Source organism: Lissotriton helveticus, assembly GCF_964261635.1.
Source record: "Lissotriton helveticus chromosome 1_1 unlocalized genomic scaffold, aLisHel1.1 SUPER_1_unloc_16, whole genome shotgun sequence".
Taxonomy (NCBI): Eukaryota; Metazoa; Chordata; class Amphibia; order Caudata; family Salamandridae; genus Lissotriton; species Lissotriton helveticus.
Genome location: NW_027611655.1, coordinates 3,865,226 through 4,153,583, shown reverse-complemented (window position 1 = coordinate 4,153,583; position 288,358 = coordinate 3,865,226). Strand labels below are relative to the sequence as shown.

General features: G+C 47.0%; 2 protein-coding genes across 4 annotated transcripts; one reads left to right on the top strand and one right to left on the bottom strand.

Moving 5' to 3' along the window:
* Nucleotides 1-87,028: 87,028 nt before the first annotated feature.
* LOC144805599 (uncharacterized) lies at nucleotides 87,029-209,749 on the bottom strand. Of its 2 annotated transcripts, none has more exons than XM_078672122.1 (2): nucleotides 209,664-209,749; nucleotides 87,029-91,918 (listed from the first exon to the last, which is right to left on the bottom strand). In XM_078672122.1, exon 2 carries the CDS (start codon nucleotides 91,195-91,197, stop codon nucleotides 89,371-89,373), a length of 1,827 nt encoding a protein of 608 aa, XP_078528248.1. In that variant the 5' UTR covers nucleotides 91,198-91,918; nucleotides 209,664-209,749; the 3' UTR covers nucleotides 87,029-89,370. The 2 variants fall into 2 exon arrangements, with proteins under 2 accessions (XP_078528248.1, XP_078528249.1); XM_078672123.1 differs by lacking the exon at nucleotides 209,664-209,749 and adding an exon at nucleotides 105,953-106,078.
* Nucleotides 209,750-258,893: 49,144 nt separating this feature from the next.
* On the top strand, nucleotides 258,894-287,989 carry LOC144805625 (uncharacterized). 2 transcript variants are annotated; one of them, XM_078672150.1, is made up of 3 exons: nucleotides 258,894-259,226; nucleotides 280,593-280,675; nucleotides 283,877-287,989. In XM_078672150.1, exon 3 carries the CDS (start codon nucleotides 285,063-285,065, stop codon nucleotides 286,056-286,058), a length of 996 nt encoding a protein of 331 aa, XP_078528276.1. In that variant the 5' UTR covers nucleotides 258,894-259,226; nucleotides 280,593-280,675; nucleotides 283,877-285,062; the 3' UTR covers nucleotides 286,059-287,989. The 2 variants fall into 2 exon arrangements, with proteins under 2 accessions (XP_078528276.1, XP_078528275.1); XM_078672149.1 differs by having other exon boundaries at nucleotides 258,894-259,243.
* The last annotated feature ends 369 nt before the right edge of the window (nucleotides 287,990-288,358 follow it).

The following is a 288,358-nucleotide window of genomic DNA, read 5'->3' as shown; positions in this document are numbered from 1 at the left end:
TACTTTGAATTTGACTCAGAATTCTTCTTTCAAATCAAAGGGGTAGCCATGGGCTGCCCCTTCGCACCGGAGCTGGCAGTTCTATTTATGGGACTTTATGAGAGACATTTCATCTATAATAACAATCCGTTTGCGGAATATATTACAAGGTATATGCGTTATATCGATGACGTCTTCTTCTTATGGTCAGAATCAGAGGAGAAACTAAATGAATTCGTTACTTGGTTGAACTCGCGTACTGAAGACATAAAATTCAGCTACACTGCAAGTAATCAAACGATTAATTTCTTAGACGTCCAAATTTTTGCAACGGAGGGCTTACTAGGAACAACTCTATTCCGAAAACCAACTGACAGGAACAAAGCCCTACACTTCACAAGCCACCACCCGAGAAGTCTTTAGCAAAATCTACAATTCGGACAGTTTTTAAGAATAAGGAGGAATTGCTCAAATAGAGAAGAATATTTTTTCCATGCTAATGCATTGCAAGATCGGTTGCTCCTGAGAGGATACCCCAAAAAATTACTCAAGCATTCACTCAAAAGAGCCTGGTGGGTTCCAAGAGAGACATTGCTGAAAAGGAAAACACGTGAGGAACAAAAACGGATAGTTTGTGTCACCACTTTCAATCCCAATACACACAATCTACGCAAGATTGTCATGCAAAACTGGCACCTAATCAAAGACCTACATGGTGACCTGCAAGAACCACCTCTTTTTGCCTATAAAAAAGAAAAAAGTGTGGCAAATCATATTGTGAGAGCAGCTCTCCCCCGGGAACCTAAACCAACTTTAAGAGGAATGTTGGGATTACCTCCAATAGTGGGACACCATAAATGTGGCAACTGCACCCGTTGTACCTCAACAGAGGAAGGGTCAGTCTTCTCCTTTGAAAGGATTTTCTGGAAACACTTGACCTTCACGAACTGCCAAACGAAAAACATAGTTTATGGGATCTGGTGCCCTTGTCCAAAACTTTATATTGGAAAAACTACTCGGGAGGCGAGACAACGAATAACTGAACACAAATCAAGAATAAGATGTCAGGTCCCCAGTGCACCACTAGTGCAACACTGGATGACCCATGGACATAGGGAAGAGGACCTGAAATGGACAATCATCTCTAAAATCGAAGGAGATGCACGAGGTGGTAGTTTAGAACTAAAACTGTCACAGCGCGAGGCATTTCTGATAATGAAATTCAATACTGCTACTACAGGGCTAAACGAGATTTCAGAAATTTTCAGAAGCTACCACTAAGCAATCACAGGGAGAATAAGGCTCTATGGGGGCGCACTTGATGCACAGGGTCATGCAACCTCCCTTAAATGCAGCATATCGCTCACTGGCAGAGGAGCGATTCCTATTGGCCAGCATAGTCCTTGTTGTAAAGCAATAACAAGGACCAGAATACACTGGGACATGCCACCATTCTTATATGTAGTACATTGCGAATTAGCAAGGTCTTCATCCTATCGGCCAGGGATAAAAAAGCTCTCCAGACATCCCCACGTTGCGAAGCAACTACAAGGACCAGAATGCACCAGCTCGTGTTACACGCGGAACCACGGCAGAACTCCGCCACAATTCAATCACTAGGTGCCCTTGGTACCACGCACGTTTTATCTGCACCAGCAACTTGGCCCCGTTTATTAATCCGACACTAACGAGATGCTTTTCCCTTCACTGAGTCGGGATACATCAATTGGTGTACTTCTCCTTTAATCAGATTGAGGTCACATGACCAGGAAGTAAGTTGAGCCTCAGAAGCCTTGCCGGATCTAGAGAACCTGCCGTCTGTCAGAAGCATTGCCGAGTCACACCGCACCCTACAGAGAACAGCTTCAAGTGAGTGTCTGACAATAACGCTACCCACCTAGACCAGCGCTCCAGCTTGGGTTAAGGTTTAGATTCACTCGTTTTTCCGCTTATTGCCCACATGCAGGTTAAAGCGCATTCAGTGCAGCGGGTCACTGCAGAGCCCCCCTCGTGATACAGCCGGTCCCTGGGTTGATGGGTCTCAGCGCCCACACCGGTAAGTTCACCCAGCCCATCTAGCGGAGCTGCTACTCCACGCTTCCACATAATTCATGCCCAGATTATTGAGTCTGAATTCTTACACCTCCCCCTTTCTTCCAGATACCACCAATAAATCGATCAACAGATGAGGTGAGTGAGTTCATGCTCGCCAATTGATTAACTTATGAGTTGGTTGGTAGTGTGCCTGCAGGATGAGGTCTTTGATGGAGGTCTATCGTTTATGTTTAAGAGTCTATTTGTCACAGTGTTTTGCACAAGTCGTGTGAGATGGCTCTCTGAGAATAGTTCTCAAGGTACGTGGTTTTCAGTCGATTGGTGGCTGCTTGTTTTAGTAGTTGTTTGACACTGTTGAAACATTAGAAGAGTTTTTTCTAACTAGCCAATATTCTCTATGTTGTAGAAATCGCATTGATCCTGAGGAGAACCCCAAAAGATAGGGAGTTCGAAACGCGTCGATCACTCAAGGCCAATGGTCAACTGAAATAGTAGAGGGTTAATAATTGGATTAACACTGAATTTAAATACTCTAATGATTTGAATTTTTGTAAATTTGGTTTTGACTTCTTGCTTTTTCAAAGGAAATGTTTCAAATGTAAATAATTTGTTGTTGACATTGACCTATATCATACGTGTCTAATTGTACTCATTTTTTTGTCGTGTCTAATTTTGTATGTTTTGTAAGTCTGTTTTGCGTGACTGAAGGACGAAAGTGTTGTGAGGCTGTGTTCTATAATTATAATTTTTTGTATGTGACCTTGTAAATATTGTATAAAGTTGTATATTTCTGTATATTTAAATGTGTTCAGGCACAGAAATGTCTTTTGAAAAAAAATGAAAAAGCTTTCTAAGAATTAAAGAAAAGGTCTCTAATAAATAAGAATTTAAAATAAGTAAAGAGTGCTATGTTTAACTCTTAGTTTCTCTAGATAAAAGAAGAAAAATAGTTTTTCCAGTACTGGCAGTTGTTTTGTTTGATAGTTCAGTCTGGTTCAGCCTTACTGTTGAGGAGCCAAGACCCTGTTTTGTTCCTACTGGTACCACCCCATCAGCATGGGACAGCACATGGTGGCCGTCTGTCGTCGGAAGCCCACCTACCCCAGTAGACCACGTCAAGAACCTTGGCATTGTACTCGACTCATCACTCACCATGAACCGACAGGTCAACGCCATCACCTCCAGCTGCTTCAACACCCTCCGCAAAACCTTCAAGTGGATCCCCCCTGAGTCAAGGAAGACAGTCACCCGCACACTCATCACCAGCAGACTGGACTATGGAAACGCACTCTACGCCAGCATCAACAAGTCCCTACACTGCAAACTCCAGACAATACAGAACACCGCCGCCAGACTCGTCCTCGGCATCCCCCAGTATGAACACACCACCCAGCACCTACAAAGTCTCCACTGGCTGCCCGAGGAGAAATCAGTCACCTTCAATTCCTCACTCACGACTACAAATGCCTACACAACAACGGACCCAAATACTTTGAAGACAGAATCAACTTCCACTTACCCAATAGAAACCTCCGCTCTTCCAACCTCGCACTGGCCGATACCCCGCGCATCCACAGAGTCAGAGCGGGCGGAAGATCCTTCTCTCACATTGCAGCCAAGACCTGGAATGAGCTACGGGCAGATATCAGACGCGCCCCTCCCTGAACACGTTTAGGAAGACCCTCAAGACCTGGCTCTTTGGCTAAACAGATCTGCGCACCCCCCACACTCCCCTCAGCGCCTTGAGACCCTCACGGGTGAGTAGCGCGCCTACAATTCAACCCAGGCCGTGAGCTCAACTTTGCATATAAGTATTCTAGACCTGTATCCACTGCCGCTGCCGCCTCCATTTGTCCTGGTTGTGTGTGTGGCCTGTGGTGTGTTCATTCCACCACGGGTGCCGTCCTTGAGTCTATTTTAAAGCGCTCTGTCACTTTTGGGTAAAGTTCACGCTATAAAGCTGCATTAAAGAAATAAACACATCTTCTGACCGGTTCTCCCTATCTCCTCCCGCTGGGGCAGCTCTGCTCGTCCTCGTGTCTCTCGGGGGTGGGGGCGCCGGCGTCCCTCAGGGCCGGGGGGTCCAGAGCGCCTCGGCTCACTCGAGGTCGCTCCACCGGGACTGTAGACAGTGACACCGGGCCCGCCCTGGAGGGCCCCGCACCGGGGGCAGGGCCGAGCTGTGGGCTCCGCTGGATCAGGAGAGGGGCTCCGGCGCCGGGGCAGGCCTCGCCTTTCCACCGGGGGCAGGGCCAGGACGGCGCCGAAAAACAACAACCCGCAGAGAGGCCTGATGGGAGCTTCACTTACCGAGTGGCAAAAACCGGTCACTGGGCATGCGCAGAAAAAAAAGGTAATGAGCATGCTCAGTAGAGAGCTATTGGCCTGATGGGCATGCGCAGAAAAAACTTTTATAAGTGCGCAGAGCTTCGATGGTAAATACGCATGCGTAAAAGAGATGTGTTACCTGTTCTGCGAGGTCAGGAGGAGATTCAATCAAGGCTACTTCCGCCCTGCGCGGCGAAGAGACACTTACTCCTCAGCACTTGGACATCCCGCCCTGCGCGGCAGAGAGACACTTACTCCTCAGCACTTGGACATCCCGCCCTGCGTGGCGGAGAGACACTTACTCCCCAGCACTAGGACAGCCCCGCCCTGCGCAGAGGAGAGACACTACTCCCCAGAGGGAGCCACAGGGAGTCAGTGAAGCAAGACAGAGAGAGAGAGCGGGGAGAAGGGGCAACAGAGCAGAGAGGGGGCAGATCGAGGGGATGAGGTCACTGACTGGGGTTAGAGAAGGAGGAGGGGCCAGTCGGGAATCAGGACATCGGGAGAGGCGGATGGGGAGTGGACAAAAGAGGGGGCACCAGAGGAAACAAGGAGGGTGGAGAACGAAAGCGAAACTGGGGAGGGGAAGGATTGTGGATTTTTTTTATGCGTTTTTCTATAGCGCGGACTTTACCCGAAGGCGTCAGAGCGCTTCACAATAGGAACAGAAAATTACAGGTGAACAACTTAAAAAAGCAGACGATAAGTTACATGAGGTAAAAGTGATAATTGTGAGCAAACAAAATACATGAGGTAGCAAACAATGCATTACAGGAGGAAAAAGTGGCATGTGTGTTACTTTGATTTCCTGTTATATGTGATGCACTGCTCACTCTCGGTCCCCACTCCCCTCTCCCGTGATTTCTTGATGCCTGCTACTCATTTGTCTCCCCCTATCATACGTAACAGTCCTTATATTGCTTGGTTTTGCCTCGACTCTTTTTCGTGTTTTTCTTTGTGTTGTTTATACATTGTAAAAAATGGAAACCTTTATTTATCCTCTCTTGCCATGGGCTCCGGATAACATCGTGCTTCTACGCTGCCGGACCCTCGGACTGTCGGCTGATGAGCTGTGTATAGAGTTGTTATTGTTATTGCATGTAACTGACCGGCCTCTGTGGTTGTAGGTCTGTAACTGTACTCTTTTTTACGAAATAAAGGTATTAAAAAAAAAAAAAAAGAAGGGGGGGGGGAGAGATGACCCCCCCCAACTATCGGCTAATTTCCCAATTAGACAACATCTGGAAAATCTTTGGGAAACCCTTACAGTCACGACTCGAGACCTGGACAGAGGAGGACAATATTGCCTCTACTTCTCAGGCTGGATCCTGAAAAGGCTAAAGTAGAATCGACCAGGCTCTGAGGTTGCACATGATCTGTATGAAGTTTGTGTCCCTGGAAACTCCCCGCTCTACTTGGTCTTAAGAGACCTAAAAACAGCATTCGATTCTGTCGCCGCTCCGTCCTTCTGAGTCTTCTGGAGGAAGGAGGTTCCCAAGCAACTATTTGAGTATCCGAAAGGATCTGCAGCGGCAATCATTCCAGAGTAAGATTTGGTGTAAAAGAAGAATGCACAGAGAAGTTTGAAATAAACATTGGCGTTAGGCAGGGTTGCGTTCTTGCCCCAGCTTTATTCAACATTCACATCAGTGGAACTGAATTCTCTCGGGAATCTTCATCTTGATGTTCCGATATTGGAGAAGGAAAATATTCCAATCCCGCTGGTTGCAGATGATGCAGTAATATTAGCGCGTACTGAAAAATCAATGCATCAACTTTTGGAAGGCTTCGAGCTATTCTGTAAGGTACGGAAGTTAATAATCAATAAAGAGAAAAATATATGATAATTATTCATTAATCAAAGGTATTGTTGACATTCAGGATTAATGGTAAACCAACTAAGCGACTTAAAACATGACTACCTCGGCATACGAATGGATGACCATTTATATTGGAAAGCTCATGTGGCGAAGGCGGAAACAAACTTGACGCCACTATTCTACATTTTGCTAACTCAAGCAGCAAGAGACCAATAAAACTAGCATTGATGCATTCAAGACAAATGCACGTATGGCCTGCGCTTATGGTGCTGAACTGTGGGATTTTACGAAAGTTCAGGCTCTTCTTAAACTGGGAAACATCTTCTTGTTACGTGTACTAAACCTGGGTCTGGGAACCCCACTGACAGTATTAAGAGCTGAGCTGGGGTTCACTGGAGGATCTCACCCAATAAGATATTGGATGCGAGTGTGGTCAAATCTATTGTTTGCATCATATAGTATGGTTCCGCAGATACTGCGACGATGCAGGATTACAATAATTTACTCTGGTTCAAGCACGCTGAGAACATTCTAACATACACTAGTTGAGTAGAGAAATAGAATCATCTGGAACTGATGAATAAGGCAACACTAGAACTGGTTAAAAAGAAATATCGTGCATTCATGTGGAGCACGCAAGATGCAAGGAAAGGCATCCTTCCGACTAATTACCAGAAAGTAAAATGTGAACCGCGCCTGGTGCAGTTCATGGACTTGCTGTTCCCTGCTGAGAAAATGGCTTTACATCTCATGTTCAGATTAGGATCTCTTCAGGTGCCGACCTTAAGTAAATCATGGGTAAAGCCCCTGGAGGCGGATCTGACACGTGTCCCCATACATAAGGGGGCCTGAGTCATATATGCATTTTATGCTGCTGTGTGATATGTCGCATAAAACCCGTAGGTACTACCTACGTCCACTTTTTCTAACACGTAATCTAAGATGCTGCAGTGCAGCACTTTTCTTATGTTATAGAACTGATCGTATGGAGATTTGCCAGGCAGTTGCTTCGTATATGCAGACCTGCCATAGACAGCAGCGAAGGAAGTGGGTTCAAACCATAAACCAACTGTAGTGATGGTTTTGAAATTTTCCGTTCATCTCGGGGCGCTGTGCTCGTCCTTTGATAAATTTGCCCTCATAAACTGGGGCGTAGCTCGACTCCAACATGAAAGGCACAGGAGAAACTTATGGACTGGACAGAGCATCGAGAGGTATTGTTGCACATTTCTACTTGTACCTGCACTTTATAAAATGCTCGCTTAGGTGTTGGCCGTCTATTGGCCCATATCTGAGGGTTTAATTTCTACCCGGCTGTCAGCAAAACAAACTATTTGGACAATCCTTGTTTTTTTAACACACTAGGTAACGTCTGCGCAGCAGGCTTGTGCTCTTCTTTTATTTCTGATGTTTATAAGACAGCTGTCAGGCTTGCTCGGGGTTTACTTGCTCTGAGTAGGCAACAAGCAGACGGAGACGCCGGTATCTGTACCTATGTACGTGCTTGTTAGCTGGTACGCTTTGTAAGATCTAATGACCGCTCTATCTAATTGATTGGTTTTAAAAGTGATGTACGTCATCTATTTGCACTAGCATTTTACGTCAGATCATGGATTATGTGCAAAGTGTAGTATTTGTATGAACTGTGCTTAAGTCGTTTTAAATCGACAAGAATTGTGATTGTTTTATTATCTGCTGTAAATAATGCTGACAATAAACCTTTGCTATCAAGTACCACACCTGCAGGAATGCTCAGTGGGTTGTGCGAAGCTAGATTTAACATGGTCGTTTGTGGAAGTGTGTCCCTCCAGAAATCAGAGTAGATCATACGGTGGGGGTCAAGAAAGGTTTATTTAAGTATCACAGATGCAGAGACCCTTTCCATCATCAAGCTAAGACCAACGGACAAATGTCTCTATTCCAGCTCACGGCCTAGCAACCGTCCCCACATTCCAGAATATCATGACACAGGACGTCACACCTTCTCCCCCCTTACATATAGGGAGGAGTCACTTTAGTCTGGTGCTCAATTACATATGTAGATGTGTCTGGTGGAACCTGATAACTGAAAGGCACGCATTTGTTTACATACAATTTCAAATATGTCTGATTTATTATTCCTATTACCGCGCTTTCAACCTTGAGAAGGCCCATCCTAGACCAGTGTGTGGACAAAACACATGCCGACAAATCGAGGGCAAAGGTATTGGAACATGGTCTAGGGACACTGACAACAACTCCTACATCAAACCTCACGTTTAACTCATGAAGCGCAAAGAGGGATATAAAGCGATATACTGAGAAAAAGTAACCTTGAGAATTGCTGCAAAGTAAAGTAAATTTTAAAAAACTAATAAAAGTACTACATATCCACAGCTGTGAGACCTGGAAGCCGATTATTTCTCAATATAGCCCTAGTTTATGATTACCTTACAGTGCTCACATTATCATCCGTGCTAGAAAAGATGGGAGCCTGGGATGTCTGGTCACAGAAGCTCATTTACATACAAAGGGGGTGACAACCTGTTCACAACGCACAGCACAGCTTGTACACAGAAAAGGGTAAAGTCTTGTGTCTCTTTTTTCATTTTCTTTAATACATCCTGCACCTCGCTCTCTTCTTCTCTTTCTCTCATTTCAATTCATCATAAATTAGTCAAATTCACAATTGCTTTATCAGCACGGCACAAGTCGGGGGAAGCCACAGTTTGAAGGGGTCCCCCCACTATTATCTAGAAACTTGACTCAGTTCCATCTAGCTCCTTAGCCTGCGACTGATAATTGTTACTTTGTGCCCCAGCACTGCAGACACAGGCCTCTGAGTGTTTGTGTGAGTGGCGCAAGAGAGGAACAGAGAACTTGACAAAATTAGCCCTTCTTTTGATTAATACACTGTAAATGTGAAACACATTGGGGCTTAGGGGCTGGATAAAGAATAACGTCAGGAAACAAACGCAAATTAAAAGCACATTTTATTTATACTCTGAAAACTGTTTAAAAATATAATTTCCAAGTTTCACATTTCAGTTTAAAAATATTTACACTTTCAGTCATTTCCGAGTTTAGGTACAAACTAATAGTGGGAAAAATACATGATGTATAAAAACTGAAACCAAAATATTATTTTTACATTATTTTATGTTTCTTGTTTTGTGTTTTTAAAACAGGCCGTCAACCTTTCACGTGAAAATTAGTATAAGGGCCTGACATCACTTCTTGTGATGTCACTACATTTGACATTACTGTGATTTGCATATGATAATGGGCTCCTTCACTATTTTCCTTACTTGTGCGCTGTTTATTGGCATGACATGGGTCTATAGGTATTAAAAATAAACATATAAATTCACAGGTATTCAGCCCGTTTCTCTGGTGATGTCACACATTGACACGTATTTGGCTGCTTCTTCTATTTTTAGGTGCGTACAAATAACGTGCAGTTCCCTTCCTTCCATTTCTCTCTTTTTCTCCCCCTTTCTTTGTCTCTCTTGCTTTCTGGATCTCTCCCTCTCTATCTCCCACACATTCCTGTTAGCCTTAGTTTCATGAATGTCACTGCCACTTCAGGCATTCATACGACAAATCCTTCAGAACATTTGAGGACAAAGGACAATCAAGTGTGGAAGACGAGTTGCTGGGACTGCAACTGATTGTCCTGGCACATATATACTTTTGATGTGGGATTTCGCTATTTCACCACATTCTTCAAACAGAGTCGACTCCTTACAATGGCTCAATTCTTGTAAAAAGTAGAGTTTGGCAAGTCACAAAATGAATAGGGTGAGCCATGTCGGAGAGGAGCCACGGGTCACACTTAGTTATAAGGCCCGAGGCACGAGCTGACCCATCAACCGATAACTGAGTGTAAAAGATGCAGCAAACATTACTTAAAAACAAGGTATATGCTCTTTTATATCTCAAAACAGGTTATTTCGTGAACACCTGTGCTTCGCTTTAGTTCATTACATATACTGCAGTGGCATTTGTTAATAGTAATACATACATTTTACCAATGAAGTTTCTCATCTCCAGATCCCTGACAACATGTCCACTCTGGGTGTGTTTGGTTTATAGGTTTTATCACTAATCCGACAAGTTAGCTGAAAATATCGTTGTTAGTCCCGGTATTGTTCAGTGTTGCTTTCACAGATGGTGTGGTCAGGTGCAATTGAATGTTTTTCTTTGTATGTCTTCTTCACCAAATAAAAATCAACAATTTTTCTTTTCTTTTAGTCCACATTGTGCGTGCCTCCCACTGTGTATCCTGGTACATCATGCTGCTTTGCTATGTGTACGGAATTGAACAATCACTGAAAACAAACACATTTATAATTCTGGAAATACTGTTATCTGTTTTCCTTCTTTACTGCTAGTCCAGTCTTCTATCACCTGGCATTTCAATGTCCCACATAATTTGAATTGAATCTTTTTCCGTAATTCATTCCTCTCACAATAACTGCACTGTTCTGCTCTTGTCTATGTCCTCAGATGGGTCAGTATTATTTTTGATGTTCTTAAGTTCCTTCCGGAGTCTCTGTGTTTGCTGATGTGTTTGGAGGTTTGATAAGTGACTAAAGCTCTTCCCTCATTCACTGCCGCTGAATAGTTTTTCTCCTGTGTGTGTTCGCTGATGACTTTGTAGCACTGATAATTGACTAAAGCTCTTTAGACTTTCATTGCACTTGATTGTTTTTTCTCCTGTGTGAGTTCGCTGATGATACCTTAATGCTGAAAAGCTGCGAAAACTACTGTCACATTCACTACAATGATAGGGTTTTTCCCCTGTGTGTGATCGCTGATGTCTTTGGAGGCTTGATAAGTGACTAAAGCTCTTCCCACATTCACTGCAGTTGAATGTTTTTTCCCTTGTGTGTGTTCGCTGATGTCTTAGTAGCCCTGATAATTGACTAAAGCTCTTGACACATTCACTGCACTTGAATGGTTTTTCTCCTGTGTGAGTTCGCTGATGATACCTTAATGCTGAAAAGCTGCGAAAACTACTGTTACATTCACTACAATGATAGGGTTTTTCCCCTGTGTGTGTTCGCTGATGTGTTTGGAGGTTTGATAAGCGACTAAAGCTCTTCCCACATTCACTGCATTTGAATGGTTTTTCCTCTGTGTGTGTTCGCTGATGACTTTGGAGGTTTGATAACTGACTAAAGCTCTTTACACATTCACTGCACTTGAACGGTTTTCCCCTGTGTGTGTTCGCTGATGACTTTGTAGCACTGATAATCGACTAAAGCTCTTCCCACATTCATTGCACTTGAATGGTTTTTCCACTGTGTGTGTTCGCTGATGTGTTTGGAGGTTTGATGAGTCACTAAAGCTCTTCCCACATTCACTGCAGTTGAATGGTTTTTCCCCTGTGTGTGTTCGCTGATGACTTTTTAGGTCTGATAACCGACTAAAGCACTTTGCACATTCACTGCACTTGAATGGTTTTTCCCCTGTGTGTGTTCGCTGATGGGTTTGTAGATTTTCTAATTGATTACAGCTCTTCCCACATTCATTGCACTGGTATGGTTTTTCCTCCGAGTGTGTTCGCTGATGTCTTTGTAGGTGATCTAATCGACTAAAGCTCCTCCCACATTCACTGCATTTAAATGGCTTTTCTCCTGTGTGTGTTTGATTATGTCTTTGAAGGTATGATAATCGACTAAAGCACTTTACACATTCACTGCACTTGAATGGTTTTTGTCATCTGTACGTGTGCTGATGAAGCTTGAGAAGTGATGACAAACTAAAGCTCTTTCTAAATGTATATGATTCTAATTTCTTGGTTAGTCTCTGTGGGTCGGGTATATATTTGTCTACATCCCTTGACTGTATTTCCTGATGGGCCGACATGGCTGTTAAAGCACTTGTGTTTTTCTCACACACTTTATATGTGTGCAGTATTTTGCAAGTTTGAATTCTGCTTTAACAATAAAATGCGATAGCCACCAAATATTTGCCTCACTCCTAATACGTAGAATGTGTCTTTGTAGGCAATTGTGCCTTTAGATTGGATTATGGCTATGCACGCTTGCAGGTAAAGATGTATCTTCCTTCTGGCCGGTGCAAATTTGGACAGTCTGTTGTATTGTATATAGAAGAGCTCCTTTTTCCATTACCCGACAGTTTCTGGCTCCGCTCAGTTGTGCTTTTCGCTTGTTACTGTGGTTTAGTCAGAAAGAGTTTACAATTCTCCTAGAGCACGGAATGATGGCTTGTCATCATATTAGAAAATAGAGCACTGCGATAATCACATCATACCGATCCGATGATCAAAGTTAGTATTTGACACTTGTTTATACAGGAGGTGGTTGGTTATTGTTGTTGCCTTAATTTTGTAGAGGTCATTTCTTCGTCTCGTGGCATGGAGGTGCACAGCTCAGCCTCTTGCAATCACTGAAATGCCCTTGATACTTCATCCGGGATCTGTCTGTTTATGTGCAGGTTCATCTGTCGCCGACTGCGCTGATGTTTTCCTGAATACTGTAGCTCAATATTTTTGCTATTATTGAAGATTTACAGAATTCGCTTAATTATTGATGGTCAATTCATACATTCAAGGCTTGTTTTCTGTTGGATATAAAGATATTTAAAATTACTAAATTGAAACAAAATGGAATGAGAATTCACAATATTTAACTGTAAAAGACATTTCAGGGGAGATTTACCAAATCTCCACGCAATGCAGCGCAGGCCTCCCCCTGGGAGGCTGCGCTGCGTGACTGGGAGGGAGCAGGAGAGCACCATATTTTCAAAGATATGGCTCTCTCCTTCCCTTTCCCTTGCGCTGGCACTGATTACAGCAGCCCTGCGCCATGCACACACCTTAGCACCAGAGCGCTAGGGTGTTTGTGTGTGTGAGTCCAGCATAGGGTTTGTACAGAAAGGACACCCTTCCTGTACAAAATACTATGCCTAGACATGAGGGAAACCTTTTCCCACTTTGTATGCATGTTGCACAGTGCACCACGCATGCAAAGTCAGAAAAGGAAGGAGAAATTAAAGCATTTCTCCTTCCAAGTGCCTAGTTTAAAAGGGTGCAGTTTTTTCATGCTAAACTCAATCTACTGTATTTGGTAAATTGGGTTTAGCGTGAGAAACAATAGGTGGTTGCACGGGAACGCCCATGCCCCACCAGTGGCAGGCCCCATGGTGCAAAGTAACGCGAAGCAGTGCAATGCGATGCTTCACATTACTTTAACGTTATTTGCTGGAAAGAAAATCGCCCCCTTCTTCTTTACTGCCTTTGAAACTTAGTAGGGAATATTTCATCATACACAAATATTTAACAAAAAGTTCTGGTGATCAGGTGACATCTTATTAATGTCTGAAAACGAGGTGATTTAACAGTGTTCACAGAGTAACTTAGCAAAGTAAGGGTGCTCGAAGGTCCCAAGTGCTTAAGGTTTTGCTTAAGATAGATGCATACGGTCAAGATTTCATTCAATCAACAATAGAGTTTAGAAAAAGAGATGGATCAGGAGGGGCTGCAAAATTTCCAGTAACTCTTTACGAAGTATACAACGAAAGTAACTCCATTCACACACTTCTCATTTCTTTCCTATTCACTTAAGATCATCTCAAATACCAACTCCTGTCTTTACCTTGCTGTTCATAGGTCACATTTGACACTATCAACAGCTCCTTGGTTCAAGCATTTGTGGTTTCGTCTAACCTGGAAGAGTGGAACATTATTGTGGTTTCTCGGGGTTTCCTATTGCCATAACATCTGTCCATCTCCCTGAAACTAGTGCAGCTTACAGCACCCGGTTCTGGCCCTGAAAGACAAACTTTAAAAAGCTAGTCATTAGTTTTTTCTAAAGTTCTGTAAGTTGCAGCTCCTTCGGGGGGTTTTGTGTAAAACAGAGCGAAGGGTTTACTGTAAGGCCCATACTTTACATTGTAAGCGCAGATAAGGCAAACAAACATTGATTCATATAATTTAATATTCAACGTTATCAGTCATTTAGTACTTATAGAGAATCCATCACAACCACTAATTTACCTGACATATCCCCGCATGAGATGTGTGCATATTACTCTTTTTTCCCCCTTTTCCACCATTACATGGCATCTGGCATGATATTGTCCGTTTGGGGTTCAGGATGCCACTTTGTGACTGGATCGGCATTTGGCAGAGCGGGAGGAGTTGTCAGTTATCCACAGGTGATTCGACATTTCTACCTTTCCATATTTCTCATATTCAAGTTTACTAATTTCTTGTCCTGCGACCCCCTACTGCCCTCTGACTGCGCACTCACTCTGTGGGGCTCATAACCCACCGAGACCAGGAAGACCATCACCCAGGCACTCGTCACCAGCCGACTGGACTACGGGAACACCCTCTACGCCGGAATCACAGCCAAACTGCAGAAAAGACTCCAAAGCATCCAGAACGCCTCCGCATGACTCGTCCTGGACATCCCTCGACACAGCCACATCTCCGGCCACCTGAGAGACCTGCACTGGCTCCCCATCAGCAAGAGGATCACGTTCAGGCTCCTCACCCACGCACACAAGGCTCTCCACGACCTGGGCCCCAAGTACCTCAACGACCACCTGACCTTCTACACGCCCACCCGCCAGCTACGATTGACCATCCTCGCCCTCGCCGCCGTACCACGCATCCACAGAGCCACCGCCGGAGGAAGATCCTTCTCCTACCTGGCAGCCAAGACTTGGAACTCCCTCCCCATCCACCTCCGGCTGACCCAGGACCATCTTTCCTTCAGGAAGCAACTCAAGACCTGGCTGTTCGTGCAGTAAAGTACCCTCCCCCAGCACCCTGAGACCCTTCCGGGTGAGTAGCGCGCTATACAAATGTCATGATTGATTGATTGATTGATAAGAAGTCAGATAACGGCCTGATAGTCACAAGGCCATGGATCTCACTTCTTCTACAACACTTATTGCCGACTTAGGGCCTAGTTTAGAGTTTTTCCAACAGATTATTGCCTCAAAACTAGGAGTTGGTGAAGAATTCCACTCTGCCGGCGTAGCTCGTGATGCAGAACAGAGTTTTTTTCTCGGAACGCAAACAATGCAATATCACAGGCCAGGCATTAGGAGAATCCGACGCAAACAATGTAATAACACCGGCCAGGCACTAGGTGAATCTGATGCAAACAATGCAATAGCACAGGCCAGGCACTAGGGGAGCAAGCTATCTTATCACCAGCAAGGGACACCACAAGCTCTGTGCAACACCCTGGTGGCACAGGAGTCCCAGGGCCCACGTCGGAAACGCCGCTAGTGCCATCAGCCCATCCAGGCGCTCAACCTCAGTGTGAGGACTGCCTGCCCTAGCATCCCTTGATGTCACCGCGCTCATACCGCTGCCTCTCCCCGCGCAGCAAGGGACGCGCGCAGGCGAAGTCTGGGCCAAGGGCTGTCCCGTCCTTGCCCTCATTGCCAGGAAGAGGCAGGGCAGGGCTACACCCCTTTCCACTGGCATTAGGCATCTTGACTTCTCAGATTTGCTGGACATTCAAGAACTGTCGTGGACTAGTCATGGTACTGTTAACGCGGTTATCTCCCAGCATTGCCCAAACTACTCTCTTTGATTCTAAATAATTACGCTCTCTCTCCTGAGGGGTTTGTGGGGCCGGTATAAGGGTGGCCTGAGGGTTCTCATTGTCCACGGGGCCAAGAGGCCTGTTCATTGCTGATTGTGTAGACAGGTTGCTTTAGACTTAACTTGCACTATAGAAGTAGCATGGGGAAAAGGAAAACTATGGAGGGCAGTGGGTGTGGGGCGGGGACGGATAGTAAAGGGAAAAAGGCTAGGAAGATACAGAAACATGCAGGGAGTAATTGTGTACTGGATAGGATAGACACCCGCATTAGCGAGCGCGAGGACATATTAGTGACAGATACAACCACCCATGTAGCAAATACTAAATCCCCACAACGCTCTACCCAACCAGCTAGTTTAAACAACACTACTACGACCCGCCAATTAGCTATTCCAGCTATGTTTCATAACCCACTAAAACAAGCGTTGTCATAGCCAATGGGTCTCGCCTTTGGGACCTTATATGTTTAGCCAGAACTTTTGGCTATGTGGTAGAGCGTTATGGCTGCTGTGAATTTTGTTGAAAAGTTAACATAAAAAGTGTTAAGCATTTTTGTTAAGTTTATACAAACGAAGACAACATTATATACAACTGAAAAACCTGATGAAAAAGATTTTAACATAAAAAATGTCTTCTACATTTTTTGTACTTGCACGGCTGGCAACTTTTTCCTACCTGTTCTCATGCTTGTTTGTTATAATTCTTGTGTTATGGGAAAGCAGGACATAAATAACGGGGGAGTGCAGGTTGGAAAACAGTAATTTAATTAGAACACAAGCAGCGGACGGACACTAGGGGAGAATCAACAGATGCCAGATTCCAAGGGCAGACTGACGTGATGATTAGGTGATGCACTGATACAAAATGGTGGTGGTGAATGATGACTAGTGCTCAGGTGGTGACAATATATGGTGTGGATTGGAGGTACGTTGTGGATTGTGGAGTTGAAACATGTTGTTTGGTGTGTAATTAAGCAGTGTGTTTTGGAAATGTGGAGTTGAAATGTGTGGCCTGGAACTGTGGTGTTCAATCAATCAATCAATCAATCAATCAATCAATCAATCAAGCATTTATATCGCGCACTACTCACCCGGAGGGTCTCAAGGCGCTGGGGGGAGGGGGTCCGCTACTGCTCGAACAGCCAGGTCTTGAGCTGCTTCCTGAAGGCGAGGTGGTCCTGGGTCAGGCGGAGGTGGGTCGGAAGGGAGTTCCAAGTCTTGGCGGCCAGGTAGGAGAAGGACCTTCCTCCTGTGGTGGCTCTTCGGATGCGGGGGGCTGCGGCGAGGGCGTGGCTGGTCGATCGAAGCTGGCATTTGGGAGCGTAGAAGTTGAGGCGGCTGTTGAGGTATCCTGGGCCTTGGTTGTGTAGGGCTTTGTGTGCGTGGGTGAGGAGCCGGAAGGTGATTCTCTTGTTGACCGGGAGCCAGTGTAGGTCTCTCAGGTGTCCGGAGATGTGGCTGCGGCGGGGGAGGTCCAGGATGAGTCGTGCTGAGGTGTTCTGGATCTGCTGGAGTCTCTTCTGGAGTTTGGCGGTGGTTCCGGCGTAGAGGGAGTTGCCGTAGTCCAGACGGCTGGTGACGAGGGCCTGGGTGACCGTCTTCCTGGTCTCGGTGGGGATCCATCGGAAGATCTTACGTAGCATGCGCAGGATGTTGAAGCATGACGAGGAGACGGCGTTGACTTGTCTGGTCATGGAGAGGGAGGAGTCCAGGATGAAGCCCAGGTTGCGAGCATGGTCTGTGGGTTTGGGTGCGCTGCCCAGGGCGGGGGGCCACCAGGAGTCGTCCCAGGCGGAGGGTGATGATCCCAGGATGAGGACTTCCGTCTTGTCCCAGTTCAGTTTCAGGCGGCTGTTCGACATCCATTTGGCTACGTCTGTCATCCCTTCGTGCAGGTTGGCTCTGGCGGTGGCGGGGTCGTTGGTGAGGGAGAGGATCAGCTGGGTGTCGTCGGCGTAGGAGATGATGTTGAGGTTGTGCTGGCGTGCGATGGCTGCGAGGGGGCTCATGTAGACGTTGAAGAGTGTTGGGCTGAGCGAGGAGCCTTGAGGAACGCCGCAGATGACTTCGGTGGCCTCCGATCTGAACGGGGGGAGGCGGACTCTCTGTGTCCTTCCGGCGAGGAAGGAGATGATCCACTCCAGTGCCTTCTCCTGGATTCCGACGTTGCTGAGGCGCTGCACTAGGGTACGGTGGCAGACAGTGTCGAAGGCCGCGGAGAGGTCCAGGAGGATGAGGGCCGCTGTTTCTCCGTTGTCGATCAGGGCTCGGATGTCATCGGTGGCTGCGATCAGGGCGGTCTCGGTGCTGTGGTTGGCCTGGAACCAAGACTGCGAGAGGTCGAGGGAGCCGTTCGTCTCGAGGAAGGCAGCCAGTTGCTTGTTGACGGTCTTCCGATGACTTTTGCCGGAAACGGGAGCAGCGAGATGGGGCGGTAGTTCTTGAGGTCGGTGGGGTCGGCTGATGGTTTCTGAAGTAGAGCGCGGAGTTCGGCGTGCTTCCAGCACTCCGGGAAAGTGGCGGTGTCGAAGGAGGTGTTGATGATGTCCCGCAGGTGGGGTGCGATGAAAGCGTCGGCCTTGTTGAAGACTTGGTGAGGGCAGGGGTCGGTCGGAGATCCGGAGTGGATGGAGTTCATCGTGCGGATGGTGTCTTTGGTGCTGATCGGGGTCCAGGCGCGGAGGGTGGTGGTGGGGAGCGGTGGTTTGGTCGTGGCGTGCGTCGGTTGAGTGCTGAAGCTGTTGTGTATGTCCGCGATCTTGTTGTGGAAGTAGGAGGCGAGGGAGTTGCAGAGGTCTTGCGAAGGGGTGATGTAGTTGTTTCCGGCGTTGGGGTTGGAGAGCTCTTTCACGATGTTGAAGAGTTCCTTGCTGTTGTGTGCGTTGTTGTCCAGTCGTTCCTTGAATGCGGTTTTCTTGGTGGCATGGATCAGTTGGTGGTGTTTTCGGGTGGCGAGCTTGAGGGCAGTCATGTTGTCCGGTGTTGGGTCTCTGTGCCAGGTTTTCTCGAGTGCTCTGCAGTTCTTCTTGGAGCTCTTGAGTTCGTCGTTAAACCATGGGGCTTTCTTGCTGCCGGGTCTGCTCGGCGGGGTCTTCAGAGGGGCGAGGTCGTCTGCGCAGTCGCTGATCCATTTCGTGAGGTTGGTGGCCGCTTGGCTGGGGTTCGCTGTGCTGGTGGGAGGGTTCTTGCTCAGGGAAGTAGCGAGCTGGTCTGCAGTGATCTTGTTCCAGCTTCTGCGGAGGACCTGTTGCTGGTGATGGTGGAACGTGGTCCTTCTGAAGCTGAAGTAGACGCAGCTGTGGTCCGTCCAGTGGAGTCCCGTGGCGTGGCTGAAGGCGATGTCCTTGCTGGAAGAGAAGACCGGGTCGAGTGTGTGTCCGGCGTAGTGGGTGGGGGTGGTCACCAGTTGCTTGAGTCCGAGGTTGGCGAGGTTGTCCAGCAGAGTGGTGGTGTTGCGGTCGTTGTTGTTCTCCAGGTGGAAGTTGAGGATGTAGTCGGCGGAGGGGAGGGCGTGTGGGCTGATGAAGTCGGCGATGTCTTCGCTGAATTGTGTGCGTGGTCCCGGAGGTCTGTAGATGAGGGTGCCTCTGAGGGTGGTCTTGGGGTTGGCGTGGATCTGGAAGTGCAGGTGTTCGGCAGGTGCGAGGGTGTCGTCGGTGTTGGTTGTGATGCGGATGGTGTTCCTGTGGATGATGGCGATGCCTCCTCCTGTCTGGTTGATGCGGTCCCTCCGGATGATCTTGTAGCCGTCCGGGATGGCGATGGCGATGTCGGGCGCTGAGGAGGCGTTCATCCAGGTTTCCGTGAGGAAGGCGACGTCTGGGGCTGTGGTGTCGAGCAGGTTCCAGAGCTCGACGGCGTGTCTGTGGACGGAGCGGGTGTTGAGCAGGATGCATTTCAGGTGGGTGCAGCTGGAGTTCGGCTTGGTGGGTGCTGGTGTGGCGAGGATCCGGTTGCAGGTGAACTTGCAGGAGTGGCAGCTGAAGGGTCCGTGGGTGCGTCTCGGTGTGGCTCGGTAGCAGCCCGGGGTTCGGCCGGTGTTGAGTGCGTTGAGTTCGGTGGCGTCGTAGGTCCGTCGGATCGGCTTCCATCGGTGGGGGCCAGGGGTCCTGGCACTGGGCGCGGTCCAGGCGCGGACGGGCTTGCCTTTGGCGCGCCTTTGGTGTGCTTAGGGCACGCTCGCTGCGCGTGCACGCTACGCGTACGCGTGGACTCCGCCATAAATGGCGTAGTGGGGGGGGTGGAGCGAGGGAGGGGCAGCTGGGAGGCGGGAGCGGGGAGGTGAATGAGGGTCAGGCAAAGGAGGGGGGCGTGCCGCAGGGGGGCAGCGGCGGGGAGGGAGGGAAGAGAACGGCGGGAGGAGGAGGGGAGTTGGGAAAAAGAGGCAGGAAAAGCGGCAGAGCGGCTGACCCTAGCAGGCGGCGGCCAGGAGGCAGGGGCAGGGGTTAGACTGGCAGCAGGGTGACCTGGCCCCCGGGGACCGTGCTATGGCAGGGTCGGGGGTCAGGCAGCCGGCAGCAGGGGGACCTGGCACGCGGAAGCGTGCGAGGCAGGGGCTGGAGGCAGGCAGCAGGGGGACCAGGCAGGCAGGCAGCGGGAGGACCTGGCAGGCAGGCGGCAGGTAGCGGGAGGACCTGGCAAACGGGGACCGTGCGGCAGGTGGAGCGACCAGGAGTGAAATTATGCTTAGTAAAATTGTGTCATGGTGTGTCATGGTGTGGAGTGCATTTATGTTGATTGGTGGTATATGGTATAGAGTGCATTTATGTGGAGTGTATTTATGATGCATTGAGTACAGTGCAATTATATGGCGTGTAGTTATCTGGCACTGAGTGGTATTATATGGAGTGTATTTATGTTGCATTGAGTAGAGTGTTATTATGTCGTGTAATTATGTGGCACTGAGTGGTATTATATGGAGTGTATTTATGTTGCATTGAGTAGAGTGTTATTATGTGGTGTGTAATTATGTGGCACTGAGTGGTAATATGTGGAGTGTATTTATGTTGCATTGAGTAGAGTGCAATTATGTGGCTTGTAATTATGTGGTACTGAGTGGTATGTGGAGTGTATTTATGTTGCATTGAGTAGTGTAATTATGGGCGTGTAATTATGTAGCACTGAGTGGTATTATGGGGAGTGTATGTTGTATTCAGTGGAGTGTAATTTTGTGGCATTCATTGGAGTGTATATTGCATTGAGTTCAGTGTAATTATGTAGCATATAATTATGTTTCAGAAAAGGGGGTGGTGATGAACAGAGTGTCTGAATTAAGCAGACCACTCTTACCCAGTCCAAAGATCAGGGCTTGATCCATCACCGTTATTTAGCTCACTGCCCCATCCCAGCTCAGAACCTGGCTATATGCAAATTAGTCTGTCCCTGGCCCAGTGCATCATGGGAACAGGGCAGACCAAACTACCAAGCCAATTCTTCACCAGAAAGGAGACAGGCTACCGGGGACCGGTTTCTGGCATTTCAGCCTTGCTCATTGCACCATCAGGATTCAAGCAAGCCGGGCCGACGACGCCTGAAATGGCAGAAACCGGTCCCCGGAAGCTTGTTTCCTTCCCAGTACAAGAACTGGCTTGGTAGTTTGGTTTGCCCTGTTCCCATCATGCACTGGGACAGGAACAGACTAATTTGCATATAGCCAAGTTCTGAGCTGGGATGGTGCAGTGAGCTAAAAAACGGCGATGGATCAAGCCCTGATCTTTGGACTGGGTAAGAGTGGTCTGCTTAATTCAGGCACTCTGTTCATCACCACCCCCTTTTCTGAAGCATATAATTATGTGGCACTGAGTGGTATTGTTTGGAGGGCATGTTGCATTCAGTAGTGTAATTATGTGGTGTGTAATTATGTGGCACTGAGTGGTATTATTGCATATGTTGCACTGAGTGCAATTTAATGTGTAGCATATAAGTATGTGGCACTGTGTGGTATTATGTGGAGTGTATTAATGTTGAATTGAGTAGAGTATAAATATGAGGTGTGTTATTATGGCACTGAGTGGTATTATGTGGAGTGTATTTATGTTGCATAGAGTAGAGTGTAATTATGTGGCGTGTAATTATGTGGCACTGAGTGGTATTATGGGGAGTGTATGTTTTATTCAGTAGAGTAATTATGTGGCACCGAGTGGTATTATTTGGAGTGTATGTTGCATTGAGTGCAGTGTAATTATGTATCAAATAATTATGTGGCACTGTGTGGTATTATGTGGAGTGTATTTATGTTGCATTGAGAGGAGTGTAAGTATGTTGTGCGTAATTAAGTGGCACTGAGTGGTATTATTTGGAGTGTATGTTGCATTGAGTGAAGTGTTATTATGTAGCATATAATTAAGTGGCACTGAGTGGTATTGTGTGGAGTGTATGTTTCATTCAGTAGAGTGTGATTATGTGGTGTGTAATTATGTGGCACTAAGTGGTATTTGGAGTGTATGTTGCATTTAGTGCAATGTAATTATGTAGCATATAATTATGTGGCACTGAGTGGTATTGTGTGGAGTGTATGTTTTATTCAGTAGAGTGTAAATATGTGGCATGTAATTATGTGGCATGTAATCATGTGGCACTAAGTGCTATTATTTGGAGTGTATGTTGCATTTAGTGCAGTGTAATTATGTAGCATATAATTATGTGGTAACTATCGTGATACCCCAAAGCGGACTCCATCTATGCATGCACCCAGGATCTGGGGACAACACCCTTAATTCTGCTCGAGTTTAGCATAGTGCAGAACACAAGTCACCTTAAAAAATAACACTACATCACAATGCAATAACAATAGACTTCTGTTCTGTTCCCTGAACCCAGACACCGCTCCGATCACTCATGGACTTTCCTTTACCTTTGCCCGTGTATAGTGCTCAGCTGCCTTTAGGGTAGGTTTGCGCTCTACAGATACCACATATGTACATAAATATTGAACCAAAGCCAATCAGGGAGGTTCAGTGCTAAATATGTCAGACAATGAGTGCATTTCACTTGTGCGAGCATTGTGCGCAGCCTCTCGTCGGGTGGATGGGGTGACCAATTCTCTGTGGTGTTGGGTTCATTTCATTTACTGAACTGACTGTGTTCTTACAGAATACTAACTCTGGTGTGTGACTCCTTCTGCGGCGCAGTGACTGAATCGAATCATTTGACTCGATTTACAGTGAATTCAAACCAAATGCGTCTAATTAGTAAACGTGAGAACTAGAGAGAGAGGGGGGCTTAGTTCGAATAAAGGACAAGAGATGGGAAGAGATAATAGAACATTATAAGGAACACAGAAGAGCAGGTTTAAGGAACAGGGTGGAAGAAATGGTGAAACCGGGGTAAGAAAGATCGCCCCTTGAGCATCAGTTTCAGGAGCAAACTCAGAACTTTTGGAAGCTGCAGCGTCCCGCGAGTGGTGCGCGCTCTCGTGTGAAATCTGACACAAAACAGATGGCACATGGCGCACCGCAGCTCGTAACCGCAAGCCGTAGGCCTTTTCACACGCTTCCAGAGCGATTCCAAGAGGTCGTTTTCCTAGAGCAGCGCATGCGCACATGGTTTCAAAGGTCAAAGCACATCCACTGGGTCATGGTTGACAGGGTACCAGTGGATAGTTTAAAAACCAACAGCGTCAGTTCCAAAACCGGGAGTCATCCAGTAAGATAACTCCTACATTTATTCCCCTTTGCACATCACTGTTTGATACTTTAATTTAAGTAGGGAACAACATGAGATATCCCTGAACATAATGGTGCATATTACTCTGATGATCAAACAAGCTGTGAAGGCGTGCTTGAAGCAACTTTTTCTGTCACACTCTACTGACTTTGAAAATAGTGAATAAGAAACACCGTAAATCAAACTCTTGGACGAAAACAAAGGGTGTGACTGGCACCAGAATTTTAGCTAAAAAGAGAAAGGAATGAAGCACATTGGCTGCCACCAGGGCCTGATCTCATTCCATGCTCTAGGCTTATGGGCAACATCAGAGGAAGAAGGTCCGAAATACTTGATGGCCTAATGATGCCCGGACATTCACTTCCAAGTTTGTCAATCCAGCAAGCAGGACAGGAGGAAAGGGCAAGCAAAAATCACCCTCCACCAGCCAAAGTGATAATCCCCATGTAGGTAAGGGCAAATTAGTATAAGCATGATTGGCCACCAGAGGATGAAAGCCGACTCACTGTCCTGCCCCATTTCCATTCACAGAAGGCTGTGGATAGCCTCTTCCACATCAGCACTTCAGACACTGTCCTGTTGTGTTTGTTTTCTTACGAAACTCTGGCTCAGGTTGCCCTTTTAGTGAATTACATTTCAAAAGGTTCAGCTATTTATTTAGCACGCTATAAAAAACCACTAATAAAGTAAAAATCGGTATCAACCAAATACTCCCTTACAATGTATCCCTACACTTCAAATATACAATTTTAATGGATTTAAAGTACAGAAAAGTGAAAGTTGTAGATGTTTGAAGTGTGGCACTTTCCTTTTTAGGTCTCACTTACCAGACATTGCTGTTGCGAGTCTATTGCGAGTGGTGCGCGTGGGCTGGTGTGAAAACTGACACAAAACGGATGGCACACTGCACGTCGCCGCTCGTGCCCGCAATCCGTAGGCCTTTTCTCACGCACAAGCGTGTGAAAAGTCCACAGCAATTCCAAAAGGTAAGTTTTCCTAGAGCAGCGCATGGGCTGCTCTAGGCTTAGGGGCCCCAGACATAGGCGGTGAGGGAAACCTAGATGCTGGAAGTGATTGCCAATCCTCAAATAAGTCATCTAGGAGTGACCTACAGAAGACAGGGTCGGAAATCCCGTACACTAATAGGTTTCTACCACTGGTGGAGTTGCTGGAGGAGGACACCGAAACGGGGCCTAGGTGTCACCCCCTCATCGAACACAGCATTCCAAGACATGTGTGGTAAATAAATAAATAATACCCTATTTTTGGAATAACAGATAGCTCAATAAATAAGAGTCAAGATTCGAGGTAGTAGGAGTTTCTGCAGGTTTATTACAGCATAAGGACAGGATCAGGACAACCTGCATAGGAACAGGATGACAGGGGAAAAGAGGCCCGGCAGCTGCCGGGGCTTGGTCTGGGATGAGCTCGCTAACATTCAATAACAAGACATTCATTTATATACATAACGCAAACACATAGCATTACATTGCAGTAGGCGTAGCAGTGGGTGGAGCAGAAGGCATGACGTGTAGCAGTCGCGAGAGATAACAGTAAAAAGAGGTGTAACTGGGAGTTTACTTAAACATGTGATGCAAAACGTAACAGAATATGTCATGAATGGGCGGAAACATTGGAGGGGGCTACCTAAGGAGCCGGGACCTCTAACCTAATGGTGCGCGAAAACTGGCAATGACGTGTTACTAGGAGAAGCTGGGGGCTACGAACTCTGTGCTAGGAGCAGAGACTAGAGTCTGGAGGGTCGGAGCGACATGTACCTAAACCCTATCTGGTATCTAATGTTTAGGGAACATGTTGATATAAACTAGAAGTCATGAGGGGAGAGGCTAACTTGATTCTAAGACTGGACCATGCATTATTCTACATGAAATGCGTGATGAAGAATACTAAATGACCATTAAATACAGTATTTCTCTAACAGGGAGACGAGAAGGCTAGACAACGACGGAAACTATTGATGCAGTTCAGTAGCTTAGGAATGCAAAGGAGGAGGACTGAACTGATAGCTGGAACTATAACATACTTTTGGCAGACTCAGAGGCAGGGCCGGGCTGCACCGGGCAGTGCGAGGCAGGAAGTAAGTGAAAGGTCGAGGATACAGGTGGGGGCTGTATCGCTCCTCAGCGAGGCTTTCAGGAGACAGGAGCTGAATCTGTGGTCCGGGCCCTTTTGAGGCCTAGAAACGGGGACTTTATAATGGAATAACGTGCACACTGAGAAACGTGGCAACATTATTTTACATAGGCCTGATATTCGTAGTATTCACGAGGACTGGAAACTAACATATTAGAGGTGGACACAACTGTAATTGCGTCATTAATCAGAAATGGGGAATAACATATGCATATTGGTCATGCATACATAACATATGATGGATGGGGCGTAGGGACACAGAACATGGCAAAATTTACTTTTCCACATTCCCTCCTTGTCACTACGTTTCCATCAGGAAACATCAATATTCATGATACCGTCTATCATTTCATACAGTACCATTTGCTCGTCTCGAATTGTCTTGGAACGGGATTTAGAACGGGGCTTGGGACTAGGAATACAAGAGGTAGCACACATGCTGCAAATCGCAGGGCCACATTGTATACAGAGGCAGCAGCTAAATATGATCGCTACTGCAATACCTAGAAAGGACAGGACTTTCCATCCCCATGCGGAAATTACATTCCAGAACCAACCGGACCATGTCCAGGTGCCTGGATCTTGGTGTAACAGATGGGCAATTTTATGGAGTCTGGTTATAGCTGAATAAACAGACGGCGCGTTATTTGGAATGAAAATGCAACAACTGGATCCGAGAATTCTACAGGCCCCGCCCCTATCGGCCAGTATGACGTCAAGGACGAGACGATTCTGTAAAACGACAATTCTCATAAAGGATTGTTCTTCAGTTAAGTTACCTAGAGCAGAGGCAGTCTCATCTACTACAGCTTCAAGGGTTCTTGTTAACCTACGAATTAACTTACTATTTACAACTGTACCTAAATAAGGGAAAACACCTTTATCTATATCAATGAATTGCTCTGCGGCGGTTTCAGTATAATCGACAATCGGGAGATTTCTCTTGTGTCTAGTGTGTACTAAGAAAGAATTCCTATGATAATCAGGTGGGGCTAGAAAAACAGGTGGCAGTAGGAAAGCAATGTAACAGGTTCCCTCCCAATCGAGGGGCAGACGGACATATGCAGTTTGACCACAAACAAAATAAGAATGACGTGAAGCTTTAAAAATAGATTTCCTACTGTCACTATACTGGATAACAGTAGTACATTCACTATGACCTATATGTACAGAACCATAACTACGGACACATAATTCGCCTTTGACTGGTAGTACTGAAATAGCGGGTGAGTCTGGAGTAGTATCAGACTGAACATTCAGAACCATGAAATTCGACGAATAATTTCCTAAATTATATACTTCATTTTCTAGATCTAAACCTGTTCTATGGGAGAAACCTTGCTTGTCTGGGAAACATGTACTGTTAAGAAAAGACATATCTGTTGAGGATGACGTTAGCGTGGACCATGCTCCACACGAACCATTGTGTGAAAATGGATAAGGAAACAGTGGCAGAACTCCCTTCGATGTCTGGAAAGGGGGGAGTCGACCACACACCCAACAATTAGTGGCATTGCTGGTCTGGTGTGAATAATGTAACATACGGATGAATGTGTTATTACGCATGGCGAGGCGGTATGAATATTCGTGAGGAGGCAGATCACTAAACGTGTGCTCTACTGTAGCATGAGCAGACATATTTACATGAGGAACTGGAAAACACAGATAGAAAGCATAACTGGTGCAGGAAATCATTAGGCTGAGAAATAATATGAAACTCAGAAAAACGATGCATTGTAGTGAACTGCGACTGACTCTCTCACTATGGGGGTCTATTTTATACATGTCAGAAACAGTCTAACCGTTTCACCTAGGGGAGGACTTATACAATCAAACTGGCTGACTTATTAGACCTGAGCTTTAACTTATACTCCTGTTGCGGAGTTTTCTCTACCAAGGGAGGGGTTGTAATAAAGTCTGGTGCGGGACAGTCCTTTAAAACAATGTTCTGGCAATCCTTCGAATCCGGGGAAATGTTCTTGGCAATGTTTTTAAAGTCTGGCTTTGGTCCTTTGAAAAGTTTTACATGAGAGAGGTGGACCCACCCCTTCCTGCCTTCTAACTTGACGGCAGTTCGGGTGGTCAAGAGGACTTGACGTGGCTCTTTCCAACGTGGTTCCAGCGGACTTGATCTGTCAAAGTTGCGGATCATCACCAACGACCCTGGAACGATCTCGTGCGGTGCCACCTCTGTATTGTCTGGAAATGCGGCGGCAACCTGTGAACGACATGAGTTGAGGGCAGACATCAAGGAAGCTAGGTAATCTGTCAGCATATTACATGAAACATCGGTAATACTTCGGGGTCTAGGAGTACCCCACATGTTAGGGGGGCGGCCGAATACGACCTCATACGGGGACAGACCTGATCTGGAATGTGCGACCATACGCATGTAAAATAGAGCGACTGGCAAAGCTACTAACCAGTCCACACCCTTGTCTTTACAGATTTTTGCTATACGGATTTTCAGAGTCTGATTATGTCTTTCGACTAGTCCAGCTGCTTCTGGATGGCGTACACAATGGAACTTCCACTGGTACCCTAACAACAGGGAAACGTGTTTCATGAGTTCGGATGAGAATGGCTGGCCGTTGTCAGAATATACGACTCTAGGGAGTCCGTATCTAGGGAAGAATTCACGAACCAGCTGCTTGGCAGTGGTCGCGGCTGTGTAATCTGGGACTGGATATGCTTCTGTCCACCTGGACAAAGCGCATACAACTACAAGGACATACTTGAAACCTCGACATCGCTCCATCTGAATATAATCCATCTGGAGGACCTCAAAAGGGTGGTCAGGGGGCTGGAAACCACCTTGTTCCACCGGGACACTTTTACCTGGATTAAACTGGCAACATATCATACAGGTACGGACTTTCTGCTTGGCTGCAGCTCGTAAATGCTTGTTGAACCAAATGTTCTGGATACTGTCTAACATAGCTTTTTCTCCTAAATGTGCTGGACTATGTGCGGTATTGATAATGACTTGAACCATAGAATCGGGGAGAAACCATGTGGCTCTACCCTTCGTTAACCATCCTTGATCTGTCTGGACCCCTCCTTGTACAGACCATTTCTTGATTTCATCGGGAGTAGCATGTAACTGAATATCTATGACATCTTGTGTAGGGTCCTTAACTGTCATGCATGTAATCAGATCTGGAGTATGTGTCATGTTTACTGGAATGTCTGGTGTCTGTGCTGTAAGCTTGGCTGTGCGGTCTGCTAGATCATTACCTTGGGAAATAATGTCAGTAACTTTCGTATGTGCTTTGCACTTCATGATAGCAATAGATGTCGGTAAATGTATGGCGTCTAACAGAGCTTGAATAAGGAGACCATGCTGAATCTTGGTTCCATGAGAAGTCATAAAACCTCTCTCCTGCCAGAGCACTCCGAAGTCGTGTACAACTCCGAATGCGTAACGTGAATCTGTGTAAACATTAACCTTCAGGTTCTTGGCGTGTATACAGGCTTGTGTCAGAGCAACTAGCTCTGCTGCTTGAGCGGACAGGGTATCAATACGGTGTGTTTCAATAACTTCAGTGTCAGTAGTCACTGCATATGCGGCGACTAGTTCTCCTGTACTAGTTCTCATACATGAACCATCCACATAAAGTGTCAGGTCAGGATCTGGTAACGGAATGTCTGTCAGGTCTTGTCTTGGCTTTGTCGTAACGTTAACTACTTCCACACAGTCATGTGTGTCTGGATTTGAATTAACTGATGGTAACAGTGTAGCAGGATTCAGGACATTGCAGCGTCTAATTTCTATGTGTGGCTGGAACAGTGTCAATTCATAACCTGTTAAACGTGCAATTGTCAAGTGCTGAGTTTGTGTTCGGTTTAAAAGAACTTCTACTGAATGTGGAACTTGTACCGTCAGGGAATGTCCTAAAACTATGGAATCACTTTGTCTGATAGCTAGTGCTGTGGCTGCAACTGACTTGAGGCACGCAGGCAACGCCTGGGCGACTGGATCTAATGTGCTTGAAAAATAAGCACAGGGCTTGTATTGACCTGCTTGATCTTGTGTAAGAACAGATAATGCTGTACCTTCGCGTTCTGTAACGAAAAGTGTAAAAGGCTTACTGTAGTTCGGTGTAGCTAGAACTGGAGCTTGGCATAGGGCTTTCTTTAACTCGTTGAAACTAAGTGTATGTTCAGATGTCCAAGGGAGGACAGTCGATACGGCTGCCTCCTGTGTCGTTAACTGTATCAGTGGCTTGGCTAGAAATGCATACTGGGGAATCCATTGTCTACAATAAGAAGTAAGGCCGATAAAAGCACGTACCTCCTTCTGGGTTCTGGGCTGGAGAAGATTCGCTATTAACTGGATACGGTCGGGTGTCAACTGCCTACCCCTCTTGGACAGCAAGTGTCCTAAGTATACCACTTGCTGGACACAGAATTGAAGCTTTGAAGGTGACACCTTGTGCCCCATCTCGGCTAGAAAATACAGAACTGTAAGTGATGCTCGCTCGCAAGCACGTTCAGAACGGGCTGTGATCAGTAGATCATCGACATACTGGAGCAGGGCAGTGTCAGTTGGCATGTGAATATTGTCTAGTTGTCTCTTGAGTGCTTGACTGTAAATACTAGGGCTTTCTGTGAAACCTTGAGGAGCGCGTGTAAACATATAGCTCCTTCCATTTAAACAAAATCCGAAAAGAAACTGGCTGTCTGGATGAATTGGAACACTAAAAAATGCATTCTTGAGGTCAATAACAGTGAAAAACATGGCTTCGGAATCAATGGCAGTTAACAGGGAAGAAATGTCTGGAACAACTGGATACTGAGGAATAATACATTTATTAAGCTCTCGTAAATCAATCACTAATCGATATACTGGGGGTGCATTTGGATCAGTACGTTTCATGACTGGAATGATCGGAGAATTGCATACATTGGAGTCAGTTTCTACAACTACTCCTTGAGCCATGAGCTCGTCAATAATTTTGGATAAGGCTGCTACAGCCTCAGGTGGCAATCTGTACTGTCGGATTCGGGGCAACACTACACCTGGTTTGAGAGTCACACGATAGGGTGTGATTTGCATGTAACCTACATCAGTTGGACCTTGCGCCCATAAATGCTGCGGAACATTAGACAATCTGGAATCAAAATCTCGTAATACATAGTGACCCTTAAAGTCACGTAGGAACAGACGTATTCCCTCTGGGGAACAGCAAATAACTGCACCTAACTCTTTCAGTGTCTTAATACCTAACAGATTTTCTGGACATGCCTTAGTAAGTAACAGATCAGTAGTACGGGACAATGGACCTACTTCTAGAGTAACTGGCTGAGATATTTCATTAACTATGGGTTTTCCTGAAAATCCAAGGGAAACATTTCTTGAGCCTGAGAGCGGAGCCCCTGGAACTTCGGCGTGACTAATTGTGGTCCTACTTGCCCCTGTATCGATCAGAAACTTTCTGTCTTTCCCTAATACTTGACTGTGTACATAGGGACCTTCTTGGTCTACAGGTATCTCGATGAGAGGCAAGCCTACCTCCCTCTCTAGGCTGTTTCATGAATATGACTGGTACTCTGGATACTCAGACTGTGCATACTGGTACATCTGCGATGTAACGTGCTGTGTTGCAGCAATAGGCTGCGGTACTGTAACTGTCTGTGGTGCATTCTGTGACTGAGGAATCTGTGAAACTTGTTCTTGTCTAGGCGGACGTGGTCTTTCTTTAGTCTTACCAGTAGCTATGTTATGTTTCAGAACTGCACACTCGTTTATAAAATGACCTGGCTGTTTACAATAATTGCAGTTCCCTTTAACGGGAGCCGCAGGATGACTGGCTTGAATCGGACCCCTCTTCTGACTGTCTTGAGGAATAGATTGTGCAACTAGCACTTTCATTTTCGTGTCTTTCATACGTTTTCTTTCGTGTTCTTGCTCTTCTCTAATTCTATTCTGGTGATACTGGAGCATCTGGAGCATCTGGGACGGAGTATTTGCTTGCCAGGTGCTTTCGACTTTCAAAACTCGGTTTTTAATTTGTGGACTTGAATTCTCGACTAATTTGGTAACGAAAAGATGAGGGTATGACTCACTACTTGTCTTGAGACCACTATTAATACTGAAACATTTCTCAAATCTAGAATAAAAATCACTAATGTCTTCATCTTGTTTCTGTTTACAGGCTGAGATGGCATCCCAGTCTTCTTTTCTAGTTGTCAATAATCTGGGTAAAACTTGAATCAATAATTCTGGTAATTCTTTACATTTATCTCCAAGACCGGTACCTGGTACTCGTGCCTTGTCTTCAGCTTCTAGAGCTGTCCAATCGATCTTTTTCTCTCCCACCTCCCATTCTTTTTCCTTTAATTTTTCATACACCCCTGCGGGTAGCAGAACCTTTAACATTTTAATGATATCTGGGTAGGTGTATTCTCCCATACGGAGCATGTCTTTTAATTCTCTATGGAACCCTGCTGGATCTTTGTCATGACAGGGAATTAGCTTTTTCATTTCGAGGAGTTCCATCTTTGAAATCGGAGTGTATACAAACACTCGTTGCATTTCGCCACCCGTCCCTTGGACTGGGTGGACTTCTCGTAACGGATTCTGTCTGTCTATGTAGAATGGTTTACTTTCTGGGGGTGAGACGTGAACAAAATGCGGATTCAGGAACGTTCTATACTTGTGACGCTGTTCTAGAATAACACTAATTAAATCGGTACCTAGACCTCTCCATCTGTACTGGAGTAACTCGTTCAGGATATCGTGTAACGGGCCTGGATCAGAGTGTTGACCCTCATACTGAGTAATGAGGTGCTGGATCATATACATACCCACCAGTCGTTGCTCGGCTGGGGGCAGTTTCAGAAACATTTGTGCCACTATTTCGTCTGGAAAAGTGGTAGAATCAGTAATCCATCGGACTGCTGATCGGGCTAATTCTTGTTCATGCATGGTGCTTAACTCGCTATAACCGACTCGTGATTTCAGAATGTGATCGGTAGCTTGAAATACTTGTTCTAGAGAACAAGGCTCTCGTTCTGGTGCTGGATGATGAAAAATAGACTTGGGTTCTAGACGTAAATGGCGATCTGGAAATCTGGATTTCCCTACATACGCTATTCTGGCGGGATTCTCGTCTTCCTCTTCAGGATCAGAGATACTTTCTTTCTCACTTACTTGTGCTGCTTTACGCTGTTCGTGTAACCTTACTATTTCTTTACGAATTTTCTTGTACATACTTTCCATGGCACTAATGGTCTTGTGCTTACCCTCGGCTATATTATCACTCCACCTTGTCAGGATTCTCATTTCGGCGGGATCTTTAGACGGGTAATCTTGTTCTCTTATTAGACAATTGATCAGGAACTTTAATATCATGAGCTGAATCTCGGCTTTCCTTTGAGACATGATCTCGCCAATACTTTCTGGATCATCCCCTGTACGGATGAAACGATATATTCTGTCTAGATCTTCTTTCATATTTGGTAAGGTGACTAGATACTCGGTCACCCTTCTTACGCGTACGGAATATAAAACCATATTATACTCGCCTGGGACTGTGTCATAGACACATTCGGCAAGGGCTTGTCTGATTTCTGTAACAGACTTATTACTTTTAGGAGTACGCTGTGATGCTTGAGCATGTAATTCGAGTGCTGATAAACGTTTGTGTGGCGGCGGGGTTTGAGGAGGACCTCCTCCTGCGGCCCCTAGACTAGAATCGTCGACTGACATTCTTCGTGCTTGCAGGGTCGGTAATTGTAACGTGGGCTGAACTTGTATGGCAGGCTGACCCGGGGGTACCGTAACAGGTACTCCGGTGTCTGGAGGAACGGGGAGTGCCTGATTTACAGGGACTAGCGGAGCGCGAACAGGATTTGCATATTCTGGGACTGTGTCGTCCAAATAGGACGAAATAAAAATATCAGCAGCGGTCGGTTTGTGACGTAGCTTGGTCGGAACTAATGGTGGCGGGAAATTACTGGGTGCCTCTGGGGTCGCTTTTGGCGAGCCTTCGGCAAGGAGAGGATACATACCCTTAATAAGGGCATGCCTCTGTCTGTCTGACTGTTCGGCTTTAACTTGTTCACCTATCTCGATTAATTCTCTTTCTTGGGTTCGTTCTTGGGATTCTCTACTTAACTCTGACTTTCTGACTTCCTTTTCCGTTCTTCTATGCGCTTCCTTACGCCATAACTCGATGGCATCTTTCTGTGACTGTCTGGCTTTCTTTTTCCATAATGCTTCTTCTACTCGCATGATACATTCGGCATCCCATGTACCCGATACGGGCCATCTATACTTTTCTTCTAACTGTTTGGTATACTCTACCCATAAATCTAGATACAATATGGCGCTTATGCCATGTTTCTGATACATAAAGTGACCTGGACTGTCCCTAGGCGGAACAGGAACTGCTGCTTCCAGCAGACCCTTTCTAGTTTTTAACTGACGTAACTTGGAAAAGAGCGGCATTCTAAACTTGAATCGGAACACAATACAATACACGAAAAACAATAACAATTGGGGAAACAATTCAGGCATACCACGACATTGGAAATACATTAAACAACATTATAAATAACAGTTCGAACAGAATACTACCTGAAAATACTGAAAACAGAACAGAATTCTCGAGAACGGAACAGACTAGAGTTACTGGATGCACTGCTATAACAGTACGGAACATACCGGTCCCATAAAGGAACACATCAAGACCCGTATCCACCTAGGTGAACACTTCGTTTGTGAGCTTGGGTACCACCAACCCACGGACCAGAGTCAATTTAGACTGACCCTGTCTAGACACTACCCCAGCAATGGTACTCACCGGGCAGCACGGAACGGAAGGCCTCGGACGGGACTGGACTACGACGACGAACTTCGGACTTCGGACTTCAGTTACGGGTGGACCTCCGGATACCTCGGACCTTGGACTCTCGGCTTGGGCTCTGGTCGGGACTCGCCGCGTTCCTCCACCGTCTCGTTCGGATGCTGGACCGCCTCCTCCGTCTCCTCCGTGGGCCTGAGGGATACTTGAAGCAGAAATATCTGCCAGGTGCACGGTATGGTTCCGTCACGACTGCAGAGGGTCAGGGGGTCGGCGTGGCTTCACCGACGCGTGGGGAAAGGGCAAGTCCCTATTCGGGCGCCATTATGTGGTAAATAAATAAATAATACCCTATTTTTGGAATAACAGATAGCTCAATAAATAAGAGTCAAGATTCGAGGTAGTAGGAGTTTCTGCAGGTTTATTACAGCATAAGGACAGGATCAGGACAACCTGCATAGGAACAGGATGACAGGGGAAAAGAGGCCCGGCAGCTGCCGGGGCTTGGTCTGGGATGAGCTCGCTAACATTCAATAACAAGACATTCATTTATATACATAACGCAAACACATAGCATTACATTGCAGTAGGCGTAGCAGTGGGTGGAGCAGAAGGCATGACGTGTAGCAGTCGCGAGAGATAACAGTAAAAAGAGGTGTAACTGGGAGTTTACTTAAACATGTGATGCAAAACGTAACAGAATATGTCATGAATGGGCGGAAACATTGGAGGGGGCTACCTAAGGAGCCGGGACCTCTAACCTAATGGTGCGCGAAAACTGGCAATGACGTGTTACTAGGAGAAGCTGGGGGCTACGAATTCTGTGCTAGGAGCAGAGACTAGAGTCTGGAGGGTCGGAGCGACATGTACCTAAACCCTATCTGGTATCTAATGTTTAGGGAACATGTTGATATAAACTAGAAGTCATGAGGGGAGAGGCTAACTTGATTCTAAGACTGGACCATGCATTATTCTACATGAAATGCGTGATGAAGAATACTAAATGACCATTAAATACAGTATTTCTCTAACAGGGAGACGAGAAGGCTAGACAACGACGGAAACTATTGATGCAGTTCAGTAGCTTAGGAATGCAAAGGAGGAGGACTGAACTGATAGCTGGAACTATAACATACTTTTGGCAGACTCAGAGGCAGGGCCGGGCTGCACCGGGCAGTGCGAGGCAGGAAGTAAGTGAAAGGTCGAGGATACAGGTGGGGGCTGTATCGCTCCTCAGCGAGGCTTTCAGGAGACAGGAGCTGAATCTGTGGTCCGGGCCCTTTTGAGGCCTAGAAACGGGGACTTTATAATGGAATAACGTGCACACTGAGAAACGTGGCAACATTATTTTACATAGGCCTGATATTCGTAGTATTCACGAGGACTGGAAACTAACATATTAGAGGTGGACACAACTGTAATTGCGTCATTAATCAGAAATGGGGAATAACATATGCATATTGGTCATGCATACATAACATATGATGGATGGGGCGTAGGGACACAGAACATGGCAAAATTTACTTTTCCACACATGTATCCTAGAACCAGATTGTAGATCTACCAATGTTCCCCAAGAAATACTTAGCCTCATTAATACTCTCAGACTAGAGGTCGAGGATATGAGAACCATGCTTGAGGGTCTTACTTCCCTGGTAAATCAGCTATTGAATAAGGAGCCTTCCTGTCCCTCTCGCCCTGTACCCAGTGACTCTACATCTCATCAGGTGGTTTATCCAGAGTGGGAGATACCCACTGTAGATAAGGCTCCCAAGTTGGCATTTTTTTGCAAGCTAGCCCCCCGCAGCCATACCACGTATAGTGGTTCCAGCACCCTCCAGGACCGAATAATTAGCTTTGTAATTCACGAAGACATCTCAAGGGCTTCCAGACTTACCTCCCGAACCCAATCACTAGATTGTATTGAGCTTACACTGAGTGAGTTTGATGTTGCGGAAAATCTTCTTTCCCTGGAATATCGTACTTGTCCCCAGAAGGTTCCTCGATCCAATTCAGACGGTTCTTACCAAGCAGTGCGTGCCACCAAACACTGGAAAATACACTGCCTGGGTTAAGAGGCTTTTCCTCTCTTGAGGCTAATGATTGACTGCTTTGTAATACACAGAACAAACTAGATGGTCTTTTTGCTTCCCATATGATTATGGAATCCCCTCTCTTACCCTTAGCTGGTACTCAACTTCCTTGTCTTCATCCAGGAAGGGAGGCTACTGCCTCTCGGGAAGCACCCTCCTTAACTTAGAAGTATCGGGTCCAAATGATGTACTTATTGATGTTACAAGCGGACAGCGGCTACATTCACCTGCTACCCATGGGACATCCATGTTATCCTGGAATGTAGCAGGAATAAAGACGAAGACCGTCTCCCCTGATAGGTTCGCTTTTATTGATCAGTTTGATGTATGTTGTTTTTAAGAAATCTGGGCAATAGACCCCCTATACTGCTTAGGTTACTTAAATGTCCATACCCCTGCAACATGTGGGGGTAAGGGTCGACCCTCAGGGGGATTGGTAATCTGGGTGCGCCAAGTTGGCGGTTTTAATATTGGGGCCTTGAAACACAGAGTAATGATATTGTTGCGATCAGGTTGAAGTGGGGCCAACAAGGGGTTGTGGACATTTCTAACATTTATGCCAGGGGCTCAAAGGGGAAGAAGTCGGACGTTATATTTATTTTATTTTATATTCTTATAAAGCGCCAGACTAGACTCCCGAAGGGGTATCTCTGCGCTATTGCTGTACCACGAGATTGTGCTAGTTACGAGAGCATGATTATTAGGGAGTGCCGAAACTGAAGGGTAATTTATTTATCGGGATATAGGTAAGTCTTTAAATTCTTCCGGAAACACAGATGATATAGCGGTTTTGGAAGACTTATTAGATCTACACTCCTGTGGATCAAACATTCTGATCGCGGGGGATTTTAATGTGACTTTTGAGCCCCTCACTCTTGAACATTGTTGTAGGAAGGTGTCATCTGACTGCATGGTTGCCCCCACTTTTTTCCTGGTGTTTTGCTGGTTTTCGACTTAGTTTGGCTGGGATCCTGCTATTCAGGACCCCAGCCTATCTGCTTTCTCCATAAAATGGATTCCATGTACAATAGGTACACTCCAGTTTGGTTACTGGGGTACCCTTGTGAGTCCCTAGTATATGGTACAATAGGTACTAAGGGCATAGGTACCCCAGAGGCCTACCAGGGGCAGCAGCATGCATTATGCCACCCCTGGGAAGCCTTCCAAAATGACATGCACCCCTTACTGAGATATAGGTTACCTATATCTACCTTAAATCACTACACATAGAGACCTATCAGTCACCCCTATGGCAGGCCTTATCAATCTTGAAAGCAGGGTGCTTGGTTTCATGTGAGAGGGTGCCCATGCATGAGCAGAGCCCCTCTGCAGCTTTCAGAACCATTCTCTGGGGCTGTTCTGTGATGCAGCCTGACCATATACTCTGCATTATATCCTCGTGGTAAATGCTAACTTTGGGATGGCTGCACGGAAACATGTTGTGTTTGGTGTCAAACACTTTGGAATCCTACCCCCCGCCAGTCTGGCGGCGGGGGTAGAATTCCACCCTTCTCGAGGGAGAGACATTTACACACCGGTCTACCTGGTAATCAGTTTAAAGAGCTCTGGCATCACAAAATGGATGCTGCAGACACAAGTCTGGCCTCCTGATGCTGACCAAAACTCCGGCAGGGGAGGCCTGGACAATTGGTTTCCTGTCACAGGGAGGCGTAACCACCTCCCAGACAGGCCTTGGTGGATTAGGGCTGGGTGGTTACACTCCAGGAGTGCTTTGAAGTCTGCACTGGGGGCACATTTGGTGTCCCTGTGCATAGTCCAGCTCAAACCAGTTGCAGGGGCTGCCAGCCCCTGCTCTGGCACGAAACTGGACAAAGGAAATGGGTGTAGCCATCCCTCTTTCCAAACCCTCCCATAGGTGGGTCCCCAGAGTTAGTCCAACCCCTTTCTTAGTTATAAGTAAGGAATCCCTGGCATCAGGACTTTAGAAATCCCTGGAGGAAACTCTGCAACTGAATCATGGAACTTTGACGCTCTACTCAAGACTAGAGGACTAAAGAAATCTCCCTTGGGGTCAAGGAGTAACTCCCCTGCTTGGCAGGCACCAACAAAGCATTTGCCAGTCTGCATTTCCAAAGCTCCCGACGGACTCTGAAGTATCTGCAGCCCAGGAAGAGGATTTACAGACTTCTCAGAGGCTGACCCGAGTCCCCAGCAAAGCTGAGACCCACAGCCCTCGTGAGTGACGTGGAACTGGAACTCCTGGACACCCTGAACATTTGCAAGTGCATTGACTTCTCGACACCTCTTGCTTTAGATGTGCCCTGACTCCCCACCAAGTGGTGAGTCCCTCGGACCTTGCTGGCCCACACGGAAGCATCTTTCTCTTTTCTGCATGGGTTGCTGTTGCCAAGGCTTGTTGGGTCCAATCCGGGCACAGATACTGCAGCACTCTACATACTTGGTGGGTCAGCTCGAATCTAGCTCCTGGTTGTCGTCGACGCCTCCTGGTCCTCGTGGCTGAAGAGTCAATCTTCACCTCCTTCACCTGAAATCACCCGACATCGGTGGGCATCTGCCTATCGTGCCCCTGGTCACTGGAAGTGACCCAGACTCTGTCCCCTCTTCTTTCAGGTTCTTCTCATCTTCAATCCAGGCTTGGATCACTGCGGACACTTTCCACTTCGACAGCAGTAGCACTTTGCAGCAGATCGCCGCTGGAAACAGCGACAATTCCCAACACCAAAAGACACCTATGCACCCGGCTTCCCTGGGTGAGGTAACTCGAGTACTACATTGCTCCTGAGGGTGTTGGCTCTAGAACCCCTTAAGTCTAAAGGGGTTTGCTCAAAGTCCTCCTCTAAGTGTCCATTTTCTTTAAATTTCCAACCGCGACATTCCCAATTGAAGTTTAACGGAGATCCGCGGCTGTGTTCAGACACTAAAAGCGTGTCCCTTCTGGGTCCCCTGCGTCACTACCTTGGGTGGTTCCTGGTAGCCCCAGCACTTCTACAGGCTCTAGTCCTTGTGTCTATCAAAGTTGTGGTTCTTATACGACTTTATTGATATATGGTTTGGTCCGCCCCTAGGGCTCAACATATATTGTGTTAATTTACTGTGTGCTATTAAGTTTTCTGTATGTACTTTTGCCTCTAGCCTCATAAAGAGACTAGAGAGATGTGTTTAGAATAAATACTTATATTTTATATATATTCCTTTTGTGGTTCTCCTTTCATTTGGTCATTCACGAGATTATAGACTGGTAAAACAAGTTGCTTCACATTCCTCCAATACATAGCCTGAAGGCTGCTCCATAGTTACCACAAGGATAGCTTTCAATAAAGGCTGCATGTAACCTACCATCAATAAGGGTTGTTTGGACTGGTGCAAGGTGCCCACTAAAATAGTGGACAGCATATGCCAGGCCAACTTCTCACACATTAATTCAAGTCTTGCTAAATCAGGCACGACAAAGTGCACAGCATTGGCGCCCTTCTTCTTTGTATTTGCAGCAGCGTGCCATGAGCCCTTCCACTTTAATAACGCCTGTCGCTTATTTGAAATGCAGCCCACACAGCACTCGTGGGACGCCGCTTGTTTGTATTTGCAGCGCAATGCAGGATTTCACTTTGGGAGAGGCTGCCGCCCCACACAGCATGCGTGTCCTGCAAGTGCTGTGTGGGTCGGGGGCTGTTCTTGCAGTGGGAGCGTGCAGGGCCCGCTGCAAATGCAAACAAGCAGGCACCATTGCCCAATTAATGGATAACTTATCCCATGGCTTCATCAGGACCTTAAGTATTACTACTGCTCTCCGTCAGTACCTCTGGCGGTTCCAAAAGCCGTCTGGGGCTTTTGGAACCGCCAGAGGTACCGATGGAGAGAGCGGGGCCTCCTATGTCCTGATCAGTGGCCAGGTGAGGAGAGGTCTTATCCTCTCAAAAGAGGGGAAATCGTCATTTACAGAGAAACTGTTATCCTTATTTGCAGGTAAAGAGGTTGTATCAGTTCCAACTCTTTACACACATTATATATTGTGTATTTATAACACTCACTTGCAGTAGCAATACTTAATGTCCTGACGAAGGCATAGGACAAGTTATCCATTAATTACTGAAACATGTTGACCCTTCACATCTAGACAGTTACTTGTTTAAGACTGTCGTTTTGCACTGTTTTTATGTCTTGATCTCTGAGAAGCACGAATAAATAATTTTGCTTCCCATTGGTAATTTTAACTCACATCACATACACACTACTGCACTGCATTCACGATTCCCACATAATCGAGTACTCGCATCTAGAGGTCCAAATACAGCGTGTTTTATCGAAATAGGTCAAAACATCTACGAGCTCCCCTTTCCTGAAGCAAGGGTTGCAGCCCGTAGTGCCACTCGTGTGGCATTAGGAGGAGACCCAGATGATGAAGCATGTCACCACTAGTGAGTTATGGGAATCCGTCCTTTTAATAGAATTGTCCTTCACTGATTTGTAGAAACCAGATTAGTCCTGTTGCTAGTTTCTTACATTTATCTTGCTTATCAGACCCATGGATATTTGTGTTTAGAAAACAACCCTAGGCCAGACAATGGACGAGGCATGGTCTCTGAAAGGGGGGCGAACAATAGAGCACAGGGTCTGCATATGATTTTAAACCAGCCGAGACTGATTATTAATAACAACAACAAAAACACCCACCCTGCAAACAGCCTCCTCTAACAGGCACCTTCCATTCATTTGATAATTAAAACAACACATAATGCACATGTGTTTAGGTGTTTCCCTTTCTTTATTTCATAATAATACTGAATGGGATTTCTTTTCAATTGGAATTGGGAGTGCAGTTGTGGAAAATGACTAAAATCGGTATAGATAAGCGGCGTTCATTTCTGTTCACCATGGTCACTGTTGAGTGTAAAGTAAAAATCATGAAACATTGGCCACACCATCTTGCCCCTTTTTAGGCACCTTCGTGCGCGTAAGTGGCAGCCATTTTGAAAACCATGGTTTCCCTGCCCAGCGCCGCTAGCTAGCGTGTCTCTCCCTCTGACCTCGCAAGCATCCCCCGCGCGCTGATAGCCCCCGCTCTCTCATACCTGAACCATAAAACTCCCCTCCAGCGCTACTCTGCTTCGGATATGCATTCCGCTCCCGGACAACACCTCCCCATCCTTTGATGAACCCCCTTCCTCTGTGCCCAATCTTCCTGCCCGTTCCCAGGGCGCCACCTGGCCCTGCGGATACCATTTATTGGCCCCCTTACAGTAAGCAGCTGCCCCGATTCAAAGGATCTCTGACTGATCAAAGCCCCCTCCACCCCATGAGATCCGATCAGACACACATTCCGGGAATCGACGGAATGGCCTGGTGTGGGATAGTCATCACCTACTGTGACCGGGGTGGGGACTTCTACTGTGAATGTGTGGGAACAGGCCCAAAGTGAGGATTCCGAGGATGTCTTTCCGTACATCAAAGTATTGACAAGAATGTGTTTCATGTAATAAAGCAATAGACCTGTGTATAAGAGGCCAGGCCTCAAGGATGCATCTAGAGCACCTCGAGAAGATACCCTGTTGTCTGATTTGACGTGTTCTGCTCCGTCGGAATAAACTCCTGTTTCCTGCCTTCCAGTCTCCAGCGCCTGCCTCTTTATTTGGTAACCGTGAGTTGGGTTAGAGGCGGCTAACGCCGGGCAAACCTTGAAAAGGGGTAATCGACCTGATCTGCCTAACCCTTTTTCTACACAGTATATTTGTCTCTTGGCTTGGGGAGTCAAGTTAAATAAATAATGTAATTCATTCAACGGCTTGTGTTTTGCTTCAGATGAGTAATCAACAGATTTTGCGTTTCGATACCCCAAAACAAAGTATATTTATCACATAAAAGTTATACCCTCTTATATTAGGGCACAAAATACAAGTTCCCGAAAAAAGGCAGGATTTCGTTTTGTTTGGAAGCTACGTTATGAAATCAACAGGTCTGTTTTATTTAGCTGTCAGATGCGTTCTCCCAGTACTTCATTATCCGTGGACATGACCATACTGTATAGAAGAACATAGCCCATGCCAAAGCATGTTTTTGCCACATGTTTGTCTTTCCCGGGTCAGTCATGTGTATCATTTTGAATGTGCCATTAATGCAGTGAAATCATAATATGTTTGAGGGCAGTGTCCTACTTGTATCTGTGAATTACAACTAAAGTCCCTTCCTCATTTCCCCTCACCATCAAAATAATTTTTGGCATGTCATCTTGTAGTGTTCTTTAGTATCTTGTGACCGATCCGCTCGACATAGGCAGATCCAGCATGTCTGTGAGGGTGCTTGTGAACCAGGTGTCCCTCAATGCTTGTGGTGTTTCCTGCCTGTAACTGGAAGTATTTAACTGTTCAATTGTGGGATTTGCAGTCCAAACTCTGTAGTTTTTCCCTCTTATTCTCCGCGACTATCAGTTTTTCCCTCCACATGTCTCCTTTGCTCTGTGCTAAGACCAGCATGTTAAGCAGTGCACCCCCAGTGACCATTTTGTGATAACAAGTAAGTGAAACCAGCCCTCCTTCCCCCATGAGACAGCAGTAATCTGCCGTAAGATGTTTAAACTGTGTTTAATAGGGACTGTGCACTTCGTTTTTTGGCCAGGAGAGGGAGTAAAGTTTTATACAAATAGTGTTGTTAGAGGACAAGTTTGTTAGGGCCTTACCTGCAGAAGTACAAAGAGTGGATTAAGCCTGTCTGTCTCCTAGGAGATTTCTGAATAGAGGAGCAGCTTCTAACTCCCTGGCCAGCAAACCTTGTGGAGTGGTGTGGCTCACTGGTTAGAGGCGGCTGACCTATAAGCAGAGAATGGTCCGGGACCAGGGTTCAATTCCCGACGCGGCAGGGTTGTGGACCAGGGTCAAAACGGACACGATAATTCTCGCCTCGGTGCCTACTCTAATCAGGGAACACACTCGGCAACTCTGGGCATTAAGCTTGCCTCATCTCTACAACGGCCCCCCACAGACGCCGGGGATGCCTGGTTTCACCTTGGAGATACCCAGAAAGGGACCATCTCACAGGGAAAACCAGGACGGGTTCCCCAGCGGTCTTCAGCGCTGGGATACTCCTTGGAGTCACAGTGCGCTTTACAAGTATACCCACATTTACATTTACCTTGTCTGAGGTATCTGGGACCTAATATAGTCTGATAATGTTTGGTACATGTGTACACTGATTGGTGGTTGTCTCTGATGTTTCTATTGGATTAGGGTTAGTGTCTTCATTGGTTGGGTATTTGAGGGTTCTGATTGGTTTCTGGGTCTGTGATTCAATCAATGTAGGCTAGGGTTAGGATTTCTATTGGAAGTAGGGACTAGGGCTTCCTGTGTTATTGGTTGTTGGGACTAGGGCGGGACTAGGGTTAGGGTTAGGCCTTTAATTGGAAGTAGCGATTAGAGCTTCTGGTGTGATTGGTTCCTGGACTAGGTGTGGGACTAAGAGTAGGGTTAGGCTTTCTATTGAAAATAGGAACTAGGGCTTCCTGTGCCATTTGTTGCTTGGACTAGGGTTGAGACTACTGGTAGGGCTAGGGCCTCTATTGGACGTAGAGATCAGGGTTTTCTAAACTGATTGGGTGCTTGGACTAGGGTCATGATTGGCTGTAAGGTCCTGGTCTCCAATTGGTTCTAGAGTTTAGGGTTAGTGTTGTGATTGGATAGTGTTTGGGCTAGGGTTCCCAATGGCTGAAGGGGTCACCTGACTACTAGGGTCATAAACAACCAAGGCTTAGGGCATCGCCGCTTGGGAGTCGGAGCTAAGGGTGGAGAGGACATGGGTGAGGGCCTGTTTAAACCTGTTAGAGATTGTCCGGGACCAGTGCCAGGAATGCTGGCCATTCATTAATACCCACCCTACGTATTTTTAATGGTTGAAGCTTTTATTCGATATGCAAGATATCTTGAAACCCTACGTATTTGTCACTCTGTATATATACATTTATTTTCACTATAGATATGTGCCTATCTTTGTGTATTGCTTTGTATAAACATGTACAATACCTATGTTATAAAACAACAAAAAAGACAAAAATCATCTTTGGTCTACATGTACTTGCTTCCATTGTGCATCTATGTACCTCCATGTACTTGGATCTGTGTGTCAGTTATTTTTCTCCTTAAAAAGCATATCCAATGCACTACCCTATTTCTCAACCTGTACCTCTATCAATATCTTTAATCTGCATATACTTACCTCCATTATGCATCTATATACTGTCAATTTACTTATGGATCTATATATTTATCACTTTCTTCTAATTTAGCATTTCCAATGCACTACCCTATTTCTCAGCCTATACTTCTCTCAATATATCTTCTAGCCCAATATTCTGACTCATCTCAAACTTCTTTCTACTACTCTTTCCAATTCACTACCCTATGTCTCACCCTATACATATGTCAATATATCCTCTACACCCACTCCCTTTTATCCCACACCCCATACCACTACTATGTTTCACAAAATAATCCTCTCTCCTACTCTATCCCACCTTGCATCAACAGACACCTCTTTTACTATACCGATCCCCCAAAAGAAACCTTTCTAAACTCTCCCCTCTGACTCTTCCCCTCCAAAAACACTTTTTACTCTTCCAAAAGCCTCCTCCTACTGCTATGACCTAAAAAAAGAAATCCTTCACTCTTCTATCTCTCCACAATCCTTTTCAATCAAAATAACAGACTAACATGTTCACTTCTCTAATTAAATATTCCACCATATTAATTCACCACTAATCCTTTATGGGTTCCAGAGTAGCGTGCTACTCGCCAACAAAGCATTTCAACACCTCATCAGGGTTAAAAGCGCTATATAAATGCAAACCTTTTTTCCTTTTTTACCTCTCCCCAACCCTTCTCAATCCAAATAACTGACTAACATATCCACCACTCAAATTACTTCATATTTCACCATACTAATTTTCAACACTAATCCTTTATGGGTTCCTGAGTAGCCTGCTACTCGCCAGAAAAGCGCTTTAACATCCCATCAGGGGTAACAGGCACTATATGAATGCAACCCTTTCTTTCCCTTCTATCCCTCCGCTATCCTTCACACTCCAAATAACTGACTAATATCCACCACTCAAATTACTTTCATGTTTCACCATACTAATTCACCACTAATCCTTTATGGGTTTCTGGAATACCATGCTACCCGCCAAAAAAAGCGCTTCAACACCCCCATCAGGGGTTAGAAGCGCTATATAAATACAAACCTCATTTCCTCTTCTATCCTTCTGCTTTCTTTCCGAATCCAAATAACTGACTAACATATGCACCACTTAAAAGTTACTTGTATGTTTTACTATACTAATTCAACACTAATCCTCAATAGGTCCCGGAGTAGCTTGCTGCTCGCCGAAAAAGCGCTTTGACGCCTCATCAGGGGTAGTAAGCGCCAAACAAATGCAATTACAATACAATACAATATTGTGATTTTATTGCAGATGCTGATGAGCAATGGGGGATCTTAAAGTTAGAACTGCCACCAATTAAAAAATGGTCTGATGTGGCAATCCAAATCAATGCCACTTATCTAGAGAAGGGACCACAGGCGGCGAATGTCAGATCCACATCCGATAGGCATGGAGCAAATACTTTCAACAATGGCAATTGAGCCAGTCGCATAGACTACTTATTAATCAATCTGCGACTGTGGCATCCCTTAAGGGATGTGGTAGTAAGAGAGCGGCCAGAGAGTGACCACAACCCCCTGTGTGCAACTCTTGATTTGTTACCACAACGGGAACACACGCGATCAGAGAGTCATTTTCTCACCAGGGATGCGGTTCCATCAAACGACATAAAACGCCTAAAATGGGCTAATATACTCAAGCACCGCGAACCTTTAGCTTCAATATCCCTAGACGTTGAAGGGCCATTTCAGAGTTGGAAGTATGCATGCTAAACTCAGCGGCTCTTGACCTGGTGATCGGTACCCATGTTAGCATTTTTGCGAAGCTACGCACTTATTTCATTAGATGCCATAAGGCCAAGGGAGTCTATCCTAGGAAAGGCCCACAGTGGCTCAATATGGAATGTAAAGAATTGCGTAGACAACTAGGAGCTGCAATTAAAGAGTGAAATCCCAGTGCTGTACGGCAACTAAGGTATAATTACCGAAGAGCACAAGTTAAGGCAAAAAAATCCTGGGATGAGAATAGATGGCAGGAACTCAAATTAGCATGCGTAAACAAAAATCCCAAACAGTTTTGGAACATAGCTAAGTGGGACAGGGGTGTTCTGCCACCCCAGCCGCAAAACCACGTTTCACAGGAGCATTGGGTCACTCACTTTAAGCCTCAATATGCACGTAGCTCAGTAGAAGGGACGGAAGAGAAGCCCCCGTGCCGGTACTAAACAGGCACAGTTTTTGAAGATGCTGAAGTTATTCTGGCCCTGGGGGCAGTAACAGGAGGTAAAGCACCGGGCCCAGATGGCATTCTGCTGGACATATTTCTGTATGAAAAATCTAAATGGTGCCACTACATCATGATGGTGGCTAACGCAATTGCGCAGGGTGCCCCAGTTACTGATTCGTGGAAAGGGGCGGAGATTATCCCCGTTTTTAAAAAGGGGGATAAATCCCTGCCAGGCAACTACGGGCTTATCAGCCTGATAGACTCACTCCAAAAGATAATTCTGCATGTAGTTTTGAACAAACTGAAGGATTGGGTGGGAGAGACAGATAGCTTATCTCCTCTACAGGCTAGCTTTAGGGCGTGTGCTAGTACCATTGATCAGGTATTTCATTTTATTATGCTCTACTGGAAGACTGTGGTCTTGAACAAGGGTAGCCTTTATGCTGCCTTTGTGGATCTTAAATCGGCTGCATGCTGAGGTGCAACGGAGGGCAAGAAAAAGAAGGTTGGGCTTGGATGTGTCCCAGAGTAATTACCAGTGGCAGAGATGAATTCAAACGTTCCACCCATCATTTTCCGTATTCATAAATATGCCCGGTGTGCCCAGATGTGGGTCCCGTGCTCGCTGCAATGCTGGAATGAAGCCGCGCCCTACAGTCAGGACCCAGATGTGGGTTCAGTGCTCGCTGCACCGCTGGAATCAAGCCGCACCATACAGTCAAGGCCCAGATAGGCTGAAACCGGTCTTGGGTTGGTTGAGTTCCGGTTCAAAAAAGATCTGCATTGGCTCTTCAGGCTGGACTGCTTCTATTGGAAGGAGTCTAAAGCTGATTTGCATATAGTGCTTCTTGTTTGAGGTGGCATTGTGGGCCAACAACCAATTGATCTCCCTCTTCTGCTTGGCCTGGGGAGGACCTGGACGTAAGCCGGAGTCTAGTGAGGATGAGGATGTGATAAGTGCCTGGTATGGACCAGGACATGAGCCGGGGCTTGTGAGGCTCAGGATGTGAGCCAGGGCATTGTGAGGACCAGGACATGAGCTGGGGCTTGTGAGGACCAGAACCTGAGCTGGGCCTTGTGAGGACCAGGACGTGAGCCAGGGCCTTGTGAGGACCAGGATGTGAGCTGGGGCCTTGTGAGGACCATGATGTGAGCCAGGGCCTTGTGAGGACCAGGATGTGAGTCAGGGTCTAGTGAGGACCAGGACATGAATCTGGGCCTTGTGAGGACCAGGACGTGAGCGGGGGGCTTGCGAAGACCAGGATGTGAGCTGGGGCCTTGTGAAGACCAGGACATGAGCCAGGGCGTTGTGAGGACCAGGACGTGAGTCAGGGCCTTGTGAGGACCAAGACGTGAGCCAGGGCCTTGTGAGGACCAGGACGTGAGCCGGGACCTGGTGGGGACCAGGACGTGAGCCAGGGCCTTGTGGGGCCAGGACATGAGTCAGGGCCTTGTGGGGCCAGGACGTGAGCCAGGGCCTTGTGATGACCAGGACGTGAGCCTGGGTCTAGTGAGGACCAGGACGTGAATCTGGGCCTTGCGAGGACCAGGACGTGAGCCGGAGCCTGATGGACCAGGACGTGAGCTGGGGCCTTGTGAGGACCAGGACATGAGCTGGAACCTGGTGTACCAGGACCTGAGCCAGGGTCTTGTGAGGACCAGGACGTGAGCCAGGGCCTTGTGAGGACCAGGATGCGAGCCAGGGTCTGGTGGACCAGGACGTGAACCGGGCCTGGTGGACCAGGTCGTGAGCCGGGCCTGGTGGACCAGGACATGACCTGGGGCCTGGTGGACCAGGTCGTGAGCCGGGCCTGGCGGACCATGACATGACCTGGGGCCTGGTGGACCAGGGCCTTGTGAGGACCATGATGTGGACCGTGGCCTGGTGAGGACCTGTTATGTCCTATCTCTCTGCTACCCTATACCGCTAAAATTGCAGAGATATGTGCAATTGATGGCATTTGCGGAGAAGAATAATCTCCTGCACCCCTCGCAATCGGGGTTCCGAAGAGGCTTCTCTACTGAGACGGCCCTATTAAGAGCCACCGAAACTCTACGTCAAGGAGCTGACGCAGGCCTAACCATGGCACTGGTCATGCTAGACCTAAGCGCAGCGTTCGACACTGTAGCACATATCACCTTGCTACAGTGTCTGAACAGAGGAGGTGTGACTGATAGAGCACTCGGCCGGCTTAAATCGTTTCTGACAGGCAGAAGCTTTCAGGTTCAGCGGGGCTCATTTCAGTCTGAAGAGTGGGTATTGGAACAGGGGGTGCCACAGGGCTCTGCTTTAAGTCCTACCCTTTTTAACTTATATATGGCCCCCCTGGCTGAGTTAGTTCAATCGTTCGGCGTAGAGATTGTATCCTACGCCGACGATACACAGCTCCTACTCACCCTCACCCAAACGCCGGCGGCTGAAGCTAACAATTTCAGAGCCTGTATGCAGGCACTGGCCATCTGGATGGATACGCACTGCCTTAAATTGAACGGATCCAAGACAGAAGTCTTGGTGGTTGGTGGTGATCAACGGTTTTGGACATGTGACTGGTGGCCAAGCTGTTTAGGCGATATGCCTACACCATGTACTGAAGCGAAAAACTTAGGGATATGGATGGATCCCGCACTCTCTTATGAGACACACATCAACCAGTTAGTAGGCAAGTGCTTCGGAGTCCTAAAGACCCTCAACAAAACCCTAGATCTTCTCCCTTTGGAGGCTAGGCGTACTATGACCCAGGCACTGATTACGTCACGCCTCGACTATGGGAATGTCCTTTTCCTGGGAGCTTCGAGTAAAAGCATAGGACGACCCCAGACATTGCAAAATGCTGCAGCCCGCCTAGTGCTTAGACTCCCACGAAGAGCCAACTCTAAAACCACCCTGGAGGCCCTCCACTGGCTCCCAGTGAAAAAAAAGAATAAACTACAAAGCCCTCCTGATATGTCATCGGATCCTACGGCACAAAGCTCCTGGTTACCTGACGGGTCTGGTTACCAGGTATGAACCTCGCAGATCGCTGAGATCGGGCGGCATGGGCACGCTTGTGACACACCGCTACAGGAGAGAAAAAATGGGAGGTCGGTCCTTCAGAGTGGCGGTAGCCAGAGCATGGAACAAACTTCCCATTAACATCCGCCTGGAGCCTTCGGAAATTATTTTCCGACGGCAACTTAAAACTCACCTGTTCACCTTATAGCTCACTTAATGCCTTATGCCTCGCACGGCTCTCTCCCCCAAAATGAGTTTCTCCTCTCTCTTAGCGCGGGGACACGCCAAGATGGCGTACTTATTCCATGCGCTCTATAAATGTCTTTATTATTATTATTATTATTATTCCTTATAGGTACCCATATATAGGTCCGGGTAATATCATATACTTTCACCTTTTAGGATTGAACCTTTACCTAGTTCAAGTCCTGGGTGCAGCAGGAGGGGTTTTCCCTGAACAATAGCCTCCTATAACTTCTCCTCTCCTTCTCTGCACCCCTGGACAGGCTTCACCTCCTCTGCACCCCTGGACAGGCCTCACCTCCTCTGCACCCCTGGACAGGCCTCACCTCCTCTGTACCCCTGGACAGACCTCACCTCCTCAGCAACCCTGGACAAGCCTCACCTCCTCGGCATCCCTCAACAGGCCTCAGCTCCTCTCCTTCCCCTGGACAAGCCTCACCTCCTCTGCACCCCTGGACAGGCCTCTCATCCTCTGCTCCCCTGGACAGGCCTCCCCTCCTCTGCACTCCTGGACAGGCCTCTCCTCCTCTGACCCATGGACAGGCCTCACCTCCTCTGCACCCCTGGACAGGCCTCTCCTCCTCTGCACCCATGGACAGGCCTCATCTCCTCTGGACCCCTGGACAGACCTCACCTCCTCTGCTCCCATGGACAGGCCTCACCTCCTCTGCACCCCCTGGACAGGCCTCACCTCCTCTGCTCCCATGGACAGGCCTCACCCCCTCTGCTCCCATGGACAGGCCTCACCTCCGCTGCACCCCTGGACAGGTCTCTCCTCCTCTGCATCCCTGGACAGGCCTCGCCTCCTCTGCACCCCTGGACAGGCCTCACCTCCTCTGCACCCCCTGGACAGGCCTCACCTCCTCTGCTCCCATGGACAGGCCTCACCCCCTCTGCTCTCATGGAAAGGCCTCACCTCCTCTGCACCCCTGGACAGGCCTCGCCTCCTCTGCACCCCTGGACAGGCCTCACCTCCTCTGCACCCCTGGACAGGCCTCACCTCCTCTGCTCCCCTGGACGGGCCTCATCTCCTCCCGACCCCTGGACAGGCCTCACCTTCTCTGCTCCCCTGGACGGGCCTCTCCTCCTCCGCTCCCCTGGACAGGCCTCTCCTCCTCCGCTCCCATGGACAGGCCTCACCTCCTCTGCCCCTCCTCTGGACAGGCCTCTTCTCCTCTGCACCCCTGGACAGGCCTCTCCTCCTCTGCACCCCTGGACAGGCCTCTCCTCCTCCACACCCCTGGACAGGCCCCACCTCCTCTGCACCCCTGGACAGGCCTCACCTCCTCTGTACCCTTGGACAGACCTCACCTCCTCTGCAACCCTGGACAGGCCTCACCTCCTCTGCACCCCTGGACAGACCTCACCTCCTCTGCACCCCTGGACAGGTCTCCCTTCCTCTGCAGCCCTGGACAGGCCTCTCCTTCTTTGCACCCCTGGACAGGCTTCACCTCCTCTGCACCCCTGGACAGGCCTCACCTCCTCTGCACCCCTGGACAGGCCTCACCTCCTCTGCACCCCTGGACAGGCCTCACCTCCTCTGCACCCCTGGACAGACCTCACCTCCTCAGCAACCCTGGACAAGCCTCACCTCCTCGGCACCCCTCGACAGGCCTCAGCTCCTCTCCTTCCCCTGGACAAGCCTCACCTCCTCTGCACCCCTGGACAGGCCTCTCATCCTCTGCTCCCCTGGACAGGCCTCCCCTCCTCTGCACTCCTGGACAGGCCTCTCCTCCTCTGACCCATGGACAGGCCTCACCTCCTCTGCACCCCTGGACAGGCCTCCCCTCCTCTGCACTCCTGGACAGGCCTCTCCTCCTCTGACCCATGGACAGGCCTCACCTCCTCTGACCCCTGGACAGGCCCCTCCTCCTCCGCTCCCCACTCAGCCTCAGCAGCAGGAAGAGCTGAGCTCTCCTGAATGCCAGGGGGGGGGGGGATCTGATCCATGGATTCATACATTGCAACCAAGTGAGTTGGCAGCTCTCCTACCTGAGCAGAAACCTGTCCAGGCGCTCTCCTCCTCCTGGGGCTGGGGGGCGGGGGAGGTCTGGGGTCTGAAGATGAAGGTCACTGCGGACAGACAGGTTCCTTCCTCCTCTGCTGCAGGCTGGACACACCAGGAGAGGCCGGAAGTGATGTCACCACCGCTGCTGCTGGTGCTGTCTCTGTCACTGCTGACCCGGAAGAGGAAACCCTTCTCCCTTCAATACAATGTGCAGCTCAGTGGGTTTCATCAGCAGGCGAGGATCGCCCTCTGGTGGCCACTGACGGAACCGACGCCTCCAGATTCCAGCAGGGAAACAAGCTTTGGTGACTGTAAAGACCTGGGTTTTTAAATGTCACAGAGGTGTGGGGACACACAGTCCATGACAGGGTCTTGTATGGGAAACAAGCATTGGCGCCTGCAAAGGAACAGACATGACATTCATGAGTGAATTTAAATGACGACTTGTATTTCCTTCAATGTGTGCAAGGTAGACACAGCTGCTGCAATGAGACTGGGCAGCGTTTCTAATGTTCCTGTTCCTGGGGGTGATTGTTTATATTTGACAGGGCCGTGAATCCCCAAACTTAATCATAGCTGCCAAGGTTTCAGATTGCTGTGTGTGACATTTTCATCATTTCAGTGAAATTATGAGTGACATTTCAATGACTATGAGTGACACTGTCTTGCGGCCGGCAAAATCAAGTAATGAAGATTAGGGAAACAGATAAATATCAGAAATTACCCCTATTTGAGCAACAGTAAACTCTAACAAGGTCTTAAAACTGCAGCAAAGCAGCAGAAATGGAAGGAAGGGCACTAACCGGAGACAGACTGCATGACTGCAGCTCTCAGAGACAGAGACTGCATGGCTGCAGCTCTCAGAGACAGAGACATTTTTCCCCCTGAAATAAAACCAAACACATAAGTCCATGGAAAAAGCGAAATATCAGAAATTACTACGCCCTTTAAAACAGTTATAAGCTTTGGAAAGACGTTCAAGCTTCTACATAGCCCCTGAATTGCAAACTTACTAACCTACAGCCCCTTTCTAAGATGAATGTTACTGGAAGGGGGCCTGCTAGCAAAAGGCATATGTTTTAAAACTCACTATTCACAAAGAAGGGGAGAGGGTCAAAGAAATTATACAACTCCACCACTCCGAACCCCCTAAGGCAAAGTATACACACAAGAAGGGGTGGAGAGATTAGAGTACACGTGTAACAACACGAGACAGAAAAAATAAATCTGTTTTGAAAACTGCCCTCACTCACACACAAAAGTGTGTGACATGCTTCATCATCGGGTCTGCTTACAAAACGCCCTGGTGTAGCCACACTCAGGCCGGAGCATAAGGGAAGGGGAAAAACTAATAATGTTTTGAGAACCTAGTCTTCTCCTCTAACACGACCCATCCTCATTCTTTTTAAGCCTGGTTGTGGAACCTATAAATAAAGGTTTCATTCGTATCCACAAACCAGTTTTAAAGCACTTTCCCATTTACTACACTTTGTCTTATCACCATTCCCAGTCACAGGGTGATATTCACTGTTCTATCACTTGGTTTGTTACATTTGGGTTGTGTCTTGTCATTTCTCAATATTTTATTATTGTTTCCCCTTCCTTATGCTCCGCCCTGAGTGTGGCTACACCGGGGCGTTTTGTGAGCATATGTTTTAAAACTTCATGGGATATAAACTGCACACAGATGATCAATCATGGTAATGAAGAAATCATTTTTAGAAGCATTAAATGTGAACTGTACCTCGTCCAAGCATGTTTTTTTTTTAAGGGACCACTTCTCCCTTTTCCGTCTTCATACTGCTTTTCAAAAAAGGTTTTTGTTTTGGCGTTTATAAAAACAGAAGAGTTCAGGTCTTACAAGCAATATTCTGCTTAGGCCGCATGTGGAGAGCAGGGCACGTGCACACTCCAGTACGGATGACAGCACTAGGTCAGGTGTAACATGAAAACGAAGTACAGAACTCCCATGATCGCTTTTAGGTGACCTCGAGACTAACATGTACTAAAGAAACAGCCCATGGAAAATAAAATGCAATAGTTTTGACAAAAACGCAGTCATGTAGCTAAGAACTGGAGTATGTGCTAAACAAGAGTCATTCGGTATTAAAAACACTCGTATCACTGCTAAACAATTCCCAAGCAGGCCTCTGCAACAGGTTATGAAATAATTGCATAACATTATGATGTGAATGCAGAGCCCGCACACTACCCAGATGAACAGAAGGGCCCTGCACACATTTGTTTTCAGAAGTTGCTGTCACGGAGAGCTACTACATAGATACTGAGCACGTGAGCTGTGCTGAATTAAGTTCGCTAGAAGAAACCAAGAGAACCTGTTTGCTAAATAGATTAATTCAGTCTAAAATCAAAGCTACATTGGCACAACTAAGCTGAATAGCTTAGACGATTGTGCCAAATGAGGCTTCTGTCTTTACAACAATGGAATAAGACACCTACAATGTATTTGCATGACTTGTAAAAAAGGTAAAAACTCTGCCACACATGCTAGTTACATGATGATAGAGAGCGCACAACGGGAACGTCGTACCACACATAAATCAAGGAAAATTTGTAATTAAAGAAATGTTTACTTTTTAAGGAACGCTACAAATTGAAGATATTTTCCATTCTTATTGAACGATGCCACTCCAGTAAGCAAAAACATAGCCGGGACTGCATAGAAGAGGGTTTCGCTGCGAATAAGCAGCACAACCTTTTACTATTTAGTACAAACAACTCAGGTCACAAACAGCCACTGAAAGTATTAGGAACGGCAGCACAGGCAGCGCGCAAGCGCTATTAATAAAATGTAAAGTACACTTTGAAGAAAACCGATACCTCTCGAGGAGCAGCAATTGTACGGGCCGGACCTCGCCGCAATGACTACCTCCGACAATCAACACTCTCCCGCTGCTTTGCACCACATCAGGGTTTGCATTTCTCTGCTGCTTTCCTGTCCATCACCCCCTTCAAGGGTTCACTCATAAAACAAGGAAGAAGCAGGTTGTAGTCACAATAAAGTCATAACACAGACCATTAGGTGTAACCCATATGGGGGTCTCTCACTCAGTGGAGAGGGTCAGAGGATGGAGGGGGTATTTCACCCACACACGGGTCTCTCACTCAGTGGATGGGGTCTGATGCAGGGGATATTTGTACCCACACAGGGGTCTCTCACTCAGTGGATGGGGTCTGAGGATGGAGTGGGGTTTTCACCCACACAGGGGTCTCTCACTTAGTGGATGGGGTCTGAGGACGGAGGGGGTATTTCAACCACACAAGGATCTCTCACTCAGTGGATGGGGTCTGAGGACGGAGGGTGTATTTCACCCACACAGGGGTCTGTCACTCAGTGGATGTGTCTGATGGAGGGGGTATTTCACCCACACAGGGGTCTCTCACTCAGTGGATGGGGTCTGAGGACGGAGGGGGTATTTCACCCACACAGGGACGGTGGCGAGGGCGAGGGCAAGGTCAGCGGAGCGAAGCTGGCAGTTCGGGGTGTAGAAGCTGAGTCGTCTGCAGAGGTACGCTGGTCCGGTGTTGTGGAGTGCCGTGTATGCATGGGTGAGGAGCTTGAAGGTGATCCTCTTGTTGACGGGGAGCCAGTACAGGTCTCTCAGGTGGGATGTGATTTGGCTGTTGCCGGGGATGTCGAGGCTCAGGCATGCAGAGGCATTCTGTATGCGTTGTAGTCGTTTCTGGAGTTTGGCCGAGGTTCCTGCGTAGAGGGCATTGGCGTAGTCCTGCCTGCTGGTGATGAGGGCCTGGGTGACTGTCCTTCTGGTTCCAGGAGGATCCTTCTGTAGATCTTGCGGAGCATGCAGAGGGTGTTGAGGCAGGAGGAGGATACAGTGTTGACTTGCTGGATCCTTGACAGCGATGAGTCCAGAATGGACCCCAGATTGCGTGCGTGGTCGGTGGGAGTCGGTGCAGCTCCCAGTGTGGCATTCAGGAGTCATCCCAGGTGAACGGGGTGCATCCATCGGTTTCAGGTGGCTGTTCTTCATCCATTCGGCGACGGCCTTCATCCCTTCGTGGAGGTTGGTTTTGGCGGTGGTGGGGCATTGGTGAAGGAGAGGATCAGCTGGGTGTCGTTGGCATATGAGATGATGTTGAGGTCATGCGATCGGGCTTTGTGGGTGAGCGGTGCCATGTAGATGTTGATGAGTGTTGGGCCGAGGGATGATCCTTGGGGAACGCCGCAGATGATCTTGGTAACCTTAGATCGTAACGGAGGGAGGCGGAAGCTCTGTGTTCTGCCAGTGAGGAAGGAGGTGGTCCAGTCCATGGCTTAGCCGCGGATCCCTGCGCTGTGGAGGCGTGTGCGTAGGGTGTAGTGGCAGACGGTGTCAAAGGCGGCCAAAAGGTCCAGGAGGATGAGGGCTGCGGTTTCTCCATTCTCCAGCAGGTTCCTGATGTCATCGGTGGCGGCAATGAGGGCAGTTTTGGTGTTGTGGTTGCTGCGGAATCCGGATGGGGATGTTGTTCTCCTCGAGGAAGAGGGTCTGTTGTCTGTTGACAATCTTCATGATGACTTTCGCCGGTACGGGAGTAGGGAGATGGGCCGAAAGTATTTGAGGTCCTTAGGGTTCGCCTTTGGTTTCTTGAGTAGGGCGTTGATCTCGGCGTGCTTCCAGCTCTCCGGGAAAGTGGCGGTCTCAAAGGAATTATTTATGATCTTGCGGAGATGGGGTGCAATGGTGGAGCTTGCTTTGTTGAATATGTGGTGCTGGCAGGGGTCTGATGGTATGCCGGAGTGTATGGTGTTCATTGATTTTGTTGGTGTTGTCGTCGGTGACATGGGTACAGGAGAGCAGGGGGTTGGTGTGGCTGGGGGCGGTGAGTCCGAGGTGTCGTTGGCTGTCAGGGGGCCCGGTTGTTGAAGCTGTCACGGATGTCTGCGATCTTACAGTGGAAGAAGGTGGCTAGGGAGTCGCAGAGGTCTCGCGATGGCAGGATGTCGTTGGAGTTGGAGCTGGGGTTGGAGAGTTCCTTCATGATGTTGAAGAGCTCTTTGCTGTTGTGTGTGTTGTTGTAAAGCATTCCTTGAAGGAAGTCCTTTTGACAGTTCGGATGAGTTGGTGGTGTCTGTGGATGGCACTCTTTTGGGCTGCATTACTGTCCGGTGTTGTCTGTTTGTGGTGCCACTTCATCTCGAGCCTTCGACAGGTCTACCCAGATGCCTGGAGGTCGGCGGTGAACCAGATGGATGTTCTGTTGATGCGTCTGTTTGAGGGTTTCTTGATCGGGGTGAGAGTGTTGGCACAGTCGTCGATCCATTGCCTGAGGTTGCGGGCCACAATGTCGGTGTCGGCGGTGTCAGTTGGTGGATTTCAGGCAAGGGTGGGCATTAGCTGGTTTTCGGTGACTTTGCTCTAGCTGCAGCGTTGAGTCCGTTGTGTGTGGTGGTGCATGGTGGGTTTCTCGAAGGTGAAGTGCATGCAGCAGTGGTCGGTCCAGTGGTTTTGGTGGTATGGTTGAAGGTGATGTAGTTGCTGGTGGAGAAGATGCTGTTGAGCATGTGTCCGGCGGAGTGGGTTGAAGTTCAGGTCTTTGAGGCGGATGTAGTCCGTGGATGCAAGGGCAAGCGTGCTGTCGAAGTCGAGGATGGAGTTGCTTCACTGTGGCCGGGGGGGTCTATAGACGAGGGTTCCTCTGAGGGTGGTATTGGGGTCGATGTGGATCTGGAAGTGCTGGTGTTCGGTGGAGCTGAGAGTGTCGTTGGTGCTGGTCGAGATTCTGAGGGTGTGGGCGATGGTGATTCCTCCTTCTGCTATGTTGGTACGGTCCCTGCGTGTGATCTTGTAGCCGTCCAGGATGGCTATGGCGATGTCGGGAGCAGAGGAGGGGTTAATTCCAGGTCTCCATCAGGAAGGCGTCGTCCGGGGAGGATAAGTCGGGTAGATCCCAGAGTTCGATGCCATGCTTATGGGCAGAGCGGTGGTTGAGTAGTATGCATCTGAGGTGGTGGCATCCTACCCCGATGGGCGAGGTGGCGGCTTGGAGGCTAGTGAAGCTGCAGCTCCGGCAGGTGAAGGGTCCTTGGGTGCGCTTCGGGGTGGCCAGGAAGCAGGTGTATGATCGGCCGGCGTTGAGTGCATGGAGGGTGCTGGTGTGGTAGTGGCGGCGGGCATCGTGGAGTTTGGGGGGCCAGGGTGGCCTGGCGCTGGGCGTGGACCAGGCGTGGACGAGTACAGGCGGGTTTGCATTCGGCACGCTTTTGGCACGGCAGCCATTAGAAGGGGAGGTGGGAGGAGCAGATGGGAGACGGGAGTGGGACGAATGGGCAAACGGGGGTAGGGGCCGCAGGGGACGCAGCAGCGGGAAGGGGAGAGGTAGGCTGGAATGCTGGAGGGCTACAGAGCAAAAAATGGGCGGAAGCAAAGAAAACAAAGAAAAGGAATACAACAGTGGGCACAAAATAACACAGCAGCAGAATACTAAAAAGTAATACAACAGTGGGTAACAGATACCACAAAAAATAATACAACAGCAGACAAATAACAGGCAAAAAGGAACAGAGCGAGCACACAGATACTTACGGCTCACTCTTGATTTCACCTTGTGTCTCTTTAATCCACCACCAGCCACTCTCGGCTCCTTTATCTCACTCTTGATTCTACCTCATGGCTCTTTAATCCACCCCAGACACTCTCGGCTCATTTATCTCACTCTTGATCCATGGCTCTTTAATCCACCACCAGCCACTCCCAGCTCCTTTATCTCATGTTGATTCCACCTCATGGCTCTTTAATCCACCACCAGCCACTCCCGGCTCCTTTATCTCACTCTTGATTCTACCTCATGGCTCTTTAATCCACCACCAGCCACTCCCAGCTCCTTTATCTCATGTTGATTCCACCTCATGGCTCTTTAATCCACCCCAGACAATCCCGGCTCCTTTATCTCACTCTTGATTCATGGCTCTTTAATCCACCCCCAGACACTCCCGGCTCCTTTATCTCACTCTTGATTCCATCTCATGGCTCTTTAATCCACCCCAGACACTCCCGGCTCCTTTATCTCACTCTTGATTCCACCTCATGGCTCTTTAATCCACCCCCAGACACTCTCGGCTCCTTTATCTCACCCTTGATTCCACCTCGTGGCTCTTTAATCCACCCCCAGACACTCTCAGCTTCTTTATCTCACTCTTGATTCTAGCTCATGGCTCTTTAATCCACCCCAGACACTCTTGGCTCCTTTATCACACTCTTGATTCCACCTCCTGGCTCTTTAATCCACCCCCAGACACTCTCTGTTCCTTTATCTCACTCTTCATTCTACCTCATGGCTCTTTAATCCACCTACAGACACTCCCGGCTCTTGAATCTCACTCTTGATTCCACCTCGTGGCTCTTTAATCCACCCCCAGACACTCTCGGCTCCTTTATCCCACTCTTGATTCCACCTCATGGCTCTTTAATCCACCCCAGACACTCTCGGCTCCTTTATCTCACCCTTGATTCTACCTCATGGCTCTTTAATCCACCCCCAGACACTCTCGGCTCCTTTATCCCACTCTTGATTCCACCTCATGGCTCTTTAATCCACCCCCAGACACTCCTGGCTCCTTTATCTCACTCTTGATTCCACCTCGAGGCGCTTTAATCCACCCCCAGACACTCCTGGCTCCTTTATCTCACTCTTGATTCCACCTCATGGCTCTTTAATCTACCCCCAGACACTCTCAGCTCCTTTATCTCACTCTTGATTCCACCTCATGGCTCTTTAATCCACCCCCAGACACTCCCGGCTCCTTTATCTCACCCTTGATTCCGCCTCATGGCTCTTTAATCCACCCCCAGACACTCTCTGCTCCTTTATCACACTCTTGATTCCACCTCATGACTCTTTAATGCAACCCCAGACACTCTCGGCTCCTTTATCTCACTCTTGATTCCACCTCGTGGCTCTTTAATCCACCCCAGACACTCTCGGCTCCTTTATCTCACTCTTGATTCCACCTCATGACTCTTTAATCCACCCCCAGACACTCCCGGCTCCTTTATCTCACTATTGATTCCACCTCGTGGCTCTTTAATCCATCCCCAGACACTCTTGGCTCCTTTATCTCACTCTTGATTCCACCTCATGGCTCTTTAATCCACCCCCAGACACTCTTGGCTCCTTTATCTCACTCTTGATTCCACCTCATGGCTCTTTAATCCACACCCAGACACTCTAGGCTCCTTTATCTCACTTCTGTAGGTCTCATATTTCCCCCTATGTCACTTGTTTTCATCTTTCTCTTCCTCGTTCTTCCCCCTTGGGTGTTTTTCACACCCTTGTTAAGTGTCAAAGTCTGATGACGAAAAATAAGTGCCGGCCCTCAAAAGGAGAGTGCTGATGGGCCCCACCTGCAACCACCGGCTGAAATTAAGCTTTAATCAACATCTTACCCCTTGGTTGATAGATGAAAGAATTTAGAGAGACCGGGCAGGGTGCAGAAAGAAGAAAAACAGACAGGAAGGAGAAGAATTAAAGGAAAGAAAACACAAAAAAGAGAATGCTAGAGGAAGAGAATATGCACGAGTCACTCCATGACCACATCTCCTCGACCTGCCACTGTGGACTTCTGATACAGCGAATGTCTGCGTCTTAGCTGTTGCTTATTGCTCAAACGCTATGGTGGTCTCATGAGTCTTCAGGAGGGGGGGGGGGGTAATCTGGTCTGGCTCATGGTGGTCTCATAATCCTACAGGTGGTCTGGCTCTTTCTTCCAAACATCTTGTGTCGGTGTAATTGTGGCCAAAGAATGTGATCTCTTCTTTTTCTAGTTCACGCTTGACTGGATTCAGTCGATCGAACGCCGTCCTGCTGCAGGTCTCTCCTCCTCCGTCAGGAAGCCCAGAGACTCATTTATGAGGTTTTGGGTAGGGCAGCACCACAAGGAATATTGCTGCACTGCTCTACACCAGAAGAAAAGGGCAGGAATGCGCCGTATCTATGTGATACAGCGCATTCCTGTCCTTGTCCCCAGCACAGGCGCACAATGGGCTGCCATGCGCCAATGCAGGCAGCCTTTCACCATGGCGCAATGCAAGGGTGCCGGAATTTTGTGAAGGAAGGGAGACCTTCATGCACAAAGTAAATCACAAGAGGCGATTTCCTTTTTCTATGTCTGCTGCAGAATGCAGCACAAAAAGAAAAGGAAAGAACGAGGAGAAGTAAAAATAAATATCCTTGCTGCACCTCCCTAATGATTTAGATTAGATTCTGATGTATTCCCAGGTTCACAATCTCTCGTAAATCTGGAAATGCGTCAGGTTCCATTAGTGTAGTGTGGGAGCACCCTCAGCAACACCCATGGAACACGCCTGTTTCATGCAGTGTTCTGCGTGAAAGGGGCACATATTTATAAGGCCATGAAAAGTCACATAAAGTGGCTTTACGTTGCCTTATAGATATGCAGTGACACATTGCGCCACTGGAACATCAAAAAAGGGAAGTTCCAGCGGCGCAAACGTGCTAGTCTCTGGGTTCTACGTGCACCAGCATGGGTCCTGGCTAGGTGCCATACATCTGGTCAGCTCTGAGTTGGCATCATCTTGCCGACCACGAGCGCCATCTCCTTTTGGATTCTGGTGCAGAACATGTTAGCCCTGTGGGACCCCCCCTCAGGTTGACAAATGTGCAACTTATGAGAACGCCCATTGTCCACAATTGTGTGGCCTGCAGTTTACACTATGGGAAATGTTGGGGGACACATTTCGGTTGAGGTGGAATTTTACGCTACACTACACCTTTCTTCCCATATCATTAATTCCTCCAGTTCTCAGGAATATTCACCATGACTGGTCTGAAGCCATTCTTACCACCCATCACTGGTCAGAAGGGTGTGGTATAGGGACCGTCTGCGCCTCTCCTTGTGCCACCCTCTTCATCTGCCTCTCAGGGGGAACATTATTTTCCAATTGGAAAGTCCGGAGATCGAGAGGGGCAGGAAACGCACCTCGCTTTCCAGAGTCTCCACCTTCATGTCTGGAGATCGAGAGGGCAGGACCCGTGCTCGCCCCGCAGAGCCTCCACCTTCATGTCTGGAAATCGAGAGGGGCAGGACCCGTGCTCGCCATGCAGTGCCTCCACATTGATGTCTGCAGATTGAGGAGACGGGACCCGCACCTCACCCTGCAGAGACTCCACCTTCATATCGGGAGATTTAGGGGGCGGGACACGTGCCTCACCCTCCAGAGCCTCCACCCTTATGTCCGGAGATTGAGAGGGCCGGGAATCGTGCTTCACCCTCTAGAGCCTCAGCCTTCATGTCTGGAGATTGAGAGAGTGTTTCAAAACAACAAGGGGGCCCAGAGAATTCGACCAGGGACCTCAGGAATCAATATTTTCAACAACAGTGGTTCCTAGAACAAGGATTCATTTCTTAAATGAATATAGACTCAATAGCAACTGTATTTTGGGGACATGTCCAGCTAGACAGAGGTCTAATTTTTACTTGATCAATATTATTAGACAGTTTTAACAAAACAATACATAAAGTGGGACACAAGCCTGTGTCCTAGTTAGCAATATACAAACAGGGAGGCAGGGAACCAACAGGGGGTTCAGGCACAGCTGACGGTTTGTTACACAAGGAAATGCACAATAACACAACAAAGCAACAAATCGCGGGTTACACTGTCAATGAACCATTGTTTTGACATGTATAAGGTGCTTTTTAGGTGTCTACGGCATTTTGATTCATCGATGAGGATATCTGGATCATCATCATCAGGACATGGGATACATGCCTAAAATTGTAGTAGCCTGATTATCCCAAAGATTAAGGGGTTATAGGTATGCTCATGGGCAGAAATTAAGGGGCTATCCAGCCTGGGGGCGGTGTTCAGAGTAGTATACAGGGCCGATTTCCAGGGCGCAATGGTGATGGTTTAATCAACTGTGTTCGAGCTGTAGCCTTGGATGTGGCAGGTGTGGAGGGAGCCGGTGGGATGAGCCGGCGAGAAGCGCTTGAGCGGGGTCTGTATCCAGGCAGAATTGCCGGTATGGATGAGGCATGGACCGTTCAATCGCGGCATCTCATCTGTGTGAATGCACCAAATGAGATCCATGCCTCATCCATAACGGCGATTCTGCCTGGATACAGACCCCACGATCAAGCGTTTCTCGCCGGCTCATCCCACCGGCTCCCTCCACACCTGCCCTATCCAAGCCTACAGCTCGAACACCGTTGATTAAGCTGTGCCTGAACCCCCTGTTGTTTCCCTCCCTCCCTGTTTGTATATTGCTAACTAGGACACAGGCTTGTGTCCCACTTTATGTATTATTTTGTTAAAACTGTCTAATATTATTGATCAAGTAAAAATTTGACTTCTGTGCGGCTGGACATGTCCCCAAAATATAGTTGCTATTGAGTTTATATTAATTTAAGAAATTAATCCTTGTTCTAGGGACCACTGTTGTTTAAAATGGAGATTGAGAGAGGCAGGATGTGTACCTCAATCTCCAGAGCCTCTACCTTCATATCTGGAGATTGAGAGTGGCAGGACCTGCAGCTCACCTTCCAGAGCCTCAACCTTCATATACGGAGAATGGAGGGTCAGGACCCGCACCTCACCCTGCAGAGCCTCCGCCTTCTTGTCTGGAGATCGAGAGCGGCAGGACCCATGCTCGTCCTGCAGAGCCTCTACCTTCATGTCTGGAGATCGAGAGGGGCAGGACCCGCGCTTACCCTGCAGAGCCTCCACACTCATGTCTTCAGATTGAGGGGACGGGACCCGCACTCGTCCCGCATAGCCTCCACCTTCATGTCTGGAGATCGAGAGGGGTGGGACCCACGCTCGCCCCTGAGAGCCACCACCTTCTCCTACCTTGCAGCCACGACCTGGAACACCCTCCCTACCCACCTACGGCAGACCCAAGACCTACTCGCCTTCAGAAGACTCCTCAAGACCTGGCTCTTCGAGCAGTAGCGGCACCCCCATCCCCTCAGCACCTTGAGACCCTCATGGGAGATTAGCGCGCTTTATAAGTACTCTGCATGATTGATTGATTCATGTCTTGAGATCGAGAGGGGCGGGACCCACGCTCACCCTGCAGAGCCTACACCTTGATTGATTGATTCATGTCTGGAGATCGAGAGGGGCGGGACCCGCGCTCACCCTGCAGAGCCTACACCTTCATGCCTGGAGATTGGGAGTGGCAAGACCTGTGCCTCACCCTGCCCAGCCTCCACCTTCATGTCTGGAGATCGAGAGGGGCAGGACCCGCGCTTGCCCTGCAGAGCCTCCACCTTCATGTCTGCAGATTGAGGGGCGGGACCCGCACCTCACCCTGCAGAGCCTCCACCTTCATGTCCAGAGATTGAGGGGGCGGGACACATGCCTCACCCTCCAGAGCCTCAACCTTTATGTATGCAGAATTGAGGGGCAGGAACCGCACCCCACTCAATGGAGGTGGTTGATGTAATTTTGTCAGCGTATTGTCCCCCACCTAGTCAGTCTATTCTGGAAGGTAAAACTCATACATCGTCTGGAGTGTTGATCATAACGTGGATCCTTCGAAGGCTCTCCTTTCAGAAAGTTTCCATTGTGCTCTGTCACTGGTCCAGCAAAGTTCTGCAGTAGACAAAGGATACATTGCTTCCCTTTCCAGCATGCCTCATACAATCTCCATTCATATCCTGATTTTTGAAGGGCCTGGCACATATCGTTGCACCTATTCCCTTTCTCATGTGTCAATGGTCTTTGTTGGACTTGGCCCTTTTTGCAGGCTCATCCCTAAACTATTTGCCTTTCTCCTAGCCTTTTTGCTGACATGGTGTTGGTGGTTTTCGGACTCTGGGCACTTTAGCACTGCTGTCCAGTGTAAAGTGTGTGTGCTCTCTGTGTTACCTATGGGAAGATTGGTCTACACCTATTTGGCCTATTTAATATACCTGTCAGTCCCTTGTGAAGTGGTATCTCATATACCCAGGGCTAGTAAATTAAATGCTACTGGTGGGCTTGCAGCGCTGATTGCACCACCCACCAAAGTTGCCTTTCAAACCTATCTCAGGCCTCTGCCATTGCAGGGCCTATGCACGCAGTTTTACTACCGCTGTGACGTGGCACCTACAGTGTGTGCCATGTCTGTGACCCCCCTTTTACTACATGTCAGTCACCCCAAAGGTAAGCCCTAGTTAGCCCTATGGGCAAGGTGCATTGTAGGTAAACGGTAGGACATGTACTTTAAGTGAGTGACATGTGCTGGTACTGACAAACAGCCATTTGGTTTCTCACTACTGTGAGGGTGCCCTCCCTTAGTGGCAATTTCTGATATGAGAGGAGCAGCGTGGTCAAGTTTGGTATATTTGGAATAGGGATAACAAATGCTACGCAATGGTGTGGCCATATATATTATAACTATTTTAGAAATGCCACCTTTAGAAGTTTTGGAGGTGGTGCGTGAGTCCTTTGGGTAGGATCCCAAAAAATTCCTACTACAACGAGAACTGTACTGGATGCACAAATTGAGTGCCATTCATCAGACGGGCCTAAATGAGAGACTGGAATACAGTTGTGTTCTTTAATTCATTCATGTATACATTTGGTCTTGGCATGGTCTCTCTCTGACTTTTTTCCAGCTATTACATTCCTTTTATCCCTCTGTCTCCTCCATCCCTTATTGCATTTCATAGTCTTCTTTACTCTTCTGTACATAAGTCACGGTTCCTATCCTTTCCCTTTTCCACGTTTCCCACTTTTCCCAGCTTCACTTCACCCCCTGCACACACAGATCTCCCCCTGACACTTGCTAGATTCTCCTTTCGTGTTTTTTCAATCTATTCTGTTTCTTTCCTCACCCTCGTCCCTATCGATTTTTTTGCTCAATTTGACTCCAGCACCTCATCCCTTATTCACTACTCCTTTTCCTTTATTTTTCACATCAACTTCGTTTCTCCTTCTCTAGCAACCTATGTTCCATACAAATGACAGTTTCTCCTGAATGCCTTGTTTTTTCTTGGTCTCATTTGCCGCATTTTTTCAAATTAGATTTCAGCTTCACATGTCGCAAGTGTGGTAAATAAATAATTAATTACCGGTACTATTTTTCTATACATTAACCAAAACAGATAGCTCAATAAATAAGAGGCAGGATCCGTGGAATCTGAGTCAGAAATGGCTTTAATCGGATGGCTCGAGCCTAAAGACCATAAAGTGGCATGCAATGGAATAGAATGGCAGCTGCAACGTTTCATCAACATTACATAGTATATATAGGAAATCATTACAATTGCATTGAATACAGTAGGCGTAACAAGTGACAAACGTAAGATAAGAACACATGGGCGTACAAAGAAGGCGTGCACGGGGCGTGCACGGAGACATGTGATGAAAACGTCACAGAAGTGTCATAAATGGGTGAATATATGGAGGGGGCTACCTGAGCAGCTGGAACCTTTAACCTACTGGTGCGCGCAAACGGGCCATGACGTGTAACTAGGGAGAGCTGGGGGCTCTGACTTCTGTACTAGAAGAGGAGACTAAAGTCTGGGATGTCAGGACGACATGTACCTATAGCATATCTGGTATCTGGTGTTTGGAGTACATGTTGATAGAATCTAAAAGTTATCAGGGCAAAGGCTACTTGATACTAGGGCTGGTGCATGCATATATTTCTACATGTATTGCGTGTGCTATGAATCTTCTATGGATATTAATTCAGAAATTCTCTTGCATGGAGACAGGAAGACTAGACTATAGCTGAAGATGTTTATGCGGTTCGTTAGCTTAGGAATGTGAAGCCGGAGAGCTGAACTGATAACTAGAGGCATAACATATTCTTGGCAGACAGGCAGGCAGGCCAGGCCGGGCACCGCGTTGCTTGGCAGAAAGTAAGCGAAGGGTCAGGGATGCGGGAGGGGCTGCATCGCTCCTCGGAGTGAGTTCAGGAGACTGGAGCTTGGATCTGTTGTCCGGGCCCTTTTGAGGCCTAGAAACGGGGACAACTCGATGAATCTAACGTGCATAATGTAAAACGTTGGCAACATAGGCCTAATACTCGTTGCTTTCACGAGGACTGGAAACTGGCATACCAACGTTGGACACAACCATAATTGCGTCTTTATTTGGTCAAAGGGGAACATATGCATACCGATCATGCACATATTACATATTATGGGGAACACGTAGGCACACATGACAAGGCAAAAATCAATTTTCCTCATTCCCTCCTTGTGCCCTACGTTTCCATCAGGAAACATCAATATTCATGATACCATCTACCTGTTCATAGAGCATCATTTGCTCGTCTCGAATTTTCTTGGAACGGGACTTAGGACTAGGAATACAAGAGGTAGCGCACAAGCCGCAAATCGCAGGGCCACATTGTAAACATAGGCAACAACTGAATATGACCATTACTACTATACCTAGGAATGACAATACTTTCCATCCCCAGGCAGATATTATATTCCAGAGCCAACCGGACCATGTCCAGGTGCCTGGATTCTGGTGTAACTGATGGGCTATCTTATGAAGTCTGGTTATAGCTGAATAAACAGACGGTGCGTTATTAGGAATGAAAATGCAGCAACTAGATCCGATGACTCTACAAGCTCCGCCCCTATCGGCCAGTATGACGTCAAGGACGAGACGATTTTGGAGCACGACAAATCTCATAGCAGATTGTTCTTCAGTTAAGTTACCTAGAGCGGAAGTAGTCTCATTCACTACTGCTTCAAGGGTTCTGGTTAGCCTACGTATTAGCTTACTATTCTGGACAGGACCTATGAAGAAAAAGAAACCTTTATTGAAGTCTTGATACTGTTCTAAGGCAGTTTCAGTTTGATCGACAATTGGGGACTCAGTCTCCCTTCTATGTCTGACGTGTACTAGATGTGTATTTCTGTGATAATCGGATGGGGCTAGGAAAACTGGTGGCAGTAGGAAGGCAATGTAACATGTTCCATCCCAATCGAGGGGCAGGCGTACATATGCGGTCTGACCACACACAAAATATGAATGACGTGAGGCTTTGAAATTAGATTTCCCACTGTCACCATACTCGACCACAGTAGTACAATCACTATGTCCTAGATGCACTAAACCATTCTTTCTGACACATAATTCGCCTTTTACTGGTAGGACTGTAATAGCAGGCAAATCTGGAGTAGTCTCGGACTGAACATTCAAAACCATGAAATTCGAGGAATAATTACCTAGATCATATACTTCATTTTCTAGATCTAACCCTGTTCTATGGGAAAGTCCTTCCTTGTCTGGGAAACATGTTCTATTCAAAAGGGACTTATCGTCTGTGGATGACGTTAACGTAAACCATGCTCCACACGAACCATTGTGTGAAAACGGATATGGAAAGAGTGGCAGAACTCCCTTCGGTGTCTGGAAAGGGGGGAGTCGACCACACACACAACAATTAGTGGCATTGCTAGTCTGGTGTGAATAGTGTAACATTCGGATAAAAGTATTGTTGCGCATGGCAAGTCTGTAGGATAACTCGTGAGGAGGTAGTTCACTAAAAGTGTGCTCTACTGTATCATTAGAAAACATATGTACATGTGAATCAATAGGAGAAAAATATACGTGTAAAACATAACTTATGCATGTAACCGTAAGACTCAGAAATAACATGAACAATAAAGTGATTACGCATCGACTGCGCAAATTCTTACACTAACGTATTTTCTTAGAGTTTTGACTAACTCTCTCACTATGGGGGTCTATCTCATACATGTCAGGAACCTAGTCTAACCGCTTCACCCGAGAGGGACTTAGACAATTAAACTATCTGACTTGCTAGACCGGAGCTTTAATTTATACTCCTGCTGCGGAGTTTTCTCTAAATGGGGAAGTTTAGAGTCAGTATCTGGGCAGTCCTTGAGAACGGGGCAGTCTTTGAAAAAAGTCTTTGGACGGAGTCCATGAAATCGTTTGACGTGACTGGAATGAAGCCAGCCCTTGCGGCCCTCCACCTTGATTGCAGTCCTTGTGGTCATCAAAACAAGCTTTGGTTCTTTCCAGCGGGGCTCCAGCGGACTTGAACGATCAAAATTTCTTATCAACACTAAATCGCCTGGAACGACCTCGTGCGGTTTCACTTGCGTGTTGTCTGGAAAGGCAGCAGCGACCTGTGAACGACAAGAGAGTAGTGCAGACATCAAGGAAGCCAGGTAATCTGTCAGCATATTACTGTCAACATCTGTAATTTTACGGGGCATTGGTGTACCCCACATGTTCGGGGGACGACCGAATATAACCTCAAAAGGGGACAGACCTGAACGGGAGTGTGCGACCATTCTCATGTAAAAAAGGGCGACTGGCAGTGCTACCATCCAATCTACGCCTTTTTCTGCACAGACCTTGGCAATGCGGATTTTCAGAGTCTGATTATGTCTCTCGACGAGGCCAGCTGCCTCGGGATGTCGTACACAGTGGAACTTCCACTGGTACCCTAACAGAAGGGATACTTGTTTCATGAGTTTGGATGAGAATGGCTGGCCGTTATCTGAATACACGACCCTAGGTAAACCATAGCGGGGAAAAAACTCACGAACCAACTTCCTGGCAGTGGTCGCGGCAGTGTAATCTGGGACTGGATATGCTTCTGTCCATCTGGACAAAGCGCATACTACTACGAGGACATACTTGAAACCTCGGCATCGATCCATCTGAATATAATCCATCTGGAGGACTTCAAAAGGGTGGTCAGGAGGATGGAATCCACCTTGTTCCACCGGAACACCTTTACCTGGATTGAACTGACAACATATCATGCAGGTACGTACTTTCTGTTTGGCTGCTGCTCGTAAATGCTTGTTAAACCAAATGTTCTGGATGCTGTCTAACATGGCTTTCTCTCCTAAATGTGCTGGACTATGTGCGGTATTAATAATGACTTGAACCATAGAGTCGGGGAGAAACCATGTGGCTTTTCCCTTCGTCAACCATCCCTGATCTGTCTGGACCCCTCCTTGTTCAGACCATTTCTTGATTTCGTCTTGAGTAGCATGTGACTGTATGTCTAGTACATCTCGTGTAGGGTCTTTAACTGTCATACAAGTAGTCTGATCTGGAATATCTGTCTTGATCGTGTTTACTGGAGTGTCTGGAGTCTGAGCTGTAAGCTTGGCTGTTCGATCTGCTAGATCGTTACCTTGAGAAATAGTGTCAGTGGCTTTTGTATGTGCTTTGCACTTCATAATGGCAATGGCTTTCGGTAAATGTATTGCTTCTAACAGAGCTTGAATGAGGGGGCCATGCTGAATCTTGGCTCCATGAGAGGTCATGAAACCTCTTTCTTGCCAGAGTACTCCAAAGTCATGTACAACTCCGAATGCATAACGTGAATCTGTATATATGTTTACTTTCAGGTTCTTGGCTCGTATGCAGGCTTGGGTCAGAGCGATGAGCTCTGCTGCTTGAGCGGACAGGGTGTCAATACGATGTGTTTCTATAACTTCAGTTTCAGTAGTCACTGCATACGCGGCTACTAGTTCTCCTGTACTTGTTCTCATACATGAACCATCCACATAAAGTGTCAGGTCGGGATCAGGTAATGCAATGTCAGTCAAGTCTTGTCTTGGCTTTGTCATGATGTTAATAACTTCCACGCAGTCATGTGTGGCAGGGTCTGATGTAATCGAGGGTAACAGTGTAGCAGGATTTAAAACGTTGCAGCGTCTGATTTCTATGTGTGGCTGAAACAGGGTCAGTTCATAACCTGTTAATCGTGCAATTGTCAAGTGCTGAGTCTGTGTTCGGTTTAAAAGAACTTCCACGGAGTGTGGAACTTGTACTGTCAGGGAGTGTCCTAACACTATGGAATCACTTTGTCTGATAGCTAGAGCCGTGGCTGCAACTGACTTGAGGCACGCAGGCAGAGCCTGGGCTACTGGATCTAATGTGCTAGAGAAATAAGCACAAGGCTTGTGTTGTCCTGCTTGATCTTGCGTGAGAACAGATAATGCTGTACCATCACGTTCAGTAACAAAAAGTGTAAAAGGCTTACTGTAGTTCGGTGTCGCTAACACAGGTGCATTACATAAAGCTTTCTTTAACTCGTTGAAAACAAGTGTATGTTCCTGGGTCCAAGGGAGGACAGTCGATGTCGCTGCCTCCTGTGTCGTTAATTGTATCAGTGGTTTAGCTAGATATGCATACTGAGGAATCCATTGTCTGCAGTAAGAAGTGAGGCCGATAAAAGCTCGCACCTCCTTCTGTGTCTTGGGCTGTGGAAGATGTGCTATTAACTGGATGCGGTCAGGTGTCAACTGTCTACCCCTCTTGGACAGTAAGTGTCCAAGGTACACCACTTGCTGGACACAGAATTGTAGCTTCGAAGGGGACACCTTGTGCCCCATCTCGGCCAGAAAATATAGGACTGTAAGTGACGCACGTTCGCAGTCACGTTCTGTACGGGCTGTGATCAATAGATCATCGACATACTGGAGCAGGGCAGTGTCAGTTGGCATGTGAATACTGTCTAGTTGTCTTTTAAGTGCTTGACTGTAAATACTAGGACTTTCTGTGAAACCTTGAGGAGCTCGTGTGAATTTATAGCTTCTTCCATTTAAACAGAATCCGAAAAGAAACTGGCTGTCTGGATGAATGGGGACACTAAAGAATGCGTTCTTGAGATCAATAACAGTAAAGAACTCTGCTTCAGAATCAATGGCTGTCAATAGGGAAGAGATATCTGGAACCACTGGGTACTGGGGTATGATACATTTATTAAGTTCTCGAAGGTCAATCACTAATCGATAAACTGGAGGTGCATTTGGATCAGTACGTTTAAGAATCGGAATGATAGGAGAATTACATACATTGGAGTCAGTTTCTACAACCACTCCTTGAGTAATGAGCTCGTCAATAATTTTGGATAAGGCTGCTACAGCCTCAGGTGGCAATTTGTACTGTCGGATTCGTGGTAATACAACACCTTGTTTCAGAGTGACACGATAGGGTGTAATGTGCATACAACCTACATCAGTTGGACCTTGCGCCCATAAATGCTGTGGTACACTACGCATGCGCTTCCGGCTTCAAGCTTCGGTTACAGGTGGGCCTCCGGATACCTCGGACCTTGCTCTCTCGGCTTGGGCTCTGGTCGGGACGACCCGCCTTCCTCACCGCCTCGTCTGGATGCCGGACCGCAGTCTCCGTCTCCTCCGTGGGCCTGAGGGAGACTTGAGCAGAAATATCTGCCGGTGCGCAGTAGAGGTCCGTCACAGCTGTAGAAGGGTCAGGGGGCCTGCGTTACATCGCCGGCGCGTGGGGAAGGGGCTCGTCCCTATTCGGGCGCCATTATGTGGTAAATAAATAATTAATTACCGGTACTATTTTTCTATACATTAACCAAAACAGATAGCTCAATAAATAAGAGGCAGGATCCGTGGAATCTGAGTCAAAAATGGCTTTAATCGGATGGCTCGAGCCTAAAGACCATAAAGTGGCATGCAATGGAATAGAATGGCAGCTGCAACGTTTCATCAACATTACATAGTATATATAGGAAAACATTACAATTGCATTGAATACAGTAGGCGTAACAAGTGACAAACGTAAGATAAGAACACATGGGCATACAAAGAAGGCGTGCACGGGGCGTGCACGGAGACATGTGATGAAAACGTCACAGAAGTGTCATAAATGGGTGAATACATGGAGGGGGCTACCTGAGCAGCTGGAACCTTTAACCTACCGTTGCGCGTAAACGGGCCATGACGTGTAACTAGGGAGAGCTGGGGGCTCTGACTTCTGTACTAGAAGAGGAGACTAAAGTCTGGGATGTCAGGACGACATGTACCTATAGCATATCTGGTATCTGGTGTTTGGAGTACATGTTGATAGAATCTAAAAGTTATCAGGGCAAAGGCTACTTGATACTAGGGCTGGTGCATGCATATATTTCTACATGTATTGCGTGTGCTATGAATCTTCTATGGATATTAATTCACAAATTCTCTTGCATGGAGACAGGAAGACTAGACTATAGCTGAAGATGTTTATGCGGTTCGTTAGCTTAGGAATGTGAAGCCGGAGAGCTGAACTGATAACTAGAGGCATAACATATTCTTGGCAGACAGGCAGGCAGGCCAGGCCGGGCACCGCGTTGCTTGGCAGAAAGTAAGCGAAGGGTCAGGGATGCGGGAGGGGCTGCATCGCTCCTCGGAGTGAGTTCAGGAGACTGGAGCTTGGATCTGTTGTCCGGGCCCTTTTGAGGCCTAGAAACGGGGACAACTCGATGAATCTAACGTGCATAATGTAAAACGTTGGCAACATAGGCCTAATACTCGTTGCTTTCACGAGGACTGGAAACTGGCATACAAACGTTGGACACAACCATAATTGCGTCTTTATTCGGTCAAAGGGGAACATATGCATATCGATCATGCACATATAACATATTATGGGGAACACGTAGGCACACATGACAAGGCAAAATTCAATTTTCCTCACAAGTACATTTTTGAAAGTAGCTTCTTTACACTATGTCGTTTTTTTAGACCTCCATTAACTTCTGACATTGGGTTACATTTTCTTAGCGTTTTTACCACTCTTTTTTTACTACCTACTGAGTCCTCCTTCTATTTCCACTGTTACTAGCAGCGCGATTTATGTGCAAGCTCGCGCTCCGGCACCATTTCTTCAATTGGCAGTAAAAACATTGAACACCGCCTCGGCGTTTTCCCCATTGACACGCATGGTAAGCCCATTTAATCACTTTTTTTCAAATGGTAAACTTAAAGACTTTCTCCTCACTCGTTCGACTGCACGTTACATATCACCCGTTTGTTTTTCAAACGTACCGGCACATCCACTGTCAGTTCATTTGGTTTTTCACTTCAGGATACTCTGGTTTCTTTTGTTCTAACAGTATAGACACGCGTATTTTTTGCACTGAACCCCACTGTTTCCGTTCAAATTTCGGTTCACTTCCAGCACTTTGCTCATAACCACGATCACGACCTTGCTTTCTCAGTTCTGCACGTAGAGTACGCTTGGTCACTTCGAGTCATCATGTGGTGGGTTTTCTTCCGGACATGGTTGGTGTTACCCTTGTCACTACTTATTAGCACACCCCTAACATCAGTTTCATAGATGTGTCCTCGGGCTCTTGTCCTTAACAGCGTCATTTGTATCATCCCTTTTAGACGTTTTCCCCTGAAGAAGAGCCTAGTGCTCGAAATGCATCGGGGTGACCTTTGTTACGTTATGCTACATGTTCTATGTTGATTACATGATTATCAAATACTTTGGAGTTCGTCTGACTCTTACAGTTAATTTTGGAACATATGAAGTAATGTGAAAATACTGACTGAATAAAGAATTATAACCATTCAACCACACCTCGTTTGCATATTGCATATTTCCAGAATAATTAGCAATTAATTTTGCATAAAGGCATGCTCAAGATCTCATCCTTACGCTTGTAAGGCAACTACCATTCCACCTTTAGAAGGTGCCATTTCTGGGTGCTATGTGTCTGCCTGCCTGATATGAATTGCATGTCTGGCTTTTGAGTGACAGGGGCAGGGAGGTGTGTGTGGATCCAGGAGGGGCAGGGTGAATCAGCGCTGGGCTGAATAGGACATCAGCATTTGGAGTAGTGGGAGGAGTAGTCCCCTGACCATGAATAGGATTGTGCCTGCCCTAGTGAATGATGGCTCGGCCCCCCGTTGGTGTGTCTGATGGGCGAGCCCCCATCTCCCAAAGAAGGGTGTGAGCACTGCAAACACAGTGATACAGAACCAGTTCTGGCTGGTCCCCCCAAGCCCTGTGCTTTGTAGACAAAGAGATGTGTAGTATAAATATAGGGGCTGTGACCCCACGAAAAGTTGTTCTTTTTGTGCTTCTTTGGCACCTGTTGCTGCTGGGCCCCAGGTGGAACCCCCACAAGGGCATGCGTGGGCACAGCTTTGTCCCTTGAGGATATCTTTGTGGGGGCTTAATTGCCTTGTGAGCGATGTGACGATCTCCTTCATTCTCCCAGGATAGGAGAACCTTTGGTTGCAGGCAGCGCTGGGCTGCCTGCAGGAAGAGAGCGGGATCCCAGTCTGCGTTTGTGCGTGTCTTGAGACGGGGACCACCCTGCCTTTATGCTGTTTGTGGGAGCCTACCCCGCTGATTTATGCTTAAAAACCAGGAGCCCACCCTGCATCGGTGCCTTTAGAGTGGGGGCACACCTCGCAATTACCTTTATTTACTGCGGGAGCCCACCCCACGTTTCAAGGGAAGAGCGGGTGACCACCCCACAATGGCTTTATCTGAAGCAGGTGCCCACGCCGCACTTGGCAGAGAGAAGACCGGAACCGCCATGGCCCGGAAGCCAGACAACTTGCCTGGTCGGGGGTGGTGTCTTCCAGAGACATCGGCGTCCGGTCAGATTAGCTTACATCCTTACATCTCACTCTATTCTCCACATGTGCTCAATAGAAAAACATAGACGAATCATATCGTATCACAATCCCTTGGGTCTAGAAATAAGAGGGGAAACAAGGGTTAACAAAGATACGATTAGTTGGACGTTTGATCACTCTCTACTTTCTAATGACGAATATTGCAAACCCCCATTGGATCCCCCAATTTATTAAGGAGAATTTGGACAATACCAGGATAGAAGTGGTCTGGGATGCACTCAAGGCCGCAATCAGGGGAGAAGCAATAGCTTTTCGCTAGCTTGTAATAGGGAAAAACGCCAATTATTGGATCTTTTACAATAGCAATTGGCAGCTGCAGAGAAAAACTTGATCATATTATATAGAGATGGGGAGGACCCTACAGAAGCACTGGCGAAAATAATTGCAGCAAATTATTAGTTATAGAAGTAATCGCCCATAGGGCAGCAGATAGATTGGAGACTTGGAGAAAAGAAGTGTACGAGTGTAGTGAACAAGTCGGACACCATCTTGCAATCAGGGTCAGACAAAAAGCCACAAAAAATACTATTACGGCAGTGAAAGATTTCTCCCAGGCCATAATTACAGACCCAGAAGGTATACGCAATGAATTTTTTTTTTTTTTTAAACATTTTATTTTCAATAAGGCATAGAAAACATGTACATTCACTTCATTGATTTATAGTTCCTCATTATATCCTAAAGCAAATCAGGAGCCGGCGTAGTCTCATCATTTGCAAACGTTTGTGATAACCATACAAGTACAGACGAAAACGGAATAAACAGTATAGCTCAGCAGTTATGCGTATCCGACAAAACTTTTCGTGCCGGTCCAGTGCGCAATTCGGCCATTTAACCTACAGCCCTGAATACTTGGCAAAGTCGGCAAATAGAACTAAAATCTCAACTGTGAAAACCTAACAAGTGTCATCATCTCACGAGAACGTTGTAGCCATACACAGACAAGTTTCCACCTATTGCACATAGTCCGTATACGTGTTCATTGGTGTCCTCCAGGTCCCGCCCCCTCCCACCACAACTCACATTAGCACATATCAGTCCCTCCCACCTATTCATCTTCATCATCCGACTCCACATCTTCGTCCTCTGCTAAGGGTGCATATGGCTCCCCCCTGTATTTGTTCCAAGGCAACCACACTTTATTCCATTTACGGGGACAAGCCCGCAACACATATACCACCCTCTCCTTCACCAGCAGTATGTCCATATTTCGAATCCAGCCATGTACCGTAGGCACGTCTGGGGCTCCCCACTTCTGTGCAATGTCTCTTTTCGCTACTGTCACAGCTAACGTGACCCACAACTTTCCATACCTGCTCAGGTCTGTAGGGTCCCAAATGTTCAATAGGCACTTACGGGGTTCAGGGAGAAGTGACACCCCAAGGACTTGGGATATCGTGCGCATGATTTGTCTCCAGACTTCCCGGATCAATGGGCAGTCCCAGAGTGTATGGAGTAATGTACCCTCCTCCCCACAGCCTCTTAGACAGAAGGGGTGTGGCGCCCTCTGTATCCTGTGTAGAAGTGTTCTGGTGTAATAGGTGCGGTGTAAGATCTTGAGTTGGACTAATCTGAACCTAGCCGATATGCCCACTTCCCTTGGTGACGCCAGCGCCTCATTCCACTCAGTGTCATCCATGTCTCCTACATCCTCAACCCACCTCTCTCTAAGTTTCTGCGTGGGGATTGCCAGATTGTTAACCAGTTTCTTGTACGTAAGAGAGGTCGCCTTCTGTTCCATAAATTCCGTCAATAACCTGTCTTCCAAAGGTGATGATTCTGGAAGTGTGGTGTCAGGCGGAATGGCTTGAAGGAGGGCGTGACGAATCTGCACATACCTGAACGTTTCAGTGGGGCCCATATCATACTGTTGCTGCAGCTGTGAGAAAGCAACTACCGAGTCCCGCTCCCAGAGGTCCCCCACCACCGAGATCCCTATTTGATCCCAGCGTGCAAAACCTTTGCTGGATCTCAAGTTCCCCAGAGACTTCGCGTCCCACAGCGGTGTCATTTTAGTGATCCTCCCCTTCCATCCCATACGAGATTGTGCCGCATGCCACAGGGTAGCCGTATGCAACGTTGGGCCAAGCAACGTACGAACCTGTGAGTGGTTGTATAATACTGACAGCATGCTATCCGTTCCTAACTGCGACCAGTCCGCTCTATAAGCGGGGTCATCCCGCGGAACATGGATCCAGCAATTAATCACCTTAAGTTGGGATGCCCAATAATACAATTGAAGGTTGGGAAGGGCGATCCCTCCATCGTACCAGCCCTGAACCAATTTTGCATGCGCTATACGAGCTGGGCCGTTGTTCAACAGCAGGGCAGATACCTGCGCGGCCACCTGGCGGAAGTAGCGCGGAGCCACCACGTGGGGGGCGTTTTCCAACACGTAGAGGAACCTAGGAAGTGCCATCATTTTAAATAACGCTGCCCGCCCTAGGAGGGTCAGTGGAAGGGTAGCCCAATATTTAACGTCCGCACGTAAACGTGTCAGAGGCGGCACCAGGTTCGCCGTGTAGAAGTCCGCCGCATTTGCGGTGATGACAATACCAAGGTATTTAAAGGAGCCGTCCGCTAATTGCAGGGGGCAGTCAGGCCTCAACAAGGGTGGCTGGCCCCGAAGGATGAATATTACGGATTTGGACCAATTCAGGGTGTAGCCGGACGCCTTCCCGTGCTCATCACACAGAGCCAGTAGGGCAGGAATACCTTCATTGGGATCAGTCATGTAGATCAGCATGTCATCTGCATACAAGGATACTCTATCCTCCCAGCCGTCCTCCCAGGCGATGCCCCGAAACAGTGGGGTTGCCCTGAGCAGAATAGCCAGAGGCTCCAGTACCAGCGCAAAGAGCAAGGGTGACAGCGGGCACCCCTGCCGGGTCCCACGCCCCAGGGGGAAGGTTTGCGAAATGTGGCCGTTCGCCACCACTTGTGCCATGGGTGACCTATATAGTAGCCGTATCCATGCTACAAATTTTGGGCCGAAGCCCATACGAGCAAGGACTGCAAAGAGATACTCCCACTCCACCAGATCAAACGCCATCTTGGCATCCAGGGACAATATGACTGCCTGGTCCGAGAGGAGATGCGCTCGCGCCAGGACTCCATGGACTCTCCGCAAATTCAGTGCCGTACTTCTGTGCGGCATGAAACCCGATTGATCGGGGTGTATCAGGGTCTGTAGATGCTTAATCAGGCGACAGGCCAAGAGTTTCGCAAGGATCTTTGCTTCCACGTTGAGCAGGGAGATAGGTCGGTACGAGGAGCACGCCGTCAGCGGCTTGTCAGGCTTAGGAATGGCTACTATCGTGGCTATGCGTTGGTCCAGAGGGAGTTCCGCCTTGGCCAAACTGTCCACATACATATCGAGCAGGGGTTTGCTCAACAGGGGAGCCGACGCTTTGTACCATTCCACGGGTATTCCGTTGGGACCCAGCGCCTTCCCCGATCGTAACAACAGTATTGCCAGTTGGATTTCATCTGCAGTCAGGTCAGTGTCCAGTTCCCGTTGCGCTTCCTGTGAAAGCTCGGGGACTGCTATGTTACTAAGTGATGCTAACGCCTCCCCTTCCGTGACCTCCCGTGTCGGTGTGTATATGTCGTGATAATGTCTTGCCAGAGTGCGAACTATCTGCTCAGGGTGTGTCTGCAGCCGGCCGTCCTGTGCGTGCAGCCTCTGAATGCCTTTATTACATCCACTCTTTTTATCCAGCCACGCCAGCATCTTCCCGGCTTTATCGCCCAGGTCATATATCCTGTGCGCTGTGGTTGCCAAGTGTCCCTTGGTCACTGTTGTAAGATGAGATAGGTACTTTTGTTGACTGAGGTGCAACGCATGAGCATTGGCAGGGGTGGGATCGGCCATGTGTGTTGCAGTCGCGGCCTGTAGCGCCAATTCCAACTGCGTGAGTTCGTGTCGGGAGTCTCGTTTATGCCCTGAAATGGCCGCTATCGCTGCGCCGCGCAAAACAGTTTTGTACGCCTCCCAAAGCACCGAGGGCGAAGCGACTGTGCCTGCATTCTCTGTAAAGTAGTGTGAGGAGGCCAACTTAAGCTGTTTCCGAACACCCGGGATCTGTAAATAATTGGGGTAGATTGGATAGATCCTGGCGCGTTTCCTCTCTCTAGTCGTGATGTGTAGGGACAAGGGGGAGTGATCAGATACACCTCTAGGCAGTATCTCTAATTTGTCCACCGTGCCCAGCCCCAACCCTAAAAAGAAAAGGTAATCAATGCGTGAAAGGCTGTTGTGTGCAGCTGAGTAGTGCGTGTACTGAGTTGCTGTGGGATTTAATTGACGCCAAACATCAGCGAGGCCCAGTGCCGTCAGAAAGCTAGGGAGCGTGGCCGTCCCTCTCAAGCGTTCCCGTACTGGAAAGGTGTCCAACAGCGGGTCAGATATGGCGTTAAAGTCCCCCCCAATGATCATGTCACCTTCTGGGAGGTCGAGTAGGAATTGACCCAGCGCCGGCAGGGCCGTAGAGTGTAGCGCTGGTGGGATGTACACCGACACTATGTTAAGGGGCCTCCCTTCCCACTGGCCAAAGATCGCCGCAAAACGACCCTGATCATCCCTCATGCGGCTTTCCACCATAAAGGGGGAGTTCTTCTTAAGGAGTATCCCGGTGCCCCTGGATCCCGTGGTGAACTCTGCATGTACCTCCATGGCATATCCCCGCCTATTGAGTGCTTTGCATGTAGACCCAGCAAGGTGCGTTTCCTGCAACATCACCAAGTCAGGTCCGTGGCGTTTGATGGTCTGGAGAACCAATCCTCGCTTAATCTTGTCCCCCAGACCCCTTACATTCCATGAGAGCAGTTTTAAGGGAGACACCACAGTCAGTGGCAGGCCAGAGTCTGCGGGCGTTTCGCTAGCTTGTTGGGCCATAGGGGGCTATGGTCAGTGTAATGGACATGTGGAGTCGAAGCGGGACATCTACATATGGACGCGCGTTAGGGAGTCTCAAGCGCTCAGCTTGTGTTCGGACCATGTGCCACAGTGAATAGACGATGACTAACAATAAGAACCAGAACAGAACAATCCAACCCCCCCACCCCCTCCCTGCTACCCTGCACCACGGACTCGAACCCGCCCGCATCCCCAACTCGGCAGAGTGCATAGTCCCATCCCCGTTCACCTTACTTGCTCGTGGGGTAGGTGAGCCCCCTACAGGCACCAGCCGATGCCCGCCCTACTCAGCTCCATCAGCATCAAGTTCCCAAGGCTCAGAATGCATTGTCCAGCTGGCTGCCCAGACAAATCAGTCCTTTACAGGTTGTCCAGAGTCAAAGGGGTCCCTTTCGAGATCCGAGTCCAGTGCTGTCGCGCCCTCTTCGTTCGCGGGGCTCCTCGACGGTCGATCTGCTGGTTCTCCGCTGCGTCGGCGCCTCTGGTCCCCCTGCGGGCGGTGTGGCCGGCCCACCTGCCTCCATCCATCAAGCCAGTCTCTAGCTACCTCCGGTATGTCGAAAAACCATGTCTTCCCTTCGGCCACGACGCGCAGTTTGGCAGGGAAAAGCATGGAATATTGCAGGCCTTTGTCTCGTAGTGCTTTCTTCACATCCGTGAATGACTTCCTGAGCCTAGCCACCTCCGCCGTGTAATCCGGAAAGAAAGCCAAAGTGGAGTTCTGAATTTTGATAGGCGGGGAGACCCTCGCCGCCTGGAGGATGGCGTCCCGGTCCCTATAATTGAATAATCTGGCCAGCACAGGTCGCGGAGTGGCCCCCGGTTTCGGAGTTCCACCAGGAACTCGGTGCGCTCTTTCAACAGAAAAGAAGTGGGACAGACCTTTAGGTTTTAGCTGGGATTTGATCAGGTCCTCAACATACAGGTCCATAGCAGCTTTGCCTTCCGATTCCGGCAGGCCCAGGATGCGAACGTTGTTCCTCCGGGAACGCCCTTCCTGATCATCGAGCTTTTCTTGCAACTGTTTCGTGACTCTCTCCATGCGTTCCATGGCCACCTGCAGGTCCGAGGTGTCCTCGACGAGCGATTTCGTAGTTACCTCCACCTGCGTCACTCTCTCCGCCATTTTTTTGAAGTCCGCCCGGAGCAGAGTGACCTCTGATGAAATGGAACCCACCGTCGTTTTGACCTCGGTGAGGGTCCTCATAACGTCGTCCAGGGTTACCTTGGGAGGGGCCCCCGCGTCCGGGGTTGCTCCAGTCGAGTGGCGGCCACCAGTCTGGGCCTGTCCATGCTGGCCGTAAGCGAATTTGTCCAGCTTCGCTTGTGTGGACGTACTTCTTGTGCCCTTACCGGCCATGCTGGCTGGGCAAGGATGTGAGCGGTCGAAGTGTGCCGGCAGGGCAGTTTGCGGCCCACGCGTTGTTCCCTGGCCTCGGGCGGCCGGCAAGTCACTGTGGGTGCCTTCAGGTCTAAGATGGCGCTTTGCACGCCTCACAGGGCCTAGACGCTGCGCAGTCGGCCGCCGCGAAGAGCAGCACACCAGCCTACTGTAGGTCCAATGCGGCCTTTTGCTTGGTTGAATCAGCCCCCTACAGTCCCTTCAGTGTTGGCAATTTGTGGTGGTATGTAGCGTTGTTGGGTGGTTCTCGCAGGGGGGGGCCCCTCAGCAGAGCGTGCCGGACTCGGTCCGTATTTCACTGTGTCAGCGCCATTGCAGGACCTCCCGTAGGGTCTGGGTGTCCCACGACGGTTCCTCTCCTGTAGGGGACGGGGGTCAGACGCGCCCCCCCTTGAAAGCGGGGTGAGGCTCCAAGTAAGGGTCGCGCAAGATGAGGGTAGCGCCCTCAAAGCAGCCCGCCTCACCTCGCCGCAGTATCAGTTCCTCCGGCCCCCGGTCCGTCGCACTCTCCGCCGGCAGGATGATTTCCAGTCTTGCCGGCCGCCCCCGCTCCTTCAGATGGCGTCCCAGTCCAGAGAATCACCTCGGCTTCACAGGGTACACGCTCGCTGAGAGCGGTGCAGGCGGACACCCCACAGGACAGAACGCAGTCTCAGCCGGCCGACTCCTCCGCGCCCGGCCGGGGTGTGTACACTTCCGGCCGGGTCCACCAGGCACTGTGGGTCGGTGTTTCAAGGCTGGTACAGGCCCCAGATCGCCGCCTCCAACGGCAGCTGAACCCGGTGTCCAGTCTCCACCAGGGTCGGAACGGAGCTTGCCGCTTGGGTTCCTGAGCCGATGTCGCTCCTTCGAGCGGGCTGAAAAAACGGATCAATGACGGATAGTCGCTGCGGGCTGGTTTGCCTGGAGGAGCTCCCGCTTCAAGCTGCCTCCATGTTCGGCAGTTGGCCACGCCCCCCTACGCAATGAATTTTTAACATATTATCAAAACCTATATCAAGAAACTACCAAAGCCTACCCAGACAATATTATGACTTACCTTAATCTAATTCCAAAAGAACAATTATCTTCAGATGAACAGGCCCAACTTGAGGACCCCCTCAATGGGTTGACGCTCTGCTGTGTATTAACAGTCTCCCTAATGGCAAGACAACAGGCCTAGACAGTATTCCAGCAGAGTTTTATTAAAAAAAAAAATTCTACAGAAATAAAAGAAGCCATTTTTCCTTCGTTTGTACATTTTTTTAAGGTGGGAAGACCACCAGAATCATGGTCGCGAGCAAAAATAATTGTTTTTCTTAAAAAACATAAATCAGCACTAGACCCTGCATCTTATCGGCCAATCACATTAATAAATGCGGATAGCAAAATTTACTCCAAAATATTAGCGACCAGATTAACAGGGGTAATTCATAAAGTAATATCCCGAAGGCAACATGGATTCATCCCGGAACATGGTAAAACAGATCACATAAGAAGAACCATCTCACTCTATGATGCAGCACAAATTTCTGGAAATCCCATGGCACTCATTTTACTCAACGCTGAGAAAGCCTACAACAGAGTTTCCTGGCCTTGTCTTTGGGAGTCTCTGTCAAGGGTTGGGATTGGCCAACATTTTATACAGGCATTTAAGATGCTGTATTTTCAACCAACTGCGTAAATATTCATAAATGGTACACATACTAACACCTTTAGAATAACTCAAGGCACACATCAGGGATGCCCTAGCTCACCTCTGCTATTTGCCATATATATGGACCCCTTCTTATGCACTCTGGAGTGAAATCAGAGGATTAGGCCGATAATCAGTCAAGGCTGGGAAACATAAGTATTGGTATATGCCAACGACATAGCACTTGTAATATCCAACCGGATAGAATCTATGGCAGAGGTAGAGCGAGAGGCGATGAGATTTGGCCTTTTGGCCAGATATTCCCTAAATCGAAATGAAACCCAGATTATCTGTAAAAACTTCAACATGGGTGACGACGTGAGACAGGTAGGAAACGCCACTTATTGGGGGGTAGACATTACCGCCAATATCGAAAAGCTAGTCAAAGCAAATATCGACCCCATGATTGATAAAATAGAACCAGAACTGAGGCGACTACATATTCTGCATCTTTCAATAATCAGAAGATGTAATATAATCAAAATGCTTTTTTTCCCTAAGATCTTATATCTTATAAGAGCTATTCTATTGGAATTTAATCCCAAATGTATAAACAAGTTCGAAGATATGTTTTCCCGGTTCATTTGGTCTTATGGGAAACCAAGACGAGCATATAGGTTCCTTTCTCTACTAAAGTATAGGGGTGGTTTGGCTCTACCAAACATTAACCTTCGCTATTGGGCAATTACTCTTTTACACAATCACACCCTTTTCTCCCACAAGCCACTAGACGAATGACTTAACCATATCCCCACACCTATAGAACTAATAATGGGTAAGCAGGCCTGGGGATGGGCCTGGAGATTCTTGAATGATTCTCACTACAAAAAGGTACGTTATAAGACGCTGGCAGCAGGATAATATAAAACTATGAAGGCAGTCCGGAAGATGCTAGGATTGGGCTGTGGGAATTATTATACCCCGATCAGTAAGTAAGTAAGTAAGTAATCTTTATTGCTTGATTAATTAAAATCTTAGCGGTCTGTACAATAAAACACGTAATTAGCACTATTTCATATTCCCTTAAAAGCTAAAACTCTGTATTCTGAAAACTAGTTTTACTAGTTAAAATTACATCTACTAAAATTGTGTTAAACTTCATTAGTTCAGGCAGAGTCTGTGTGCAAGTCTGAGTGTTAAAAGCTAAGACACTATATTCTAAAAAAACTTGAATTTAACTAGTTAAAATTACATGTACTAAAGTTGTGTTAAACTTCATTAGTTCAGGCAGAGTCTGTGGGCAAATCCTGAGCTTTCGTCTTCTCCTGGGCCCATGGGTCTTAATTGGGTTCATAGATGAGCACCTGGCGGGGAACCTCAGGAGGAGTTGAATATGCTCGGGGTTCTTCGCCTAGTTTTGTCTGTGCTTTTTCCATAAAACGGACAAAGCTGCAGAGTAGCCTTACGTTGGCCCCTTCGAAACACGCCTTCCCTGCCTGTCTGCAGGACCGAATGTGCAAAGCGTTTATATGTGGTTTTAACAGTTCTCTCCTCTCCAGGTCGAGAGTCTTACAGATACACAGAAGGTGCAACACATCTTTTTGGTTTCTCCACATAATCTGCAGAGGTTGGTTATTGGTGGGCGTTTCCAAGGGGGCATATGAGTTTGAGTAGGTAGAATCCCCATCCTCATTGCCAAAAAGCGTTCCTTCAACGTTCTGGAGAAGCTGTTGCCTAGATACGATTGTGGTAGGCATTTTGAGTAGCTTTGAATCACAAACCAGCTGTGCGCCCTCCTGTTTAGGTATGCACAATCTTTCTGAGTAGAGACTAGGATTATTGACATGTTAACTAGGGTTTTGACGTTTTTTTAAGGGAGACCAGATTCCCAGATGTTCTGAAGGGCTAACTCGCTGATCCCTAGTCGAAGGTAAGCCTTGGCCGGGGAATTGTTTTTCCGTATAATTTCTTTCCAAAGAAATGAGTTCAGTGATCCGGCCGCGGAGCTCTTTATTTTATACCAGGTTTGACGTACACACCTTTCCGGTTTATTGCCTGGTTTGGGAATCCGCATTACAGTCTTAGTTGCGCTGGAGAGGTGTATTTTGGCAGCTTGAATATTATTCTCAGTGCTTTGGAGACTGTTTTGTCTAAGGTTGTTTAGTCATTCCCCCTCAAGGCCTCGTTGCCGTAAGTTATCGTTGGGAGGAGCTTAGCTCGTAGTACTTCGAGCAACGGGAGCAGGTTTGGTCCAGTTATTTTGTTTTTAAGGTTTTTCAAGGTGATAGCTAGGAGGGTCCCTCGCCTTTGTATTGCCTCTTTTTGTTGGTCGAACAAACCTTTGTTATCAATAATTATCCCTAGATATTTGTACTCTTTGACCACTTCCCGATCAGTAATAACTGTAACTTGCCCGGAATCTTTAAAGACCCCACAATCAGGAGATGGTTTGACAAGGGCCTATTCAAGCTTGGAGATTTTTATTCTCTCACTGATATAATCACTTTTAAAAATCTTAAGACACAATATGGATTAGAATGGAAAGATTTGTTTAAGTATTTACAAATACGTGATTTTCTAAGCAAGTAGGATGGAGGCCCAATAGGGTTCTTAAATAACTCCATTATAGATAAACTAAGACAGAATAATCAATCAATCGGAATGGTATATAATTCGCTTAACTCCCTGATGACGTATGGCATGGGACATCGGGCTAGCAAATGGAAAGAAGAAATAGACGTCTCAAAGGATTTACTTCAATACTCTACTGAACTAGCACAGAAGCTTTTAATACCAGCACGACTTCAGGCGCAGTACTATAAAACTTGATTTTCACTTTATTATACGCCAAAAAGGATCACTAAATGGGGAACTGGGAAGGGGACCTTATGCCCTTGATGTTTGCTGCCCCAGGCAGATTTAGAGCATATGCTGGCATCCTGTACTACACTAAATATCTTAAAATCTGACATTACGAATTTCTTTACAGAGATCCTAAGAAGGGATATAAACCTTTCATCAGCCCTGATCTGTCTAGGGGTAGATCAGGAGACCCAAGGGATGCCCGGAGAACGACTAATTTTTATAAGTATGGTAATATATCGCCTTACCCTAACATCAGCCTCGATTGCTCCATCGCCGCCAGTGTACTGTCAGTGGGTATCACGTCTAATCATGAACTACAACTTTGAAAAAGGTTTATATGGGAAAAGGGGGACTCGATCCCGCTCAAAAGGGTTACAAATCTGGGAACCACTGACTAAATGGCTCGAGAGATAAAAGCTGTGGAACACGACAGATACACCCCAGAACATCTAAGATCTACAAACACAATATCACATTTAAATAGATGGTCAACACAAGGAAGGGAGGGTAGAAGGCGCTGTAATAGGAATAAGAAATCAGACATATGTGAAATGGTATGTAAACAAATATGTGCCTTTCAGTTATCAGGCACCAGGCACCACCAAACTCACATCTGCACATGTAATTGAGCACCAGACTAAAGTGACTCCTCCCTATATAAATTTGTGCCATCAGTAATCGGGCTGATGGTTTCGCTGAGGCGCACAGCAAATAAAGTTTCTGAGTGTTAGAAGCTGGCGTTCCCCCGCGCACCGTTGTCTTTTTTTTATATTATTTTTATTGGTGCATGATTTCAATGTTACACAATGACCTTGTAGTTTGCATGTTCAAAAAAGAAATGAATAAATAATATGGTTACAGATGCTATATTCATAACATTGCATGTCTTTAAAGTCAATGAACTTATAGCGAAAAAATCAAAAAAAGAAGGAAAAAAAAGGTGTTAAATCAAACCTGTTACATTTCTACAATATAGTATCATGCACATTTTGACACATCCCGGAATTGCCATAATTTGGGCTGAAGTTTTCCAGGACTCTTATTCAATACTTTTTTCTCTCAGCATCTGTGGATCCTGGGAGTTATAGAAATCCGGAATGACTTACCTCACCCTTCTACAAGTCCTGGGCCCTGTCGGGTCGGAATTATCACCGACAGAGCAACTTACACTAGGACAATTTTTACATTTGAAGCCCTGAGGAGTCGCGGGATTCTATCCCCTGAGCGACGAAACACGTGTCGGCTGGTCTCTGTAGAAAATTAAAGACACTACTTTTGGATCAACCTACTACACGAATAAGATCTGTTATTTTGCAATTTATTCAATAGGCTTTGTGTCCTTTGCCTTTATGTCCACTTTGACACAATTAATGTATTAACGAGAGTGTGCATAGGTGATCTGTTCTTTATACTATATACAGCGTAGGCTTTCATTGTCCTCGGGGGGTTTCAGGGCTTATCCCCTCAACCTTTTTGCACCTCACACCTTACTCGAATTGATTCACACTAAGCGCTAATCATTAGCTGTGCGCCCCTTCTTCGTCCTGACTAAAAACCCTTTTCTAGACCCTGACACATGATGTATAATAACTGAAACCAAAAACGTATTTTTATATTATTTTATGTTTCTTGTTTTTTGTTTTTAAAACATGCCATCAACCTTTCACGTGAAAATTATTATAAGGGCCTGACATCACTTTTTGTGACGTCACTACAAATGACATTGTGATTTGCATATGATAATGGGCTCCTTCACTATTTTCCTTGGCTGTGCCCTGTTTATTGGCATGACATGGGTCTATAGGTATTAAAAATAAACATATAAATTCACAGGTATTCAGCCCATTTCTCTGGTGATGTCACACATCGACATGTATTCGGCTGCTTCTTCCATTTTTAGGTGAATACAAATCACCTGACGTACCCCCTCCTTCCATTTCTCCTTTTTTTTCCCCCCCTTTCTTTGTCTCTCTAGCTTTCTTTCTCTCCCCCTCTCTATCTCCCACACACTCCTGTTAGCATTAGCTTCATGAATGTCACTGCCACTTCTGGCATTCATACCACAAATCCTTCAGAACATTTGAGGACAAGGGACAATCAAGTGTGGAAGATGAGTTGCTGGGAGTGCAACTGATTGTCCTGGCACAGATATGCTTTTGATGTGGGATTTCGCTATTTCACCACATTCTTCAAACAGAGTCTACTGCTTACAATGGCTCAATTCTGGTAAAAAGAAGAGTTTGGCAAGTCACAACATTAATAGCGAGAGCCAAGTCGGAGAGGAGCCACGGGTCACACTTAGTTATAAGGCCCGAGGCACGAGCTGATCCATCAACAGAAAACAGTGTGTAAAAGATGCAGCAAACGTTACTTAAAAACAAGGTATATGCTCTTTTATATCTAAAAATAGGTTATTTCTTGAACACCTGTGCTTCGCTTTAGTTCATTATATATGATGCTGTGGCATTTGTTAATAGTAATACATACATTTGACCAATGAAGCTTCCATCTCCAGAGCCCTGACAAAATGTCCACTCTCGGTGTTTTTGGTTTATACGTTTTATCACTAATCCGACAAGTTAGTTGAAAATATAGTTGTTAGTCCCAGTATTGTTCAGTGTTGCTTTTACAGGTAGTGTGATCAGGTGCGATTGAATGTTTTTCTTTGTATCTCTTCTTCACCAAATAAAAATGAACAATGTTTCTTTTCTTTTAGTCCACATTGTGCTAGCATCCCGCTGTGTATCCTGGTACAACATGAAGCTCTGCTATGGGAACGGAAGTGAACAATCACTGGAAACAAACACTTTTATAATCCTGAAAATACTGTTATCTGTTTTTCTTCTTTTCTGCTAGTCCGGCCTTCTGTCATCTGCTATTTAAATGTCCCACATAATTTGAATTTTATCTTTTTCCATAATTCATTCCTCTCACAATAACTTCACTGTTCTGCTGTTGTCTATGTCCTCAGATGGTTCAATAATATTTTTGATGTTCTTAAGTTCTTTCCAAAGTCTCTGCATCTCTAGGATTATTTCCATATGAGTAAAATGAAGGAGTGTATTCATGAAGGCTGTGTGGGATCGAAAATTGACAAAATCTCTTCACACTCTCAGTGCCCTTCTGTTTTCCCCCTGTGTGCTCGCTGATGACTTTGCAGCTTTGATAATCGACTAAAGCTCTTCCCACATTCACTGCACTTAAATGGTTTTTCTCCTGTGTGAGTTTGCTGATGATACCTTAATGCTGAAGGGAAGCAAAAACTACTGTCACATTCACTACAATGATAGGGTTTTTCCTCCGTGTGTGTTCGCTGATGTGTTTGGAGGCTTGATAAGTGCCTAAAGCACTTTTCACATTCACTGCACTTGAATGGCTTTTCCCCTGTGTGTGTTCGCTGATGAATCCTTAATGTTGAGTAACGACTAAAAATCATTTCACATTCATTGCAATGGTATGGTTTTTCCCCTGTGTGTGTTCGCTGATGTGTTTGTAGATTTTCTAATCGATTACAGCTCTTCCCACATTCACTGCACTGGTATGGTTTTTCCTCAGAGTGTGTTCGCTGATGTCTTTGTAGGTGATCTAATCGACTAAAGCTCTTCCCACATTCACTGCATTTAAATGGCTTTTCTCCTGTGTGTGTTCGCAGATGATTTTGTAGGTGTGATGACTTACTGAAGCACTTTGCACATTCACTGCACTTGAATTTTTTTTCTCCTATGTGGGACAACAGATGACTTTGTGGGTGTGATGAGAAAGTAAAACACTTTGCACATTCACTGTACTTGAATAGCTTTTCCCTTGTGTGTGTTTGTTGATGTCTTCGTAGGTTTGATAACCAACTAAAGCTCTTCTCACATTCACTGCACTTGAATGGATTTTCTCCTGTGTGAGTTCGCTGATGAATCTTTAATGCTAAAGAGTAACTAAATCTACTGTCACATTCACTACAATGATAGGGTTTTTCCCCTGTGTGTGTTCGCTCATGACTTTTTAGGTCTGTTAACTGACTAAAGCTCTTCTCACATTCACTGCAGTTGAATGGTTTTTCTCCTGTATGAGTTCGCTGATGAATCCTTAATGATGAAGAGTAACTAAAACTGCTGTCACATTCACTACAATGATAGGGTTTTTCCCCCGTGTGTGTTCGCTGATGACTTTTTAGGTATGATAACCGACTAAAGCACTTTGCACATTCACTGCACTTGAATGGTTTTTCTCCTGTGTGAGTTTGCTGATGAATCCTTAATGATGAAGAGTAACTAAAACTACTGTTACATTCACTACAATCATAGGGTTTTTCCCCCGTGTGTGTTCGCTGATGACTTTGAAGGCTTGATAACTGACTAAAGCTCTTCACACATTCATTGCAATGGTATGGCTTTTCACCTGTGTGTGTTTGATTATGTCTTTGAAGGTGTGATAACTCACTATAGCACTTTGCACATTGAGTGCACTTGAATGGTTTTTGCGCTGTGTGTGTTCGCTGATGACTTACTAGGTATGATAACTGACTAAAGCACTTTGCACATTCACTGCACTTGAATGGTTTTTCCCTTGTGTGTATTCGCTGATGTCTTTGAAGGCTTAATAACTGACTAAAGCTCTTCACACATTCATTGCAATGGTATGGCTTTTCCCCCGTGTGTGTTCGCTGATGACTTTTTAGGTCTGATAATTGACTAAAGCTCTTCCCACATTCACTGCACTTGAATGACTTTTCCCCTGTGTGTGTTCGAATATGTTTTTGAAGGTGTGATAACTGACTAAAACTCTTTACACATTCACTACACTTGAATGGTTTTTGTCCTGTGTATGTGAGCTGATGAAGCAAGCTCTTGCTGCATGTGTATGATTCTTCTTTCTTGGTTAGCGTCTGTGGGTCGGGTATATATTTGTCTACATCCCGTGACTGTATTTCCTGATGGGCCAACATGGCTGATAAAGCACTTGTGTTTTTCTCTCATTCTTTATATGTGTGCAGTATTTTGAATGTTTGATTTCTGTTTTAACAATAAAAATGCAATAGCCACCAAATATTTGCCACACTCCTAATACGTAGAAGGTGTCTTTATAGGCGATTGAGCCTTTAGATTGGATTATGGCTATGCACGCTTGCGGGTAAAGATGTATCTTCCGTCTGGCCGGTGCAAATTGGGACAGTCTGTTGTATTGTAGATAGAAGAAGTCCTCTTTCCATTACCCTTCAGTTGTCCGGCTCCGCTCTGTTGGGCTCTTCTCTGGTTACTGTGGTTTGCCTTAAAAGAGCTTACAATTCACCTAAAGCACGGAATGATGGCTCATCGTCATTTTAGAAAACAGAGCACTGTGGTAATCACATCATACCGATCCGATGATCAGAGCTGGTGTTGGACACCTGTTTATCCAGGAGGCGGTTTGTTATTGTTGTTTCCTTAATTTTCCTACGGTCATTTCTTCGTCTTGTGGCGTGGAGGTGCACAGCTCAGACTCTTACAATCACTGAACTGCCCTTGATACTTCACCCGGGATCTGTCAGTTTGTGTGCAGGTTCATCTGTCGCCGACTGCGCTGATGTTTTCCTGAATACTGTAGCTCATTATTTCTGCTTTTTTTTTGAAGATCTACAGCATTCGCTTCATTATTGATGGTCATTTCACACATTCAAGGCTTGTTTTCTGTTGGACGTAAAGATATTTAAAATTACTAAATTGAAACATAATGGAATGAGAATTCACAATGTTCAACTCATTGTAAAAGACATTTCGAGGGAGATTTACCAAATCTCCACACAATGCAGTGCAGCCCTCCCCCCACGAGGCTGCGATGCGTTGTGTGACAGGGAGGGAGCAGAAGAGCCCCATATTTTCAGAGATATGGCCCTCTCCTGCCCTTGCCCTTGCGCCGGCACTGATTACAGCAGCCCTGCACCATGCACATACCTTAGCACCAAAGCGCTAGGGTGTATGTGTGTGTGAGTCCAACACCTGTTTTGTACAGGAAGGACACCCTTCCTGTAAAAATTACTATGCCTAGACATGAGAGAAACCTTTTCCCGCCTTGTATGCATGTTGCACAGTGCACCATGCATGCAAAGTTGGAAAAGGAAGGAGAAATTAAAGCAATTCTCCTTCCTTGCACCCAGTTACTACTGACTCAACGCAGCTGCATGGATACATCACAGCTGATTAAATACCTCACCTGTTACTACTGCCACAACGCAGCTGCCTGGATACATCACAGCGGGTTAAACACCTCACCTGTTACTACTGCCACAAATGCAGCTGCCTGGATACATCACAGCGGGTTAAACACGTCACCTGTTACTACTGCCACAAATGCAGCTGCCTGGATACATCACAGCGGGTTAAACACCTCACCTGTTACTACTGCCACAACGCACCTGCATGGATACATCACTCCACGTTAAACACCTCACCCGTTACTACTGCCACAACGCACCTGCACGGATACATCACTCCACGTTAAACACCTCACCCGTTACTACTGCCACAACGCACTTACATGGATACATCACACCAGGTTAAACACCTCACCCATTACTACTGCCACAACGCAGCTGCCTGGATACATCACAGCGGGTTAAACACCTCACCCGTTACTATTGCCACAACGCACCTGCATGGATACATCACAGCAGGTTAAACACCTCACCCGTTACTACTGCCACAACGCACTTACATGGATACATCACACCAGGTTAAACACCTCACCCATTACTACTGCCACAACGCAGCTGCCTGGATACATCACAGCGGGTTAAACACCTCACCCGTTACTATTGCCACAACGCACCTGCATGGATACATCACTCCACGTTAAATACCTCACCCGTTACTATTGCCACAAAGCACCTGCATGGATACATCACTCCACGTTAAACACCTCACCCGTTACTATTGCCACAACGCACCTGCATGGATACATCACTCCACGTTAAACACCTCACCCATTACTACTGCCACAACGCAGCTGCATGGATACATCACAGAGAGTTAAACAACTCACCGGTTACTGCTGCCACAACGCACCTGCATGGATACATCACAGCAGGTTAGACACCTCACCTGTTACTATTGCCAGAACGTACCTCACTTTGGGTCGTTAGGGAAGGGTAGAACATCAACCATTAAAAGTTAACTGTTTTCTGTTTTTACTGCATTTAAAAACAAGCGCGCACGCCTCGCAGTAAAAGTAAAAAATCAAGAGGACAGGAGGAGGCAGTAGGGGCAGGGGAGAGAGGAAGGGGCCTGCACCTGTTTCCCTTGCAGGAGCGAGAACGAACAATCTGTTAATTACAAACAGATGGTTTCAAAGCTCTCTCCCACAAGGGAATCACCAAACGTGCACACGTTGCCATTGAAAGCAATGCGAAGCGTGCACATTTTTGGCAGAAAAAAGAGATTGATAACTTAAGGTCTCCTTCTATGCGTGCTGCGTACGCGAGACCCAAAAAACTACTTCGGTGTAATGCGTGATAATATCTATGTAGGAACTTGGTAGCGCCTTACATGTTCTGGAAGTGTATTTATTTAATTTAAAGCACCATGTGATTGTGAGTTAAATATGAATTTTCCAAGCAGGTGTCGACACAGAGGAATAATCTACACGCTAAGACTCCTGCTGCTGCTCTGTCTTTCGGACTCTCTGCCGTGCTTTTATTTAACATTAGTGGTGAACATTTTCCCCGGTCAGCAGTCATGAGAAAAAGGTCGCTACTCACTACATTGATAAGTTTCCTACAAAAAATTTTATACGAATGTGAACACACACAGGCATGGAAGAGACCACTGCGGCCTTGCACAAAGGGCCCCTCTTACTTTAAATATTCCCCACGCTTTGCAGAGAAGGCAGAGAGAGAATGGAGTACCCTGCAGGATGGACTGCACCTCCAAATGAAGACAAGTATAAACCTACAAGCAGCTGATATCACCCTGAGGAGCCACGGAGAGCCGGCGCAGACGACACATCCTTTGTGCAGGTGTCACCTTCTGATCATGCCAGGGCAAGGAAGGGCAGCTTGTAGGGGATGCGGACATGCAGCTGCAGTGCGACCACAGTGTCTGCTCCTCACCTCCTGGCAGCCAGTGAAACACAGGCACCGGAGCTGCGAATGAATGATGGCACCCTGCTCCCACGTGCTCCAGTCATCACAAGACGCGCGGGAAGCCGACGCCTCGAGTCTGCGCAGTGTCTTCAAAGTTTGGAACACTAAGTGTGCAGACTTAAGCTCCCAGCTTTCTGTTTGCCTGCAGCCTCTACCCCACCCTTTCACAACTCGTCACAGGGATGAATCCACCCCCTATGACGAGTTGGGAAAGGGAGGGGGCGACCATCCTCTCCACTCCCTGACTGACGTGGAGCCCCTGCGCTGGGACTAATATTGCCAATTATTAAGTTCCAGAGAATGATCGCGCATCTTCACTGCAATTCCCAAAAGCAGCGATTGCTGACCATGCTGGGAGGCCATGATGGGTCACGATACTGGGTGACCATGCTGGGTGGCCTTGCTGGGTGGCCATGCTGGGTGGCCATGCTGGGTGACCATGCTGGGTGGCCATGCTGGGTGCTCATGCTGGGTGGCCATGCTGAGTGACCATGCTGGGTGACCATGCTGGTTGGGGTTCGTGTATAAAATAGTGCCTGTTCAGAACCGTCTGATTACTATTCCAGGAAATGATCGAAGTAACCCCTTGTTTACTGAGCTCCCGCCATAAACTGGATCACTCAGTTTTGTTGACGAAGTTTGTTGGCCAACGTTTCTTCAGCTGAGCGCTTTGGTGGTGAGTACGCCCGCCCTGCCAGAGATCCGGCCTCCACTTGGGAGAGAGTTAAACCCCTGGTAAGGGCTGAGTCGGCCGTACTTTTTAGCGTTGCAAACCTCATCATAGTTTAGTTCTAACTTGAAGGAAGATACTAAATGTAACCTGATTTCTTGCGCTACCACTAAAGACCATTATTACTTGAAACAATTCCAGGGAAGGCAGCTCCGTAAAGACATAACAGTTTGGCTGAAGAATAAAGAACATGATTCATGAATATTATTGTTCAGTTCATGTAACTTTCTTTCGCAGCCAGATGACTTAACCTGGGGTATTGAACTATTGAAGAAGAGGAAAAGAAATGTTTAATGAAACTCTTTCCGGAATGTATCCTTGTAGCAGTGTCTATAATCAGGTGTAGCTAAGGTGTTAAAAGGTTAGCGTTGAACAAGTGACTTCACCTGATCCCCTTTATCTTGCAGCCTAATTTTAAGAGAGCCGGTATACAAACAAAACCCTCAAAAAAGCAGAATATAGAGAGAGAGAGAGTTTTAAGTTCACCAAACAGGGTAAAAAAACCTAATCCTTCAAAAGCGGGGGATGTTTTATGCGGAACTCAAAACTTAGGTTCCATCTGAATATTATGTATGCTCTTTTTGAAATCTAGCTCTTCGCAGTTCCTATCCCCTAAACCCCTTTCCATCGCCTGGCCACTCCAATACTCTGCGCTAATACAGCATTCAGAGTTGGCGGTGCCTGAAGGTGGATCTCTTGATCTTTGTACAGACCTGGAAGAAGTTCTGACTTGAGAGAAACACACCACTGTCCTCCCACTACAGAGGAAACCCCTCAAACCCTTAAACGCTCACCAACCAAAGGCCGATCTCCCTGCTACCAATTCCGGTTTACGTCTTGGAGAAAATGGTCAACAGACACTTTGTTGAAAACCTCAAGGACCACCATCTCCTCAAAACCACTCTGTCTGGTTGAGCCCCAATCACAGCTTGGAAACTGTCCACATCCCCACCAAGGATGACATCCGCATGACTCTGGACAGAAGAGACATGGTGACATGGCGCTTGGCTTTGTAGGCGCTTCTAGCAATTTTAAATACCCGTTTTTTCTTCTTTATTTTAACTGTGTTTGAAAATTATCTCCTGATTTTAAACTCACCAACCGCATTCTTGCACCTAATAGTGCCCTGCACCGCTGCTTTGGCGGACTGTCCAGCGCGCCTTCCTTGAGCTTGAGCGCCATCTTGGGGGATTCAGGGACGCTGACGCCTTTCATTGAGCGCTCTAGCAGTCAGGTCGACTAGCTAGAGCCCTATAAATCATCAGTATTATGGCGCGCAGCGTGTGCGCGCTGTGTGAGTGCCGGAGCACCGCCGGAGTCACGCCAGAGTCCAGCCCGTCTGCGCCCGTCCGCGCTGAGGACGGGCTGGATGGTTGGTCGGCTGGAAATGCTGATCGTGATTCCACAGGCTTCAGGTACTCTAAACACGACCTGCTAAAGTTAAAGCCACTTGGCCTTCCATGCCATTATAGTTTTACTCCCGAGGTTCTTTTAAATTTCCCCCATTGTGGCTGCTTTCAGGAGGGCCATGGGGCTCCTGGCTCTACCTCGGTTACCTGTCAGTCGGGACAGAGCCGTAGCAGAGGAGGTAGTGTCTTGAGGGAAAATGGCTTCCTTATCAATGCCCGTTCTTTAATTAAGCACAATGTCGCCTTTAGGGATCTTGTTCTGGACAGGAAACCCACATGGGTATTCGTTACAGAAACCTGGGCAAAAGATTCCTTGGGTCCAGACCTAGTGGAAGCAGTTCCTGAAGGCTACTTCTTTGCGAGGCTGGATAGAGCAGGACGTACAGGAGGAGGTTTGGGCATCCTATATAGGGATAGTCTCCTTTGTCACATTTCACCGCTATCTGACCCTCAGGATGCTGTTCAGGCCCTACACTTTTCCTTAAAAGGCTCCTTTGAGAATCCATTCACGGGTGTCCTAATTTATCGCCCCCCTGGGTCTAGAACTGAGTTTGGATTAACTATGCTAAATATCCTAGAACCATATTTCGGCTGTGAGCATCTTACGGTCCTGGGAGATCTGAACTATCATCTAGAGAATTTGGAGTCCAGTGACACCATCTCCCTGCTCGATGCTCTGTCTGCCTGTGGGCTGAACCAGCTTGTGAGGGGTGCCACCCATCAAGCGGGTCATACGCTTGATGGAGTTTTCTCAAACGATGGAAGGTTGACAGTTAATGATCCTTTCCCTCTCTCATGGTCCGACCACTATGCTGTTCCAATAGAAGTGTCCTGTATTACTATGGATAGCAAGGTAAGGGGTTCAAGTAAGATGGAATCTCGGCGAAACCTAAAGAACATCTCTAATAGCACCCTTGCACCTAGGATTCCCAGTATGACAATTTCTCAGGAGGAAGACGTATGTCTTGCGGTCTCCCAGCTAGAAAAGGCCGTCACTACGGTGCTTGATGAACTTGCCCCCATCCGCATGCGCTACTCTGCCAGGAAAAAGCCGTCGGCCCCTTGGTTCTCAGAGCCATTAAGACTCCTTAGGCAGGGAGTCAGGAGGCAGGAATGTCTCTGGTTGGCCAGTTGGGATCTGAGGGAAAAAGAGGCCCACAAAATCTTATTGAGGAGCTATAAAGCGGAGGTAATAAGAGCTAAGCAACAATACTTTACTGCTTGTACCACCTCACTTTCCTCCCCGAAAGAGCTCTTCAAGATTGTTGATTCCTTGACCGCCCTTCAGATTCCTGATCCCGTTATCGGCTCTCAGCAGCTGTGTAATAACATCGCCTCTTTCTTTTAGGCAAAGATTGCTGATATCTATTCGGCCTTAGAGCTTCAGAAGGCCTCAATCTCTGATCCCTCTGGTTCCTCTGATCTTGCCTTAACTTTGGCGGAGGTTACTCCTTCGGGACGCCTGGCCTCTTTTCCTCCTCTCGTACTTCAGGAACTAGAGAACCTTTTAACTAAGACCAGATCAGGCTCCCCCTTAGATCCCTGTCCTCTTAAGCTCCTCAAGCAGTGTAAGGAGACTCTTCTGCCCCCCCTTTTAGATATCATGAACAGGGCAATGAGGGTTGGTACTTTTCCTCAGCAATGGAAGAGGGCAGTGGTAAAGCCACTACTTAAGAAGCCAACACTGGACCCAGGGGTACTTAAAAACTTTCGCCCCATTTCGTTGCTCCCTGCCGCTGCGAAGATGCTGGAAACACATCTCAACAAGCATATCGCGGCCTTCCTGGAAGACTCTGGTCATTTGGATCATTCGCAGCATGGATTCAGGAGGGAACATAGCACCGAGTCGGCCCTTACCATAGTGCTGGACAACATCCGCACCCGAGTTGATAAGGGCCAGACCACCCTCCTCATCCTGTTAGACCTTACGGCTGCGTTTGATACCCTTTCTCCCACGGTTTTAACATCTCGCCTGAGGGAGATTGGGGTGGAGGGGTCCGCTCTCAGTTTGTTGACCTCCTTTCTTGACCAGAGGGAACAGAGAGTGAAGCTGGGGGAGTTTCTATCTCCATCCCTGTCTGTGCATTGTGGGGTCCCTCAGGGGTCAGCATTAAGTCCGACCCTTTTCAACATCTATGTGACCCCACTTGCCAGACTGATAAGATCTTTTGGGATGGAGGTAGTCTCCTATGCCGACGATACCCAGATCCTGGTCTCCCTCTCCCAGCCTATCAGCGCGGCTGCCTCCAATTTTAGATCCTGTATGGAGGCAGTCGCTCAATGGATGATTTACAATTCATTGAAACTCAATGGTGAGAAGACGGAGATCTTGGTGTTTGGAGGAAAGGAGGATATCTGATCGGCAAATTGGTGGCCTGCTTCACTCGGAGCCTGTCCGGTACCCGCCGCTCTGGCTAAAAACCTAGGAGTCCTGATCGACCCTACCCTCAGTATGCGTCAGCAGGTGAATAGAACAGTCTCCACCTGTTGGGGCATAATCCACATCTTGAGGAAGATCAAATACTATCTATCCCAGCGGGCTAGAAAGCAAGTTGTGGTTGCACTCATAGGCTCCCGACTTGATTACTGTAATGCACTGTATGCAGGACTCAACAGGGGGCTGCTGCAGCGTCTACAAATGGTCCAGAACGCGGCGGCCAAGTTTGTGTTGGATTTACCCAAACGTGCGTCAGCCACTTCCGCAAGGAAATCGTTACACTGGCTCCCCATTGAGGACAGGATTTCCTTTAAAATCATGTGCCTGACCTATGGCGCTTTAGCGAGAAATAGGTCAGCAGGGATTGGTGCTCTCCTGGCCCCCTACTGCCGTTCTAGACATTTGCGTTCCGCCAGCAAGTCTCTGCTATCAGTACCACACATTCGCAGAGTTAAATAGGGTGGCAGAGCTTTCTCTACCATAGCACCAAAAATGTGGAACGCTCTTCCTGTGGAAACTAAGGCCCTTCCCACTATGCAGTCCTTTAGAAAAGCCCTGAAGACACGGCTATTTGCTAAAGCATACCTGTAGTTTTGTTGTGCCTTTTTGTGATTTATTTTGATAGGCGCCTTGATGCCTTCGGGTTTTAGTTGCGCAATATAAATTTTCTTTCATTTCATTCATTTCATTTCATCTCATTCTCCTATTCCTCTCTGTAGCGTTTGAGACAGTCTCCCACCCCATCCTTATCCAACGCCTCCAGATCAGAATCCAATGAGACGCACTCCGATGGATCTGCTTCTTCCTGACTGGAAGAACCAAGTCAGTCATCCTGTCACCGTACACGTTGCATGCCGGTGACCTTGTCTGTTGAGTTCCACGCAGATCTTCCCGGAGCCCAACCCTCTTCAACGCATACATGATCCCTTTAGCTAGAATCACCACTCTCATAACATCAACGTCCTCTCCTATACTGACACACAACTGTCTCTCATGGCCAAGACGCCCAGTACCCGGATGAAGTTTTATTCCTGTTTGACTGGAATTGCCCACTGGATGAAGATCAACTGTCTAAAACACTGACAGACTTAAACCGTAATCTTCGGGAAAAGAACGTCAGCGTGGGACTCCACCTGGTGGCTACTAAAGATAGGACGAACATCTACCCTCACCACCCATGCCAAGAATCTCAGGATCGTCATAGACAGCAAACCTTGACACACCATATCAACGCAATCGCCTCCAAATGCTTCAACTCCCTCCACATCCTCTGCAAGACCTTAAAGTGGATCCTCACAGAATGCAGAAAGACCGTCACCCATGCACTCATAACGAGCAGACTGGACTACGGCAACGCCTTCGATGCCGGAACCAACAAAACCCTGCTACACAAACTCCAGACCAACCAGAACACCTCAGCCAGAATTGTCCTCTGAATCATATTCTAGTATGGGCACCCTTAAGTTTAGAGATGTACAAATAACAGTTTTGTTAATTGGCCATTGTGACAGAAATTCACAGATGAAAATGTTGTCTCAAATGGCATTTTTGTCCTACTCATTTTCAATATTTTGTTATTTCAACAGTCATCTTGAGGGATCTACACATATGACCCCTTTCTGAATTCTGAGTTGTGTCTACTTTCAGAAATCTGCAGCTTTCCTGGACCCCCCCCCCACCCGGGTTTCACAGTGTATTACACCAAAAACTGGAAGAAAGTTGAGAGCACACAAAATAGGCAAAATGGGCTAAAACTGTTGTAAAAAAACTGTTTTTGTCCCTAAAAGCTGGGAAGATGGTGACCTTAGCACAGCAAATGTACAACGATGTCATTTATAGGAAAAAAACAGTTTTCTCTGGAGCACTTTTTCCCTATTTTTTCAAAAAATGTAAACATTTTGCTATATTTTGCCTATTTCTGGGTCCCCTCCAGGGGAATCCAAAAACCCTGGGTACCTTTACAATCCCCTGGATGTTAGACATAAGAGGGTGCCAAATTTGCCATGGGTACCTTTTGTGGAAAAAAGTTATGTACCCTAAGCACAAACTACCCAAAATACGTTAAAAGAAAGTGCTCAGCACGTGGGGGACGGGAGAGAGAAGGGCCAGCATTTAAGGGGTTTATGTGAGGAGTTAACAAACATTTCAGGTAGATTTTTTTTCCAGAGCGAACAATTAGGGGAATTTTTTAGCACAAAAATACTAATCCAAACAAATCTGTGGTATTTGCACATTGGATCTTTCGTTAGTTGAAATGGTTCTTTAAACATGAAGCTCCTGGTTTGATCGGAGTCAATTACAGGGCAGAAGTTACACAACATTGTGAAGACAGAGGCAACATTGAGCACAGGGGGGCAGTAACATTTGTTGCACATGCACATGCAGTGTATGCCTTTGAAATGTTTTATTCATGGGGGAACTTTGGTCCTATAGATGCCGGTACTACGCTTTCTACTCCTACAAAGATGCAGCCGTTCCGACTCAGCCCCAAGCATATCACGACCCGGTGGACCCTTTCACCCGTCCAGTTCATAAGATTGGTTTGTTGGTCACTTAGCCCCCACATACCTCAGAATGTCAGACAGGGTTCCCTAAAGTGGAGTCACCTGATACCGTACTGGCTCGGTACAAACAGTGTCCTGTATAGGTGACTCAGACAGCATCCTTTGCAGAACAAAGCAGGCCGAGCGGGTCGAGTGGGACCTGTACCACAGACACAGGGTTCCATACAAGCAATCTGTCCACGGACTATAAGCGCCACTACGGGCAAAGTGCCCGTAAAAAGCAACAAAACTGCCTTCTGGATCGCTTGCAACACCTACCAAAGGAGCAGCATTGTGGCGATGAGACGTCCCCTTGGAATGGAGCCACCTTCAGAGGCGTACTGCACCTGGGAAAGTATCTACACTGCTACGCAAGGCACACCCTCATTGGTGATACTACCTGATGTACTAAGGAAAGTACAAATGAGTACAAGGCTGCACCCTCCCTAGATCTAGGAATGAGATGAGGTATCAACCATACTACCCATGGCACGCCGTCATGGGCGGTACTACCCGATGTACTAAGGCAAGAACAAATGAGTACAAGGCTGCACAAGCCCTGGATCTAGGAATGAGATGAAGTATCAACTGTACTACCCACGGAACGCCGTCATGGGCGGTACTACCCAATGTACTAAGGCAAGAACAAATGAGTACAAGGCTGCACCCTCCCGAGATCTAGGAATGAGAGGAAGTATCAACCGTACTACCCATGGCACGCCGTCATTGGTGGTACTACCTGATGTACTAAGGAAAGTACAAATGAGTACAAGGCTGCACCCTCCCTAGATCTAGGAATGAGATGAAGTATCAACCGTACTACCCATGGCACGCTGTCATTGGTGGTACTACCTGATGTACTAAGGAAAGTACAAATGAGTACAAGGCTGCACCCTCCCTAGATCTAGGAATGAGATGAGGTATCAATTGTACTACCCATGGCACCCGTCATTGGTGGTACTACCTGATGTACTAAGGGAAGAACAAATGAGTACAAGGCTGCACCAGCCCTAGATCTAGGAATGAGATGAAGTATCAACCGTACTATCCATGGCATGCCATCATGGGCGGTACTACCCGATGTACTAAGGCAAACACAAATGAGTAGAAGGCTGCACCCTCCCTAGATCTAGGAATTAAATGAATGGGAAATCTTAAAACAGTTTCCTCAATCATGCTGAGCCGAGAAGCAGCAGCTTTGGCTATGCGCCAGAGGCTGCAGCAATCCCTGTTCAAGAGTGTGAACAGGAGCTACCTAAAATGATTTTGAAACATATACTTCTGTGGGCGTGACACCTTGGGGTCACGAGCCATCAAACCGCAGCTCACAACAAAAAATGAGACTGAGGGTTCTGGTGAGGAAAAAAGTACACCAGAGACTAGAAAGGATATAAAAAGACGAAAAAGACAGTAACACAAAAAGGAAAGGACTGGATTTTCATCAACTCAGAAGTCCAGCCAAGGTGGATACAATTTGACGGACCGTACAAAAATATAACAGCCAGACTGGCATCTGTATTCTAATAGCATTACTTCTCATTCTTTTTGGGCCAAGAGGAGTGGATGGACCGAATACCACAGAAAAGTGAGTGTACTAATCAGAAAAGCAAATCAGGACAAGACGCTGAGGTTAGTGTAAAGACGGAAGAGAAAGGTTGAACTCTATTACTCACTTCAAAAAGAAAGAATGGAACTTCATTAACTAAAGAAAATGCCCTGAAAACTACGGATACGTCTGCAGAACAGGACTTGGGTGACAGAGCTGGTGGACAGCCCAGCTGAAGTTAAAATAGTGCGCCAGATTCTTCGAGAACTTCTGTTGGTGAGTCAGACTGAAGAATACATTCAGTCTGAAACTCTGATGGACATGTAAATCCTCCAGATAGTGTTCAGATTGTAAAAATACAAATTAAGAGCTTTTAAAGCTATATTCTGCCCACATTTATCAGCTGCCGACAACATCCTTCTTGCAGAGGGTCACAGTCCCAAGTCTTCATAAGGGATGCGCCCTCAGGAGAGGAGTTAAAATTGTTAGCATTTTCCTCTTACAAACCCGAGGACCTGAGGGAAAAGAATGCGTGTGAGTGAGCTTTAAAGTAGGCTCCAGCGCTGTATGGATTCCAAGAAGGGTGGGATAAAGAATCTATTCTACAGGTCATTTCTGAACCCCAAACAGAGGCTCACTATCCTTCAAAGCCAGAAGCAAACACAACATTAAAGCTATCCGCGGTCAGCTCAAGATCACACCATTATAATGCCTTGTAGTTGTACATTGATTACTCCTCTTTTTCCCGTTTTAAAACCTGATTGAACATAAAGAATAGTTTTAGATTAAAGTCACACACACTCTCATAAGCTGTACAATGGACTTTTCAGACAAAATATAGCGCCTGAGAGGGAGTGTCTAAGCTCTTTCTCAGTTCCGTTATACATGATTGCCAGTGGCTTTAAGAATAGTCCTGGTTTATTTGCAGCATCAATTATGGAGCTCTTACAGAAAGATCCAGAGGCGCCATCCTACATGGACAACATTTACACAACAGATGATGACGCTGAACAACACCCTACCAGGGCGGAGTGTACTCTGACAATACCGGCAGCAACAGATGATGACGCAGAACGACACACGACCAGGGCGGAGTGTATAGTAACAATACTGGCAGCAACACATCATGACGCGGAACGACATCCGACCAGGGCGGAGTGTATAGTGACAATACTGGTCACAACAGATGATGACGCGGAACGACACCTGACCAGGGCGGAGTGTATAGTAATAATACTGGCCACAACAGATGATGGCGCGGAACGACACCTGACCAGGGCGGAGTGTATAGTGACATTACTGGCCACAACAGATGATGACGCAATGGCCTGCATCATTAATTGGAGTTGATGTAACATTTGAGTATGATCTGACTCTCGGCATTTAAGAATTAATGCACTATACACAAAATATACCACAAAGTCCTAATATCCTACCCACGGAGGACTATAAGAGAGTCTTCTATACAGATGGCTCTGCATGTCCTGTGGTTGTTATGACACAGAAATACTCCGTGACATGTGCTGCATGCAGGGAAATTGTGAAAACGCCAAATTCAAACCACTATAGACTCACATTAAAACCTTTGGTGACCGCACTGCACAGCTCACAGATATTCACGCCTTGTTGCTCACACAACAGAAGGCGGATTCATCCATTCCCACACTGATAATGTCAGATTCATCCTTCCGTGCAAGGGCACAATGTCGATTTAGCACAAGGCATTTGAAAGGTACCAGAGGTTCAAAAAGGAAACCCATTAAAAATAAGCAAGCACAAGGTAAGCGGTTTTCTTTTTTTTATTTAAATTTTCCTTCATCGTCGGCTGTTGACTCCCTCCTCACCCCGCCCCGCCCCACCACCCTTACCTGCACGGGCAGCTCCAGTGCATAGATTCCTCATAGTGCACTAAGATGCAGCGCACAGATCCCGGATAGAAGAGCCCAGCTCAGCCCCAGGGGCCCCTGGATAAAAGAGCCCAGCTCAGTCCCAGGGGCCCTCGGATAGAAGAGCCCAGTTCAGTCCCAGGGGCCCCCGGATAGAAGAGCCCAGCTCAGCCCCAGGGGCCCTGGATAGAAATGCCCAGCTCAGCCCCAGACGCCCGCAGATAGAAGAGCCCAGCTCAGCCCCAGGGTCCCCGGATAGAAGATCCCAACTCAGCCCCAAGACCCCCGTATAGAAGAGCCCAGCTCAGCCCCAAGGGCCCCCCGGATAGAAGAGCCCAGCTCAGCCCCGGGGGCCCCGGATAGAAAAGCCAAGCTCAGCCCCAGGGGCCCCTGGATAGAAGAGCCCAGCACAGCCCCAGGATAGAAGGGCCCAGCTCAGCCCCAGGGCCCCCCCAGATAGAAGAGCCCAGCTCAGCCCCAGGGGCCCGGATAGAAGAGCCAAGCTCAGCCCCAGGGGCCCCTGGATAGAAGAGCCCAGCAGAGCCCCAGAGGCCCCCAGATAGAAGAGCCCAACTCAACCCCAGGGGCCCCGGATAGAAGAGCCCAGCACAGCCCCAGAGGCCCCCAGATAGAAGAGCCCAGTTCAACCGCAGGGGCCCCGGATAGAAGAGCCCATCTCAGCCCAGGGTTCCCTGATAGAAGAGCCCAGCTCAGCCCCAGGGCCCCCAGATAGAGCCCAGCTCAGCCCAGGGCCCCCATATAGAAGGGCCCAGATCAGCCCCAGGGCCCCCGGATAGAAGAGCCCAGCTCAGCCCCAGGGGCCCCGGATAGAAGAGCCCAGCTCAGCCCCAGGGGGCCCCGGATAGAAGAGCCCAGCTCAGCCCCAGGGGCTTTGGATAGAAGAGCCCAGCTCAGCCCCCCCAGGGGCCCCCGGATAGAAGAGCCCAGCTCAGCCTGGCTCCTGCAGAGATTCCCTCCAGGATTATTCAGTCTATTTCCACAAACACAGTAGAAGGTGCTGACAATCTCCTACCTGAGCAGAGACCTGTGCAGACGCGTCCAGGCTCCCTCCCCCTCCTGGGGGGCCGTGGTGAGGCAGGGGGAGATCTGAGGCCTGAGGGGGGGTCTGTAGATGAAGGTAACTGCACAGACAGATGAGGTTCCTTCCTCCTCTGCAGCAGGCTGCCCACAAGGAGAAACAGGAAGTGATGTCACCCCCGCTGCTGGTGCTGTCTCTGCCGCTGCTGACCCGGAAGAGGAAACTCTTCTCCTTACACCCAATGTGCAGCTCAGTGGGTTTCATCAGCAGGCGAGGAGCGCCCTCTGGTGGCCGCTGACAGAACCGCCGCAACCAGGCTCCAGCAGAGAAACAAGCATTGGCGCCTGCAAAGACACAGCCATGGTTGTTTCACTCACAGTCCATGACAGGGTCTCATATGGGAAACAAGCATTGGCGCCTGCAAAGACACAGACGTGGGTGGACACTCAAAGTCCATGACAGGATCTCGTATGGGAAACAAACATTGGCGCCTGCAAAGACACAGACATGGGTGGACACTCAGAGTCCATGACAGGATCTCGTATGGGAAACAAGCATTGGCGCCTGTAAAGACCCAGACCTGGGTGGACACTCAGAGTCCATGACAGGATCTCGTATGGGAAACAAGCATTGGCACCTGCAAAGACACAGACATGGGTGGACACTCAGAGTCCATGGCAGGATATCGTATGGGAAACAAGCATTGGCGCCTGCAAAGACACAGACATGGGTGGACACTCAGAGTCCATGACAGGATCTGGTATGGGAAACAAGCATTGGTGCCTGTAAAGACCCAGACCTGGGTGGACACTCAGAGTCCATGACAGGATCTCGTATGGGAAACAAGCATTGGCACCTGCAAAGACACAGACATGGGTAGACACTCAGAGTCCATGGCAGGATATCATATGGGAAACAAGCATTGGCGCCTGCAAAGACACAGACATGGGTGGACACTCAGAGTCCATGACAGGATCTCGTATGGGAAACAAGCATTGGTGCCTGTAAAGACACAGACATGGGTGTTTCTCTAAGACGCTCACAGTCCATGACAGGGTCTCATATGAGAAACAAGCATTGGCGCCTGCAAAGCTACAGACATGGGTGTTTCTCTAAGACGCTCACAGTCCATGACAGGGTCTCATATGGGAAACAAGCATTGGTGCCTGTAAAGACACAGACGTGGGTGATTTTTTTTAAGACGCTCGCAGTCCATGGAGATAGGGTCTCATATGGGAAACAAGCATTGGCGCCGGTAAAGACCTGGGGGTTAGATGTGACAGTCTGCGTGATGTGAAAGTAAACTTGTGGTTGGCTCGCGCTTGTTTTACTTGTACTCCTCATTTTGCAGCTGGCTGTTGGGTAGTGTGACGCTGCTGTTTATACTCGCGCTCTTCAGCGGATTGCTCCGTTCTATGCAATGGCGACCATTGTCTTCGAGGGTAAGGAGATCACCGTGCTGCCCGTCGTGGCCTGACATCACGGGAGTCAAAACTGCACTCATTCCTCGCCTTAAACAGCTGAGGCACTGTTACAGTTCTTGTGCCATTTTACAAAGAGTAGGCCGTGTTTAAATCAAGCCTCTGTCTGGGCTGTGGCTGTCAGTCTGTGCTGTGGCTGTCAGTCTGTGGTGTGGCTGTCAGTCTGGGCAGTGGCTGTCAGTCTGGGCTGTGGTTGTCAGTCTAGGCTGGAGGAGATGGAAGGAAGTGTGAGAGGCAGCGGGTCCTCCTGGAATCCTCAGCAGCCACCCCTGGCCTGGAGGGGCTCAGCACTCAGAGCGCAGAGCTGCGGCTCGGAGGCCGGTGGACAGAGGCAGGGCTAGGGGAGAGAGGAGGGGGTGCAGGCTATGAGGGCACAGCCCCGGGGGCACGGGCAGGGGGAGAATGGAGGGGGTGCAGGCTATGAGGGCACAGCCCAGGGGGCACGGCTCTTGAGTCTCTGGAGGGAGGATGAGTCATAGGGAGCACGGCCCGCGACTCGCCCCTCCCGGCCTCTTTACAACCCGGGGGTGCAGGGCTCTTAAGTGTCTGGAGTGAGTAGGACCAGAGAGCCCCCCTCCCGCGAGATCCCTGCACTCCCCACCCCCGGCAGCAGATGTGACCGGGCCAGGGTGGAGCAGACTGCACATGGGACCACCTTTGAGCGCAAGCGCCGCACACTTGCTTTGAGCAAAGATAAACATAAAATACATACACAGGGATTGATTGCATTTCACAACTTCAGTTCAATTAACGAGCCGCACGCACTATTCTTGCAGACTGCCCAGAAGTGTGAGAGTTGTGTGACAGGCACCTGGTTTGACCACTAAGTAATCTGTCTGCTACTTCACCAGTTAACCACGAGCTTCTGTGAAACCGTCTCGGTGTGATCTAAATCAGCCGTTTCAATATTTCCTCATCTGTCTGCTGTAACTGTGCTCTCATAAATGGTGCTTCCTACAAAGAACCAAGTCTTTATAGGAAGCCTTTTGAGAAAATTTTATTACGTTTAAAAATTTTGTAGCCAGCTCGTTCCGCCACAAAAACCACTTTCTCAGGCCGCACAGTACTGTCTTATCTCTATAGCCAAATTAATTATTTAGGACCATAGATAGCCAGTCAGTCAGTCAAGAAGCTTTTATTCGATATGCAAGATATCTTATAAGCGTACAGTCAATACAAAGATAAAAAGACATTATTATTAAAAAAAGTATTTAGATGTACTTTAAAAGGGATAAAAGGACATGTGATGCCAAGATAAATTAACTATAAATGAATTAAACCGCAATTGACAATCTCTTGCATCGGATCAGCCAAGACTGCTTTAAAAATTTAGCTACACCACAAACAATGGGGGGGGGGGGAGGTGTCCGTCATTAGGATGCGCAGGGCTACTAGATAGCTACTCGTGCCCATGTTGCGACAAAGGGGTTTAAGCCAAAAACTCCTAGATTTAGCATAATCGGGACACTCAAACAGGATATGCGTAATGGATTCTATCCTGGTGGGACAGCATGCACAAAAAGGAGACGTGTGAACACATGATTTCCACTTAGACACCAGTGCACCGACTGGGAGGGAGCCCACTCTAAATTTAAAATACAATGCTCGATCAAATGGGAGGGTAATAAGGTCCAGATAGGGCTCGTAAACCACAGTATCTTTTACTGTTAGAAAGGCAACTGTGGATTTACAATGTCCAGAGTTTGTAAGTAGCTGGTCCTTAACCCAATTCCAGTACAGTCTTTTCAGGACCTCTTTTGGTGGAGCCGATCTAGATAGCCAACAATTCCCCAGTTCCAGATCTTCCAAAAATTTTTTGATGTCTCTCAGCCACTTGATTTTTGCCCAACCACCCAAGCTCATTATCTCAGCCAACCCTTCAGCATACGATTTTAACTCTTCGCCCCTCCAGATGCGTGCCCATAAGAGGAGTGGGCGAAGGCGGGCTTGGTCTTTTATGTTCTTACATCCTGTATCCAACAGCACAGGCACTGTTGGCGTACTTGATGGGATGGCGATTAGAGATTTCAGGAGCTTACTCTCTGCTGAGGCCAAGGAGTCCAGACAGCAATGCCCCCACAGTTCGGCCCCATACAAGGCTGATGTTACTACCTTAGCCTTGTAGATGTCAATTACTGGGGCAAGCGATCTCCTGGGTGATGCCCGGAATTCCCTCAGGAGGGCACCTCCTACTCTCTTATGGTTCAAGACCATCTTAGCAATGTGGGGCATCCAGTTCATCCTGTCCGTCATCCGAATTCCAAGGTAGTCAAATTCGGATACTTTTTCCAAGGGGACACAATTAAGAGTGGGAGGGCGGCCCAGTTTCCTTGGGGGATTTAGAACTAGGAACGTAGTTTTGTCCACGTTAATTACTAAGCCTTTTGCACCGCAGAAGTCCTGAAAGCGTGTTAGCAGTTTCTGCAGGCCTTGCGGAGTCTTTGATATCAAGAGCGTGTCATCCGCAAAGAGCAGGGTTGGGATCCTCACTCCTCCGAGACAGGGGGCGTCGGCTGGTTCTTGCTGGAGATATTCCACCACCCCATTCACATATAGGGAGAAAAGCGTGGGGGCCAAAACGCAACCCTGTCTCACACCCCTAGACACTGGGATTTTCTCTGTTAGCTCTCCATTTCTTCCCCAGCGGACCTGAGCAAAAGTATGAGCATGAAGGCTTATAAGGAGGGACAGGATGTAAGGAGGCAATCCCAGCCCATGTAGCACCCTCCATAACTCCTCCCGGGGAACTAGGTCAAAGGCAGTCCTCAGGTCTATAAAAGCCAGGTACAGGCTGCCCTTGCCTAGTTCCACCACCTTCCACCCAAGGAGTGCCAACCTAAACGCCTGCTCAATCGTCCCCATTCCTGCCCGGAAGCCTGCCTGAAAGTCTGATAATATTTTATTTTCCTCCACCCAATGCAGGATCCTCCCAAGTATGGCTTTTCCTGCTATCTTTTGGGTGGAGTCTATAAGGCTTATGGGGCGGTAGTTTCCGGGGATTTCTCTGCATCCTTTTTTATAAATCGGGACCACCACCGCCCCCTTCCAGGAATCGGGCACTGGCCCTCCCATCATAATTATAATTGTTTGAGGCTCTGCGTGCACTGCGTTCAATGTCCGTTGGTTCAATTGAATTTTTTCAGTTTTAGCGTGCAAAACAAGGCGGTACCTCCTGCCAAGGTGCCCTTTGTGAACATAAAGTTGTGCCTTCCTTACAAAAGGAAAGGCATCCCTTGTAGCACTGCTATATAATCCTACTGGGGTTAAGACCTTCATCCGGGACCAGTAAACTGAAAACAAGGCATGACAAAATTTTGTGTCAATATATGTCGTAAATAATACACCTAATACAAACAAGCATCATTTTCAAATGTTAATGCGGCAACTAAATAAAAATAAAAATCAGCACGCTCAAAAGCGATTTTTCCCATCGGATAAACAAAACATGTTAAATGCCAAAATACATTAAAAAACGCCACTCTAGCTGCGCATTCATTGTTGTCCTCGTATCATACGTTTCAAACCACACTACACTACTTTCAGTTTACTGGTCCCGGATGAAGGTCTTAACGACCGAAATGCATTGACCAAACGTAATTGATATGTACCACAGAATGTTTAAACTAAAGGAAAAAGAAAATGCTTTGAAATAAACAATGAACACGAACTTTCAAACTTGCAAGTGAATATTTGTGAGGAACACTGGGCAAACCCCAGTAGGATTATATAGCAGTGCTACAAGGGATGCCTTTCCTCCCATCATAATGTCATTGAGGAGTGCTGCAATGACCCTTCCCCATACCACTGGATTTGCCCGCATAAGATCCCCCGGTAGACCATCTGGGCCGGCTGCCTTGAGGGGGGCTACCGACCCTATTACCTTTTCAATCTCTAAAGGTGTAAAGAGGTTATAGGTATGGGGTCCAGATACCACTGGGAAGGTTGCCCTGTCGCTTAGTTCCCCATCCGCCGGGAGGTATAAAGCCCCAAAATGGTTTACCCAGCTTTGGGGGGGAATACTACATGGCCTCATAGTTACCTCTGGCCTGTTCCGGGAGCCTACTAGATTCCAGAAGCCCCTAGAGTCTTTACTTTTGCTAGCAAGGAGTAGGTCCTCCCAGAATTTCTCTTCCCACTCCATCCTAGCACTTTTAAGGGAACTATTGTAAGCCTTCCTTGCTTCCAGTATAGCACTGTGGGATTTATGTTTCACTGCCTCTACGAGCATTGTTTTGTGTACCCTACATGTTTGCGTGTACCAACCATTACCCTGCTTTTTTCCTCGTTTGTTTCCTAACTTAACAGAGGGGATAGTAAACACATTGGTCAGGGCCTCTACTAGGGAGACAAAGACCCCACTAGCCATACCCACCCCTATCGGGAAAGACCCCAGATTTAACTCAGCTTGATTTAAAAGGGTTAAGATTTCTCCAACTCTTTCCTCAGAGAGGACCAGTTTAGCCCATTTTAGGCGCCTACCACAGAGAGAGACCACAGACTCATCAGGTGGAACTACTGCGGGATTAAGGGGACCCTTTTTAAGAGAACACCACCACTGGGCCAAGGTCAAGGAAAGTGGGTTGTGGTCACTATCAATCGTTGGGACCACCACCATATCCCTCGCTTGGCTCCAGAGACACACCTCTAGTAAGATATAAACTATTCTGGAGGTGTGTCCTGGTCTATTGTATGTATGTGCCCCCACCCTATCTGAAGACGTCCTTCCGTTCACTGCTCTTAGATTTGATTCAAGGGTCAGGGAATATAATTGTAGCGCCACTTCTGTCCATCTCCTGATGGGTAGAATCTCTAAAATTGGGATCCCTAGTCTAGCATCCTCCTCGTCCAAGTCTAGGGCGACATCCGAGCCAAGAGGCTCGAACGTGCAGTTCATGTCTCCCGCGACTAGGATACATGACTTGTGTGGGGTTATGTTCAATAGGGACTCCAGAAGAGATAATACAGAGGACTTCCTCCCGCCCTTAGTTCCTCTAGCGTACACATTGTAGACATTCAATATAATTCGTCCCCTAGGGTCTCTTAAAATAATATTTTGGATGTCCGGGGAACCTGTCTGTGTTTCCTCTATTTTACAGTCTAGGGAAGCTGCTACCCATATGAGCAGACCACCCGAAGGGCGTCCTCTCCCTGATTCAGAGGATAGGGCAGGCACACAATGGGAAGAGAATCCCACCCTATGTACCGGGTCCAAACTCCAGGTCTCTTGGAAAATGCATAAGGAATGCTCATCCACCAAGGCATTCCAATCTGGAAGGGCCAACTTTCTTGCGATCCCTGCGATATTCCAGCTGAGAACCTTAAAGACCTGGTCCGTCACAGTTGGTGTATCGCCGGTCGCAAGAACACTACTGGCCGGAGACCTCACAGAAGGAACATGCAAATTACAATCAAGAGGAGTCGGCAGAGAGACTACCGACCCACTGTCGCTTACTAATGAGGGAAAAGCTGTGCGTGGTGGTGACCCTACCCTAGGGCCTATTCTATTAGCTGATACCATGTCTGTATCTGCAGTTTCCCTCGTATCGCCCTCCTGCAGTCAACAGCTTCCTGGGCCCTGCGGGTTCAACCTGTTGGCACCAGGACCCTCAACCCTTTGTGGGTCCAAATTTTGGCAAGAGCCTAGAGTACTAGGACCCTCCCGAGGCAGCGTAGCAATTTGCCTGGGGTAGAAAAAGGTTAAATTCACTACTTTAACCCCTTGTGAATCCATGCTTTTTATAGGGCCACAGATGGAACTCGCTACTCTGGGATCTTGGAAGTTTATTATTACACAGTCCCCCTCCTGTGTTTTTTTCCCTTGCCCTATCCACCCTACTCTACGGACACTTAAAATAAGGACATCCACACCAGTCGAAATAGGCTTGTTTAATTTTAGCCAGTGGATGCACTTATTTTTAAGTGACTGATGGTTTTCCAACTGACCTTCCTTCAGTGGGGGAACATTTACCAGTACTGAAACAAAAGGTTGGCAATCTGGAGGGAGGTTTATGGGGGGGATCTGTCGTCGTAAGTTAGGGCGGACCACTGTGGTAACAGCTGGGGTTGTAGTTAAAGGGGCAGTTTTGGCAGCCATTCCTGACACTGATCCCTTAGTTTTGTCTTGTTTGCCAGGAATTTGACTATCTTTAGGTTTACCCTTACTTGCCAAAGGCTGCCTTTGTGGAGTTTGCTTAGTTGATGATTTCGCAACCCCTATGGGCGTTGTCTTTCCCTTAGGATGAGGCCCCGCTACAGGTGGGGTAGGAATTTTGGGGACTTGGGCTCGCACTCTACTAGGTTCAATCTTATTTAGCCTGGTAGGAGAATTAGAGTCTACCTGTGGTGGCGAGGAAGCTAGAAGAACTACCTGGGGCACACTCCCCTCTAGACCAATATCCTGGATGTTACTCACTCTTGTTTGGTGTTTGAGAGTGGTTTTAAGTGAGTAAAAACCATCTAGGGTTGATTGCTCCAGTTTGTCTATTCTAGCCCCCAAGCCCTTAACCTGAGTCAGCAAGGGCATCAAGAGACTATTTACCCTCTCCAAAATCGATTCAATAGTCATGGGGAGAATAACTGCAGGGGCATTATCAGTACTATTACTAGGGGGCGTGCAGTTATTTGAACCCGTTTGAGAGGCTACAGCATCCCCATCCACCTCCGCCTTATCCTCTGAGACCGGCCCCATTGCATTATTCCCGCCCTGACCAGAAGGCTTTTTTGTTTGTTTGTAGAGCACGGCCTGTCTCACCTGCCTCTTCTTATTAGAAATGGCTGCCTTTTTAGTTTTGTCCCTTTTCTTTTGCTTACTTGGCTTGTGCATCGATGGCACCCCTTCTAAATTTACTGTGGTAGGGACTGGAGTTATTAATAGCGGTGACTGGGTTGCACCATTATTTGGGGGCATAGGTGTTACGGGTAAAGGTGGTACAATTGAGCCATCCTCCTCCTCAGTGCCACTAGGAGGAAGCGTGGCCGTATGCTCCAACCTGTCTATATTTTGCCCTAATTCGAGCAGCGAAGGGGGGTCAATAGGGCAACCCTGGACAGCAACATGGAGGGCACATTGGTCTCGCTCACAAGCCGGTGTTAGTGCCTGTGCTATGGCCCCCAAGGATGAGCGTCTAGAAGGAAGATAGACCTCAGAGAGACGGCGTTCCCAGATAGCAATTTCTTTGTCTATGACTGCCGCCACTCTAGTTATAAAGCGGTCCATAGTTCCAATTACTGGGCTCCCACCGGCAGCTCCCCTTTCGCACTCACTCCTGAGTAATTTACCTGAGCGGGTAGACATGATGAGGGGCAGACCACCCTAGTGAGCCGCACAAACCGCCTGAACTCGGGGATGGATGACAGAGATGTGGCCCAGCCCTGCCTCCTCCTGCCCCGGACTGCACAGACTGCCCCGCCCTTGTCCCGGGCTTCTCCCGCGCGCGCTCCCGCGTCGCGGGGAGATTGATATTGTTAAATAGGGCGGGGAAAATGGGCACGGCTTGCTCCCGGGCCAGGTGGTGTCGGGCAAGGGATCCTGGGTCTTGGAGTCCGCCTCGGTGTTCCTGGCGCGACTACAACAAGCCCAGGGTCACAAAGTTCTCACCACTTGCCTCTCCGGTCCTATGAGCAGTTCCCCTGCAGGTCCGATGGTCCGTTTTCACCCTCACAGGGTTTCTGCCAGATGCCCAGGCGCTGCGGCTCCCGCGAAGCGGGAGCGGCGAGGTTATATCTGTCAGCTGGGGATGGGCGCGGCTTGCTCCCGGGCCAGGTGGTGTCGGGCGAGGGATCCTGGGTCTTGGAGTCCGCCTCGGTGTTCCTGGCGCGACTACAACAAGCCCAGGGTCACAAAGTTCTCACCACTTGCCTCTCCGGTCCTATGAGCAGTTCCCCTGCAGGTCCGATGGTCCGTTTTCATCCTCACAGGGTTTCTGCCAGATGCCCAGGCGCTGCGGCAACCTTTTAAGTAAGAACATGCGGCAGTCTCCATCCATGTAAACTTAAGTTGAAGCTTTAATCTCTGGTGCAGTAGGGTGGCCACCAAAGGCGTCGCAGTAGCTAATCAGAAGTTTGACATGCTACATTAATGCAGACGCAAAGCTGCTCCAAACTGACCAGCCACCATAATGTTCTCCCATCCACTTCCACCGCTTTTATTTTAAGATTACAATGACCATGTACTCGAAAAAAAAAATCATTTGTGTTAGAAGTCCCTGTCAGGAGGTGACCGGAAATAGAAAGTGACAGGGCAGCGAGGCACAGTACCAGCTTGTGCCAGAGTGTTGCGGCCAGCTTTGGCGTTAAAAGACACTATGCAGGAGCATCACTACAACTCCTTCTGTGCACAATGACCCAAAATATTTCCCAAACCGGGCACTTTTGAAAGGCACTCTGGCCACCTAGCTCCAGTGAGGTTTGTCTTCTTCTCTCTAGCGGTGATACAGTTATAGATTTGCTGCATTTGCCATATATTCCATCCCCTGCAAATTTTAACAAAAAAAAGTTTCAGCTCAAATGGTTAAAAGTTCCTATAAACATAGCAGTACGTGCTACTACGCAGTGGAAGGATCCTTGCAAAGCTTCACTGTTCATCTTTATGTTGCTTATTACTATTATATTTGGGTGTTAGACCGGTAATAATGATGTGCAACCAATGGCCACACAGTGTTAACACGTGTAAAAATGATAAAATAATGAACTAATACGGTCACAAAATGCGCTGCATAATTTGTCTTTTCTTGCTGAATAATTTACTCAACCGTGCCACATAAGTTTCCCTTCACTGCCGCATAATTCCAGTGGCCTTGGTGGTTATAGCCTCATATAACGAAGGAGAGACCCAGGTGGGTGTTGTGTCTTCCTTACATCTGCACTCTGCAGCCACAACCCTCTGAATAGTTAATCTGAGCTCTGATATACTTTCACCTTTTGACTGGCAAACGTAGTCTGTCATAAGCGTTTTGATTTTCTGGGGTGTAGGCTTCATTTCTGCATGTTCGTGGTTCCTTTTAGTTTTGTTTACTCTGTAGGACAGCACTTCTGAGGCACGCGGATAAACTAACTTCCTCCAGAAAAATAATCACTCTCCGCACTCAGCTATCCTCCCAATACGATTGCGCCTGACACCGGTAAACAAGCGGCTTACATCACATGTCACCGCCCACGGAAATGAAAAACCACGTCTTAGTAAAATAACCTCACCTAAAACATAGAAAGAACAAGCATTAAAAATGCAATAGGTCTCACCTTTCATTGAGTTAAATCCATTTGCTTTGCTATACTGTTCCATTAGCAAAGCAAATGGCTTTAACTTAATCAAAGGCGAGACCTGTTGCATTTTCAATGCTTGTCTATAAGCGGTATGTATTTAATTTTATCTGGTTTTCATCTGCCAACTGTACGAACAGCAGAGATTATTTACACTTATACTGGTGGCTCTGCAAATAGCAAACAAGCTTCATTATTTACCAGCACTGTGCAAACAGCAAATAAATGTAAGTTTTTACCCAGCTGCCTGCTATATATAAGAAGTAATGCATGGTTTAGCCAGAGGCAGTGGAAACTGCAAATAACTTCACAATTTACCTGGCTGCTGGCTATCACAAGAGTCTGCACTGTGGACCCACTCCTTATCAATAATAAACGCTGGCTAAGGGGCAGATATTGAATCCTATCTGGATGGAGGACCCACAGACAGCAAAGAAGCATTACTATTCACCCAGCTACTGGTTACACATGGGACTTATGCACAATCTGACCAGTGGTCGAGCAAATTTCAAGAAAACTTCACTGTTTACACAACTGCTGGGGAAAGAGCAGATATTATGGGCTCGTTTTACCAGGATAAACTTATACTTGGGCATAAATGTACTATTTTTTACACTCTGAGTAGCGCCTGAGTACATTACACCATCTGATTGTGCTCGTTCTTGTGACATTCTGGCCTGGGAGCCAGGTGCATGCTGTCAGCGGTGTGAGAGAAATGGTACTATACGTTGTGTAAATTGGTAAAGCGGTTGGGTCAGGAGTTCTCAGTTGCATCTGCTATTTGTCAGTGTGGATGAGGGCGATGAGGCTGAGACGTCAGTGGATGCGCTGGTATCCTCTTAGACTCTGTTCTATTATAGCGGTGCCACTGATTCACAGCGTAGCTGCGACACAGGAGACACATGAGTAAACTATCCTAGATGGTATTGGTTATTTTGAGAAAGCACGTATGAAGGTATGTGAGCGATGAGTGATGATTAGAATGAGCGATGAGTGATGATTGGTCTGAGCGATGAGTGTTGATTGGTCTGAACGATGATTGGTCTGAGTGATGAGTGATGATTGGTCTGAGCGATGAGTGATAATTGGTCTGAACGATGATTGGTCTGAGCGATGAGTTATGGTTGGTATGAGCGATGAGTGATTGGTCTGAGCGACGAGTGATGATTGGTCTGAGCGATGAGTGATGATTGGTCTGAGCGATGACTGAAGATTGGTCTGAACGATGATTGATCTGAGCGATGAGTGATGATTGGTCTGAACGATGATTGGTCTGAGCGGTGAGTGATTGGTCTGAACGATGATTGGTCTGAGCGATGAGTTATGGTTGGTATGAGTGATGAGTGATTGGTCTGAGCGATGATTGATGATTGGTATGAGCGAAGGGTGATGATTGGAATGAGCGATGAGTGATTGGTCTGAGCGATGATTGATGATTTGGTATGAGCGCTGAGTGATGATTGGTATGAGCGATGAGTGATGACTGATCTGAACGATGAGTGATGATTGGTCTGAATGATGAGTGATGATTGGTCTGAACAATAAGTGATGATTGGTCTGAGCGATGATTGATGATTGGTCTGAGCGATGATTGATGATTGGTCTGAGCGATGAGTGATGATTGGTATGAGTGATTGGTCTGAGCGATGATTGATGATTGGTATGAGCAATGAGTGATGATTGGTATGAGTGATGAGTGGTCTGAGTGAGGCTTGATGATTGGTAAGAGTGCTTAGTGATGATTGGTCTGAACGATGAGTAATTATTGGTCTGAACAATAAGTGATGATTGGTCTGAACGATGAGTGATGATTGGTATGAGCAATGAGTTATGGTTGGTATGAGTGATGAGTGATTGGTATGAGCGAAGAGTGATAATTGGTATGAGCGATGAGGGATGAGTGGTCTGAGTGATGATTGGTCTGAACGATGAGTGATGATTGGTCTGAACAATAAGTGATGATTGGTCTGAACGATGAGTGATGATTGGTATGAGCGATGAGTGATGATTGGTATGAGCGATGAGTGATGATTGGTCTGAACAATGAGTGATGATTTGTCTGAACAATGAGTGATGATTGGTATGAGCGATGATTGATGATTGGTCTGAGCGATGATTGATGATTGGTCTGAGCAATGATTGGTCTGAGCGATGAGTGATGATTGGTATGAGCGATGATTGATGATTGGTCTGAACGATGAGTGATGATTGGTCTGAGCGATGAGTGATGATTGGTCTGAGCGATGACTGATGATTGGTCTGAGCGATGAGTGATGATTGGTCTGAGTGAGGATTGGTATGAGCGATGATTGATGATTGGTATGAGTGATGATTGGAATGAGCGATGAGTGATATGAGTGATGATTGGTCTGAGCGATGAGTGATGATTGGGCTGAGCGATGAGTGATGATTGGTCTGAACGATGCTTGGTCTGAGCGATGAGTGATGATTGGTCTGAGCGATAATTGATGATTGGTCTGAACGATGATTGTTCTGAGCGAATAGTTATGGTTGGTATGAGCGATGAGTGATTGGTCTGAGCGATGAGTGATGATTGGTCTGAGCGATGAGTGATGATTGGTTTGAGCGATGAGTGATGATTGGTCTGAATGATGATTGGTCTGAGCGATGACTGATGATTGGTCTGAGCGATGAGTGATGATTGGTCTGAACGATCATTGGTCTGAGCGATGAGTGATGATTGGTCTGAACGATGATTGGTCTGAGCGATGAGTGATGATTGGTCTGAGCGATGAGTGATTGGTCTGAATGATGATTAGTCTGAGCGATGAGTTATGGTTGGTATGAGCGATGAGTGATTGGTCTGAGCGATGATTGATGATTGGTATGAGCGATGAGTGATGATTGGAATGAGCGATGAGTGATTGGTCTGAGCGATGATTGATGATTGGTATGAGCGCTGAGTGATGATTGGTATGAGCGCTGAGTAATGATTGATCTGAACGATGAGTGATGATTGGTCTGAATGATGAGTGATGATTGGTCTGAACGATAAGTGATGATTGGTCTGAGCGATGATTGATGATTGGTCTGACCGATGATTGATGATTGGTCTGAGCGAAGAGTGATGATTGGTATGAGTGATGAGTGATTGGTCTGAGCAATGATTGATGATTGGTCTGAGCGATGAGTGATTATTGGTCTGAGCGATGAGTGATGATTGGTCTGAGCGATGAGTGATGATTGGTCTGAATGATGATTGGTCTGAGCGATGACTGATGATTGGTCTGAGCGATGAGTGCTGATTGGTCTGAACGATGATTGGTCTGAGCGATGAGTGATGATTGGTCTGAACGATGATTGGTCCGAGCGATGAGTGATGATTGGTCTGAGCGATGAGTGATTGGTCTGAACGATGATTGGTCTGAGCGATGAGTGATGATTGGTCTGAGCGATGAGTGATAATTGGTCTGAACGATGATTGGTCTGAGCGATGAGTTATGGTTGGTATGAGCGATGAGTGATTGGTCTGAGCGACGAGTGATGATTGGTCTGAGCGATGAGTGATGATTGGTCTGAGCGATGAGTGAAGATTGGTCTGAACGATGATTGATCTGAGCGATGAGTGATGATTGGTCTGAACGATGATTGGTCTGAGCGGTGAGTGATTGGTCTGAACGATGATTGGTCTGAGCGATGAGTTATGGTTGGTATGAGCGATGAGTGATTGGTCTGAGCGATGATTGATGATTGGTATGAGCGAAGAGTGATGATTGGAATTAGCGATGAGTGATTGGTCTGAGCGATGATTGATGATTTGGTATGAGCGCTGAGTGATGATTGGTATGAGCGATGAGTGATGACTGATCTGAACGATGAGTGATGATTGGTCTGAATGATGAGTGATGATTGGTCTGAACAATAAGTGATGATTGGTCTGAGCGATGATTGATGATTGGTCTGAGCGATGATTGATGATTGGTCTGAGCGATGAGTGATGATTAGTATGAGTGATTGGTCTGAGCGATGATTGATGATTGGTATGAGCAATGAGTGATGATTGGTATGAGTGATGAGTGGTCTGAGTGAGGCTTGATGATTGGTAAGAGTGCTTAGTGATGATTGGTCTGAACGATGAGTAATTATTGGTCTGAACAATAAGTGATGATTGGTCTGAACGATGAGTGATTGGTCTGAACGATGATTGGTCTGAGCGATGAGTTATGGTTGGTATGAGCGATGAGTGATTGGTCTGAGCGATGATTGATGATTGGTCTGAGTGATGATTGGTATGAGCGATGATTGAGGATTGGTATGAGTGATGATTGGAATGAGCGATGAGTGATACGAGTGATGATTGGTCTGAGAGATGAGTGATGATTGGGCTGAGCGATGAGTGATGATTGGTCTGACCGATGCTTGGTCTGAGCGATGAGTGATGATTGGTCTGAGCGATAATTGATGATTGGTCTGAACGATGATTGTTCTGAGCGAATAGTTATGGTTGGTATGAGCGATGAGTGATTGGTCTGAGCGATGAGTGATGATTGGTCTGAGCGATGAGTGATGATTGGTCTGAGCGATGAGTGATGATTGGTTTGAGCGATGAGTGATGATTGGTCTGAATGATGATTGGTCTGAGCGATGACTGATGATTGGTCTGAGCGATGAGTGATGATTGGTCTGAACGATGATTGGTCTGAGCGATGAGTGATGATTGGTCTGAACGATGATTGGTCTGAGCGATGAGTGATGATTGGTCTGAGCGATGAGTGATTGGTCTGAACGATGATTAGTCTGAGCGATGAGTTATGGTTGGTATGAGCGATGAGTGATTGGTCTGAGCGATGATTGATGATTGGTATGAGCGATGAGTGATGATTGGAATGAGCGATGAGTGATTGGTCTGAGCGATGATTGATGATTGGTATGAGCGCTGAGTGATGATTGGTATGAGCGCTGAGTAATGATTGATCTGAACGATGAGTGATGATTGGTCTGAATGATGAGTGATGATTGGTCTGAACGATAAGTGATGATTGGTCTGAGCGATGATTGATGATTGGTCTGAGCGATGATTGATGATTGGTCTGAGCGAAGAGTGATGATTGGTATGAGTGATGAGTGATTGGTCTGAGCAATGATTGATGATTGGTCTGAGCGATGAGTGATTATTGGTCTGAGCGATGAGTGATGATTGGTCTGAGCGATGAGTGATGATTGGTCTGAATGATGATTGGTCTGAGCGATGACTGATGATTGGTCTGAGCGATGAGTGAAGATTGGACTGAACGATGATTGGTCTGAGCGATGAGTGATGATTGGTCTGAACGATGATTGGTCCGAGCGATGAGTGATGATTGGTCTGAGCGATGAGTGATAATTGGTCTGAACGATGATTGGTCTGAGCGATGAGTTATGGTTGGTATGAGCGATGAGTGATTGGTCTGAGCGACGAGTGATGATTGGTCTAAGCGATGAGTGATGATTGGTCTGAGCGATGAGTGAAGATTGGTCTGAACGATGATTGATCTGAGCGATGAGTGATGATTGGTCTGAACGATGATTGGTCTGAGCGGTGAGTGATTGGTCTGAACGATGATTGGTCTGAGCGATGAGTTATGGTTGGTATGAGCGATGAGTGATTGGTGTGAGCGATGATTGATGATTGGTATGAGCGATGAGTGATGATTGGAATGAGCGATGAGTGATTGGTCTGAGCGATGATTGATGATTGGTATGAGCGCTGAGTGATGATTGGTATGAGCGCTGAGTAATGATTGATCTGAACGATGAGTGATGATTGGTCTGAATGATGAGTGATGATTGGTCTGAACGATAAGTGATGATTGGTCTGAGCGATGATTGATGATTGGTCTGAGCGATGATTGATGATTGGTCTGAGCGAAGAGTGATGATTGGTATGAGTGATGAGTGATTGGTCTGAGCAATGATTGATGATTGGTCTGAGCGATGAGTGATTATTGGTCTGAGCGATGAGTGATGATTGGTCTGAGCGATGAGTGATGATTGGTCTGAATGATGATTGGTCTGAGCGATGACTGATGATTGGTCTGAGCGATGAGTGAAGATTGGACTGAACGATGATTGGTCTGAGCGATGAGTGATGATTGGTCTGAACGATGATTGGTCCGAGCGATGAGTGATGATTGGTCTGAGCGATGAGTGATAATTGGTCTGAACGATGATTGGTCTGAGCGATGAGTTATGGTTGGTATGAGCGATGAGTGATTGGTCTGAGCGACGAGTGATGATTGGTCTAAGCGATGAGTGATGATTGGTCTGAGCGATGAGTGAAGATTGGTCTGAACGATGATTGATCTGAGCGATGAGTGATGATTGGTCTGAACGATGATTGGTCTGAGCGGTGAGTGATTGGTCTGAACGATGATTGGTCTGAGCGATGAGTTATGGTTGGTATGAGCGATGAGTGATTGGTCTGAGCGATGATTGATGATTGGTATGAGCGAAGAGTGATGATTGGAATGAGCGATGAGTGATTGGTCTGAGCGATGATTGATGATTTGGTATGAGCGCTGAGTGATGATTGGTATGAGCGATGAGTGATGACTGATCTGAACGATGAGTGATGATTGGTCTGAATGATGAGTGATGATTGGTCTGAACAATAAGTGATGATTGGTCTGAGCGATGATTGATGATTGGTCTGAGCGATGATTGATGATTGGTATGAGTGATGATTGGTATGAGTGATTGGTCTGAGCGATGATTGATGATTGGTATGAGCAATGAGTGATGATTGGTATGAGTGATGAGTGGTCTGAGAGAGGCTTGATGATTGGTAAGAGTGCTTAGTGATGATTGGTCTGAACGATGAGTAATTATTGGTCTGAACAATAAGTGATGATTGGTCTGAACGATGAGTGATGATTGGTATGAGCAATGAGTTATGGTTGGTATGAGTGATGAGTGATTGGTATGAGCGATGAGTGATAATTGGTATGAGCGATGAGGGATGAGTGGTCTGAGCGATGAGTGATGATTGGTATGAGCGATGAGTGATGATTGGTCTGAACAATGAGTGATGATTTGTCTGAACAATGAGTGATGATTGGTATGAGCGATGATTGATGATTGGTCTGAGCGATGATTGATGATTGGTCTGAACAATGAGTGATGCTTTGTCTGAACAATGAGTGATGATTGGTATGAGCGATGATTGATGATTGGTCTGAGCGATGATTGATGATTGGTCTGAGCAATGATTGGTCTGAGCGATGAGTGATGATTGGTATGAGCGATGATTGATGATTGGTCTGAACGATGAGTGATGATTGGTCTGAGCGATGAGTGATGATTGGTCTGAGCGATGACTGATGATTGGTCTGAGCGATGAGTGATGATTGGTCTGAGTGATGATTGGTATGAGCGATGATTGATGATTGGTATGAGTGATGATTGGAATGAGCGATGAGTGATATGAGTGATGATTGGTCTGAGCGATGAGTGATGATTGGGCTGAGCGATGAGTGATGATTGGTCTGAACGATGCTTGGTCTGAGCGATGAGTGATGATTGGTCTGAGCGATAATTGATGATTGGTCTGAACGATGATTGTTCTGAGCGAATAGTTATGGTTGGTATAAGCGATGAGTGATTGGTCTGAGCGATGAGTGATGATTGGTCTGAGCGATGAGTGATGATTGGTTTGAGCGATGAGTGATGATTGGTCTGAATGATGATTGGTCTGAGCGATGACTGATGATTGGTCTGAGCGATGAGTGATGATTGGTCTGAACGATGATTGGTCTGAGCGATGAGTGATGATTGGTCTGAACGATGATTGGTCTGAGCGATGAGTAATGATTGGTCTGAGCAATGAGTGATTGGTCTGAACGATGATTAGTCTGAGCGATGAGTTATGGTTGGTATGAGCGATGAGTGATTGGTCTGAGCGATGATTGATGATTGGTATGAGCGATGAGTGATGATTGGAATGAGCGATGAGTGATTGGTCTGAGCGATGATTGATGATTGGTATGAGCGCTGAGTGATGATTGGTATGAGCGCTGAGTAATGATTGATCTGAACGATGAGTGATGATTGGTCTGAATGATGAGTGATGATTGGTCTGAACGATAAGTGATGATTGGTCTGAGCGATGATTGATGATTGGTCTGAGCGATGATTGATGATTGGTCTGAGCGAAGAGTGATGATTGGTATGAGTGATGAGTGATTGGTCTGAGCAATGATTGATGATTGGTCTGAGCGATGAGTGATTATTGGTCTGAGCGATGAGTGATGATTGGTCTGAGCGATGAGTGATGATTGGTCTGAATGATGATTGGTCTGAGCGATGACTGATGATTGGTCTGAGCGATGAGTGATGATTGGTCTGAACGATGATTGGTCTGAGCGATGAGTGATGATTGGTCTGAACGATGATTGGTCCGAGCGATGAGTGATGATTGGTCTGAGCGATGAGTGATTGGTCTGAACGATGATTGGTCTGAGCGATGAGTGATGATTGGTCTGAGCGATGAGTGATAATTGGTCTGAACGATGATTGGTCTGAGCGATGAGTTATGGTTGGTATGAGCGATGAGTGATTGGTCTGAGCGACGAGTGATGATTGGTCTGAGCGATGAGTGAAGATTGGTCTGAACGATGATTGATCTGAGCGATGAGTGATGATTGGTCTGAACGATGATTGGTCTGAGCGGTGAGTGATTGGTCTGAATGATGATTGGTCTGAGCGATAAGTTATGGTTGGTATGAGCGATGAGTGATTGGGCTGAGCGATGATTGATGATTGGTATGAGCGAAGAGTGATGATTGGAATGAGCGATGAGTGATTGGTCTGAGCGATGATTGATGATTTGGTATGAGCGCTGAGTGATGATTGGTATGAGCGATGAGTGATGACTGATCTGAACGATGAGTGATTATTGGTCGGAATGATGAGTGATGATTGGTCTGAACAATAAGTGATGATTGGTCTGAGCGATGATTGATGATTGGTCTGAGCGATGATTGATGATTGGTCTGAGCGATGAGTGATGATTGGTATGAGTGATTGGTCTGAGCGATGATTGATGATTGGTATGAGCAATGAGTGATGATTGGTATGAGTGATGAGTGGTCTGAGTGAGGCTTGATGATTGGTAAGAGTGCTTAGTGATGATTGGTCTGAACGATGAGTAATTATTGGTCTGAACAATAAGTGATGATTGGTCTGAACGATGAGTGATGATTGGTATGAGCAATGAGTTATGGTTGGTATGAGTGATGAGTGATTGGTATGAGCGATGAGTGATAATTGGTATGAGCGATGAGGGATGAGTGGTCTGAGTGATGATTGGTCTGAACGATGAGTGATGATTGGTCTGAACAATAAGTGATGATTGGTCTGAACGATGAGTGATGATTGGTATGAGCGATGAGTGATGATTGGTATGAGCGATGAGTGATGATTGGTCTGAACAATGAGTGATGATTTGTCTGAACAATGAGTGATGATTGGTATGAGCGATGATTGATGATTGGTCTGAGCGATGATTGATGATTGGTCTGAGCAATGATTGGTCTGAGCGATGAGTGATGATTGGTATGAGCGATGATTGATGATTGGTCTGAACGATGAGTGATGATTGGTCTGAGCGATGAGTGATGATTGGTCTGAGCGATGACTGATGATTGGTCTGAGCGATGAGTGATGATTGGTCTGAGTGATGATTGGTATGAGCGATGATTGATGATTGGTATGAGTGATGATTGGAATGAGCGATGAGTGATATGAGTGATGATTGGTCTGAGCGATGAGTGATGATTGGGCTGAGCGATGAGTGATGATTGGTCTGACCGATGCTTGGTCTGAGCGATGAGTGATGATTGGTCTGAGCGATAATTGATGATTGGTCTGAACGATGATTGTTCTAAGCGAATAGTTATGGTTGGTATAAGCGATGAGTGATTGGTCTGAGCGATGAGTGATGATTGGTCTGAGTGATGAGTGATGATTGGTTTGAGCGATGAGTGATGATTGGTCTGAATGATGATTGGTCTGAGCGATGACTGATGATTGGTCTGAGCGATGAGTGATGATTGGTCTGAACGATGATTGGTCTGAGCGATGAGTGATGATTGGTCTGAACGATGATTGGTCTGAGCGATGAGTGATGATTGGTCTGAGCGATGAGTGATTGGTCTGAACGATGATTAGTCTGAACGATGAGTTATGGTTGGTATGAGCGATGAGTGATTGGTCTGAGCGATGATTGATGATTGGTATGAGCGATGAGTGATGATTGGAATGAGCGATGAGTGCTTGGTCTGAGCGATGATTGATGATTGGTATGAGCGCTGAGTGATGATTGGTATGAGCGCTGAGTAATGATTGATATGAACGATGAGTGATGATTGGTCTGAATGATGAGTGATGATTGGTCTGAACGATAAGTGATGATTGGTCTAAGCGATGATTGATGATTGGTCTGAGCGATGATTGATGATTGGTCTGAGCGAAGAGTGATGATTGGAATGAGTGATGAGTGATTGGTCTGAGCAATGATTGATGATTGGTCTGAGCGATGAGTGATTATTGGTCTGAGCGATGAGTGATGATTGGTCTGAGCGATGAGTGATGATTGGTCTGAATGATGATTGGTCTGAGCAATGACTGATGATTGGTCTGAGCGATGAGTGATGATTGGTCTGAACGATGATTGGTCTGAGCGATGAGTGATGATTGGTCTGAACGATGATTGGTCCGAGCGATGAGTGATGATTGGTCTGAGCGATGAGTGATTGGTCTGAACGATGATTGGTCTGAGCGATGAGTTATGGTTGGTATGAGCGATGAGTGATTGGTCTGAGCGATGATTGATGATTGGTATGAGCGATGAATGATGATTGGAATGAGCGATGAGTGATTGGTCTGAGCGATGATTGATGATTGGTATGAGCGCTGAGTGATGATTGGTATGAGCGCTGAGTGATGATTGATCTGAACGATGAGTGATGATTGGTCTGAATGATGAAGGATGATTGATCTGAACGATAAGTGATGATTGGTCTGAGCGATGATTGATGATTGGTCTGAGCGATGATTGATGATTGGTCTGAGCGAAGAGTGATGATTGGTATGAGTGATGAGTGATTGGTCTGAGCAATGATTGATGATTGGTCTGAACGATGAGTGATGATTGGTCTGAACAATAAGTGATGATTGGTCTGAAAGATGAGTGATGATTGGTATGAGCAATGCATTATGGTTGGTATGAGTGATGAGTGATTGGTATGAGCGATGAGTGATAATTGGTATAAGCGATGAGGGATGAGTGGTCTGAGTGATGATTGGTCTGAACGATGAGTGATGATTGGTCTGAACAATAAGTGATGATTGGTCTGAACGATGAGTGATGATTGGTATGAGCAATGAGTTATGGTTGGTATGAGTGATGAGTGATTGGTATGAGCGATGAGTGATAATTGGTATGAGCGATGATTGATGATTGGTCTGAGTGATAATTGATGATTGGTCTGAGCAATGATTGGTCTGCGCGATGAGTGATGATTGGTATGAGCGATGAGTGATGATTGGTATGAGCGATGATTTATGATTGGTCTGAGCGATGATTGATGATTGGTCTGAGCGATGAGTGATGATTGGTCTGAGTGATGAGTCATGATTGGTATGAGCGCTGCGTGATGATTGGTATGAGTGCTGAGTGATGATTGGAATGAGCGATGATTGATGATTGGTATGAGCGATGAGTGATGATTGGTATGAGTGATGAGTGATGATTGGTATGAGCGATGAGTGATGATTGGTCTGAGCGATGAGTGATGATTGGTCTGAACGATGATTGGTCTGAGCGATGAGTGATGATTGGTCTGAACGATGATTGGTCTGAGCGATGAGTGATGATTGGTCTGAGCGATGAGTGATTGGTCTGAACGATGATTAGTCTGAGCGATGAGTTATGGTTGGTATGAGCGATGAGTGATTGGTCTGAGCGATGATTGATGATTGGTATGAGCGATGAGTGATGATTGGAATGAGCGATGAGTGATTGGTCTGAGCGATGATTGATGATTGGTATGAGCGCTGAGTGATGATTGGTATGAGCGCTGAGTAATGATTGATCTGAACGATGAGTGATGATTGGTCTGAATGATGAGTGATGATTGGTCTGAACGATAAGTGATGATTGGTCTGAGCGATGATTGATGATTGGTCTGAGCGATGATTGATGATTGGTCTGAGCGAAGAGTGATGATTGGTATGAGTGATGAGTGATTGGTCTGAGCAATGATTGATGATTGGTCTGAGCGATGAGTGATTATTGGTCTGAGCGATGAGTGATGATTGGTCTGAGCGATGAGTGATGATTGGTCTGAATGATGATTGGTCTGAGCGATGACTGATGATTGGTCTGAGCGATGAGTGATTGGTCTGAACGATGATTGGTCCGAGCGATGAGTGATGATTGGTCTGAGCGATGAGTGATTGGTCTGAACGATGATTGGTCTGAGCGATGAGTGATGATTGGTCTGAGCGATGAGTGATAATTGGTCTGAACGATGATTGGTCTGAGCGATGAGTTATGGTTGGTATGAGCGATGAGTGATTGGTCTGAGCGACGAGTGATGATTGGTCTAAGCGATGAGTGATGATTGGTCTGAACGATGATTGGTCCGAGCGATGAGTGATGATTGGTCTGAGCGATGAGTGATTGGTCTGAACGATGATTGGTCTGAGCGATGAGTGATGATTGGTCTGAGCGATGAGTGATAATTGGTCTGAACGATGATTGGTCTGAGCGATGAGTTATGGTTGGTATGAGCGATGAGTGATTGGTCTGAGCGACGAGTGATGATTGGTCTAAGCGATGAGTGATGATTGGTCTGAGCGATGAGTGATGATTGGTCTGAACGATGATTGGTCTGAGCGGTGAGTGATTGGTCTGAACGATGATTGGTCTGAGCGATGAGTTATGGTTGGTATGAGCGATGAGTGATTGGTCTGAGCGATGATTGATGATTGGTATGAGCGAAGAGGGATGATTGGAATGAGCGATGAGTGATTGGTCTGAGCGATGATTGATGATTTGGTATGAGCGCTGAGTGATGATTGGTATGAGCGATGAGTGATGACTGATCTGAACGATGAGTGATGATTGGTCTGAATGATGAGTGATGATTGGTCTGAACAATAAGTGATGATTGGTCTGAGCGATGATTGATGATTGGTCTGAGCGATGATTGATGATTGGTATGAGTGATGATTGGTATGAGTGATTGGTCTGAGCGATGATTGATGATTGGTATGAGCAATGAGTGATGATTGGTATGAGTGATGAGTGGTCTGAGTGAGGCTTGATGATTGGTAAGAGTGCTTAGTGATGATTGGTCTGAACGATGAGTAATTATTGGTCTGAACAATAAGTGATGATTGGTCTGAACGATGAGTGATGATTGGTATGAGCAATGAGTTATGGTTGGTATGAGTGATGAGTGATTGGTATGAGCGATGAGTGATAATTGTTATGAGCGATGAGGGATGAGTGGTCTGAGCGATGAGTGATGATTGGTATGAGCGATGAGTGATGATTGGTCTGAACAATGAGTGATGATTTGTCTGAACAATGAGTGATGATTGGTATGAGCGATGATTGATGATTGGTCTGAGCGATGATTGATGATTGGTCTGAACAATGAGTGATGCTTTGTCTGAACAATGAGTGATGATTGGTATGAGCGATGATTGATGATTGGTCTGAGCGATGATTGATGATTGGTCTGAGCAATGATTGGTCTGAGCGATGAGTGATGATTGGTATGAGCGATGATTGATGATTGGTCTGAACGATGAGTGATGATTGGTCTGAGCGATGAGTGATGATTGGTCTGAGCGATGACTGATGATTGGTCTGAGCGATGAGTGATGATTGGTCTGAGTGATGATTGGTATGAGCGATGATTGATGATTGGTATGAGTGATGATTGGAATGAGCGATGAGTGATATGAGTGATGATTGGTCTGAGCGATGAGTGATGATTGGGCTGAGCGATGAGTGATGATTGGTCTGAACGATGCTTGGTCTGAGCGATGAGTGATGATTGGTCTGAGCGATGAGTGATGATTGGTCTGAACGATGATTGGTCTGAGCGATGAGTGATGATTGGTCTGAACGATGATTGGTCTGAGCGATGAGTGATGATTGGTCTGAGCAATGAGTGATTGGTCTGAACGATGATTAGTCTGAGCGATGAGTTATGGTTGGTATGAGCGATGAGTGATTGGTCTGAGCGATGAGTGATGATTGGTCTGAGCGATGAGTGATGATTGGTTTGAGCGATGAGTGATGATTGGTCTGAATGATGATTGGTCTGAGCGATGACTGATAATTGGTCTGAGCGATGAGTGATGATTGGTCTGAACGATGATTGGTCTGAGCGATGAGTGATGATTGGTCTGAACGATGATTGGTCTGAGCGATGAGTGATGATTGGTCTGAGCAATGAGTGATTGGTCTGAACGATGATTAGTCTGAGCGATGAGTTATGGTTGGTATGAGCGATGAGTGATTGGTCTGAGCGATGATTGATGATTGGTATGAGCGATGAGTGATGATTGGAATGAGCGATGAGTGATTGGTCTGAGCGATGATTGATGATTGGTATGAGCGCTGAGTGATGATTGGTATGAGCGCTGAGTAATGATTGATCTGAACGATGAGTGATGATTGGTCTGAATGATGAGTGATGATTGGTCTGAACGATAAGTGATGATTGGTCTGAGCGATGATTGATGATTGGTCTGAGCGATGATTGATGATTGGTCTGAGCGAAGAGTGATGATTGGTATGAGTGATGAGTGATTGGTCTGAGCAATGATTGATGATTGGTCTGAGCGATGAGTGATTATTGGTCTGAGCGATGAGTGATGATTGGTCTGAGCGATGTGTGATGATTGGTCTGAATGATGATTGGTCTGAGCGATGACTGATGATTGGTCTGAGCGATGAGTGATGATTGGTCTGAACGATGATTGGTCTGAGCGATGAGTGATGATTGGTCTGAACGATGATTGGTCCGAGCGATGAGTGATGATTGGTCTAAACGATGAGTGATTGGTCTGAACGATGATTGGTCTGAGCGATGAGTGATGATTGGTCTGAGCGATGAGTGATAATTGGTCTGAACGATGATTGGTCTGAGCGATGAGTTATGGTTGGTATGAGCGATGAGTGATTGGTCTGAGCGACGAGTGATGATTGGTCTGAGCGATGAGTGAAGATTGGTCTGAACGATGATTGATCTGAGCGATGAGTGATGATTGGTCTGAACGATGATTGGTCTGAGCGGTGAGTGATTGGTCTGAATGATGATTGGTCTGAGCGATGAGTTATGGTTGGTATGAGCGATGAGTGATTGGGCTGAGCGATGATTGATGATTGGTATGAGCGAAGAGTGATGATTGGAATGAGCGATGAGTGATTGGTCTGAGCGATGATTGATGATTTGGTATGAGCGCTGAGTGATGATTGGTATGAGCGATGAGTGATGACTGATCTGAACGATGAGTGATTATTGGTCTGAATGATGAGTGATGATTGGTCTGAACAATAAGTGATGATTGGTCTGAGCGATGATTGATGATTGGTCTGAGCGATGATTGATGATTGGTCTGAGCGATGAGTGATGATTGGTATGAGTGATTGGTCTGAGCGATGATTGATGATTGGTATGAGCAATGAGTGATGATTGGTATGAGTGATGAGTGGTCTGAGTGAGGCTTGATGATTGGTAAGAGTGCTTAGTGATGATTGGTCTGAACGATGAGTAATTATTGGTCTGAACAATAAGTGATGATTGGTCTGAACGATGAGTGATGATTGGTATGAGCAATGAGTTATGGTTGGTATGAGTGATGAGTGATTGGTATGAGCGATGAGTGATAATTGGTATGAGCGATGAGGGATGAGTGGTCTGAGTGATTGTAGGAGAGTAGGGTCTGCAATCCTATGATCACCCAGATTTTTGCTTTTTGCTGCACTGGTTTACGACTTTCCCTGGCTGTGGGCCTGCTAATCAGACCCACAGCCTAGCTGTTCTCTCTATCCAAATTGTACTCAGGTACTGAATTGGCACTGGGCCCTCTCCAAGTCCCTGTACCCAGGGCTGAGGTGCACCCAGAAGTCTCCCAGGGGCTGAAGCATGTATTGTGCCACCCCTGGATTGACTAACTAAAACTGACACAACTGGCTGCACGACAGCTGGGGCAAGGTGGTGTACTCACCCTTTGCTTTAGATATAATATACCTATATCTAACCCTAAAATGGACACACAGATCTCCTATCAGTCACTCCTATGGCAGGCCTTAACAATCCTGAAGGCAGAGTGCTTGGAATCGTGTGAGATGGTGCTCTGGCATGAGCTGAGCCTGTCTGCGGCTTTCGGGATCCATCCCTTAGCCGTTTCCATGATATCGCATACCATATACTCTTAAGTGCATTATAATCCTCGCGGTTAAATGCCAACTCTGGTATCGCTTTATCAAAACATGTCGAGTAAGGTGTCATACGAATTGGAATACTAACCCCTCGCCAATTCTGGCGACGGGGTTAGCATTCCACCCTTCTAGAGGGACACGACATGCATGTAACCTATAACCCGGTTAAAAGTCAGACAGAGCCTTAGCATCCACAAAATGGATGCTGCCACCGAGACACAAGTCTGCCCTCCTGCTGCTGGGAGTCCTCCCAGAGCAGGAGATAAGGACAAAGGGTTTCCTGCCAGGGGCGGTGCCAGCACCGTCCCAGACAGGGTTTTGTGTATTGTAGGTAGGCAGGGCTTTAGAGGAAGGTGACTGCACGTGGCACCCCGGTGCTCACTGTGCATAGGCTGGCTGGAACCAGTTCCAGGGTCACTCCAGACCCTGTGCTGGGGAAAAGCCCGCCAAGGAAGTGGGTGTAACCACCCCCCTCCTGGTCCCACCCCCAGGGCAGGACTTAGTCGCGTGCCAGCCCCTTTTTACAGGATAAAGGTAGGAACTGGCCCCCTTCCAAATCAGATCATCTTTGAATCCTGAAACTACTTTCCACGAAAGGAACTCAAGACTTCTTCCTAAGATTTCTCCCTTGTGACTAAGGAGTAGTCACCCTGCATCCGCAGGCACCATCTAAAGAACACTGCGGTCTGCTGCAAGTCCTTCCTCCGGAATCCGACTGCCCAGCTCGACGAGAACCGGCTTCCCTGGCACCTCTGACCTCTACCCGCCTCTACAGCCCAGCTGAGAACCGTGGGTGCGACGAGACCTCAAGGGACCGGCTATCTGCAAGACTGCACGACTTCTTTCCAGCAAGCCCGCCGAGTGAATTCCTGGTGAGTGCTTTGGGGTCCTAGAAGCCCCCACCCTGAGCAGCTCCAGCACCGAAGAGCAGCCCCCCAGCATCTCCACGATCTGCGTGGGGCCCTTCTGCTTTTTACTGCTCACCGCGTTGTTTGGCTACTAGCCCGCTGGCTTGTGGCCTTCCTGACGACGCCCGACGACATTTCTGCTGCTGGTCTGGTTGCTCCAGACTGGCCCTTGCTTCCCTCCATCGGAGAAGTACCCTGGACCCTCCTGGTCCGCCCAAGACGCCATTTTAGGTCCACCGCGTGGGCCTTGCATTTGCCAAGACTTGTTGCCCAATCCTGGGTCCAGCGACGTCGACAGCAAGAACCTTCGTGGGACAGCTCGCACCTCCATCCTGGTCGCCGACAACGCCTCCTGGTCCGAGAGACTGCAGAGCCCAGCAGCGCCCACTCACCTGACTGCGGTGACTTCGCCCGGTGCCATCCTGGTGCCCACTTAATCACTGGCTAGTGATTCAAGAACTTGGTCCCCTCTGCTTTCAGGTTTTCTTCTTCCTTGATCCAGGCTTGGATCCATCGAACTTTCCTTCACTGGTCGCCTGCCAGCAACTTCTTCCTTCCAGGCTCCTGGTCCGGCAACGAGATCCCCGACGTCTTTTCAGACCTATGCAGCTGCAGCCCCTGGGCTAGGTAACTTCGGCACTCCGGTGTCCCAGCATAGCCTCACTATCCAAGGGTCAGGATCCACTGTCGTTTTCTCCCTACCAGGTCGGGTTCGCCCGTGAACACTAACTTTGTGAATTCTAGCTTCCATAGACTTTGTCCCGCATCCCGCGTGAGAGTGCACACTCTGCACCCGAGTCCCCTGGGCCTCCTAGTAGTAATCTAACGATTCCCTAGTCCAGTCCTAGCGATTCCAAAGCCTATTAGAACTGTTACTTACCTGCTAGTAATTCGCATTCCACTGTTAGAGTATATGGTTTTTCGTGCCCCTCGGGCATTTGTGTATAACGTGCTAACTTAAGTATTTTCGTAAGAGTTTTGTTGTGTGCTTAGCTCCCTGTCTCATAAAGAGCCAGGGTAGTCTTGTTATAAATAAATACACTGTTTATTTTCATAACAACTTGTGTGGTGTCCTTTCACTGGGTGTTCAAGGGGTAATGTGATGGTAAAACAGCTGGCTTAACACGCCCTCTAGAGTCTTAGCCTTAGACTGCTCGTATCCATGCTACTAGGATAGCTGGTCTATAAGGTTGACTTACAACCAATCATCAATAAGGGTTGTTTGGACTGATATATAGTGATCACTAGAATAGTGAGCACTGCACATCAGGCCAACTTCTCACATTGGTGAGCAGCGGTTGGGATTTGAGCTTGCTGTTGTTTTACCACACATGCCCTAAGAATATCTTGTGAAAGATCACATAAGTACTAAAGGTACATATAACTTAGCTTAGAATACTCTGAGTTCTACTGAACCAGCTGTTGTAGCTCCTAGGGCCTAGCACACCCTAAACTACAACTCTAGCAAGGGATCAGTAGGCAAACATATAGTGTAGGTAAGTGCACCACTTACACCTCACTAGAAAAGCATGTCGACTCAGGGGGACTCTGCTGAGACTCCCCTGGTCAGTGTTGACCCTCCACAGGTCACTTCAAGATATGCAGCTCTCAGTTTCCAGGAGATGAGACAAATCTGTGTCTCCAGGAAACTGAAGCAGGGGTCTAACCCCACCACTCCCTTTCTGATAGGTCTCTTAGAGACATATGATGCCAGAAAGCTTTCTCAGTTACATGAGAACATGCCAGCCTTAGAGGGAACCTCTGGGGATCCAGACCTCCCCAACACTGATTCAGCAGTTGAGGAGGAGGAGGATCAGGAGGAACTCTCTGGGGATGAGGTAGACAAAGGTCTTGAGGTAGTCAGAAGGCTAACTAGGACCAACTTAGACTTACTTGGGCTAGGATCTGGGGGACCCCCAGTACTAACCCGAAGTGGGCCTAACCTTGGAGTTAGGAGAGATAGATCTCTTTCTAGGGACTCCAATAGATCTCTGCACTCTAATGCCTCTTCTCAGGGGAGAAGGAATCCCCCACAGAGGAGATTTACTTCCCCTCAGAGAAAAGAGCATGAAGCTAGAATGAGACAAGCTGAACTGAGGATTGAAAGGGAAGAACTTGCCCTGGCCAAAGAGAAGCTTGCCTTTGCTAGAGAGCAGCAGATGAGTGGGCTAGCTCCCACTGGTGGCAGCAATCTCCCAAGAGATAGAGAGAAGGGTTTAGATACTAAAAACCTGACTAAAATAGTGCCCCCCTTTAAGCAAGGGGATGATATCCAGAAATGGATGGCTGCTCTGGAGAGGGCCTGCACTGTGCAGTGCATTCCCCAGAGTCAGTGGGCAGCTATACTGTGGCTCTCCTTTGATGGTAAAGGTAGAGATAAGCTCCTCACTACAAGAGTGGAGGATGCTAACAATTACCAGGTCCTGAAGAATACACTGGTTGATGGGTTTGGTTTAACCACTGAGCAGTACAGGTTGCTGTTCAGAGACACCCAGAAAACTCAGTCTCAGGACTGGTCTGATTTTGTGGATTGTGCCACTAAGGCTTTGGAGGGCTGGTTGCTGGGTAGCAAGGTTACAGATTACACAGGATTGTATAATCTAATGATGAGAGAACAAATTTTAAACAATTGTCAGAACCAGTTGCTGCACCAGCACCTTGTTGATTCAGATCTGACCTCTCCCCAAGAATTGGGAAAGAAGGCAGACAAATGGGTCAGGACAAGGATCAAGCAGAACCAGAACCAGAACCAGGGTGGTCAGAAGAAAGCAGACCAGAAGGGTAATGTTAAGAATGAGCAAAATGACCAGAAGTCTTCACCAGGTCCCCAACAAACCAAAGAGGGTGGGGGTCAGGCTTCCCAGAAGAAGAAGACTCAAGAAGGCCAGTCAAAAAGGTGGTGCCAGTACTGTAAAAGTAAATCTCACTGGTTTAGTGAGTGCACCAAAAGAGGAGGACAAACTCCTGCCACTACAGCCCCTAAGGCAACTGCACCCCCTAGTACAGTCAGTAGTGGTAGTGTACCTCCCAAGGCATTAGTTGGGTTAACCTTGGGTACTGAGGGGTCTGACAACCTAGTTGGCACACTCACTCAGGCTGTCCTTGTCTGTACAGGGGATGTGGATATGTCCCCTGAAATAAGTCCCAATACTTTGGGCAAATACAGGCAGACACCTTTGATTAATGGCAAAATGGCTCAGGCCTATAGGGACACTTGTGCCAGTGTCACCATGGTGACACCTAACTTTGTGGACCCTGGACAGATCATGCCAGGTACTGATTTCCTGGTGACCAATGCCAGCAATGTCACTACTAGTCATAGTGTGGCAATTGTGGCTTTCTCCTGGGGTGGAGTGAAGGGACAAAAGAAAGTTGTAGTCAGTTCAGACCTCCCAGTTGATTGTTTGTTGGGCAATGATTTGGAGTCATCACAATGGTCAGAAGTGGAGCAGAGGACTCACATGGAGATGTTAGGCTTGCCAGCACATGTGCTTGCTGTGACTAGGTCACAGGCCAGAAGATGCCCCACTGAACAGGTGCTGGATCCTGAAATTATGGACCAGACACCTTCCAAGAAGAAGAGCAGTAAGGGTAAGGCTTTGCCTTCCCCCTTGCCCCAGGTTGAGGATCAAGTCTCTGAGGAGGCTGATCTAGAAGAGCTGAGGGAAACTGAGCCTAAAGAGCTTGAACTTGATCAAGTTGAGTTTCTGGGCTCAGGGGGACCCTGCAGAGCAGACCTGGGGAAGGAACAGTTGAGCTGCCCTTCCCTTGAACCCCTCAGACAGCAGGCTGCTGCTGAGGCTGCAGGGAATGCCACAGGTGCCCACAGGGTATACTGGGAAGACGGACTCCTGTACTCTGAGTCAAGAGACCCCAAGCCTGGTGCAACCAGGAGGCTGGTCATCCCCTTGTCTCTGAGAGGTTTCCTTCTCACCTTGGCCCATGAGATTCCCCTTGCAGGTCATTTAGGTCAGACAAAGACTTGGGACAGGCTTGTCTCACACTTTCACTGGCCCCATATGAATGAGAATACCAAGGAGTTTTGTCGCTCATGTGTCACTTGCCAAGCCAGTGGTAAGTCAGGTGGCACAACAAAGGCCCCCCTCATACCACTACCTGTGGTGGGGGTTCCCTTTGAAAGAGTGGGGATTGACATTGTTGGTCCAATGGAACCCCAGACAGCATCAGGACACAAGTTTATACTGGTGGTGGTGGACCATGCCACCAGGTATCCTGAGGCTATTCCCCTTAGGACCACTACAGCCCCTGTAGTGGCAAGAGCCCTAGTTGGAGTGTTCTCCAGAGTGGGTTTCCCTAAGGAGGTCGTTTCTGACAGAGGTACAAACTTCATGTCAGGATATCTGACTGCCATGTGGAAAGAGTGTGGTGTGAACTACAAGTTCACCACACCCTATCATCCACAATGCAATGGGCTTGTTGAGAGATTCAACAGGACCCTGAAAGGGATGATTCATGGACTACCTGAACCTCTTAGGAGAAGATGGGATGTCCTGATCCCCTGCCTCTTGTTTGCTTACAGAGAGGTCCCACAGAAGGGGGTTGGCTACAGCCCTTTTGAGCTTCTGTATGGGCATCCTGTAAGAGGACCCCTGTGTTTGGTGAAGGAAGGATGGGAGAGACCTCTCAAAAAGCCTGCAACCAGCATAGTGGACTATGTACTTGGTCTCCGCTCCAGGATGGCTGAGTATATGGAGAAGGCATCTAAAAACCTGGAGGCCAGCCAAGAACTTCAAAAAGCTTGGCATGACCAAAAGGCTGTACTGACTGTATACCAGCCAGGACAGAAGGTGTGGGTGCTGGAGCCAGTGGCCCCAGCAGCTCTGAAAGACAAATGGTCTGGGCCCCACACCATCATTGAGCAAAAGGGAGAGGGTACCTACTTGGTGGACCTTGGAACTCCCAGGAGCCCTCTCAGAGTGCTCCATGTTAACAGGCTCAAGGCATATGTTGACAGGAAGGACATGAGCTTGCTCATGGCCACAGATGAGGGACAGGAGGAAGAGAGTGACCCTCTCCCAGACCTGCTCACTCAGAATCCTGATGATGGGTCAGTTGATGGTGTTGTCTTTTGTGGCAGCCTCACTGAACATCAGCAACAGGATTGCAGGCAAGTTCTGCAATCCTTCAGACATATGTTCTCTCTGACACCCAGCCAAACTGATTGGTGTACCCATGATGTTGACACTGGAGACAGTCTGCCTGTCAAGAGTAAAATCTACAGACAGCCTGATCATGTTAGAGACTGCATCAAAACTGAAGTGCAGAAAATGTTGGAACTGGGAGTCATTGAGCCCTCAGATAGCCCTTGGGCTAGCCCAGTAGTTCTAGTGCCAAAGCCTCACACCCAGGGTGGTAAGAGAGAGATGAGGTTTTGCGTAGACTACAGAGGCCTCAATGCAGTCACTAAGACTGATGCCCACCCAATACCAAGAGCAGATGAGCTTATATATAGATTGGCTTCTGCCAACTTCTTAAGCACATTTGATTTGACAGCTGGGTATTGGCAAATCAGGTTAGCTGAGGAAGCCAAACCCAAGACAGCATTTTCTACCCCTGGAGGGCATTATCAATTTGTGGTAATGCCCTTTGGACTGAAAAATGCACCTGCCACCTTCCAAAGGTTGGTGAATCAAGTCCTCACTGGGCTGGATGACTTCTGGCAGCATATCTGGACGATATTGCTGTCTTTAGCTCCACCTGGGAGGATCACCTGGTCCACCTGAGGAAAGTGTTAGAGGCCCTGCAAAAGGCAGGCCTCACTATCAAGGCCACAAAGTGCCAGATAGGGCAGACACAGGTTGTATACCTGGGCCACCTTGTAGGTGGAGGCCAGGTTCAGCCACTGGAGAGTAAGATACAGGCCATCAAGGACTGGACTCCTCCAATCACCCAGACTCAGGTTCGAGCTTTCTTGGGCCTGACTGGGTACTATAGGAAGTTTGTCAGAAATTATGGGTCCATAGTGACCCCCCTTAATGACCTGACAAGCAAGAAGATGCCAAAGAAAGTTCAGTGGACAGCAAGCTGTCAGAAAGCATTCAATGACCTAAAGCAGGCCATGTGCACAGCACCTATCCTCAAGAGTCCAGATTACTCCAAGCCATTCATTGTCCAAACAGATGCTTCTGAGTTGGGTGTGGGAGCTGTTCTGTCTCAACTGAATTTTGATGGTAATGATCAGCCTATTGCTTTCATTAGTAGAAGGTTGACACCCAGAGAGAAAAATTGGTCAGCTATTGAGAGGGAGGCCTTTGCTGTGGTCTGGGCCCTGAAGAAGCTGAGGGCCTACTTGTTTGGCACTCACTTCACCATTCAGAAAGACCATAAGCCCCTCTTGTGGCTAAATCAGATGAAGGGTGAAAACCCCAAACTGCTTAGGTGGTCCATTTCCCTACAGGGGATGGATTTTGCAGTGGAGCATAGACCTGGGACTGATCACAGCAATGCTGATGGGCTCTCCAGGTATTTCCACTTAGAGCAAGAAGACTCACCTGGTCAAGGTTAGTTTATTGTCCCAAAGTTTGGGGGGGGGTCATGTAGGAGAGTAGGGTCTGCAATCCTATGATCACCCAGATTTTTGCTTTTTGCTGCACTGGTTTACGACTTTCCCTGGCTGTGGGCCTGCTAATCAGACCCACAGCCTAGCTGTTCTCTCTATCCAAATTGTACTCAGGTACTGAATTGGCACTGGGCCCTCTCCAAGTCCCTGTACCCAGGGCTGAGGTGCACCCAGAAGTCTCCCAGGGGCTGAAGCATGTATTGTGCCACCCCTGGATTGACTAACTAAAACTGACACAACTGGCTGCACGACAGCTGGGGCAAGGTGGTGTACTCACCCTTTGCTTTAGATATAGTATACCTATATCTAACCCTAAAATGGACACACAGATCTCCTATCAGTCACTCCTATGGCAGGCCTTAACAATCCTGAAGGCAGAGTGCTTGGAATCGTGTGAGATGGTGCTCTGGCATGAGCTGAGCCTGTCTGCGGCTTTCGGGATCCATCCCTTAGCCGTTTCCATGATATCGCATACCATATACTCTTAAGTGCATTATAATCCTCGCGGTTAAATGCCAACTCTGGTATCGCTTTATCAAAACATGTCGAGTAAGGTGTCATACGAATTGGAATACTAACCCCTCGCCAATTCTGGCGACGGGGTTAGCATTCCACCCTTCTAGAGGGACACGACATGCATGTAACCTATAACCCGGTTAAAAGTCAGACAGAGCCTTAGCATCCACAAAATGGATGCTGCCACCGAGACACAAGTCTGCCCTCCTGCTGCTGGGAGTCCTCCCAGAGCAGGAGATAAGGACAAAGGGTTTCCTGCCAGGGGCGGTGCCAGCACCGTCCCAGACAGGGTTTTGTGTATTGTAGGTAGGCAGGGCTTTAGAGGAAGGTGACTGCACGTGGCACCCCGGTGCTCACTGTGCATAGGCTGGCTGGAACCAGTTCCAGGGTCACTCCAGACCCTGTGCTGGGGAAAAGCCCGCCAAGGAAGTGGGTGTAACCACCCCCCTCCTGGTCCCACCCCCAGGGCAGGACTTAGTCGCGTGCCAGCCCCTTTTTACAGGATAAAGGTAGGAACTGGCCCCCTTCCAAATCAGATCATCTTTGAATCCTGAAACTACTTTCCACGAAAGGAACTCAAGACTTCTTCCTAAGATTTCTCCCTTGTGACTAAGGAGTAGTCACCCTGCATCCGCAGGCACCATCTAAAGAACACTGCGGTCTGCTGCAAGTCCTTCCTCCGGAATCCGACTGCCCAGCTCGACGAGAACCGGCTTCCCTGGCACCTCTGACCTCTACCCGCCTCTACAGCCCAGCTGAGAACCGTGGGTGCGACGAGACCTCAAGGGACCGGCTATCTGCAAGACTGCACGACTTCTTTCCAGCAAGCCCGCCGAGTGAATTCCTGGTGAGTGCTTTGGGGTCCGAGAAGCCCCCACCCTGAGCAGCTCCAGCACCGAAGAGCAGCCCCACAGCATCTCCACGATCTGCGTGGGGCCCTTCTGCTTTTTACTGCTCACCGCATTGTTTGGCTACTAGCCCGCTGGCTTGTGGCCTTCCTGACGACGCCCGACGACATTTCTGCTGCTGGTCTGGTTGCTCCAGACTGGCCCTTGCTTCCCTCCATCGGAGAAGTACCCTGGACCCTCCTGGTCCGCCCAAGACGCCATTTTAGGTCCACCGCGTGGGCCTTGCATTTGCCAAGACTTGTTGCCCAATCCTGGGTCCAGCGACGTCGACAGCAAGAACCTTCGTGGGACAGCTCGCACCTCCATCCTGGTCGCCGACAACGCCTCCTGGTCCGAGAGACTGCAGAGCCCAGCAGCGCCCACTCACCTGACTGCGGTGACTTCGCCCGGTGCCATCCTGGTGCCCACTTAATCACTGGCTAGTGATTCAAGAACTTGGTCCCCTCTGCTTTCAGGTTTTCTTCTTCCTTGATCCAGGCTTGGATCCATCGAACTTTCCTTCACTGGTCGCCTGCCAGCAACTTCTTCCTTCCAGGCTCCTGGTCCGGCAACGAGATCCCCGACGTCTTTTCAGACCTATGCAGCTGCAGCCCCTGGGCTAGGTAACTTCGGCACTCCGGTGTCCCAGCATAGCCTCACTATCCAAGGGTCAGGATCCACTGTCGTTTTCTCCCTACCAGGTCGGGTTCGCCCGTGAACACTAACTTTGTGAATTCTAGCTTCCATAGACTTTGTCCCGCATCCCGCGTGAGAGTGCACACTCTGCACCCGAGTCCCCTGGGCCTCCTAGTAGTAATCTAACGATTCCCTAGTCCAGTCCTAGCGATTCCAAAGCCTATTAGAACTGTTACTTACCTGCTAGTAATTCGCATTCCACTGTTAGAGTATATGGTTTTTCGTGCCCCTCGGGCATTTGTGTATAACGTGCTAACTTAAGTATTTTCGTAAGAGTTTTGTTGTGTGCTTAGCTCCCTGTCTCATAAAGAGCCAGGGTAGTCTTGTTATAAATAAATACACTGTTTATTTTCATAACAACTTGTGTGGTGTCCTTTCACTGGGTGTTCAAGGGGTAATGTGATGGTAAAACAGCTGGCTTAACATGCCCTCTAGAGTCTTAGCCTTAGACTGCTCGTATCCATGCTACTAGGATAGCTGGTCTATAAGGTTGACTTACAACCAATCATCAATAAGGGTTGTTTGGACTGATATATAGTGATCACTAGAATAGTGAGCACTGCACATCAGGCCAACTTCTCACAGTGATGATTGGTCTGAACGATGAGTGATGATTGGTCTGAACAATAAGTGATGATTGGTCTGAACGATGAGTGATGATTGGTATGAGCGATGAGTGATGATTGGTATGAGCGATGATTGATGATTGGTCTGAACAATGAGTGATGATTTGTCTGAACAATGAGTGATGATTGGTATGAGCGATGATTGATGATTGGTCTGAGCGATGATTGATGATTGGTCTGAGCAATGATTGGTCTGAGCGATGAGTGATGATTGGTATGAGCGATGATTGATGATTGGTCTGAACGATGAGTGATGATTGGTCTGAGCGATGAGTGATGATTGGTCTGAGCGATGACTGATGATTGGTCTGAGCGATGAGTGATGATTGGTCTGAGTGATGATTGGTATGAGCGATGATTGATGATTGGTATGAGTGATGATTGGAATGAGCGATGAGTGATATGAGTGATGATTGGTCTGAGCGATGAGTGATGATTGGGCTGAGCGATGAGTGATGATTGGTCTGACCGATGCTTGGTCTGAGCGATGAGTGATGATTGGTCTGAGCGATAATTGATGATTGGTCTGAACGATGATTGTTCTGAGCGAATAGTTATGGTTGGTATAAGCGATGAGTGATTGGTCTGAGCGATGAGTGATGATTGGTCTGAGCGATGAGTGATGATTGGTTTGAGCGATGAGTGATGATTGGTCTGAATGATGATTGGTCTGAGCGATGACTGATGATTGGTCTGAGCGATGAGTGATGATTGGTCTGAACGATGATTGGTCTGAGCGATGAGTGATGATTGGTCTGAACGATGATTGGTCTGAGCGATGAGTGATGATTGGTCTGAGCGATGAGTGATTGGTCTGAACGATGATTAGTCTGAACGATGAGTTATGGTTGGTATGAGCGATGAGTGATTGGTCTGAGCGATGATTGATGATTGGAATGAGCGATGAGTGATTGGTCTGAGCGATGATTGATGATTGGTATGAGCGCTGAGTGATGATTGGTATGAGCGCTGAGTAATGATTGATATGAACGATGAGTGATGATTGGTCTGAATGATGAGTGATGATTGGTCTGAACGATAAGTGATGATTGGTCTAAGCGATGATTGATGATTGGTCTGAGCGATGATTGATGATTGGTCTGAGCGAAGAGTGATGATTGGAATGAGTGATGAGTGATTGGTCTGAGCAATGATTGATGATTGGTCTGAGCGATGAGTGATTATTGGTCTGAGCGATGAGTGATGATTGGTCTGAGCGATGAGTGATGATTGGTCTGAATGATGATTGGTCTGAGCAATGACTGATGATTGGTCTGAGCGATGAGTGATGATTGTTCTGAACGATGATTGGTCTGAGCGATGAGTGATGATTGGTCTGAACGATGATTGGTCCGAGCGATGAGTGATGATTGGTCTGAGCGATGAGTGATTGGTCTGAACGATGATTGGTCTGAGCGATGAGTTATGGTTGGTATGAGCGATGAGTGATTGGTCTGAGCGATGATTGATGATTGGTATGAGCGATGAATGATGATTGGAATGAGCGATGAGTGATTGGTCTGAGCGATGATTGATGATTGGTATGAGCGCTGAGTGATGATTGGTATGAGCGCTGAGTGATGATTGATCTGAACGATGAGTGATGATTGGTCTGAATGATGAAGGATGATTGGTCTGAACGATAAGTGATGATTGGTCTGAGCGATGATTGATGATTGGTCTGAGCGATGATTGATGATTGGTCTGAGCGAAGAGTGATGATTGGTATGAGTGATGAGTGATTGGTCTGAGCAATGATTGATGATTGGTCTGAACGATGAGTGATGATTGGTCTGAACAATAAGTGATGATTGGTCTGAAAGATGAGTGATGATTGGTATGAGCAATGCATTATGGTTGGTATGAGTGATGAGTGATTGGTATGAGCGATGAGTGATAATTGGTATAAGCGATGAGGGATGAGTGGTCTGAGTGATGATTGGTCTGAACGATGAGTGATGATTGGTCTGAACAATAAGTGATGATTGGTCTGAACGATGAGTGATGATTGGTATGAGCAATGAGTTATGGTTGGTATGAGTGATGAGTGATTGGTATGAGCGATGAGTGATAATTGGTATGAGCGATGATTGATGATTGGTCTGAGCGATAATTGATGATTGGTCTGAGCAATGATTGGTCTGCGCGATGAGTGATGATTGGTATGAGCGATGAGTGATGATTGGTATGAGCGATGATTTATGATTGGTCTGAGCGATGATTGATGATTGGTCTGAGCGATGAGTGATGATTGGTCTGAGTGATGAGTCATGATTGGTATGAGCGCTGCGTGATGATTGGTATGAGTGCTGAGTGATGATTGGAATGAGCGATGATTGATGATTGGTATGAGCGATGAGTGATGATTGGTATGAGTGATGAGTGATGATTGGTATGAGCGATGAGTGATGATTGGTCTGAGCGATGAGTGATGATTGGTCTAAACGATGATTGATGATTGGTCTGAGCGATGAGTTATGGTTGGTATGAGCGATGAGTGATTGGTCTGAGCAATGATTGGTGATTGGTCTGAGTGATGAGTGATGATTGGTATGAGTGATGATTGGTATGAGCGATGAGTGATGATTGGTATGAGCGATGATTGATGATTGGAATGAGCGATGAGTGATGATTGGTATGAGTGATGATTGGTATGAGCGATGAGTGATGATTGGAATGAGCGATGAGTGATGATTGGTATGAGCGATGAGTGATGATTGGTATGAGCGATGAGTGATGATTGGTATGAGCGATGAGTGATGATTGGTATGAGGATGAGTGATCATTGGTCTGAACGATGATTGATGATTGGTCTGAGCGATGAGTTATGGTTGGTATGAGCGATGAGTGATTGGTCTGAGCAATGATTGGTGATTGGTCTGAGTGATGAGTGATGATTGGTATGAGCGCTGAGTGATTTTTGGTCTGAACGATGAGTGATGATTGGTCTGAACGATAAGTGATGATTGGTCTGAACGATGAGTGATGATTGGTCTGAGCGATGATTGATGATTGGTATGAGCGATGAGTGATGATTGGTATGAGCGATGAGTGATGATTGGTCTGACCGATGATTGATGATTGGTCTGAGATGAGTGATGATTGGTATGAATGATGAGTGATGATTGGTCTGAGCGAAGAGTGATGATTGGTCTGAGCGATGAGTGATAATTGGTATAAGCGATGAGGGATGAGTGGTCTGAGTGATGATTGGTCTGAACGATGAGTGATGATTGGTCTGAACAATAAGTGATGATTGGTCTGAACGATGAGTGATGATTGGTATGAGCAATGAGTTATGGTTGGTATGAGTGATGAGTGATTGGTATGAGCGATGAGTGATAATTGGTATGAGCGATGATTGATGATTGGTCTGAGCGATAATTGATGATTGGTCTGAGCAATGATTGGTCTGCGCGATGAGTGATGATTGGTATGAGCGATGAGTGATGATTGGTATGAGCGATGATTGATGATTGGTCTGAGCGATGATTGATGATTGGTCTGAGCGATGAGTGATGATTGGTCTGAGTGATGAGTCATGATTGGTATGAGCGCTGCGTGATGATTGGTATGAGTGCTGAGTGATGATTGGAATGAGCGATGATTGATGATTGGTATGAGCGATGAGTGATGATTGGTATGAGTGATGAGTGATGATTGGTATGAGCGATGAGTGATGATTGGTATGAGCGATGAGTTATGGTTGGTATGAGCTGTGAGAAGTTGGCCTGATGTGCAGTGTTCACTATTCTAGTGATCACTATATATCAGTCCAAACAACCCTTATTGATGATTGGTTGTAAGTCAACCTTATAGACCAGCTATCCTAGTAGCATGGATACAAGCAGTCTAAGGCTAAGACTCTAGAGGGCGTGTTAAGCCAGCTGTTTTACCATCACATTACCCCTTGAACACCCAGTGAAAGGACACCACACAAGTGTTATGAAAATAAACAGTGTATTTATTAGAATCACAACAACCCTGTACTCTTTATGAGGACAGGGTGCTAGGCACACAACAAAACTCTTACGAAAATACTTAAGTTAGCACGTTATACACAAATGCCCGAGGGGCACGAAAAACCATATACTTAAAAAGTGGAATGCGAAATTACTAGCAGGTAAGTACAGTACTAATAGGCTTTGGAATCGCTAGGACTTAACTAGGGAATCGTTAGATTACTTCTAGGAGACCTAGGGGACTCGGGTGCAGAGTGTGCACTCTCACGCGGGATGCGGGACAAAGTCTATGGAAGCTAGTAAAGGCAAAGTTAGTGTTCACGGGCGAACCCGACCTGGTAGGAAGAAAACGACAGTGGATCCTGACCCTAGGATAGTGAGGCTATGCTGGGACACCGAAGTGCCGAAGTTACCTAGCCCAGGGGCTGCAGCTGCATAGGTCTGAAAAGACGTTGAGGATCTCGTTGCCGGACCAGGAGCCTGGAAGAAGGAAGTTGCTGGCAGGCGACCAGTGAAGGAAAGTTCGTTGGATCCAAGCCTGGATCGAGGAAGAAGAAACCTGAAAGCAGAGGGGACCAAGTTCTTGAATCACTAGCCAGTGATTAAGTGGGCACCAGGATGGCACCGGGCGAAGTCACCTCGACTAGGTGAGTGGGCGACGCTGGCTCTGCAGATCTCATGGACCAGGAGGCGTTGTCGGCGACCAGGATGGAGAGGCGAGCTGTCCCACGATGGATGAAGCTGTCGGCGTCGAAGTTACCCAGGATTGGGCAACAAGCCTTGGCTAATTCAAGCCCACGCGGTGGACTCAAAATGGCGTCTTGAGTGGACCAGGAGGGTCCGGGGGGCTCCTCTTTTGGAAGGGAGCAAGGGCCAGCCTGGAGCAACCAGACCAGCAGCAGAAATGTTGTCGGGCGTCGTTCAGAAGGCCACAAGCCAGCGGGCTAGTAGCCAAACAACGCGGTGAGCAGCAAAAAGCAGAAGGGCCCCACGCAGATCGTGGAGATGCTGGGAGGCTGCACTTCGGTGCTGGAGCTGCTCAGGGTCGGGGCTTCTCGGACCCCAAAGCACTCACCAGGAAATTACTCGGCGGGCTTGCTGGAAAGAAGTCGTGCAGTCTTGAAGATGGCCGGTCCCTCGAGGTCTCGTCACACCCACGAATCTCAGCGTGACTGATGATGCAGGTAGAGGTCAGAGGTGCCAGGGAAGCCGGTTCTCGTCGAGCTGGGCAGTCTTGATCCGGAGGAGAGACTTGCAGCAGACCGCAGTGTTCTTAAGGTGGTGCCTGCGGATGCAGGGTGACTACTCCTTAGTCACAAGGGAGAAATCTTAGGAAGAAGTCTTGAGTTCCTTTCGTGGAAAGTAGTTTCAGGATTCAAAGATGATCTGATTTGGAAGGGGGCCAGTTCCTACCTTTATCCTGTAAAAAGGGGCTGGCACGCGACTAAGTCCTGCCCTAGGGGTGGGACTAGGAGGGGGGTGGTTACACCCACTTCCTTGGCGGGCTTTTCCCCAGCACAGGGTCTGGAGTGACCCTGGAACTGGTTCCAGCCAGCCTATGCACAGTGAGCACCGGGGTGCCACGTGCAGTCACCTTCCTCTAAAGCCCTGCCTACCTACAATACACAAAACCCTGTCTGGGACGGTGCTGGCACCGCCCCTGGCAGGAAACCCTTTGTCCTTATCTCCTGCTCTGGGAGGACTCCCAGCAGCAGGAGGGCAGACTTGTGTCTCGGTGGCAGCATCCATTTTGTGGAGCTGAGGCTCTGTTTGACTTTAACCGGGGTTAGGGGTTACATACATGTCGTGTCCCTCTAGAAGGGTGGAATGTTAACCCCGTCGCCAGAATTGGCGAGGGGTTAGTATTCCAATTCGTATGACACCTTACTGGACATGTTTTGATAAAGCGATACCAGAGTTGGCATATAACCGCGAGGATTATAATGCACTTAAGAGTATATGGTATGCGATATCATGGAAACGGCTAAGGGATGGATCCCGAAAGCTGCAGACAGGCTCAGCTCATGCCAGAGCACCATCTCACACGATTCCAAGCACTCTGCCTTCAGGATTGTTAAGGCCTGCCATAGGAGTGACTGATAGGAGATCTGTGTGTCCATTTTTAGGGTTAGATATAGGTATACTATATCTAAAGCAAAGGGTGAGTACACCACCTTGCCCCAGCTGTCGTGCAGCCAGTTGTGTCAGTTTAGTTAGTCAGCCCAGGGGTGGCATAATACATGCTTCAGCCCCTGGGAGACTTCTGGGTACACCTCAGCCCTGGGTACAGGGACTTGGAGAGGGCCCAGTGCCAATTCAGTACCTGAGTACAATTTGGATAGAGAGAACAGCTAGGCTGTGGGTCTGATTAGCAGGCCCACAGCCAGGGAAAGTCGTAAACCAGTGCAGCAAAAAGCAAAAATCTGGGTGATCATAGGATTGCAGACCCTACTCTCCTACATGACCCCCCCCCCAAACTTTGGGACAATAAACTAACCTTGACCAGGTGAGTCTTCTTGCTCTAAGTGGAAATACCTGGAGAGCCCATCAGCATTGCTGTGATCAGTACCAGGTCTATGCTCCACTGTAAAATCCATCCCCTGTAGGGAAATGGACCACCTAAGCAGTTTGGGGTTTTCACCCTTCATCTGATTTAGCCACAAGAGGGGCTTATGGTCTGTCTGAATGGTGAAGTGAGTGCCAAACAAGTAGGCCCTCAGCTTCTTCAGGGCCCAGACCACAGCAAAGGCCTCCCTCTCAATAGCTGACCAATTTTTCTCTCTGGGTGTCAACCTCCTACTAATGAAAGCAATAGGCTGATCATTACCATCAAAATTCAGTTGAGACAGAACAGCCCCCACACCCAACTCAGAAGCATCTGTTTGGACAATGAATGGCTTGGAGTAATCTGGACTCTTTAGGATAGGTGCTGTGCACATGGCCTGCTTTAGGTCATTGAATGCTTTCTGACAGCTTGCTGTCCACTGAACTTTCTTTGGCATCTTTTTGCTTGTCAGGTCATTAAGAGGGGTCACTATGGACCCATAATTTCTGACAAACTTCCTATAGTACCCAGTCAGGCCCAAGAAAGCTCGAACCTGAGTCTGGGTGATTGGAGGAGTCCAGTCCTTGATGGCCTGTATCTTACTCTCCAGTGGCTGAACCTGGCCTCCACCTACAAGGTGGCCCAGGTACACAACCTGTGTCTGCCCTATCTGGCACTTTGTGGCCTTGATAGTGAGGCCTGCCTTTTGCAGGGCCTCTAACACTTTCCTCAGGTGGACCAGGTGATCCTCCCAGGTGGAGCTAAAGACAGCAATATCATCAAGATAAGCTGCACAGAAGTCATCCAGCCCAGTGAGGACTTGATTCACCAACCTTTGGAAGGTGGCAGGTGCATTCTTCAGTCCAAAGGGCATTACCACAAATTGATAATGCCCTCCAGGGGTAGAAAATGCTGTCTTGGGTTTGGCCTCCTCAGCTAACCTGATTTGCCAATACCCAGCTGTCAAATCAAATGTACTTAAGAAGTTGGCAGAAGCCAATTTATCTATAAGTTCATCTGCTCTTGGTATTGGGTGGGCATCAGTCTTAGTGACTGCATTGAGGCCTCTGTAGTCTACGCAAAACCTCATCTCTTTCTTACCACCCTGGGTGTGAGGCTTTGGCACTAGAACTACTGGGCTAGCTCAAGGGCTATCTGAGGGCTCAATGACTCCCAACTCCAACATTTTCTGCACTTCAGTTTTGATGCAGTCTCTAACATGATCAGGCTGTCTGTAGATTTTACTCTTGACAGGCAGACTGTCTCCAGTGTCAACATCATGGGTACACCAATCAGTTTGGCTGGGTGTCAGAGAGAACATATGTCTGAAGGATTGCAAGACTTGCCTGCAATCCTGTTGCTGATGTTCAGTGAGGCTGCCACAAAAGACAACACCATCAACTGATCCATCATCAGGATTCTGAGTGAGCAGGTCTGGGAGAGGGTCACTCTCTTCCTCCTGTCCCTCATCTGTGGCCATGAGCAAGCTCATGTCCTTCCTGTCAACATATGCCTTGAGCCTGTTAACATGGAGCACTCTGAGAGGGCTCCTGGGAGTTCCAAGGTCCACCAAGTAGGTAACCTCTCCCTTTTGCTCAATGATGGTGTGGGGCCCAGACCATTTGTCTTTCAGAGCTGCTGGGGCCACTGGCTCCAGCACCCACACCTTCTGTCCTGGCTGGTACACAGTCAGAACAGCCTTTTGGTCATGCCAAGCTTTTTGAAGTTCTTGGCTGGCCTCAAGGTTTTTGGATGCCTTTTCCATATACTCAGCCATCCTGGAGCGGAGACCAAGTACATAGTCCACTATGTTGGTTGCAGGCTTTTTGAGAGGTCTCTCCCATCCTTCCTTCACCAAACACAGGGGTCCTCTTACAGGATGCCCATACAGAAGCTCAAAAGGGCTGTAGCCAACCCCCTTCTGTGGGACCTCTCTGTAAGCAAACAAGAGGCAGGGGATCAGGACATCCCATCTTCTCCTAAGAGTTTCAGGTAGTCCATGAATCATCCCTTTCAGGGTCCTGTTGAATCTCTCAACAAGCCCATTGCATTGTGGGTGGTAGGGTGTGGTGAACTTGTAGTTCACACCACACTCCTTCCACATTGCAGTCAGATATCCTGACATGAAGTTTGTACCTCTGTCAGAAACGACCTCCTTAGGGAAACCCACTCTGGAGAACACTCCAACTAGGGCTCTTGCCACTACAGGGGCTGTAGTGGTCCTAAGGGGAATAGCTTCAGGATACCTGGTGGCATGATCCACTACCACCAGTATAAACTTGTGCCCTGATGCTGTCTGGGGTTCCATTGGACCAACAATGTCAATCCCCACTCTTTCAAAGGGAACCCCCACCACAGGTAGTGGTATGAGGGGGGCCTTTGTTGTGCCACCTGACTTACCACTGGCTTGGCAAGTGACACAGGAGCGACAAAACTCCTTGGTATTCTCATTCATATGGGGCCAGTGAAAGTGTGAGACAAGCCTGTCCCAAGTCTTTGTCTGACCTAAGTGACCTGCAAGGGGAATTTCATGGGCCAAGGTGAGAAGGAAACCTCTCAGAGACAAGGGGATGACCAGCCTCCTGGTTGCACCAGGCTTGGGGTCTCTTGACTCAGAGTACAGGAGTCCATCTTCCCAGTATACCCTGTGGGCACCTGTGGCATTCCCTGCAGCCTCCGCAGCAGCCTGCTGTCTGAGGGGTTCAAGGGAAGGGCAGCTCAACTGTTCCTTCCCCAGGTCTGCTCTGGAGGGTCCCCCTGAGCCCAGAAACTCAACTTGATCAAGTTCAAGCTCTTTAGGCTCAGTTTCCCTCAGCTCTTCCAGATCAGCCTCCTCAGAGACTTGATCCTCAACCTGGGGCAAGGGGGAAGGCAAAGCCTTACCCTTACTGCTCTTCTTTTTGGAAGGTGTCTGGTCCATCATTTCAGGATCCAGCACCTGTTCAGTGGGGCATTTTCTGGCCTGTGACCTAGTCACAGCAAGCACATGTGCTGGCAAGCCTAACATTTCCATGTGAGTCCTCTGCTCCACTTCTGACCATTGTGATGACTCCAAATCATTGCCCAACAAACAATCAACTGGGAGGTCTGAACTGACTACAACTTTCTTTTGTCCCTTTACTCCACCCCAGGAGAAAGCCACAATTGCCACACTATGACTAGTAGTGACATTGCTGGCATTGGTCACCAGGAAATCAGTACCTGGCATGATCTGTCCAGGGTCCACAAAGTTAGGTGTCACCATGGTGACACTGGCACAAGTGTCCCTATAGGCCTGAGCCATTTTGCCATTAATCAAAGGTGTCTGCCTGTATTTGCCCAAAGTATTGGGACTTATCTCAGGGGACATATCCATATCCCCTGTACAGACAAGGACAGCCTGAGTGAGTGTGCCAACTAAGTTGTCAGACCCCTCAGTACCCAAGGTTAACCCAACTAATGCCTTGGGAGGTACACTACCACTACTGACTGTACTAGGGGGTGCAGTTGCCTTAGGGGCTGTAGTGGCAGGAGTTTGTCCTCCTCTTTTGGTGCACTCACTAAACCAGTGAGATTTACTTTTACAGTACTGGCACCACCTTTTTGACTGGCCTTCTTGAGTCTTCTTCTTCTGGGAAGCCTGACCCCCACCCTCTTTGGTTTGTTGGGGACCTGGTGAAGACTTCTGGTCATTTTGCTCATTCTTAACATTACCCTTCTGGTCTGCTTTCTTCTGACCACCCTGGTTCTGGTTCTGGTTCTGCTTGATCCTTGTCCTGACCCATTTGTCTGCCTTCTTTCCCAATTCTTGGGGAGAGGTCAGATCTGAATCAACAAGGTGCTGGTGCAACAACTGGTTCTGACAATTGTTTAAAATGTGTTCTCTCATCATTAGATTATACAATCCTGTGTAATCTGTAACCTTGCTACCCAGCAACCAGCCCTCCAAAGCCTTAGTGGCACAATCCACAAAGTCAGACCAGTCCTGAGACTGGGTTTTCTGGGTGTCTCTGAACAGCAACCTGTACTGCTCAGTGGTTAAACCAAACCCATCAACCAGTGTATTCTTCAGGACCTGGTAATTGTTAGCATCCTCTACTCTTGTAGTGAGGAGCTTATCTCTACCTTTACCATCAAAGGAGAGCCACAGTATAGCTGCCCACTGACTCTGGGGAATGCACTGCACAGTGCAGGCCCTCTCCAGAGCAGCCATCCATTTCTGGATATCATCCCCTTGCTTAAAGGGGGGCACTATCTTAGTCAGGTGTTTAGTATCTAAACCCTTCTCTCTATCTCTTGGGAGATTGCTGCCACCAGTGGGAGCTAGCCCACTCATCTGCTGCTCTCTAGCAAAGGCAAGCTTCTCTTTGGCCAGGGCAAGTTCTTCCCTTTCAATCCTCAGTTCAGCTTGTCTCATTCTAGCTTCATGCTCTTTTCTCTGAGGGGAAGTAAATCTCCTCTGTGGAGGATTCCTTCTCCCCTGAGAAGAGGCATTAGAGTGCAGAGATCTGTTGGAGTCCCTAGAAAGAGATCTATCTCTCCTAACTCCAAGGTTAGGCCCACTTCGGGTTAGTACTGGGGGTCCCCCAGATCCTAGCCCAAGTAAGTCTAAGTTGGTCCTAGTTAGCCTTCTGACTACCTCAAGACCTTTGTCTACCTCATCCCCAGAGAGTTCCTCCTGATCCTCCTCCTCCTCAACTGCAGTAGCAGTGTTGGGGAGGTCTGGATCCCCAGAGGTTCCCTCTAAGGCTGGCATGTTCTCATGTAACTGAGAAAGCTTTCTGGCATCATATGTCTCTAAGAGACCTATCAGAAAGGGAATGGTGGGGTTAGACCCCTGCTTCAGTTTTCTGGAGACACAGATTTGTCTCATCTCCTGGAAACTGAGAGCTGCATATCTTGAAGTGACCTGTGGAGGGTCAACACTGACCAGGGGAGTCTCAGTAGAATCTCCCTGGGTAGACATGCTTTTCTAGTGAGGTGTAAGTGGTGCACTTACCTACACTATATGTTTGCCTACTGATCCCTTGCTAGAGTTGTAGTTTAGGGTGTGCTAGGCCCTAGGAGCTACAACAGCTGGTTCAGTAGAACTCAGAGTATTCTAAGCTAAGTTATATGTACCTTTAGTACTTATGTGATCTTTCACAAGATATTCTTAGGGCATGTGTGGTAAAACAACAGCAAGCTCAAATCCCAACCGCTGCTCACCAATGTGAGAAGTTGGCCTGATGTGCAGTGTTCACTATTCTAGTGATCACTATATATCAGTCCAAACAACCCTTATTGATGATTGGTTGTAAGTCAACCTTATAGACCAGCTATCCTAGTAGCATGGATACGAGCAGTCTAAGGCTAAGACTCTAGAGGGCGTGTTAAGCCAGCTGTTTTACCATCACATTACCCCTTGAACACCCAGTGAAAGGACACCACACAAGTGTTATGAAAATAAACAGTGTATTTATTAGAATCACAACAACCCTGTACTCTTTATGAGGACAGGGTGCTAGGCACACAACAAAACTCTTACGAAAATACTTAAGTTAGCACGTTATACACAAATGCCCGAGGGGCACGAAAAACCATATACTTAAAAAGTGGAATGCGAAATTACTAGCAGGTAAGTACAGTACTAATAGGCTTTGGAATCGCTAGGACTTAACTAGGGAATCGTTAGATTACTTCTAGGAGACCTAGGGGACTCGGGTGCAGAGTGTGCACTCTCACGCGGGATGCGGGACAAAGTCTATGGAAGCTAGTAAAGGCAAAGTTAGTGTTCACGGGCGAACCCGACCTGGTAGGAAGAAAACGACAGTGGATCCTGACCCTAGGATAGTGAGGCTATGCTGGGACACCGAAGTGCCGAAGTTACCTAGCCCAGGGGCTGCAGCTGCATAGGTCTGAAAAGACGTCGGGGATCTCGTTGCCGGACCAGGAGCCTGGAAGAAGGAAGTTGCTGGCAGGCGACCAGTGAAGGAAAGTTCGTTGGATCCAAGCCTGGATCGAGGAAGAAGAAACCTGAAAGCAGAGGGGACCAAGTTCTTGAATCACTAGCCAGTGATTAAGTGGGCACCAGGATGGCACCGGGCGAAGTCACCTCGACTAGGTGAGTGGGCGACGCTGGCTCTGCAGATCTCACGGACCAGGAGGCGTTGTCGGCGACCAGGATGGAGAGGCGAGCTGTCCCACGATGGATGAAGCTGTCGGCGTCGAAGTTACCCAGGATTGGGCAACAAGCCTTGGCTAATTCAAGCCCACGCGGTGGACTCAAAATGGCGTCTTGAGTGGACCAGGAGGGTCCGGGGGGCTCCTCTTTTGGAAGGGAGCAAGGGCCAGCCTGGAGCAACCAGACCAGCAGCAGAAATGTCGTCGGGCGTCGTTCAGAAGGCCACAAGCCAGCGGGCTAGTAGCCAAACAACGCGGTGAGCAGCAAAAAGCAGAAGGGCCCCACGCAGATCGTGGAGATGCTGGGAGGCTGCACTTCGGTGCTGGAGCTGCTCAGGGTCGGGGCTTCTCGGACCCCAAAGCACTCACCAGGAAATTACTCGGCGGGCTTGCTGGAAAGAAGTCGTGCAGTCTTGAAGATGGCCGGTCCCTCGAGGTCTCGTCACACCCACGAATCTCAGCGTGACTGATGATGCAGGTAGAGGTCAGAGGTGCCAGGGAAGCCGGTTCTCGTCGAGCTGGGCAGTCTTGATCCGGAGGAGAGACTTGCAGCAGACCGCAGTGTTCTTAAGGTGGTGCCTGCGGATGCAGGGTGACTACTCCTTAGTCACAAGGGAGAAATCTTAGGAAGAAGTCTTAAGTTCCTTTCGTGGAAAGTAGTTTCAGGATTCAAAGATGATCTGATTTGGAAGGGGGCCAGTTCCTACCTTTATCCTGTAAAAAGGGGCTGGCACGCGACTAAGTCCTGCCCTAGGGGTGGGACTAGGAGGGGGGTGGTTACACCCACTTCCTTGGCGGGCTTTTCCCCAGCACAGGGTCCCTGGAACTGGTTCCAGCCAGCCTATGCACAGTGAGCACCGGGGTGCCATGTGCAGTCACCTTCCTCTAAAGCCCTGCCTACCTACAATACACAAAACCCTGTCTGGGACGGTGCTGGCACCGCCCCTGGCAGGAAACCCTTTGTCCTTATCTCCTGCTCTGGGAGGACTCCCAGCAGCAGGAGGGCAGACTTGTGTCTCGGTGGCAGCATCCATTTTGTGGAGCTGAGGCTCTGTTTGACTTTAACCGGGGTTAGGGGTTAGGGGTTACATACATGTCGTGTCCCTCTAGAAGGGTGGAATGCTAACCCCGTCGCCAGAATTGGCGAGGGGTTAGTATTCCAATTCGTATGACACCTTACTCGACATGTTTTGATAAAGCGATACCAGAGTTGGCATATAACCGCGAGGATTATAATGCACTTAAGAGTATATGGTATGCGATATCATGGAAACGGCTAAGGGATGGATCCCGAAAGCTGCAGACAGGCTCAGCTCATGCCAGAGCACCATCTCACACGATTCCAAGCACTCTGCCTTCAGGATTGTTAAGGCCTGCCATAGGAGTGACTGATAGGAGATCTGTGTGTCCATTTTTAGGGTTAGATATAGGTATACTATATCTAAAGCAAAGGGTGAGTACACCACCTTGCCCCAGCTGTCGTGCAGCCAGTTGTGTCAGTTTAGTTAGTCAGCCCAGGGGTGGCATAATACATGCTTCAGCCCCTGGGAGACTTCTGGGTACACCTCAGCCCTGGGTACAGGGACTTGGAGAGGGCCCAGTGCCAATTCAGTACCTGAGTACAATTTGGATAGAGAGAACAGCTAGGCTGTGGGTCTGATTAGCAGGCCCACAGCCAGGGAAAGTCGTAAACCAGTGCAGCAAAAAGCAAAAATCTGGGTGATCATAGGATTGCAGACCCTACTCTCCTACATGAGCGATGAGTGATTGGTCTGAGCAATGATTGGTGATTGGTCTGAGTGATGAGTGATGATTGGTATGAGTGATGATTGGTATGAGCGATGAGTGATACTTGGTATGAGCGATGATTGATGATTGGAATGAGCGATGAGTGATGATTGGTATGAGTGATGATTGGTATGAGCGATGAGTGATGATTGGAATGAGCGATGAGTGATGATTGGTATGAGCGATGAGTGATGATTGGTATGAGCGATGAGTGATGATTGGTATGAGCGATGAGTGATGATTGGTATGAGGATGAGTGATCATTGGTCTGAACGATGATTGATGATTGGTCTGAGCGATGAGTTATGGTTGGTATGAGCGATGAGTGATTGGTCTGAGCAATGATTGGTGATTGGTCTGAGTGATGAGTGATGATTGGTATGAGCGCTGAGTGATTATTGGTCTGAACGATGAGTGATGATTGGTCTGAACGATAAGTGATGATTGGTCTGAACGATGAGTGATGATTGGTCTGAGCGATGATTGATGATTGGTATGAGCGATGAGTGATGATTGGTATGAGCGATGAGTGATGATTGGTCTGACCGATGATTGATGATTGGTCTGAGATGAGTGATGATTGGTATGAACGATGAGTGATGATTGGTCTGAGCGAAGAGTGATGATTGGTCTGAGCGATGAGTGATGATTGGTCTGAGTGATGAATGGTATGAGCGAAGATTGTGATTGGAATAAGCGATGAGTGATATGAGTGATGATTGGTCTGAGCGATGAGTGATGATTGGGCTGAGCGATGAGTGATGATTGGTCTGAACGATGCTTGGTCTGAGCGATGAGTGATGATTGGTCTGAGCGATGATTGATGATTGGTCTGAACGATGATTGTTCTGAGCGAATAGTTATGGTTGGTATGAGCGATGAGTGATTGGTCTGAGCGATGAGTGATGATTGGTCTGAATGATGATTGGTCTGAGCGATGACTGATGATTGGTCTGAGCGATGAGTGATGATTGGTATGAACGATGATTGGTCTGAGTGATGAGTGATGATTGGTCTGAACGATGATTGGTCTGAGCGATGAGTGATGATTGGTCTGAGCGATGAGTGATTGGTCTGAACGATGATTGGTCTGAGCGATGAGTTATGGTTGGTATGAGCGATGAGTGATTGGTCTGAGCGATGATTGATGATTGGTATGAGCGATGAGTGATGATTGGAATGAGCGATGAGTGATTGGTCTGAGCGATGATTGATGATTGGTATGAGCGCTGAGTGATGATTGGTATGAGCGCTGAGTGATGATTGATCTGAACGATGAGTGATGATTGGTCTGAATGATGAGTGATGATTGGTCTAAACGATAAGTGATGATTGGTCTGAGCGATGATTGATGATTAGTCTGAGCGAAGAGTGATGATTGGTATGAGTGATGAGTGATTGGTCTGAGCAATGATTGATGATTGGTATGAGCGATGAGTGATGATTGGTATGAGTGATGAGTGGTCTGAGTGAGACGTGATGATTAGTATGAACGCTGAGTGATGATTGGTCTGAACGATGAGTGATGATTGGTCTGAACAATAAGTGATGATTGGTCTGAAAGATGAGTGATGATTGGTATGAGCAATGAGTTATGGTTGGTATGAGTGATGAGTGATTGGTATGAGCGATGAGTGATAATTGGTATAAGCGATGAGGGATGAGTGGTCTGAGTGATGATTGGTCTGAACAATGAGTGATGATTGGTCTGAACAATAAGTTATGATTGGTCTGAACGATGAGTGATGATTGGTATGAGCAATGAGTTATGGTTGGTATGAGTGATGAGTGATTGGTATGAGCGATGAGTGATAATTGGTATGAGCGATGATTGATGATTGGTCTGAGCGATAATTGATGATTGGTCTGAGCAATGATTGGTCTGCGCGATGAGTGATGATTGGTATGAGCGATGAGTGATGATTGGTATGAGCGATGATTGATGATTGGTCTGAGCGATGATTGATGATTGGTCTGAGCGATGAGTGATGATTGGTCTGAGTGATGAGTCATGATTGGTATGAGAGCTGAGTGATGATTGGTATGAGAGCTGAGTGATGATTGGTATGAGCGATGAGTGATAATTGGTATGAGCGATGATTGATGATTGGTCTGAGCGATGATTGATGATTGGTCTGAGCGATGATTGGTCTGAGCGATGAGTGATGATTGGTATGAGCGATGATTGATGATTGGTCTGAACGATGAGTGATGATTGGTCTGAGCGATGAGTGAGGATTGGTCTGAGCGATGACTGATGATTGGTCTGAGCGATGAGTGATGATTGGTCTGAGTGATGATTGGTATGAGTGATGATTGATGATTGGAATGAGCGATGATTGGAATGAGCGATGAGTGATATGAGTGATGATTGGTCTGAGCGATGAGTGATGATTGGGCTGAGCGATGAGTGATGATTGGTCTGAACGATGCTTGGTCTGAGCGATGAGTGATGATTGGTCTGAGCGATAATTGATGATTGGTCTGAACGATGATTGTTCTGAGCGAATAGTTATGGTTGGTATGAGCGATGAGTGATTGGTCTGAGCGATGAGTGATGATTGGTCTGAGCGATGAGTGATGATTGGTTTGAGCGATGAGTGATGATTGGTCTGAATGATGATTGGTCTGAGCGATGACTGATGATTGGTCTGAGCGATGAGTGATGATTGGTCTGAACGATGATTGGTCTGAGCGATGAGTGATGATTGGTCTGAACGATGATTGGTCTGAGCGATGAGTGATGATTGGTCTGAGCGATGAGTGATTGGTCTGACCGATGATTAGTCTGAGCGATGAGTTATGGTTGGTATGAGCGATGAGTGATTGGTCTGAGCGATGATTGATGATTGGTATGAGCGATGAGTGATGATTGGAATGAGCGATGAGTGATTGGTCTGAGCGATGATTGATGATTGGTATGAGCGCTGAGTGATGATTGGTATGAGTGCTGAGTAATGATTGATATGAACGATGAGTGATGATTGGTCTGAATGATGAGTGATGATTGGTCTGAACGATAAGTGAAGATTGGTCTGAGCGATGATTGATGATTGGTCTGAGCGATGATTGATGATTGGTCTGAGCGAAGAGTGATGATTGGTATGAGCGATGAGTGATGAGAGGTCTGAGTGAGACGTGATGATTAGTATGAGCGCTGAGTGATGATTGGTCTGAACGATGAGTGATGATTGGTCTGAACAATAAGTGATGATTGGTCTGAAAGATGAGTGATGATTGGTATGAGCAATGCATTATGGTTGGTATGAGTGATGAGTGATTGGTATGAGCGATGAGTGATAATTGGTATAAGCGATGAGGGATGAGTGGTCTGAGTGATGATTGGTCTGAACGATGAGTGATGATTGGTCTGAACAATAAGTGATGATTGGTCTGAACGATGAGTGATGATTGGTATGAGCAATGAGTTATGGTTGGTATGAGTGATGAGTGATTGGTATGAGCGATGAGTGATAATTGGTATGAGCGATGATTGATGATTGGTCTGAGCGATAATTGATGATTGGTCTGAGCAATGATTGGTCTGCGCGATGAGTGATGATTGGCCTGCGCGATGAGTGATGATTGGTATGAGCGATGATTGATGATTGGTCTGAGCGATGATTGATGATTGGTCTGAGCGATGAGTGATGATTGGTCTGAGTGATGAGTCATGATTGGTATGAGCGCTGCGTGATGATTGGTATGAGTGCTGAGTGATGATTGGAATGAGCGATGATTGATGATTGGTATGAGCGATGAGTGATGATTGGTATGAGTGATGAGTGATGATTGGTATGAGCGATGATTGATGATTGGTCTGAGCGATGAGTTATGGTTGGTATGAGCGATGAGTGATTGGTCTGAGCAATGATTGGTGATTGGTCTGAGTGATGAGTGATGATTGGTATGAGTGATGATTGGTATGAGCGATGAGTGATGATTGGTATGAGCGATGATTGATGATTGGAATGAGCGATGAGTGATGATTGGTATGAGTGATGATTGGTATGAGCGATGAGTGATGATTTGAATGAGCGATGAGTGATGATTGGTATGAGCGATGAGTGATGATTGGTATGAGCGATGAGTGATGATTGGTATGAGCGATGAGTGATGATTGGTATGAGGATGAGTGATCATTGGTCTGAACGATGATTGATGATTGGTCTGAGCGATGAGTTATGGTTGGTATGAGCGATGAGTGATTGGTCTGAGCAATGATTGGTGATTGGTCTGAGTGATGAGTGATGATTGGTATGAGCGCTGAGTGATTTTTGGTCTGAACGATGAGTGATGATTGGTCTGAACGATAAGTGATGATTGGTCTGAACGATGAGTGATGATTGGTCTGAGCGATGATTGATGATTGGTATGAGCGATGAGTGATGATTGGTATGAGCGATGAGTGATGATTGGTCTGACCGATGATTGATGATTGGTCTGAGATGAGTGATGATTGGTATGAACGATGAGTGATGATTGGTCTGAGCGAAGAGTGATGATTGGTCTGAGCGATGAGTGATGATTGGTCTGAGTGATGAATGGTATTGTGGTAAATAAATAATTAATTACCGGTACTATTTTTGAATATATTAACAATAACAGATAGCTCAATAAATAAGAGGCAGGATCCGATGTGTCCGAGTTGAACAGGCTTTATTCAGGCAAAAGGGAAGGGACTAGAACGGGACAGCCTGAAATAAAATAGGAAGGAAGGCAGCTGCAGCATTTCATCGACAGTGCAGCATATATATAGTAAAACATTACATTACATTACATGCAGTAGGCGTAACTTATGACAAACGTAAGATAAGAACACATGGGTGGAAAAAGAAGGCGTGTACAGGGCGGGCACGTATACATGTGATGAGAACGTCACAGAAGTGTCATGAATGGGGTGGAAACATGGAGGGGGCTACCTGAGCAGCTGGGACCTTTAACCTAGTGGTGCGCGCAAACGGGCAATGACGTGTTACCAGGGAGAACTGGGGGCTATGACTTCTACACTAGAAGAGGAGACTAAAGTCTGCGATGTCAGGACGACATGTACCTATAGCATATCTGGTATCTGGTGTTTGGAGTACATGTTGATAGAATCTAAAAGTTATCAGGGCAAAGGCTACTTGACACTAAGACTGGTGCATGCATATATCTTACATGTATTGCGTGTGCTAGAAATATTCTATGAATATTAATACAGTATTTCTCTTACATGGAGACAGAAAGACTAGACCATAGCTGAAACTGTTGATGCGGTTCAGTAGCTTAGGAATGCGAAGAAGGAAAGCTGGACTGATAACTAGAAGCATAACATATTCTTGGCAGACAGGCAGGCAGAGCCAGGCCGGGCACCGCGCTGCGCGGCAGGAAGTAAGTGAAGGGTCAGGGATGCAGGTGGGGGCTGCATCGCTCCTTGGAGTGGGTTCAGGAGACTGGAGCTTGAATCTGGTGTCCGGGCCCTTTTGAGGCCTAGAAACGGGGACAATTCAATGAATTAACGTGCACACTGTGAAACGTGGCAACATAGGCCTAATACTCGTTGCTTTCACGAGAACTGGATACTGACATACTAGAGTTGGACACAACTATGATTGCGTCTTTAATCGATCATAGGGGGATACATGCATATCGATCATGCACATATAACATAGGATGGGGAACACGTAGGCACATATGGCAAGGCAACATTTACTTTTCCACATTCCCTCCTTGTGCCCTACGTTTCCATCAGGAAACATCAATATTCATGATACCATCTATCTGTTCATATAGCATCATTTGCTCGTCTCAAATTGTCTTGGAACAGGACTTAGGACTAGGAATACAAGAGGTAGCACACATGCCGCAAATCGCAGGGCCACATTGTAAACAGAGGCAGCAACTGAATATGATCATTACTGCTATACCTAGGAATGACAATACTTTCCATCCCCAGGCAGATATGATACTCCAGAGCCAACCGGACCATGTCCAGGTGCCTGGATTCTGGTGTAACTGATGGACAATTTTATGAAGTCTGGTTATAGCTGAATAAACAGACGGCGCGTTATTAGGAATGAAAATGCAGCAACTAGATCCGATGACTCTACAATCTCCTCCTCTATCGGCCAGTATGACGTCAAGAACGAGACGATTTTGGAGCACGACAAAACGCATAGCAGATTGCTCTTCGGTTAAGTTACCTAGAGCGGAAGTAGTCTCATTCACTACTGCTTCAAGGGTTCTGGTTAACCTACGTATTAACTTACTATTCTGGACAGGACCTATAAAGAAAAAGAAACCTTTATTGAAGTCTTGATACTGTTCTAGAGCAGTTTCAGTTTGATCGACAATTGGGGACTCAGTCTCCCTTCTATGTCTAACGTGTACTAGATGTGTGTTTCTGTGATAATCAGATGGGGCTAGAAAAACTGGTGGCAGTAGGAAGGCAATGTAACATGTTCCATCCCAATCGAGGGGCAGACGAACATATGCGGTCTGACCACAAACAAAATAAGAATGACGTGAGGCTTTGAAAATAGATTTCCCACTGTCACTAGACTCGACCACAGTAGTACAATCACTATGTCCTACATGTGCGGAACCATTCTTTCTGACACATAATTCGCCTTTAACTGGTAGTACTGAAATAGCAGGCAAATCTGGAGTAGTATCGGACTGAACATTCAGAACCATGAAATTCGAGGAATAATTACCTAAATCATACACTTCATTTTCTAGATCTAACCCTGTTCTATGGGAAAGACCTTGCTTGTCTGGGAAACATGTTCGATTCAAAAGGGACATATCAGTTGAGGATGACGTTAACGTGGACCATGCTCCACACGAACCATTATGTGAAAACGGATAAGGAAAGAGTGGCAGAACTCCCTTCGGTGTCTGGAAAGGGGGGAGTCGACCACACACCCAACAATTAGTGGCATTGCTGGTCTGGTGTGAATAGTGCAACATTCGGATAAAAGTATTATTACGCATAGCAAGACGATAGGATAACTCGTGAGGAGGTAGGTCACTAAATGTGTGCTCTACTGTAACATTAGAAAACATACGTACATGTGAAATAGGAAAACATAAATGTAAAGCATAACTTATGCATGTAACCATAAGACTCAGGAACAATAAAAAGAACAGAGTAACGATACATCTCTTAGAGTTTTGACTAACTCTCTCACTGTGTGGGTCTATCTCATACATGTCAGGAACCTGTCTAACCGTTTCACCCGAGAGGGACTTAGACAATTAAACTGGCTGACTTACTAGACCTCAACTTGGATTTATACTCCTGCTGCGGAGTTTTCTCTAACAGGGGAAGTTTAGATTCATTGTCTGGGCAGTCCTTGAGAACGGGGCAGTCCTTGAGAAAAGTCTTAGTTTTAAGTCCATGAAACTTCTTTACGTGGCTCACGTGTAGCCACCCTTTTCGGTTTTCCAGTTTCACTGCTGTCCGGGTGGTGAGAAGAACGAGGCGGGGCTCCTTCCAGCGGGGCTCCAGCGGACTTGAACGATCAAAATTTCGAACCAGCACAAAATCACCCGGAACGACTTCATGCGGTTTTACTTCGGTGTTGTCTGGAAATGCAGCGGCAACCTGTGAACGACAAGATTGTAGTGCAGACATCAAGGAGGCAAGGTAATCTGTCAGCATATTACTTGCAACATCGGTAATGGTACGGGGTCTAGGTGTACCCCACATATTGGGGGGACGACCAAACACTATCTCATACGGAGATAGACCTGAACGGGAGTGAGCTACCATCCTCATAAAAAAAGGGCAACTGGCAGTGCTACAATCCAATCTACGCCTTTCTCTGCACACACTTTTGCGATTCGGATTTTCAAAGTCTGATTATGTCTCTCTACGAGACCGGCTGCTTCAGGATGGCGTACACAATGGAACTTCCACTGGTACCCTAACAGAAGGGATACTTGTTTCATGAGCTCGGATGAGAATGGCTGGCCGTTATCTGAATACACGACCCTAGGTAATCCATAGCGGGGAAAGAACTCACGAACCAACTGCCTGGCAGTGGTCGCAGCTGTGTAATCTGGAACTGGATATGCCTCTGTCCACCTGGACAAAGCGCATACAACTACGAGGACATACTTGAAACCTCGACATCGCTCCATCTGAATATAATCCATCTGGAGGACTTCAAAAGGGTGGTCAGGAGGATGGAATCCACCTTGTTCCACCGGGACACCTTTACCTGGATTGAACTGACAACATATCATGCAGGTACGTACTTTCTGTTTGGCTGCTGCTCGTAAATGCTTGTTGAACCAAAGGTTCTGGATACTGTCTAACATGGCTTTTTCTCCTAGATGTGCTGGACTATGTGCGGTGTTAATAATGACTTGAACCATAGAGTCGGGGAGAAACCATGTGGCTTTTCCCTTCGTTAACCATCCTTGATCTGTCTGGACCCCTCCTTGTTTGGACCATTTCTTGATTTCATCGGGAGTAGCATGTAACTGTATATCTATGACATCTTGTGTAGGGTCCTTAACTGTCATACAAGTAGTCTGTTCTGGAATGTGTGTCAGTGTCCTGTTAACTGGAATGTCTGGAGTCTGAGCTGTGAGCTTGGCCGTTCGATCTGCTAGATCGTTACCTTGGGAAATGATATCAGTGACTTTCGTATGTGCCTTGCACTTCATGATAGCGATAGCTGTCGGTAAATGTATTGCATCTAACAGAGCTTGAATGAGGAGACCATGCTGAATCTTGGTTCCATGAGAAGTCATAAAACCTCTTTCTTGCCAGAGCACTCCAAAGTCGTGTACGACTCCGAATGCATAACGTGAATCTGTGTATATATTTACTTTCAGGTTCTTGGCACGTATGCAGGCTTGGGTCAGAGCGACAAGCTCTGCTGCTTGAGCGGACAGGGTGTCAATACAATGTGTTTCTATAACTTCGGTTTCAGTAGTCACTGCATACGCGGCTACCTGTACTTGTTCTCATACATGAACCATCCACATAAAGTGTTAGGTCGGGATCAGGTAATGCAATATCTGTCAAGTCTTGTCTTGGCTTTGTCATAGTGTGAACAACTTCCACACAGTCATGTGTGGCAGGATTTGAGGTAACTGACGGTAACAGTGTAGCTGGATTTAAAATGTTGCAGCGTCTGATTTCTATGTGTGGCTGAAACAGTGTCAGTTCATAACCTGTTAAACGTGCAATTGTCAAGTGCTGAGTCTGTGTTCGGTTTAAAAGAACTTCCACGGAGTGTGGAACTTGTACTGTCAGGGAGTGTCCTAACACTATGGAATCACTTTGTCTGATAGCTAGAGCTGTGGCTGCAACTGACTTGAGGCACGCAGGCAGAGCCTGGGCCACCGGATCTAATGTGCTAGAAAAATAAGCACAGGGCTTGTATTGTCCTGCTTGATCTTGTGTAAGAACAGATAATGCAGTACCATCACGTTCAATAACAAAAAGTGTGAAAGGCTTACTGTAGTTCGGTGTTGCTAGAACAGGTGCATTACATAAAGCTTTCTTTAAGTCATTGAAAACAAGTGTATGTTCCTGGGTCCAAGGGAGGACAGTCGATACGGCTGCCTCCTGTGTCGTTAACTGTATCAGTGGCTTGGCTAGAAATGCGTACTGAGGAATCCATTGTCTGCAGTAAGAAGTGAGGCCGATAAAAGCTCGTACCTCCTTCTGTGTCTTGGGCTGTGGAAGATGTGCTATTAACTGGATACGGTCAGGTGTCAACTGCCTACCCCTCTTGGACAGTAAGTGTCCTAAGTAGACCACTTGCTGGACACAGAATTGCAATTTGGAAGGGGACACCTTGTGCCCCATCTCGGCCAGAAAATACAAGACTGTAAGTGACGCACGTTCGCAGTCACGTTCAGAACGGGCTGTGATCAGTAGATCATCGACATACTGGAGCAGGGCAGTGTAAGTTGGCATGTGAATATTGTCTAGTTGTCTCTTAAGTGCTTGACTGTAAATGCTAGGACTTTCTGTGAAACCTTGAGGAGCTCGTGTGAATTTATAGCTTCTTCCATTTAAACAGAATCCGAAAAGGAACTGGCTGTCTGGATGAATGGGGACACTAAAAAATGCGTTCTTGAGATCGATAACTGTAAAGAACGTAGCTTCAGAATCAATGGCTGTCAATAGAGAAGAAATATCTGGGACTACTGGGTACTGGGGTATAATACATTTATTAAGTTCTCGAAGGTCAATCACTAATCGATATACTGGAGGTGCATTTGGATCAGTACGTTTCAGAATCGGAATGATAGGAGAATTACATACATTGGAGTCAGTTTCTACAACCACTCCTTGAACAATAAGCTCGTCAAAAATTTTGGATAAGGCTGCTACAGCCTCAGGTGGCAATTTGTACTGTCTGATTCGTGGTAAAACAACACCTTGCTTCAGAGTGACACGATGGGGTGTGATATGCATACAACCTACATCAGTTGGACCTTGCGCCCATAAATGCTGTGGTACATTCAATAATCTTGGATCAAAATCACGTAATACATAATGACATTTAAAATCACGCAGGAACAAACGTACCCCCTCTGGGGAGCAGCATATGACTGCTCCTAATTCTTTCAGAGTTCTGATGCCTAATAAATTTTCTGGACAAGATTTCGTGAGTAACAGATCTGTAGTTCGGGACAATGGACCAACCTCTAGAGTAACTGGTTTCGATATTTCATTAACAATAGGCTTTCCTGAAAATCCAAGGGAAACATTTCTAGAGCCTGAGAGCGGAGCCCCTGGAACCTCGTCATGACTGATGGTAGTCCTACTTGCCCCTGTATCAATCAGAAACTTTCTGTCTTTCCCTAATACTTGACTGTGGACATAGGGACCCTCTTGATCTACAGGAATCTCGATGAGAGGCAAGCCTACCTCCCTCTCTAGGCTGTTTCATGAATACGGCTGATAATCTGGATACTCTGACTGTGCATACTGGTACATCTGCTGTGTAACATGCTGTGTTGCAGCTATAGGCTGCGGTGCTGTAACTGACTGTTGTGCATTCTGTGGTGGCTGGGAAGTCTGCGGGACTTGTTCTTGTCTAGGCGGACGTGGTCTTTCTTTAGTTTTACCTGTAGCTATGTTGTGTTTCAGAACTGCACATTCGTTTATAAAATGACCTGGCTGTTTACAGTAATTGCATGTCCCTTTAACGGGAGCTGCAGGATGACTGGCTTGATTCGGACCCCTCTTCTGACTGTCTTGTGGAACAGATTGTGCAACTAGTACTTTCATTTTCGTGTCTTTCATACGTCTCCTTTCGTGTTCCTGCTCTTCCCTGATTCTGTTCTGGTGGTACTGGAGCATCTGGAGCATCTGTGACGGAGTATTAGCTTGCCATGTACTCTCGACTTTCAGTACTCGATTTTTAACTTGTGGACTTGAATTCTCGACTAGTTTAGTAACAAAAAGATGGGGATACGACTCACTACTTGTTTTCAGACCACTATTAATAATGAAACATTTCTCAAATCTAGAATAAAAATCACTAGTGTCTTCGTCTTGTTTCTGTTTTCAGGCTGAGATGGCATCCCAATCTTCCTTTTTCGTGGCTAGAAATCTTGGCAAAACTTGTATCAATAACTCGGGCAATTCTTTAGCTTTATCCCCAAGACCGGTACCTGGAACTCGTGTGTTATCTTCAGTTTCTAATGCTGTCCAATCTATCTTTTTCTCTCCCACCTCCCATTCTTTTTCTTTGAGTTTTTCATATATGCCCGCAGGCAACAGGACCTTTAACATTTTAATGATATCAGGATACGTGTATTCTCCCATACGGAGCATGTCCTTTAATTCACGGTGAAACCCTGCTGGATCTTTATCATGACAGGGAATTAACTTTTTCATTTCCAAGAGTTCTATTTTCATGATAGGGGTGTAAACAAATACTCGTTCTAGACCACCACCCTCTTTCTTGACTGGATGTACTTCTCGTAACGGATTCTGTCTGTCTATGTAGAATGATTTTCCTTCTGGGGGTGAGACGTGGACAAAATGTGGATTCAGAAACGTTCGGTATTTGTGGCGCTGTTCTAATATGACACTAATTAAATCGATACCTAGACCTTTCCATCTGTACTGGAGTAACTCGTTTAATACATCATGTAAAGGACCTGGATCAGAATGCTGTTCCTCATACAGTGTAATGAGATGCTGGATCATATACATACCCACCAGTCGCTGCTCGGCTGGGGGCAGTTTCAGAAACGTTTGAGCCACTATTTCGTCTGGAAACGTGGTAGAATCACTAGTCCATCGGACTGCTGATCGGGCTAGTTCTTGTTCATGCATGGTACTGAGCTCACTATAACCTATTCGTGATTTCAGGATGTGATCTGTGGCCTGGAATACTTGCTCAAGAGAACACTGTTCTAGTGCTGGAGGAGGAAAAGCTTTCTTGTAATCTAGGCATGAATGTCGGTCGGAAAGTCTAGTTCTACCTACATACGCTATTCTGTCGGGATTCCCGTTGTCTACCTCTTCAGTAGAAGAGTCATACTCTTTCTCGGTTGCTTGTTTTGCTTCTCGTTTCTCGTGTATAGTTATGATTTCCCTACGAATTTTCTTGTACATACTCTCTATACAACCTTGTGTCTTGTGTTTTCCATCGGCTATATTGTCACTCCACCTAGTCAGGACCTTCATTTCTTCTTGATCTTTATCTGGACAATCTTGCTCTCTTATTAAACAGTTAATCAAAAACTTTAAAATCATGAGTTGAGTCTCGACTTTTCTTTGAACCATGGCTTCGTGAATACTTCCGGGATTCTCTCCTGTACGGATAAAACGATATATTCGGTCTAGATGTTCTCCCATATCGGGCAGGGTGACCAGATAGCTGGCAACCCGTCTTAAACGTAATGAATATATGACCATGTGATCCTCGCCTGGAACTGGATCATAACGACAGTCAGTAAGATCTCGCGTGATATCTACATATGTAGACACTTTTGGCGTATGCTGTAACGCTAGGTCATGTAGCGTCAGACGTCTTGGCTGAGGCGGGGTGCGAGGAGAACCTCCCCCCGCGGCACCTAAACTAGAATCGTCGGGGAATACTGTACGGGCTGGTAGAGTGACTGGCAAAACGGGTACATGTACTGTGGGCTGATCCTGGGGTACTGTAACAGGTACTGTAACAAAAACTGGACCCACGGGACCAGCGACCGGAGGAACAGGAATTACATTATTAACGGGAGCAGGCGGAATAGGATTTGCATAGGCTGGGACTGTGTCGTCCAAATAGGACGAAAGAAAAATGTCAGCTGCGGTCGGTTTATGACGTAGCTTAGTCGGGACCAATGGCGGCGGTAAATTACAGGGTGCTTCCGGGGTTGCTTTTGGCAAGCCCTCGGCAAGGAGAGGATACATACCTTTAATAAGGGCATTTCTCTGTCTGTCTGACTGTTCTGCTCTAACTCGTTCACCTTCTTCGATTAATTCCCTTTCTTGGGCTCTTTCTGAGGATTGCCTACTTAATTCTGTTTTTCTGAATTCTTTTTCGGTTCTTTTATGAGATTCTTTGCGCCATAACTCGATGGCATCTTTCTGGGACTGTCTGGCTTTCTTTTTCCATAATGCTTCTTCTACTCGCATGATGCACTCGGCATCCCATGTACCTGATACGGGCCATCTATATTTCTCTTCTAGTTCCTTAGTATAGTCCGCCCATAAGTCTAGATATATTATGGCATCTAAGCCATGCTTGTGATACATAAAATGTCCTGGACTGTCCCTGGGAGGGACAGGAACTGCTTCTTCGAGTAACCCTTTTCTGGTCTTTAACTGACGTAGTTTCGAGAACAGAGGCCTTTCGGTAATATACTTGGAACACAATACACAATAATCACGGTAATAATATAGCAAACAAATCTCTCATACCACGACATAAAAATACATAAATAACAGTTCGAACAGAATACTACCTGATACACTGAAAACAGAACACATGAATTTCTCGAGAACGGACTTACTAGAATTACTGGATGCACTGCTAAAACAGTACAGAACTTACCGGTCCCATAAAGAGACACGTCATACCATACCCACCTAGGTGGATACTTCGTAATGGATCTGCGTACCCAAACCCAACGGACCAGGAACAAACTAATGATCCTGTCTAGATACTTCCCCCGCAACGGTACTCACCGGGAAGCAGAAACTGGAAGGCCTCGGACTGGACTGGACTGCTACGACGTCGGATTATGAACTTCGGACTTCGGAAACAGGTGGGCCTCCGGATACTTCGGACCTTGCTCTCTCGGCTTGGGCTCTGGTCGGGACGAACCGCATTCCACACCGCTTCGTCTGGATGTCGGACCGCAGTCTCCGTTTCCTCCGTGGGCCTGAGGGAGACTTGAAGCAGAAATATCTGCCGGTGCGCAGTAGAGTTCCGTCACGGCTGCAGAGGGTCAGGGGGCCTGCGTAGCATCGCCAGCGCGTGAGGAAGGGGCTCGTCCCTATTCGGGCGCCATTATGTGGTAAATAAATAATTAATTACCGGTACTATTTTTGAATATATTAACAATAACAGATAGCTCAATAAATAAGAGGCAGGATCCGATGTGTCCGAGTTGAACAGGCTTTATTCAGGCAAAAGGGAAGGGACTAGAACGGGACAGCCTGAAATAAAATAGGAAGGAAGGCAGCTGCAGCATTTCATCGACAGTGCAGCATATATATAGTAAAACATTACATTACATTACATGCAGTAGGCGTAACTTATGACAAACGTAAGATAAGAACACATGGGTGGAAAAAGAAGGCGTGTACAGGGCGGGCACGTATACATGTGATGAGAACGTCACAGAAGTGTCATGAATGGGGCGGAAACATGGAGGGGGCTACCTGAGCAGCTGGGACCTTTAACCTAGTGGTGCGCGCAAACGGGCAATGACGTGTTACCAGGAAGAACTGGGGGCTATGACTTCTGTGCTAGAAGAGGAGACTAAAGTCTGCGATGTCAGGACGACATGTACCTATAGCATATCTGGTATCTGGTGTTTGGAGTACATGTTGATAGAATCTAAGAGTTATCAGGGCAAAGGCTACTTGACACTAAGACTGGTGCATGCATATATCTTACATGTATTGCGTGTGCTAGGAATATTCTATGAATATTAATACAGTATTTCTCTTACATGGAGACAGAAAGACTAGACCATAGCTGAAACTGTTGATGCGGTTCAGTAGCTTAGGAATGCGAAGAAGGAAAGCTGGACTGATAACTAGAAGCATAACATATTCTTGGCAGACAGGCAGGCAGAGCCAGGCCGGGCACCGCGCTGCGCGGCAGGAAGTAAGTGAAGGGTCAGGGATGCAGGTGGGGGCTGCATCGCTCCTTGGAGTGGGTTCAGGAGACTGGAGCTTGAATCTGGTGTCCGGGCCCTTTTGAGGCCTAGAAACGGGGACAATTCAATGAATTAACGTGCACACTGTGAAACGTGGCAACATAGGCCTAATACTCGTTGCTTTCACGAGAACTGGATACTGACAACTATGATTGCGTCTTTAATCGATCATAGGGGAATACATGCATATCGATCATGCACATATAACATAGGATGGGGAACACGTAGGCACATATGGCAAGGCAAAATTTACTTTTCCACAGTATGAGCGAAGATTGTGATTGGAATGAGCGATGAGTGATATGAGTGATGATTGGTCTGAGCGATGAGTGATGATTGGGCTGAGCGATGAGTGATGATTGGTCTGAACGATGCTTGGTCTGAGCGATGAGTGATGATTGGTCTGAGCGATGATTGATGATTGGTCTGAACGATGATTGTTCTGAGCGAATAGTTATGGTTGGTATGAGCGATGAGTGATTGGTCTGAGCGATGAGTGATGATTGGTCTGAATGATGATTGGTCTGAGCGATGACTGATGATTGGTCTGAGCGATGAGTGATGATTGGTATGAACGATGATTGGTCTGAGTGATGAGTGATGATTGGTCTGAACGATGATTGGTCTGAGTGATGAGTGATGATTGGTCTGAGCGATGAGTGATTGGTCTGAACGATGATTGGTCTGAGCGATGAGTTATGGTTGGTATGAGCGATGAGTGATTGGTCTGAGCGATGATTGATGATTGGTATGAGCGATGAGTGATGATTGGAATGAGCGATGAGTGATTGGTCTGAGTGATGATTGATGATTGGTATGAGCGCTGAGTGATGATTGGTATGAGCGCTGAGTGATGATTGATCTGAACGATGAGTGATGATTGGTCTGAATGATGAGTGATGATTGGTCTAAACGATAAGTGATGATTGGTCTGAGTGATGATTGATGATTGGTCTGAGCGAAGAGTGATGATTGGTATGAGTGATGAGTGATTGGTCTGAGCAATGATTGATGATTGGTATGAGCGATGAGTGATGATTGGTATGAGTGATGAGTGGTCTGAGTGAGACGTGATGATTAGTATGAACGCTGAGTGATGATTGGTCTGAACGATGAGTGATGATTGGTCTGAACAATAAGTGATGATTGGTCTGAAAGATGAGTGATGATTGGTATGAGCAATGAGTTATGGTTGGTATGAGTGATGAGTGATTGGTATGAGCGATGAGTGATAATTGGTATAAGCGATGAGGGATGAGTGGTCTGAGTGATGATTGGTCTGAACGATGAGTGATGATTGGTCTGAACAATAAGTGATGATTGGTCTGAACGATGAGTGATGATTGGTATGAGCAATGAGTTATGGTTGGTATGAGTGATGAGTGATTGGTATGAGCGATGAGTGATAATTGGTATGAGCGATGATTGATGATTGGTCTGAGCGATAATTGATGATTGGTCTGAGCAATGATTGGTCTGCGCGATGAGTGATGATTGGTATGAGCGATGAGTGATGATTGGTATGAGCGATGATTGATGATTGGTCTGAGCGATGATTGATGATTGGTCTGAGCGATGAGTGATGATTGGTCTGAGTGATGAGTCATGATTGGTATGAGAGCTGAGTGATGATTGGTATGAGAGCTGAGTGATGAATGGTATGAGAGATGATTGATGATTGGTATGAGCGATGATTGATGATTGGTATGAGCGCTGCGTGATGATTGGTATGAGTGCTGAGTGATGATTGGAATGAGCCATGATTGATGATTGGTATGAGCGATGAGTGATGATTGGTATGAGTGATGAGTGATGATTGGTATGAGCGATGAGTGATGATTGGTATGAGCGATGAGTGATGATTGCAATGAGCGATGATTGATGATTGGTATGAGCGATGAGTGATGATTGGTATGAGCGATGAGCGATGATTGGTATGAGCGATGATTGATGATTGGAATGAGCGATGAGTGATGATTGGTATGAGTGATGATTGGTATGAGCGATGAGTGATGATTCGAATGAGCGATGAGTGATGATTGGTATGAGCGATGAGTGATGATTGGTATGAGCGATGAGTGATGATTGGTATGAGCGATGAGTGATGATTGGTATGAGCGATGAGTGATGATTGGTCTGAACGATGATTGATGATTGGTCTGAGCGATGAGTTATGGTTGGTATGAGGGATGAGTGATTGGTCTGAGCAATGATTGATGATTGGTATGAGTGATGAGTGATGATTGGTATGAGCGCTGAGTGATTTTTGGTCTGAAAGATGAGTGATGATTGGTCTGAACGATAAGTGATGATTGGTCTGAACGATGAGTGATGATTGGTCTGAGCGATGATTGAGGATTGGTATGAACGATGAGTGATGATTGGTATGAGCGATGAGTGATGATTGGTCTGACCGATGATTGATGATTGGTCTGAGATGAGTGATGATTGGTATGAACGATGAGTGATGATTGGTCTGAGCGAAGAGTGATGATTGGTCTGAGCGATGAGTGATGATTGGTCTGAGTGATGATTGGTATGAGCGAAGATTGATGATTGGTATGAGTGATGATTGGAATGAGCGATGAGTGATATGAGTGATGATTGGTCTGAGCGATGAGTGATGATTGGGCTGAGCGATGAGTGATGATTGGTCTGAACGATGCTTGGTCTGAGCGATGAGTGATGATTGGTCTGAGCGATGATTGATGATTGGTCTGAACGATGATTGTTCTGAGCGAATAGTTATGGTAGGTATGAGCGATGAGTGATTGGTCTGAGCGATGAGTGATGATTGGTCTGAATGATGATTGGTCTGAGCGATGACTGATGATTGGTCTGAGCGATGAGTGATGATTGGTATGAACGATGATTGGTCTGAGCGATGAGTGATGATTGGTCTGAACGATGATTGGTCTGAGCGATGAGTGATGATTGGTCTGAGCGATGAGTGATTGGTCTGAACGATGATTGGTATGAGCGATGAGTTATGGTTGGTATGAGCGATGAGTGATTGGTCTGAGCGATGATTGATGATTGGTATGAGCGATGAGTGATGATTGGAATGAAGGATGAGTGATTGGTCTGAGCGAGGATTGATGATTGGTCTGAGCGAAGCGTGATGATTGGTATGAGTGATGAGTGATTGGTCTGAGCAATGATTGATGATTGGTCTGAGCGATGAGTGGTGATTGGTCTGAGCGATGAGTGATGATTGGTCTGAGCGATGAGTGATGATTGGTCTGAATGATGATTGGTCTGAGCGATGACTGATGATTGGTCTGAGCGATGAGTGATGATTGGTCTGAACGATGATTGGTCTGAGCGATGAGTGATGATTGATCTGAACGATGATTGGTCCGAGCGATGAGTGATGATTGGTCTGAGCGATGAGTGATTGGTCTGAACGATGATTGGTCTGAGCGATGAGTTATGGTTGGTATGAGCGATGAGTGATTGGTCTGAGCGATGATTGATGATTGGTATGAGCGATGAGTGATGATTGGAATGAGCGATGAGTGATTGGTCTGAGCGATGATTGATGATTGGTCTGAGCGATGATTGATGATTGGTCTGAGCGATGATTGATGATTGGTCTGAGCGAAGAGTGATGATTGGTATGAGTGATGAGTGATTGGTCTGAGCAATGTTTGATGATTGGTATGAGCGATGAGTGATGAGAGGTCTGAGTGAGACGTGATGATTAGTATGAGCGCTGAGTGATGATTGGTCTGAACGATGAGTGATGATTGGTCTGAACAATAAGTGATGATTGGTCTGAAAGATGAGTGATGATTGGTATGAGCAATGAGTTATGGTTGGTATGAGTGATGAGTGATTGGTATGAGCGATGAGTGATAATTGGTATAAGCGATGAGGGATCAGTGGTCTGAGTGATGATTGGTCTGAACGATGAGTGATGATTGGTCTGAACTATAAGTGATGATTGGTCTGAACGATGAGTGATGATTGGTATGAGCAATGAGTTATGGTTGGTATGAGTGATGAGTGATTGGTATGAGCGATGAGTGATAATTGGTATGAGCGATGATTGATGATTGGTCTGAGCGATAATTGATGATTGGTCTGAGCAATGATTGGTCTGCGCGATGAGTGATGATTGGTATGAGCGATGAGTGATGATTGGTATGAGCGATGATTGATGATTGGTCTGAGCGATGATTGATGATTGGTCTGAGTGATGAGTGATGATTGGTCTGAGTGATGAGTCATGATTGGTATGAGCGCTGCGTGATGATTGGTATGAGTGCTGAGTGATGATTGGAATGAGCGATGATTGATGAATGGTATGAGCGATGAGTGATGATTGGTATGAGTGATGAGTGATGATTGGTATGAGCGATGAGTGATGATTGGTATGAGCGATGAGTGATGATTGGAATGAGCGATGATTGATGATTGGTATGAGCGATGAGTGATGATTGGTATGAGCGATGAGTGATGATTGGTATGAGCAATGATTGATGATTGGAATGAGCGATGAGTGATGATTGGTATGAGTGATGATTGGTATGAGCGATGAGTGATGATTGGTATGAGTGATGAGTGATGATTGGTATGAGCGATGAGTGATGATTGGTATGAGCGATGAGTGATGATTGGAATGAGCGATGAGTGGTATGAGCGATGAGTGATGATTGGTATGAGCGATGAGTGATGATTGGAATGAGCAATGAATGATTGGTCTGAGCGATGATTGATGATTGGTATGAGCGCTGAGTGATGATTGGTATGAGCGCTGAGTGATGATTGATCTGACTGATGAGTGATGATTGGTCTGAATGATGAATTATGATTGGTCTGAACGATAAGTGATGATTGGTCTGAGCGATGATTGATGATTGGTCTGAGCGATGATTGATGATTGGTCTGAGCGAAGAGTGATGATTGGTATGAGTGATGAGTGATTGGTCTGAGCAATGATTGATGATTGGTATGAGCGATGAGTGATGAGAGGTCTGAGTGAGACGTGATGACTAGTATGAGCGCTGAGTGATGATTGGTCTGAACGATGAGTGATGATTGGTCTGAACAATAAGTGATGATTGGTCTGAAAGATGAGTGATGATTGGTATGAGCAATGCGTTATGGTTGGTATGAGTGATGAGTGATTGGTATGAGCGATGAGTGATAATTGGTATAAGCGATGAGGGATGAGTGGTCTGAGTGATGATTGGTCTGAACGATAATTGATGATTGGTCTGAACAATAAGTGATGATTGGTCTGAACGATGAGTGATGATTGGTATGAGCAATGAGTTATGGTTGGTATGAGTGATGAGTGATTGGTATGAGCGATGAGTGATAATTGGTATGAGCGATGATTGATGATTGGTCTGAGCGATAATTGATGATTGGTCTGAGCAATGATTGGTCTGCGCGATGAGTGATGATTGGTATGAGCGATGATTGATGATTGGTCTGAGCGATGATTGATGATTGGTCTGAGCGATGAGTGATGATTGGTCTGAGTGATGAGTCATGATTGGTATGAGCGCTGCGTGATGATTGGTATGAGTGCTGAGTGATGATTGGAATGAGCGATGATTGATGATTGGTATGAGCGATGAGTGATGATTGGTATGAGTGATGAGTGATGATTGGTATGAGCGATGAGTGATGATTGGTATGAGCAATGAGTGATGATTGGAATGAGCGATGATTGATGATTGGTATGAGCGATGAGTAATGATTGGTATGAGCGATGAGTGATGATTGGTATGAGCGATGATTGATGATTGGAATGAGCGATGAGTGATGATTGGTATGAGTGATGATTGGTATGAGCGATGAGTGATGATTGGAAGGAGCGATGAGTGATGATTGGTATGAGCGATGAGTGATGATTGGTATGAGCGATGAGTGATGATTGGTATGAGCGATGAGTGATGATTGGTATGAGGATGAGTGTTGATTAGTCTGAACGATGATTGATGATTGGTCTGAGCGATGAGTTATGGTTGGTATGAGCGATGAGTGATTGGTCTGAGCAATGATTGATGATTGGTATGAGTGATGAGTGATGATTGGTATGAGCGCTGAGTGATTTTTGGTTTGAACGATGAGTGATGATTGGTCTGAACGATAAGTGATGATTGGTCTGAACGATGAGTGATGATTGGTCTGAGCGATGATTGATGATTGGTATGAGCGATGAGTGATGATTGGTATGAGCGATGAGTGATGATTGGTCTGACCGATGATTGATGATTGGTCTGAGATGAGTGATGATTGGTATGAACGATGAGTGATGATTGGTCTGAGCGAAGAGTGATGATTGGTCTGAGCGATGAGTGATGATTGGTCTGAGTGATGATTGGTATGAGCGAAGATTGATGATTGGTATGAGTGATGATTGGAATGAGCGATGAGTGATATGAGTGATGATTGGTCTGAGCGATGAGTGATGATTGGGCTGAGCGATGAGTGATGATTGGTCTGAACGATGCTTGGTCTGAGCGATGAGTGATGATTGGTCTGAGCGATGATTGATGATTGGTCTGAACGATGATTCTTCTGAGCGAATAGTTATGGTTGGTATGAGCGATGAGTGATTGGTCTGAGCGATGAGTGATGATTGGTCTGAATGATGATTGGTCTGAGCGATGACTGATGATTGGTCTGAGCGATGAGTGACGATTGGTATGAACAATGATTGGTCTGAGTGATGAGTGATGATTGGTCTGAACGATGATTGGTCTGAGCGATGAGTAATGATTGGTCTGAGCGATGAGTGATTGGTCTGAATGATGATTGGTCTGAGCGATGAGCTATGGTTGGTATGAGCGATGAGTGATTGGTCTGAGCGATGATTGATGATTGGTATGCGCGATGAGTGATGATTGGAATGAGCGATGAGTGATTGGTCTGAGCGATGATTGATGATTGGTATGAGCGCTGAGTGATGATTGGTATGAGCGCTGAGTGATGATTGGTCTGAATGATGAATGATGATTGGTCTGAACGATAAGTGATGATTGGTCTGAGCGATGATTGATGATTGGTCTGAGCGATGATTGATGATTGGTCTGAGCGAAGAGTGATGATTGGTATGAGTGATGAGTGATTGGTCTGAGCAATGATTGATGATTGGTATGAGCGATGAGTGATGATTGGTATGAGTGATGAGTGGTCTGAGTGAGACGTGATGATTAGTATGAGCGATGAGTGATGATTGGTCTGAACGATGAGTGATGATTGGTCTGAACGATAAGTGATGATTGGTCTGAAAGATGATTGATGATTGGTATGAGCAATGAGTTATGGTTGGTATGAGTGATGAGTGATTGGTATGAGCGATGAGTGATAATTGGTATAAGCGATGAGGGATGAGTGGTCTGAGTGATGATTGGTCTGAACGATGAGTGATGATTGGTCTGAACAATAAGTGATGATTGGTCTGAACGATGAGTGATGATTGGTATGAGCAATGAGTTATGGTTGGTATGAGTGATGAGTGATTGGTATGAGCGATGAGTGATAATTGGTATGAGCGATGATTGATGATTGGTCTGAGCGATAATTGATGATTGGTCTGAGCAATGATTGGTCTGCGCGATGAGTGATGATTGGTATGAGCGATGAGTGATGATTGGTATGAGCGATGATTAATGATTGGTCTGAGCGATGATTGATGATTGGTCTGAGCGATGAGTGATGATTGGTCTGAGTGATGAGTCATGATTGGTATGAGAGCTGAGTGATGATTGGTATGAGAGCTGAGTGATGAATGGTATGAGAGATGATTGATGATTGGTATGAGCGATGATTGATGATTGGTAAAAGCGCTGCGTGATGATTGGTTTGAGTGCTGAGTGATGATTGGAATGAGCAATGATTGATGATTGGTATGAGCGATGAGTGATGATTGAGATGAGTGATGAGTGATGATTGGTATGAGCGATGAGTGATGATTGGTATGAGCGATGAGTGATGATTGGAATGAGCGATGATTAATGATTGGTATGAGCGATGAGTGGTCTGAGTGAGACGTGCTGATTAGTATGAGCGCTGAGTGATGATTGGTCTGAACGATGAGTGATGATTGGTCTGAACAATAAGTGATGATTGGTCTGAAAGATGAGTGATGATTGGTATGAGCAATGAGTTATGGTTGGTATGAGTGATGAGTGATTGGTATGAGCGATGAGTGATAATTTGTATAAGCGATGAGGGATGAGTGGTCTGAGTGATGATTGGTCTGAACGATGAGTGATGATTGGTCTGAACAATAAGTGATGATTGGTCTGAACGATGAGTGATGATTGGTGTGAGCAATGAGTTATGGTTGGTATGAGTGATGAGTGATTGGTATGAGCGATGAGGGATAATTGGTATGAGCGATGATTGATGATTGGTTTGAGCGATAATTGATGATTGGTCTGAGCAATGATTGGTCTGAACGATAAATGATGATTGGTGTGAGCAATGAGTTATGGTTGGTATGAGTGATGAGTGATTGGTATGAGCGATGAGTGATAATTGGTATGAGCGATGATTGATGATTGGTTTGAGCGATAATTGATGATTGGTCTGAGCAATGATTGGTCTGCGCGATGAGTGATGATTGGTATGAGCGATGAGTGATGATTGGTATGAGCGATGATTTATGATTGGTCTGAGCGATGATTGATGATTGGTCTGAGCGATGAGTGATGATTGGTCTGAGTGATGAGTCATGATTGGTATGAGAGCTGAGTGATGATTGGTATGAGAGCTGAGTGATGATTGGTCTGAACGATGAGTGATGATTGGTCTGAACAATAAGTGATGATTGGTCTGAAAGATGAGTGATGATTGGTATGAGCGATGATTGATGATTGGTATGAGCGCTGCGTGTTGATTGGTATGAGTGCTGAGTGATGATTGGAATGAGCGATGATTGATGATTGGTATGAGCGATGAGTGATGATTGGTATGAGTGATGAGTGATGATTGGTATGAGCGATGAGTGATGATTGGAATGAGCGATGATTGATGATTGGTATGAGCGATGAGTGATGATTGGTATGAGCGATGAGCGATGATTGGTATGAGCGATGATTGATGATTGGAATGAGCGATGAGTGATGATTGGTATGAGCGATGAGTGATGATTCGAATGAGCGATGAGTGATGATTGGTATGAGCGATGAGTGATGATTGGTCTGAACGATGATTGATGATTGGTCTGAGCGATGAGTTATGGTTGGTATGAGGGATGAGTGATTGGTCTGAGCAATGATTGATGATTGGTATGAGTGATGAGTGATGATTGGTATGAGCGCTGAGTACTTTTTGGTCTGAACGATGAGTGATGATTGGTCTGAACGATAAGTGATGATTGGTCTGAACGATGAGTGATGATTGGTCTGAACGATAAGTGATGATTGGTATGAATCATGAGTGATGATTGGAATGAGCGATGAGTGATGATTGGTCTGACCGATGATTGATGATTGGTCTGAGATGAGTGATGATTGGTATGAACGATGAGTGATGATTGGTCTGAGCGATGAGTGATGATTGGTCTGAGTGATGATTGGTATGAGCGAAGATTGATGATTGGTATGAGTGATGATTGGAATGAGCGATGAGTGATATGAGTGATGATTGGTCTGAGCGATGAGGGATGATTGGGCTGAGCGATGAGTGATGATTGGTCTGAACGATGCTTGGTCTGAGCGATGAGTGATGATTGGTCTGAGCGATGATTGATGATTGGTCTGAACGATGATTGTTCTGAGCGAATAGTTATGGTTGGTATGAGCGATGAGTGATTGGTCTGAGCGATGAGTGATGATTGGTCTGAATGAATATTGGTCTGAGCGATGACTGATGATTGGTCTGAGCGATGAGTGATGATTGGTATGAACGATGATTGGTCTGAGCGATGAGTGATGATTGGTCTGAACGATGATTGGTCTGAGCGATGAGTGATGATTGGTCTGAGCGATGAGTGATTGGTCTGAACGATGATTGGTCTGAGCGCTGAGTTATGGTTGGTATGAGCGATGAGTGATTGGTCTGAGCGATGATTGATGATTGGTATGAGCGATGAGTGATGATTGGAATGAACGATGAGTGATTGGTCTGAGCGATGATTGATGATTGGTATGACCGCTGAGTGATGATTGGTATGAGCGCTGAGTGATGATTGATCTGAACGATGAGTGATGATTGGTCTGAATGATGAGTGATGATTGGTCTGAGCGATGATTGATGATTGGTCTGAGCGATGATTGATGATTGGTCTGAGCGATGATTGATGATTGGTCTGAGCGAAGAGTGATGATTAGTATGAGTGATGAGTGATTGGTCTGAGCAATGATTGATGATTGGTATGAGCGATGAGTGATGATTGGTATGAGTGATGAGTGGTCTGAGTGAGACATGATGATTAGTATGAGCGCTGAGTGATGATTGGTCTGAACGATGAGTGATGATTGGTCTGAACAATAAGTGATGATTGGTCTGAGCGATGAGTGATGATTGGTCTGAGCGATGAGTGATGATTGGTCTGAATGGTGATTGGTCTGAGCGATGAACGATGATTGGTCTCAGTGATGATTGATGATTGGTCTGAGCGATGAGTGATGTTTGGTCTAAATGATGAGTGATGATTGGTCTGAACGATAAGTGATGATTGGTCTGAGCGATGATTGATGATTGGTCTGAGCGATGATTGATGATTGGTCTGAGCGAAGAGTGATGATTGGTATGAGTGATGAGTGATTGGTCTGAGCAATGATTGATGATTGGTATGAGCGATGAGTGATGATTGGTATGAGTGATGAGTGGTCTGAGTGAGACATGATGATTAGTATGAGCGCTGAGTGATGATTGGTCTGAACGATGAGTGATGATTGGTCTGAACAATAAGTGATGATTGGTCTGAGCGATGAGTGATGATTGGTCTGAGCGATGAGTGATTGGTCTGAATGGTGATTGGTATGAGCGATGATTGATGATTGGTCTGAGCGATGATTGATGATTGGTCTGAGCGATGAGTGATAATTGGTCTGAGTGATGAGTCATGATTGGTATGAGCGCTGCGTGATGATTGGTATGAGTGATGAGTGATGATTGGAATGAGCGATGAGTGATGATTGGTATGAGCGATGAGTGATGATTGGAATGAGCGATGATTGATGATTGGTATGAGCGATGAGTGATGATTGGTATGAGCGATGATTGATGATTGGTATGAGCGCTGAGTGATGATTGGTATGAGCGCTGAGTGATGATTGATCTGAACGATGAGTGATGATTGGTCTGAATGATGAATGATGATTGGTCTGAACGATAAGTGATGATTGGTCTGAGCGATGATTGATGATTGGTCTGAGCGATGATTGATGATTGGTCTGAGCGAAGAGTGATGATTGGTATGAGTGATGAGTGATTGGTCTGAGCAATGATTGATGATTGGTATGAGCGATGAGTGATGATTGGTATGAGTGATGAGTGGTCTGAGTGAGACGTGATGATTAGTATGAGCGCTGAGTGATGATTGGTCTGAACGATGAGTGATGATTGGTCTGAACGATAAGTGATGATTGGTCTGAAAGATGATTGATGATTGGTATGAGCAATGAGTTATGGTTGGTATGAGTGATGAGTGATTGGTATGAGCGATGAGTGATAATTGGTATAAGCGATGAGGGATGAGTGGTCTGAGTGATGATTGGTCTGAACGATGAGTGATGATTGGTCTGAACAATAAGTGATGATTGGTCTGAACGATGAGTGATGATTGGTATGAGCAATGAGTTATGGTTGGTATGAGTGATGAGTGATTGGTATGAGCGATGAGTGATAATTGGTATGAGCGATGATTGATGATTGGTCTGAGCGATAATTGATGATTGGTCTGAGCAATGATTGGTCTGCGCGATGAGTGATGATTGGTATGAGCGATGAGTGATGATTGGTATGAGCGATGATTAATGATTGGTCTGAGCGATGATTGATGATTGGTCTGAGCGATGAGTGATGATTGGTCTGAGTGATGAGTCATGATTGGTATGAGAGCTGAGTGATGATTGGTATGAGAGCTGAGTGATGAATGGTATGAGAGATGATTGATGATTGGTATGAGCGATGATTGATGATTGGTAAAAGCGCTGCGTGATGATTGGTTTGAGTGCTGAGTGATGATTGGAATGAGCAATGATTGATGATTGGTATGAGCGATGAGTGATGATTGAGATGAGTGATGAGTGATGATTGGTATGAGCGATGAGTGATGATTGGTATGAGCGATGAGTGATGATTGGAATGAGCGATGATTAATGATTGGTATGAGCGATGAGTGGTCTGAATGAGACGTGCTGATTAGTATGAGCGCTGAGTGATGATTGGTCTGAACGATGAGTGATGATTGGTCTGAACAATAAGTGATGATTGGTCTGAAAGATGAGTGATGATTGGTATGAGCAATGAGTTATGGTTGGTATGAGTGATGAGTGATTGGTATGAGCGATGAGTGATAATTGGTATAAGCGATGAGGGATGAGTGGTCTGAGTGATGATTGGTCTGAACGATGAGTGATGATTGGTCTGAACAATAAGTGATGATTGGTCTGAACGATGAGTGATGATTGGTATGAGCAATGAGTTATGGTTGGTATGAGTGATGAGTGATTGGTATGAGCGATGAGGGATAATTGGTATGAGCGATGATTGATGATTGGTTTGAGCGATAATTGATGATTGGTCTGAGCAATGATTGGTCTGAACGATAAATGATGATTGGTGTGAGCAATGAGTTATGGTTGGTATGAGTGATGAGTGATTGGTATGAGCGATGAGTGATAATTGGTATGAGCGATGATTGATGATTGGTTTGAGCGATAATTGATGATTGGTCTGAGCAATGATTGGTCTGCGCGATGAGTGATGATTGGTATGAGCGATGAGTGATGATTGGTATGAGCGATGATTGATGATTGGTCTGAGCGATGATTGATGATTGGTCTGAGCGATGAGTGATGATTGGTCTGAGTGATGAGTCATGATTGGTATGAGAGCTGAGTGATGATTGGTATGAGAGCTGAGTGATGATTGGTCTGAACGATGAGTGATGATTGGTCTGAACAATAAGTGATGATTGGTCTGAAAGATGAGTGATGATTGGTATGAGCGATGATTGATGATTGGTATGAGCGCTGCGTGTTGATTGGTATGAGTGCTGAGTGATGATTGGAATGAGCGATGATTGATGATTGGTATGAGCGATGAGTGATGATTGGTATGAGTGATGAGTGATGATTGGTATGAGCGATGAGTGATGATTGGAATGAGCGATGATTGATGATTGGTATGAGCGATGAGTGATGATTGGTATGAGCGATGAGCGATGATTGGTATGAGCGATGATTGATGATTGGAATGAGCGATGAGTGATGATTGGTATGAGCGATGAGTGATGATTCGAATGAGCGATGAGTGATGATTGGTATGAGCGATGAGTGATGATTGGTCTGAACGATGATTGATGATTGGTCTGAGCGATGAGTTATGGTTGGTATGAGGGATGAGTGATTGGTCTGAGCAATGATTGATGATTGGTATGAGTGATGAGTGATGATTGGTATGAGCGCTGAGTAATTTTTGGTCTGAACGATGAGTGATGATTGGTCTGAACGATAAGTGATGATTGGTCTGAACGATGAGTGATGATTGGTCTGAGCGATGATTGAGGATTGGTATGAATCATGAGTGATGATTGGTATGAGCGATGAGTGATGATTGGTCTGACCGATGATTGATGATTGGTCTGAGATGAGTGATGATTGGTATGAACGATGAGTGATGATTGGTCTGAGCGAAGAGTGATGATTGGTCTGAGCGATGAGTGATGATTGGTCTGAGTGATGATTGGTATGAGCGAAGATTGATGATTGGTATGAGTGATGATTGGAATGAGCGATGAGTGATATGAGTGATGATTGGTCTGAGCGATGAGGGATGATTGGGCTGAGCGATGAGTGATGATTGGTCTGAGCGATGATTGATGATTGGTCTGAACGATGATTGTTCTGAGCGAATAGTTATGGTTGGTATGAGCGATGAGTGATTGGTCTGAGCGATGAGTGATGATTGGTCTGAATGAATATTGGTCTGAGCGATGACTGATGATTGGTCTGAGCGATGAGTGATGATTGGTATGAACGATGATTGGTCTGAGCGATGAGTGATGATTGGTCTGAACGATGATTGGTCTGAGCGATGAGTGATGATTGGTCTGAGCGATGAGTGATTGGTCTGAACGATGATTGGTCTGAGCGCTGAGTTATGGTTGGTATGAGCGATGAGTGATTGGTCTGAGCGATGATTGATGATTGGTATGAGCGATGAGTGATGATTGGAATGAACGATGAGTGATTGGTCTGAGCGATGATTGATGATTGGTATGACCGCTGAGTGATGATTGGTATGAGCGCTGAGTGATGATTGATCTGAACGATGAGTGATGATTGGTCTGAATGATGAGTGATGATTGGTCTGAGCGATGATTGATGATTGGTCTGAGCGATGATTGATGATTGGTCTGAGCGATGATTGATGATTGGTCTGAGCGAAGAGTGATGATTGGTATGAGTGATGAGTGATTGGTCTGAGCAATGATTGATGATTGGTATGAGCGATGAGTGATGATTGGTATGAGTGATGAGTGGTCTGAGTGAGACATGATGATTAGTATGAGCGCTGAGTGATGATTGGTCTGAACGATGAGTGATGATTGGTCTGAACAATAAGTGATGATTGGTCTGAGCGATGAGTGATGATTGGTCTGAGCGATGAGTGATGATTGGTCTGAATGGTGATTGGTCTGAGCGATGAACGATGATTGGTCTGAGTGATGATTGATGATTGGTCTGAGCGATGAGTGATGTTTGGTCTAAATGATGAGTGATGATTGGTCTGAACGATAAGTGATGATTGGTCTGAGCGATGATTGATGATTGGTCTGAGCGATGATTGATGATTGGTCTGAGCGATGAGTTATGGTTGGTATGAGGGATGAGTGATTGGTCTGAGCAATGATTGATGATTGGTATGAGTGATGAGTGATGATTGGTATGAGCGCTGAGTAATTTTTGGTATGAACGATGAGTGATGATTGGTCTGAACGATAAGTGATGATTGGTCTGAACGATGAGTGATGATTGGTCTGAGCGATGATTGAGGATTGGTATGAATCATGAGTGATGATTGGTATGAGTGATGAGTGATGATTGGTCTGACCGATGATTGATGATTGGTCTGAGATGAGTGATGATTGGTATGAACGATGAGTGATGATTGGTCTGAGCGAAGAGTGATGATTGGTCTGAGCGATGAGTGATGATTGGTCTGAGTGATGATTGGTATGAGCGAAGATTGATGATTGGTATGAGTGATGATTGGAATGAGCGATGAGTGATATGAGTGATGATTGGTCTGAGCGATGAGGGATGATTGGGCTGAGCGATGAGTGATGATTGGTCTGAACGATGCTTGGTCTGAGCGATGAGTGATGATTGGTCTGAGCGATGATTGATGATTGGTCTGAACGATGATTGTTCTGAGCGAATAGTTATGGTTGGTATGAGCGATGAGTGATTGGTCTGAGCGATGAGTGATGATTGGTCTGAATGAATATTGGTCTGAGCGATGACTGATGATTGGTCTGAGCGATGAGTGATGATTGGTATGAACGATGATTGGTCTGAGCGATGAGTGATGATTGGTCTGAACGATGATTGGTCTGAGCGATGAGTGATGATTGGTCTGAGCGATGAGTGATTGGTCTGAACGATGATTGGTCTGAGCGCTGAGTTATGGTTGGTATGAGCGATGAGTGATTGGTCTGAGCGATGATTGATGATTGGTATGAGCGATGAGTGATGATTGGAATGAACGATGAGTGATTGGTCTGAGCGATGATTGATGATTGGTATGACCGCTGAGTGATGATTGGTATGAGCGCTGAGTGATGATTGATCTGAACGATGAGTGATGATTGGTCTGAATGATGAGTGATGATTGGTCTGAGCGATGATTGATGATTGGTCTGAGCGATGATTGATGATTGGTCTGAGCGATGATTGATGATTGGTCTGAGCGAAGAGTGATGATTGGTATGAGTGATGAGTGATTGGTCTGAGCAATGATTGATGATTGGTATGAGCGATGAGTGATGATTGGTATGAGTGATGAGTGGTCTGAGTGAGACATGATGATTAGTATGAGCGCTGAGTGATGATTGGTCTGAACGATGAGTGATGATTGGTCTGAACAATAAGTGATGATTGGTCTGAGCGATGAGTGATGATTGGTCTGAGCGATGAGTGATGATTGGTCTGAATGGTGATTGGTCTGAGCGATGAACGATGATTGGTCTGAGTGATGATTGATGATTGGTCTGAGCGATGAGTGATGTTTGGTCTAAATGATGAGTGATGATTGGTCTGAACGATAAGTGATGATTGGTCTGAGCGATGATTGATGATTGGTCTGAGCGATGATTGATGATTGGTCTGAGCGAAGAGTGATGATTGGTATGAGTGATGAGTGATTGGTCTGAGCAATGATTGATGATTGGTATGAGCGATGAGTGATGATTGGTATGAGTGATGAGTGGTCTGAGTGAGACATGATGATTAGTATGAGCGCTGAGTGATGATTGGTCTGAACGATGAGTGATGATTGGTCTAAATGATGAGTGATGATTGGTATGAGTGATGAGTGATTGGTCTGAGCAATGATTGATGATTGGTCTGAACGATGAGTGATGATTGGTCTGAACAATAAGTGATGATTGGTCTGAGCGATGAGTGATGATTGGTCTGAGCGATGAGTGATTGGTCTGAATGGTGATTGGTATGAGCGATGATTGATGATTGGTCTGAGCGATGATTGATGATTGGTCTGAGCGATGAGTGATAATTGGTCTGAGTGATGAGTCATGATTGGTATGAGCGCTGCGTGATGATTGGTATGAGTGATGAGTGATGATTGGAATGAGCGATGAGTGATGATTGGTATGAGCGATGAGTGATGATTGGAATGAGCGATGATTGATGATTGGTATGAGCGATGAGTGATGATTGGTATGAGCGATGAGTGTTGATTGGTATGAGCAATGATTGATGATTGGAATGAGCGATGAGTGATGATTGGTATGAGCGATGAGTGATGATTGGTATGAGCGATGAGTGATGATTGGAATGAGCGATGAGTGGTATGAGCGATGAGTGATGATTGGTATGAGCGATGAGTGATGATTGGAATGAGCGATGAATGATTGGTCTGAGCGATGATTGATGATTGGTATGAGCGCTGAGTGATGATTGGTATGAGCGCTGAGTGATGATTGATCTGACTGATGAGTGATGATTGGTCTGAATGATGAATTATGATTGGTCTGAACGATAAGTGATGATTGGTCTGAGCGATGATTGATGATTGGCCTGAGCGATGATTGATGATTGGTCTGAGCGAAGAGTGATGATTGGTATGAGTGATGAGTGATTGGTCTGAGCAATGATTGATGATTGGTATGAGCGATGAGTGATGATTGGTCTGAACGATGAGTGATGATTGGTCTGAACAATAAGTGATGATTGGTCTGAAAGATGAGTGATGATTGGTATGAGCAATGCGTTATGGTTGGTATGAGTGATGAGTGATTGGTATGAGCGATGAGTGATAATTGGTATAAGCGATGAGGGATGAGTGGTCTGAGTGATGATTGGTCTGAACGATGAGTGATGATTGGTCTGAACAATAAGTGATGATTGGTCTGAACGATGAGTGATGATTGGTATGAGCAATGAGTTATGGTTGGTATGAGTGATGAGGGATTGGTATGAGCGATGAGTGATGATTGGTATGAGCGATGAGTGATGATTGGTATGAGCGATGATTGATGATTGGTCTGAGCGATGATTGATGATTGGTCTGAGCGATGAGTGATGATTGGTCTGAGCGATGAGTGATGATTGGTATGAGCGCTGCGTGATGATTGGTATGAGTGCTGAGTGATGATTGGAATGAGCGATGATTGATGATTGGTATGAGCGATGAGTGATGATTGGTATGAGTGATGAGTGATGATTGGTATGAGCGATGAGTGATGATTGGTTTGAGCAATGAGTGATGATTGGAATGAGCGATGATTGATGATTGGTATGAGCGATGAGTAATGATTGGTATGAGCGATGAGTGATGATTGGTATGAGCGATGATTGATGATTGGAATGAGCGATGAGTGATGATTGGTATGAGTGATGATTGGTATGAGCGATGAGTGATGATTGGAAGGAGCGATGAGTGATGATTGGTATGAGCGATGAGTGATGATTGGTATGAGCGATGAGTGATGATTGGTATGAGCGATGAGTGATGATTGGTATGAGGATGAGTGATGATTAGTCTGAACGATGATTGATGATTGGTCTGAGCGATGAGTTATGGTTGGTATGAGCGATGAGTGATTGGTCTGAGCAATGATTGATGATTGGTATGAGTGATGAGTGATGATTGGTATGAGCGTTGAGTGATTTTTGGTTTGAACGATGAGTGATGATTGGTCTGAACGATAAGTGATGATTGGTCTGAACGATGAGTGATGATTGGTCTGAGCGATGATTGATGATTGGTATGAGCGATGAGTGATGATTGGTATGAGCGATGAGTGATGATTGGTCTGACCGATGATTGATGATTGGTCTGAGATGAGTGATGATTGGTATGAACGATGAGTGATGATTGGTCTGAGCGAAGAGTGATGATTGGTCTGAGCGATGAGTGATGATTGGTCTGAGTGATGATTGGTATGAGCGAAGATTGATGATTGGTATGAGTGATGATTGGAATGAGCGATGAGTGATATGAGTGATGATTGGTCTGAGCGATGAGTGATGATTGGGCTGAGCGATGAGTGATGATTGGTCTGAACGATGCTTGGTCTGAGCGATGAGTGATGATTGGTCTGAGCGATGATTGATGATTGGTCTGAACGATGATTCTTCTGAGCGAATAGTTATGGTTGGTATGAGCGATGAGTGATTGGTCTGAGCGATGAGTGATGATTGGTCTGAATGATGATTGGTCTGAGCGATGACTGATGATTGGTCTGAGCGATGAGTGATGATTGGTATGAACAATGATTGGTCTGAGTGATGAGTGATGATTGGTCTGAACGATGATTGGTCTGAGCGATGAGTAATGATTGGTCTGAGCGATGAGTGATTGGTCTGAATGATGATTGGTCTGAGCGATGAGCTATGGTTGGTATGAGCGATGAGTGATTGGTCTGAGCGATGATTGATGATTGGTATGCGCGATGAGTGATGATTGGAATGAGCGATGAGTGATTGGTCTGAGCGATGATTGATGATTGGTATGAGCGCTGAGTGATGATTGGTATGAGCGCTGAGTGATGATTGATCTGAACGATGAGTGATGATTGGTCTGAATGATGAATGATGATTGGTCTGAACGATAAGTGATGATTGGTCTGAGCGATGATTGATGATTGGTCTGAGCGATGATTGATGATTGGTCTGAGCGAAGAGTGATGATTGGTATGAGTGATGAGTGATTGGTCTGAGCAATGATTGATGATTGGTATGAGCGATGAGTGATGATTGGTATAGTGATGAGTGGTCTGAGTGAGACGTGATGATTAGTATGAGCGCTGAGTGATGATTGGTCTGAACGATGAGTGATGATTGGTCTGAACGATAAGTGATGATTGGTCTGAAAGATGATTGATGATTGGTATGAGCAATGAGTTATGGTTGGTATGAGTGATGAGTGATTGGTATGAGCGATGAGTGATAATTGGTATAAGCGATGAGGGATGAGTGGTCTGAGTGATGATTGGTCTGAACGATGAGTGATGATTGGTCTGAACAATAAGTGATGATTGGTCTGAACGATGAGTGATGATTAGTATGAGCAATGAGTTATGGTTGGTATGAGTGATGAGTGATTGGTATGAGCGATGAGTGATAATTGGTATGAGCGATGATTGATGATTGGTCTGAGCGATAATTGATGATTGGTCTGAGCAATGATTGGTCTGCGCGATGAGTGATGATTGGTATGAGCGATGAGTGATGATTGGTATGAGCGATGATTAATGATTGGTCTGAGCGATGATTGATGATTGGTCTGAGCGATGAGTGATGATTGGTCTGAGTGATGAGTCATGATTGGTATGAGAGCTGAGTGATGATTGGTATGAGAGCTGAGTGATGAATGGTATGAGAGATGATTGATGATTGGTATGAGCGATGATTGATGATTGGTAAAAGCGCTGCGTGATGATTGGTTTGAGTGCTGAGTGATGATTGGAATGAGCAATGATTGATGATTGGTATGAGCGATGAGTGATGATTGGTATGAGTGATGAGTGATGATTGGTATGAGCGATGAGTGATGATTGGTATGAGCGATGAGTGATGATTGGAATGAGCGATGATTAATGATTGGTATGAGCGATGAGTGGTCTGAGTGGGACGTGCTGATTAGTATGAGCGCTGAGTGATGATTGGTCTGAACGATGAGTGATGATTGGTCTGAACAATAAGTGATGATTGGTCTGAAAGATGAGTGATGATTGGTATGAGCAATGAGTTATGGTTGGTATGAGTGATGAGTGATTGGTATGAGCGATGAGTGATAATTGGTGTAAGCGATGAGGGATGAGTGGTCTCAGTGATGATTGGTCTGAACGATGAGTGATGATTGGTCTGAACAATAAGTGATGACTGGTCTGAACGATGAGTGATGATTGGTATGAGCAATGAGTTCTGGTTGGTATGAGTGATGAGTGATTGGTATGAGCGATGAGTGATAATTGGTATGAGCGATGATTGATGATTGGTTTGAGTGATAATTGATGATTGGTCTGAGCAATGATTGGTCTGAACGATGAGTGATGATTGGTATGAGCAATGAGTTATGGTTGGTATGAGTGATGAGTGATTGGTATGAGCGATGAGTGATAATTGGTATGAGCGATGATTGATGATTGGTTTGAGCGATAATTGATGATTGGTCTGAGCAATGATTGGTCTGCGCGATGAGTGATGATTGGTATGAGCGATGAGTGATGATTGGTATGAGCGATGATTGATGATTGGTCTGAGCGATGATTGATGATTGGTCTGAGCGATGAGTGATGATTGGTCTGAGTGATGAGTCATGATTGGTATGAGAGCTGAGTGATGATTGGTATGAGAGCTGAGTGATGAATGGTATGAGAGATGATTGATGATTGGTATGAGCGATGATTGATGATTGGTATGAGCGCTGCGTGTTGATTGGTATGAGTGCTGATTGGTATGAGCGATGAGTGATGATCGGTATGAGTGATGAGTGATGATTGGTATGAGCGATGAGTGATGATTGGAATGAGCGATGAGTGATGATTGGAATGAGCGATGAGTGATGATTGGTATGAGCGATGAGCGATGATTGGTATGAGCGATGATTGATGATTGGAATGAGCGATGAGTGATGATTGGTATGAGTGATGATTGGTATGAGCGATGAGTGATGATTCGAATGAGCGATGAGTGATGATTGGTATGAGCGATGAGTGATGATTGGTATGAGCGATGAGTGATGATTGGTCTGAACGATGATTGATGATTGGTCTGAACGATGATTGATGATTGGTCTGAGCGATGAGTTATGGTTGGTATGAGGGATGAGTGATTGGTCTGAGCAATGATTGATGATTGGTATGAGTGATGAGTGATGATTGGTATGAGCGCTGAGTGATTTTTGGTCTGAACGATGAGTGATGATTGGTCTGAACGATAAGTGATGATTGGTCTGAACGATGAGTGATGATTGGTCTGAGCGATGATTGAGGATTGGTATGAATGATGAGTGATGATTGGTATGAGCGATGAGTGATGATTGGTCTGACCGATGATTGATGATTGGTCTGAGATGAGTGATGATTGGTATGAACGATGAGTGATGATTGGTCTGAGCGAAGAGTGATGATTGGTCTGAGCGATGAGTGATGATTGGTCTGAGTGATGATTGGTATGAGCGAAGATTGATGATTGGTATGAGTGATGATTGGAATGAGCGATGAGTGATATGAGTGATGATTGGTCTGAGCGATGAGGGATGATTGGGCTGAGCGATGAGTGATGATTGGTCTGAACGATGCTTGGTCTGAGCGATGAGTGATGATTGGTCTGAACGATGATTGTTCTGAGCGAATAGTTATGGTTGGTATGAGCGTTGAGTGATTGGTCTGAGCGATGAGTGATGATTGGTCTGAATGATGATTGGTCTGAGCGATGACTGATGATTGGTCTGAGCGATGAGTGATGATTGGAATGAACGATGAGTGATTGGTCTGAGCGATGATTGATGATTGGTATGACCGCTGAGTGATGATTGGTATGAGCGCTGAGTGATGATTGATCTGAACGATGAGTGATGATTGGTCTGAATGATGAGTGATGATTGGTCTGAACGATAAGTGATGATTGGTCTGAGCGATGATTGATGATTGGTCTGAGCGATGATTGATGATTGGTCTGAGCGAAGAGTGATGATTGATCTGAACGATGAGTGATGATTGGTCTGAATGATGAGTGATGATTGGTCTGAACGATAAGTGATGATAGGTCTGAGCGATGATTGATGATTGGTCTGAGCGATGATTGATGATTGGTCTGAGCGAAGAGTGATGATTGGTATGAGTGATGAGTGATTGGTCTGAGCAATGATTGATGATTGGTATGAGCGATGAGTGATGATTGGTATGAACGATGAGTGATTGGTCTGAGCGATGATTGATGATTGGTATGACCGCTGAGTGATGATTGGTATGAGCGCTGAGTGATGATTGATCTGAACGATGAGTGATGATTGGTCTGAATGATGAATGATGATTGGTCTGAACGATAAGTGATGATTGGTCTGAGCGATGATTGATGATTGGTCTGAGCGATGATTGATGATTGGTCTGAGCGAAGAGTGATGATTGGTATGAGTGATGAGTGATTGGTCTGAGCAATGATTGATGATTGGTATGAGCGATGAGTGATGATTGGTATGAGTGATGAGTGGTCTGAGTGAGACGTGATGATTAGTATGAGCGCTGAGTGATGATTGGTCTGAACGATGAGTGATGATTGGTCTGAACGATAAGTGATGATTGGTCTGAAAGATGATTGATGATTGGTATGAGCAATGAGTTATGGTTGGTATGAGTGATGAGTGATTGGTATGAGCGATGAGTGATAATTGGTATAAGCGATGAGGGATGAGTGGTCTGAGTGATGATTGGTCTGAACGATGAGTGATGATTGGTCTGAACAATAAGTGATGATTGGTCTGAACGATGAGTGATGATTAGTATGAGCAATGAGTTATGGTTGGTATGAGTGATGAGTGATTGGTATGAGCGATGAGTGATAATTGGTATGAGCGATGATTGATGATTGGTCAGAGCGATAATTGATGATTGGTCTGAGCAATGATTGGTCTGCGCGATGAGTGATGATTGGTATGAGCGATGAGTGATGATTGGTATGAGCGATGATTAATGATTGGTCTGAGCGATGATTGATGATTGGTCTGAGCGATGAGTGATGATTGGTCTGAGTGATGAGTCATGATTGGTATGAGAGCTGAGTGATGATTGGTATGAGAGCTGAGTGATGAATGGTATGAGAGATGATTGATGATTGGTATGAGCGATGATTGATGATTGGTAAAAGCGCTGCGTGATGATTGGTTTGAGTGCTGAGTGATGATTGGAATGAGCAATGATTGATGATTGGTATGAGCGATGAGTGATGATTGGTATGAGTGATGAGTGATGATTGGTATGAGCGATGAGTGATGATTGGTATGAGCGATGAGTGATGATTGGAATGAGCGATGATTAATGATTGGTATGAGCGATGAGTGGTCTGAGTGAGACCTGCTGATTAGTATGAGCGCTGAGTGATGATTGGTCTGAACGATGAGTGATGATTGGTCTGAACAATAAGTGATGATTGGTCTGAAAGATAAGTGATGATTGGTATGAGCAATGAGTTATGGTTGGTATGAGTGATGAGTGATTGGTATGAGCGATGAGTGATAATTGGTGTAAGCGATGAGGGATGAGTGGTCTCAGTGATGATTGGTCTGAACGATGAGTGATGATTGGTCTGAACAATAAGTGATGACTGGTCTGAACGATGAGTGATGATTGGTATGAGCAATGAGTTATGGTTGGTATGAGTGATGAGTGATTGGTATGAGCGATGAGTGATAATTGGTATGAGCGATGATTGATGATTGGTTTGAGTGATAATTGATGATTGGTCTGAGCAATGATTGGTCTGAACGATGAGTGATGATTGGTATGAGCAATGAGTTATGGTTGGTATGAGTGATGAGTGATTGGTATGAGCGATGAGTGATAATTGGTATGAGCGATGATTGATGATTGGTTTGAGCGATAATTGATGATTGGTCTGAGCAATGATTGGTATGCGCGATGAGTGATGATTGGTATGAGCGATGAGTGATGATTGGTATGAGCGATGATTGATGATTGGTCTGAGCGATAATTGATGATTGGTCTGAGCGATGAGTGATGATTGGTCTGAGTGATGAGTCATGATTGGTATGAGAGCTGAGTGATGATTGGTATGAGAGCTGAGTGATGAATGGTATGAGAGATGATTGATGATTGGTATGAGCGATGATTGATGATTGGTATGAGCGCTGCGTGTTGATTGGTATGAGTGCTGAGTGATGATTGGAATGAGCGATGATTGATGATTGGTATGAGCGATGAGTGATGATCGGTATGAGTGATGAGTGATGATTGGTATGAGCGATGAGTGATGATTGGAATGAGCGATGAATGATGATTTGTTTGAGCGATGAGTGATGTTTGGTATGAGCGATGAGCGATGATTGGTATGAGCGATGATTGATGATTGGAATGAGCGATGAGTGATGATTGGTATGAGTGATGATTGGTATGAGCGATGAGTGATGATTCGAATGAGCGATAAGTGATGATTGGTATGAGCGATGAGTGATGATTGGTATGAGCGATGAGTGATGATTGGTATGAGCGATGAGTGATGATTGGTATGAGCGATGAGTGATGATTGGTCTGAGCGATGAGTTATGGTTGGTATGAGGGATGAGTGATTGGTCTGAGCAATGATTGATGATTGGTATGAGTGATGAGTGATGATTGGTATGAGCGCTGAGTGATTTTTGGTCTGAACGATGAGTGATGATTGGTCTGAATGATAAGTGATGATTGGTCTGAACGATGATTGGTCTGAGCGCTGAGTTATGGTTGGTATGAGCGATGAGTGATTGGTCTGAGCGATGATTGATGATTGGTATGAGCGATGAGTGATGATTGGAATGAACGATGAGTGATTGGTCTGAGCGATGATTGATGATTGGTATGACCGCTGAGTGATGATTGGTATGAGCGCTGAGTGATGATTGATCTGAACGATGAGTGATGATTGGTCTGAATGATGAGTGATGATTGGTCTGAACGATAAGTGATGATTGGTCTGAGCGATGATTGATGATTGGTCTGAGCGATGATTGATGATTGGTCTGAGCGAAGAGTGATGATTGATCTGAACGATGAGTGATGATTGGTCTGAATGATGAGTGATGATTGGTCTGAACGATAAGTGATGATTGGTCTGAACGATAAGTGATGATTGGTCTGAGCGATGATTGATGATTGGTCTGAGCGAAGAGTGATGATTGGTATGAGTGATGAGTGATTGGTCTGAGCAATGATTGATGATTGGTATGAGCGATGAGTGATGATTGGTATGAACGATGAGTGATTGGTCTGAGCAATGATTGATGATTGGTATGACCGCTGAGTGATGATTGGTATGAGCGCTGAGTGATGATTGATCTGAACGATGAGTGATGATTGGTCTGAATGATGAGTGATGATTGGTCTGAACGATAAGTGATGATTGGTCTGAGCGATGATTGATGATTGGTCTGAGCGATGATTGATGATTGGTCTGAGCGAAGAGTGATGATTGGTATGAGTGATGAGTGATTGGTCTGAGCAATGATTGATGATTGGTATGATCGAAGAGTGATGATTGGTATGAGTGATGAGTGGTCTGAGTGAGACATGATGATTAGTATGAGCGCTGAGTGATGATTGGTCTGAACGATGAGTGATGATTGGTCTGAACAATAAGTGATGATTGGTCTGAGCGATGAGTGATGATTGGTCTGAGCGATGAGTGATGATTGGTCTGAATAGTGATTGGTCTGAGCGATGAACGATGATTGGTCTGAGTGATGATTGGTCTGAGCGATGAGTGATGATTGGTCTGAATGATGATTGGTCTGAGCGATGAGTGATGATTAGTCTGAGCGATGAGTGATTGGTCTGAACGATGATTGGTCGGAGCGATGAGTTATGGATGGTATGAGCGATGAGTGATTGGTCTGAGCGATGATTGATGATTGGTATGAGCGATGAGTGATGATTGGAATGAGCGATGAGTGATTGGTCTGAGCGATGATTGATGATTAGTATGAGCGCTGAGTGATGATTGGTATGAGCGCTGAGTGATGATTGATCTGAACGATGAGTGATGATTGGTCTGAATGATGAGTGATGATTGGTCTGAACGATAAGTGATGATTGGTCTGAGCGATGATTGATGATTGGTCTGAGCGATGATTGATGATTGGTCTGAGCGAAGAGTGATGATTGGTATGAGTGATGAGTGATTGGTCTGAGCAATGATTGATGATTGGTATGAGCGATGAGTGATGATTGGTATGAGTGATGATTGGTCTGAACGATATGTGATGATTGGTCTGAGCGATGATTGATGATTGGTCTGAGCGATGATTGATGATTGGTCTGAGCGAAGAGTGATGATTGGTATGAGTGATGAGTGATTGGTCTGAGCAATGATTGATGATTGGTATGAGCGATGAGTGATGATTGGTATGAGTGATGAGTGATGAGATGGTCTGAACAATAAGTGATGATTGGTCTGAGCGATGAGTGATGATTGGTCTGAATGATGATTGGTCTGAGCGATGAACGATGATTGGTCTGAGTGATGATTGGTCTGAGCGAATAGTTATGGTTGGTATGAGCGATGAGTGATTGGTCTGAGCGATGAGTGATGATTGGTCTGAATGATGATTGGTCTGAGCGATGACTGATGATGATCATCATCATACTAATCTGCAGCTCCACTGACTCACCAGACCTGAAGGAGCTCCACTGACCCACCACACCTGAAGGAACTCCAGTGACTCACCACACCTGAAGGAGCTTCACTGACTCACCACACCTGAAGGAGATCCACTGACTCACCAGACCTAAAGGAGCTCCAGTGACTCACATCTGGAGGAGCTCCAGTGACTGACCGCACCTGAAGGAGCTCCAGTGACTCACATCTGAAGGAGCTCCAGTGACTGACCGCACCTGAAGGAGCTCCAGTGACTCACCACACCTGAAGGAGCTCCACTGACTCACCACACCTGAAGGAGCTTCACTGACTCACCACACCTGAAGCATCTCCACTGACTCACCACACCTAAAGGAGCTCCACTGACTCACCACATCTGAAGGAGCTCCACTGACTCACCACACCTGAAGCAGCTCCACTGACTCACCACACCTGAAGCAGCTCCACTGACTCACATCTGACGGAGCTCCACTGACTCACCATACCTGAAGGAGCTTCACTGACTCACCACACCTGAAGCATCTCCACTGACTCACATCTGAAGGAGCTCCATTGACTCACCACATCTGAAGGAGCTCCACTGACTCACCACACCCGAAGCAGCTCCACTGACTGACTACACCCAAATGCACTCCACTGACTCACACCTGAAGCAGCCCCACTTACTCACCAGACCTGAAGGAGCTCCACAGACTCACCACACCTGAAGGAGCTCCACTGACTCACACCTGAAGCAGCTCCACTGACTCACCAGACCTGAAGGAGCTCCACTGACCCACCACACCTGAAGGAACTCCAGTGACTCACCACACCTGAAGGAGCTCCACTGACTCACCACACCTGAAGGATCTCCACTGACTCACCATGCTCGAAGGAGCTCCACTGACTCACATCTGAAGGAGCTCCACTGACTCACAACATCTGAAGGAGCTCTACTGTCTCACCACATCTGAAGGAGCTCCACTGACTCACCAGACCTGAAGGAGCTCCAGTGACTCACCACACCTGCAGGAGATCCACTCACTCACTAGACCTAAAGGAGCTCCAGTGACTCACCAGACCTTAAGGAGCTAGACTGAATCACCAGACCTGAAGGAGCTCTAGTGACTCACCACACCTGAAGGAGATCCACTGACTCACCAGACCTAAAGGAGCTCCAGTGACTCACATCTGAAGGAGCTCCAGTGACTGACCGCACCTGAAGGAGCTCCAGTGACTCACATCTGAAGGAGCTCCAGTGACTGACCGCACCTGAAGGAGCTCCAGTGACTCACCACACCTGAAGGAGCTCCAGTGACTCACCACACCTGAAGGAGCTCCACTGACTCACCACACCTGAAGGAGCTCCACTGACTCACATTTGAAGGAGCTCCACTGACTGACCACACCTGAAGCAGCTCCACTGACTCACATCTGACGGAGCTCCACTGACTCACCATACCTAAAGGAGCTTCACTGACTCACCACACCCGAAGCAGCTCCACTGACTGACTACACCCAAATGCACTCCACTGACTCACACCTGAAGTAGCTCCACTGACTCAACAGACCTGAAGGAGCTCCACTGACTCACCACACCTGAAGGAGCTCCACTGACTCACACCTGAAGCAGCTCCACTGACTCACCAGACCTGAAGGAGCGCCACTGACCCACCACACCTGAAGGAACTCCAGTGACTCACCACACCTGAAGGAGCTCCACTGACTCACCACACCTGAAGGATCTCCACTGACTCACCATGCCTGAAGGAGCTCCACTGACTCACATCTGAAGGAGCTCCACGGACTCACAACATCTGAAGGAGCTCTACTGTCTCACCACATCTGAAGGAGCTCCACTGACTCACCAGACCTGAAGGAGCTCAAGTGACTCACTACACCTGCAGGAGATCCACTGACTCACCAGACCTAAAGGAGCTCCAGTGACTCACATCTGAAGGAGCTCCAGTGACTGACCGCACCTAATGGAGCTCCAGTGACTCACATCTGAAGGAGCTCCAGTGACTGCCCGCACCTGAGGGCGCTCCAGTGACTCTCCACACCTGAAGGAGCTCCACTGACTCACCACACCTGAAGGAGCTCCACTTACTCATCATACCTGAAGGAGCTCCACTGACTCACATTCGAAGGAGCTCCACTGACTCACCACACCTGAAGCAGCTCCACTGACTCACATCTGACGGAGCTCCACTGACTCACCACACCTGAAGGAGCTTCCCGGACTCACCACACCTGAAGCATCTCCACTGACTCACATCTGAAGGAGCTCCATTGACTCACAACATCTGAAGGAGCTCCACTGACTCACCACACCCGAAGCAGCTCCACTGACCCACCACACCTGAAGGAGCTCCACTGACTCACACCTGAGGCAGCTCCACTCACTCTCCAGACCTGAAGGAGCTCCACTGACTCACCACATCTAAAGGAGCTGCACTGACTCACCACACCTGAAGCAGCTCCACTGACTCACCACACCTGAAGGAGCTCCACTGACTCACATTTGAAGGAGCTCCACTGACTCACCACACCTGAAGCAGCTCCACTGACTCACATCTGATGGAGCTCCACTGACTCACCACGCCTGAAGGAGCTTCACTGACTCACCACACCTGAAGCAGCTCCACTGACTCACATCTGACGGAGCTCCACTGACTCACCACACCTGAAGGAGCTTCCCGGACTCACCACACCTGAAGCATCTCCACTGACTCACATCTGAAGGAGCTCCATTGACTCACAACATCTGAAGGAGCTCCACTGACTCACCACACCCGAAGCAGCTCCACTGACCCACCACACCTGAAGGAGCTCCACTGACTCACAACATCTGAAGGAGCTCTACTGTCTCACCACATCTGAAGGAGATCCACTGACTCACCAGACCTGAAGGAGCTCCAGTGACTCACCACACCTGCAGGAGATCCACTCACTCACTAGACCTAAAGGAGCTCCAGTGACTCACCAGACCTTAAGGAGCTCCACTGAATCACCAGACCTGAAGGAGCTCTAGTGACTCACCACACCTGAAGGAGATCCACTGACTCACCAGACCTAAAGGAGCTCCAGTGACTCACATCTGAAGGAGCTCCAGTGACTGACCGCACCTGAAGGAGCTCCAGTGACTCACATCTGAAGGAGCTCCAGTGACTGACCGCACCTGAAGGAGCTCCAGTGACTCACCACACCTGAAGGGGCTCCAGTGACTCACCACACCTGAAGGAGCTCCACTGACTCACCACACCTGAAGGAGCTCCACTGACTCACATTTGAAGGAGCTCCACTGACTGACCACACCTGAAGCAGCTCCACTGACTCACATCTGACGGAGCTCCACTGACTCACCATACCTAAAGGAGCTTCACTGACTCACCACACCTGAAGCATCTCCACGGACTCACATCTGAAGGAGCTCCATTGACTCACCACATCTGAAGGAGCTCCACTGACTCACCACACCCGAAGCAGCTCCACTGACTGACTACACCCAAATGCACTCCACTGACTCACACCTGAAGTAGCTCCACTGACTCACCAGACCTGAAGGAGCTCCACTGACTCACCACACCTGAAGGAGCTCCACTGACTCACACCTGAAGCAGCTCCACTGACTCACCAGACCTGAAGGAGCTCCACTGACCCACCACACCTGAAGGAACTCCAGTGACTCACCACACCTGAAGGAGCTCCACTGACTCACCACACCTGAAGGATCTCCACTGACTCACCATGCCTGAAGGAGCTCCACTGACTCACATCTGAAGGAGCTCCACGGACTCACAACATCTGAAGGAGCTCTACTGTCTCACCACATCTGAAGGAGCTCCACTGACTCACCAGACCTGAAGGAGCTCAAGTGACTCACTACACCTGCAGGAGATCCACTGACTCACCAGACCTAAAGGAGCTCCAGTGACTCACATCTGAAGGAGCTCCAGTGACTGACCGCACCTGAAGGAGCTCCAGTGATTCACATCTGAAGGAGCTCCAGTGACTGCCCGCACCTGAGGGAGCTCCAGTGACTCTCCACACCTGAAGGAGCTCCACTGACTCACCACACCTGAAGGAGCTCCACTGACTCATCATACCTGAAGGAGCTCCACTGACTCACATTCGAAGGAGCTCCACTGACTCACCACACCTGAAGCAGCTCCACTGACTCACATCTGACGGAGCTCCACTGACTCACCACACCTGAAGGAGCTTCCCGGACTCACCACACCTGAAGCATCTCCACTGACTCACATCTGAAGGAGCTCCATTGACTCACAACATCTGAAGGAGCTCCACTGACTCACCACACCCGAAGCAGCTCCACTGACCCACCACACCTGAAGGAGCTCCACTGACTCACACATGAGGCAGCTCCACTCACTCTCCAGACCTGAAGGAGCTCCACTGACTCACCACATCTAAAGGAGCTGCACTGACTCACCACACCTGAAGCAGCTCCACTGACTCACCACACCTGAAGGAGCTCCACTGACTCACATTTGAAGGAGCTCCACTGACTCACCACACCTGAAGCAGCTCCACTGACTCATATCTGATGGAGCTCCACTGACTCACCACGCCTGAAGGAGATTCACTGACTCACCACACCTGAAGCAGCTCCACTGACTCACATCTGACGGAGCTCCACTGACTCACCACACCTGAAGGAGCTTCCCGGACTCACCACACCTGAAGCATCTCCACTGACTCACATCTGAAGGAGCTCCATTGACTCACAACGTCTGAAGGAGCTCCACTGACTCACCACACCCGAAGCAGCTCCACTGACCCACGACACCTGAAGGAGCTCCACTGACTCACACCTGAGGCAGCTCCACTCACTCTCCAGACCTGAAGGAGCTCCACTGACTCACCACATCTAAAGGAGCTGCACTGACTCACCACACCTGAAGCAGCTCCACTGACTCACCACACCTGAAGGAGCTCCACTGACTCACATTTGAAGGAGCTCCACTGACTTACCACACCTGAAGCAGCTCCACTGACTCACATCTGATGGAGCTCCACTGACTCACCACGCCTGAAGGAGCTTCACTGACTCACCACACCTGAAGCATCTCTACTGACTCACATCTGAAGGAGCTCCATTGACTCACCACATCTGAAGGAGCTCCACTGACTCACCACACCCGAAGCAGCTCCACTGACTCACCACGCCTGAAGGAGCTACACTGACTCACACCTGAAGCAGCTCCACTGACTCACCAGACCTGAAGGAGCTCCACTGACTCACCACACCTAAAGGAGCTGCACTGACTCACCACATCTGAAGGAGCTCCACTGACTCACCACACCCAAAGCAGCTCCACTGGCTCACCACAACTGAAGGAGCTACACTGACTCACACCTGAAGCAGCTCTACTGACTCACCAGACCTGAAGGAGCTCCACTGACCCAACACACCTGAAGGAGCTCCAGTGACTCACTACACCTGAAGGAGCTCCACTGACTCACCACACCTGAATTATCTCCATTTACTCCGCACACCTAAAGGAGCTCCACTGACTAACCAGACCTGAAGGAGCTCCACTGACTCACCACACCTGAAGTAGCTCCACTGACTCACACCTGAAGCAGCTCCACTGACTCACCACATGAAGGAGCTCCACTGACTACCCACACCTAAAGGAGCTTCACTGACTCACCATACACAAACTATCATGATTCAAACTCCTCACCCACACTTTCAAGGCACTACATAACACTTGCCCAGCAAACCTCAACAATCGAGTCTGCTTTCACAAACCTTCCAGAGACCTCAGTCCATCCGCACTCCTACTTGCAGACATCCCACGCATACGAAAGACCAGATCTAGCAGACAAGCCTTCTCGTACATTGCTCCTAAAGCGTGAAACGACCCGACACTGCACATAAGAGCCTCCTCCTCACTTCTTGAATTCACCAGAGGCTGAAGACCTGGCTTTTGGAGTAGTCCCACGAGGCCCCAGGCTTGGCTAGACTCAGCCCTGCCCAGCTCCAGGCTAGCTTCCTGGATGATAGTGCGCTCTATAAATCAGCGAAACATACCATAAAACACGTACGTTTGATACTACAACAAATAGGTCATATAATATATATATTAGTGGTTTGATTTAGATATATATTAAGTTTAAGTAGGTGTTCAACAGAATTCATATGCTAGTTTGTCAATTTTACATCACAATCACGTCATTACAGCAAAGTGAAAGTAAAACAAGCCGATGGGCTCACGTTACTTTCACTGCATCAGTGCTTGAGGGGAAGAGAGAAGGTGCATATGAAAATAAAATACCAGTATTTGTAAAGTGCAAAGCTACCTCCAAAGTGGTGTCCCGGCGCTGGGGGCCATCAGGAAGATTAAGCGAGCTACTGCCCAGAGTCACATGGTGCTGGGCTGACCTGCCGCCGGCACCAGGGATCGAACCATGAACCCTGTAGTCCAGAGTCAGGCACCCTGGCCGCTGCACCACACCTCTTCCTCCTCCCTGCTGAGCACTGATTGCTTCAGGAGAGGTGTAGTTGGAAAGTAGATAAGCTCCCCTTTCCACTGATACCTCTGACCCGTGGACCCCTCCTTGGGATCGCCACAGGAGAGCGACACCCAAGCAGGGATACATCGACTAGGCCCCAGGGTCATTGGGAGCGGCCCATTAATTTCGCGACATTGTCGCGAAAAAATGGCAAACAACTTTTGGTTTGGAAACTGTAGATATAGTTAGATCTCTTGAAGTTTGTAGTAAAGTCATTTTTAATGATTCACTCAAAAGTCAACATTATATGTCATTGTTTGATTTGTATTATACACCATATCAAATTTCAAAATGGAAAACGCAGAGAGGTGTGAATTGTAGTCGTTGTGGCTATAATGCGGCCGATCTATGTCATATGCTTTTTCATTGCCCAAAATTGACCTTATTTCTCACTCAGGTACAAGATTTCTTAAGAATTATTCTCGAAGTAGATATTGTATTAACGCCTGAACTTGTGACAATTGGAATACAAACTGATAAAATTAGCGATAGAACAAGTGCTGAAGAAGGGTTTATATTTATTGCTATGTCAACTTATCGCAATTGTATAACCTCTCATTGGTTGGATGTTGAACCACCGGTATTCTATCATTGGCAATCAAAATTACTAAATATTTATCAGTTGGAAAGGCCTGAGAAGAAAGGCAATAGGTCAAAAAATATGGTTACCTATTACAAACTGGTTATGATAATGGTTATTTTTTTTATTTTATTTTTTTATTTTTCCTGCTGTACTGTTTATTTCCCTGACGCTTTCTGATTTTCTATGGGCTTGGCTAAAATGTCATATGTTTGTTTATTGTAAATAATGTATACTTTTTTTGTTTTTGCTCTGTTTTTTCTGTTGTATAAACTGTTTTCTTTTTTTCCTTTCTCCACTGCCAATAAAATCTTTTTTAAAAAAAGGGAGCGGCCCATTAAGCACAACATTGTGCTCCCCTCCGATCCCCAAATATCTTGATATTTCTGCCCCATGGGGAGCAGATGGGGCGATTACCCCCGATCTTCCCCCTAATGGGGGGGGGTCAGATAGCCCACTAGACACCAGGAGGAGGGAAAGAAAATTTGGGATGGTGGAAGCTCCCGATGGGCATGACCATGCCCCTAACCTAAACAAGCATTGGCATAGTCAAAAGGTCTCACTTTTGGGACCTTATAAGTATTTAGTTATCCAGCACAATATCGTTGGTGCAACAATATTAACTGTTGCATGGCTAAACACTTATAAGGTCCCAAAGCCGAGAACTATTGGCTACGCCAATGATTGTAGTCAGTGTGTTGTGCTGCTGATACGTGATGGTGGAGAGACCTATTAGCAAGGTTTTGCAGCCATGCTGTACAGCAGGCTGGATGCTTTGCAGTCTGCCTTTTGTTAAAAGTGCATGCTGGATGCATCATGGTCTTATAGGAGCCAGGCTGCACACCAGCCACCCTCCTATGCAGCAAAGCTGCATACCATTGCCAAAGTTGTCAATGCCATGCTGTACAGCAGGGACAAAAGTCAATGACAGAGCCGATAGTCTCAAAGGCGAGACCTATTGGCTTTGCTAATAATGCTTATATATAGTTAATTTCCTCAAACATTTTGGAGGAGATTTATAAAAAGTAAAGGATGAAATAGCCATGTGTAGAATGCAGCGCATTCAGAAATACATTACATGCTTCACAACAGAGCAGTTAAATATCCTGAGCATTTAACGACGGGCAGTGTTCAGGTGGGTACAGGAAAGCAAGATTGTACTGAACGAAAGAGAATCCAGTCAAGCAGACACTTTAAAAGAAATGATCTTGAAGGCAAACTGAAATCCTCAGGTTCTAGTTCAACGTATACTAAAAGGTGAAATAGCAGTTTCTATTGTTCCGTTCGATGTAAAGTTACGAATGAGTTCTTTCTACTCTTAAAGTGGTAATAGATGCCACGACTCGGTTGAATAAGAGTTCGCCCAGCCACGCGATTTCAACAAGCAATCATGATTGCTTAAGTAACCTGCAGAAGCCATGAGTTAGAGCTACCATTCAGGAAGCGGAGTGTGGCAGTGAGTAGATAACAGAAATCGACACCATGTTGCAACATGACAGGACAACGCTGCAGCCAGAGAAAAAAAAACAAGTAATCACAAATATATAACCAAAAGAACAAGCCCGCGAGTGGTGCACGTGAGCATCCCACCTCTCTTTACTTCATCAAGGCTGAAACTATCCCATAAAAGACAATAAACCTCACCCCGTATAAAAACATATACAATGAGATTACAAACTTACATGTAAAAGCACGAACCACACTTTGGGGTCTCTATGTATCTCATAGAGATCACATCCTAAATCACAAGTGATTGGCACATAATACACCAGACACAAAGTACACTCTAGGTCCTTTACCAATCAGCAACCCGAAGGTTACATGTTTCTTCATAATTCTATAGAAGGTACTTCAACTGATATAAGGATATTAAAAATATATAACATTACATACAACATCCTAATTCACCATACAATGGTGTACAGTTCACAACTAAATTCAAATGTGGACAATGAGAGAGTAAAACATGAGGACAACCTGATTGGGAAGAATTCACTTTTTTAGAAAGACAATTACACTCCACTAAATTGTCTGTAGTAAAGAGAGTAAGGGGGAAGTCCAAGGCACTGGGGTAGAATTATAGCCACTATAGGTCATATATAGATATTGTAGTTAATAGGCAGTTCTCACCTTATCATGTAGTGTAGCGTATTCACAATATTTATATTATGTGATTGGTGGCAGTCATCATATCACAGGGTGTTATTCATCCCGTCCATAGATGGTATAAGTGGCCCAAATCACGTCCCTGCTCAGGACCTATACAAGAAAGAGACCTGTGGTTCAGTCATGTGAAAACACCCCATGTTGCGAGTGTGATGGAGAAAAGGAACTGGCAAAAGGACTATCATTCGAATAGTCATACCCCATCTTCTGACTACTTATAAATACCGAATCAATCAATCAATCAATCAGAGTACTTGTAGAGCGCGCTACTTACCCGTGAGGGTCTCAAGGCGCTGAGGGAAGGGGTGCTGCTACTGCTCGAAGAGCCAGGTCTTGAGGAATCTTCTGAAGGCGAGTAGGTCTTGGGTCTGTCGTATGTGGGTAGGGAGGGTGTTCCAGGTCTTGGCAGCGAGGTAGGAGAAGGATCTGCCGCCGGAGGTCGTTCGTTGGATGCGGGGGACAGTGGCGAGGGAGAGGCTGGCGGAGTGGAGCTGGCGGGTGGGGGTGTAGAAGCTGTGTCTGCTGTTCAGGTAGGCTGGTCCGGCGTTGTTGAGTGCTTTGTGTGTGTGGGTGAGGAGCTTGAAGGTGATCCTTTTGTCGACGGGGGACCAGTGTAGGTCTCTCAGGTGGTGGGTGATGTCGATGCGGCGGGGGACGTTGACGATCAGTCGGGCGGAGGCGTTTTGGAAACACGTAAAGTAGGATAAAGAGTCCACAAGACAACAGCCCATATTACCATGGTCTCCTGCATGGCTAAGAATTTTACTAAATGATCTGAATATTAAATTAAAGTATTAAGCTGCAACATCATCTCAACCCCGTCATGATGGTACGCGGTTAAGTTCCCCCTTAACACCAGTATGCAAAATCAACCTACCGCCCTTACACATAGTAAAGCGGATGGTACCAATTCCTGAAAGCGTCAGATCACTATTAAAAATAATAAATTCTGGAATATTCCATTAAGGCCATCGTAACCATCTGTTCAAAAACCCAAAGCTCTCACCAGCTGCCAGTATTCTAGGCTCCTCCCCTTTATACAGTATCATTCAACATCAATCCTGAACGTCCTCACCCAAGTACTGTGGGTAAACGAATATGTCCTGCGGTCTGTGTCTGTAAGGGGTGGGGGCTGCCCACAATGGGAATGGCCATGCCATCACCCAAAAAAATACAGCATGAGTTTTTCTGCACCGTCTGGAGGGAGAAATGGGGTGAATACACCCAAACTACCCCTGAGGAGGGGGGCAGAAGAGAACAGGAAATGTTTTGAAAAAAAACAAATGTTCAGGGGTGGTGGAAGCCCCCCATGGGCATGGCCATGCCCTGCCCCAAAAAAAGCTGCAAGTCATTTTGCGCTGCCTGGGGGGTCTGATGAAGGTGATTACCACCCATTCCATACCATGTGGGCTTTCTGCCACCTCGAGGGTAGATCCTCTGCTCTCTGCCATCTCACAGCCCAAATTACTTTCTGCTCCCCCATGGTGGGATGATAGGGGTATTCACCCCCAATTATCTGCCCCCAGAGGCAGAAGGTCCACGAAACACCAGGCAATTCAAAACATAGTCAAAACAAACAAAAGGAAGGGGATGGCCTACCCTTGCATGGAGCCATACCCTGCCCCATATGGGGCAATAGTGTCTTTCTGCTCCCATAGGGCAGGTACGAGGTGTGTACCAATTGAGAAGTTTCCCCCAGATATGTGGATATATAGAGGTAGAAAGTCCATCTGATGCCTGGGATTTTCCCATTAGGATAAAATAACGTGTTGCAGGTCTTGCACACTGGCATTAGCCACAACCCCACCCCAAATGGCACACACAAGCCTTTCTGCCCCCCCCCCCAACTAGGGGCAGACAGTTTTGCCCCAATTTGTCTCGGGCGTGGAAAGCCCAATGTATGACAGGAATATATATTTTTAATAAAATAATGGCCTGGGACTGGCGTCCTAACATCAGGCCACACCTTCACCCCTAAAGGCTCAACAGTCTTTCTGCTCCACTTCGAACTAAAGCGTCCCATCCCAATGGCAAGCGGGAGGACATCTGATCCTTTCCGGTGTCATTTTTACATATGGGCCAGAAGAGTGTGGCTAACTCCCAATATTATCCCACTTGCAATGGTGAACGGCTGCACTTTTTGGGATGGGTAGGTTGCCGCCTGGAAAAGTCCATGGGAAACCACAAATTTCCAAACACCATGAGTTCCCACATGTCCCCCGATAAGAACGGTACCCCACTTGTCTGGGTGGGTCAAGAAACCATGACACAAAATGCCCTAAAGCGCTAAGTTGATAGATAAGCAATAGGGGTAGCTTTGGTATTTGAGGCTCAGCTGTGGTGCCTTCCATGAAACCAACATACCAAAGAAATATTTGAAAACTAGACAGCAAGGGAATTCCAGGGCGGTGTATCTTGCATGGATCCTATTAGGTTTTCTTACCCAAAATCCCCTGCAAACCTCCTACTTTGCCTAAAATTACGCATTTTCATTACATTTCTGTGATAGAAGCATCTGGAATCTGCAGGAATCCACAAAATTCCTAGCACCCAGCGTTACCCTACTTGTGCTGATAAAGCGGTGTGTCTCCTGCGTGGCTCGGCCTAGTGCCCAAGGCAGAAACAGATCAAACCAAGGTTAATGGGAGCCTTTGTGAGGGGGCTCTAATTGACCAAGTCACCCCACCCTGGATACCCCTCGGTATCTAGGATTCCCTAGGTACATGCTGAGCTAGGCCCCAAAACCTACAGCTACACACTTTACAGCAAAATGGGTCTGTTTTGATTGAATAAATGTAATGTATTCATGTTTGGTTTTGGGCCATTTCCCGTTGTGGGCACTAGCCCCACCCACACAACCGAGGTGCCATTTTTATCAGGAGCCTTGGGGGAATGCTGGGTAGAAGGAGGTGTGTGGCTTCCCACCGATTGCAGAACTTTCCATCACGGAAATGTGAGGATTACATGTTTTGTTAGTTAACATTTTAAGTTTGTAAGGGATTCTGGGTAAAACAACATGGTGAGATCCATGCAATCACCCCATCCTGGGTACCCCTGAATGTCTAGTTTTCAAAAAGGTGCTCATTTGCTAAGTTTGCCTGGGTGCTGGCTAAGCTGGGGTTCAAAATCCACAGCTAGGCACATTGCAAAAAAAGGGTCAGTTTGAGTGAAAAAATGTGATGTATCCATTGTGTTTTGGGAAGACGTGGGAGAATAGAATCGTCAAACATTTGTTATTAACAATTGAATTTCACTACATTTTGTACCTTCCAAAACTCAGCCAGTGTGTAAGAAGGCAGACATTTTGAAAAATACCTTCTAATCATATACTAGTATGGGCACCCCCAAATTTAGAGATGTACAAATAACACTTTTGTAAATTGGCCATTGTGACAGAAATTCACAGATAAAAATGTAGTAACATTTTTTACACTCCTTTTCAATACTTCTTTATTCAACTGTTAGCATCTTTGGGAAAACCTTGAGGGATTTACACATATGACCCTTTCTCCTTTCTGAATTCCAAATTTTGTCTAACTTTCAGAAATCTACAGCCTTCCTGGATCACCCATGGGTATCACACTGGTTTCCACCAAAAACGGTGGGCTGTGAGCACAAAAAATAGGACATATAGACTGAGACTGTGGTAAAAATTAGTTTTTGTCCATAATAGTTGGGAGGATGGTGACCTTAGCACAGTAAATGTTTGTTGATGACATATTTAGGAAATAAAATAGAAATTTTTATCCAGAGCATTTTTTTCAAGTTTAAAAAAAAAAACTATAAATGTGGCAATATTTTGCCTATTTTCTCGGTCACAGGCAAGGGAATCCACACATTCTGGGTACTTTTAAAATCCCCAGGGTGTTAGAAAAAAGAAGGCACAAATTTGCTTTAGTTACCTTTTGTGGAAATAACTTATGGACCCTAAGCACGAGCTACCCCAAAAAGCAATAAAAGTGCTCAGCACGTGGGGGAGGGGAGAGAGAAGGGCCAGCATTTAAGGGGTCAATGTGAGCAGTCAACAGACATTTCAGGTAGATTTCTTTTCCAGAGCGGACCACTAGGGGAATTTTTCAGCACAAAACTACTAATCCAAACAAATCTGTGGTATTTGCACATTGGATCTTTCATTAGTTGAAATGGTTCTTTAACCCCTTGTGTGCTAGTGACGAGCTCAGCTCGTCATGAGGGACGGTTGAGCTACCTTCATGACGAGCTGAGCTTGGGGATAATTTCCCTGCTGTGCTGAACGTTCTAAAAATGGGTGTGGTGTGACGAGCTCAGCTCGTCATGAGGGCAGCTCCGCTGTGCCTCATGACAAGCTCAGCTCGTCAACAGCACAGCGGCGCCGCGCGCGGCCCCCCTCGCACCCGCACAGCGGGGAAAACACACCGCAGCCAAGGGGTTAAATATGGAGCTCCTGGTTTGATCGGAGTCAATCACAGGGCAGAAGTTACACAACATTGTGAAGACATAGGCAACCGTGAGCACAGGGGGGCAGTAACATTTGTTGTACATGCACATGCAGTGTATGCCTTTGAAATGTTTTATTCATGGGGGAACTTTGGTCCTATAGATGCCGGTACTACGCTTTCCACACCTACAAAGATGCAGCTGTTCCGACTCAGTCCCACGCATATCACGACCCGGTGAACCCTTTCACCCTTTCAGTTCACAAGATTGGTTTGTTGGTCACTTAGCCCCCACATACCTCAGAATGCCCTACTGAGTTCCCTAAAGCGGGGGGCACCTGATACCGTACTGGCTCGGTACACACAGTATCCTGTATAGGTGGCTCAGACAGTATGTATTGCAGAACAAAGCAGGCAGAACGGGTCGAGCGGGACCTGTACCACAGACTCAGGGTTCCATACAAGCAGTGCACAGACTATAAGCGCCACTATGAGCAAAGTGCCCATAAAAAGCAACAAAACTGCCTTCTGGAACGCTTTCAACACCAACCATCGGAGCAGCATTGTGGCGATGAGACGTCCCCCACCATTGAGTTGGGTAACAACAAACATCTGTTATTTCAGTGCCAAGATGCCCGTAGTGGTGAACGTGCGCTTTACAAATACTCATGTTATGTGTTATGTTATGGGCGGTACTACCCGATGTACTAAGGCTAGAACAATTGAGTACAAGGCTGCCCCAGCCCTAGATCTAGGAATGAGATGAAGTATCAACCTTACTACCCATGGCACACCGTCATGGGCGGTACTACCCGATGTACTAAGGCAAGAACAAATTTGTACAAGGCTGCACCCTCCCTCGATCTAGAATGAGATGAAGTATCATCCGTACTGCTCATGGCACGCCATCATTGGTGGTACACCCGATGTACTAAGGCAAGAACAAATTAGTACAAGGCTGCACCCTCCCTAGATCTAGGAATGAGATGAAGTATCAACCGTACTACCCATGGCACGCCGTCATGGGCGGTACTACCCGATGTACTAAGGCAAGAACAAATGAGTACTAGGCTGCACCCTCCCTAGATTTAGGAATGAGATCAAGTATCAACCGTACTACCCATGGCACGTTGTCATGGGCAGTACTACCCGATGTACTAAGGCAAGAACAAATGAGTAGAAGGCTGCACCCTATAAAAAGATGAAAAAGATTAACAAAAATAGAAGGACTGAATTTCCATCAACTCAGAAGTCCAGCCAAGGTGGATACAATTTGACGGACCGTATTTTCACTTCAGCTGGGCTGTCCACCAGCGCCATCACGCAAGTCCTGTTCTGCAGATGTATCCGTAGTTTGCATGGCATTTTCTTTAGTTAATCGAGTTCCTTTCTTTCTTTTTAGGTTTCGCCTGCCGAAGGCTGCGCTCTGCGCAGCTTTTCGGCGCAGGCGAAATCTATTGTTTACAATATGGGCTTCAGGAACGTCCCCCGGCTCCCATTGGCTAGCTCCATAAATGGAGGCTAGCCATTGGGAGCCGGATCTGTCCATCAAGGCCGGACTAGATTCGGGGGCGTTCCCACGATTTTTTCGCTCTCTGCCTCTGCGATGTCGTCATCGCGGCGGTGGGCGGAGTTTTTTTTTTTTTTTAAATTTGTTTGTATTCGTCCTTTCATGCCGACCACGGCCGCCGGAGGAAGTCCAGGTCCAGGTGAGTGCTGGCCGTTCCCGCCGCCCCCCCCTCCCGCTGTCCTGTGCCCGTTCTCGCCCCCCCCTTCCGCTGTCCGTGTAAAGCGCTCTGACATCTAGATACAATCAAAAATCCGATATTGTTTCCCCTTCTCATGCCGTCCCGCTGCTTGTGTTCCCGCCCCCCTCCCCCAGTTCCAAAGCCCAGAGCTCTGCCCATAATCACATCTCCTTGCTTCATCCTCAGAGTAAAAAACCCTCGGACAGTTTTACAGCAAGCAACAAATGTTTTATGTCCTCTTTGAAGCCAAATCAACCGCTTTTTATTACAGTCATATTGCGAGATACAAACACTGCCACTTACAATAATTTCAGATCAATGATAACAATCCAAAACACGGCACAGCTACGTTCACACTAAATTGTAAAAGAAGGATGTTGTCTTCTCATGCCATCCCGCTGCTCATGTTCCCGCCCCCCTCCCGCTGTCCATTCCCCGCCCGCAGCTCTCCTCCCCCAGTTCCAAAGCCCAGAGCTCTGCCCATAATCACATCTCCTTACAGGCCGGTAAAAAATGCAAATACCTGGTAAAGTCAATCAACCGCTTTTTATTACAGTCATATTGCGAGATACAAACACTGCCACTTACAATAATTTCAGATCAATGATAACAATCCAAAACACGGCACAGCTACGTTCACACTAAATTGTAAAAGAAGGATGTTGTCTTCTCATGCTGCTCGTGTTCCCACCCCTCGTGTTCCCGCCCCCCTCCCGCTGTCCCTTCCCCGCCCGCAGCTCTCCTTCCCCAGTTCCAAAGCCCAGAGCTCTGCCCGTAATCACATCTCCTTGCTTCATCCTCAGAGTAAAAAACCCTCGGACAGTTTTACAGCAAGCAACAAATGTTTATGTCCTCTTTGAAGCCAAATCAACCGCTTTTTATTACAGTCATATTGCGAGATACAAACACTGCCACTTACAATAATTTCAGATCAATGATAACAATCCAAAACACGGCACAGCTACGTTCACACTAAATTGTAAAAGAAGGATGTTGTCTTCTCATGCCGTCCCGCTGCTCGTGTTCCCGCCCCCCTCCCGCTGTCCGTTCCCCGCCCGCAGCTCTCCTTCCCCAGTTCCAAAGCCCAGAGCTCTGCCCGTAATCACATCTCCTTGCTTCATCCTCAGAGTAAAAAACCCTCGGACAGTTTTACAGCAAGCAACAAATGTTTTATGTCCTCTTTGAAGCCAAATCAACCGCTTTTTATTACAGTCATATTGCGAGATACAAACACTGCCACTTACAATAATTTCAGATGAATGATAACAATCCAAAACACGGCACAGCTACGTTCACACTAAATTGTAAAAGAAGGATGTTGTCTTCTCATGCCGTCCCGCTGCTCGTGTTCCCGCCCCCCTCCCGCTGTCCGTTCCCCGCCCGCAGCTCTCCTTCCCCAGTTCCAAAGCCCAGAGCTCTGCCCGTAATCACATATCCTTGCTTCATCCTCAGAGTAAAAAACCCTCGGACAGTTTTACAGCAAGCAACAAATGTTTTATGTCCTCTTTGAAGCCAAATCAACCGCTTTTTATTACAGTCATATTGCGAGATACAAACACTGCCACTTACAATAATTTCAGATCAATGATAACAATCCAAAACACGGCACAGCTACGTTCACACTAAATTGTAAAAGAAGGATGTTGTCTTCTCATGCCATCCCGCTGCTCATGTTCCCGCCCCCCTCCCGCTGTCCGTTCCCTGCCCGCAGCTCTCCTTCCACAGTTCCAAAGCCCAGAGCTCTGCCCGTAATCACATCTCCTTGCTTCATCCTCAGAGTAAAAAAACATCGGACAGTTTTACAGCAAGCAACAAATGTTTTATGTCCTCTTTGAAGCCAAATCAACCGCTTTTTATTACAGTCATATTGCGAGATACAAACACTGCCAGAGCAAAACCTGCAAACTATTCATGGTAGAAATATTATATTTAGGAATGGGTGTCTGGCTCTGTGTGTGTGTGTCTGGCTCTGTGTGTGTGTGTCTGGCTCTGTCTGTGTGTCTGGCTGTGTCTGTGTGTCTGGCTCTGTCTGTGTGTCTGGCTCTGTGTGTGTGTGTCCGGCTGTGTGTGTGTGTGTGTGTGTGTGTGTGTGTGTGTGTGTGTGTGTATTTGTGTGTGGGGCTCTGTGTGTGAGCAATGCCAATAGCTCTAACTTTTCCAAAGGCGAAACCATTGCATTGTAAATGCTTGTTGATATGAGTAATAGAGTTCAACCTTTCTCTTCCTTCTTTACACTAACCTCAGTGTCTTGTTCTGATTCAGTCCGTCCACTCCTCTTGGCCCAAAAAGAATGAGAAGTAATGCTATTAGAATACAAACCCGGGGACCTGAGGGAAAAGAATGCCTGTGAGTGAGCTTTAAAGTAGGCTCCAGTGCTGTATGGAATCCAAGAAGGGTGGGATACAGAATCTATTCTACAGGTCATTGCTGAGCCCCAAACACAGGCTCAATATCCTCCGAAGCCTGAAGCAAACACAACATTAAAGCTATCCGCGGTCAGCTGAAGATCATGCCATTATAATGCCTTGTAGTTGTACATTGAATAATCCTCTTTTTCCAGTTATAAAACCTGATTGAACATACAGAATAGTTTCAGATTAAAGTCACACACACTCTCATAAGCTGTACAATCGACTTTTCAGACAAAATATAGCGCCTGAGAGGAAGTGTCTAAGCACTTTATCAGTTCTGTTATACATGATTGCCAGTAAGAATAGTCCTGGTTATTTGCAGCATCAATTATGGAGCTCTTACAGAAAGATCCAGAGGCGCCATCTTACATTGGCAACATTTACACAACAGATGATGACGCGGAACAACACCCTACCAGGGCGGAGTGTACAGTGACAATACCGGCAGCAACAGATGATGAGGCAGAAGGACACCCAACCAGGGCGGAGTGTATAGTAATAATACTGGCAGCAACACATGATGGCGCGGAACAACACCCGACCAGGGCGGAGTGTATAGTGACAATACTGGTCACAACAGAGGATGACGTGGAACAACACCTGACCAGGGCGGAAAGTATAGTGACAATAGTGGCCACAACAGATGATGACGCGGAACGACACCTGACCAGGGCGGAGTGTATAGTAATAATACTGGCCACAACAGATGAAGGCGCGGAACGAAACCTAAACAGGGCGGAGTGTATAGTGACATTACTGGCCACAACAGATGATGACGCAATGGCCTGCATCTTTAAGTGGAGTTGATGTAACATTTGAGTATGATCTGACTCTAGTCATTTAAGAATTTATGCACTATATACAAAATATACCACCAAGTCCTAATATCCTACCCACGGAGGAATTTAAGAGAGTCTTCTATACAGATGGCTCTGCATGTCCGGTGGTTGTTATGACACAGAAATACTCTGTGACATGTGCTGCATGCAGGGAAATTGTGAAAACGCCAAATTCAAACCACTATAGATTCACGTTAAAAACTTTGGTGACCGCACTACACAGCTCGCAGATATTCACGCCTTGCTGCTCACATGACAGAAGGCTGATCCATCCATTCTCACACTGATAGTGTCAGATTCATCCTTCCGTGCAAGGGTACAATATCAATTTAGCACAAAGGCATTTGAAAGGTACCAGAGATTCAAAAAGGAAACCCATTAAAAATAAGCAAGCATAAGGTAAGCGGTTTTCTTTTTTTTAATTTTTATTTTCCTTCATCGTCTTCTGTTGACTCCCTTCTCACCCCGCCCCGCCCCACCACCCTTACCTGCACGGGCAGCTCCAGTTCATAGATTCCTCATAGTGCACTAAGATGCAGCGCACAGATCCCGAATAGAAGAGCCCAGCACAGCCCACAGGGGCCCCTGGATAAAAGAGCCCAGCTCTGCCCCAGGGGCCCTCGGATAGAAGAGCCCAGCTCAGCCCCAGGGGCCCCCAGATAGAAGAGCCCAGCTCAGCCACAGGGCCCCCAGATAGAAGAGCCCAGCTCAGCCCCAGGGGCCCCGGATAGTAGAGCCCAGCTCAGTCCCAGGGGCCCCCAGATAGAAGAGCCCAGCTCAGGCTGCAGGGCCCCCGGATAGAAGAGCCCAACTCAGCCCCAAGGGCCCCCGGATAGAAGAGCCCAGCTCAGCCCCAAGGCCCCCCGGATAGAAGAGCCCAGCTCAGCCCCAGGGGCCCGGATAAAAAAGCCAAGCTCAGCCCCAGGGGCCCCTGGATAGAAGAGCCCAGCACAGCCCCAGGGGCCCAGGATAGAAGGGCCAAGCTCAGCACCAGGGGACCCCTGGATAGAAGAGCCCAGCTCAGCCCCAGGGGCCCCGGATAGAAGAGCCAAGCTCAGCCCCAGGGCCCCTGGATAGAAGAGCCCAGCACAGCCCCAGAGGCCCCCAGATAGAAGAGCCCAGGTCAACCCCAGGGCCCCCGGATAGAAGAGCCCAGTACAGCCCCAGAGGCCCTCAGATAGAAGAGCCCAGCTCAACCCCAGGGGCCCCGGATAGAAGAGCCCATCTCAGCCCCGGGGTCCCCTGATGGAAGAGCCCAGCTCAGCCCCAGGGGCCCCCGGATAGAAGGGACGGGATCAGCCCCAGGGGCCCCCGGATAGAAGAGCCCAGCTCAGCCCCAGGGGCCCCGGGAAGAAGGGCCCAGCTCAGGCCCAGGGGCCCCCGGATAGAAGAGCCCAGCTCAGCCCGGCTCCTGAATAGATTCCCTCCAGGATTATTCAGTCTATTTCTACAAACACAGCAGAAGGTGCTGACAATCTCCTACCTGAGCAGAGAACTGTGCAGACGTGTCCAGGCTCCCTCCCCCACCTGGGGGGCCGTGGTGGGGCAGAGGGAGATCTGGGGCCTGAGCGGGGTCTGTAGATGAAGGTAACTGCACAGACAGATGAGGTTCCTTCCTCTTCTGCAGCAGGCTGCACACAAGGAGAGACAGGAAGTGATGTCACCCCTGCTGCTGGTGCTGTCTCTGCCGCTGCTGACCCGGAAGAGGAAACTCTTCTCCTTACATCCAATGTGCAGATCAGTGGGTTTCATCAGCAGGCGAGGAGCGCCCTCTGGTGGCCGCTGACGGAACCGCCGTAACCAGGCTCCAGCAGAGCAACAAGCATTGGCACCTGCAAAGACACAGACATGGTTGTTTCACTCACAGTCCATGACAGGGTCTCATATGGGAAACAAGCATTGGCGCCTGTAAAGACACAGACTTGGGTGGACACTCAGAGTCCATGACAGGATCTCGTAAGGAAAACAAGCACTGGCGCCTGCAAAGACACAGACGTGGGTGGACACTCAGAGTCCATGACAGGATCTCGTATGGGAAACAAGCATTGGCGCCTGCAAAGACACAGACGTGGGTGGACACTCAGAGTCCATGACAGGATCTCATATGGGAAACAAGCATTGGCGCCTGTAAAGACACAGATGTGGGTGGACACTCAGAGTCCATGACAGGATCGCGTAAGGGAAGCAAGCATTGGCGCCTGTAAAGACACAGACGTGGGTGGACACTCAGAGTCCATGACAGGATCGCGTATGGGAAACAAGCATTGGCGCCTGCAAAGACACAGACATGGGTGGACACTCAGAGTCCATGACAGGATCTCGTATGGGAAACAAGCATTGGCGCCTGCAAAGACACAGACATGGGTGGACACTCAGAGTCCATGACAGGATCTCGTATGTGAAACAAGCATTGGCGCCTGATAAGACACAGACGTGGGTGGACACTCAGAGTCCATGACAGGATCTCGTATGGGAAACAAGCATTGGCGCCTGTAAAGACACAGACGTGGGTGGACACTCAGAGTCCATGACAGGATGTCGTATGGGAAACAAGCATTGGCGCCTGCAAAGACACAGACATGGGTGGACACTCAGAGTCCATGACAGGATCGCGTATGGGAAACAAGCATTGGCGCCTGCAAAGACACAGACATGGGTGTTTCTCTAAGACGCTCACAGTCCATGACAGGGTCTCATATGGGAAACAAGCATTGGCGTCTGTAAAGACACAGACGTGGGTGATTTTTATTAAGACACTCGCAGTCCATGGAGACAGGGTCTCATATGGGAAACAAGCATTGGCGCCGGTAAAAACCTGGGGGTTTAGATGTGACAGTCTGCGTGATGTGAAAGTAAACTCGTGGTTGGCTCGTGCTTGTTTTACTTGTACTCCTCAGCTTGTAGCTAGCTGTTGGGCAGTGCGACGCTGCTGTTTATACTTGCGCTCTTCAGCGGATTGCTCCTTTCTGTGCAATGGCGACCGTTGTCTTCGAGGGTAAGGAGATCACCGAGCTGCGCGTCGTGGCCTGGACATCAGGGGAATCAAAACTGCACTCATTCCTCGCCTTAAACAGCTGAGGCACTGTTACAGTTCTTGTGCCATTTTACAAAGGGTGAGACCGTGTTTAAATCAAGCCTCTGTCTGTGCTGTGGTTGTCAGTCTGGGCTGTGGTTGTCAGTCTGGGCTTTGGCTGTCAGTCTAGGCTGTGGTTGTCAGTCTGGGCTGTGGTTGTCAGTCTGGGCTGTGGTTGTCAGTCTAGGCTGGAGGAGATGGAAGGAAGTGTGAGAGGCAGCAGGTCCTCCTGGAATCCCCAGCAGCAACCCCTGGCCTGGAGGGGCTCAGCACTCAGAGCGCAGAGCTGCGGCTCGGAGGCCGGTGGACAGAGGCAGGGCTAGGGGAGAGAGGAGGGGGTGCAGGCTATGAGGGCACAGCCCAGGGGGCACGGGCTAGGGGAGAGAGGAGGGGGTGCAGGCTATGAGGGCACAGCCCAGGGGGCACGGGCTAGGGGAGAGAGGAGGGGGTGCAGGCTATGAGGGCACAGCCCAGGGGGCACGGCTCTTGAGTCTCTGGAGGGAGGATGAATCGGACAGAGCACGGCCCGTGACTCGCCCCTCCCGGCCTCTTTACAACCCGGGGGTGTGGGGCTCTTAAGTGTCTGGAGTGAGTAGGACCAGAGAGCCCCCCCTCCTGCGAGATCCCTGCACTCTCCACACCCGGCGGCAGAAGTGACCGGGCCAGGGGGGAGCAGACTGCACATGGGACCACCTTTGAGCACAAGCGCCGCACACTTGCTTTGAGCAAAGATAAACATAAAATACATACACACGGATTGATTGCATTTCACAACTTCAGGTCAATTAACGAGACGCACGCACTATTCTTGCAGACTGCCCAGAAGTGTGAGAGTTGTGTGTCAGGCACCTGGTTTGACCACTAAGTAATCTGTCTGCTACTTCACCAGTTAACCACGAGCTTCTGTGAAACCGTCTCGGTGTGATCTAAATCAGCCGTTTCAATATTTCGATATCTGTCTGCTGTAACCGTGCTCTCATAAATGGTGCTTCCTACAAAGAACGAAGTCTTTATAGGAAGCATTTTGAGAAAAGTGTACTTTTATTACGTTTAAAAATTTTGTAGCCAGCTCGTTCCACCACAAAAACCACTTTCTCAGGCCGCACAGTACTGTCTTATCTCTATAGCCAATTTAAATATTTAGGAACATAGATACCACCCTTTTAAGTAAAAACATGCGGCAGTCTCCATCCATGTAAACTTAAGTTGAAGCTCCAATCTCTGATGCAGTAGGGTGGCCACCAAAGGCGCCGCAATATCTAATCAGAAGTTTGAGGCGCTACATTAATGCAGACGCAAAGCTGCTCCAAACTGACCAGCCACCATCATGTTCTCCCATCCACTTCCACCGATTTTATTTTAAGATTACAATTAACAGAAAAAAAAATCATTTCTGTTAGAAGTCCCTGTCAGGAGGTGACCGGAAATAGAAAGTGACAGGGCAGCGGGGCACAGTACCAGCTTGTGCCAGAGTGTTGCTGCCAGCGTTGGCGTTAAAAGGCACTACGCAGCAGCATCACTACAACTCCTTCTGTGCACAATGACCCAAAATATTTCCCAAAGCGGCCACTTTGAAAAGGCGCTCTGGCCACCTAGCTCCAGTGGGGTTTGTCTTCTTCTCTCTAGCGGTGATACTGTGCTGGAGATGGCCTCCAGTCTGCGGTGAGCATCTCGAGACTCCCACCCTGTTCAGTCTCAATAGAAGCGTTGGTTAACTCGCGATAAGGCCCAGTCTGGAAAGGTGCGGCCATCAGGCTGTGGAGTGTGACTCCTGTCATGTTTGAGTTGCACTTACCCTACTGCGAGGATCCAGGACTGTTCCATCCAGACCTTGGACCTCCTGAAAAACTGCCTTTCGTGCCCTCAAGCGGAGGTTCCATATGCCTGATGGCGCTCGCTCTATAGGTCCTTTCTGCACATTTTGACCTTGAACATGAAGTCACACCTGTGAAACTGCATGCGCTACTCTCAGCATCCAAGGGCTTCTTGGCATCAATACAGATTCCAAAGCTCTTGGGGGCGGAGTTGAAGCCCAGCCCATCTTTTTGATTGGTTCGCACCACTGGAACTATACAATTGTACAACCACTGTGTTTTCCACAGTTATAGATTTGTTGCATTTGCCATATATTCCACCTCCTGCATATTTTACCCAAAAAAAGTTTGAGCTCAGATGGTTCAAAAGTTACTATAAACATAGCAGTACGTGCTACTACACAGCGGAAGGATCCTAGCAAAGCTTCACTGGTCACCTTTATGTTGCTTATTACTATATATTTGGGTGTTAGACTGGTAATAATGATGTGCATCCAATGGCCACACAGTGTTAACAGGTGTAAAAATGTTAAAATAATGAAGTAATACAGTCACAAGATGCGCCGCATAATTTGTCTTTTCTTGCTGCATAATTTACTCAACCGTGCCACATAAGTTTCTCTTCACTGCCACATAATTCCAGTAGCCTTGGTGGTTATAGCCTCATATAACGAAGGAGAGACCCAGGTGGGTGTTGTGTCTTCGTTACATCTGCACTCTGCAGCCACAACCCTCTGAATAGTTAATCTGAGCTCTGACATACTTTCTCCTTTTGACTGGCAAACTTAGTCTGTCATAAGTGTTTTGATTTTCTGCGGTTTAGGCTTTATTTCTGCTTGTTCGAGGTTCCTTTTAGTTTTGTTTACTCTGTAGGACAGCACTTCTGAGGCGCGCGGATAAACTAACTTCCTCCAGAAAAATAATCACGCACCGCACTCAGCTATCCTCCCAATACGATTGCGCCTGACACCGGTAAACAAGCGGCTTACATCACATGTCACCACCACCCACGGAAATGAAAAACCAAGTCTTAGTAAAATAAACTCACATAAAACATAGAAAGAACAAGCATTAAAAATGCAATAGGTCTCACCTTTCATTGAGTTAAAGCCATTTGCTTTGCTATACTGTTCCATTAGCAAAGCAAATGGCTTTAACTTAATCAAAGGCGAGACCTGTTGCGTTTTCAATGCTTGTCTGTAAGTGGTGTGTATTTAATTTTCTCTGGTATTCATCTGCCAACTGTACGAACAGCAGAGATTATTTACACTTATACTGGTGGCTCTGCAAATAGCAAACAAGCTTCATTATTTACAAGCACTGTGCAAACAGCAAATAAATGTAAGTTTTTACCCAGCTGCTCCTAAATATAAGAAGTTATGCATGGTTTAGCCAGAGGCAGTGGAAACTGCAAATAACTTCACAATTTACCTTGCTGCTGGCTATCACAAGAGTCTGCACTGTGGACCTGCTCCTTATCAATAATAAACGCTGGCTAAGGGGCAGATATTGAATCCTATCTGGATGGCGGACGCGCAGACGGCAAAGAAGCTTTACTATTCACCCAGCTACTGGTTACACATAGGACTTATGCACAATCTGGCCAGGGGTCAAGAAAACTTCACTGTTTACACAACTGCTGGTGACAGAGCAGGTATTATGGGCTCGATTCACCAGGACAAACGTACACTTGGGCATAAATGTACTCTTTTTTTCACTCTGATTAGCGCCTGAGTACATTACACCATCTGACTGCTCGTTCTGGTGATGTTCTGGCCTGGGAGCCAGGTGCATGCTGTCAGCGGTGTGACAGCAAAGGTACTATACGTTGTGTAAATTGGTAAAGCGGTTCGGTCAGGAGTTCTCAATTGAATGGAACCCTTATTGTGGGGCTCCTTCTCGTACTACTCTTGAACCCATAAATAAGTATACTAGCCCAGGGATGAGATGCCTGGGGCCTCAAAATGGGTGGGAGGGAGCAAAGCTTCCCCTCCCACCCAAAGAAAAACAGTTGCCCTGCATGGCCCATTCAATGGGACTTATTTTTTATTGAGGCCCGCTCAGTCTATGTTTTTGATTAACAGACAGCAGATCTTCCTGGAATCCAGTTTACTGTTTAAAAAAGTATATAATATATACAAAATATATATATATATTCACTGAAAAAACCATAGGTTTCGGGGGCGTTTTAGTTAGTTGGACATTTCACTCATACAAAACCATAGAAGTTACCCCATTATAGTTAGTTCAGCTAACTATAACTCGCGCGCCTGCAATGCACTGCTGATGACATCACATATTACATCACTCATGACCTGGTCAGTGACATCACTCATGACATCACTGATGATATCACTGATGGCATCATCCAGTGAATGTGTGTTTTTCTGAAAATTAAATATGTTTTATATATGTATATCTCAAGGTCGATGGAAGAATAAATTGGTATCTAAAAGGATGATTTTTTTTTTGTAAAATTGATTGTATAACCAAGTGATTAAGTGTATCTTAGTGAATACATGGGTTAGCAAATAATGTTTAAATATGTACATATCTGTATCAGTCTCCCACTTTGTGTATAAGTGGCTGCATGGGTTGGTGAGTAGCTATTTGAGTGTCTATATGGGTTATTAGTTGTTTTTTTGAGTATCAGTATGAGTGTCTGTATGGTTCGGTGGGGGGTATTACTTAGCCCATAGATGCATGAATGAGTGACTCACTGTTTGTATGTGTTGAAGACAACATGTGTGCAGGACTGTATGGGTGTTTGAGTGTGTGTATGTGGTGCTTACTGGAGGTACATGGTGGGCAATTTGGACCCAGGGACTCTCAGGATTAAAGGAGACTTAATTCCCCAGCGTAAAACGCGCCACAGGGCATGTTTGCACACGTCACCTCAGGCCCCGTCCCCTCCTTTCACCACTGTGTAAACACGCCCTGTGCCTTTTTTAAGTTGGGGGATTAAGTCCCCTTGAATCCTGAGGGTCCCTAGGGTCCAACCACTCCACTGGTGGAGTGGTGTGGCTCACTGTTTAGAGGCGGCAGACCTGTAAGCAGAGAACGGCCCGGGACCAGGGTTCAATTCCCAACGCGGCAGGGTTGGGACCAGGGTCAACGGACTCGATAATTCTCGCCTCAGTGCCTACTCTAACCAGGGAACACACTCGGCAACTCTGGGCATTAAGCTTGCCTCATCTCTACAACGGCCCCCCACAGACGCCGGGGATGCCTGGTTTCTCCCTGGAGATACCCAGAAAGGGACCATCTCACAGGGAAAACCAGGACGGGTTCCCCAGCGGTCTACAGCGCCAGGACACTCGGTTAGAGTAACAGTGCGCTTTACAAGATTCCCACATTCCCACATTTAGGTACCTCCAGTAACCGCCACAGAGCTGCGTTGCAGAGTGGTGTAAAAAGTGGCACGGCCTGGACCACCTCTCTGCAATGCAGCACAGTGGTGCTTACTGGAAGCACCCGGTGGGATAGTGGACTCCCAGGGACCCTCAGGTTTGAGGGTGAATTATTTCCCCAACTGAAAACGCGCCACAGGATGTGTTTGCACACGTCACCTCAGGCCCGGTCCTCTCCCTTCACCACTGTGTAAACACGCCCTGTGGCCATTTTAAGTTGGGAGATTAAGTCCCTTTGAATCCTGAGGGTCTCTAGGGTCCAACTAGCCCACTAGGTACCTCCAGTAAGCGCCAGAGAGCTGCGTTGCAGAGAGGTGTAAAAAGGGGCATGACCTAGACCACCTCTCTGCAACGCAGCGCAGTGGCGCTTACTGGAAGCACCTGGTGGGCTAGTTTACCCCCAGGGACCCTCAGGATTGAAAATGCGCCACAGGAAGTGTTTGCATACGTCACCTCAGGCCCTGTCCCCTCCCTTCAACACTGTGTAAACATGCCCTTTGGCCTTTTTAAGTTGTGAGATTAAGTCCCCTTGAATCCTGAGGGTCCCTTGGGTCCAACGAGCCCACTAGCTACCTCCAGTAACCGCCACAGAGCTGCGTTGCAGAGAGGTATAAAAAGGGGCACGGCCTAGACCACCTCTCTGCAACGCAGCGCGGTGGCGCTTACTGGAAGCACCTGGTGGGCTAGTTGGCCCCCAGGGAACCTCAGGATCGAAAATGCGCCACAGGACGTGTTTGCAAACGTCACCTCAGGCCACCTCCCTTTAACACTGTGTAAACACGCTCTTTGGCTTTTTTAAGTTGGAATATTAAGTCCCCTTGAATCCTGAGGGTCCCTTGGGTCCTACTACTCCATTAGGTACCACCAGTAACCGCCACAGAGCTGCGTTGCAGAGAGGTGTAAAAAGGGGCATGGCCTATAAACACCTGTCTGAAACGCAGCTCCCTTGCGCATACTGGAGATACCTGGTGGGCTAGTTGTCCCTCAGGGACCCTCAGTATTGTAGAAGAATTAATTTCCCAACTTACAACTCGGCAGGGGGTGCGTTTGCACAATGGTGAAGGAAGGGAGCGGGCCTCAGGTGACATGTCTGCAAACACGCCCTGTGGCACTTTTTAATTTGGGAAATTAATTCCTCTTCAATCCTGAGGATCCCTGGGTGCCAACTAGCCCACCAGGTACCTCCAGTATGCGCCAGAGAGCTGCGTTGCAGAGAGGTGTTCAGAGGCCATGCCCCTTTTTACAACACTCTGCAACGCAGCTCCGTGTCGCTTACTGGTGGTACCGGGGTGGCGGTACCCAGGGCTGCAGGGGGGGCCGTGAGCCCCCCGCAAACATTTTAGATAAGCCACTGTCCCTGGGGTTTGGGGGGGCTTTTGATCCCCCCCACACATTTATTTCAAAAGCCCCGGGGGTGGCGGTCCCCGGGCTGGGGGACAATAAAAAGATTGACCCCGGGATTAGGCGACCCAGGAACTAAATATTAACGAAGCGCGGGAGACCGCGCATTGTTTTTTAGTTTTTTCGTGGCCGGATCCGCGGATCCTCTGCGGATCCTGTGATTTGTTAAAGAAAAAAAATGTTTTTGGGGTCCCTGGGGGTCCTTGTGGGACCCCCTAAGCAAGCCTAGGGGGTCAGGGTGTTTCTACCCTGCCCCCTTTTCTTGTTTTCTGCATTTTTATTACTGTTTTCTTGTGCCTCGGTGACAACATGGCTGCCAACACTTCCTGGTTTGGAGTGTTGACAGCCAATTAGAATACAGCTTGTGGTTGGGAGGATCCGCGGATCCACTGTGGCCATAGATATCGATATATATATTTTTTCTCAGCAACTACTGAACGGATGAACACCATTTAACAAAAAGGTCGCTTTCTGAACCAAGGGCTACCTTTTTGCCAAATTTGGTGTAATTCCGTTCAGCAGTTCGGGCTGTAGCCGTATCTAAAGTTCCTATGGAAAATTGCATGGGGAAAACACTTTGGGACCCCCCTTTTTTCTCGGTCCCCGCTTGCCGAATCACCCTGAAACTTTCAAGATAGGAGCAGACCGGAGCTGGCCAAACGTTTTAAAAGTTTATCAAAGATTCGTCAACCGGCACCAAAGTTATTGGGAATAGAATGTTACGATTTTCCAGTGGATAATTGGTCCGAACCATAACTACCTACTGGCGACCGCCAGTAGGAAATAGATAAATATATTATCCAGTTGTGGTCATCACTGGTTAGTTTGCCGCTGTTTGATGAGGCCTATTTTGTGCATGGAAAGTTTTGGGGCGATCAGTTAAACAAGGGCAGAGAAAAAAGGGAAGGTCCCAAAATGATTTTTCCCCATTCATTTTCCCATAGGATCTTTAGATACAGCTACAGCCTAAACCGCTAAACAGTTTTACACCAAATTTGGCAATAAGCTAGATCTAGGTTTCTGAACAATGAATGCTCTTCAGATCCCAAAAGATATTTAAAACTTTATAAATAAATAAATCTCAAATGGATATCTGATAGCTGCCACCTCAACCAGGAAGTGTGGTGGCAGACATCTTGCAACTCGGTCCAGAGTCAGAAAAAAAAGACACAAAGGGACAGGGTAGGAATACCCTAATCCTGGTGGCTGGGTCCCAGAGGTACCCTGCCTGGGGCAAAAAAAAGTCAACAACAAAAAATTACCCCAAATTGTCGGAGGATCTGTAGCAAATAAAAAAAGCCTAGTCTTCTGTGCTTATTTTTTTACCCCCCCCCCCATGTGGGCAGGTCCCAGAGGGAACACATATTTACAGTTTGGGGAGGGGGCCGTCCGTGGCCCCTATCCTCAGGCAGTTTGTGGCACCGGGACCCCATCTCTCGGCCTGGCTACATATGGAAATCGGAGGGGGCACGCAGGCTGATTTTGGCCCCCAGTGACCTCATCTCTCAAGGCCCAACCTTGAAGTAAATGGGGAGGGGGCGTGCAGACCCCACCTTGGGCCAATCTGGGCCTGGGGGCCCAGCTGTATTTGGAAAGGGGAGGGGCTGCATGGCCCTCCTCTCTGGACCTTTAATTGCCCTGGAGAACCTATCCCCCAAGACTGGCTCATAGGCTATGTCCTGGTGTGCTTATCCCCAGGCCATAATGCTTTCCCTGTCAGCACTGGCATGGGTAGGAAAAACTGTGCTCGCTCTTGCTTTGCAGGAGCACTTTTAAATCTACCGCCAAGTGGGAGCAAGCACCAAGTCCGTTCCCAGTTGGCGGGAGCTTGAAAAATGCTCCTGCCATATAGGAGTGGACTTAATAATTATTTCCCTGCCCTCAGTGATGCAGGCAAGGAAACAGATCTAATTATTTCTCCTGCATGCTGGGAGCAGCATTTTTCGCTGCTTCCTGCGTGCGGCAGCAACGCCGGCTCCCGGGGAGCTAGTTTGGTCTGTGGAAGCCTTGGAGTGCCCCCACGGCCCCCAACGAAAGTGTGGTGGGTGCCCTGGGTGGGCTCCAGAGCACCTACCTTTTGTTGGCCGTGGTATGGGGACCCTGGGACCTAAATCGGCCCGGGAAGGAAGGGTTGCACACCGCCATTCCCTCTTTCTGAATGCAGCAGGGGCCAAAATCAGCCCTGAGAGTGATGCAGCGTCACCACCTTCCCCTTAACTTACGCAGCCACAGGATATGGTCTATGGGGCTAAAATCTGCCCGGGAAGGGGGACCGCGTACCACCTTCACCCTTAAATATGTTGAAGGATTCTGGGGGATGTGGTCCCTGGGGCCAAAAGCGGCATGGGGAGGGTGGTAATGTGATCTCCTCCCCCCCAAGAAAGTGCCAGGATCTAGGGGATGGGGTTCCTGGGGCCAAAATTAACCTGTGAGGGGGCTGTATGGCCCCTTGCCTCTTAATTTTTATTTGTTGCCCTGGGGAATTGGTTAATCATTGGTGCAGGGAGCAGGGGCCATGCAGCTTTCCTCCTCTCCAAAAATAAAAAAAAAGGCCCTGGGGTCCCCAGAGCCAAGCCCAATGCTCAACCTCAGCCGTGCGAGGTGCGGGATTGGCTGCCTTTGGGGGCCTGGCTAACTCCTCACTGTGCATGGTCCAGGGCTGTGTGCAGCGTTGGGTTAGCTGCATGCAGTGTTTTGGCCATAGTGCCTGGCAGCAGGCCAGGCTTTGTGGACTTTGGCCGTGTGCAGCCTGCGGTTGGCTGCATGCAGGGGATTAGCCACAGGGCAGGCCCTCCATACAGACCCCCGCGTGCACGCCTGGTAATTAGATATTACTTTACGTAAAAAAATAAAACACCAGAAAGGCACTGAAATTAACATAGGTTAAGGTATTGTTATAGGTAGGGGAAATGTTCAGTTTTAAACTCCAAAAACACTGACATTCACAAGTTATACTTATTTTTAATAACTATAACTCATGCCCTAAGAAAGCTATAACTCGCACCCTCACTATACACTGCTGCTTACCTTAGGTATTGGATCACTCATCTTTGACATCTTTGATAATATCACTGTGTTTGACGAGGACACGAGTTATAGTTACCTTAGGGCACAAGTTATACTTATTTGAGACAACTATGGTGAATTTCCGTGGTGTTTAGAACTGAACATTTCACCTAACTATAACGTTACTATAAAGTTTTTTTCAGTGATGCCACTAGGTTCATTTAGTTACTTCTGCTCTTCCATAGGAAAATAATTTTTTGTCTTGCCAATAACTTTGGGACCGTTTGATGAATCTCCACAAAACTTTCCAAAAAGGTGTTCCTTTTTGACTAGTTTTTGCATAGAAAGTTGGGGGATGATCCATAAGGCGATGCCCGAGAAAAAAGGGGGATCCCAAAATGCAAGAATTCCCATGCATTTTCCATAGACTTCGTTAAAACAGGCTACAGCAAAAAACTGCTGAATGGAATTGCCTCAAATTCAGCAGGAAGCTAGACTATGGTCCGCAAATTGTGCTTTTTGTGATTTGGTTTAAATCTGTTCAGTAGTTCAGTACATAATCTTTATTCGATTTTAAGAATAAAATCATAAAAGATAAATCAATTCAAAAAGAACGTAAATGAACATGCACATAATCACACTTGCTTTACAACCCAGAGAGAAAACGTACAAGAAAGAAACAAACTGTGGGCAAATTTAAAAACTGTAAATACAGTAAAGCCGGCCTAACTTGAGTAAAATTAAGTAATTTTAAAATTGGTCGCAAAAACTTATATCATCGGATATTATATTTAGAGCAAATCATAACCGTGTGTAAGGTGTCATTGACCGAGACATTGTCAGTCACATAAGTGCAATTCCGAATCCTTAAAACAACCAAGATTAAACAAGCATTAAAAATGCAATAGGTCTCGCCTTTCATTAAGTTAAAGCCATTTGCTTTGCTATGCAATACCATTAGCAAAGCAAATGGCTTTAACTTAATCAAAGGCGAGACCTATTGCATTTTCAATGCTTGTTTTAAAAAAAAAGATGAGGCGCATCTAAAAAAAAGCATCGGTTTGTCAAGTGAAAGCGAAAAAATATTAAAAAAACAAAAAATATGCGGCCGCTTCCAGGCAGCAAATAGTAAACTAAAGGCACGGCCACCACTGCATCAGCGTGCCGTGCTATGAAAAAATAAATAAAGCGTTGATGGAAGAGGTGTCCTGCCTGCAACAGCAAGCAGGATAAAAATATTTAACCAAATCAGTGCTCAGAGGCTGTAATTAAAGTATACCAAGTAGCACATGTAACAGGTGGTGTTCTGATGGGAAGTTACAAAATGAGACAAGGCTGTACTAAGGAGGGACTACTAAGCCCATTAACCAATGAAAAGCCACAGTTTCCAAAGGATAATGACAAGCTAATGAAAAATATGTGCTGAGAGTGGGCAGAGCTTTATGTTTTGAATACAGCATGCTTCTACCTAATAAACCGAGCACTGTGTCATTAAAGTGCTGTTAATAGTCTTAAAAGGATCCCAAGTGAAACTATTTGATGGGCACTGCAGCTGAAAATATCCTTTATAGAGGCCATCGCAAACTGAGGGGAAACATGTTTAAAAGCATTCGTCTAGCAGTTGTGTGTTTATGTGCATTTTAATCGAGCAACCTGATGTAGCACACCATGTACAGTGCCATTAGAGGAGCTGTTTGTTTAATGTGCAGCGTACTGTGCCCTTCAAAAACACCAACGCAGGGTAAACACTGCTCATGGGGGTGTTCGGTTCAATAGAACTAAGTGCAGGCCGAGGACCATCCAGTGAGTGGAGTGTGGGATGCCCATTCTCAGACTGCCCTCTTCAGTTTATTATGATGGTGTATGTGCTAACTGGAAGGAATGGTTTCTGTTGGCGTGCTAGGAGCCGAAGTACACACCAGCTCAAAGGGAAGGTCGAAAGTGCAAATCTGCAAAAATAAATACTTTTGTGCGGCTCAGACAAGGCAGAAAAAGCTAGATCCAAAAGTATGGCTCAATTCATTCCCAGAAAACTTCCCTCTAAATAAAAATAACGTTTAACCCCTTCGACGCTCATGACGAGCTGGGCTCGTCATGAGGTAGCCTCCTCGCACGCTCATGACGAGCCCAGCTCGTCATGAATAATGGTTTTTTTAAAAACTCAGCGCAGCAGGGGAAAATGCGCCGCAACGATGCGGTTAAGAAGTCTTAAAAGCCGTTGAAAGGGAAAGATTTACAACAGCTGGAAAAGTTATACCGAGATAGGTTTGAGGGAGAGGAAAAAAGATAACAAGACGGAGGGCATTGCTGTGGGGAGAGGGGAGGAGAAATGCGACACGGCCGCAGCAGGGGGTGGAGCGGGGAGAGCGGCAATGAGGGAGAGACGCAGTGTGGAACAGCAGGGGCCTTTGAAGTGAAGCTTCACTTCAAAGGTGTGGGAGGAGTGCGGCTGAGGCAGAGTGCACGCTGGGGGAAGCTTGTGGGGCGGAGCGGGAAGAGCTGCTGGGGAACAGATGGCTGGCGATTTGATGCTGTGCACACGCATTTTAGGTCAATGCGCTTGCGCATTGACCTAAAAGCGCACGGGCACAGCATCAAATCGCCAGTTAGTTAAAGTCTGTTTAAGCCCCTATAGTCTCGCTCCGCTCAATGCGCATGCGCATTGACAGGTCGCGAGACCTAAAAAAGACTAAACGCGGCAATAAATTCAGCCTGAAATAAGTCAATAAATCACACTGATGACGAGTCATGTTCCAAGTCAAATATGGTTCTAAATTATCCACGGTTTCAATAAAATCACATGTCTGAATGAAAGTTTCAATATTGCAGAGTCCTCCTGGTCCGCTGCCTTCTTACCCATAAATGCTGCTACACCCATTTTTGATCAGAGCTAACTAAGCAGCTTGGATTAGTATATCGATTGGGCCTCCCTAAGGACATCATAATATGGGAGATATAGGCAACCACTGGATCTGAAAGGGCTTATCCAATTTTAAGCAATCCTGCAATATTAATCTGATAAAACCAAGCTACTCCTTTGTCCATATTGATAACCAGAGCTTTAAAGGGGCAAGTCGGATCTGATCAGTAATGTAACCTAATACCAGTTCTTCGTGGACAATTTCATAGGGTACTTTTTGTGGGACTCCCAGGAAGCCCCTTAAAATGTATTTTCTGCTACTTGAATCGTGGCTACCGGGCCATTGCCCCATATTCCACTGCCATAAATTGCTAATGGGAGGCACTTAGCCCGGAAGATTTCCAAGACAGATTTAAAGTGGGTGCGCCCTTACCGGCATGAGAAATCGCCAATGCTAAACGTGGCTCTGTTAAAAGACATCACATTCTGGGTTACAAGTGGGTGCCAGTTTAGACCAGAATCCAACTGGACCCCTAAATATTTGAACTTATCTACCTGACTAATGTGGTGTCCAAGTACAACAAATTGGCTGGCAGCCATTGCAGCAATAAGGAACTTAGTAACCTGTCCTGAAGTAAAAATAATAATATAACAGGGCAGGACAATAAGAAAAAAAAATCATCAAAATAATACCACAATCCCTTGAGACTCATGGGAACAGGAAAAGGAAAACACAAAATGGTAGCTGGGTCGCATTTATTCACTATTAGCTCTGGGGAGCCCTCCCCCGGAGCTGTACTCATAAATGGGAGGGGGGGATTTGTGGCCCCCTCTCCGAACGATCAGAGTCCCCGCAAAAGTCCACCCCGCGGCCAAAATTGTTGAAAATGGGGATAGAAGCTGTTCAGCCACCCCAAAGCCTCAAAAGGCGCAAGTGATGGCAGCCCTGCCTGAGCCATTAATGGCCCCGGGAACCCATCCCCCGGGATGGCTTAAATGAGGTGCCTCAGGGAACCCACCACCCCCATGCGCGGAAACCTGTGCTTGCTTTTTTGCTTGGCTGGATCATTTTCAAACCTCCTACAAGTGGGAGCAGACACCAGTCTAGCAGGCAGAAGCCTTGAAAATGCACCCGCCCGCTGGGAGCAAACTTTTGATCTGTTTCCCTGCCTTCACTAAAGCGGGTAGAGAAACAGATCAAAATATTGCTCCCTACAGTGGGAACAGCATTAGTCACTGCTCTCTGCTGGTGGGAGCAATGCCAGCTTCTGCTGTATGCGGAGGGGGCCTTGGGCTTATCCCCCTGTCCCAAATGAGATTATGGTGAGTGCGCTGGGTGGGCACCCACGTTTAAGAATGAGCCCCTAAGGGATGTGGTCTCTGTGGCTGAAATCGGTCCGGGAAGGGAAGCCGTGTGCCCCCTTCCCCTAAACATTATGCTGGACCGCAGGGGAAAGGCTCCCCAGGGGCGAAACCAACCCAGGGAGGGGAGGGGAAGCGCATGCTCTCCCTTTCTAGATGGAGCCTGGTAGATGGGGTTCCTGGGGTAAATATCACCCCGTAGAGGAGGGCTGCATGTCCACCTCTCCCTTCATGTATGTGGCCAGGCCCAGGGGGATTGGTACCCTGGGGATACAATATGCCCTGGAAGGGGGGGATCACGTGCCATCCTCTGCTTTAAATAATGTTGAAGAACCCCGGGGGATATGATCCCCGTGGCTAAAATAGGCCTGAGGAGGAGGGCACCGTGCCCCTATTGCCCACTAAAAATGTGCTGGGCGTGGGAGGGATGTGGTCCCCGGTGTCCTGGGGAGGGTGGCCAAGTGACCCACTCCTGAATTATTCGAAAAACGTTACCCCCTCAACATACTTTGAGGTCCAGGAGTCAGGGGAGAAAAGCCTTTTTAAATCACATAAACAAAAGCTCCTGTCAGACCTATATTAATTTGACTAGTGGCCAGCTAAAGGCTCAAAACAGATAGTCCCCACAACTCAATCTCACCATAGTCATATGTCCAAAAATATAGAATTTTTTATTCATCTTCTTTTTTTGAAAATTAACAATTATAGCATATATGCTGGTACAAATAACAGCACAAACATGTTGAACACATTGTTCGTTATCATATGTAGGACACATCTACAACTAATGATATTTGCAAATAAAATACATCAGTAGACACATGAATCTGCTCCTCATCATTGAATCTCGCAGAGAAACAAATCGCCCCCCATCAACTATCCTCAGATCCAAACAGACTCACCTCTCATACCACACTCACAAACGAAAAGCAATCTCACTCATCTCAAGATTCACACATCAAAATAATGTGGGGGAACTGGAGTATTTTTCTAACATACACCAATGACACAGGGATAGGGGGCTGAGTAAATCTTAATTTGCAACCGCTTTGGTGTTGTTTTGTTAATGTTCCTGGCTAGTTGCTCAACGCACGTTTTGGTGGAATTAAGTAGCTGCCACCTTCATCAGGCCAACACTTTTGAACTGATTTTCAGGTGATTGGATTAGGGAGAATCTTGTCACAACCCCATGATGTTCAAAACAAGATACTTTGTTCTGTCACCGGGGCAAGTGTGTTCAAATACTCTTGGGTGGTAACGCAAGTTCCTTCACACAAACGGGTCTTGTGATGGTCCCTTTAGTGATACATCTTGGGCTGTAACTGATGGATGACTGCGGTCCTCCTCCAAGTGATTCAGGCCTGGGCTCGTTCTTAACAGAATCTGTGGTTGTGGCCTCCTCGTTACACTTGGGGTCCGCCGTTTCAAAGTTAGGTGCAGACTTGAAGCACCAGGGTTATGTCTTCCATCTCGGGCCGGTCCCAAAAGGCATCTCTGAGCCTTAAGTGGTTTGTGATTATGCAAGTGCTCCACTACCTCCACAAAATATGTGCTGGGCCCAGGAGGTTGGGGGGAGGTCCCTGGGGCCGAAATTGGCCTGTGAGGGGGACTGCATGTCCCCCCTCCTCTTAATTTTAATTAGTGGACCTGGAGGATGGGGTCCCCAGGGCCAAAAAAAGTTCAGGGAAAGAGTGCAAACAGCCCCCTGCTTTTTACAAAGCACAACCCCCTCCTTTTTACAAAAAAAAGCCTTGGGGTCCCCAGAGCCAGGCCCTGTGGCCAATCCTGACCGTGTTACTTTAAGTTGAGGGAAAAAAACTGAAATTCACTAAAACAAAGGTTAAAGTATTATTTAGTTAGGTAAAATGTCCAGTTTTAAACTCTAAAAACCACTGAAATTGACCAGCTATAGTTATCTCAAGTAACTATAACTCGTGGCCTGAGACAACTATTACTCACGCTCTCACCACGCACTGCTAGTTACCCTAGGTATTACATCACACATTACATCTTCTTTGACATTGATAATATCACTGTACATGGCGAGGGCACGAGTTAGAGTTACCTTGGTCTAGGGCGCAAGTTAGAGATACTTGAGATAACTTTAATGGTGAATGTCAATAGTTTTTAGAGTTTAAAACTGAACACTTCACCTAACAATAACACTACTATAACCTTTGTTTTTTTCACTGGAAATATATATATATATTACCCTGTGGTGGATGACACAAGGTATTTTAGTTAGGTCTGCTGTTCCATAGGAAAAGCATTTCTTGTGTTGCAAATAACTTTGGGACAGTTTGATGAATCTCCACAAAACTTTCCAAATGGTGCTCCTTTTTGACTAGTTTGCGCATGGAATGTTTCGGGGTGATCCATCTAGCAGGGGCCGAGAAAAACGGCGGGGTCCCATGCATTTACCCTAGACTACTTGTTCTGCTCGATTTTTGGGCTCTATTTATGAGTGATGGTGACTTTAAGCTTGCTACCATCCTGAATCTCTATTCTTGCCTTGTGTTGGTCCTTTTAAGGCCTTTTTGCCATACCTAGAAGCATAAACTAGAGGATAGCTGCTTAATATGATGATAGATCCCTTATTGTTGACTCTAATCCATCTATTGCCTATTGGCTTTGACATAATTATGTGTCCTTTCATGATTCTACCTATAGTAGAGGGTGGATCCTGTTGTCTTGACTTTATATTCCATATTGGTATGGTTTGTGTAGGTACTCTGATAGAGCTAAGTGTTATTTCATCCTTCTCAGGCCTACAAGGCCCAGAACTAGAGAGACTCCATTTTGCTTTCTGTCCCTGCAGACTGAGATGCTTGCAGGGTAAAGGTGATGTTTTAGTTATGAGGTGTTGTTCGCTCTTTGCAAACCAGAGAGAACCGGCCAGAGCTGAATCTAATCAAGAAGTGTCCCTGGGCTCAAGTCTCTAGACGAAACAAGCAGCTGATCACTGTGAGAGCGTCTAGCGCAAGGAGCCTGGTGCATGAAATTGATGGGAGGAGGCTATTGACTGGAACTTTCCACTAGAGGAGAGCATTCCATATTAGCGAAGTGCAGAAGAGGTGTTGGGACCGTTCAAGTCAGTTGCAGTGGATTCTGTGAATGGAGAGAGAGAAGGCAGATGATTGCTGAAGTTGGAGAAAGCAGTCAGATGAATCTTAGAACAATGTTGGAACTGTCAGCTGGAGCTGCCAGTGTATCCGGATGCATTAAAGCATTACCAGTCAGATGGAGGAGTGGAAGTTGCCAGCTGGGGCAGCTGAGCCAGAGGAGTGAAGCTGTGGTGATGGAGGGAGAGAGAGAGAGCCCTGATTCCACCAGAGAGAGAGAGAGAAACAGTCCTCCTAATAGGGTGAGGTGTTCTAAACTAGTTTGCTTTACACTTACACCTTAATCTTGCTTTTATTTCCTAGGTTAGATTCCCTACTGTAATGTTTTATTGCATTGCTAATCCTTTTCCTTTCAGCGGTGTGCAGTCTATTTACAGTTCCTGGTAGTTAGATGTGGATGTGGTCTTTACAGAGACCCTGCAGATCTGTGTATGTGTCTATTATGTGTTGCTATTGTTGTTATTGTAATAAAGATACCTCAGTTCTTAGTGAACCATTGTGCAGAGGTTGTTATTATTAATGAAGCTAACCTTTCTTCTAGTCAGGTGCAGTCAGGTGAACGGATGCGTCTCCCGTCCAGGTGAATGGTAACTGAGCAAGGGGGTAGAGGAGAACTTATATTTGATAATAACCTTTGCATAGTGAACCAGTGTACTTCTTATTCTTGCATGAAAAGGTAACCTGTTCTTCTAGTCGGATGCTACTACGTGAACAGATGCTAACCCTGGTCAGGTAAGTGGTAACTGAATAAGGGAGAGAGGAGCCCTTGAATTGAAGGATAAGTTGTACATCATCTAATTTGGCAACTATTGTGTGATCCAGAATATTGTAGTACTATACCCCTGATGAATAGTGAGATTGATCCCTTTATGTAATGGTAATCATAGGATATGCTGCCGTTTGGGTAGGTTGTCTGAGTTCGTCTGGGACCGCGAGATCGCCGCTGATGCTGCCGTCTGGGTAGGTTGTCTGGGTTCGTATCCATGTTTTGAGTTGCTTTCTGAATGCTAGGTGGTTCTGAGTAAGGCGAAGGTGAGTGGGGAGTGAGTTCCAAGTTTTAGCTGCTAGGTAGGAGAAGGATCTACCTCCCATGGTGGTTTTGTTGATGCGAGGCAAAGTGGCGAGGGCTTGGATGGAGGATCGCAGCTGGCGGGAGGGGGTGTAGAAGGATAGTCGTGTGTTGAGACATTCGGGTCCTATTTCGTAGAGTGCTTTGTGTGCGTGGGTTAGGAGCCGGAAATTAATCCTCTTATTGACGGGGAGCCAGTGAAGGTTTTTCAGGTGATCAGAGATGTGTTCTCTACGCGGGATGTCTAAGATGAGCCTGGCTGAGGCGTTCTGGATGCGTTGTAGTTTTTTCTGGAGTTTTGCGGTGATGCCGGCGTAGAGGGTGTTTCCGTAGTCCAGTCGGCTCGTGACCAGAGCGTGGGTGACTGTTTTTCTAGTTTTGGTAGGGATCCAGCGAAATGTTTTTTTGAGCATGCGAAGAATGTTGAAGCAAGATGAAGAAACGGCGTTGACCTGTCTGTTCATCGAGAGTGAGGCATCCAGGATGATGCCCAGGTTCCGTGCGTGGTCCGTCGGGGTGGGTGCTTTTCCAAGGGCGTCTGGCCACCAAGAGTCGTCCCAGGCGGAGGGGGAGGTACCTAGGATGAGGACTTCTGTTTTGTCTGAGTTCAGTTTCAGACGGCTGTGCTTCATCCATTCGGCTACTTCTTTCATTCCTTCGTGTAGGTTGGTTTTGGCCGTGTTAGGGTCTCTGGTGAGTGATAGGATCAGTTGAGTGTCGTCGGCGTAGGAGATGATGTTGAGGTTATGTTGGCGTGCGATGGCCGCGAGGGGGCTCATGTAAACGTTGAAGAGGGTGGGACTGAGTGAGGACCCTTGGGGTACGCCGCAGATGACTTCAGTGGCCTCTGATTTGAATGGTGGAAGGCGGACTCTCTGCGTTCTTCCGGAGAGGAACGAGGTGATCCATTCCAGTGCTTTTTCTTGGATTCCGATGTTTTTGAGGCGCTGTAGTAGGGTGCTATGGCAGACCGTGTCGAAGGCTGCGGAGAGGTCGAGGAGGATGAGGGCAACTGTGTCTCCATTGTCCAGTAGAGTTCGAATGTCGTCTGTTGCTGCGATGAGGGCGGTTTCAGTGCTGTGCTTGGCTCGGAAGCCGGATTGTGAGGAGTCGAGGGATTTGTTGGTTTCGAGGAATGCGGCGAGCTGGTTGTTGATAGCTTTCTCGATGACTTTGGCCGGGAATGGAAGGAGTGAGATAGGGCGATAGTTTTTGAGTTCGGTGGGGTCCGCTGTGGGTTTCTTCAGGAGGGCGCTGAGTTCGGCGTGTTTCCAGCTTTCCGGGAAGGTTGCGGAGTTGAGGGAGCAGTTGATGACATCTCGGAGGTGCGGTGCAATGATGGAGTCTGCTTTGTTAAAGATGTGGTGAGGGCAAGGGTCTGTGGGGGATCCTGAATGGATAGAGTTCATCAGACGGATGGTGTCCTCAGTGGAGATTGGCTTCCAGTCATTGAGGATGTTCAGGGGGGGTGGGGGTCCTGCAGTGGATTGGGTGGGTTGGTCTCCGGGTTGGTTGTCGAAGCTGTTGTGGATGTCTGCAATTTTGTTGTGGAAGAATGAGGCTAGGGAGTCGCAGAGGGCTTGAGAGGGGGTGATGTCGTTGGAGTTGGCTGAGGGGTTGGTAAATTCCTTGACGATGTTGAATAATTCCTTGCTGTTGTGGGCGTTGTTATCTAGCCGGTCCTTGAAGGCTGTTTTCTTGGCGTTTCGGATTAGTTGGTGGTGTATGCGGGTGGCGTTTTTGAGGGCGTCTTTGGTGCTGGTGGTTGGGTCTTTTTTCCATGCCTTCTCGAGGGATCGACAGGATTTCTTGGATTTCTTAAGGTCATCGTTGAACCAGGAGGCCTTCTTGCTGCCTAGTTTGGTTTGTCGTTTTTTCAGTGGTGCTAGGATGTCTGCGCTGTTGGATAGCCATTGGGTGAGGTTGGTGGCTGCTTGGTCTGGGTTTGAGGAGTGGGCGGGGGGGTTTTGAAGAAGCGATGAGGAGATTTGGTCGATGGTGATTTTGTTCCAGTTTCTTTGCAGAGTGGGATGGTGGTGGTTGTTGGATGTGGGTTTGTTGTAGGTGAAGTGAACGCAGCTGTGGTCAGTCCAAAGGAGAGTTGTGGTGTGGCTGAAGGAGACATGTTTGCTGGAGGTGAAGATAGGGTCGAGTGTGTGACCTGCGATGTGGGTGGAGGTAGAGACAAGTTGTTTAAGTCCGAGGTTTGCGAGGTTGTCCAAAAGGGTGGTGGTGTTGCGGTCGTTGTTCTTTTCAAGGTGAAAGTTGAGGTCTCCCAGAAGGATGTAGTCCTCGGAAGGGAGTGCGTGTGGAGTGATGAAGTCCGTGATTTCTTCACTAAACTTTGCGCGGGGTCCTGGTGGCCTGTAAAGGAGGTACCTAGCAAGGGAATTGACCAGGTTAGGAAAGAAGCTCACCCCACGCACCAGCAGCAGTTAGTCAGCAGCGCTCAACCCATCTCCGGTCCGGACGTATTATCAATCGCACATTGCGCCTTTGCACGTAATTCGAAGAAATAAAAAAAGGCACAATGCCTGTCAGGCGGTACACTTCTACCCCACACCAACACGCCTCTCACATTCTGAGTCTGTATCTTGCACAGCTCTTGTCAGTAAGTAAACCTGCAGCGGACTCCAGAAATCCTTAGGTCTGCATCGTACAGGCATCATTTCAGCATATACGTTGTATTGATCTTGACAATATGTCAGATCGTCCACCCACTCCTTAAATTTCGGCGCCCTGCCTCTTCCCCATCTACAGGCTATCCTTCGTTTCGCTAGCAGTAGAGCCACATCTGCAAATCTACGATAAGGCGCCGGCACTTCCTTCGTGTACCCCAACAGCATCACCAATGGATCAAACGTTACCGCCTCTCCAGTCATGATCTGCAGGGCGTCGTGGACCTGCGCCCAGTAAGCATGTATTGCACTGCACTCCCATGCCAAGTGAAGAAAGTCAGCTCCCTCCGCCCTACAACGAGCACATCTATCATCCTCCGCCAAGCGGAATCTGAGCTTCTTAGCCGGGGTATAGTACAACCTCTGCACAATCTTATAGTGAATTATCTTCAGTCGGCAGCTAGAGGAGATATTGGCAGTCACGCCACAACAATAGGCCCATTGCTCGTCAGAGATACCGACTCCAAGTTCAAGAGTCCACTGTTCTCGCGCTCGACTAGCTGGTGTCTCACGTTGCGCCCTAATGGTGCTGTACAATTTTGAGACCAGATGTCGACCATCAGACACCAACATAGCGTGAAGCGGTAGAGCCACTCCAGGTTCACTCGGGAACTGAGGCAGCAAGGTACGGAGGCCCTGCCGAAGCCGCACATAATAAAACACATCTATTGTAAGCAAACATTTGACTGATACCCATCGATCCTTGCAGTGCACGCCTTAACCCACTGATCTCTTCTTACTAAAGAAGCATCTGTCAAACAGATACTGCTGTTAAGGTAGCACAGAGAGTTCTTGTTCCTAGTATGAAAATCTGTAGACCGATTGGTACGGAAAAGCAACACCCGACCAAGCACTTAGATTGCAGGACACAGAAAATCAAGTGGCCTTAAACTGGGCATTTGAGGTACTGCAAATTAGAAGAATCTCTTTTAAAGATAACATACATAAAATAAAATTAAAGGAAAAGTTTGAAAGACCCTTCCCCCTTATTGCACAGTCTCAAAGGCCAGTTGTAAAATGTGAGTGGGATACAATGATGCCAACTGTTTGATATAACCATTTCTGTAGTAAGATAGCCAGCTGAGTCCTAAGAGGAACCCCAGAGACAGATTGGGACAGCACATCTGGGAAGGGTACAATCTGTTACACACGGCTCTGAGGGAGCGGGAACGAATAAATGACAAGGGCAAATCAGAAAATAGGCCAAAGTCCCTTCAAAATTACAAGAAGTATTTATTTAGTAAGTTTATATAGCGCGACAGCTACCCATAAGGGTTTCCTGGCGCTGAAAGGACAGAAGCAGCATATCACTAGCAGATGAGGGATTATTGGTTAAAGAGCCGGGTTTTAACGGCTCTGCGGAAGCGAGCATGACAGTTCTCCATGCGAATGTCTAGGGGGGAGGGAGTTCCAAAGTCTTGGCCCAAGATTAACAAAAGAACTGCCACCAATTCTAGAAAGTCTGTACTTAGGTACATAAAATAGATATTGAGAAGAACGAAGAGAACGAGAAGGAGTGTAGGGTTTGACAAGGGACTGAAGATACAAGGGAGCTACCCCCGCCTTGATCTTGCGCATGTAGCTCAAAGCCTTGAACTTTACTCGACTTTCCAAACGGAGCCAATGGAGCTCCCGAAGGCGTTCTGTGATGTGATTGGTTTTACGACAGCCACAGAGAAGGCGAGCGGTGGCATTTTGGACCAATTGAAGACGCCGTGTGACTGCCTTGGTAGACCCCAGGTAGAGTACGTTGCCATAGTCCAACCTGGAGGTCACCAAGGCATCCACTACGGACTTCTGCGTTTCGGATGGTAACATCCAAAAGATTTTTCTCAGCCACCGCAGGATGGTAAAGCAGGTGGCTGCCACTTTGTTGGCCTGACATTTCATGGATAAACCATTGTCGATGATCACCCCAAGATTACGCACATATTTGGAAGGGGAAGGTAAAGAACCCCTAGCAGCTGGCCAGTGCCTAGGGCTCCAGAGGTCGGGTTTATTCCCAAGTACCAAAACCTCGGTCTTCCCACCATTTAATTTGAGCAGGTTGTGGTTCATCCAGTTGGATAATTCGCTGAGACCCGCCTGCAGGGGGGAGGTCGAGGCAGGGTCAACTTGGGATAAAGAAAAGACGATTTAAGAATCGTCCGCATAAGTAAATAAACTAAGTCCAGAACGTTGTGCAATTAGTGCCAGGGGAGTGACGTAAAGATTGAAGAGGAGGGGACTGAGGATCGAGCCTTGGGGCACACCGTGAGGGGAAGAATAAGTTTTAGAAGTGGAAGGGTGAGAAAAGATTTGGAAAGTCCGGTCCGTCAGGAAAGATGTAAGCCAGTCCAAGGCTAGTCCACGGATGCCAATAGCTGCGAGGGATCTGAGGAGTATGTTGTGGGATACAGTGTCAAAAGCTGCACTGAGATCGAGTAATATCAGAGCAACTGTATCACCTCGGTCCAGCAGCAGGCGAAGATTTTCTGTTACGCCAAGAAGTGTGGTCTCGGTGGAAAAACCAGGACGGAAACCGGACTGAGAGGGATGTAGCAAGTTATTAGTTGCCACAAACTGGGACAGGTGCTGGCGAATGTGCCTCTCTAAGATTTTAGAAAATGCAGGTAATAAAGAAATAGGACGAAAGTTGGAAGGAACCGTGGGATCAGCAGTGGGTTTTTTCAACAACGGGGTAACCATTGCGTGCTTCCAACAACCAGGGACGACAGCAGTGTTGAGTGACTGATTAAGTAAGGTGCAAATCATAGAGAGTTGAGGGGTATCCAGAAGGCGCAGTATAGGGATAGGCAAGGGATCAATCGGAGAGCCTGACTTAACCTTGCTCAGGATCTCCAAGAGAGTGGGGGGGTGAAGATCAGGCCAAGACAGAAGTAATGCCAGGGACGGAGCAGGAGAGTCAGTGACCTCCCCTAAATTAGGGGGCAGAGTCGCAGAGATGTTGCTGTCTCTTTGAACGGAGATATCCTGATAAATATTTTCAATTTTAGCGATAAAGTACTGAGCGAGTTCATCGCACTTGCTGCTTGACAGGGGGGGAGGTTTGGCCGTAGTCTGAGAACCTGCCAGGTCTTTAACCATGCTAAAAAGTACTTTAGATTTGTTAACCGCTTCCGAGATCATTTTATTTGCATAATTTGCCCTTGTTAGGGTACATGCTTTATGGTAACGCTTCAACTCATTTTTATAAGTAAGGCCAGCTGAAGGAGAGTAATCCCTTCTCCAGGCGCGTTCCAATTTTTTACATCGAGATTTATCAGTTTGTAATGTCTCATTATACCATGGGGCAGGTGTTCTATGGATTTTCATCTTCTTATGGACAAAGGGAAGGCAGATGTCAAAGGCTTCAAGGAGCCAGGAGTTGACAGCGGTGGCAGCGGTTTCCACGTCAACCGAATTTGGTAGGCTGGTGGGTAAGTGAGTGGCAAGAGCTCTGTCAAGTGAGCAAATGTCCAACTTTTTCCAGTCTCTCTTTCGAATACTCACTGGGGCAATGCTTCAGTAGGAGTAAAAGTAAACCTAATTAAATAATGGTCAGACCAAAGAACAGGCAATGCCGAAAAGCAATGTAGGTGGAGTATATTAGAAACAAGCATTGGAAATGCAATAGGTCTCGCATTAGAAAAGTTGGAGCTATTGGTCTTGTAAATGACAAATATTTTATTTATTTGTTGGTTTTTAAAATAGCTAAATTGATAGCTTTGTCATTTACAATGCCAATAGTTATAACTTTCGCGAATGTGACACCTATAGCATTTGGAATGCAACATGTTTTGTATTTACGTGACTTAGATGGCAGCTCTGGTTGTTAGGCCACATCTCTAGAGAGCAGGAGAGTGCAGCAGGGGAGAGAAGCACAGCAATGCAATAGGTCTCGCATTAGGAAAGTTTGAGCTATTGGTATTGTAAAAGCACATTTTTTATTTATGTGCTTGTTTTGAAAATAGCGAAATTAATAGCTTTGTTATTTACAATGCCAATAGTTTTATCTTTCGCAAATGTGACACCTATTGTAACACAATATGTGTTGTAGCACTGAGTGGTGTGAGGGTGAGGGGTGTGAGGGTGAGGGTGAGTGGGTGTGTGAGGGTGAGTGAGGGTGTGTGAGGGTGAGGGTGTGTGAGGGGGTGTGAGGGTGAGGGTGTGTGAGGGTGAGTGAGGGTGTGTGAGGGGGTGAGGGTGAGGGTGAGGAGGTGAGGGTTAGGGGGTGAGGGTGTGAGGGTGACTGAGGGTGTGTGAGGGTGAGGGGATGAGGGTAAGGGTGTGTGAGGGTGAGGGGGGGTGATGGTGAAAGGGTGCGAGGGTGAGGGGGTGTGAGGGTGAGTGTGTGTGGGTGAGGGTGTGTGAGGGTGTGAGGCTGAGTGAGGGTGAGAGGGTTGTGAGGGGGGGTGAGGGTGTGAGGGTGAGTGAGGGTGTGTGAGGATAAGGGGGGGAGGATGAGTGAGGGTGTGAGGGTGAGGGGGTGTGAAGGTGGGTGAGGGTGTGAGGGTGGGTGAGGGTGGGTGGGTGAGGGTTTGTGAGGGTGAGAGGATGTGAGGGCGTGTGATGGTGAGGAAGTGTGAGTGTGAGGGTGACTGAGGGTGTGAGAGGGTGAGGGGGTGAGGGTAAGGGTGTGTGAGGGTGAGTGGGTGTATGAGGGGGTGTGAAGGTGTGTGAGGGTGGGTGAGGGTGAGTGAGGGGGTGTGAAGGTGAGTGAGGAGGGTGAGGGTGAGGGGGTGAGTGTGACAGGGTGTGTCAGGGTGAGGGGGTGAGAGCAAGGGTGTGTGAGGGTGAGGGCGGGTGAGAGGGTTGTGAGGGGGTTGAGGGTGTGAGGGTGAGTGAGGGTGTGTGAGGATGAGTGGGTGAGGGGGTGAAATGGCCTTGGTACTGTGTGAAGCAACATCTAGGTCCCTTTGGCTGTATGCCTGTATGAAAAAAAATACCACCTCAAATGGCTGGGCTCCGCGGTTGCAATGGACTGTGCTTACGACACAATTCAACAAGCACTGGCAAAGGCAGAAGTTAAACAGCTGAGAGAGGGGCCACATCCTGCACAACAGGACACTGAGCTGTGAAGAGGTGCAGAATGAACTGTTGCACAGGGAAAAGGATCTTCATATAACCTCACCCTATCACAACACCCAGTCGGAAAATAATGTCAAACTCATGCAGCCTTCCTTACATTGCCATGACTATCGTACCAGCGGATAAAAAAGTCAACAGCAAATGGCTGGACCAAAAGCACACTCTCTCTGTACTGTGCGGTAAAATGGCATCTCTGATGAATAACTACAGCTGTCTGTCCGCAAGACCTAAAAACATTAAAGTGCACAATTCTGCAACACTGATTAAGAATTATATTTTCAGACTGCCATGTGATGCTAAAAAGAAAGAAAATGAACGTTGTTATCAGGTAATTCGTCCCAGTCATCGATTTCAAACAAATTAAATGCCTGTTTTGAATAGGTTCGTTTTGGAAAGCGCACACTCACTAGATTCCCCAGTGACGCAACAAAACGTCCTACACATGTGTTCCAAGCCCCTCCCAAACTCCAGTTTTATGTTAACGCCTGCATTAGTCCAGGGCAACACATATCCGTGACGTCCACCACACTGCCAAGTCACCCAACCGGAGGGCGAACTGGGCTGGGCGTCATGCTCTCTGCAAAGCAACTCACATGACACCAAACCAAAAAAAATAGCAACAAGAAAACAAACAGAAACAAGTCGGGCGGCACAACAGGGGCTGAAAAAAGGGGAGGCTGAAAAAATAAAGGGAGACACGGCCTGGTGGCCGTGAAACTGCAGGGAGAGAGAGGGGAGGTGCTGGCGGCTGGGGAGGGGGAGGAGAAATGCGAGCAAGGCTGTGTGCGGGGAGAGAGAGCGGAGGTGCTGGCGGCACCAAGCTGGCTGGGGAGGGGGAGGAGGCAGAGGTTTCCCCAAACATATTCCTTTTACATTGTTTCAGAGACTGGACGAATTCGTAACTGTGGTTTCAATTCGATGTTCCTGTTGCAGGCAGTCCTCAAGACGACAGAAATGACTTGATTTGGTGTAGGGTATACAACGTTTCTGACTGATGCTAAATCACTGGAGGGAAGGCATTCTGAAAGAAAATACGGATTCAAAGGAAACCTCTGCGACTGTATGGAATTATTAAGCTTGTAAAGCGCCAGGCTACATTGAAGTAGACGCAACTCATGCCAAATAGTCAGAACTAACCCAAACGAGGAAGGCCTCTCTCTTAAGAATTTTAACAAAGCAAACGTCTCTGAGGACAGGGAAATCATCAAAAGAGTGGGGGCTCTCTAAATTGGGATGGGCAAACCTCTTTTCAAAACGGTAAAGGGTCCTTGAACAAATGCTAATTACATAGGGGTGGGACTTTTGCATGTAAGGGGTTGACTTTCCAATGGAGATGGGATTCACTTCAAAGAAGGGCACTCCCCTAGAGGGCTCGATGTCCCCAGCCCTAGAATGGGCATTTAGTGTCCTACGGGGATCCCGCTTGTCTATGTCCGCGTTCTGCCCTCACAGAGTACATTTTTCAACACTCCAAGCAGCCGCCTGCCTTACTGAGCTGGTTTTCATCAGGGAGGAGGAAGATTTAAAATCAGGGTTCGCAAGAACACTGACCGGAAGCATTACACGAGACAAACCATTGCGGGCAGGGACTTGAAGTGGGCCCAGGATTGGGGGATGGGGGGAGGGAGAGAGAGGACATGCGAGTGCACGTTATTAGGATGGAGGTACTTTTTAGCGTGGTTAAAGACCTGGCAGGTTCTCCAAGTGGACATTCAGATCCCCAACAACCAAGAAGTTGCTGGAGGATGTTAAAACCGAAGCTATATAATCCGAGAATTGTACCAGCCAGGCATTAGCTGGGCCAGGAGGACGATACACTAAAAGACCAGTGAGGGTGACCTTAGGATGAAGAGCAAGCTTGAAATACGCTGCCTCACAATTGCATAAGGTGACCGGATCGAGTTGGCATAGATATGCGTTCTTAAATATAATTGCAATGCCACCCCTGGTTTTCTTGGGTCGGTCACTTTTAGCAATGGCGTAGCCAACGGGTAAAGCTTCCGCGATGTCTGGACCGGAGCTCTCGTGGAGCCATGTTTCAGTGATGAATAACGCATCAGGGGATTCATCAGCGAGAAGATCAAAAATCTCACGTTTATGCTTATGCAAGGAGCGACAATTCAAGCTGAGAAAGGTATAAATAGGGTAAAAAGGAGTAATGGTCCGCTGAACAAAACAGTTACATAACTGTGGGACATCCAAAGAGAAAGTGCAATGGGGGCAAAATTGTGGGAACTGATCAAGCATGTCAAAGGTAACAGCTGCATGGATAGGTATGGGTCTCAAAGCATGCAATTGATCAGCTCCATAGATGAGCCTAGGTGACGTAAATTGGTCAGGGGTCGTGGCCCCTGGGCCCGTATGGGCGCAGACGGGAGCGCCATCGGCCCGACTCGCTGCGCGGATGGGAGGTGCCAGACATTTAAACAGGAAGAGGGTGGGGGGGGTCAAAAGAACTAGACCGCCAACCCTGCGCCTCCCTGCAAGATGGCGGCTCACCCCCGGATCAACCCGCGACAGCGCCTAATCGGCTGCGCGGGGTGATACACAGTGCAATGAAGGTAGCCGAGTGCAAAATGAGCAAGTGAGCAGAGAACAAGGTAAAAACAGATTAAAACATATTTTTAAAACCAAAGTTGAGATGTGCTCCCTAACTTTCCCGGCTTTCCGCCTCAGGAAAGTGAAAGTGCTAATGCCAATCAGCGCGCGGCAGGAACAGCGCGATTTAAATACCTGAGAGGGCGGGAGGGTCGAAAGAACTAGACCGCCAACCCTGCGCCTCCCTGCAAGATGGCAGCTCACCCCCGGATCAACCTGCGACAGCGCCTAATCGGCTGCGCGGGGTGATACACAGTGCAATGAAGGTAGCCGAGTGCAAAATGAGCAAGAGAAGAAGGTAAAAACAGATTAAAACAAATTTTTAAAACCAGAGTTGAGATGTGCTGCCTAACTTTCCTGGCTTTCCGCCTCAGGAAAGTGAAAGTGCTAATGCCAATCAGTATAGATTAATAAAGTATATTCCTCTAAGACCAGTCACCCCCCCTCTGGCTGGCACGTGGTGGAGTGGGAGGAATTACCCTGCACCAAACCACATGTGCCCTGTGTACGCTAAAACATACCTAGTCGAGTTACCCGGTGGCCCCATGATTCTGGCCTGGACGATTAGCCTATCATGGCATAGGGTTAAAACTTTTAAGCTGTAAACTTTTCCTGGCATAGCGTGCCACACCATTCAGGCTCTTCATCCTGTATGTACCACATGGTTTTCTTGGAAATCCCCTCCGAGGATAGCGAGGGGTGGAGGGCGGGAAAAACCAGATACCACAGGTTTAGAATTATTCTGTCGTGCCACCCTGTGGCCTAATGATTCAGACCTGAACAGTTTCTCTGTCTTGGTCATTGGGTTAAAACATGATGCTGAATGTTTTGCAATTCGTGCCGCATGGTTCACTCTCCTGTCATGGAGAGGTGTGGTGCCGCGGCCAGGGCGACTGACGTTGGAATCTGGGGATCACGGTTCGATCCCCGGCTCCGGCGGCAGATTAGCCCAGCACCATGTGACTCTGGACAATAGCTTGCTTAATCTTCCCGACGGCCCCCAGCGCCTAGAGACCCTCACGGGTGATTGTGTGCTTTACAAATGTGGATTATTATTATTATTTATTATCTGTCATAGCATCCATATATATAACAGCACCCATAACCTTGCACCTACAGCAAGACGGGGCCCTTGCGGGGGTTGCAAGCTGCAGGACTTAAAACGTATCCTAATACCTCACTGTAGGGCAACCCCTTGGTCCAACCTCACACAAAGCCCAACCCACATGAACAATTTCATATGCGTGCCAAACGGGAGTACTGTTTACCTGAGGTAGGTCCGCTGACAATGGGTGCATCTATTTCATTTGAGCTTGCCAGCCTACCAATGCAAAACATTACCCATGCCCCCATATGCACTGTCCTCACCAAGGCTGAAATATGCCAGGGTGGAGTGTAAATAAACCTTGAGGAAGGCTAGAAAAACGTCTGCCCTTTTGTTAGCCCAGAAAACTAGATATCCTGGTCTTTGTGAGGCATTACAAGTACAGAACTGTTATGCACAGTAAGGCGAATACCAACTGTGCTGCAATCTGCCCAGAGTTTATAAAGGTATCAGGATTAGAACCCCACGGCAGCACAAATGTTGCTGCTGGCCAAATTTTTTAGCTTGCTTAGGGGTAAAAAATTTGATCCACCTTGGGTATATTCCCGCACAGCAGGTGGAGGGTATTCATAATTCAACTGGGTGATACAAACAACTCTACTAGCTAAACTTAGTAACAGTTAAAAGTCCCCTCAATGCCCTTCCAGAGAGGATACATACACATGGCATGCTAGTATCTTATGCTTGAATTAATTTGCAACTTGTAAGTGTATAACCAACCACGGGTATATGTGTTAAAATATTGTGCTGACTATCATTCATAATTTTATTAGAGCTTTTGAGCTTGTCGCTTAGATGTAACCCCTGTACTCTGAAGTCTATGTCACATAACTAGTCGCACTGACACCTTCGGGTAAAGTACTTTGCGCCCTATAAAATCGCATTAAATAACCAATGTCTAAATGTCGCCCCCTTGACAAACCCTGCAATAAGTGGTGACCAGTCAATGGTTGCTCCACGCCCAAGCAGGCGAAAAGAGCCACCGTCCAGGAAAGAGGCCACCACAGGACCCCGCACTCACATCTAACTGCATGACTGACAGGACGAAGGCGGCATCTCAGCCCCTACATGCAGCCCGCTTTAAAACATGTCACTGCTGCGGGGGGGGGGGGTTCAATGTGCATCCAAAGTCCTCAGACAGACCCCGGCGCAGAGACTGGAGAGGGCCGAGAGCGGCGCAGACAGCAGTGGATGAGGGTCCGCAGAGCCCCGCCTGACATGGAGTCAGTGCAGGGGGCGGCAGGGGGTGGGGGCAGCGCCCGTGAGGGGGGGGGGGTGGGGGCAGCGCCCGTGAGGGAGGGGGGGGGTGGCTTCTGGGATGCCGAGCAGTCAGTGGGGGCCGCAGAGACCAGGGGGGGGGGGGCGCTGACCGGAGCTCAGCGTGTCAGGCGGTGATCCTCGGCAGACAGGAGTGTCTCCCTCCACTGCAGGCGGGGGGGGGGGGGGAGGGGGAGGCTCCTCGCGGCCGCTCTGGAGCTTGAATCTCGGCGCCGCAGCCTCCTGTGACCCTGGGCGGTCGATGTGTCTCTCAGGGAGGGAGTGTAGCATCCAGCTACAATAAACACAACAATTATTATGGTGTTCACAAGAGCTTTATTCTCTACATCTCACTCCTACCTTGTCCCTGCTCTAACTGACCCTTTCCTGTGTTCACTCCTCCTCTTCCTCTCGCCCCCTAGCTCCTCCCACTCCCAGCTACTAGTGTGCTAACTTCATAACATCTCCCCCCTTTGTAACAAAACAAACAGAGCATACTGACTTCTTAGTCCATCTCCTCAATCAGTCTCTTGGGTGGACGTATGTCACGATGAGGTCGTGGCGACCTGGCCCTCAGACCATCAGTATTCAATGTCTCAGGGATCGGAGCAATGTTCTCACGACCATTTGACTGTGGTTCTTCAACTAGGGGATTATGTGTGTCACTCACCATGGTTCTTGAGGTATCAGTTGGCAATTTCTTGAAGTGCGAGATGTTTCTCGTAACTCGCCGCTGCTCGGACTCCGCAGTTACCATAGTCCCTTGCCTTCTGGTGACCACCAGTGGTTCATCCTTGAATGTACAGTCAGTCTTTTTCTGCATATCTTGCTTGACGATGACACTGTCCCCTTCATTTAATGATAATGACCGTGCTCTCCTCCGGTTGTCGGCATAGGCCTTCATTTTTCTTTTGTTGCGGTCATCAGTGGCTCTCATTTCCCGCGAGTCCTTCTCAGATGATGATACTTCCAGGGCTCCATCCCACGTGGGAATGCGATTCCTCATGGGACGTCCCAGCATGAGAGTCGCCGGGCATTTGCCAGTCGTAGCATGAGGAGTTGTACGATAAGCTCGAAGAACTTCATTGAGTGCTGTTTGTAAGTCTTTCCCTTCCACGGTAGCATGTTGGAAGGTCTTTTTGAGGGTGGCCATGAACCTCTCAATTGTCCCATTCGCCTGTGGCCAGAGAGGCGTGATCCTGCGGTGATGAAAGTCAAGGTGTTTCGCAAAAGCAGCAAAGTCATTTCCGTTGAAAGGAGGTCCGTTGTCTGATTTAACGATCTTGGGAACTCCCCACGCTGCAAAGACTTCATCGAGGACCTTGAGGGTACTGGCAGTGTTCGTAGATGACACAAAACAGGCAAAGGGATACCTGGAATACTCATCAATGATGGCCAGCACATATTTGCCCGATGACAGGGGTCCATAAAAGTCTATGGCGATTTCTTGCCACACACCACTGGGCAGGCTGGTCATATGTAAAGGAGCTGGAGGGTCACCCTTGCTGGTGAGTTGGCAGAGATGGCAATCTTTTAAGGTGACTTCCACTAGTTGATCAAGGAACGGAAACCACACTCGTTCCCTTAGTGCTCGTTTGGTCGACACTATTCCTCGATGTCCTTCATGTGCAAGAGCAACCACTCCCTGTCTCAGTTGTGTAGGGATTACAATCCTCTGATCACGCAACAATATGCCATCAGTCGTGACAGAAAGTTCACCACTCACATGCCGGAAGGCTTGTAGTTCACGTTGAGTCAAAGAATCAGCTTCATCGTCTTGAGGATCATGCCTCCATCTATTGTTGCGGATTTTGTGAAGGACTCTCTGCAAGATGACATCCTGTGCCGTCATCTCCCGAATAGTCTCCAGAGGGATAGCTGGGGGAAGAGCTTGATCCGTTACAAAATGAATGTACTCTTCCGCAATGGAAGCTCGGGAAGCTGATGATGGGAGAGGATGCCGGGACATGTAGTCCGCAGGATTTTCAGATTTCCCAGGTTTGTGAAGTATAGTGAAGGTATATTCTTGTAATCGTAGGCCCCACCTTTCGATCCTCGGTGGCATCTTGGATCTTGGATTTCCATAGATGGTGATGAGAGCTTGATGATCTGTGATCAGGGTGAAATGCTTTCCGTAAATAAAGACATGAAAATGTTCACAGGCCCATACCACGGCCAAGCTTTCCTTTTCAGGTTGGGAGTAGGCTCGTTCCGGCTCAGTCAGACTACGACTCGCGTAGGCAATGATGCGGCGTTGATCTGTGTCATTTTCATATTGTGCCAGGATCGCTCCCAGACCTACCGGACTTGCATCTACAGTTATTTCGGTTTTTCGCTTTGGGTTGAAATATGACAAGTGATTCGCTGATTCCACCGCCTTCTTGATTTCTTTGAATGCCTGCTCACATTGGGGAGTCCATTCAAACGGCTGACCCTGCTTGGTTAGCATGCGGAGGGGGTGGCTGATTGTAGCGTAATCTTTAATGTAGCGAGCACAATAACTGGCCATTCCCAGGAACGACCTGAGGTCGCCAACATCCCGGGGACTCTTGGTGTTGTTCAATGTCATGATTTTGTCGGGATCAGGTTTCATGCCAGCACCAGAAAAGATGTGACCGAAAAACTTCAGCGTGTTCTGGTGAAACTCGCATTTCTCTTTGTTCAGAGTCAAATTGGCTGCCAATAGGGCATGGCAGACACGATTGAGCGCAATGTCGTGCTCTCTGACATCAGAACCATAGACAAGGATGTCATCGCTATAGTTGAGCGTGTTTGGAATATTTTGAATGACCTGTCGGATCATTTCCTGAAATATCTCGGCCGCCGAGGACACACCGAAACTCAGTCTTTTATATCTGAACAACCCCAGGTGAGTTGCAAAAGTAGTGATATATCTGGACCCTGCTTCCAATTCCAGTTGATGGTAACCTTTATTTAAATCCAATTTGGAAAACACAGTGGCTCCGTTGAGTGCTGCGATCATGTCGCTCAAGTGTGGCCCCGGGTGCCGCTCTCGTTCTATCGCAGTGTTGGGCAGGCGCATGTCCACACAGAGTCTGACTTTGTTGGCCGTGCCCTTTTTGGGAACGATGACGACCGGTGAAACCCATGGGGTCGGGCCATCAGTGCGTTCAATGATGTCCGCAGTCAACAAATCTTGGAGCTCTTCCTCAACAGCGGCCTGTAGGTGAAATGGTACTCGCCTAGGGTGTTGGGCGACAGGCCTGACTTGTTCGTTGATGTGCAATCGCACTTGACAGTCTTTCAATTTGCCCAGGCCTTGAAACAACTTGGGAAACAGGCGAGTCACGTCTCGGATGTCGCTAACTCTGAAGAGAATTTCCACCAGGTGGAGTCGTTCAGCAGTTGGTAGGCTCAAAAGACAGTCTGCTTCAGGGCCCTTGATAACATGGATGACTGCTGAAATGGTTTTGTTGTCGTGTGTAAGTGTCGTCGAGAATTTCCCTAGGCAGGGAAGTGGCTTCTTAGCCATCCACGTGAAGACTCTTACAGGTGCGAATATCAGGGGAGGTCGTGGACTCATCCTTTCATATTCAGTCACTGGAATGTAATTCAAGGAGGCACCAGAGTCTAATACAAACTTTGATTCGTGATTTCCAACTTTAATGTCCAGCCGAGGGTATCTCTTAAGCTGGTCCGGGTCTGCTGCCAAATTCAGATATTCAATGGTGTAAACAGAGTCTCGGGACGAAGGTCTGGATTCTCTGGAAGGTGACCTCCTTTCCCACCGAGACCGACGTGACTCTCTGCTAGAATGTGACGATACAGGGGACCGCTCCGTCTGATCTTGGACAGCTCGCGCATGGTGTCTTCGAGTGTCGGACCGCGACACTCTTGTAGCTCTGCTTCGTGTGTCAGATCGTGTGGTACCTGAGTGGCCACTTCGCTTCTCTTTGTTGTAGTCCCCGCACATCGCTTCAAAGTGGTTAGTGCGACCACACTTTCGACATCTCTGGCCCATGGCCGGGCAGCTGTCCACATGAGGGTAATCATATCCGCATCGGTAGCACTTTCTCACTCTTTCTTGTCGTCTCTCCTTCCTCCATGGTTCTCGACGTTGATAGCCTGATTGCTCTTGACGGGAGGATGTGTGTGATCTCCATTGTTTATCTCTGGAGCTTCTTCGACTGTCACTTCTGGCGTGTACGCGTCGCGCCTGTTCATGACTCCCTTTGTGTTCCGTTTCCATGACGGCGGCGTACTTCTCCGCCTGATCATAAGCTCGTGTCATCTCCTCTATTTCATCCAATCCATGCGGTTTCCTCAGTAGTCGTCTCCTTAGTTGATCCGAATGACATCCGTCTATTATCTGGGATTTGATGGCAGCGTCAGTAGAGAAAGAATCGAATTCACAGTACTTGGCTAGTCTCCGCAGACGCACCATGAAGGCACTCATGGGCTCATCCTTCCCTTGCCTGGCAGAGTGAAATGTGTGTCGTTCATAGTCCACATTTCTCTTGTGAAGAAACTTCTTGTTCAGGACCTCACACGCTTTAACATAAGTATCGACGTCAGCAGCGGGCAGGTCTTTGAGTATCTTGACTATCTCTCGCCCCGCCAGGTTGCGCAGAGCAATCAGTTTCTTTTTCTCATCAGTGATGTCTGAACCTTCAATATAATCTTCAAACTCTTCCAGCCACTCTTGCCATTTGGGGCCCATGCTCCCTTCCGTTGTTACCTTGATAGGAGCGGGTGCTCGCAACAGTGATCCACTGGGTGGAGGTTGAGCATCTTCTTCGGACATTCTGCAACGATCTCACTTGTCTTTGCCAGTGCTTATTTGCTATGCCACCGCTTGTTTCTTTCAGTTGCCAATGCTTGTTTATTTTGCCAATGCTTGTTTTCTTGTAGTCGCCAATGCTTGTTTGCTTTACCAATGCTTGTTTCTTTCAGTCGCCAATGCTTGTTTATTTTGCCAATGCTTGTTTCTCGTAGTCGCCAATGCTTGTTTACTTTGCCAATGCTTATTTTCTCCAGCGCCTGACTTCAAAATGGCCGCCGTTGCCTTGTACAGGGTTGTCCTTACTATCTTCACTCCAGCGCCTGACTTCAAGATGGCCGCCGTCCTTGCAGGCACACACGAGGCTGGCTCTCCAGGCTCATTCACTCGGGGGCACTCAGCACTCACCGGCGGTCGGCTTTTGGGGCAGTCCACGCCAGGATTCACTTCTCCACCAACACCATGGACATCAGGTGAGATCGGGGTGGGCTCCCGACTTGCCTCCGCAGTTCCCGCGTTCTTCCGCCGATGGCCTCCTAAACCTCACGCATCGGGCGTGAGGTTTTCCGACGTCCAATCTCGCTTGGACACAGATCTCAGCGCTCGCAGCAGCGCTTACTGGCGGCACGTCGTGGGCGTCGTCCACACCTCTGGGGCACTCCACAGGGTCGGAGTGGGCTCCCGATTCCTGCTTTCTTTTAGGCTTGCACTCGGGACACACGCTTCCAGTGTGCAGTGCGTTTGCAGCGCGACAGCTGCTAGGGACAAGGCGTTCGAGGCTCTGCACAGTGGGGTTTGCTCAATCCCACCCTCGTCGCCAGTTGTAGCATCCAGCTACAATAAACACAACAATTATTATGGTGTTCACAAGAGCTTTATTCTCTACATCTCACTCCTACCTTGTCCCTGCTCTAACTGACCCTTTCCTGTGTTCACTCCTCCTCTTCCTCTCGCCCCCTAGCTCCTCCCACTCCCAGCTACTAGTGTGCTAACTTCATAACATCGAGGGGGGCAGAAGACCCTTCAGTGCGGGGGGGGAGGGGCGCAGCGAGAGGGAGGGGCGGGGGGGGGGCAGCCCGGCCGTGGGAAGGAAGCACTGAGCGCGTGACCCGCGCGCTGACCCTCACAGCTGCCTGCCTGGACATCGCGTCACGACCCAGGGACCTATAAAACAGCAGAACAACCCGCACGTCACTAGAACGTGGAAGAGAAGAACCGGAGCACCGAAGGCCAGCGGTGAACCGCTGACCCCAGAGACGAGGGGTGCACGAGGCCGACGTCACCAACTGACCCCAGAGAGGAGAGGTGCACGAGGCCGACGTCACCAGCTGAACCCAGAGAGGAGAGGTGCACGAGGCCGACGTCACCAACTGACCCCAGAGAGGAGAGGTGCACGAGGCCGACGTCACCAACTGACCCCAGAGAGGAGAGGTGCGCGAGGCCGACGTCACCAGCTGAACCCAGAGAGGAGAGGTGCACGAGGCCGACGTCACCAACTGACCCCAGAGAGGAGAGGTGCACGAGGCCGACGTCACCAACCGACCCCAGGCACGCGACTGACGCCGGTGTTGGGAGACCGGGGTTGGGGTGGGGTGGGGTGGGGGTGGGGGGGGGCAGACTCCATCAACCTTTGGGGGGGGGGCGTTCATGGCGGCCGAGCCAGACTCTTCCAATCCAGCCCTCCACCCAGGGTTGAGAGAGTCCTGGGTCAGTGACACCCCCCCCCCGTCCCCCCCCAGAGACCGTCGTATGTTTAAAATGGACACTAATCTTGCAGTGAGCTCAGAGCTCAATGTCCAGTCAGAGCTGCGCAGTCGCCCCTCTGGGCCGGGCCTGTCTGAAGCTGAAGGGTCCCCGGTGCTCTCTGAACCCCTCCTCTGTCGGGGGGCTCCCAGGGACTCTCTGTGACCTCCTCCAGGGATCCAGCTTGGCTCTGTCCCTCCCTCCCTCCCTCTGTCCCTCTGTCCCTCCCTCCCTCCCTCCCTCTGTCGTGTTTAAGGTCTCACAAAACTGACCAATATATGCGCCTTTTACACGTCCGAGACTGTAACTCCGCCCGGATCCCTCTACTTTCCTCTTTTGTATTCCTTCTCCCTTTTGATCCTCGACTCTCATGCCAAGTGGGAGCGCACCTTTTTTTTCCCCTAAAAGTGAAAATTTAGTGGGACGGTTGGAGCTTTTTAAAATGTGGTTTTATTGCTAAAAGACACAACAATATTGTTCACTGTGATATCAATTTGTCTTTTCTGTTCAAATTGCAACCTTTTTTTATATAGTGTCTGAGTTTCTCATATAAAAATACATGTATTGGCATTTGAAACAATGCCACATTAGGCAGTGCAATATGAACAACCATACAACCATTTGTGACTGAGTTTTACCCCAACAGTGTTTAAACAAAACCAGTATCTTACTTATCAGCATTTGCAGTGACCAATTAAGCATAACCTGCGGCAGCACATCATTTGATTATATTAGTAGTGACCCTAATCAAACTGTGTGTCATTGGAAGCCAGGCTTAGCAGGGATTGACGTGGAGGTTCCCATATATGCATGGGTCTTGACGCAGCCGGTAGCTCCTCTACATATAATACAAGATTTTCATTACAATAAACCATATCCTTCACCCAACGCTTAGTCATAGGAGCCAACGCACTTTCCTAGTGCAGCGCGACTTGGTGCTTGGCCAATAACAGCACAGCGCACATACATTTTCCAAACGCACCCTTTAAGTGAGGTACATGGCGTAGCAAACATACTGACAGAACACACTGCAATACAATCCCAGTCATTTCCTGTAAGTATTGCAATACCCCTTCCCAGAACAACAGCACTCTTCTGCACCCACACGCCAAATGTAAGAAGTCGGCTTCCGGCTGTCCACATCTTTTACAGTTACTAGTTTCTCTAAGGCCTCATCTCTGTAGTTTAACAGGCGTGTGGTAGACTTGGTGAATGTATTTGCAATGTATGATGCACAAGTTACCCTTAGGTGTGAGGGCACCGGTCAGCTTGTAAATATGGTTTATATATTTGAAATGGGTGTGCTGCCAGTCCCCCCCCCCCCACTTGCACCAGCGCCACAGGGCTGTTGTACAAAAGTACTATCCAACCCAGGAACAGTGGCAGGAATCCCATGCGGCGCCGTACATGGAACATGTCACTCCACTCAATGGAGTCAAATGTTTTTGCCGCGTCAGGAGGACCTCGGCGGCTGGCAGTTCAGGGTTCATTACATGGAACTTGGCAAAGATAGTTCTCAAATTATTAGACGTGGAGCGCTCCGGGATAAATCCCGATTGGTCCGGGCATGAGGGGCTGAAGCTTGGTAGCTAATATTTTCTCCAGTATCTTAGCGTCCAAGTTTATCAGAGACAACGGCCTATATGATTCGCACCTGTCCGGGGCCTTTTCTTTTTTTAACAGCGTAATTATCAGGACCTCGCGGAGGGACGGTGGAAGTACACCAGTTTCATGTGCCTCTGCATACATTTCAAGCAGATAAGGCGCAAGCAGAACGATGTGTTCTTGATGGAATCCAGTTGTAAGGCCGTCTGGCCCCGGCGCCTTTTGGTTGGGCAACGTGCATACCACCGCCTTTATATCCGCTTCATCTATGGGTTGGCAAAGATTGACGGTGGCCACCCGACAGCCACGCACAGGCAATGCCGGATAGATAGGCGTCCGCGTCCGTCGCACTCCCCCGTGCTGTGTGTACATCAGAGTAAAATCTGCGGAATTGTTCCACTATCGCCTCGGGCCGTAATGCTCCGTGCCCTGCTTGTCTGTGAGCTTAGTTATGTGGTGATAGTCCTCACAAATTCTTATTATAGTGACCAAATTTCTGCCTGGGCGCCCTCCCTCCCCATAGGCTCGCGCCACATGTCTGCGTGCAATGTAGCGGATCTCCGATTCTGCCAGTGAGTTGTATTTCCTTTTTTGTTCATGTATACGGGCTAGGATTTCAGGACAGGGATTGTCTGTGTATTACCGTTCTCAACCTGTTAGTTAGTGCTCGGCCTGTGTTAGTTGGCCTCGAACATCTTTAAGAATATCCGCTGTGGTGCTGATTCAAACCCCTCTAATAGTCACTTTGAAAGCTTCCCACAGTGTGGATGCAATGTCCACCGCACCCGTGTCTACAGCAAAATATTGTTTGATGGCTTCCCTGACAGTATTATTATACAGCTTATCCAAAAGAGCATGCGCACGGAAGCGCCATATGTATGGGCAATGTACATTAGTTGCATGTTTAAAGGCGAGCAGCACCGGATTATGATCCGACAATGTGCGTGGGTGGACCGTGACATCCGTAACCCAGTCATTGGCCCTCTCACAGAGTAGCCAGTAGTCCAATCAGGACCAGCTATTGTGTGCAGGTGTAGAATGCATACCCTCCTTAGCTGTACTGTTAAATATGATTTTAGGACCCTAGTGTAATTTTCCCGATTATGCCCTTATAAAGGTATAAATCACCTTGCCCTAATATAGCCATAGAAATCATAACCATATTTAAACATAGCCCATACAATACAAATACAGACATGGATACTTCCACTAGTTCCTAAAAGTCACAACGATTTCTTGGAAAGACTCGCCTTCAGCAGTCAGGAACTTCCCCTTGCTTGAATATTGATCTAAGAACTCATGGAGTTTTCAAAGAACTGCCATTCTTTGATGACGTTATTATGTCCAACCTTACGTCAAACTCGGCACTTTCAAGGTATAAATATACCCACACTTGCCGAGGCAAACACACGGTGGTGCGGAGCAGTTCGACTATCTACTTGCCCGACACAGCTTGCTACAGCAAGTGCCGAAGGAAGCCGACCCTCCAGCTGACGCACTGAGAGAGACGCTGTCTTTTCTCTTGCAGAGAAATCCAGCTCCAGTGTTTCCAAGCTCCCCTTGCGGGGTGTTGGGAAATCGAGTCCCGAGACAGAGAGATACCAGACCTCCGTCCTTCTAAAACCAAGGTACGGAGCTGATTAGACCCTAAGAGAAATCTTGGATAGATTCTTGGCAAAAGATACTAAAACCCATGCTACACAATACTTACTTCTTCCCTAGTACTAGACTTAGGTTGGGTACATCGGGGTAGGCGTCCTCAGTGGACATACTCCGATGCATCTTCTGCAGGAGGGAGATCTGTACGCTGTGGTGGTCTAAGTAGACGAACAAATGTCTGATTTTTTGGGGAGTATTAAGCCCTCTGACATGCCATGTCACAATTATATTTCTCACCCATAGTCATCACAAGGCGTTAAGTGTAATTGTGTCGGTGTCCTGCTGCCAAGGTCAAAGAATGCGATCAATGTGAGTTCAAGCGTCTCTGGTAATTCAATCACAATAATAAACCCAGCTTTTGAACCTTGCCATTCGCCTCCCCCACCCACTTCAGCAGCCCCAAATTGCTAAAGCCATCCCACAAACAAACTCTAGAACCCCCCTTCCTAGTCTTCAAACAAACCCCATTAGAAACAAGAAGATAATGTGGTGCACCCATGGAGGCGTGAGACACCCGCCGGAAACCCCTGTGACATAGTCACATGGGGGGTCGCTTAATCATCTAAGTTCAACCTCGCAACCCTCTGACCTCTGTGAAGAAACCACTTATCAAAAATGCAGACCACAGCACCAAGAAAAGCTCTACATCATGCACATGTACATTTATTTATTTATTGGGCTTATAAAGCGCAACAGCTACCCGAAAGGGTTTCCCGGGCTGAGAAATAGCAACAAGCAGTAGGTACGGAAAGAAACGCAGTTATTGATTAAAAAGCCAGGTTACATTTCAGGAACCATACGTCATGACCTGTGTTTGTGACGTTTACTTATCTGTGTCCATGCAGCTCGTCATCGGCTGAAGACAAGCTGCAATGTCCCAGTACTGTCCAAGGGTCGAGGGGGGTTTGTCAATCATTCAACATCTGAAGTGTGTCCTTGCTCCTACTACGTGCCCCTCGTTGATTTTCTACGCTGTACTGGAGCGCCCTTCAGCTGCAAAAATGTAAGGATGTCCTTAGGGTCATTTTAGATCTTGTTTTTTTTCCCCATCAGTGATCCGAAGCCGTGCTGGGTAGAGCATCGCGTATTGAATATTCTGGTCCCTCTGTGATTTCTTGACTGCTAAAAACATTTTCTGCGCCTCTTGGACTTTTTGCATGAAATCCGGGTATATGGAAATGTTCATCCATCATGTGTTAAGGTTTCCAGCTCCCTGGCTTTTCGAAGCGCTGCATCCCGATCTCTATAGTTCAAAAGTTTTGCAATGATCGGACGCGGTCTGGCCCCCGGCAGAGACGGCGGGGCAAGTGATCTGTGTGCTCTTTCAATGATGAAGACATCCGAGAACGTGTCTTTGCCAAAAAGGGTCACTATTTGCAGGTCTCTCCCCTGAGGCAAAGTAGCTGGGGGCTCGCTGTCAGTTTTAAACGTGTGCATTATTTTATGATTTGTGTATTATTTGCAACTTAGCTGCCTATTTTAAAAAGATCTTGCCTGGTACAAACGCCGCATCACACGCTGCTCTTAGCGCTGCAGAATACTTGCTGACGCCGGGAGTACAGGTGGAGTGGGCGCCATATTGGGGGTAAGAAGGGTAGCGTACCAGTAGCTGGCCGCCACCCGCCCTCTGTGCCTATAAAAACATTGATGTAGCACGGACGCGCTGACTATTTGCAGGTCTCTCCCCTGAGGCAAAGTAGCCGGGGGCTCGCTGTCAGTTTTAAACGTGTGCATTATTTTATGATTTGTGTATTATTTGCAACTTAGCTGCCTATTTTAAAAAGATCTTGCCTGGTACAAACGCCGCATCACACGCTGCTCTTAGCGCTGCAGAATACTTGCTGACGCCGGGAGTACAGGTGGAGTGGGCGCCATATTGGGGGTAAGAAAGGTAGCGTACCAGTAGCTGGCCGCCACCCGCCCTCTGTGCCTATAAAACCATTGATGTAGCACGGACGCGCTGACTATTTGCAGGTCTCTCCCCTGAGGCAAAGTAGCCGGGGGCTCGCTGTCAGTTTTAAACGTGTGCATTATTTTATGATTTGTGTATTATTTGCAACTTAGCTGTCTATTTTAATAAGATCTTGCCTGGTACAAACGCCGCATCACACGCTGCTCTTAGCGCTGCAGAATACTTGCTGACGCCGGGAGTACAGGTGGAGTGGGCGCCATTTTGGGGGTAAGAAGGGTAGCGTACCAGTAGCTGGCCGCCACCCACCCTCATTAGCACTGGATAAAAGGGGATGGTCATTCCGTCCGCGCAGCGGGCGGGCGCAGCGGGCGCGCCGGCGGCACGCCGGCGGCGCGCCAAAGGCGCGCCAAAGGCAAGCCCGTCTGCGCCCGTCCGCGCCGGATCCGCGCCCAGCGCCATACCCCCTGGGTCAGGGACCACACAGAGGATTGTATACACTCCAAGCGAGATTATGCAGTTAAAGCCAGTAGTTGATAAGGCCTGTTTACAATATAATCTTGATTCAACCGGTGAAAGAACGAAGATTTGTCCCAATTGTAAGCGGATCATCCCACTAATTACATCTAAAGGAAGGACATGAAACACACATAAAGTTAACTCTGAAAAAGTAATTATATCACTTATTAATGCCCGATCTCTGGCCAGTCACAGGCAGGAGATAGCGGATTTAATCCTGGATATGAAAATAGATATCCTTTTTATTACAGAGACTTGGATGGATAAAGCATCAGGTCCGGATCTACTGGTGGCAGTACCACCGAATTATACGGTACATCGGTTTGATAGACAAGGCAAAAAAGGAGGAGGTCTGGCAATTATTTCTCGGGATAGTTTTCCGGTTAGAACGCTTCCTATATCATCCCTGACATGTGAGGCTTTACATTATACTATCCAGTTGTCTCACAAATTTAATCTTAAAGGAGTCCTCATTTACAGACCGCCGGGGACACGATCAGATTTCCTGTCCTCATTCATGGCTCTCCTGGAACCATTGGTCATTAATGACACTTTTATAGCTTTGGGAGACCTAAATTTCCATTTAGATAAAACGGAGGACCCGGAAACAGCAGCACTATTGGCTGATTGTGAATCGCTGGGCTTAAATCAGTTTATTACCGAGCCCACCCATGAGGCTGGGCACATCCTGGACGGTCTATTCTCTAATATTAAGGAGTTAGTAATTCAAGATGTACTACCCCTTACGTGGTCTGACCACTATGCAGTCATATTTCATATTCCTACTACCAAGACCTTTAGTCCAGAAAAACCCTTAATACAGGAATCATTTAAAGTTTGGAAGGATATTGACTACGAGGTTTTTAGAAACACCTTGATTAAAACCTGTCCTGTTATATCAGAAGATCCTAATATTGCAGTGGATCAATACTGCACTTGGTTGAACAAGCAGCTGTCCCTATTCATTGAACAAAACACCTTACTCGACGATTCACAGTTTGGGTTTCGTAAAATGCACGGGACAGAGACTGCACTTATCAAGGCCGCAGACGACATCAGGACTATTAGGGACCAGGGAGGGACAGCGCTGCTGGTCCTGCTCGATCTTTCTGCGGCATTCGACACGGTCAATCATTCTATTTTGATTGGCCGTGTCGAAGAACTGGGAGTTCATGCCAGGGCAAAGGCCTTGCTGGCCTCATTCCTGTCAGGTAGATCACAGACAGTAACATTAGGGCCCTTTAAATCTAGGGATCTTGCTCTTCCATGTGGCGTTCCCCAAGGCTCATCTCTAAGTCCGACACTTTTCAATATATATGTGTCGGACTTAGCTAGGGTTATTAAAAGCTACCAGATGAGCCTCACCACATATGCCGATGACACTCAGTTGGTATTGGCCATTAAGAACGATGGGGAAGAAGTGGCAGTTCGATTCCAGAAAGGCATGCTGGCAATCAAGGAGTGGATGGCAGATAACTGCCTACGTTTAAACTCTGAGAAGACCGAGGTAATTATCTTTGGAAAATTATCTCCGATATGGTCTTCCGTTTGGTGGCCTTCGTCATTAGGAACCATGCCAATCCCGGTTCATCAGGTTAGAAACCTAGGGATAATTTTCGACGAAAAGCTGAACTTCACCAATCATGCTAATCAGGTAACAGCGGTGGCATTTTATAAACTTAGACTCCTTAGAAAAATTCTACCATTTCTCCCAGAGAGTGCGAAGAAAACTGTGGTCAGTGTCTTGATATTATCATCACTGGATTACTGCAACGGTTTATTTGTGAATGCTCAATCTAAGGTGGTGTCCAAACTACAACATATTCAGAATGCAGCAGCAAGGCTGCTGTCAGGCACCCCAAAATTCACATCCGTTAGGCATGTAATAAGGAATTACCACTGGCTCACAGTGAGTAACCGGATCAAATTCAAAACCTTATGCCTTACTTATAAGGCATTACAAGGTCTTGGACCGGTGTTTCTCAGACAGAGGCTCACCTTATATCATCCTACGAGATCCTTAAGATCTGAACACCTGTACCAACTCACAGTGGCTTGGACGAGGACAGTCACCTGGGGAGACAGATGTTTCACCAACACCGCGGCCAAACTTTGGAACACTCTGCCGAAGGTGATAAGGTCGACATCATCACTGTGGCAATTTAGAAAACTTGTGAAGACCTGGTTGTTTGACCAATGATTTACTTCCTCAGCATGCTCCTTTAAAACTGACAAGGTTCTGACAGAGACAACAAGATGAGTTACAGCGCCAAGACACCTACGGGTATACGCCGCGCTTTACAAGTTGCAAAAATAAATAAAATAAATAAATAGTAAATTTTCAAAGTAGCGCTCCATGTTTCCAGTGTTTGTTGTTTCCGCTTCACCCATGACGCGTAAGTTGTTATGGCGGGATCTCACCTCTAAATCTTCTGAGTTCGCCATGATAGCAGCCAGTGCTTTCTCGGCCTTTTCTTGTTTTGTTTCCATTTGGCGTTGTGCGTCTTCTGAATCCGATATCCGTCTTTCCGCCATATCTATCCTCTCCGCGAGCCGTTTCGACATACGATCCACTCTATAGGTCAAGGTATCGATCTTCCCATCTATATTAGTCAGCGTGGCTTGGATCTTCCTGAACATTGACTAAAAAGCCACTGACACAGCAGGGTACGCGTCCCCCATAGGCGCTTGAGTGGAGGATTGTTCTGCTGTGCCTGAATCTGTTGTTTTTTTGGCTTGATCAAAATGTATTTTTGGCTGAGATTTATCCGGTTTCCCCATTGTGCGCCTGTCGGAGGCCGTGCCGGTGTGTCGCGTCTCGTGGGACCAAGGTACTATCACCGTGTGAGTGGCGTGGGTAGTACCAGACGCAACGAACTCCGCACCACCGCTCCTGCAACTTCTCCTCTGCAGCTGTGAAGAACAATAGGCCCCCAGTCAGCCCGTGTGTAGTGGGCCAGGCTCTGTGGTGCTCGGCCGCCCTAGATCAAACTTGCGCTATCCATGTTCAATGAGTGGAGGCACACCAAGAATTCAGAGCAGTGGTATGCCTGCGTCAGGAGGTGCATGATGGTCCCCAGACAACACACTCAGACAATTCCACCCTCCCGAGCAGTGATTGTGGACCTCCGTAATGTACAGCTTCAGATGCAGGTGGGGAGCCAGGTGGGAATTTCTCTGTAGCTCGATGTAGAGTCAAGTGGGGATTCATCTGTAGCCCGGTGCAGAACCTCCCTCTGTGCGCATCTCAGTTGTTATCGCTGCTAGAGCACGGTCTTTGAGAGTGCTTAAATCTCGCAGCCCATTCCCGGGCACAGCTGTCTCCTCCCCTGTGTGGAACCTCAGTCAGGGGGGAGTCACTGATTAAAAACTGACTGCACTCACCCTTCAGCGCTCAAAGGATTCTCAGGCGTGTGCGAGCTCCCAATGCGGCATGGGACGTCGGCGCATCTGTTACTTGGGGCGGTCTGACCACCGCAGCAGGGCTATCGCGTGTTCTCCCGAGTCCCTGCCCGCACACACGCCGCGCAGCTGCAACTTTCCCATATGTCACTGATGCGTGTACGTACGACCCACTCCAGCGCAGCAGCAGCAGCAGCTGGTTTGTTCAGATCTGCAGCACGTGCTCCCGCTAATGCCATCTCCTCTGCCCTGAGGACTCGTTGCAGCTGCCTAGATATTTAGGATAGTGATATCCCGTCTGTCAAGTATCACCCTGAGTAGGACATATCGGCTGTTCACGTCGGCTTTCATGTACTGCAGATAAACGGCGTCCCAAAAGCCACCCATATCAATACACCCCTGGCATTAGTAAAATAGGATGAGTGAAATATCTGGCCTCTTCATTTTTTTTTTTTTGTCAACCTATTGGCTCCCACGTCATCCAGGTGGGTTTCTTGCAAGCAGGACACTCAGACGTGGTGTCGCTTAAGAAACGTGAGTACTCTGTTACCTTTTGTACCCAATCCACTTACATCTTAACTAAGGAACTTAACCTCCATTGTCATAGCGATATCTATCTTGGTGTTGTTCCAGTCACCAGCTGTGCACTCCATCCACATTCCACATGTGCTGCATATAACAACTACTAAAAAACAAACCAAACTGTGCCATGCTCCCTCCACCCCCCAAGGACCAGTAACGTGCAACAGCGCTATCGTCAATGCCCTCCCCATGCTTGTTCCAGGATGTGCGCTGCTTCCCTCGCAGCCCAACAGGGGCCACTGAACTTCCCAAATTAACCAGCCTCACGACCTAGCCCGCCCATCACTATACCTACAAAATGCCCATCAAGGGAAGTGTAGTCCAGCGGGGGTCCCCAATAAGGTTGCAGTACTCTCAGTGTTACATTTGGATTGTCGTTTACCCTCTTGCCACTCCAGGCACCTCCGTCCCCCCCTCCCTCCCCCCCAACCAGGCTGTTCACACTCATTCTGCCCCTCCCCCCACCACCCCAGTAGTAAATGGGTGGCCCACATGCACTTCATTCTTTAATTATTATAAATGTCAGAGCAGCCAACAGCGCCCGTGTGAATGTCCCCTTTTTCATGTAGCTTCTTTCGCCGGAGCTGCTTCCAGGATGGTTTCAAGGACTATGTACGTCGCCGGGTTCATTGTTTCCGGGGTATCCTCTGTGTCATGCCCAGATTCAGTGTTCGGTGAGGAGGAGGCACCCAGCTTGATGGTTTTCAGATTCATGGTGCCGTCCTCGCCCACCGTAATTCTCTGTTCATCTGGTTGATCCCCGTCCGCGGACTGTCCCGGGTGCCTTTTATTTCGAATTCTTCCATCAGACCAAGTGCCTCACCCCGTCCTTTGTTACACTGTTCTTCGGGGGGGGGAGGCGCGGCGCGCATCTCAAAGAAATAGGCCCTGCCTTGTGCAATTACCTTCAGTTTGGCTGGATATAGCAGCATGTACTGCAGTTGCATATCACAGAGCTTCCGTTTTACTGCCAGAAAGGTTTTCCGCTGCTTCTGGACCTACTTGGTATACTCCGGTAATGTGACTATTTTACTGTTTTCATAGCAGAGATTCTAAGTCTCTCTTGCAGCCCAGAGGATACAGTCTCTATCTGATTAGATCAATATTTTGGTGATTATTGCCTGGGGGGGATACTAGGGGGGGGGGGGGTGAAGGCACCAAGGCTCTGTGTTCCCTGTCCGCTGCAAAGAGTTCGGATAAGCCCCACGGACGCAACTGGGTGTGTATCCATCGCTCCAGGAATTGATTTTTCCTGTCCTCCTCAATTTGTTCAGGGAACCCTAGGACTCTTATGTTCCTGTGCCTTGCGCGCCTCTCCGCAACTTTGGCCTGGCACTCAAGGGCCCTTGTGGCTGGACGTCTGGGCCACGTGCTGCTTGAATGCTGCCACCTCTCCTTTTAAGTCCACTATATCTCCTCCGCCGTGGATACTTTACCTGCTACTTTAGGTAAATCGGCTCTCAATATGTTCACATCAATAGACAGTCTCAATTTGACTTTCCAGGAGCTTCCTGGATAGCCGCCATGATGGTTTGCAAGTTGCGCCATCTTCCCCCTCATTACCAGTGCTGGTTTGTCTTGTTATTCTTTGCGGGGGTGTCAAGGGGTAGTATACTGTGTGATTGTGTTGGCCCTAGCAAAGCAGCCCATATTGTCCTTGTCCATCGTGTGCACACCAGGTGCCCCCGTGCGCTAGAACCGGGTTGCGTCAACCACCTCAGTTCATCAGCCACCAAAGGCTTCTGCGTCTTCGTCAATCTGGGCAATGTAGTCACTATATTATCCTCTCTGGAGTGTGGTGGGGGAGGAGAAAGAAACAAGAAGAGGAGGCAGCTCTGTCTGACAACCCCCTACCCCCCGACTGACCTAAATGGCCTGCAGCAGTAGGACCAGGCCATGTGTAGCTCAGCAGCAAACCCTTTGTGTCAAATGTGTTGTAAATTGCCTGTGATATTGTGCAGCATCCCATGTGCAGCATAGCACCCTCAAAGAGAAGTTCGGTCTCTAGCACCCCAGGAGATTTCCTCCTTGGCCTTGCTAGGCAGCAATCAAGGCCCCACCTCTCCGCCCACAGTCCAGGGGGCCACAGGGGTCCAACCACAACTGTTCCTTGACTCCAGCAGGGGCAAGAATATGCAACTGCACAATCTGCAGCCCCTGCTGTTTAGGGAAATCGTCCTTGAGTTACACTGAGAGCGACGTTTGGGACGAGACCATCTGACTTCCAAGCTCAAGATTTGGGGACAAAATAGGATCCCTCAGATGCATGGACTGCCTTATTGACATCGCTCAAGATACTGAATCCCTTTGTGGGTTGGATAGATCACCACAAAAGAAAGGTCTTTACCAAAAAGGACATAGCTTTGAGAAAGTCTGTTGGCTGTCTGAAGCAAGACCAAAAGAATAAAAAAAAAAAATTTGAAATAACTTGTGTATAATTTGTGCTTACATCGTGCACTTAACAAATTGTTGATACACCTATGATGGTGTGCTGAGGATTTCTTTGACTATTCAGTTTTTGTATTTCACCTACAACTTGAACACGGAAAGACGTAATCTAAGATTTGCAGAAAGAGCCTGGAGATCCTCTCCATCCTTAGAACTTCTAAAATGCTTAAGATCAACGAGGAACACATACAACAGAAGAATAAGGCAAGTGAAAGCTAATTTTTTAGAGCACAGCTTGACCAAGCCAGAAATAGTCAAGCAACAGTCACACCAGAACCAGCACCCTCCCAAACTGTGAAGAACTGGCTGCCTTTTTCATGGAAAAAACCACAAAGATAGAGAATGAGCTACAACTAGTGAATGAACTACTACCGGCTTCATCACTCAGTTTTTCACTCACCACCTAGTATACTGAAGGTAGTGATCCATCCAGGTACCCTTCCAAAAACAAGGCCCCTTGCCACACCTTCTCCTCAATCAACGAAAGGGACATTTACAAAATCCTTTCATCATATAACCCATCTAGTCACTTCACTGACCCTCTACCTCCATCTATGTACAAAAGAGATCACAGCCTTCATTCTCCCCTATGGTCTAAGATCGTAAATGCCTCGCTACATCAAGGCATTATACCTGATTGCCTAAAAGCAGGACACCCCCACTTTAAAAAAACAACGCAGACTGCTCTGATCCTAATAACTTTCAGCCAATCTCCAACATCCCTACTCTTGCAAAGCTCTTAGAAAAATGTGTCTAGATTCAACTCTGCAACCACATAGACAACTTTTAACTCCTTGACAAACACCATTCAGTTTTCCGTAAAGGTCACAGCACTGAATCTGCACTTACTCATTTTGTGGAAGACATATTAACACTGGATCTAAATGAAACATCCCTCATGATACTGCTCGACTTTATAGCCGCCTTTGACACAGTTAATCACGATAGACTATTGGAACAAAGGATGGGCTTATTAGGGGTCGTATTGTATTGGTTTTCCCCATTCCTCTAAAACAGATCTCAGGTAGTCAGAATGAATTTATCTCTGTCTAAGCCCCATGCGATCACTCTTGGCTTTCCCCAGGGATCTGCTCTCTCACCCATTCTCTTCAATCTTTTCCTGGAACTACTGGCAGACTACTTAAAATCTGCTACCATCACCTATAATATCTACACTGATGACACTCAGCTGAATCTCAAAATCATCTTCCCAGAGGACATTACATTCCTCAATTCCACCTTGCAAAATACACATCTCTGGCTCACAGAAAACCAACTCAAACTCACTACTGCCAAAACGGAATTCTTTCTCATCTCACCGCCGAATAACATCCCCAAGATCGATCTTTGGTTGAAACCTCTTGCAGCCCTCACTTGCTCTCCTCACATCATACGGTCTAAGCGGTCTAAGCTCTTGTTTTGCCCAGACTGGATTATGGTAGTGCCACTCTATGTGGCTTACCTCGATACAAATTGGACTCTCCAAGAGTCTCCCTCAACACGGCAGCCAGACTTGTCTCTGGAACACAAAGAAATACACACATCTCCCCAGCCCTAAAATCCCTGAACTGGCGACTGTACGAAGCAAGATCTCAACAAATAATTGCATGCATGACTCCTAAAGTGTCACACATCAATACCTCCCGATATCAGGCCCAAAAGCTAAACCATGAGGGGACTGCAGACTATTGTGAAGCGCGCACACCCTGCTTCTGAAACCCAAATGAAACCATAAAAAGAAAATGGGCGCCAGCGTGTTTTCCTTTTTCGCACCTAAGATATGGAATTCTCTACCGCCGGACGTTTGTCTAATCTCTTCTACCACCTCCTTCAAAAAAGAAGCATAATCTTTTCTGCTGACTAGGTTTTTACCCTAAGACAATATATTCATGCTTACTAAAATGTAACCATACTAACTACTCTTTATGATGCTTGACCATCTTATTGCTAACTATTATTGAGATCGAGCTTTTTACTCTATTTATTTTCATTGCTGTGTTTGTCATTCACTCATGTCTGTTTTACCAGTCCAACAGATACCCTACCTCTCGTCATGTAAAGCTTTCTGATACTCACTACGGCAGAGGTCTTCAAACTTTTGGATGCCGAGACCCCCCTGTCAACATTTTGAGGATTAAGGACCCCCTCCTGACAAAAATTTTTAAACCTGTAGGCAGGGCTACTAGAATTATGAGGCAGTGAGGACCAAATTATGCGACAGGCTTGACTAAATTGTGTGGGAAGAAAATGTAAGTGATGTTATGCCACGTATTTTGGGATAGCATTGCTTCATTATGTTGAAATTCTTTACACACAGTAACACTGAGGAAAGCTTTCACCCCATCAGTACCAGTTTATAACCAAAATACAGCAATTAACATCGTAAAGATTTCAAGTCAACCTTTGAGAAGGGCTTTCCACTCTGCAGGAATACGTGCTGCCACATTAGAAGCTCACCTGGCCCTGGCCAGGAGAAGCAGGGGTCCCTTAAAAACCCGGCGGTTTTGTGCAGAGTTAAGCAGTTTACCCATGTAGCTTTCCTCTCGACCCCTCCCTTCCATCCCTCTCTCCTCTCCTAACCCTGGATCCTCTCTCACTATGCAGGCCATTTTCTTTCACCCCTTTTTACAACTTCTGAACTCTCCCCATTCAACCTCTCACTTCACCTTTAATCACCTCTTGCCATTCTGTCTTTTCACTGTCCTCATCTCTAACAGTCTCTCGCATTTATTTCATGGCCTCTCTGTTCCTGTCACCTCCCGTGCCCCTCAGCACTTCTCATTCACCTCGTCTCTCCATTAAAATATTTGTTTATTTGTATCTTAGACCTCTCCAGTCCCCCCATTCAACTTTCACATCTCCCCTTTGTTGTAACAGAAGCCCTCACCTTTGGCTCACACTCAATTCTTGCGTGTCCACACTTCTATTTGGCAATTCACATTTCTCCTCATCCCTGACCTCTTCAATCGAATTCTCTCACTCCCTTGCTGTCCTCTCTCATCTCTCCTCACCAAGCATACGGGTCGGACCCGTATGCTCCTCTCGGCCTGTGCCACTCTGCTTATTGTTCCATATTCAAGAAGGCATGAGTTGTCTGTCTCTCTGTTTTGGTGCAGGCTGCGCAGTTATGGAACTTGCACCCTCCTTTGCTTTGCTCCACCAAGAATCTATTGTCCTTTAGCAAGATCTAAAAACCTTTCTCTATGCTCTGTGGGTGACCCCATTTGGCTGGTTCTCCTTCTGTGTGTTTCTCATTTGCCTACAGGCAGCAGATGGTTATTAGCTCCAGGACATCTTTTGGTAACAGTAGCGCACTACAAATGTAAATAATAATAATAGCCAGAAGCAGGGAAGTCACTAGACCAGAAATTTGGAGGGGACTAACACTCCCAGCCAGGGCTGGTCCTAACACTGGTCTCACACGGTGCAACAGTCTTTTTTGGTGCCCCACCCCAGTTTCCTCCTTCTCCATGAATTGCTTCACTGCCACTAAAGAACAATGCACCTCATCTCTCTATAGCACCTTTCTGACAAACATTTCATTTTTTTATAGCTCTACTCATAGTTTACTCGCACTCAGTTCTGTGATCTGCATGGTACACGTTCTTTGTAGCAGGCACATTAACCCTCTGCACACTGTGTGGGTGAAAGGGGAGTGAAGTGTCACATGAGTGCAGGATGAGTAGTGTGCCTGTGTGACTGCAGAGTGAGGTATAGGGTGAACAGCGCAAGTGCATTGTGAGTGCAGAGTAATCACTGTGAGTGCAGGGTGACCAGGTGAATAGTGTGAGTGCATGGTGATCAGTGTTAGTGCATTGTGATCGCTTTGAGTGCAGGGTGAGAGTGATAATGTGTGAGTGCATGGTGATCAGTGTGAGTGCATGGTGATCAGTGTGAGTGCATGGTGATCAGTGTGAGTGCATGGTGATTACTGTGAGTGCAGGGTGAGCGGGTGAATGGTGTGAGTGCATGGTGATCGCTGTGAGTGCATGGCGATTGGTGTGAGTGCATGGCGATTGGTGTGAGTGCATGGCGATTGGTGTGAGTGCATGGCGATTGGTGTGAGTGCATGGTGATCGCTGTGAGTGCATGGTGATCGCTGTGAGTGCATGGTGATCGCTGTGAGTGCATGGTGATCGCTGTGAGTGCATGATGATTGGTGTGAGTGCAGGGTGAGTGGTGTGAGTACATGGTGATCAGTGTGAGTGCATTGTGACTACTGTGAGTGCAGGGTGAGTGGTGTGAGTGCATGGTGATCAGTGTGAGTGCATTGTAATCGCTGTGAGTGCAGGGTGAGCAGGTGAATGGTGTGAGTGCATGGTGATCAGTGTGAGTGCATGGTGATCAGTGTGAGTGCATGGTGATCAGTGTGAGTGCATGGTGATCAGTGTGAGTGCATGGTGATCAGTGTGAGTGCAGGGTGATTACTGTGAGTGCAGGGTGATTGGTGTGAGTGCATGGTGATCAGTGTGAGTGCAGGGTGAGCGTGAAAGTGAAGGGAGAGAATGAGGAGCGAGTTGTCTGAATGCAGGGTGCATTTCCAGGCACTTGAAATAGCTCAGCATGTTATTGACGGCGGCGTAGGGTCTAAGATCTAAGTTAAACTATTGCGGCATTAATCGGGGATCGAGGGTGGAGGAAATAAATAATGTGCTGATCCTACAACAAACTTACAGTCCTATGGTTAGGGTTACCAGCAGATTATTTTGATGGCCCAGTCGGAACAAAAATAAGCAGTCACCTAAAGCTGTATTTATAGCACTTATCTGTGCATACTTCGAACAGCAAATATAAATAGAAAGCACTTTTAAGTGTGTTCTAGGGCTGCCTCAATGATCCATGACTGACAAAGAGAAAAAAGACAGAAAAGTCACATAACGAATACATACATACTTTTGTATTTAAAAGTCTATTTAGTGTCGAGGAGGTCTTTGCAGGCTCTTTAAACAAAACAGGCAGGCATTTTTCTTTTGGCAGCCCTACTTTATATTCCTTTTCATTAAATGCATTCTCACACAACAGTTGTAATTGTAAAATACAAATGTAAGGAACAGGCAGACCTTGACCGTGAGACTGATAATAGATTATCTTTCTTTTAGAGAGTTCCTTAAAACATTGTTAATTTGAACAGCTGTGATGAGGCCGCCGAATTTTAATTAGCTTTACGCCTGGACATCTTTTCACTGGGGGTAACATCGCGCTTTGTAAATAGATTTCATTACTTGATATAAACCTAAGTATCTCTGTATTGGACCAAACAAATCACATGAATTGTTAAATTGCCCACTGAAAAGGCCCTTGCACGACCTTCAGCCTAAACTACAGAGATCTCAAATGTGCCCGTTACGAACAGCCACCCAAAGAGTGAATGCACCCAGACACAAGGAGGTGAGTGGCAACTCAGTGCGGAATTAAGACAGATGTTGCTCGAAAAGTAACTACGGAAACGAATACTCGTGGAAAATATGCACAAGTGGCATGAAATTAAACAAGTAGAATGTCCACAGTGATGCCAGTGCCAATCTGGAATTCCTTAAGGGTTCTTGAGCACATTGTGCCGACAGAAATCTTCCTTTCAGTGATAAAGTTTGACACGAATGTGAGTCCGCTATGGACATGTGTAATGCCACTTTAAATTTCTATTGGTGCTGAGCAGGAGCAAAGCCCACCACACTTGAGAGCTGCAAGAAATGTGCGTATGGTGCATATCAGATGTTTGCAAACATAGAAAGGTGTTAGGATCATTAATAATAGTACTTGGCGCTGTGGGATCGGTTTGCCAAACATCCGGAGATATTACTGGGCGTCTCAGTTGGCTCCTATCAACCACGTAATTTATGGATCCCCGGCTGACCCGGGCTATGTGATGGACCGTGGTCAGGTGCCGGGGGGAGAGTACACCTGTGTCTTGTACGCGAAGCGTGGCCGGTTTTCATTGAAGGGGCCCACTTTGTGCTCCACGAGAGTGTGGCATGAGGCCAATAGTGCTCTTAGATGGGCTGGGCGTTTGACATTGTCTACGCCATTGTGGAGTTCTGAGAGGTTAGGGATGCTTTGGAAATCGAAAGGCTTCGATCGCTGGGGCTTGATTGGAATATCGCAGATTCGTGACCTGTGGGGCAAAGATAGGGTTCTGACATTCGAGGAGTTGCAGGCCAAGTATCGATTGAATGACGCCGAGCGGTTCCATTACCTCCAGATCCGCCACGCCTTGAATGCAGCTATTTCTGGCGACGAGGTGCTACCGGTGGCATCCCCTCTGGAGGATCGCATTCTTGATGGCCTTCTGCCCACCAAGGCGATCTCTCTTACATATTGCAAATTGATCAATCACTCAGAGGACCCCTTCGTGCGCCTACGCGACCAATGGGTCGCTGACGGCCTTGTTCTGGACGATGAGGACTGGAGGGAGGCGATAGCATCCCCCAAGGAAGTGGCAGTCCCCATGAGGCTCCGTTTGGTTCAACGTAGAATTTTGCATCGATCTTACATCACGGGCCTGGGACTGAGTATGGGATTGGCTGGGTCAGCTGATTGCCTGCGGGGGTGTGGGTTGCCGGGGTCGTTCATGCATATTTTGTGGGAGTGTGAGAGGGTCCGTGCTTTCTGGAAGTGAATACATTCCAAAATGAGTGAAGTGTGGGAGCTGAGGGTAGACTCGGAGGCGAGGAGATGTCTGTTGAATGTGTGGGAGCCCACGGACCTGCCGAGCCATGGTAACTTGTGCAGTCGCCAAACGTAACATCGCACAGCTCTGGGGTGCAACACGGGCGCCCAGGGTTGGAAAATGGATGGAAGATGTTGACTGGTGTATGTTTCGTGAGAAGTCTGTGTATGTCTCCGGAGGGCGGCCCCACAAATGGGTCAGGATATGGGGAGCTTGGAATGCTTACCGAGGCAACATTTGTGAACCTCCGGAATTAGACCCAGTCAGTGTGGACTCGGAGGACTCTTAGGCCTGTTTCATTCTCCTTAAATCATATTGTAATGTATAGAAGTCTGTGTCGATATATTGCAACTGTGGTTACCCTATGCACTCCGGTCGTTGTTTAAGTGTGTATTTGTTTTCATTTAAATAAAAAGATTAAAAAAATAAAATTAAAAAATAGTACTTGGCGCTTATGTGATGTATACAATCAGATTGCAGTAAGATAGCCTGGTAGGTGAAGGCACCTGGCCTAGGGTCAAGACTGTGGCAGGATAGCTCCATTGATTTAGGCGATTGATGCTTAGAGCACGTGTCTATATTAGCAAGGGGTAAATCATGACAAAAATAAATTGTTTGCTATAAGGCACGGTGAATAATTTGTAGTGCTTCTTTCAATCCCCCTTGTTTACAAGTATCACTGCAATCTTAAATTTCAATCAAGTGGGGCCGCCAGGATTGAAGCTGGCGACCAGGAAGGGCACTGCAGGGCGTCTCTTTGTATCCAAATACCACGGTATTTCACAGCAGGAAGAGGTTGTGGTGCAGCGGAGAGAGCTGCCGACTCGGGAGCTGGGGATTTTCGGCGTTGGCGCAACATCCTGTGATTGTGGGCAAACCACTTAATGTACCGGTGCCCTTAGACAGCGACTGGCCACCCTCGCGGGTAATACGCCTCGCTGTATAAATCTACAAACTTTAAATAGCCTTTGGAGGGCTACAAGGCCAACATGACACAAAAATGGTATCCAGATATTAACAAGTACTACAATGTAAAGAAAAAAGACAGTGGTAACACTTTCTAGGATTTAAATCGGCGACATATCAAGAATGCATGATGCGACAAAATATTTATAAAAGGCACAATATGTGATCCGGGTATATGATTTATTTTTGCTCGAGCACCTTCTTTGAAAATAATAAATATGTAACTTGAAATAGGGTTCTTTTTATCATGGATTTTCTCATGCGCAGCATTTAGTTAATGTCAGTTTTTCCTGTAGGCATCAACACGGATCGGGCGTAGATCGGCACAGGATTTTTTTTTATCTGTTTAACCACTTGCGTGCGTCGGATGGCCGCCGGCCGTCCAACGTCACGGTGGGCGTGTGCGGAGGACGGCCAGGGGCTCTCCGAACCACGCCCACGCCATAAATCCCCCGCACCGCGGCAACATTTTCACCACGGTCAAGGGGTTAAATATTTGTTGACACGTTCTTAGTCTTACTGTGTGTTTTGCTTACAAACTGAATCCCCAAAATCATGCACATCTTGCAAATATTCTTTTGACAGAATTTACTGTACCATAATCTTTCATATGTTGCCATGCGTCAGAGACTGGGGAAGAGTGAGGGGCTGGGAGATAAAGTCTGATGTACAGAGTGTCAGAGACAGAGGAACTGGGAGATCACGTCTGAGGCTCAGTGTGTCAGAGACAGCTGTAACCAGTTTGCAAAGTCATGTTAAATATGCAAATGGTCTTTAAAGACATGTGAAAAACTTGGGTGTGCCGGAGATGACTCCAGACACCGCCCAGCCGAGCCCCCAGCAACTCGAGTTGCTCTACAGCAGCTGGGCTGAGACACACGACGAGGGAGGAGGGGGGCTAAAGCCCTTGGGCCTGGGCAGAAGTATGACTGTGAAGGCGCGACCCCCTTTGTGTCGCTCCACGCCCCCCCCCTGGGGGTCGCGCACCACAGTTTGAAGACCCCTGCACTAGGGTCATGTTCGCGTAATACAAAACTATAAACATAAATAAATATACATTTTTATATGAATTCCTCAGAGTTCTGAGCTGTTTTAGGTATGGTGACGGTGCTAGCCTCCATCGTCTCTCTGCAAATCGGAGTCTGCTTCTTTCTTCATTTTGGTGACCGTTCTACCACGGTTGTGTTAATTTGTTTTTGGTCCTTTTTTGTTGTTGGGGAGGTGGGGGCTACCGTCTCCATTTTGTCATTCATAGTTCTGTTGTAGTGTTCCATGAGTTTTTGAACATCGGAAATGCTTCCCTGGGTTTGAAGTTTTCTTTGGCATAGATCATACAGATCATCTCTATTCTTATTTCTAGTATCCCTGGCCCACCGTCTAGGTCTAACCTCTTATCTCGTTGCCTTTGCTTCAGGAGCTGAGATGTGGAATGAGATGCTGGGATGATCTGACCAATCGCATGCCGTTATGCATAGTGCTTCTGCTGTGGAGATAAAGGTTAGTGATGTTCCTTTGCCATGTGTTCGACCTGTGCATGTTTGTTTGTTTTTTTACAGAGTTTTATATGTCGCGAACTTTACCCAGATCGGGTATCAGAGCGCTTTACATAGCACCAGTTGCATTACATGAGGACCCATTTTTTTTATTTTTCATTTTTATTAGGGACCGGGAGATTAAGTGATTTGCCTAGAATCACAGTATGTTCAGCTGCATGGCCAAGACTCGAACCCAGTTCCCCAGATTCAAGGTCGACCGCCCTAGCAGTAGGCCAACTCCTCTCCCCTGATTGCACCAGATTATGGTCTTTGAAAAAAGATTTAGTGCAGTCACATGTGAGTCCTCAATTTAGGTTGAAGTCACCTAGAAAGATTGTTTTCGGGTGACTTAAGGTCTGTACTGTGATTGTTAATTGCTCATGAGGGCCTGGTTGTCTCCAGGAGGGTGGTAGATAATGTGTAATTTGGTCAGGGAATAAATCCCCCTAACCCCGGAGGACTTCAACTCACAGGAGGATATCTTCTCCATTTGGAATCGTTTGATTTGTAAGGCTGATCTGTGAATGCATGCAACCCGCACGCCCCCAACTTGGTTTTACTGTGTGGTCCAGTCTAATGATGTTGTAGTTAGGTGGAACTAAGTTATCTAATAGTGGTGTGGAAGCGTTATTTAATCGGGTCACTGGTAGGATTGTTGTGTCTAGCAGGGATGTGGAATTCCTATAGGCCGACGCCCAGGGCATATTGTTTGAGGCCAAGGGCAACACGTTTTCATTTGTGTTTTGTCCTTGGGACAAGTAGGCCCAACTCCCTGCAGCACAAACCCGTTGGCTGCCAGTTTGCAGTACCACATTATAGATCAGGGAAGGGTACGGTCTGCAGTTAAGGTAATATTTTTGTCCATATATTAATGCTGTTCAAGCTTGTATTTATGGTTTATTAATTGAAAGCATTTATTATTAGGTTGAGAGTAAATGTTGTAAGCTCCGACTGCACTACTGACCGTGGTTCCACTACAGAAACATCTACACACGTTTTCAAAGTTTGGCAATATGAGGCTATGTATAATGTTCCCAGAATGCTCTTATTTGATGCAAATATTTGCAGAAAATCGAAAGCAAGATTGATGATTCTGTTTTCAAAATAAAATGTTCATAAATGAATGAAAGCAAAAAAAAATTGCTTTAAAAAAATCGCTAAACCACTATAACATTTCACATACCATTTCTTTGCAGCTGCAGCATCATTCCGTAACGTGTTGATGCACACTAGTATTTCCCAATACTATTCATTATGGAAAATCAGTGTAACCAGTTTCCGTAAGATTATGGGAAACAAAAATAAACGAGCATCGGCAAAGCCAGTAGGTCTGAAATTGGTGGTCAGCTTTTTAGTTTTATCAATGTGCGAATTGTTTTGGCATGGTTTTTGTAAAACCTTATTGGTGAGAGAATTGCCAGGCCCTTACCATTAAACAAACATTGGCAAAAGCAACATGTGTTTTTGGTCTCAAATAGCATATTCTGCACAGTAGTTACTGGCATTGAGCAAAACTACTGTGTGTCCATATGCTCCTTGTGAAAGCAGAATGCTGTCACTCACAGTAAAGCCAGCCGATACAGAGAGAGAGAGACAACATTTTAATAAACGCAATACGTCATGGTCAACGCCAGACTAAATTAGAGAACCAATTAATAAAGAAAGTCTAAAAAGTGCACCCAGGGTATATGTCCTTGCATTAAGTGCAGCTATACCGCTTTCGTGAATTCTCAAGAATTTACAGATGTAGGACAAAAAATAGTACTCCTAAAAAATATTTATGAATTGCATTTTGGCATGAGCAAATATGCATGTGCATCTTTGCTCATGTGAACATCTGAGTGTTTGCAAGTTAACTTTCCCTCCAACCACTCTTTTTCCCAACTCTGGAAGAAGGTTTACGGCTGTCATAGTAAGGAGTAAATTTCCAACATTTCTCAGTATGAGTAAATTTCCAACATTTCTCAGTATGGGAAAAGATCAGAGAAGAGTTGTTGAAAACCCTTAAAGTATGTAAGTTAGTAGGTTTGCACGGGCTCAAAATGTCATTCTAACCCTAGAACTATGGCTTACTACTACCTTCAGCCCCAGTATGTAGATCTGCGGAAACGTGGCAACATAAGCGGACCGCAAATATTCAAACACTACTATGGTATGAGCCCCTGGCATAATCAGAGAGGCTATATCAGAGCTCCTATATAAGGAGTTTGCGGCCATAATTTGTCGCCACACTACATGGCACTAAAGGGACAAGTAGATTTCTGGAGCATCCTGCCCCTTGGAAATGTAGATATTTTATTAAATTCCACACCCCTGGTCTAGATTATGTGACAGGATGGGGTCGGCTATGTCTTTGGCATATTTAGCTGCTGATTGCTGTTGTTTGGTAAGCTTTTCAGTGTCTTTTTAGGCTCTCTTTTTCTGTCTTGATTACCTGGGTTGAATGTGATCTGTCTTACTTTTGAGAGGTTTATAGTAGAAGCTATGATGATTCATTGCTCCAAAGACGTATTTATAGCTATTGTGTATATTTTATAAGTTGTTTCTGTGTGGTGAGGGTATGGTATGTAAGATTGGCAAAGGTCATCAATGTCCACCTTTAACATTTGGTTTGTTGTCCTGTTAAGGCGTATAGTTTTTTGGCAAAGGCATAGAGATCCATCTAGGTGTGCTTGTTACTACGTGTTTGTAGGGGGTTGGAGTTCTATGCGGTCTCCTAGTTTCCTGAGCCGTAGTAAGTCAACTGCCAGCTTAAGGTTGGCAATGATATTCCAAAATTCTTGTCTTATCTTTTCTATTGTTTGTGGTGCTGGGAAGGGGAGACTCTTTTGAGGGTGTGAGTGCTTGTTCTTTGAGATATTGCTTGTCTGGTTTGGTGAGTTGTGCGAAGAGGTATACCGCACAGTGAGTGGGAGGAAGTTTTGATCAGACACTTGAATAGCTAACTGATTATTACTGATGTGCACAAAACTGTTAATCAGAATTTCCATCTTTAGACCTCCTCAATCTAGTGTTCCAGTGTTCCCAAGCTTTCTATCTCGAGAATGCCTAGAAGCCCTCTCATCCCTCGCCCAAAATGAACTCAGACTCTGGATTAGCTAATAAATGTTATTCCTTTGTTCCAGTTTGCATTATTTAACAATCTCTGGTTTTAAATCCACAGGTTATTGAAGACTGGGCGTAGAAGACAAAATGGTGATCAGTATAATTGAAAACTATTAAAGGACTGATGGTAAAGAAATAAAGTTGCTTCAGAGCTCCAACAAGAGGAAAGTATCTATGAAAAAGATGTGGTGAGGAACTTGGATTAGAGTAAAATAAAGAATGTGAAAGCAGTTTCTATAAATAGATTTCCTGCTGCTCTAATGGTATATGAAGAATACCCTGGAGATGTTAACCCAGGGCAGGAAGACCATCTGTCTCAAACAGAGAGGACAAGCATCAGTCTAAAGCTCTATCCGATCCAAGAGAAGATCATACAGACAGAACTAGGGGGACTTGAAGAGTTTTTAACAGACCTCAGCAAAATGGAACACTTGAGCACCATATCCAGTGAATAGTCTTTAAATCAAAAACAAATATCTGTTCATCAATTATACAGTGTTAATGAAGCTGCTTAAAAGACCAGGTGGTCAGGTTAGGACTAAGATATCTGCTAGTTACGAACTAGCGATGTGGGACCAAAGGAAGGAGAATGAGGGAAAATAAAAGCACCTGTGTGACCAATGACCTATTGCTTGTAGTCCGGGTCCACATGTCCACTATCATCCTTGCCCATTAGATGTGACCTCAGGTACTTTTTACCGGGCAAGACCTGCAAAATCCTTAACATCCTCATTGTAGTCTTATATACAGACATAGGAGACATATGTAAGAAGGGTGACATGGAACAATGTGCTGCTACCGATACATAAAAGTATTCTGAATGTTCATGCCAATACATTATGTGAATATGTACCTAGTGTTGAAATACTGAACACCAACCAAAGACCTAATCAGTGCTTCATTAACTCATAAACAAATATGTATCAGAAAAGGGTGAGAGAATCCACATAGATGTAATAAAGATGCAATAATCCCATGAGAGGCTTCCCCATAAGTACCAGGGGCTGCTGATATTAAGGTTGTAGGGTGAATTAGGTTGCCTACAGAGGTTATAAACTGTGAACTCCACAGAGAAGTGATCTTTGGCTAAATAAGTGTCCAAGTGTTAAGTTGAACAAGTGCACCACATTTGAGTGGGTGATGCTAAACACATGCTGAATAAGATTTAGTCTTGTCTTCTGGTGTGTCTGCTAGAAAAATCTCAACTTGGAGATATTAACTTCAGAAAGAAATCTTACCTGATAATGGAATGTATACAAGATAAAACCGAACTTGGAGATATTAGCACCGAAAAGAAGTCTCATACATACTCTGAATGTGAGAAGAGCTTTAGTTGTCGATCCAGTCTCAGTCAGCATGAGAAAATTCACACTGGGGAAAAACGTCATCAGTGCTCTGAATGCCAGAAACGCTTCACTCGCAAACACCATCTGACTCGACATGTGAGAACTCACACTGGGGAAAAACCTCATAAGTGCTCTGAATGCCACAAAAGTTTCCCGTGTAAATTCAGACTTACTGAACATGAGAGAACGCACACTGGAGAGAAACCTTATCAGTGCCCTGAATGTCACAAAAGGTTCACTCAAAAAACCAATCTCAGTCGCCATGAGAGATCTCACACTGGACAGAAACCCTATCAGTGCTCTGAATGCCCAAATAGTTACCAATGTAAAACAGATCTCACTCAACATGAGAGAACACATACTGGGCAAAAATCTCATAAGTGCTCTGAATGCCAGAAAACCTTCAGTCGAAAAAAAGTTCTCACCCGGCATGAGTTAACCCATACTGGGCAGAAATCCCATCAGTGCTCTGAATGCCCAAAAAACTTTAGTCGTAAATACCTTCTCACTCAACATGAGAGAACCCACACTGGAGAAAAACCATATCACTGCTCTGAATGCCGGGAAAGCTTCAGTTATAAACTCAGTCTAACTTTACATGAGAGAACTCACACTGGGGAGAAACCATATCAGTGCTCTGAATGTCACAAAAACTTTAGGGAAAGAGCTAGTCTCACTCACCATGAACAAACTCATACTGGGCAAAAACCTTATCAGTGCTCTGAATGCCTAAAAACTTTCAGTTATAAAACCAGTCTTATTATACATCAGAGAACTCACACTGGGGAAAAACCTTATCAGTGCCTTGAATGCCAGAAAAGCTTTGGTGTGAAACGTCACCTTACTGTTCATGAGAGAACACACAATGGGGGAAGAACCTCTTCAGTTCTTTGAATTCCAGAGAAGCTTTAGTTATACAATAATTCTCACTCCCCATGTAAAAGCCAATACTAGCTAAAATAAATGTATGAGTGTTATGAAGGTATGTAAAGATTCAGTTGGAAGATCCATGTTATAAAGGAAAAGTGTTTATTAGTGTTCTGAATGCCAGAAAAGCTTTATTCATAAAATTAATTTCAATTAAAATGAAAGAACGCGTCCTGTGCCAAATCCCTGTAACTGTTCTGACTGTCAGAAACACTTGAGTTGTAGAATGGATGCCTTTCGACACGAGAGAGCCCACACTGAGTGAAAAACCTTAAAAATATACCCTTTGCCAGAAGCACTTGTCATATCCATTGCAGTGGTTGTAAACCACTTATACTAAGAGCAAAACTGTTTTACTTCCAATCTCAAAAAGCTGAGGCTGATAATTCCTCAAGTAGGTTTTTGGTTCTACCAAGCACAGTTCACAGCCCCTCTTCTAAGGTCCATGGGTTACATTTGCAACAGCTTTGAGAATAACTTGATGTTTTCCTTTTTTCTTTTAAACATATCTTTATTGCACATTTTATAGCTTACTTTTAACGCACCCCTCCAAGTGGACAGTCCATTCTTAAGATTAATTCATGTCACATCTTATACACAGATCAAACATGTATACATATATTGCTATCTTTCCCACGTAGAAGACACCTGCGGAAAAATGTACCAAATTGACCCCCATTCCCATGCCAATGCTCTTTATGCTGGTGTTCCTGGGTACCTGATGAAAAAACTACATGTGGTCCAGAATACAGCAGCCAGACTTCTTTTGGGCATTCTGGCTAGAAACAGTATCCGCCAACAGCTACGCTATCTTCACTGGCTTCCCATTGTGGAAAAGTAAATTTTGCCATGTTGTATGTGCCTACGTGTTCCCCACTCTATGCTATATGTGCATGATCGATATGCATGTATCCCCTATGATCGATTAAAGACGCAATTACAGTTGTGTCCAACTCTAGTATGCCAGTTTCCAGTTCTCGTGAAAGCAACGAGTATTAGGCCTATGTTGCCATGTTTCACAGTGTGCACGTTAATTCATCACATTATCCCCGTTCCTAGGCCTCAAAAGGGCCCGGACATCAGATTCAAGCTCCAGTCTCCTGAATCCACTCCGAGGAGCGATGCAGCCCCCACCTGCATCCCTGACCCTTCACTTATTTCCTGCCTCGCGGTGCCCGGCCCGGCCTGGCTCTGCCTGCCTGTCTGCCAAGAGTATGTTATGCTTCTAGTTATCAGTCCAGCCCTCCTTCTCTGCATTCCTAAGCTACTGAGCTGCATCAACAGTTCCAGCTATGGTCTAGTCTTTCTGTCTCCATGTAAGAGAAATACTGTATTAATATTCATAGAATATTCCTAGCACACGCAATACATGTAGAATAATGCATGCTCCAGTCTTAGTGTCAAGTAGCCTTTGCCCTGATAACTTTTGGATTCTATCAACATGTACTCCAAACACCAGATACCAGATATGCCATAGGTACATGTCGTCCTGACACCGCAGACTTTAGTCTCCTCTTCTAGCGCAGAAGTCATAGCCCCCAGTTCTCCCTGGTAACACGTCATTGCCCGTTTGCACGCACCACTAGGTTAAAGGTCCCAGCTGCTCTCAGGTAGCCCCCTCCATGTTTCCGCCCCATTTATGACACTTCTGTGACGTTTCATACCACATGTCTTGATACACGCCCTGTACACGCCTTTCTTTCTCCACGCATGCACTCTTATCATATGTTTGTCATAAGTTACGCCTACTGTATGTAATGTATTGGAAATGTATTACTATATATATGATGCACTGTCGATGAAGCATTGCAGCTGCCTTCCGTCCTTCCTGTTTTATTTCAGGCTGTCCCGTTCCAGTCCCTTCCCTTTTGCCTGAATAAATCCTTCTGACTCTGACACATCGGATCCTGCCTCTTATTTATTGAGCTATCTGTTATTGTTAATATAGTCAAAAATAGTCCCGGTATTATTTATTTATATACCACATAATGGCGCCCGAATAGGGACGAGCCCCTTCCTCACGCGCTGGCGATGCCACGCAGGTCCCCTGACCCTCTACAGCCGTGACGGAACTCTACTGCGCACCGGCAGATATTTCTGCTTCAAGTCTCCCTCAGGCCCACGGAGGAAACGGCGTCTGCGGTCCGACATCCAGACGAAGCGGTGTGGAATGCGGTTCGTCCCGACCAGAGCCCAAGCCGAGAGAGCAAGGTCCGAAGTATCCGGAGGCCCACCTGTAACCGAAGTTTCCGAAGTTCGTAGTCCGA

Bases quoted from the DNA above. Each gene is read 5' to 3' on its own strand.
- LOC144805599 (XM_078672122.1), bottom strand. From the start codon at position 91,197: ATGTTGGCCCATCAGGAAATACAGTCACGGGATGTAGACAAATATATA.
- LOC144805625 (XM_078672150.1), top strand. From the start codon at position 285,063: ATGGAATGTATACAAGATAAAACCGAACTTGGAGATATTAGCACCGAA.